At 39.2% G+C, this 252,588-nt stretch overlaps 3 protein-coding genes and 1 long non-coding RNA gene across 9 annotated transcripts; 2 read left to right on the forward strand and 2 right to left on the reverse strand.

The window, feature by feature from the left end:
• Positions 1-20,388: 20,388 nt before the first annotated feature.
• Positions 20,389-36,696, reverse strand: lrrc38b (leucine rich repeat containing 38b). Its single transcript, XM_044347674.1, has 2 exons — positions 35,116-36,696; positions 20,389-23,184 (listed from the first exon to the last, which is right to left on the reverse strand). The coding sequence occupies exons 1-2, from the start codon at positions 35,747-35,749 to the stop codon at positions 22,937-22,939; spliced, it is 882 nt and encodes a 293-aa protein (XP_044203609.1). The 5' UTR covers positions 35,750-36,696; the 3' UTR covers positions 20,389-22,936.
• A 29,516-nt stretch (positions 36,697-66,212) lies between these two features.
• On the reverse strand, positions 66,213-192,760 carry ephb2b (eph receptor B2b). Of its 4 annotated transcripts, none has more exons than XM_044349073.1 (16): positions 192,517-192,760; positions 144,441-144,520; positions 133,921-134,605; positions 102,644-102,799; positions 100,549-100,884; positions 86,730-86,854; positions 85,215-85,377; positions 83,600-83,708; positions 81,969-82,033; positions 80,286-80,399; positions 79,868-80,115; positions 75,491-75,706; positions 74,799-74,948; positions 73,404-73,597; positions 72,348-72,503; positions 66,213-70,217 (listed from the first exon to the last, which is right to left on the reverse strand). In XM_044349073.1, exons 1-16 carry the CDS (start codon positions 192,566-192,568, stop codon positions 70,109-70,111), a joined length of 2,958 nt encoding a protein of 985 aa, XP_044205008.1. In that variant the 5' UTR covers positions 192,569-192,760; the 3' UTR covers positions 66,213-70,108. The 4 variants fall into 4 exon arrangements, with proteins under 4 accessions (XP_044205008.1, XP_044205006.1, XP_044205007.1 ...); XM_044349071.1 differs by having other exon boundaries at positions 80,286-80,408; XM_044349072.1 differs by having other exon boundaries at positions 81,969-82,036.
• Positions 192,761-192,889: 129 nt separating this feature from the next.
• On the forward strand, positions 192,890-202,199 carry LOC122980757. Its single transcript, XR_006403080.1, has 2 exons — positions 192,890-193,191; positions 200,339-202,199. It is a non-coding gene; the product is annotated as an uncharacterized LOC122980757 (long non-coding RNA).
• A 29,291-nt stretch (positions 202,200-231,490) lies between these two features.
• On the forward strand, positions 231,491-248,905 carry lactbl1b (lactamase, beta-like 1b). Of its 3 annotated transcripts, none has more exons than XM_044350304.1 (7): positions 231,491-231,550; positions 234,712-234,883; positions 236,589-236,695; positions 239,980-240,137; positions 244,238-244,485; positions 245,714-245,819; positions 247,185-248,905. In XM_044350304.1, the coding sequence occupies exons 1-7, from the start codon at positions 231,491-231,493 to the stop codon at positions 248,161-248,163; spliced, it is 1,830 nt and encodes a 609-aa protein (XP_044206239.1). In that variant the 3' UTR covers positions 248,164-248,905. The 3 variants fall into 3 exon arrangements, with proteins under 3 accessions (XP_044206239.1, XP_044206240.1, XP_044206238.1); XM_044350305.1 differs by lacking the exon at positions 231,491-231,550 and adding an exon at positions 234,188-234,481; XM_044350303.1 differs by lacking the exons at positions 231,491-231,550; positions 234,712-234,883 and having other exon boundaries at positions 235,979-236,695.
• The last annotated feature ends 3,683 nt before the right edge of the window (positions 248,906-252,588 follow it).

Genomic DNA, 252,588 nt, shown 5'->3' on the forward strand with positions numbered 1-252,588 from the left:
TTTATGCTATTTTACACTTGTACTTCTTTACATTTAAGGTGAAATCTTATACTTATCACTCCACTCCATTTATTTGGCAGCTCTAGTGGCTAGTTAGTTTGCAGTTGTTAGATTTTACATACGAAACACATGATCTTGAACATATCTTTATATATGATGCACTGTTAAACTACCAAAGATTATATAATATATTTAAAATTTGTTCTACCTCCATCTGCTACAACATTAAAAGCCTGATTATTAATATAAAACATAAAATTAATTAGTAACAATTATGAAGAAGGCCATTGTCCCTTTTACTTTTGATACTTGAGCATATTTAGCGCTAATACCTTTTACTTTCATGTTAGGCTGCAATAATTAAATGTTTTTTTGTCACTTGGGGGTAGTTAGAAAAACATAAAAACACAAACAATAGCTATTTACACATCCAGGGGGCATGGAGCATTCATTTGGAGTGACATTTCTTCCTCTTGAAGTATGTAACTACAAACTTCACTCTTCTTTTAGCCTTGTCTTTGTCTCAACCAGCTCCTGGGGGAACTAGCTCTTAAGCCTGCTAAATACTCCACTAAATACCACCAGTTATACAGTGGTTTCAAAACAATAGTCTGCTGCCACTGGAAACAACATTCATGAAAGAGGAGTTTGCAGGCCAGAAAACCAAAACAATTAGCTAAAAGATGCTAAAATGCTCTACAGAGCTGAGTAAAACTCCAGGGCTGCTAGTATTTCTTTGTGGGTTTGTCACTACAAGTGACCCCTTTAACATTCAATACAATTAGTTCAAAATTCTGCTGCACAGTTATTCAGCATCCACAATGTTCGCAAATTACACGGGTGCTGGCTTTAGTCGTGTTTCCGCCGCAGGAACTTTCCTTGTGGACTAAAAACCTTTTGGGGAACTCAGTTCCTCTACCTGTGTTTCCACCAGAGGAACCAAGGTCTAAGTTCCAGGGAGATTGTTTTACCCCCAAAAAAGACCCTGCTGGGTAGGTAGTGCTTTCCAAAAGTACAGGAATTTTTGGGGAGGAGTTTGCAGGGATGACTGTCACTGATTGGTCAAACACAGATATTGCGGCTGCTTTAACTTATGTACCGCTTTATTCATAAAACAAGGATGTACTATAGTATTGATTTAGGATGGGGGGAGGACTTTTCTCTTCTTTTTTTAATGTTAACAGTAAAGTTAGACTATGAGTAATGAGCTAGATAGTGAATGAAGAGAGGGAGCAGCGGTAGAGAGAACAAAGCGAGTGAAAGAGAGAAATAAAATATAATTTTCTGATTGTTTCATGTCGCAGATGATTTACTGTGGAGACAGATGCTCTCTGTATTTCTCCTTTTCATTCATTCATTACATCCAACTCTACAACAGTAAATACAAAGAACAACAGGACAAATCTGTGATGTTTTTTCCTCACGAATGAATACTGTTTTTCAAATGCCACCATCATTTTTTAATTCCTCATGGGTCTAATTTGCACAATCTACCTGGTTCCTCAGATGTGGTGGAAACACAAACAGGATTGCACAACAGGGACTTTTAGTTCCAAGTTATTATTAATGTGTTTATTTATCGGGACAGTGTGCAGTTTTTAACATAAATGATGCACTGTACCAGATTTAGCTTCAAGCTAATTTTCATTTGCAATCCCTTAAAATTAAAACATAAAACAGCACAATAACAAACAGTGCAAAGCAAAAAACACACAGAACATATTATACAAAATACAAAATACAAAGCTACACACAATAGCACATCACATACACCCACAATGTCAACTAGTTTTGAGTTCCTAAAGTTAGTTCCTCTGTGGTTCCAAAGTACCTGAAACTTTTGGTCGAAACAGGGCTTTTGTTACACTTCAGATTCATACTTCTAAGGCTGCTCTTGACAAGTTCCCTAAAGGCCTCTAAAGTCACCAGAAGAAGTTTCCTGGTTGTGCCCCGCTCAAAGTCCAAGACTCATGGTGACTGAGTTTTTGCTGTCATGGTTACTAGATTATTGAACAGTCCTCCTCAGGTTGTCAGATCAGCAACTCTGTTGAGTGTTTTAAATCTTAAATCTCAAATATAATTTGCTTGTCTTTGATTTAAATATTTATTCAAATGCTTGTTATAATCTTTTTTGTAACTGTGAAGTACTTCACAATGAAAAGTGCTATATAAATGAAGAGTTACTCTACATTAGTCTTACTTACATAACATAGTAATTTGTCCCATTGTTAATATAAAGGCATTGATTAGTGCCACGTTAAAAACAGTTCTGAATGCACAACTTAATTGTATTTTTACTTTGTGGTATTTTGCTGACATAATGGATTTTAATACTTCTTCCACCACCAGTGCCTATATACAGACGGGTGACAAATTAAAGGAAAAACTGGTACAGGCCTGAATGCTTGACCCCTACAGTGAGGCAATCTGGTGGCTCTGTTATGCTTTGGGGGACATTGTGCTGGCATGGTTTGGGTCCACTTGTCCCCTTATAGGGAAGGGTCACTGCAAATCAATACAAAGTTCTTCTAATGAGTTAAAGATGAAACATAAAGGATTTGAAGAATGGTGTTCATCCCTCCAGAGGAGTTCCAGAGACTTGTAGAATCAATGCTAAGGCTGAGGAGCACCATTCTTCAAAAAGATATTCCCTCATTTGGCGTTTTGATGACGTCAGTCCAAAAACTTCCAATAGGTGTTCCCCTGGGTTGAGATCTGGTAACTGTGAAGGCCATAGCATATGATTCACAACATTTTCATACTCATCAAACCATTCAGTGACCCACTGTGCCCTGTGAATTGGGACATTGTCATCTTGGAAGAGACCACTTCTATCAGGATAGAAATGTTTCATCATAGGATAAAGGTGATGACTCAGAACAACTTTGTGTTGATTTGCAGCGACCCTTCCCTCTAAGGGGACAAGTGGACTCAAACCATGCCAGCAAAATGCCCCCCACAGCATAACAGAGACATCAGATCTCCTCACTGTAGGGGTTCAGCATTCAGACGTGTAGCAGTTTTTCCCTTAATTTGTCACCCGTCTGTATGTGTACATATGCGAGACACAGATTACTAATGTTACATCATCAGCAGATTGGTCCTGACGCTGTTCTAATGATTACGGTGTACAAAATAGATAAGACCAATATGACTTTATCTTTTCTGCCAGACAAGATTTTAGCCATCAAAGGTACCTAATCACTGCCTTTACTTTACTGCCTTTACTTAACTACTGATAAGAACCTACAGCACCTTCTTCCAGCCACAGAATCTACATTTAAATTTGTTTATAAGACACTGTAGGAAAAATTACATGTGAAATGATTCTTCTCTAATTCTGTATTTTTACCATTCGTAGGAGTTCCACAGAACACAAAAAGTCAATGAGTCACCAAGTGTGAGTCAATGTCACCAAGATGAATTTTTGTGCAGTTATACAGTAAGAAGTTGCAGTTGTAAGAAGTGAAGTCATTCACTTCTGACTCTGAACTCTTCACTGCTGCTCAGGCACTAAAAGCAGTGGACTTTTCCACTCAGCCTGAGCCTCTGTGAGCTCAGAGCAGAGCGGCTGGCAGAGAACCAGACATCAGCACTGGTACTATAAAGGCTTAAAGACAGACAGGGCTCCAGAGGCATTGGCAAGCCTCCCCCCATGAATTTTGCATAATAAAGTCCATAACACTCAATATCCTCACCTTAGTTGTACACCATTTATGAACCACTGAGGGGGCCCGGGGGATTTATAGGTATTAAAATGTCCCCCTGAAAATTGGATTTCTATTAAATGCTATGGTAAGGAATTTTAACAAGGAAAGCTAATTTGTTGGCAGAGTCTTCTCTTTTTTCCACTCTAAAAAGTGAGAAAGTGTAGGTGTGAACCAGAAAGTATGTTTGTATATTGGATTCTGTTTGATATTTTGTAAAATTAATTTTAATGCAAATAAGTCGGGATCAGATCATCATTCAAACGAAGAAAACAAAAGCATGTGAATGAGAAGGGCACCACGTTGCACATGGAGCACACCATGTTAATTGCACACTCCCTGATATTTCATTGAAAAAAAATGATGCCTTTGCACCCCCATGTGGTGAAGTTGTATTGTTACATGTTCATAGGAGACTTCATTGGTGAAGAAAGGATCTAATGCGGTTTTAATGAGAGCTGTTCTCTTTGATGATCTACTTTTGGTGATTTTACTCGATTTTTTTTTTTTTTTTTTTTTTTAAGTAACTCCGCTGGAAACTTCACTTCACTTGACTCACCACAGCTGTTGATGGATTTATAAAAGAGGAACATCACTCAGTTCAAAGATCCATCTTGCATCATTCCTTGCTGTCAAACAAAGTCCATTTGTGAAGAACAGTGACTCTTATCAAAAGACAGAAACCACAGAACTAAAAGACATGGGCCTGTGATTGAGCTGTCACTGAGATTTAAAATATAGCACTGCTCCATTAACAATGGACAGGAGTTTTTATGGATTCACAGCATATTTGAGCTTTTATATCGAAATGAGTTTTATTCTACAATTGTTCGCACCAGTGAACAGGAAAATGTATCTTTATAGACTGTCTTAAAAACCTTTTCTGTAGTTGCGTGCTCTCACAGATACTTTTATCTCCTTTCCAATTTATTCATTACAGAAGAGCTTGTACTTATCCCTCTGGGTTTTTATTTTAAGGACAGGTTTGTTCATAATAATGAATATTTACAGAACTACTCACATGAAGATATGATTTAGAAGTATTTTTATGTATGAATTATCCTCAACAACAAAATGTTCTCAATAACTATACATAAATGAATTAAAATTAACATGACTGAGTCTGAGTGTTCTTGTGAATTATGTAACTAAAAAGGTAAAGAGTAAAAAAGCAATATGTTACCAAAAAACTTTATGAGTACCCTTTGTAAACCCGCTTACCTGAAGGTTGTCCTGACATGAAGAAGGGTACAATGCAGATCTAAAGTGAGTTGATGGAAAGGGATAATACTTTAATCTCAGCTGGATCTCAGTAAAGTTAAAGGGCAGAAGAAGAAAGAAAAGGATTACGGTCTTCCCTGACAGCTGGCTCCATGACTTTGCTGATTGACTTTGCTGATTTCCTGATAGGAAAAAAATCTGTTCAGACCAGAGTAGATATGCAAGTGTGTATTTGTGATGGTTTCGGTTAATGAAATTTAGTCTATAACATCACTGGTTTCTGGTATTTGTCTGTCCATTCAGCCCAAACCAGTCTGTGAAGTGAATCCAGCATTATTGGTTTCATTAAAAGCCCTATGAATTTAAATAAACAAATATAATCTTCTTTGTTTGCCACAAACATTCCATATAAGTGAGAAATAAGGATATCACATCCCAAATACAACATTTGATCTTAGAATTTTGCTTTATGAAATGCTGCTTTGAAATAAGCCAAGTTTATATAGCACAAGACCCTGAATTAACACAGTTTCCAGAGAATAACATTGTTGATGCCTTGACCCTTTAGGGGCTTTAAGTAATCCATGACAACAACTTTTAAAGACCTACACTATCTTCTCTTACACACATCTCCAGTCTCTGGTACAGCACTCCCCTTTCCCTTCATCTGCTTGAACTACAGTGACCTTTCACTTACATAAACACCAGCACAGCATTTCCTAAGCAGATTAGAGGTCCAACAAAAATGTCTTTTAAGGAGGTAATGTATCATAATGAAAAACAACTGCAACAATTTCATTACTGTTAGGCTTTACTTTGTCTGTTATCGTTCTCTTTCTTTGGTTAAAAGGGGGGCTTTTACTTTAATTTTCCCTTTGATAACCTCTCCAGAAAAGCCAAATAGAAAGAAGATTATGGGGGAAAAAACACAGGCCTTGGAATTGAAGACCTTTTTTAAATGTGGGATTTTCTCAAGACCAGGGGAAAAATTCTTCCTGTATCATCAAGGAACACATTTCCATTCCCCCTCCCTTTTTTAAATGACAACTGGATCCCCTGACCTTATTTTTAAAGATTTAACAGCTTAAAGGGAACCTTTACATTTGCTCTGATCGTGTTTAATACAACGACACAAGATTAGGTGCTTGTTACAGGCCAGATGCAGTGACACTGGGGTATCACTAGATGGCAGTCCTTGACTGACTCACTACATTAATCATGGCTGAACAATGCTAATTAAAGACACTTATCCTTGCTCATTATTAAACAAACTCTTACCTTAAACGTTAGGTGATGTTATAGGGTAGTAAATGGCAATGACAGCTAATGTCATGAGATGTTGTTTCAATGCAGGTGTAAGGTAACAATTGTGCATTTTGTAATTTCCTCATAACTGTTTTTTTTTTAGTGTTTATTTGTGTACTATATATATATATATATATATAGTGTGAACCAGTGCCACATACCACAGGATTTATGGATACCATAGGATTTGTGTATTATAATAACTTATTTGAGTGACATTTTGCAACAAACACAAAGTATAAAGTATAACTCCTCCACTCAAACTAAAACGATCCATTGATCAGCTGTTTCCATTGTCTTCTGTGGTCAAAGTGATAATCCTGAATGACGAATATACAACTTTCATAAGACAGTAATGTTATATCAGTGACAGTGTGCTTCATTGCACACTGCATTCATTACTGCAGACTGTGTTATGCATAACTGGCTGTTTACCTATTAATGTAAAACATTTACCATGAAAAATGTATTAACCTATGACATATTCAGAACACAAGGGAGATAAAGGAGCCGTCATTACTATTTAAACATTGGTCATGCAGACCTTCTCTTATGAGACACGCCATATAATTATGGCACATAAATGTGTAGTGATGCTGTTACAGGTAATAATTAATTCAGGAATCATTTCGCTGTTATGGAAATGCTTTGGCAAGCAGTATCACAACAGATCACTGCACTTCTGTAGTTGATGGATGTAACATGTCCAGTTTTTGCTTTGCAGTGATGAGAGAGCTTAACCTTTCAAGATTGTTATTGGACATGTAATAAACAACCCAACCCGTAACCTTTCAGCAAGACAATTTTCCGATCAGAAGCTGAATTACTCCACTGTCTGTGTAGAGGGTGTTCCATTTTCAACACATCATTGTGTCCTGTTTGGGCTTTGGGGATTTGTGCTAACATTGAAGTGTTTGGTTTATAAGTTGAAAGTTGCTGAAAGCGGCGAATTTGGAAATATATGAAAACAAGCCTCAATTGTACAAACAGCCTTAGCTGTGCTGGTTGTGAATGTAGTTTTATAGTTTGTCAGATCATAATAATGATGCGTTTTGACAACCACTTCAGTTGAGTCAGTGGTTGGCCTGAGCGCTGCGCACACTGCAGCACACAGGCTTTAGATTTAACAACTTTTGACAGAGTCCTCCCTCTTGATCGAGCACCACAGAAGTCATTACTCCCGCAAATGTCTCGCTCAAGCACTCAGACAACATTTATTGCAACACTGAGATCCATTGTTTGATTTGTTTTGTTTGTTTAGGTCAAGCATATGCATTTTATTGGTTAAGTGAATCTGAGTTAACTCGGCAATTATGTAGTATCACACTGGAGGGATTCTCTGTCACAGCATGCATATCAGTTTCTCTGCAAGATGAAATTATTTGCGTATCCTCTCAGCTGACTATTGTTTTTTGAACCTTGCTCCATTATTTAAGTCATTAACATTGTAATGTCCTGACTGCAGTTAAAGGATCTCAACATGTCGTCCCACTGCATCCAGTATACTACCATTTCTCTTTGCTTCTCTCTGCACAGCACAGTATCGAGTATGAATAAAGCTCAGTCTCTGACTGTGATTGTATTCTAATAAAGCCCATGTGCTCACAAGGGATATGGCATTCAGATTTATTCTCTAATTAGCAGAGATGAGTTGGAATTAAAGGCATGCAGGGCCGAGGGCCAGGGCTATGCTGCACACTAATGCATGCATATCACACAACACATGAATAAATGACAGAATAAGCATGTACTACATCATCAACAGAACAGTGGATAATGACATGTTAGAGGAACAAGTCAAGAAGGATGGGTAGAGAGGCTTCGGGGCAGTCTGACAGTGCTTAGAGAGTTGGAAATAACTGGTTCATACTGTATGAAGATGCACTTAATTTGGGATTTCCATATGCTTCATACAAAGTAGGCAATGTTGAAATTTATAATATAACCCTTTACACTTATACTATTGAAAAAGAATGGTATTCATCCTGTGGCTATAAATGTCTTTGACAGTGAAGTACATGAAATATTTTATGATTACAACAGCAGCACGTCAATTCCACTCTCATTACCAGTCATAAACAGAAGCCTTGTGCGTAGTGACAACCTGTCTGCTCCTAGAGGACATCATGTCCTCTCTGCTTTAGGATAACTGAGCAAGCATTCACTGTCTCATATTAACTGATCACAATTAGATGAAGATGAACAATAGCCCCAAGCTGAAATCAGCCCTTAAAATAAAAGTGTTGAAGGGAAAAGGGTATGAACCTTAAAGTTAACATTTGACACAGCATCTTTCCTTTATTTTGGGCAAATGAGTCAGCATGAGTCATAAAGGTTTGCTATCTTTGGCTTTGTCTCCAGCCTTTATCCCAGATCCCCTATATTTTTTTAACAACTCTTTATCTGAGGGGTTTGAATTCAACAAATAGGATGACTGAGGTGCTAGATTACAACACCATGCCATCTCGCAAGCTAAATTCTCTTTAATCTTTTGTCCAGTTTTAGCTGCAGCTCATTAATTTTAGTGTGTGAAATGAGCCGATGTTTTGATACTCTTGTTGTCCTCTCCTATGAGAGATGCGTGTTCTCCCCTGCGGTCCTCCCAGCTTCCTCCCTGCTTGGATAATCCAAACAGATGTGGACTTCCCTCAATGCCCCCCACCCCCACCCCCCATTAGTCCTGTGCCCCCTCTCACGTCAACTAATCTCAACCATGCCTGTGATAGCACAGAGTACCATCTGCTCTGCTCCAGCCCTCTTTCAGATAGACGACCTCCACATCTGGACCCCTGCCTGCCCCTCCTCCTAGTCCTCCTTTTTATTCCCTCTGTATACTTTCTCTATCACTGACACAGAGTGCAGCAAGGATTTAACAGTCCATCAAGCTTTATAGTCTTAATATATAATTTTCGCAATCAGGGATGTGGTGGAGGTTAAACTAATCTAAGATCAAGTGTTTGGCTACTTTTTATATGTGTAACGCTTACTGATTTTATGTTTATGGTACAATTTATAAAATTAAGGGTCAGACTGATGAAATATTTGACTCCCCCCGTTAGTTAGTTAATTGTAATCAATTAATTAAAAAGTAAAAACATTTTTATAAAGTGAATTATAAAATGTATGTTTGAATTATGCTACTGAAAAAAAGCTTAAATGGTTGAAAAAAAAGAAAAAAAGCTTTAAATTGATCATTAAATGTCCATATTAATGATTATATTTAATTATTCTGTCTCTATATGGTGAGTAACAAACAAAAACATGCTTCTCCCCAAGTCCATCCTCTCACTTGTTGTGGAGCTTTTCATCGTATCCCACGGTTGTCATCGACAGATTGAGTTTTAATTGAACTGCAGTGTTGAACTTCTGAGCACCTCGAGGACTTCTCATCCATACTGTTGAGCTTAACAGTTCATTCTTGAGCTTAAAGGCAGTTGACAGAGGATTATTTAGTCAACAACAATTCTCCAGCTGTAATGTTGACAGTTTCTGTTCCTATGAGAAATAACGAGATTCTGCATGAACACAACATTTTTTGGCAAAGTTAGAACAGGTTTGGTTATTTCACATGAAAGATTTCTGAATTTAGGTGCGTGTCTGTCTCTTCTTTCTTGTTTTAAGTGAACAGAGCTCTGTGGAAAAATCTGTTGTTATATAGTATATATCCAATAAAAGTTTTGCAATGTTTGAATCAAAATCTGAAACAATGTAGGACTTGTTTGCATGTTTCTAGGCAACTGTCAATCAAATCTGATCAAACCAAACTCATACAGTCTTGATGAAGCAGATTAGCTAAGTTTTTAGTGTTAAAGTCTTAATAAATAGTATCTTTATATCTTAGTATCTTTTTTTTTTTGACTTAAATCAAATCATGAATGTTCAATGTTATAGAGAAAAATTAAGAGTTGAAACCACTTTTTTAAGAACTTAAATTTAAAGACACATCTCTCTGATTGCTCGGGCATTATTTCAGTGTTGTTAGTAAAATAGAAAGAGCCTCTCTTGTCAATTCATGAATTGACAAGAGAGGCCTTTTGTGAGTTGATTATAATTAACTGTTGAAAATTGCGTAATTATCAATACATCTCAACTCAACACCCTTTTAATTGGATGATTGTGCAGCCAGACAACCCAGCTGAGACATGTTAGGATTATTACTAGCTATTATTTGTGATTTATTTTGTCTGATGTATAAACTGACAATTGATTGTAGACTGTTTTGACACTGTAAGGAATTTACTGCCAGATGCTGTTCAGTCAGTTATTGATTAAGCCATTCATCTGCATCATCACCTCCAGTTTATCACCATGGCTTAGACACACTCTACAGAAACATTTGGACGTCCTAATGGAAGTCCTTGGGTTTATCGTCTTGTCTGTCAGCCACCCACATGTCCCCTTCCTTTGCCAAGGTACCCTGTATTAATTGTTCCAGACATGAGGACGCAGTGAAGGAGAACAAACAAGGTTGACCTTTTTCAGGTGACTACATCTAACTCGTTTTCTCCATCCTTTAGCTGCATCCTGCATGAGCTCTGAGGCCCACGCCAGCCAGCCAGCAGACAGCTTTGAGGGATGAGTGCAAGCTTTATCGTTTTATCCATCAGCAACAATTCATCTCATGGTAAGTGATTTAACATGGTGAACTGGCCTGTCATCAAAGTATGGAAAATGCTAAAGAGTGTATGTTTGAGCACTGTCACAGCTGAGGCTTTACCTTGACATCAACGATTCTGTGAAAGGAAAGAGTAAACAGGGAGGATGTTCCACTGAGTAAAGCACGGAGCATAACAAATGTGGCCTGTCTCCGATCTTTTTTTGTTCCATTTACTTTGTATCACTTTGTTGCCGCCTCAAACCCATTCCAACTTCAAACTCTAAGTAGGCCATATGAAGCCTATATTTATTTATAGAGTATCACTAAAATAAGGTGTTCTCTCTTTGATTTATGCATAGTTTCTCACCATTTTGATTATGTTTCTCTTTACGGCTGCCATACACACACTTTTATGTATTCCGTCATTGCATGTTTCATCAGTTGTTGACCAGTGTTTAGCAGCATTACAGAAATACAACAAGTAGTGTATGGGATTACAATTTGAAAGTAATTCAATCATTTTATTACAGCTATTAATCCAATTGATGCACTATTACTTTTACACGCGGGGGATGGTGTGCTCGCTGTCTTTCCCGGATAAATGGAGGGTTCATATCAGCGTGACAGACCGCTCGGGAGGAGGAGAAATGCAACTTGCCACAATTCCAAAGTTGTCTTATTCACATGTTTTATGCTCTTAGTTGGCTTTCTAACGTTAGCCACGGGTACGCCCGTTCAGGAGTCATCTCAAACTAGTCTAGTTCAGAATTGGAGGGTGCGTGAATCATGCAGCTGAGGTCGGGACTTTCTAGAGTGCTGTGTGCAGTCACTGAGGCTACACTAACGCTAGCTGTTGGATGGTCAGTAAATCCTTCAAAAGTCTATCCTGCCTGCTTGTTAAACCACAAATGTCTTATTTTCTTTTTCCACGTTTATTAAATACAAAAGATGCAATGTGTGGGTGTGGAGGATTTGTTGTTTAAAGGCAACTTTGATGGAGCTGACAGCTGAGTAAATAAAGTAACAAGTAATGTAGGGCATTACTTTTTCTGCTGAGTAATATGTAAAGTAATTACTTTTACAATGAATAATGTGTAATCAGTAATTGATTATAATATTCAAGTAACCTGCCCAACACAGGACACAGCAATTGAAAGAGCATATAAATTATGATTTGTCTAAAAGTTCATGAGCCGAGGCAAGTAACATATTACTGCCATTTTACCTATGATGACACAGTTTCAAGCTACACGTTAACTTCACACATAACAGTATGTGGTTCTTAACAGTGAGACAGTACAGAAATTGTGTGCTCAGTACTCTTTTGTTTCAAAATGTATTTGCGCATGAGCTGGAGCACTTTTCTCTGCTGCGTCTCCCTTTTTATTATTTAAGTTGATAAGATGGGAAGATTTCTACACAAATGATATTAGAAAAGTAGAAAAAGGCATTTTTATAGGAGATAAGAGAATTATTGCAACACAAACATGACAAATGAACAGTGATTGAATTTCACCATTTCCTCTACTGTTTCTCGATCCCACTCATAATTCTATCTGATATTTCAGTATTATTGGTGGTGCTTTCCACAAATATAGTATTTTGCTGAGAATTTGATAAATGTGGGATATATTGACCTCATTAGACCTCAAGTGATTCAGTAAGCTCAAATCCATCTCCTCCTGCCACATGGTGCGACCAGCTTGCTCTTCTCCTCATTCAACTTTAATTTGTTTGCTGTGCTGAATTAATTTCTCCAGTTCAACACGCATCAATCACAGGGTGATACGACTCCCCACTGACTGATTACAGTAAACACATTTTTTCTTTCATTTAGGCACTTTAGTAGAAAACCCAATACTTTTTAGAAGCCTACTATAAGTCATTGTTCATTGCTGGATTTCCTTCTCAACATTGATAAATATCAGTCACAGTGATATGAGTCTTCATAGGTGATTACACAAAACATATATATTATCTTGATATCACATGGGTAAATAAAATAAACAGACAGCAATACTTTTATTTTATACTTTATTAAATGTTATATGTGTGCAAGGTATGGGCTGCAATATAAACTGCAGCATCCAACCATGTTTGGCACTGTCCTGTAGACATTAGCTTCCATATTGATTGTTATGTCTGACATCAATCTCTGCTGACTATATGAACAGTAAATTGATACTAATGCTTATTATCTCACAGTAATACAATATAAATCATTGTAAATAACAATTCAGATACCGACCCTGTGGACTTCTGACACACGTTAACTCAAGCGTGACCTGAACAACAGCACATGAACGAACTGTGCTGTTGATGAACAAGGGGGGTTTTGTTACTATCATCTTTTCATTTTATTATTGAATCTTTCAACATCCTACTTCAGATAAATGTACAGAATATATATTTTCTGTATATAAAAGAATAGAATTTGAGGGTAATTGACTCCGCCAGCCTGCCAGCCTGTGTTTTGGTGCAGTGGATGAGCAGTTTGCCATAAGCATGCATTGATGCTCACGGCTGCCCACAGCTACACTGTCCCCGATTCACCTCTCACCCTCTCTGCTTTGAATGATATTTCAGTGCTGCTGCTAAAAATTATGACCAAGCAGTGTGGGTTTTCTAGCATTTTGTCAGGCACAAAAGTGGCAAATACTGATGTTGCATTCATACAGTGTGTGTATTTGTACACAGAGCATAATATTTATTTAGTCATTTATTTATTTCATGTCATTTATTTTGTTCACTGGGGCTGGTTTGAAAACAAGCAGCAACTACCACAGCTCGAGGCTGAAGCCAATGCGGAAGTAACTGAAAGTGCAATGTCACCGACAGCTGCTACATGCTCCAATTGACTCCCATTCAAATAGCATCAACTTCTCTCTAGAAATACTAAGTCAATCATGTTTTTCAACAATTATGGTCTTAATCACTAAATTCAGGCCCTCTAATGAGTATAAAATAGGATTTGATGTTGACTGTGTGGGAATTGATTGACAGCTGTAATTGATAGTTCAGTCACCTATTGATCTCCTTGAAATATTTCAGTAAGGTTCATGTTAATTGATCATGATTCCTGGCCTGGCCTGCGTAATTTAGCTAAAGTAGCTAATGTTATCCCAAGTTACACTGCTCTGTGTTCCAGTCAAACCGACTCCAGTGCTAACCAATGGGTGACATCACACATCAAATGGTTACATATGAAGTCGGGTGATAAAGAATAATTGTATCAAAATGGCTAAAAATCTTAACAACATGCATGCTGTCTTCCACAATGTCTTTTTTTCATATTACCAAAGTTTTTTAATTTTATTGTTCTATATATAATGACAGTGGCATTAATGAACTTGTTATTAATGCTAAACAGCCAGCTATTGCTTAGAGCCAAGAATGAATCATGATCAATAGTTCACGAGAATTGTGTGTCTTTGAAGCCATGTTTGACATGGTGCTTTCAATACATATATATATATATTTTGAAATATGTACTTCGTAAATTTACTAGAGAGGGAAAAGGGCCTGACAAAAAGAGGTTTTGTTACAAGCTTGGAGTAGGAGAACATATTGTGAGAATAGGTGTGAAGGGGTGAAAAACACTGTCAAGTGAAGACACTCCAATCCAGACTCTAACCCCAACCATCTCCATTTTTCAAACTCACACCAACATCTCAACAAAATCCCTACTTCTCCAAACTCAGACAAAGATTCTGCTTGTCAGTTACACAGACAGAGAGAAGCATGAGGCGTGGCTCCTTTTGAACTTTGCAACCCGACCCCACCACTGTCCGTTCCTACCTAAACCCTAATCCCACTGTAAACCATCAGGCCATTATTCATTCAAAGTTTCCTCTCTGAGGGTTGGCTTACTTTCAGCTCTGTCCTGCAAGCTTCCTGTGTTTGTAGGTCAGGAACAGACAGTAATCGGAGACAGTAGGCAAATAAATCATTTATTCTTTCACACAATACACCTATTTTATCCATTTCATTATTTATTACCTGGTGATCATTGATCAGTGTCTGACATATAATAGAAGACACTATAATTTAGCATTCACTCTTATTTTTTTTATCAGTTACTTAGGTAGTGGTATTTTATCTTGTGTTGTAAGTCATTTTATGTGAGAAGTAACACTTTTTTGGACTTCTGACACAAAAATCTTGCTTGTTATAGTAAGTCAAATATATACTTTCTCCCTAACATAATGGGACATTTTTTGGCTACATTTAAGATATAGCTGTAATCAATCAATTAAACATTAATGTATATAATATAATTTTTCAGTCACAGAAGCTTAGCCATGCCTGATGACCCTAACACTGTTTAATGGCATCACACTACACATACTCCAATGATGACATGGATGTCATGATTGATATAATTATTTAACCTATCACAATGGACGACGGATGTGAAAGTCACAGACTGGTTCACAAGGCCACAGTGCTATGGACGTTTTTTTTCTTTTTAACTGCCAGGTCCAGTTAGTTGATACATGGAAACAGAGGCAAGGCAGCCACACTGAGGGCCATGCTTCCCAGCATCCCTCCCTCTCCCTGTTCCCGCCTCGGCGTCCAAGAGCTCGGGCCTCCGGCTGTGTAGCCATGACAACCAAATGAGGTAAATGGTTGCAGGAGAATCCTCATCACGACCACCACCCTCACATGCCTCTTTTAAGTGGTGCACTAACGTTGTATGTGTAAATCTTTCTTGCTTGCTATTCCCCCGTCCAATGTGACGATCCCTGTTTGGAATTGCAAATATCTACACAAATGTTTTTTTGTTTTTTTTTTAGCTCATTTTTCTCTGCTGTGTGCCATGATTCTGCTTTCTTTCTAGCCAACATTACATGCCCTGTGGGTGAGGGATGTTTTCATCCTGTGATTCTTTGACTACAAATTTCTTTAAAAAAAAAAAAAGAAATTGTTAGACTGCCTCATATACTCACAATAAGACATGACAAGGAGAAATGAATCATCAGCATGAGGGATAAAGAAGCACAAACCTCTGTCAACCAAAATAGTAACTCCTCCATGCAATGCCTATTAGCTAAAGAATTTGGTGGAACTGGATTGTATGTCAATTCCTTTTTGTCTGACTTATCTTTCCATCATAGATTGTCCAAATGCACACAGCTCAGAATGAACACAATTGTCTGTGAGCACACTGGATACCTTGAAGTCTCAAATTTTTCTAACACCCTTTCCAAAAATAGTCCAGCCATTTGCATACCTGCAGTGTGATAACAGTGCTGCTGTGTGAAACAACACACTGTGCTGTGTTTACAGATGAGCCTCTCTCATTTGCTGCTTTGACAAGACAAAATCTGTCAACTCAGAAAATAAAAAGGGAAGAGGTTCACAGTTATTATTGAGTCATTATCACTTTGCAGTAGGTACTGGTTTGCTACACAGTAATAAATTGCTGTAAAAATACAGCCAAATTCTAACAGTAAGGTACCTGTCTTTCTAAATATGGTAAATACTGTAAATTTTTATGCTTTTTGGAACCAAAATCCAGAACCAACATTAGGCTACTGTAAGATTTGATACTAAAATACAGTATTTTAATTTTCGCCACTGCAGTAATGGAGGGACGGCAGCTAAATGCAGCCATCAACATCATGTAATCATTGTTCATCCCCGTTTGTAGAATCAAATCATAAGGTCAGTAACAACATATTGAGAAAACAGAATTACATTTGTGCATCTGGTTACCCAATTAGTGATTATGTTTAATTTTTGGTAACATAAAATTGGTAATCCTAGCAAGCACCTGGCAGGCACAAGAGAGCATTTTCAGGTTGAATGTTTGAATTACCGGTATATAAACATTATTTTCACTGCTGCTTGCAAGTCTAGTTTAAAGATTACATTTGGATGACTGTTTTCTCTTGAGCTACATATCAGTGAATGCTATTGTTAGACCCCGCCTGATCTATACCTACATCTTGTTTATCCCACTCGCATTTCATAATTAATAATAGCCTACTGTGTTACTTTAGTGTTACTTTATATAGGTTCATCTTAGCTCAACCCAAGTGTGTTTCTAAGCTGTGGCTAGGTTGCTGCAAAGATAATGTAGTTTGTTGCCAAGCTGTACTAAAACCTTGGACATAATAGGTGATTTCCAGGCAACATTGTTCACTCATACAAGTGTTACATGTTGTTTTCAGGTACTTCATTGTGATTAATGCTGAGAGGGGAAGACAGGAAAGCTCACAGTGAATCCTCGTGACCACTCCTCTGAGGAACTTGACGTCAATTCATAAAGGTATGTTAGGTATCCTTGTTAAAAATGTTTCTCTCTGCCATTCAACTGGCCATTCAATTGAATAAGAATCACATTTCCACTGTTGTTACATTCTCTACATGTAGGCCAGCACTTATTAAAAGAAAGCATTACTGGTCTTCCATCTTAAATATTATTAGCTGCCCTTTGGAGGTTGGTCTAAACAGGTGTACAATTCGTATGATGGATGTTGACATACAGAGGCCTATATTGCATTAATAGTAAATGATCATCCTGCTACTTCATCTGATTCCTCACACTTAAATAGAGACCCTTAACAAATACAGACTAGAGGACAGAAAAAAAGATTTTATTTTTATTTATTTTTTTTACCAAACATCAATATACAGCTACACATATGGTCTGTTTGACATTTTGAAATGCATTCATCTGCAGCAACAATGTCACACTCTCCTCCGTCACTTAATTTAAATTTGAGCCATTCTGACATTTATCTGACAAAACATAACATTGATTTTGGTATTTTAAGCTATGTCAAGACAAATTGTATGAAAAGCAGCCACCAGTGTCTCTGCTTTCCAGGATGAGCGATGCCAGAAATGACTTTGGGGACTGGCTGAGTAAATAAATGCTTTATTCTCAAAGGTTTAATAGAAAAATAGACATGAATCTGAACTGTATACTGTAGGTAACTCAACAGTGCATGCGCTAATGTGCTGATATTTGTTACTTAATAAAATGGGTAAGAGAAAGGAAATTGTCATGCGAACATATGCTTCAAGCTAACAGCTAAGCTAACATAAGAATTTGTTAATATACAGTAACTACACAGTAGTTGGACATGATAATGATATGTATAAAAACTCCCCCTCTCTGATTCCTTGACTAAGGTCTGCACCTACAGATATCAGTTAAGAAAGCAGTTTAACATCTGTTAAAGGAGAAAACAACTCAATCTAATGAATCCACTTATGCTATTCTTGTGAGCCGTCAAATGTTTAAGTTTGATTTCTGAATATGTGAACCTGCTCCTCTCATGGCAACAAATGGAAACCCACTATTTAGACTTACAGTGGTTTTGTACTTTTTGTTGACTTCCTAAATTTTCTTCAAATCCTAAATATCCCAAAAATATTCAAATTTTCTCTATGTGTGAACTTAAAACTGTAGGAACTCTAACTCTGGATATGAGCAATATTAGGTCTTGTTTGCTATTATTGACCGAGCTGTCATAAGAAATAGGAATGGCAGACTTAAAGTATGAAATTCAGTGGCACTCCTCCTTAGGGCCGTACTTTATCCCATGTTACAACTGACCGTTCACTGAGCCCCACCCTCTTAGTTAGTGTTGCTACACCTGTCATGGATTTCATACACATACGTATGCAGTTTACAGTGATAGCAGTGGCAGATTTACCACTCAAAATCACAACAAAACAATTGTTTTTGGATTCCACACAGTAGTAATCAAAGGCTTGTTATTAATGGACAATCACTGTTAAGGGGAGGGGTTTAGTCAGCCCATCCTCACAAGAAAAATGACAGTAATTGGTCTAAAATTCAGGGCAGCAAAACGATCTATAGATATGTTTACACCATCTAGTAATAATGACCCGGGGAAGTGACATAGTTCAGGTAACGTCAATATAAGGTGACTTAATAAGATGATTTTTGCCTTGTGGACTTTGCTGCAGGAGACCACTGTTCCAACTCGTGGCTTGAAACTTCCCTTTTCCAACAGCAAGTGTCATGTTTCCAATTGCGAGTCGAGACATTTTTTTAACATAACGTCATGGTCTTTACTGTTACCATGATGATGAAGGTTGTATAACTTTAAGGAAGTATAAACCATGTTTCAAGTGATCATTTTACCCCAAATCATGATCTTTCCATTACCCTAGTCAAGTGGTTTTGTGCCTTAACCTAACCAGACTTTAACCACATAATTATTTTTTAACAGACTGTAACAGTTTTGGAAAACAGCATAAACATCAGACCAGCATATCTGGGAACTTTGGCTTGCAACACATCTCCACCCCCTTTGGAGGTAAAACAAGTGACAAATGACTCACCCTAGACTTTAATGTAAAATTATTAATTAATTTGTATGTATATATATTTGTATGTATATGTATATTTAATAATTAATTTGATCCATCTTCAGTCATGTCCCATTGGGTCATGTCCTTTCAGGCCGCTAATGTCAGCCTTACAACAAATGACTTTTCAGTCGATTTCACTGTTGTCATCTCGATCATTTGATGTGAGGTCGTCATAAAACTCAGTCCAAGCTGTCTTAAGTCAGTCTTTTTCTCGTCTTGACGTACCGATATAATCGAACATGGTTAATATTATTGGAAGGTAAATGCGCTCTCTCCAGCACCAAACAGTTAACAGCAAACCAGGTAGTCACTGGTAACGGCCAAAAAAACTCTTCAGATACCGTCACACACATAATAGACAGTGAATTGACAGTGTTATGAGTCTGTGTTTAATTCAGTGTGTATCTGATCCACCAACCAACACTTAATTTAGTGAGAAATCTTAATTTTTGAAACAGTTCGCCACTCCATTCCCATGGTGGTCTCCCACTAAAATAGCACAGCTAACCAATGGAGGCTGGTGACGAGTTGAGGCAACAAAATGTAAAGTCTGCATGGAAATACTGTCAAACAATAAAAAAACCCTCCAGTTTACGATTTCCTTAATTTCCTCAAAGAGCAAAAGACAGTAAAAGAAGAGATCTGTGACTTCAGACCATCCACAGAGATTATGAAAATGGTCAGCTGTGGGTCACTTCATCATGGGTTATAGTGACGTTAAAGTCAGCAGTTATAATATTAAAAGTCAAAGTCGTGAATGTTGATCCTGCATTGAAAGGAAATCTCAATTTAATGTTAGCTTGTAACTGCCAGCTTGCTAGCACTGGCTGCAGCAAGCTGGCTTGTTTGTTGAAACATAGGTACCAAAGACCTCGGAATTTGCATTTACCTCCAGTCAAATTAGAGGGACTGTTTTCACCCAAAAAGGGGTGGGGCCATGACGCAAGGGCAAAGTACCCGGATGTGCTGCTTTCATCTAAAGGCCGCTCTGGAGGTTCTCTGTCAATCAAATCAATTTTCAATCAAATCACAACAAAAGTCATCTCAGGGCACTTTTCACATAGAGCAGGTCGAGACCATACTCTTTAATTTACAGAGACCCAACAATTCCCCCATGAGCAAGCACTTGGCGACAGCAGCAAGGAAAAACTCCCCTTTAACGGGTAGAAACCTCAAGCAGAACCAGGCTCTTGGTGGGCGGCCATTTGCCTTGACCGGTTGGGTTGAGAAAGAGAAAGAAAGAGGGAAAAGGGGGGACAGAATAACAACAATCATATCAGTAACAATAACAGTCTTTCTTACTACAGCTGATAGATGGCGTAAACATAACTATGGGTCATTTTTTGCCAGTTGAATTTTAGACCTATTCTGTCTTTAATTATGAGGATGTGTTGGGTTCAGTCAATTAGCCGTTACAAATGAACATTAATTTCCTGTGGGCATGTGACTTCAAGGTGTCCCACATTACTTGAATTCTGGCAAATACAAGACATCCATACAGTAGATATCTTACACTGTTTAGATGGATGTAACATTTTCAACACAACATGTGACATCACATAATTAATGAAAATATACTGTGACAATACAGGCTGGTACCAATGATATGACACATCCTTTAAAAGAGTGTACAAGGATTGCATTAGTTTCCTGGGAAAGTTGTCATGCTTTTATTGATGCTGCTACTAACGGAAAAATAACAAAATAAGGCCACATTATTTTCTTGTCATTTCTGCAACACGTGCTTGTTCTAAAGGGACACAGGCATTCGGAATTCCTTTTTATCTTTTGTTAACCACACAGAAAGGATGACTCTATTTGCTCATGGCTCTTTTTCTATCCTTCACTTGTTTGCATTTAGAGGCTTGACATTCTTTCTGCTTCATATCTCAATTTTGCTGAATTATTCATGCTTTACAAGAATGTGAGAAGCAATGTAACATACCTTAGCTTTCAGGGGGAAAAATACAAATAGTCCTGCTTTGATCATTTAAAATCGTAATGATGGAGGATTTAAACATACAGAATGCAAATAACAATCAGAAACCCATAGAATTTATTATTTATGATATTTATTATTATTATTTATTTATTTAAATTAGACTGTACTGTACTGTGCTGTCGCTCTTGTGAATGCAAATGCTGTTGATACAGTAAGAGTTGTGTTAGGAGACTTTTCCTGGATATTAAATCAGTAGCTTTACTAAAAGACATCAGAGGAGCTTTAGTAAGAGGACAACAAGATGACTGTGACTTCATGATGTATTTATTTGTTTAGTGAGTTATCCATTTCTGAGATCCAGATGTCTATTTATTCCTCAAGAAACTTGCCCACCACCCTCATACAGTAGATTGTTATGAAGTGGCCCCACCTGTTATAATATAGGTTAAAGACTGCTTTATGTATGAAGCGAAGTAAGAATGCTGACAAGAAGAAAATGTAAGTCTTTGGAGACCATAACTTTATGACCAAGTACAATATGTGTATACAGAGTGTGATTTGGCTATAGTGCTGTCCTCTGTTAAGGAGCTATCCCTTCCTTACTAAATAATACATCATCCACAATAAAGTCTGTGTATGCAATCTATTCCTCACCTAAACCTAATCTTTGGCAGATGAAGACAAAACCAGTCTACATGTTGTAATTAGGGGTTTGCCAAAATTAGGTCCACCATTTAAAGTGCATTATTTGACACATAGTTCTATGTAGACTCTATTTTAATACCATATTTGCCCTAATTTTCCAAGATTATACTGTAGATAATTTATGGATATCTTTCTACACAGTTCACAGTTATCAATCTAAGGAGAATACAGTATAGTATATTCTCTTGATTTATATGCTTGTTTGACTGTACATTTTTTTATTTTGTACATAAATTTGCGATTATATAATAAATATACTGCTGAAAGAATGTGTAGACTCACTGGAAACTCATCCTGCTTCAGCTACCTAACATTTCGCCATTATACAAATCCTTCTTTTTTGACTGACACGTCTGCTACTGTCTAATTTTATATGCAGAAGGAACAACAGTATTTGCCTTCACTGGTGCTTGTGAACCACTTTTGAATGTTAGTGAGTGAGGCTGTCCAAAAAAGACATTGTAAATGGCAGGATATGCCAGCATATCATGTTATGGGCAGTACTGAGGTCACTGGTCAATGACATCCTTTTTTTATGGGATCAAGTATTCTGCCCTACACAGTTAATTCCTCATTTAAAGTCATCTGAAAAGGTCACGCTAACTTTGATGTTACTTTACAATATTTCAGACTCCAGGGTTGGATGTGTTGAGAATTTATTGGCTTGTATAAGACTAATGTGACAGCACTGCAGCAACACTTCCTTTTTAAAAATCTTTTTCTCTTTCATTATAAAGGTTAGCCTTACTTTATTTATGTAAGCCTATAACATTGAGTCAAGTGCCAATGGCCATAAAAGATGCCCTCTCAGCCAAAAATACTCTCTACAATATCATTTTGCGAGTGGAGCAGGACACTCACTAATTCTTTATTGGGACTTTGGCTCATTCCTTGGGAATGTCCTTTATTACCGTATTTTAGATGTCCATGTGCAAAGAAAGCAACTGCAACCGTACCAGGGCAAGATCCTACCGTAAAACAGTCCTGGATATTCACCAAGGAGGAAGCAGCATAAAACTTGTCACATCTAGCACACACTGTCTGCGGTGTCCTCTTATTGTTTGAAGTACCGGGACCAGATGGACCCTGAAAAGTAAATCCTTCTCATTCCTCACTCTCTTCCTCATCCCCCTTGGTGCCTTTACTCCAACGCTGGAAGCAATGAACAGTTGAAGCCAGGAAGAAGCTTGTCATGATGGCCACAACAGACACTGAGATGCCAGAGAAAATGATGATGAGCAGGTCTGTTAGAGTCAGGGTGGCCTGGCACTCACGGAAGCTGTCCTTCGAGAGCTGGGTCAGGGACACACGTCTGCCATCCATGGGGAGGGAGCACTCCATGCCTTCCACTCCTGCATCAAAACAGGAAATAAGATTAGACAGATTTACTAGGGAGGCTGAAGCGGAGGTTCAGTGAATGATGCCATGTTTATGGTCTTCTGGACAAAGATATTCATATTGTAGTCATTCAGAAATTACATAATTTAGCAGAGTAAGCAGACATTATGGTGTATTATTGTGCAGTATGCACAAATGTCAGCAATTATTCTTTCAATTAATAGGTGTATCGTTAACAAATGGATCTCTAGAATCCAAAAGGATATAGACAGATTAAAGGTGTTCGTGATTTTCCCATTAGACTCATGGCTCATACAGCCCACACATCTTACACCTATGAGGGTGGTCTGAAACTATTGTAGAGACAGAGTGCACTTCTTAGTTACCTTGTTTGTAAGCATTCAGCTATTTGATTCAGATAATACTGTGTTGTTGAACATCTAAATTCAACAGGGCAATGTAATGAAAGAGTGGGAGCTGATTTAATAACTGTAAGGTCGATCAGAAGTCTTCGTTTATGAGTTGACGTTGCACTGTGTATACAGTACACCCACCCACAGCATGACTGTAGGTTCACTGTGGGAATAAAGTCGAAATACTAAGATAATGTGAAGCACTGTACAGTATACTGTTAACTATATATCTACCTACTGTACAGAACACATCAAATTTGTTTTTATTAATTAATGAGGCTCTATTTTTGTTCTTCAGTGTGGTGTAAACTGTTGTGGATGGTGGCTTTTCTTTATAAGCCCTTGCATCTTTGATAAAATTAAATAAATATCCATTCAAATAACCTAAATTATTTAATGCCACTTGCAAAAGGCAAATCTCTGAGAATATATTTCTTTATTAAATGTGGCACCTGGTTACATCTCAGAAATCTTCTGATAATATCAGTGAAGGGCATCGTCTGAGACAGGGGCACCTTGACCAAACTCATCTCAAGATATGGCATGATAAATCAGTGAGTGCTGCTCTCCGCGTCTCTGTCATTTTCACATAGTTTATTGTTCAGACATCAGTTAAATGGAAAAGGACACTGACGATGGCTTAATGGATTTCAACGGTACAAGTCTTCCTCTCCAACTTATGATGACTGATGAGAACAGCCCTGGATCATTAAGTTCAGTTTTATCATGTATATGTTAAATACTGGTGACTGATACTGAAACTGCAGTAGAAGGTGTTCAGTTTCACATGCTTAGAGACTCAAGTTGTTGTACTTACAACTTTGTTAACTGTTAAGGTTAATTTTACACTTGTTAATCAGACAAGACAGTTCCAAGTCTATGGATGATACATATCTCATTACTGTCATATCCATAACACTACAAACACTTCAGGCAATAAGATATGCCTATGCAGTCAGTAAGTTACCTTCATATTGGTGGTGCAGTAGAAAAAAACAAGACATATTGATGTGGATGTTAGCTTCTAGGTGGGTAGTATAAAGCCTTGCAATGTGGGTGGCTACTTTCCACTGATATTGCACATGCAAATGCACACACTTGGCAGTACATCAGTTCTGGGTTTTTGCTCAACAGTCAGCACAATTTGCACTATGCTTTGTTATCATATAAATGCAACAGCTCGTCTTGGCTACAGTTATGTTCATTTATTAAGCCACTTTAAATCTAAGTGAAATCTGCTATTCTTTGTTGATATTCAATAGTTAAAATTTAAATGTGGCATTACCTATTATAGAAATATGAATAATTCAGATTGAACAGAAAACACGATTAACAATGAAATAATAAAAATTCTGAAATGATGTACTTGTGTTTGATATGTAAAACCTTGCCTTATATTAATAAATAGTTGTAAAGAAAATAGCTTGAACCAGCTCAGTGTTATGTAACAATGGAAACAGAAATAATAGAAAAATTTGTGATGGAATGGAGTCCATGCTCCTCCGATTGACTCTCTACAATATTAATTAGGTTTGTAGCTGAACTCTAAAGGAGCTTGATAAAATTTACTGACACTAATCCCTTAATACAAGATACAGATGCTCACATTTCCTCTAACATTCAATTAGTAGAGGATACAAGACGTCACACACACACACACACACACACACACACACACACATTAAAATGCCAAAATTACAGGGCAACCAAAAGGCAGCAAATATGTTGTTGTTTTTAATTGCTTTGAATGTATACAATGCATTTGACACACGTCATCATTAATCTGATGAGGGTCTGTGTGACCGAAAGCATTCGTTAATATTACAGTAATTGTAATGGAGATGAGTGTGTGGATGTTTTGATCTCTTTTGATGTATTATTTTTTTTATCCAGCACCTTTTGGACTTAATGTATGTGTGGTAGTTCTGAAACTTCATGCAAGACTTACAGTGTCTATAACCTGTGTATCATAATTCAGGCTCTTTTATCTATTTTTGTGTCTTGCCCCTATCAGAGCATACACAAGCCCTAACCAGGATTACCACAGCCAGAGCATCCAACAAATGTTTTCCGGATAAGCTTTGCAGAAAACTCGAGTAGCCTGGATGATCAGATAAACTGAGTCACAGGCAAACCCAGTAACAAGAATGAGGCTTCAACCTGACAAGGAGCCAATACAAACAATCTAGCCAAGGAGGAGCAGACTGTTTCCTTGCATGTTTAATTCCAAGACATGTCTGAGTGTGTGTGAGAATCACATATCACAACAAATGGATAGCCCGTTGCATGTGAGAAACCTGCTCATTCACATTGTCTGAGCAAAATAAAAGTCTACTGGCCTTACAAACAAGTGCACAACATGTTTAGAGGTGGTTAATATTATTGGTGACAATTATGAGCTGGAAATGTTTTATTTTGTCAAAAAAAAAATCCAATATTCTCAGAATTGTGTTGCATAACTAACCATATGGCTCACACTTTAATAGCAGCAGTTCAGTTATAAAAGTACAGTTTGACTCAGCAGGGCTTTTAGAGGAGGAATTATTTTACTGTAACATTTCCAACTGTTCTCACTGCATTTTGTGAATGGCAATAATGCGAGCTTGAACTATAAAAACATGCAAGATGTGACTTGTGAAATCTTGTGAAGTAAAATTACTATTGCTTTCTTTTAATGGTACATGGCAGCAGATGAGATCCACACACAGTTTACAAGTCCAGGAAGGCAAAAAAAAAAAAAAATCCTCTTCAAAACATTTATTGCAGCTCACCACATTTTGCAAAAAAAGTCCCTGTAATGTGCTTTTGAGATGGATTTTGTACAAAATCTCTTCCAATGCCTGACTGTTAAATGATACAACATAAACACTAGAGAAATAAATGTGCAAATAAAGCATTTAGAGACAGGCAGACACAGACAGAATGCACTGACCTTTTACGTTATTGTGACACACTTTACTAAAAACCAAGAAAACTCTGAATAAATCTGAAAATCCAATATATTGGAGAAGCTGTCCTGTGTGTTTGTGCTTGAGATAAATGAATCATATTTATATTCACAGTGTACTTATTGCATGGCAAAGTAACCCATCACCCCAGAGACTTAGCCTTTGTCTTTGAGACAGTTCTGTCTGGTCTTGCCTGTCCTAGATGCTTGATTAATAACATCTGAGACTGAAATTATCCTGGTGAACACATGGCCCCTGCAGGAGTTACATGATTATCACATTTATCATCATCATAGCAGAGTTAGTGAACAGGTTAATGGTGGACAGAGACAACAACGTTAGGTTATTTTTTATTAGTATTTCCAACAATACTTTTGTTAGTTGTTCTTCATATTAGTCTGAGCATCAAAAGCTACTCTGAAGTGTATATGCTTATATATTCTGTCTGCTATTTTAATACAAATATGAATTGCGTGTACCGTATAATAAAGTACAGGATTTGCAAGGAGAGATAGCTTTTGGGTGGACATAGTTGCAGTTAAGATCTAATGTTACACAACATGAAGCACAGACTTATTACACAGCCTGACAAAAAGGAGAATTACTGAACAGCTGCGGCATTTGGCCAAAAGTGGAATCTTCTGGAACAAACATAATGATTTCTCAGTATCGCATGTTTGTTTGTGACAACATGTGCACTTCTTTCACTGAAAGATGGTGTCCAGATTTAAAGTGATTGTGGCCTCAGTTTAGAGATGTAGGAAATCAAAACATTGTTGACTGGGAACAGCTCTCTACATTACAATTCTGTTAACAAATATCAACTACTACACCTTACAAACTTCAAAAGCTTTGAAAATGAAACACTTATGTCAAGTTCACATCATATTGTACACACTGATTATGAGCAGCCAAGTGGGAAAGCCTATTCATAATATATAGATGAATTGTTGACAGTTACAATATCTCCCACTTGGCAGACACCACCATCAAACAGTTAACAAATTGGTGCCAAAATGGCTCCAATAAAATCCATCATTAATACTTATTCAACTATAAAGAACAGAGCTATACACTGTTTGTTGGCTTCATATTTCACTTGTTAACAAATAGCTATAAATATGTGTGTGTGCACTCCCAAATCACAATAAAATGAGATTTTCTCATCTTCTCATTCTACTGACATGGCGTGAAAGCAGCATCACCATAGTGAGCAGCTAAAAGTCACTAATTACCAACTGACTAATACTGAAATACTTCAGTAGGCTATGTCATTTTTTGCTGAGATGCTAGCTAGCTAGCCATTGATTAGCTCTAAACAGGATACTTCAGTACCTTTTAGTCATATTTCTATTACAAATATGGGCCTCCGAATTGCAGTGACAGAATACAAAAAAGAGATAAATGTAAACTGAAAGACAAACGGTAGTGAACGTTCCCTTGTAAAATTGCATACATTTCTTTCCTTTAAACAAGCTCCAGGTTTTGCTACCAACAATCAATAACAATAAAATTTTGGCAGCCACTTTTAATTTAGATACTTGTCAGTTGTTTGCACTCAGTGGGCTGTGTGTAATGGGTGTTGTATTGGCGCTTCATCACCACATGTTCACATCACTCGTTTGAACATGTTGCTTATGTGTTAGAGTTTAAACACTGACATTAAAATGTTGCTTAAAATTTCAATACATGACATTCAGCCTATAGATGTGATTTGTGTCGTTTACTCGATAAAGTTGGGGAAAAAAAAGAAAGCTGACAGCTCACAAAACTCAGATCAAACTGTCAAACTAGGCAGTGTTAATTGAATATGGATCAAGATTCTGTTACTGCATTACCTATTTCTCACCTCAAATGCATATATTTAACATATTTTAGCGTACTTGTTTAGCTGTAATTTGAGAAAGTTTGTGACCTGGCCACCATCTTGGAAACAGACATGGAGGACACGGAGGGACTCACATGCACTAACATGCACGAGCAGTTGGTGCGGCTACCAAAACAAAGAAGAGAGAGGCTCGGATAACAACACACACAGAGGGAGTGTGACTTCATTCACTGCTCAGGTCGCCATTACTCCACTATATCTTTACATAGCACATAGTTGTTTGCTGACATCCAGCGAGGCTCAATGTCATTTATTGCACCTTTAATTATTATACTGGTAAGATCTAGAGAACAGATTATTAGGGATGGGGATTTTATTTGATGTTGTTGAACTCATTACACAAAGAGATATAAAAGGCAGCGAGATAATAAGAGACAGAACAAAGATAGTTCACTGCATGGGTGTGTGGGAGAGAAACTAACTTTGTTTTGTACTTATTCAGGATTATTCTGTTCAGCAATAATAGACTACAGGTCCAGAATAGAGTTTCTAAATGTCCAGGAATTCTATGAATGAGTCAAATGCAGTTGGCGGCATGCTTTTATGTGTTTAGTAGAGTGTGTTTGTATGAAAAGGGTATATATTAGATGTTCCACTTAAACTTATATTAACAAAAGCTGTACTTACTCAGTGGCAGAGAAAACTGATATTTAACAATCGATTTTCAAAACCTATAACTGAGCAAATGAATAAAGGAAAAAGAAAAATACTGACAGGTTAAAATATGAATATAATAAGAATAGAATAGAATTAAGAGTTTAGTAAGATTTTTTATATGCTCAGCATGAATCATAGTGGATGATATGACTAATTTCATTTTTGATGAAAACTACAGTGGGCCAGCTTTGGAAATGGATAGACTGATAATCATTTTTTAGTCCATAAATGACTTCAAACACTATTATGACCTCACATTAAAGGTGGCTGGTGCAGGCTACTGCACAATAATGCAGCACAAATCATGCCCTTACACTATCAGGTATGTCAGCCCACACAGCTATGTTGCATTCCTGGCACAGACAGTTGATGGATTACATTTAGGATTACAGCCAGCCATGAGGATAGGCTATCTGCTGTCTCAGCCGTGATTGATCCACCTAGCTGTGACAGTCTGATATCGGCAGCTTGTTTCGCCTCCCTCCTTCAACACCACGCTGTCTGTCCAGATTGATCTCTGCACCATGCAAAGGAAAAATCACCGCAATCTTGCATCCTCAGACTCCTATACAAGTTAGTAAGTCTGCATTTGTCCCTAAAACAATGATGTCTAGACACTCTACATAGGAAATCCAGTAGAGATAATGACTCACATAACTGTCCCCTCCCTACTTTATTAAATGAGATGAATGTGCTACTCAAGTCCAATAACTGGTAAATGTAAAAAACAACCAGGCAGATATAATTACAGAGAGATGGAAGAAGCATTCAGTTGCAATCACAGAAAAAGGAAATCTGAAGGAAAGATTATGAGAGGTTCATACAAGGAGAGGGCAAGAGTAGGAGCCGGAGAGAGAAACAGTGTGGAGAATGTGTGAAATGAATGCACAAAATGACAAGCATTCATGTGACAGTGGGGTGAGGGTGAATCATTCAGGAGGGGATTCCTCCTGCGTGGAGACTCACTGACATCACTGTACCATGGGTATATTCAAAGTGTTTCATCACAAAAGCACACATGCACAACCAGGATTTTTTTTTTTTTATATTCACACATACAAGAGATGATAGTTACACATGAACACTATTAGATGCCCTTTTAATGCTTTTCTTCATAATTAAAAGCAGTTTGTGTTCACAGTTTATTATGATGAAACAGCTAAATACATAGGTCAAGTTTGTGTTTCACAGTCGACCACACACAGGCCCGCAGAAAAGTATTAATGCATGATGCTGCACACCGCCGGTGATATAAAGCTTTTGGCTTCTCACCTTTTATTTCTGACACTTGGCAAAATGTCTCTTTCTGCTTCTGTACATGCGGCAGCTGATGCTATCACACTGTGTAATTCTGTCCATCTTTTTCACACTCGGCTCTCCCTTGCCAGCACTATCTCTCTCACATCCCAACTTTAAATAAACATGAAATTAGGCCAAGATAAAAGAAGCTGTCAGCCTGTGGTAATGGAATAGATATTTTTTCATCACATACCCATTAGCAGCAAAGATAGCGAGTAATGTCTAGTTGGGCGCTATATCATCATGCGTGTGCTATGTAGTGCCGGTCAGTGGCATCATAGTTTCAGAGCTGATAATGCCCTATGGTAACAGGTCTCTGCAGAGCAACTGGATAGGCTACGAAGGAAAATTCAGACTTTGACCCTGTCACATGAACTGCTAGTTTGTAGTGAAACTGTTCAGGTCATGGCTAGTGTTGATAGCAATACCACGATGGACCTCAATCTCCCATGGGAGTTGGCCTGCCCTGCCCTGTAGGCAGCTCTGGCTCCAATTACCCTGGCCAATGTGCCGTAGAACTGTGTCACTCTGAATTATACATGGCCTTTGTTCATCTTTAACCCAAGAGCACTGGAGACAGCAGTGGATCATGTTTACACTCATCCTTCCATTAAAACATTTATTAACCTGATTGGTGGCTAATAGAAACATACAAATTGTCCCCAAAAACTAATGCCAAAGGGAGCAGATAATTATTACAGCATGTGTGTCTGTCTGGTTGCTTCGCAGTACAAAAACAGTATTGCACTATATTTCTGTGGAAGATATTGAATCAGTCAGATTCACAACCATGTGGAAAGAAATCTATTTTTTCTATCCAAAGAAAGAAAAATCTTAATTTTGAGCATTTTCCACCCACTCATCATGATGACCTGCAGTAATCAAAGTTATGCAAACAGAAAAGTGTGCTGCTTTGAGAGATCAAAATCACCGGGGAAATCAAGATGTAAAAAATGGAATGGGAATTGGGTTTACAGCATGGGCTCTGCAGCTGCTACATTATGCAGGCCATCACAGAGCGAACCATAGATATGTCAGGATGACTGAAAATAGCAGCACATTTTTTTTGTCACGATTTATTGACAAAATTTTAAATTAGTTTAAGATTATTTATTCTGTCGATGCTTTATTTTACAGTTTTGCTGAGAGTGGTAGTTTAGGGTGGTGATATCATCAGCCTTATTGATGATACTGAGCAATCAGCTTGCATATATTAGCTGATTACCAACACCTTTACCTCCTCTTGGTCATGGGGTTTTAACCCCAATGTTCTGTTTCTCTTTAACAGCTAAAAAAACATACTCAGCATTGTTTTATCACCTTGATACTTCTATTACTTCTATTTGGGGTATGAGAGACCAGTGCTGTAATCATGCAATTAAATTTAATTTGTTCTACATCTGTGAGTTGGATTTCTAGTAAACATGCTTACGTCTACTTTGTTCACGTGCTTTTTGAATATCAGTGGGATTGGTTTTAAGAGAGACCACGCTCACAACTTTTCAGCTCTTTAGCTGATTTGTTTCATGATGAAAGAGACATAAGGATGCAATGAGCAACTTCTGTCTTTATAATTGAGTTTCTCTATGATGAATGAAATATTAAGTTGAAACACCCACACTGATGATGGCTGTTAGAGTTGATACATATTGAAAAGCTTATCAAGTCAACCTCATTCACTAATGACTGTCCATCTGTTATTGTGCAACCACTTCTAATACAGCGATCCGGAGAATAGGTCAACACATTTTTTCTGTGATCGAGAGAGCTCAGTCATTATGTTAATTAGGTCTGGCTCTGTGATGCCTGTATGTTTGCACCAGCGTTTTGTGAATCTAACTCGTTATAATCCTCCCTGCTACTTTGTGTTTGTTCAACAGTAGATTTTTATATCCATAAAGTTTCAGTGTGACACAGTACTGGAAACAGAAACATCCACAGGAAATATCAGTCAGCTGTCAAAACCGGCTGCTCTGGGGATGGGTGGTAAACACTTTTTAGATTTTGAAAAAAAATCTAAAACTTGGTCGGTTGGTATAACCTTCTGTCATTGACAGGCAGAATTGTCCTTTAAAAATGTGATTAATACAAATACAAGCAATGACACATCCAAACACAGGAATGCAACCATGATGAATCCAATTTTTTAAACTGTACGTTCCTCTATCAGTCATCTTAAATAGCTGTATGTGTCACACTTCGTTCTGACCGTCTTGCAGTAAGAACATTAAAGCATTTTTCTATAAATTATACACAAAGGAAAACAAAGACTTGGAGGATATTTTAAGTTCAGTGAAACAACCTTTTGTCCTCTGACCAGTTACAGAACTAATTTGCATTTCCTTAGAGGAGAGGGAGCTAAGATGACAAACAATTGTTATTCCTTTTGCCAAAACGTTATTTGTCATCCAAACTTCCGGCAGGCTATAATTAGCATTACAAAGTACATTCCAGACAGCTTTTATTGGCCAATAATAAACAAAATTATACTCTAATATCAAAATGTAGAACACTTCATATACCTAATACAAATAAGCATGTATGCATGTGTGTGTTTTTCTCTGGGTCATAAAGCAAATACTCAATGATGGGGATGTAAGAGCTGCATATGAGGTAAGATAGATATTACTAACTCAATTTGAGTGCATATGCACTGGGGCCAGTTGGTAGCCATGCCAGCAGCTTGGCCAGGCCTTTGGCTTCTTCTTTGTTGTTGATGTCTGTCTGGCCAGCACTGCTAATGCAATTCATTATGCCTTGCAGTTGACAACACTTAGAACCCGTGATTAATGCATTTGCAGCCTCCTACTAGGGGGAATCAGGTATTCTTGCCAGTTTGTCAACTTTGCTTCCTCACAGGCCCAAACTTATCTGTTTTTGGGGCAAATGCAGAAAGAACGGAGAGGAAAGCGAGAGCAGTATCGATAGTACAGAACACCGTGGCCTAAATGTATATAAGGAGTTTGCTTTTGTGAGTTGTCAGCAGTTTGCGACATCCAGTCTGTGTTTTGGGGGAGTTGAATTAAAGCTTTTGCCAGCTATAAACAATTAGTGTTTGAGTCAGACTTTTACTTTTTTAATTTGAAAATATAAAAATAACAGTTTTTGCTTAAAAAAAAAAAAAAGAAGCACATTTACAATATCACATGTTATGATATCCATAACGTCTAAGACGTTGCATTTGGTTAGATTAACTGTTTTAGTTACCAGCTTTGCCTGAATCTTAGATTTGATTTATGATGCCTGTAATCCTTTTCACACATTACAGAAGATTTGGGCAACTGCAGTTCAGTCTTTGGACAAATGTTGTAAACAGGTCAACATTTCACACTCCAGCAACCTTGGAACACTGACAGAAATAAATGTGCCCGCTCCTTAACCGCACACATTTATACACAAACACCCTGTATCCGAACATTATGTACTGTAGAATATGCCCTACACACATATGTATATACTATATGTCACATACTGTGTGTCACATCTTAAATTCTCACATAAAGCCAAAATCATGTAATGTGTCAAACCCACACTTTGATGTGAATACAATAACAGCACAAGCTACTAGTCATGTGTGGCTGAAATGTCAGATCTGTTTATTTTTGCCTCCTCGGCTCCCACGTGCTGGCTTGCACAAGATAACTGCTGTCTGTGTCCTCTGTATTGTTAAGGACACCAATAGTACTATACATACAGTTGACCTTCAGCCAAAACATTTATTGTTCCCGCTGAATAAAACATGATTATGATTTGTCTCAGAATAAATGGATTCTGACAGGTGTAGTAGATATTCTTTATGGTCTACTGAATTACATGAACACAGATTTAAACAATTGTGTTTTGTGTGTGTTAACAAGGACATATACTGCTACCACTATCAGAGGCCAGCGACTTTGGCTGTTGAGACCAATCAACTCCATCTAAGTAGATCTTACCCACGATACATCTGAAGGGACATGGTGATATCATTGTCTTGTGTTGTTCCTCAGATGCGCATGCACACATTGAGACTGCCTCACACACACACACACACACACACACACACACACACACAACCCAAAACTTCAGCCCTGTTACCTAACTCAAAGCTCCAGGCTGAATCACAGTGATTGACAGCGTCTACAGTATGGGCCCTCAAAAGATAGAGCAATAAATATTGCTTACTTCCATTGGTGTAGGACACTTTTTTGATACTATTGCTGAATTACAGTGTCCACCAAAATGGCAAGTCTTATATAAATAAGTATTATATAAATATAAGCCTTAAATTGATCTATCTCACTACCACGCAGGATAGAGGACGGTGCTTTGTTTATGTGGTGATATTACATGTGTAACAAGGAAAACTGCAAGCTAAAATGATTGATATGAGTTGTTGTAATTTCTTGTTCCACATTGGAGGATGCTGCGTTTTGAGTAGGAGTCTCATTCTGAATTTTGACATTAATCAAATTTCAAAACAAATCATCCTTGTAGTCCTCACTTTCACGAGTGCTATTGTCTCATATTACACAATCAGTCTCACACATTATATGCTATGGGGGTGGAGGAAGAAAGGGATAAAATTAGAACGAGGGAGAGGGAGGGGGGGTTCCCTCTTCTACAGGGAAAACATAAATAGACCAGAGTGGTGTTATGGCAATGGATTTGCCATAATACTGTTGTGTATGTTGTGCTCGGATACGCTTTATTTGGGTCAAGCACATGAAAAGAAAATGCTTCCTAGATTTTCTTACTCACCGTTTGGAAGCTTGTGACTGTTCTCCATCAGCCATGAGAACAGGTTGGCAAAGTTGCAGTTGCACACCCAGGGGTTGCCCTCTAGCCTCACCACCCGCAAGGAGGGCAACTGACTCAGTGCCCCCACCTTTAGGGTGGACAGGGCGTTACGCTCCAGTTCCAGTTCTCTTAGAGAGGTGAGGCCCAGGAAAGCATCCTCATTCACCATGCTCAGATATGGGTTGTTGCCAAGGCGTAGTTTGATCAGGCTCCGGGACTCCCCAAATGTCCCCTTAGGGATTTCAGTCAAATTGTTGCTGCCCAGGTCCAGGAAGACCAGCCTGGAGGAGGTGCTGAGAGTCCCCGGTTCTATGTGGGATAGGGAGTTGTTTCGGAGGTCCAGGTAGACCAAGTCACTGTACAGAACCAGGAAGTCCGAGGGGATGCGGGGTATCCAGTTGTCAGCCAGCAAAAGCCTGCGCACATCCAAGGGGATCTCATCGGGTAGACGGGTCAGCCCGCGGCCACTGCAGTCCACAGTGTGAGGATCTGGGCACAGGCAGGTTACTGGGCAGTTTTCCCCCCGGGTCCATAAGACAGAGGATAGCAAGATGAGGATAAGTTGGAGCAAGCAGACACATGGCAACATGGTCATGGGGGTGAAATGAGTTAGGGGGGAAAGAGTCTCAGGGTATGGACAAATAGGAGAGGATGGGTGGGGGCAGAGAACAGGGTGAGGGTCAGAGGGCAGGAGATCAGGACAAGGGAGGGGAAGGGGAGAGTGAAAGGGGGCGGACGGGGATCAATCCTCGTGAAGGAACATCCTGCTGTTGTGGAGATGGAAATCTGGAAGGGCTCAGGAATTGGGAGGCGGCAGAGCAGCGGCAAAAACACTTTTCCAGGAGATCATGTAGCAAGCTGCTTGGATTGAATAGCAGACCGCCTGCTTTGAAGAGGCAAAGAGAGGGAGATAGTAAGGAGTAGGGAGCGGGAGAGCAAGAAAGACAGAGCTTAACAGAGAGGGGAGGGTAGCTTAAGAGAGGTAAATAGACACGAGCAAGCTGGGACTGATGAGAAGCCGGGGGCACAGACAAGGGAGAAGGGGGTTGAGGAGGGGGCTCTGTCCGCCACGCTACCCCACAGTTGATCTGGCGGCAGTGACAGACAAAGGCAATAAGGTCTCTGACACAAAAGGATATATGGAGCTGTGATTCAAGCATGACAAGCAAGGAGTAACATCGTTGCATCCCTCCATTAGTCCCAGGTCTCTGTGTAGAAAAGCCTGACGGTCTGAAACGAGAGAGAGAGAAGCCCACAGAACATCGCTCAAGTGTGTGGTAAGGTTATCCCCCCTTATTATTCCCTCTCTGAGCTCCCAATGTCCAGCAACATGCTGTGAAAAGACAGCACAGCTCAATGTTACACTGTCCAGCACGATATCAAGGCTGTGTTGCTGTGCAGAGAGAATCCAAATGTCCAGGCAGGAGCTTCATGCACGTAGATCGCAGTGCTGAGCTGCACACAGCCATGCCAATCCAATGTCTGCCTCTGAATCTACCACGGTTTATCTCATGCCCTCTCCCCTCTCCTTATTTCCAGGGAGGCGTGCCTGAGCCATGCTGTCAACATGTGATGTCACTTCCTATAGTGTAAAGAAATGACTATGAGCTATATCTGGAGGAAAAAAAAACCCAGAAACATAGAAGTCATATAGTTATAATACAGCTTTATTTATGAGTGTGTCCTGAAAAATGTGTTTTGGAGGAAATTACCTTTACAAATGTTACATTCTTCTTGCTATCTCTGCACCTTTTCACTTGATCTGTAATCTGTTAACAATAACAAGCCCTTAGTTTGACATTAAGCCTCACTGGTTTGACAGTTTTAGAGAACATCTTGTGAAACAAAGGCAGGATTACACAGCCTCTCTGTCACTGAATCTTCATTAGCTGTCTACAAATAGAAAACTGTGACCTTTTAGAATATGCAGCATTAACCTTCATCCATAAATATTTACTAACTATTGCTGGCATTGTGGGAACTATTTTCTTCCCACAATGCCAGCATTAGCACACTGAGTTCTGGTGTAGGTTAATAATGTTAATGACATTTGATATGCCATCTCTATATGAATCAATTTGCCTTCTCTCATTTATACATTTAGATGACTGCTCTATTTTGGATAATAAAATGGAGGTTCCATGAGTCTCAAACCATAATGGAGAGAAGCCGATTATTTCAGTATGTGTATTGAATTGCCTAAATGGGATTTGCTCCAACAGGTAAATGTAATTAGACCAAGGGTGTTGCAGGGGGACGGTGAATTAGACCTGTAGATGCAGCAGCGGCGTGAAATTTTGAAGAAAGTAATGCTGTCATGGATGTTAATTGCGTATTTCCAATTCATTTTCACAATGGACATTTAATACATTAAGACATGTTTGCATACATATTGCACGCACACCTGCACGTCATAATAACCAAGCAGCAGGCTATAACATCTATCTCACTTCATCACAAGTAATCTAATAATACAATTCCTTGCTCGAGGCATCCACTGAAGTCAGATGAGTCTGCAGCATCAACAGTGATGATGACTTTGTGCCACAGGGAAAGGAACAGATTTTTCATCAAAAAAGGGAGATTTTGTCAGCATAGATGAGCTGAAAATCACTAAAAGCTGAGGCAACTTTAATGGTTCCCTGTAAACACATTTCAAATTTACATCTTACTATGATCATTCATTTTGTGGTGCTGCTGTTTTATATGCAGTGTTTAAATATTTGCTGGAAGGTTTGATGCTTTTTTTTTCCAAAAATCCTTTTCATGCAGTTTCTTACAGAGAAAAGCAGTGATGCAATGGGTTTTCTTTCTGATGTGCCACTGTGAAAAAAAAGCCTCTTATAAAACAGAAAAAATATATAATTATAAATAGCAACTTGAATTTCTGCCTGTCCTCATCATCACTGGTGCTGCTATAGAGACTCAGCTCTGATCAATGTGTTCGCTTTGTTGATTAGCAAAGATTTATATCTGCAGTAAATCTAATATGAGATATATCTTCTGAATTTGAATCAACATGCTTTGGTTGCTTTTTGTTGTTTGTTTTTCAAAATATATCTTTAAGTGATGATACACTAAAGTATGGGTCGATGCAGATTACATACTAGTAAAGTTTTTGCGAAAAACATACCATATATATTAGATAGTCTTGGATATATGGATTTTGATGTTATGGCTTCCTAATCTTTACATATCAAAGTGGGAAATTAGTTGCGATTAATAAGATTAATGATGGCTGAATCCATTTGTTTTTTTTGCGAATACATAACCCTGCATGATGGGTCACCAATATGGCTTCCTTGGACATTTGAATGGAACTGAGCCATCGTTAATGATATCAGTTACACCTGTGCTTTTCCTGCTATCACAAGTCAAAATGTCTCCTTCCTCTTTGTCGTGGTTAGGTTTAGTGTTGTACATACTAACTTCTCTTTTCATTTCAGACCTGTTGTTCCACACCTGTCCACCAGTTGTCACAGTATCCCGCCTCAGCTAATCACCTGACCCAGTCACCTACCTGCCCAGCTGTTCATTAACAATCAGCCACAACATAGTGGCTAAATATCAGTCACTGTCTGTCAGATTGTCTAATGTTTCTTATCACCCCTTTCAGAAAGCAGATTCTCACTATTCTCACTGAGACTCCAGCCTGCCGTGTGGTTCAATACATTCACTGATAAACCTGGGACTTATTGAATTACATTGAATAATTACCATATAAAAGTTAGTTTTCAGTTTCACCTCTCCCGCCGTCTCGATCGCACATACATGTCCTTTCTCTCACCTCTCACTCTCTCTCTCTCTCTAAATTCTTTGAAGGGTCAGTTAGATTATATTCAAACATTGATATCATTGAGTTAATTTCATTTCCTGGTAGCAACACAAGTTCACCAAAGCAGCGTGAGCACCTGAGCCACATCCAACCCTGGATGAGAGGAGGGTCGTAAAAGAGGGTTGACTGACGTGGGTTGGCTCACACAGATTATGGAGTTTGACACTGTGTCGGTGTGAATGGGGTATTAATGTGCTGGTCTTTAATGTGTCCTTCTGATTCATTAGCCTGGCCTGACTGCCCTCTCATTTCTGATTTAAAGCTGCCTTATGACCTAGTAAAGACTCTTTTTACCACACTTGTTCTGTCTCCTGAGTCTGCTTTTTGGCACCAGATCTGTTATCCAGTGTTACAACACTCTGGGATATAATGTCCATCCTACATCCTATTGCAATAGACTTCTTCACAGCAGACATTTTGGCATATCAAAGCAGAAAAAGAACAGTCTATTAAGGTAGCAATGAGTTTTAACTGATCACTTAAATATGCTAAGGGTGCAGGCAACAGCTGCAGATCGTTGTTTTGCATATTAATTGAATCCTGAACGAAATTAAGAAAATGAAGCTGGACATGCATTATGTTCTACTGTGAGTTTAATCATGTGGTAATGTCCTGTCGTCATCATAGATCTTGTTAAGTGACTAATACTTGAGCTGATATTAGTCATTCAATTGTAGTTGCTGGCTGTTTTTTTTTTCATTGCTGTATTTTTACTTATGAGGACAGTCATAGCTGCAAGGAAATGCTTTCCTCCGAAAAAGGTGCATATTAAGGAAGATAACACATTTCCCCTGCCCTGTTTCCGTCAGCTGATTAATTGTTAAGCAGATGAAATGGACTTAGAGATACTTAAAATGGAGATGGCTCACATTGAAATGCAACTAGAGCACTGCCACTGGCGGATATAATGGCCACTGTGTTGCTGAGGGAAGTGGTGCAGATGTCCAATCCCCAAATATGATCCTGTAAGTCTCTTGACAGCAGTTCTTCAGTGTTTAAAGGCCTGAAAATATGTTTGTATGGTGGTGGTGGACCTTTTGGCTAGTTTCTAGCAAGTTCCACTTCGAAAACTTTATCATAAGGTAGACTAAATGTTACACTGCTACGCTAAGCCAGGCTTGTGATAATTCCTAAATATCTAAGGCTAGCAAGCCCATGACCTAGTGCCTGGGGTGTTGCATTAGACATGAAAAATGTGACCTAGATTTACCTGGGTGAATGTGAACTTTCCTACTTAGGGTGTGTGTGTGTGTGTGTGTGTGGTTGACTCACCACCAGGCCACTGTTTGCTTGCTTCCCGCAACCAGCTCACTCGGACCAGGCGAGCTCTCTGGAGTCGTTCTGTTGATCCAGTTTTGATGTGGATGCACTCAACTCAAACCCAAAAACCTCTAGCAACAGATGCCGCCACCCCCCCCCCCCCCCCCCCCCCCCCTCCCCACCCACCCCCAGTCTTCCTAAACCACGCCCACTTCAAAAAGACATTCACCAAAATAAACTGCTAAAGCTTAACCATCACACTAATCATTTTGTCAACATTGCTTGTATCTATTTTATGACAGATTGCAATCATTCATTTTTACAACACTGATGGCTGATCATGAATTAAAATGTCCAATGGAAAATATACCCTTCATATGCTCTCTTTATTTTTTAATCATCATAAATACAAAAAAATTTATTTGATTTTTAGGCATTTTGAGTTTATATGGTAGTGAAAGTAAATATACACACAAGACATGCAGGAAGGGGAGATTAGGATGATATGCAACATAAGCCCCCTCCTGAAATCATACCAGACATATCGATTTATTTGAACATTATTTTCACACTGCTGTCATGTTACCAGACCATCATGTCTGAAATCTGAGAGCAAATATTTGCTTTTCATTAGCTAGTGTGCAAACAACTTTAACATTGTATAGTAAGAATTAGCTAACCAGACTCTCTACACACTAACTTCAACTGCAGAACAACTTGTCTTAATCCTAAAACAAAGTTGTTTAACTTGCATTACAGTTAGCTAACCTCCTCAGGTGACACTAGTGAAAAGTAGTGTCCAATTTGTTGTCACATTAACAAATTCATTGTGGAGTGACATGACTGTATACTCTATGATGACACTTGTCCATATGAATAAAAATTACCTCCAGGGCGAATGAGGTGCACAAATGCAGCATAAGTACCACACAGTCAAGGCAGCTTTAGTTTTAGTTCAATTAGTTTACTTGTTTAAATTACAAATAAGTGTTTTGTTTTGTTTTTTTCCAAAAAAAAATAGTCAAACCAGATTTTATAGTTTTAGTGGTTTGAATATTTATTTGTAAGCCCTTTTTGGTTTTGGTCAGTCCCTAAAGTCAAAGTACCACTTTGACTTTGCTTGGCTTCCTGTGACTTTCTGAAATCCATCATGCTTGCACACATGGTTGACCATGGTGGGTGCTGAAGTTATGGGTGTCTCATTAATGTGGCTTTCACCTGGGACACAGCTGACAATAAAGCAGCAGCAATGTGATTCTGCTGCAGTAAACGTTATAAATCTTTTTACCTACAGCAGTTTTATAGCTATGGCCCATTCTGTTGTGGTATCACTGTATGCATGGCGTTATTATTCTGGGTATAAGCCTTGTCCTTGTAATGTCTTTTTTGTTGTTGTTTGTTTATTTGTTTGTTTGTTTTTTCACCAACCTGCTCAGGGACTGTAGATGAAAATGATCACTTGGATAATCTGGCACTTTCAAGTCATAATAATGTCAATTAATTTGTATCCCTGGTGGATAAATGGAAAGATAAAGTAAATAATATTGGGATATCCCAAATATATTCAGTATTAGTCAGTATGTAAACAAACTACAAGCCTTTTAAATGTTTTAGGATTTTCTAAAATATTTATGAAGACAATTAAAGTGAGATTTATTGTTGCATTCACTGGAGCAAAAAGGCACTGAAGAGCATTATGGATTTACAGCTCCTATGCTCCTATGACGGAGAAATAAACACGTACCTTTTTAAATAAGGATCTTGTCATCTAAATCCTGCTTGAATTTGTTTACCTCTACTATATAGGTTCAGGATGAAGAAATATTACTTTGAGAGCAATGTCACCCCACTAATTTAGACAGAGAAGATTTTTTATGTAGATTTAAAATTACTTCGTGGCTCCAAAGCTTCCAGAGGTGGGAAGACTGAAATTTCCCTGTTGGTTTTCCATCACTTTGCTCTCTACTAACCTTGAAAGCCTGTAAAAAAAAACAAATATATTGAGAGTCCACTAGAGGAATGGTCAGAGCTTTACTTTCTCAACAGCTGCTTGCACAAATTGATTTTCAAATCTTTCTAGCAATGACAAGCAACTGAAGCGTTAAATGAAGTGTTCTGTAAATGTAACATGAGGGGGGAGACGAGCCGGTGTTTGAGGGTTTAGTGACCTTGTCAGTGGAGACAAAACATTAGTCATGGTTAACTGTACTGATGTCTTGCCAGGTTACTTGACGGATTAAAGCACAATCAGAGAAGCATCAAGAATTATCTGCATGACTTATGAATCAAACTTGCAAACCATGGTTTCTGTAATTGTAACCAGATGAAAAATATCATTAAATAAAAAAAATATCTGAAATTTCAGAAGTTTGCCTCCAATAATACACTGAGAGCAAGTTTTAAACAAACTGATGATTCATATAGATGAAATTAAAAAGATTTTATGTAAAATAAATAAATAAAAGATTTTATGGGGCAGAGGCTTCTTGATGGTTTTTTATGATGAGGTTTGCTACTGCTGTTGGAGGGTTAGAGTTAGGGCATCTAGGCATCTGTCAAAACTGAGATTAGGCTGAAAGGTTCTTTTGGCATCATGGTAGCCTAGTGCATAGCATATACCAACATCCCCTTTTTGATTCTGAACAAGGATCTTTGTTGTGTGTCATCCTGCTCTCCTTCTCCCATGTCTGTATCTTCTATGTGAACTGTGCAATGAAGACAAAAAACCCAAAAACTTGTTTGTTTCAAACTCTACTCTTCATGTAACTATTGCTTCAATGGCATTTCCATGACTATACTCAACATGCAGCTACAGTAGTTCTACTGAATCATACTTACACATAGTAAAGCGTTATTGTGTAGGTTTACAAGAGATACCACCTCACTAATGGGGACTTGTTTACTTCTTCCTACTTCCCTGGATTAGTGTATAAGATCCCACACTGCAAGAGTTTAGATTTTCATTATGACTGTATGCAGTTACACATACAGATATGCCTTTGTATATGTAACATGTCATGTATCTCAGTAAATCTGAAAATGCTGCTCATTACCATCTCAAAATGTTTTTTACAGAAGGTGATAGTTGCCATCACAGCTTACTCCCTCTCTTACTGCTAAAATTAACCAAGTGTCCAACTGCAGCTGCATATGGAGGCAAATTAAACCCATGCCAGATAGAGATTAGATGAGAAATTGGATAGGCCTGTCTGATTTGCAGTAAATGAAAGAGAGGTTGCAAGAGGAAACACATGGAAGGATTAGTTTAGGTTTATAAGGCAGGGTTCACGAAACTAATCTTCACAGGACTTTTGGCGAGTGAAAAGTTCACTTTATTGCATAACACCTATGGATAAATAGATTGTTGTTATCATAATGGATTTGGTAGTTTCATCAGTGCAGGGATTTCCCTTCCCATTAAATGGGTGACAGATATATTGCATCTCAATATTCATACAGATTAAGCTTGAGATGGCCTTGATGACCAATCATACTTCTCCATTCACATTAATTTGTTAATTATTTCATTTCTGTTCCTTACCCACCTATGGTCTTGGGTCATTGTGAAAGAGGAAGAAGTGTAAGCAACGAGTGAAATGCTAACAAAATGGAAAGAAGAAAAAAAAACAACAACCCTGCAGGTTATTTTTTATGTGTCACAACCATTATAAGTCAACAGTTGTGCTCCCAGCGCGCTGAGTAAATGTGGGCCCTCAGTAGGTGGGCCTTCCCCATGGATAAGCCAGTGTGAGAGCAGAGGAGCTAAGCACTCTCCTGCTGCAATTAAACAACAGCCCATCAATAAATGATGAATGTCAAACACAGCATGATGTTTGGCCTGGTAAGCAGACTCGTATCCTATGTAGATTCATGGTCACAGCAGGGCAGGAAACAAGGGATGGTATGGTGGAAACACAGTGAGAGGAGACAAGAGGATGTTAAGGGGACCCTGCTGCAAATGTCACTTTGTCCCTTTCAACACTTCTCAGAGTGTGACGGTGGACACTGAAGATGCAGCAGCAGCTGTCATTTCTTAAGCCATCCGCTGACATTTGGGATTCTGGGCAGCTTGCCCTATGCCGGCACAGGAAGCGGGATGGAGGACAGGGGTGTAAGCCAAGGGCATAGTGGAAGGGATGGCTCAAGACGATCGCTGTGGCAAGCATCATCACAGTAGCACCAGAGAGTATAACTGTAATTATACACCGTATTTTCCACTTTAAGGTAGAACTTGAACTCTACAACTTTGCCTGAACTGACCTTACAAAGGGTATTCAAAAGGCCAGAACACCTGAGAACAATTTAACAAAGTATCAACTAATATTTCATGCCCTCCAACGAAATGTGTCACCAAGTCACTTACGTAACTGATTCTGTAGCAGCAGAAATCAATGATATTGATATCACAGGACTAACTGCCCTTTCACAACTTTGGGTTCCTTATCGTGTAAACTTTTCCAGCTGGAGATGAGTGAGCTGAGTCAGAGTTACATTGTTTTAGAACCTCTCTGAGTGTGGTCAAAGCCACACTAAATGGGTAGAGTTGCTGCTCACTCCAGCAATAAAAAACATTCTGCCCACTTAGATTACACTCTCACTGTGCAAAACACTGTTGACAGGCAGTCTTTAAAATCTGCTTTTCAAAGTAACGTGAACCTCCAGCCACATGGAGAGGATGTGGGGTATCTAACAAAGCTCATCGTGGGTGAATTTTCCGATACTGACAAATAACGTACATGTACTGTACATGCTGCTCGTATGGGTTCAGTTAAAAGTCCTTCCAAGAAAAAACAACAGAATCAGTCATCTCAGCAAATGCCCCAAAACAACATATGTTTGCATTCAAGTGATAGAGCCCTCTAGCAGCCGTAACAGTAAAGCAGACACAACACAAGAGACAACTGTTTCCCACCAGCAATGGTTTCTTTTAACCATGACCATGACCTAACCTAGTTGTTTTATGTGCCTAAGCCTATCCCAACCTTCATTATAGTGTTGTATGATATGAAGTGATATGTAAGTGATGTACGTCATCCTGTAGATATGGGCGCCGGATCAGAAAACATCTTTATATGTCATTCAGAAGGACTATGTATTAGTCGTTTTAATTTGGAGACACATACTTAATATGGTATTTTAACATGAAGATGCACATTTCATTGCAAACAGTTCAATGGGCCACATCTCAAAGAATGCAGAGTCAAACAGGTTTGAAGAAGCAGTGCGCATCTTCATTAGAAACTGAACTATTTGTAACAATTTGTCCTTTTCTGTGAGCGCCGACCTCCGTCTGTGGAGTGGCTGAAGCGCAAGAGATTCCTTCAACTATGCATATTTCATTATTTATTTTATGTATGTTAGAACTTTTACTGACAAATGTGCTTGTAACAATAATGTATTGTTTCTCCCTAAAGAGAAAATATCTCGGAGCACATTTGTCAAGACAAACTCACTTGTTTGCAGAATTGTATAAAAATTAAATGACATTATGTTTAGAAGTACATGAAAATGAAATGAACACGAGTTAAATCATATAATTTTGTGTGCAGATTTAAGAGCTTTTAAGACTGTCTGAGTGAGGTTCTGGATGAAGAACTGGATAATGCTTTAGTGCTGTCATTAGAGGGATAGAAAGGTTTTGTGTAACTCTTAATAGGAATTAAGTCCTGTGTACTCTAAATATATTTAATGAGAATATGCACAGAAACTCTCACCATCTGCTCATCTTGTCACTCTCTGCTTTGAAGTGAAAGCACCCATGGGTGTTTACTGTAAATGACTGTCTGATAAACTTTGACATTATTGCTTTCTGATGTGTCTGCAATATGTTGGACTTAAGAGTGACATGATCTCATTTCCCTTTTAGGAGAGCCATTAGGCACCAGTTCATACTGTGCCACTGTATATGAGTGAAATCCATCAGAGCCACATGACAAGAGATTCCCAGATCCAGATATATAACGATTATCAGTAGAAACACAGTGACACAGCAGATATCCTCCTGTTCCACCGAATTAAGTTATTTTTAGTAAAGCCCTGCCTCTGGTGTTTGTCAAGTCCATGTGAAAGCACGTAGTTATTAGCCAAAGTAAGTTTAGAGCCTGAATGATAACATGTCCTTTGAGCAGTCACATACAGTTGTAGCTGAGGCACCACAGCTACAAAAACAATCTTCCCTTCGCTTGACATCATGTCTGATGTCATTCTGTGTTTGTCCCACAGTTCAGGACACAAAACATCAACGATGAATTGCGTGACAAGAGGATTTTCAGAGACTGCCAGCTGTATGCCTCTGTGTCATTAAAAAACTAAATATCTGGAGTGGATGTGTATAAAACACCACAGATATTTGCTGAGACTTCATATTTGTATGTGGCTGTTTAAACTTTTGAGATTTTGATATATGATATAAACAAACCCCTCCCTTCCCTGCCCTCCTCCATCCAACCCTGAGGTGGGTAAATGTAAAATGTTTACCCATCATAACAGTCTCGGTTTAGGCTATGAAATATTTATTTTGCAGTGTTTTATAACCACAAGAATAAAACAAACCTGTATTTATATAGTATATGCTACATACCAAAAAAGCTTCTTTCCCATCTAAGAGTCAGTTTTTTCCAAAAATGCAAAACCATGTCAACTTTTACATTTCACAGAATGACAGATAGACCCTTAACGTGGTTGTGTACTTTTTCAGACATACCTGTCAGATGATAATATATTCCCATTAAACCCCCTTCCCCTGCACCTTCCTGACATCAGATAAGGGTGGGCTGTGCACGGCCATTTCTGTAACTTTCCGAAACGGACAAGCTGACATTCACACCCTCTTCACACAGTTATTGGCCAGCTGTGCGGAGGTGAGAAAGGGTTTAACACAATTATTTATGTCACCTTTCATGTGAACAGATGAGTGCAACTCTATGAGTGCCTAAAATATGCACCGTTATATTTAAACAATATCGCATCTCCCTCCTCTCTTTGTGACGGTTGGCTTTTCATTCACCTTGGAGTGAAGCCATTTGGAACAACTATTAACACATTTGATTCCTGACATGGTCGGACAACACGTCATAAGAACCAGCTCTGAGCAACCATAAATAGAGCTTTAATCACATTCTCATCCCGGTCAGATTACAAGATTTCATTTCCAGTATAAAACTCTAAAATCTTCTCTGTATATTAGAAAACAATGCTGGTAAAAGTGCATCCTATTAATTAAAGGTACCCGGTAGAGTTGATGACCACTAGAAGCACTATAGAGCAATGTTTTTATCATCTGGTCTGTATTTTGTCAAAAACTAAAAAGATAACAAAACAAAGTGGATGTGTTAAAATAAATGCAATTAATAAAACAGAACAACATCAAACACCATTATAGTGGGTGCACCAACCAAAAACCTAGTTTGTTGAAAACCTCAACTTGTCCTAATTCTGCCACACACTCCTTAAATTCTACAACAAATGTAAGAAAGGACAACAGAGAAATGTCTCAGGCAGAAGGACAGATTGTCTGGCTTGAGTTCTCCTCTTTTGTAGGGGGTTCTGCTCGGTGATTGGCTTCACAAATTCAAAGCGCCCAATGAAGCGCTGAACCAGGAGCTCACAGTGGAAACTAATCAGCTGATGGGGACCAGACAAAAGAAAAACACAACACAATGAACTAAAACATTCTTCATTTTACTGGCTACCATATGGAGTTTCCACACCTTGAGAACCAATGTTTTGGAGTGTGTCTGCGGTCCTTTTATACAGTGATGTTATGAAATGTCACTGTGAGATTAAAGCTGTCACTGGTCATTGTTGCTTCAGCCACTGTTCCCCTGTCAGCTGTCAGTGGTTTCTGTGCGTCAGGAGGGAACGGGACCATGACTGAAGCCTCACAAACTCATCCAAAGCTCTGTGCACTGGATTGACAGACAGTTGTAAACACCCTCGAGCAACAGCAATGGAGGATGATGTGCAAACATGTGCAGACTTACACAAAAAAAATCACAATCCACTGTCAGCTATCAGTGAAGAGTGCTGATTTGGGACACAAGACGAGTTTTTAAGAATTTACATTTATGAAATCATGGCCGGATTAAAATCACTTTTAATTATTTCACTTGTGCAATTCAAGCATCAATCTTTGGTGTGAAATGCCATATCGTGAGGAATGATTCATTAGAAATTGCAAGCTGTTTTTATTAGGGAATCTGTCAAAAGTTAATTGAACCTAACCTTGGCTGCACACAGGATGCCTTATTACTCGCTATCAATCCATCAAAAGGTCTCAATCCATCATACTTGGCCAGCTGGCTGTTTGAGAGTGAGTGCAAGAAATCAGAATACAGTGGTGTGAAGAGAAACAGCCATATAAACATACAGTAGTAGATCCATCCTTCTGCTCAGAGGATGAGCTCTGATTAACCGTGGCTTCCTAACTGTGTCATCTCCCAGCATGAGAAAAAGCAGGTGAGAAAAAGAGGAAACAAGGAAGAAAGTGACAGGGACACAAAGAGAGAGAAGTGCTGAGATAAATGTAAACATCTGAGAACGAGAGAGAATAAACCCTAAATATACAGCCCCCATAAAACTGAGAGTAATTCAAACCATGGATGCACAAATTTGTTACAAATGTTCCCTCGCTTTTTTTCCTGCTCACGTTGTTTGCCACTTGACGAGGAATGTGCCCTGTCAACCCAGGACTCTCCTCTGACTTGTCAACAACCAAAGCACACCTCCCAAGCCTTGCCAACTGCCAGGGCAAATGAGATGGTCGGTTGATCTTGTGAAGGGTTTGTATTACCCCGCATGCAACAGAGAAGCTCTACTGCCTCTTTCAGCTGCGCTATTGAGGGAAGTGTTTATGTGCCGATCAGGGTTTAACTGTGCCCTCAGATGCCTGAATTTGTGTAACTTTCTCACCACCAGATTTAGCTGCCATCTGTACGGTGTCAGCAGCTCAGCATCAACATGTTCTGTCATGTCATCGTTAACAGTAGCAAGCATACAGCAAGTTCTTTGGGGTTTAATTGGAAAATGTGTTGCAGTCACCATTTATTTGCTATTTCTAGACGTAAATATGTCCACCTATGATGGTGAAGATTTGCATTTTTAATTTAACACACTTTTAATAATATTCTTCTTACTAATATTCTTTTTATTCTTAATATTCTATACATTTCAAAATACATTTATTACTGATTTAATGGTGTGTTCAGACAGAGCACAAAGCCAATTTTTTCACCTCACATCACTTGCGCATATTTGAGCGCTGGACTGTATATTTGCCCCAGACAGCAACTGTACATTAGCTGTAAGCTAGCTAGCAAAAGACGGAGCGGTGTGTCTGTGTGTTTGTGTTCAGCTCATCTTCAGTCCGAACTCAGAACTCACCAGAGACTCCAGTTCTTGCTGTTATTTCTCTCCAGGCTCTCTCATCATAAAGCCTAGGATACAGCAGTTTTTTAGTCAAGATGAAGCAAATTCTTTCCGTTGACTTTGTATGTAATCACGCCACGTCTAAATATTCACTTTGCATTCTGTCTACGCACAATAAGAAGAAAAAGTTGAGAAAGTTGGGGGAATTTCATGCAGTTTCACTTAGAGAGTTTTTCTGGCAATAAACGATATAAACGATTGAAAGCAATCAGTCTATGTGGTGCTTTCAGCCTAATTGCTTCCGTGTCTCTAGATTGGATCCAGGACTGGCATCCTACACCCAAAACCCACAAGTAGCAAACTGGCATTGCTTTCTGCCAGTGTCCCTTTTATTATTATTACACCATTCAAATTGATGATTGCAATTTGAGCTTAGTTGCAGAGATATTAACAAAGGGACTCAGCATTAATCTTTATCACAATGAAAATTACATTCAGTACAATGTGATCAAAATCCTTGTTTGGTAACCTCCACCCACACACGCTTTCCTCAGAGACTCATCTAATCTTATTTATCTCTGGTGCAATCCCTTTAATTTTGGGACACAAAGATGAGTGTCCAAGCTACAGTGTCACATCAGTCATTCATTGTCTCTCTCTTTCCTCCCTCTAACTCACATTCACTCTAATATACACACACACACACACACACACACACACACACACACACACACACACACATGCATACACACACACACACACAATAGATTTGCAGAGGAACAGAAACCAAGGACAGCCTCTTACACCCAGCAGCCCTCAGGCTTTGTGGAGCAGTGCTAGTGGAAAGGGCAATGTGACTGGCATTCCAAGTGAAGTCTCTGCCTTTGCCCTCGGTCTGGCTACTGTGAGCATGTTAGATACAAAAAAAAAAAAAAAAAAAAAAAAAGATATATAAGTGCTGCTCATGATGGCAAACAATACTACAGGAGGCACAGATGGACCCATGAGGCTAAGATTAAAAGAACATCTGTTTCTCATGTAACTCTCTGGCTAGAAAACAAGACTACTGAACTGCTGTTCTAAGCAAGACTCAGGCCTTCAAACATTATGTAGACAAAAGTTATACATGTTTTACAGGAATATAGACGATGAACACAGTCTTAATATATAATTTGTTTTATGTATATTTTGTCCATACATTGTTGTACATCCAGCTACCATGACAGCAGCCAAATTAAATCAAGCTAATAATAGATAGTGTCACTCTGTACAGTAAAAATATTGTTTTGAGAAGCTAATCATTAAATTACTGTATAACAATGTTATATATTACATGGGCATTCATGTGATACATCTCTAATGAATAAACTGAGTAAAAATTTTGAGATTTACTTTAAGGAACATTTAAAATATGCCAATTGTGGATATTTGCTGTTGTCTCATTGATAAAACCACAGTCTTATTGTTTTGATTATAGGAAGGTCTATTAGCATTTACATGCAAGAAAAGAAGTAAACAAAAGCTGTTAACCTTGAGACTGTCCTCACACTAAAAACACTGGTTGTTTCTTCAAGAATCTTAAAGGATAAAACTGCTGTTATTCTTATTGTCAATTAATCCCATGAAAAGACCAAAACCCAACAATGTATTAGTCTTTCTGTTAATAACTTCTCTACCCAGTCAGTTTTAAGCCCATCGATTCCTTCTGAAGATGGCTCACAAATATAAACCTTCATTTTTTTTAAATAGCAGTACATTTCTTTTAACAGCTAGGCACTTTGATTTTTTAGCTAACACTACCCAAAGATGCCTAAATAGAGCATTTATTGGGGACTTATTTCAGCTGTGGATTTATACACATATGGTGCTTTAGTGAGTATTTCCAGCAGCAGGATGGTGAAGGACTGACTCAAAATAGTGCCCATGTTCATTGGAGTGAAAGAACATGTCACCCATTACAACGATGAGGCTTTTAAATGTGTTTCTAAGTTTTTGAACAGTGGAGCTCTATAGCCCAGAGGAATAAACTACATCATGCTTTGGCTACACACACAAAACTTTTCAGTGTGTGAAGAGACTTGCAAAATGTCAGCCCCAGAGACCTGAGTTTGCATCATATCCCATCTCCTCTGACAACAGTTGACATTGTTTTCTTTTAACCGTGAAAACAACCTTTACCTAACCTTAACCTTAACATTTATTCGGCTAAACCTGGTGTGTCGTTGTGTTACCAATGGTAACCTAGGGAGGGATCATTTTGGGATGCTCTGACCTATTTTGTTATTTAGGTATGAGGATTTATTGGAGACTTCCATAATGTTTCTTGTGCTATTCCAGCAGAGTGTTTTCTTCTCTCCGTATAAAGAGTGTGTGTGAATTTAATGTAACTGTAAATACTGCCTTTTTGTGTGTGTGTTACAGTATGGAAATAGCTGAGAGAGCTAAATCTGTACAGGTCTGACATGCTTTTTGAAAATGGTCCATTGGTTAAATGATTTGAGGGCGCAGTATACAGTATATACCTCATGAATAATGCAGTAACCTTTTACATTGGCGCGTAGAGAACGGTTTAGCACAAGGTTCATCTGTTTTACTCTGACTGAGGATCTGCTGGGAAAGTGGGTCTAAAATCCTCCATGGGTTGAACACAAAACACTGCAGAGAGCCCATTGTGAAGATGTCACACATTTGGCCCACTCAGTGACGGCAGAAGTCCCCGGGGTTCAGACACATGCAAAAATAGATCTGCTTTGATTGACAGGCTGAAATACAACCAGGGATTTTCATTGAGAGCTGTGATTCACATATTCGCTGAAGAATGTGTGTGAATGTTCTGTGAATATAGGCATTTTTAAAGACAAACACAGTCAGAGAGGCTAGCTGTATGACACGTATAGCTTTCATGTGAGGGCACATAAACATGGTAAATGAATTGTAATCTGCTGATGCAGGGACATGGAACGTCACATAAAGCCTAATGACCTTGTCATCTGCCAGAGGGATGGTTTGATTGACGGGCCTTTTCTTTCTGACAGCTGCCTCCCAGAACCCAGCAGCTGAAGTAAAATAATGGCTCCCCTGGATTGGAACAAGAAACGTCCAGGCGTATTTCATCATCACGCAGCAAGTTTTGGGGATGTGAGGACAGTAGTTCACACGTTGCCGGTTTGGACCAGTCACCACTCGCATCACAAGAAACCAGAATTGTGTTTTGACAGGCTAAAGGGAAATCACAGCTATTACATCAGTCAGAGGTCAGCTCCTCCTAGTCATATCTAGCTACATCTAAGGCCAGTGTTAGCTTTGTTTTAACCAAGCCATACATCATCAGCTATGTTTTGATTTCTCACTTAAGCTGCAGATATGAAGCCATTTCCCATGAGCTTGAAGCAGGCCAATCCTATAGTGTTTCAGTTTTTGTCACAGGCCTGTCAGCAAAAATGAAATGCCGAGATAACGGTGGTATTTTCAAGCAATTCAAATGTCAATCATCAAGATTTCTCTAAATGGTGTTTTGCAGCACTTAGGCATTCTCAAACATCTTTGGCATGAGACTGTTTTGTCATGTCCACAGCTGCACACCACACATCATCACTAATGTGTCCCCGGCACAAGCTCAGGGGTCAAGAGGTCCAGCTGAGAGATGGCTTGAAATGATGACATCATTAGTTCTGTGCCACTGGGCAGCATGATGGCAGGCAGGGTGGCACTGCAGGGTGGAAGGACAAAAATAACACTAGTGTAAATTTCTGCCTTCTCCTCTCGGCCAACGGAAACATGCTAGCATTCTCCATCTAGCACTTCGCTCTCATGTTGTGTCTGGCAGTGGACACTCAGCCTGATCTCACCAAATATATTTGGTTGTGTCCAAGGGGGATGTTGAAATCCAAGGTTAACAGTGTTTGTGTTGGCAGCTTTATGAGATATTTGCTTCTGTTTCATGTCTGTCCAAAGAAGATGACAGGGCGATCTACGTGGGGGCACTCAGACAGAATACGTAATTTCATTCAAAGGCACATTAACTTTGAGACAGCTAATGAAAGAGATGGAAACAGAGAGACAGACAATTTCAATTGGTGCCAGTTGAAACGGGCGGAGATAGTTGCCAAGGAGATAAGTCCTGTGAGCATGAAGTGTGACTCTGCGTCACTGATTTTTTTATTTTTTGTTTTTTTAATTCCTCCCTCCTGTCCTCAATGTACTTCAGTCATTCCTTCCATGTTGCTACGTCAGACATCATGTTTCAGCGTCACCTCTCACCATCACCAAGGAGACGTAGGTGGGGGCTTTGCCTGTTTGCCTGTTTTCCAAGATCACCATCAAAGTCATAGCTTCATGTGTGATGAGTGGAGGAGAATATTTCTGACTGTCACCAAAGACGTCCCCCTCCTGTTCACAGCTAGTCAGCAAGTGTAAGGATGTTCTGTCAGCACATGCCGCTCTGAGCGTGCACACACACACACGCACACACACACGCACACACGCACGCACACACACGCACGCACACACACACTTTAGGAGGGTGATGACATTTGAGCTTTGCTCGGCATGTCACCATTTACCCAAATCTGCCATGAAAGCCATATTTTGAAGTGGTGGATGGATACGGGGTGACATTTAGAGATTCTGACAGAATTAGTTGATGGGTCTTGCATGAAAACACTTTGTTGAGTTGTGCTCACATATACAGAAACACTTCACAATTGCATGCATAAATAAATATATGCATGTCCTCCCCCCCGCTGTCCTGTGCCGCACAGTTACGCAAGCAAGGACACAAACTTCTTTGACCCTAGGTTTCTATGAATACTGTCACTGAAAAAATCCATATTATATTAAATGGATAAATTCTATTTGAGGAAAGCAAAAAAGCATCAAAACTTAACAACTGAGAGTGAAATTCATATCCATGCAGGTCCACCACATTATAATATCCCCTGTTACATGACCTTGTACTGTAGGTTACAATGCACACGTCTTTTAGTACGTCCTAGTCACATAAAAAAAAGAATGATCAGAATTGAAACACCACAGGCTGAGATTAACTGTCAAGCTTTAAAATCCTGGATCTGACATTTGCCTTAATGCAATTTGATAATGTCTTTCAATAGATCCTCTCTGCCTGTTGACATCTTTTAAACTCCATGAATCTAATTTTCAACGACTCTGAGGCCAAAATTTACGGAAAAAAATGAGTGTTTATGTCACTGGCTTAATGTGGACATAAGCTACTCGACAAACACTATTTGGGACATTAAGATAAAAGAGGATGTGAGGTAATACAATAATTAAATTAAATAATTAAAATATAGCCACCAAGCATCTGTCACCATATGTATTTATGCTCGTTCAACATGAAAAATGTTAATGAAAGAACTCTAAACTATACAGAAATGTGTCCGCAGAAGATGCGGACGATGCAGAGAAGATTCTGAAACTTTTCCTGTGGACATTTTCCTTGTGCGACAAAGCCGAAGCCGAAGAAGTGCCGCTCGAACATGTCGCGGCTGCATCCTGCAGACATTACACTTAACTTTCTGTAACAAAGTTTTGTAGTATCCAACATTCCTCAGGTGATGTCACTTGAGTAAGTTTCTCAGACATTGCAAAGTTCCTCCAAAGCTTTATAAAAGTGTTTTGTTTTTTTACAGGGTGTGTAGTACACAGTGTGACTGGTGAATTGAGTTTAAATTCAAAGTGCAGGTGAGGCACATTTTCAAAGCTGCATTTTTGCACCTAAATGTGTAAAACAGTGATGACCCTCCGCGAGACATTTGCTGATTCCAAATGTACAAACATGTGGTGTGACAGAAAATGTCAAGACACGCGCTGCAGGGACAGGACTGAAAACAAAGGACTGGGAGGGCTGCAGCAGAGAGCCTCATTAGGAGAAAGTCAGTGAACTACAGGATGAGACACTGCACACGACAGGACATGAAACGTCTAACCCCTGCTGCTCCCTCCTCGAAAAGCCCCCGTTATTTGAACTCCAATGAAGAAAAAACTCAGTTCAGAGAGACAAATGTCCCCATCAGTTCTCCTCCGATCTAATGGATGTCTCCAAGGGAGCAGCAGCAAGGAGTATCTCAGTCATTCATTCCTCCTTCCCTTATCATTCACAACACCTTCCTGCCTGGCAAATGTCAGTGTGTCATAGCTTAAGACTCTGCAGTGCATGTGTGTGTTGCGTATGTGCTTGAGTGCGTGTGAGTGAGTAGGGGGGCATTGAGAAATCTGAGTGCGAGATGGATTGAAGCGGTGATGTGGAGGCAGCAGGATAGCGAGGGTAGAGAGGACAGCTACCGTGAAACGTCTCCCTCTGCCCCTATTAGTCAAAGCAATTCAATCTATCATCCTCCCCTCTGCTCCTCGCCCCCTCGACTCAGTTGTCACTCTGCCCTCAAGAGTGTGATGGATAGACTCCACTTGCTGTTTATTCCAGCGCCATGAAAGAAGCAGTCACTCCTTCAACAAATATTGTAATTGTTTGTTTTAACTTACTTGGAGTAACAGGCGAGTGGGTTCAGCGCAGCAGCACACATTTAAAAAAGTCAATATTCCTGTTTTTTATAGATTAAAGTACATAGATTGTTTTTCAGAGTATTAATGAGCTATACAAAACTTTAAAACAAAATTAATTTGCACAGATTTGAATTTATGTGTTCATTTATGAGTCAGTCATTAACTAAAAAATGTTTTTAAAAATTACAAGTTAAAACATTTATCCTTTTAAAGGGTGATCTAACATAGTGGTAGCATTAGTTAAATAAATAAACACAACCCAATAAGTACTGATTTGGTAATTTGGTAAATTAAAAAAAAAAGAAATTTATTAATTTATGTTAAAACTGGGCTAAATCTAGTTGAAAAGTGAACTTTTTTAGACTTTCAGGCTAAATATAACAACTGCTCCAACAGCATTTCAATGAATACTGAAACAGGTCTAACTTGAGGTGTACTGTATTATTCTTATATGCACAAATGATCAATAATCTGGCTCATCAGATAGATTACGTGTCAGAAATTTTGGTCCCATGCTGCAGTTTAAGCAGTTCTGTGATATAGCTTCTGTCAAAAGATCCATTTCAAACTGAGTTGGTTTTAATATTATTGTAGCACGAACCATATTGTCTGTATCTTCTGATCTGTGGGTTCATATTCTTCCTTTTTCTTCTTGTTTTCAACAGTCCAAAGTGACTTTTTTTTCCTTTGTCAACATTTTTAAGGGAGGAAGTAGTCTGTCTAGTTTGAATAAAACTTTATTTAAATGGTCAGAACAACAAAACTGAGGAATCCATGTTTACATTCAGACCTTTTGATTAACCTGTACAGTGTAAGCACTTGCTGAAAGCACAATTAAAACATGTTGAATGATTTAACACAATGTACAAGATTAATAAAACTGTACAGTGCCTATGCAGCTTAAAAAAACATAAGTTATGATCCAAATGTGATGATATATTTTGACGAGCAAATCACCAAATCAGTGCAACACGGGAAGTCTTAATTTTAGTAAAATACCAGCAATTATCAGTGTCCTCATAACGATATATATGGTATCAAATGTACAGTATGTTGCTATCTTTTGCTCTTTGTTAAGCATCATACATTATTTGAGCGCAACAAAGTTGCAACTGAGAGGCTAAAAGTAAAAGATCATGTGTACAACTTATTCAGCTCACATGTTAGCCACCACATACCCATACAGACGAGATCAAAGGCCTTCTGGGCAGTCAGTAAATAATATCCTGCACATCATCACATAATGTCACTCATCTGTAGTCAATCATGAGCAGACGGACCAGTGTGACTGCCATGTTAATAATGTCTTCCAATCAATCATTTGTGGATATGTAGTGATAACTGCTCGCGTAATGTCACATGGGAGGAGATTAAAGGTGAGCTATGACCTTTCCTGGATTACAGACAGACTCGGTGATCTGTTGGGACTCAAGGACACACCTCGCTGCATCTTTAAATATTCCTTCAGTGTCTCTACCTAAGCAGAGAGTGCAGAGGGAGAAGATATTACCTCGCTGCTGCTGCTGCCGCTGCTGCCGCTGGCATTTATCAGCCTGCTTTGACTGATGTTCCATATGCCCATTGTTTCTCCTCGAAGCCCAATTTCAGTTTCATTTCATTTGTTGACAAATTTCATCAGCTCAGACAAGACAAGCTAGCTGTGAAGTTGTCTGTTTAAACCATTCAGGTAGAAATGTTCGGACTCCCTTTGCTCACTCTCACAAAATAGAGGAAAATTGCAAGTTGTCTAGACAGGATAAGACCTTGGAGGGGTGTTTGTCCTCCGGAGCGTGACATGAACTGACCAGTTGTCAAACACTGCCCCCCTGTGGTGAAATGTGTCCACCGTGCTGCAGAATATCCACTTAAGGCTCTTATCATTCTGTTTTCCTCCTCTGCAGTCAGCATATCTATTGTGCATTATCCCATCTATTCATTTAAACTTTATGTTTACTTAAAATATTCAAACCCAAGTCTGCATGCTGCACCCTGATATCAAAAGGAAAAATTCAAGATGTTTTTGTCATATTTTTGTACATATTTCCCCAACATTCAGCCTGACATATTAGGTATCTTTGAAAACTGTGGGAGCTTCACTAGAATTTAAAATACAGCTCTGTGGGTTTGGACAATGTTTGGCTGCACAGTATGACTTTGTAATGACTGACCCAGCTGCAGGCCACAGCTTGTTTACCAAAAAACAGTTTGTTTGTCTGGAAGTCGGATATTCAGAAAGCTCTCGTCTGAAATTTCTGCCATAAGATAAAAACATGTTTTGTACCTCAAAGCATGAAATTAATGACAAAACACGTCAACCCACAGTAGATTTTTTTTTTATCGTGAATATGGCCTGAAGTGCAACATGCTTGAAAGACAGCACAGCAACAGCCATTTCTAGCCTCCACAGGAATTATGTTTGGGTGTAAGAAGTTATACAGTTTATTGTTGTGTGCTTTACAGATCTGAAATCGATCCACAGGGCGACAAGAATGACCTGCTGCTCCTCATGGTTTCAGCCAAGAATGTGAACAACATTGACAGGTTGTTCAAAGAAGGCTGAAGTGTATCTTTGTTTTTCATGAACCTTTCCAGAGAAGTAAAAATAACCAATTTGATTTCCAACTTTAAAAAATGTTTCTAAGGTAAGCCAGGAAAGCAGCAGAGAGAACGAATAATGAGAAAAGCCTCAAGGCGCTATGTAAATGATCCACCTTGCTGGATTTTCTTCAACAAGCCACAGGCTGGATTTACGGGGTAATCCCCAGAACGCCTGCATGGAGGACAAATGAAGTGAAATTTGGTTCCAGTCAGAATGAAGTGCAGAAGAATCCACCTCGAAATGCATCACAGCATGTGGTTACTTGATAGATGTGTTATTTGGTAAAGGATTTGCTGACTGCTAACGGTAATGTCCTTCACAGAGATGCGCTATTACAAAAACATCTGCCTATATGTAAATTTAGAGCTGCTCTATTCAATAGTTTCATATAAACAATAGATCACCTCTGCGGTTCTTCTCTGTTCTATGGAGCGTTTCATCATCTGTAAGCTCATTGTATTTATGATCTGTATTTTGTTTTACAGTCTGCAATTCTCATCACTTTCATCAGCGTCATTTCCAGCCGCAGCAGACAGCTGTTTTCAGCTAAAAGGCTCTGATAAACCCATTATACACTCCTTGCCCAGAACCAGGCAAGGTTAGGTGCTAAATGGTGAACAGAGTGGAGCATTTAGCAGCTAAAGAGCCAGACGATCCCTCAGGTGTGTGAGGACAAAACAAGAATAAAAGAGGAGTGAATGTTGGAATTGCATTCATCAGGTGGACACAAACATGACTGCTAATGCTAATGTTGACCTGTGTCTGCTGGATGTGTTTATAAGAACATGTTTGCAATGTCAACTTTATATGGTGATAATCTGTCAGTGTTGTTTTTATTATTTTTAATTTGTGATGGTAACACTTACTACTGATTGTGAAGGCCATTTGATATAAACTCTGTGTTTGTTCCCAAGGGCAAAGTGACATTCAGGACTGCTGAGTTCTTGTATGTAACTATTTCCATCAGTAGGGGGCTCACTGCACACAAAAAAATGCACCCAATGAATTTCTTCCAGCTCCACCCTTACTCACTGTTGACTGAGACCTCTGAGCTCCCTCTGCTGGAGACAAGGGAGAATGTCTCTGAGGATTTATCAATAACCATTTATACTGGGCGGTGGAGGGCCCATAATCAATAGTCTGGTTTAAATTCCACAAACTTGTTCATTAATATATCAGGTAGATCAGCTCGAAGGACTGAGCTTCACTAATTTCTGCTAATTTCAGTTTGGTGTACCACTTTCTGCCACAATTTCTGTTTATGGAAATATCGTGGTTTATGAGCATTTTAATTTAATTGACAGGTTGTGTGTGTGTGTGTGTATGTAGATGTCATTTTTTAAATTGTTTCAGCATTTGCATTTTAGCACTTTTTGTTAACATTAACCTCTCAGTCACGTTCCTCATTAATCCCTAAAATTACTGAATGTTTTTCTACCTGAGAATGAAGATTTGCTAAAACAGCATTTTTCATGTTCTCCACCATGAAAAAAAGCTTCCGATTATAAAAATGATTTGAGATCCTGCTCCTTCTTCTTCTAACCCTTTAACCTTAAATGCTCTACCAGTGAGGAATTGTTTATTAGCAACAAGGACAAGGACTCAGCCCAACCTTCATCTTTACCTGTCAGTCACATGTTCACACACTGACATGTGACCTCCACTTTATTGATTGCCTCTTCCTTTATTATCTGTAGCACTTTCTTATGCTTCAATGTCTCCAAAACGAGAGATCTTAAAGGCATTGACTGCTAAAATGTTATTCAAAAACTACAACAAAACACTTAAATAAAACCTATGCCAGAGTTTTTTTTATTTTATTGATATTCATTCTTTCCATACCCACTACTCCCATCAAGCATTGAGGTCCTGGAGTCTGCAGTTTTTCATTCCAGCATGTGATTTCACTCACACACATTCATCCACAGAGGGGACGTGTAATCACTGAAATCAGCTGCTGTGGTGATTGGATGGAATGAAAACCTGTCGACTGTTCGGCTCGCAGCAGCACATGGTGATGAACAACTGCACCACACTACCCTATGCTCCTATTTCTTGCATCTGTCTTTTCATATATTGCATCTCCTTGTATGAAATACTGTAGTTTGAAAATGGAAAAAGTTGTATTATTATTATTTTTTATTATTATTACCACGATGTACAGAGGAAAGAAAAATACCTCTGCCTTTCTATGTGATAATGTTTGAATGAGTTGAGCCTGAAAAAGTGTAAATCTGGCAATTATACTGAAATATGTCAATTGTGAGAACAAGAGGAAGAAGCATAATATAATGTTATATTTCCACCACTAGATGTCGTGCAAGATCCATTCTTTTTTAAAGCTTTCGAGACTCACCCAAGATTTTTTAATCACACAAACTCAAAATTTTTTGCAAAATATAAACATATAGATCCTAATTTTTGACAGAGTCTGTAAATTGTTTTTTAAATCATATTTTTTTCAGATGGTTTAAAAGATTTTTTTCAATATAATACAGTAATATATATAAATAAAAATGTGAAAATGAGCTATACAGAAGCAGTTTGGTTTAAAGTGCCCTATAGATCAGACACATGCCTCTCTTTCCCCTCTAAGCCACGGTCTCTCTGAGAGTCTTGCCTCCGTGCTTTACACCCTCCCACTGCTGGAGGCAAAGATGGAGCTCAGCCTAAAACCCAGTGAGCGTTTCACTGCGAGAGGGTAAGATATCCCCTTTGGTTCTGCCCGACACGATGTGGCATCTGTGGGTTGTGTAACTCAAGTGGAAGGGAATTAAGAAGAAAAGTGGTTCAGGGACTCTAAAAGCAGTCACCAAGAGTTCACATGTCGCTCTGTATCGCAATGAAAATGTTCAATCTGCACTTTGATGTTTGTGCTCTGCAGCCAGATTAGTTTCTGATGACCATAGTTATTATGAACGTAGACATTTGTAACACAAATGTCATTGTGTCGGTGCGTGTTTTACAGACAGGTTATTTGTGCACTTTATTATCACAGAGAGCTGTCATTTCAAACATGAACAATCGTAGTAATCAGTGATTAAGATAATTGTCTTTACAATTAGCTCTACAGGCATATAAAATTAAGGAATTAGGACACATTTTCCAGTTTTTGAGTGAGAAACTTCTCATTTTCTTATCATTAACACCAGTCACAAAGCTGTCTCCTGTCCTTGAATAAAGGGCTCTGTTTTAAAGTTACTGCGAGCTCCCTGCCAAGCTAGAACAGTGTACAGTTTGGATCAAACATGGTTTTTATTTACAACCAAGGTCCCTGCAAGGTCCACATTAACCTTTCATTCTTATTTACTGTAACTGCTGGGCTGTATTAGGCAGAGCCTGAATCCAGTTAGAGTTGGATGTAATTCTCCGTTCGCCCAAGCCCAGATGTCCAGATTTCTTGGATGCATTAATTCATCAATCCAAGCAAAGGGTCTTTTAGCAGTCTGTGCTGCATTAGCCACTGTCTCGTAACTCTCTTAAAATCTGGCTCCTGGGGTTGAACTTTTAAGCTTCTTGCCAATTAAGGGCAATTGTATGGTAAGCAGATCCATTCCTTCTGTGCCCGGAGGAGTTGCTATGTCTTATTTCATTCTAATTCCACTCTCCATCATGTTTCAGAGCTGGACATGATGGAAATGACTTGTGACAGTTCTGACCCATTTGGAGGACTTTTCTACACAACATGAGCCGGTGAACTCTTCCTCACTGGCTCACATTGGCCCTATAATGTCCTCGGTGGCCACGTTCAGTTTTTCATCTCACAGCCACCGTGATGGAAAATTTGCTGTGACCTCCTGCCTCCAAAACTGTCTGGTGAACGTGGACATTTGCTGCAACACAGACGAGCAACCACAGCACCAACCTTATGGATGGTTGTCAAACCTGAAAAACATATGCTTTAGGTCTAATATATGCCTTTAAGTATATTGGTACAGGCATACTTTATAGATTTTTCTTTCACTTATTTCTTCATTAAAGGTTAATACATGTATATTTATACATAAATAAGTTTGTTTTTTTAATGGTTTATAAATTGTTACTACTTGTTTATTGACGTTAATAAGCATTTATTAATTACACCAGTAATAAGGCATTTGTGAGAGCAGTGTTTAAATTAGACAGGCTATAAAAAACAAATCATGTTGGTTGGTGTTTATCTTCCTCCAGCAACTTTCCTTTTAGTTTTACCTGCTTTTAAATTCATCAGGACCCCTGCGACACACCAATCCACCATCTAACTTCTGGAAAAGGGCTGCATAACATCTGGACCAAATTCCATCAATTAAAAACTTATTAACATTTCTAACTGCTGACTTTATGTTTTATTAGAAAGTGAAAAACCCGTTATTATCCAGTTACTCATTTTGGTTTGTTTGGTCCAGATGTTTTCCAGAAGTGGTAAAACTGGCGGTAAACCATCATAAATAAGTAATTGGTTTACCACCAATTACTGCTATTTCCCTTCAAACAGTGGGTTTGAGGGTGTTGCTGGAGCATTAATAAACAGCTTAGTGTTTTGGAGATTTTTTCGTGTTTAATTTCCTCCGAGAGATTACGTAGTGGTGTATAAATGGATCGATGGATGGAAATTCTTTGAACGTGTGAAACATTTTCACACATTCTAGAGGATGAATTTAAAAAATACACATCATCTTCATTTCCTGGAATTACATTTCGTAAACAAAAGAAAATGCAGGTCATATTAAATTATTTTATTAAAACAGTAAGTAAAATCAGTAAATCATCTTTGAGACACATGTAATAGCATGACTATAGCTTGTTTGTCATTGATTTTATTCTGTATTTGTTTATAACACACTTCAGGCTCAAAGAAGAGTAAAAATGATATGAGCACAGGGCCGTAGCTATGAATTATGAGTCCTATGCATATTAGAGGACTGCAGGCACCTTTACACATCATTCCAAAAATAATAAAACATCTTTGTCTTCTGACCTACAACTGAAATACACCTTTCGTTGGACAGATTCCTAAATGAAAGTTTTTGGCTGCTCCTGGTAGCCGCATGAACCTGAAAATTCTGCTACTGTTTGACATGTAATCAGTCACATAACGCTCCCGTAATCCCCCCTCACACCCTCTTTTCCTCCCTCCATTGTACATTATGATCGTCAGGGCTCAGATGACAACCCTCTCCCAGTTTGTTCCCATGCTTGCCCGTGCTGGGCCCAGAGTCATCAAGGTGTAAGGGGAGGTGAAAGGGTCGGTGGGGGACTTACGGGTGGTCGAGACTAGCAGTAGAAAGCCGTGCCAGCGGGGTCCCCCTCCACTGAACTCCTGAACCCCTCCTCTCCTGCTCATAGGATAAACCTTTTAACACACGCGCCTTTTTCCACCGGGTCACGCTGAGGTCTCCAGCCTTTCACGCGTCGGCCGCTAATGAGGTCTCAAAATCTCAGAGCAAGGTGAAGGGAGCCTGACTTCCACTCAAGAAACTGAGCTGTGGAGAGACGGCAGCACTGTTGGTCAAATCACTTCTGACATAAAACCACAGAACAATGTGCAGAAGTCTGGCTCTGGGGATACACTGAGAGAAGTGATGCTAGCTCAAATGTTCAAATTTGACCTCAAAAATGATCTATGCAAGAAATTGCGTCTGCTTTTTTTTTTTTTTTTTTTGGTAAGTCCAATATTATGTGTACTTTATGCAATGTTGAATTTGTGGAATGTGATGAAATGGATATATACCACTCATTATTTACACTAGGAATTTGTATTTGAAAATTGTGCTGTAAGCAATAATGTTCCACAGTGGGAAAATTTTTTTTTTAACCCGACCAGCTTTGATGATAAATCCACTGAGCTGTGCACCATGTTTCAGTATTTTTAAAATGTTTTTTTTTTAAAATTGTATATACTTACAGAACTTAAAAGAGTTTTGATTATTTCTTAGGTAAATTTTCTAAGCATAATTTGCATATGAGCTGGAAAACATCCTGTTTGAAACTGATTGATTTATTTAACATTTTTAATTAAAAATATATATATAATTCATAGTTTGCATATACTATTGTTCTTAATACTAATAGTAATGATAAAAAAAATGGTAGAGTACTATCATATATATATATATATATATACACACACACATATATATATACATATAATGTTCAATAATCAGCATCATTATCATTATCACTTAATTTAAAAGAAAAACTATTTACATGCATAAGTGTTGTAGTAAAACTAGAGTATATATCTATTAATTCATTAATAAATTCAGCAAATTACAGTATATTTTTATTTATAGTTGCCTTTCAAGTAATATTTAAATGTCAGTTATTCATGTTTGATATAGTTTATTAGTTGGCCATGTTTTAATTCTATGCAAACAATGAAAAACTTTACTAAATAAACTTTAGTCACCATTACTTTGCTTTATGTCAGAAATAGTGGTTGCCCCATTTCTTTTATGGTTGCAATACTACATAATGAACTCTCGGTAATTTACAGTTAGAATATTAAAAAAATCAAATTAAGAGAGCAGTAATCAAAAACTCATTACTGTTTTATAACAGATCTTATTTTTTTATTGAGGAGAGTCAAGTTGGGCTTTCCATTTTTAGAAAATAAACCAATGACAATATTACAAATAATGAAATTGTTACATCATTCACAGGGTTACAGTCAATATACATTTATACAGAAATACAGGGTCTCCCACATCAGTCACAGTGGTCTGAACCGGCACTGGTCTACAATGTGGGCTTTGACGGACCGGGGGGAACACATGGAGATCCCCCGCCTGAACTAACCAACAGCCAGAATGGTAGTAGGGGGGTCCTGGGGCAGGGAGGGAGGGGGGAAACAAAGGGAACATTGGGTCATAAAGGGGAACACAGGTGGCAGGGTTGCTGTAGTGGTAGAAAAGTTTGTCCAACAGAGGGAAAGACAGGCGAGATCTGAGCAGCAGCCAGTATTTGTCCATCAGCAGCCTGCTGAAGTGTCCTGGACACTGGAGCTCTGCCCGCTGCAGCATTCACAGACTATTTGGACCTGAAAACGTCGATCCCACGGGCTACATTTGACCACCAAAGCAGTAGAGGGCGCTCTGGTGCTTTGTGCTGTAGCCATTAAACAGGAGCCATTTTCTGTCAGCCACAACAGGAGGCAGACCTCTGCTCTGACCATGCTGTAGTTGAGGGGCTACAAACCTGGCACAGCTCATGTTTATGCACACTATCATGTAACTGTAACACTGAGACTTAACGGTTTTCCTCTGTCCTTCAAAAAATTGGCACACGATGAGGGCAGGGCTGACTGGTTTTACTTTGCTTCACAGATGTCGGAGGAGAAAGTACAGTATGTTTTGCTCAAAGTTGCAGTAGGCAAACGTGTGAAATCGTCATGAGCGTTACAACCACGTGGAATCTACTTCGATTTTCAGAGGAAAACTGTAAAAAGGTCTCTAACTACAGAAGCTGGAATCTGATGGCATATTTTTGGTGCTGTAAAATTTACAATAAAACTACATATGTAAAGTTAAACAATGCATACTGTTTCTGAAAAGTGTAACAGTAGAGAACAACTGCTTTCAGAGGGAAATAAGCAACTGAATTAACAGCACAAATGCCTCTCTGTATTCACAAATCTTGAATTGACAAACAGTGGATTTAAATTTCCCCGTGATCCAATATTAAAATATATCTGACTGCACTCCTGTACTGTGAAAACCATTGACAGTAATGGACGATAATTTCACTTAAATGCAATATTCAGTCTGATTTAAAGGAGGTGCTAAAAGAATAATCACCATGCTGGGTAAAAATATATATTACAGTAGAAGTATTCCCACCATAAAAAATGTACCAGATGAATTAGTAACTTGGTTTCTATACATTTTTTAATAGTCTAACATTGGACACAAGAGCTTTTTTTTACAGCTTGGGCCTCGGTTTAAAGTAGCCGGCCTGCTGTCTAAAAGGATGTCAAAATCACTTCAAACACTTGACATAAGTGCAGCAATTTCTTCTCCAATGATCTTTGCTCTTCTTGAACTGCGACAATACTTCTTTTTTTTTTTGTGCCATCAAAATCATAAGATACATAAATACTTCATGCAGTGCTTTCAAACACTCCACATTCAACCAAAAGGTCTTCTTAAACTCCTTGAGATGAAATGGAAAACAAAACCTTTAAGGGCAGACGTACTTACTTCTAGACGTAGAATAGTGCTGAAGCTGATTTTACGCTGCATACGGTCTTGCCACGAAGAGAATGCTTTTTGTCTAACTCCTTCTGAAGGGTTAGTAGTTCCTTGAACCATAGTTCAGGGATAATTGCTTGATTAATAACTCAAAGTCTTGGCAGCGTCGATGGTGAAGCATCTGAATGAGCTTTAATGGGGCTGGAGCAAAAAACTCCCCAGCCTTGTGTATACTTTAGATTCATTGCTTGAACAACATTAAGTATTTTTCCTGATGACGGAATATTTGCCGTACCATGCAAAGGCATACAGCCTCACTAAATAAAACTGATGAGCTGGTAAGTATTGAGAAATGGAAAAGGAAGACAGTCTAAAGCTCGGTTGAAAAAGCAAACTGCATGTTGGCATCAGTGGCATTTAGGTCACAGCATCCCTTCTCACTCGCTTTTTGCAGTTATGACTAACAGCTCATGATTCTCCTCCTCCAGTTTCATATGTTATAAAAGCTTCCAAGGAGATATTCGTTCTGATGTGTTGCACTGCAGATGAAAATAACCAAGGAGAGGATTATAGAGCAGAAAGAGAATAAAAATCCTTCCACTCCTGGCCCTAAATTCTCTGGGCAGCCAGGGATAATGACAGGTAGGATCACAGGGGTTCGGAAACTTGAAGTTTCCAACATTTTCTAACCGGGGCTTTGGTGCTAAAGCTGTGTAGTGACGCCACAAAAACTCACGTAATGATGTGAGGATTTGGTACAAGCGAACATGGAAGCATTGTCCAATCTGGAGGAATTTTTTTTTTTTTCACATACTCAGTGGCATGCAGCATCAGGACAAGACATAAAACAACTGCCCCACTGATGAGTGTCAGTTTGCCCGCCGCTGTTGATGTCTTTAAACTCTCCAAGACAAGACCAGACAACTGCTGAAAGCCGACTGTGTGGAGATCAGTGGGAGCGGCAGACAGGTGGCTGACAGGCATGTATGTGATCAAGGGAAAGAGAGAGGGAATCAGTGCCTGGACAGAGTGGCTGTGATCGGGGTGCGGCCGCCCCGCTGTGACCGGACACATCTGACCGATGGCTCACAGCTGGACACTCATGTCTGGCTGTCAGGTCTCGGAGCGGAGCCCAGTAGGAGCTCTGCACTGCTGATATCATTTTCTGGCTGTATACATGAACTCCTGCCTGATTCTCCAGGGAATCACAACATTGCTACAAACTCCATCCCCCACCCCTCCCCCATCACCTTTACACCAGGTTACCGACGACAACACAAACAATGATTGACAGCTCTGTACTCATGAGACAGTGTTTTTCACAGGAAACCATACAATAAATGTATATACCGTCTATAAGATGAAATCAAAACCTGTTACAGAAAAATGCTGTTTATCTACATGGTTTTGTGCACCAACATGATTCATGTTTCAAAAAGAAAAAAAAAAAAAAAAATCAAAGCATTGATGGAAGATCCAGAGTGTTTGTTGGAGTCAAACAGTAGACTCAGTGCAGAAAAAAATCTAAAAGTAATAATAATAACAATTCAATAATATCCATACAGAAATTGCAATAATATAACACATTGCATTTTTGTTTTCAATTCAACAAACGCCTGATTGTAAAGCCTATTCATGACTGCGTGTGTAAAGTAAGTGTGGTATCAAAACTTTAATACTTTAAACATAAAAATGTTTTTTCAAAAGGAAAACTGGAAGAAGAAGAAACACAGAATATAATGCAGCCACATTATACTCCGTAACGTGTGTCAAATCCAAGCTCTTACCAAACAGACTTCTAGTAATTGCAGCAAATCAAAGCACTGTGAAATTAACCACTCACTCAGCATGCTATCAAACACGAGACCCGACGCTTCAGGAGCGACTGCTTTGTGCACGTGGTATGCGTGTGCAACATGCGCACGTATGCACAGACGGCATTGGAGATGAATAATATGAGGGACGATGCTATCGCAGGAGATTCTGTCTGTATGTGCACGATGATGTAAACAGTAGAACCTGTTTCTTCTTGTCTGAATCTGAGTGGGAAGTTGGTTTACGTTTTTTATTTTTCCCCAAGCTTTTTTTTTTTTTCTCCACAAAATAAGGAAATCCTCCCTGTAGTCAATTCTTCTGCTTTTGAACTGAGTAATTGTTTCTGAGTCATCACGTTACGGCAGGTCGAGTGCATCTGATATGTACAGTACAGGATCATGACTGCGGTGCAAGAAGGGAAGAGTTCTATTTGGCAGGCTGTGAATATTTCACTGTGGAAACAAAATAATCATTTGTCTATAGTGAGAGGAAGCATGGTGAGAGGGAATCTTCATCACAAAAATTTCACACAATATAGAAAATTACTTGCAATGAGAAAAAAAAAAAAAAGTTTGTTTTTTTTCTTGAGTGTTGATTTCTTGGTGTGAATTGTCAGTCTGAATGTTTTTGACATCAGTCTATGCCAAAACCATTTCATGGTTTTTTATTTTATTTTTCTCTCCTGGTGAAACAGTTGGGAGTGCAAGTCGGGTTCTTCAGTCTCCTCTGCAGTTTGCCTTTCAAAAAAGGCCACAGAGTACACTGTGTTTCCTCATAATGTTCAAAATTAAAAACGACAAAGACAATATCCACACCTTGTTGAGGATGGGCTCGTCTCCTCAACTCTTCCTTGTTTTCTTTTTTTTTTTTTTTGCCCTTTTAAAGGGTAGCTTTCCTACTCAGTTCGTCTAGTGTACAACCTTATATCATCTATAAATTTAGATAAACTCCTTGCCTTTTCTCAGTTTTTCTTTTTTTTTTCTTTAAAAAAATTCTTTACAAAATTATCAGAACAAACAAACCAAAAAAATAAATGTTCAGCATCAAATGAAAATTGGTGGAAGATTGAAAAATGTGTTGCTAGTCACTTCTAACCTCCCATGTTTCTGGCTCCAAAAGTGGGTCGGCTGTGGGCCGTCTGATGCCTCATTACATGGACTTTGTTTCCAGAACTCTCCATAGCTGATCCCAAGGATGGAGGGAGAGTTAGGGTGAGGGGACAAGAGGAAGAGAGAGGGAAGTGGAGAGGGGAACGGGGGATGAATGGTAGTCTGGTGGGAAGACCAGACACACTGTCACGCGAAAAAACATCCACTCCATCCTCCGCACCCAGAGCCCTGCATCCTGACCGTCTTTTTTTTTTTTTTCCCTCTGCTCTGCTCGGGAGGGTCAAACCTCCACTGACTGGATCTGGTTCATCTGTGCCCGCATCATCTGGACGCTGTTGAGGATCTTCTTTTGATGGCCTGCTAACGTCACACCAACCCTCAGGATGTCACTGCGATGAGAGGCAGAAGCAGATGTTAGACTGACGTTACCACAGACGAACACTCTCTCAGAATCCATCTGCCTATCTATCTAAAATGCATTAAAAATGATGGCATGGCATTGGTTAAAAGTAAGAAATTGGAAATAAAAGCATAAAAACCCTTTGTCGCATTATAACATATAGAAGCAGAAAACAGTAGGGAGGATATATAAAACAGATGACAGTAAGCAACACATGCATGGATCATTTTGCTGAGAAACAGCTGCGTCTTCATCAATCTTGAAGACCAGAAAGCTTATATAATCACAGAAAAATGCTTGAATGCCAGTTTAGTGTGTTTTTCTGTGACGAACTTCCTGATTTCTGTGGTAAACCCCACCCATCTCATACAAAACAAATGCTGTGAATTTCAAATTCACAATATTCACAGAACCCAAGTCTTTTACAGACAATATTAATCGCAGAAGTCAAATTGTTACAAACAAAGCGTGAAAATAAACAGCATGTTGCTCTTTATAAGAAGGCAGTGGCATCAGCTCATGGAAACTACACTTATTCAATCTTGTTGCACAGAATCTTATCCATGAAACGATTAATTTCCTCTCTCCTAATGCTGAATCTCAACAGTGTTAGAGCCAATTCAGTATGTTTATTCAGTTTGTTATATGCATCGGTGCTTCTCCTATGTTGCTCTGGGGTGGAGGTGGCAGTCTTTGGGACTCAGCAGCCACACATTTCTCTGTTTTCTGTTTTTGTGTTTAGCGTTGTCAGGTTAGGCTAACCCATTGTTGCTAACTTCGGGGCTAACCCCCTTCACTTTTCCAGCTGTTGGGGAAACAACAGATGTGACTTTTCTTTGTCTAGAGAAGCTGCAGCATTTATTAACTGACACACTGTAGCCTATAGTGTAAATTTACTGCCAGACTGACAACTTACTGCTAACCTTTTCCTGCTGCTAGCACTCGCTCAAACACTCACTCGCTACGCACACACATGACGCACTGCCCTAATCCTTAAAAGGAGCTATGCTACTCAGAGTTTCCCAGGCAATGACACAGAGGTTGACTCACATTTCTGGACAGTGCTGCACAGAGATGCCCCCAAATGAATGGATATTTGGCTTTTTTGGCATTAAAAGAAAGATTTTTTTGGCCTGGTGGGGGTTCTTGCCAGGCCTGTACAATTATAGGGGAAACACTGTGTATTGTCGGCTGGTTAGGCTACTCAGTAAGGCCCACAGGATAGTGAACCCTTATTAAAAGGAAGTAAGGCCTACATGAGGGAGGGATTTAGAATAGGAAGCCTGAATGAGGATGGCAGCAAACAGTTTCTTGACCACCATTGATTCCTGAGCCAAGTAAAGTTTTGTTAGACCAAGAACCTGTTGGTCACATAGGAATAAAAAAAAAAGAATAAAGAAAGAAATGAAGAAGAATATTATTATAAAGCTTTTATAGGATTACACTGCTACTTTGAACTCACATCTAGGCTGATTCTCACACACCGGCATCTACTGTGAAGCTTATTGCTGCTTTTCAGTTATATTTACAAGGACAGTAGTTCCTATTTCTTTTGTTGTGGATTATAAAACGCCGTGAGGAATTTGTTTGTTTGTATGAACTAGAACGTGCGTCTGAACTCCCTCACCGTCTCCGCGCTGGCTGGAGAAAAAAGGTAGGACTAGGCGCTATTATAAACAGTAATCATACTTATTAGATTACACACAACCACCTGTTTTGTTCAAACAAATTAAAGATCTCTGTGGTTTAATCTCTAACTTGTGATAGACAGGAAATGATTTTTATCTTTTGCGCTACAGGTGGCATTCTTAACATGATTATATCTTGCATGGTAGGATGATTTTTTTCTAATTTCTTTGGCTAATCAACACCATATTCCAATGTTTCTTCTCAGTAGGTAAATGGAGGTCAAAGAGAGGTCTGCTAAACACATGGCAGAGAATAAAGGGCACTGTTATGGCTTCAAGCTATTGTGCTCACTGCTCAGCAACTGAAATATTATGATCTGCTAATTGCATACAGTGCAGCTAGCGTCTTTTATAACGAGCCAGAGGCAGAGTCTGGTGCTTGTTCAGGTTTGCTTATCAGACCCAGAATGACAAGAATAATCAGCACTTACTCCATGGTCATCTGGGACACCACATCAAAAGTGGAAAAGTCGGCGTTGGCAAAGTTGTCTTTGTACTGGCCCATCTTGATGGCATCCAGCCACTCGTCCACAGTGCTGAAGCTGGAGAAGTCTGGGATGCTGCGGTCCAGGAGAGGGAGATGAACACTGAGGGGGACACAAGCAGGATTCATTAAGAATAATGATAATACAAAGAGACAGTTGTAACATCATAGCCAGTACAGACCACCTGTGTGTGATTCAAACATGAATTATTACATTACATTTTCAAAAGGCTAGACAGAACTTCAGAGAAGCCTACTGCCCTTATCCATGAACCAATATTTTCCAAACTGATCTCTCATAAAGTGTATTTTCCAAATGAAGTGATAGGCTTCAGGGAGCCAATATATCCACTCAGTGTCTGTGGAAAATCTGGCCCTCGGTTCTGCACTCCACCACAAATGAAAGTACAGACGGGGATAATGGAAATCAGTAAACCCTGGCTCTCAAAGGAAACTAACACCCAGAGCAGAAACGCTTCAAAATGTTTTGTTTTGAAAATTGCACAACTGCTTCAATCCAGGACTCGCCTAAAGCATTCGTGGGAAGGATTTGATCTATCAAACCAAAAGGCTTTAATTTACATAACCGCTCGGCGCCAGGAGAAACAAGAGACACTGTGTTCGGCAAAAGTGAACTGTGCCACGGATGGCACTGAAGAAGGAGCATGAATTTCCTGTTAGAAAGCGGAAAGCCTTGACGTAGAGAGAAAATCAGATGCATTATATTGTCCTAGATGTTATCCACATCAATGTGAAATGACGCTAAAACCAAAGGTCTGTCTTGTGGGATGCCTACAGAGATGATACGCTGATACCGCATAGATGCATTGATAAAACACACATGCAGATACCGCACAGACAGTGAAAGACAGAACACAGAGATGGAAAAGACAGATTTAACACCAGACTATCATATATTATGACTACGAGTTTAACTGACTGAAAGACACTGCAAACAAGCAAATCACATACAACAAATCTGATCATCCCTCCAACCACTCACCCTGAAGATAACGGGGTCATGGCCTTTAGCGTGTTGGGATTACGGATCATCTTGTCGAGGTTGTTGACGATCTGGCTAAACTTGGGCCGGTTGTTGCGGTCCTTCTGCCAGCAGTCCAACATTAGCTGGTGCAGCGCGCTGGGACAGTCCATGGGTGGGGGCAGTCGGTAATCCTGCTCTATGGCATTGATGACCTGCAGGGGGAGACACAGATCTTTAAGGGTTGCTATGAAGTTCTAAAAAAAGAGGAAGTGGATTGATGGAAAAAGGATAGCGTATGATCCGATGTATAGATGCCGTGAGTACATGTTGGTTACTGAGTTTTTGGATGATATCCTCAACTGCAATGACTTTCACATCATCTCAGTGATATGAAGTAAATATTGGCATTACTGCTGTCTCCTCTGATGAACACATAACAAGAGCATCTGTGCCTCTCACCATGTGGTGACAACAACTGTTGTAGCCATTACTGTGTGTTATCGCCTACCAGTCAAATCTGTTCAATTATAGTTATTGCTTAAAAATAAATGTATAAAGATATATTTGTGTACAAATCACCACATTAGTTCTGCATGTGAAGAGTTGTTAAACACCACTTAGGTCATTGAGAACATAAACCTTATGCCAACAACTTCACATTTCCACCTGAACTCTGCCAGCGGTGACCTCATTTCTGGCTTTTACAAAGTATTTAACACTCTCTCTCCATAAAGCCACTTTAAAGATATCCCTGACTTAGGCCAGTGATGATGCTGGTCGGGGGGCACACAGAGGTGGTGCACGGTTAACAGAGTGGAACAACCTGGAGGACACTTGTGACGAGGACGCACAATCCCCTGCTCATTATCAGGGCCATTAAAGGAGCTCCATTCAGACCCAGATTAATCTCATTCATGAGACCCCCAAACGAGGACCCCGATGGAGCAGAAACACTATCTGGAGCTGCTAATAAGATAACCGTTGAGGTCCTCAGTCCCTCTTAGCACATTAGTGTTCTCACTTTCAATTTGAAACTATTTTCATTATCTCTCTCCCCATAATTTGCTCTCTCCTCCGCTACCCAGAGGGAGATAGGAAATGGAGGCTCCAGTCAAGAGCAGAATTTGTCCACTGAGCACTGCCGTGCATTTCAAATGATCTGATTATGTCTCTGTGGTGAGTGTGGGGGAATTTTCATATAAAACCCATGTGTGAAAGCCGCTGTTTAGCTAAGGGAAAGCAGATACAATGACAAAATGTATCTCTGAGGGGTTTGAGGCTGTAATGAAACTCTTGAAGTAAAAGTGACCGTGTGTAGTGACGCACTGTTTCAAAAGCAAGATGCTTGAGAACGAAAATTACAAAAAACAAAAAGCAATTACAATAATGACTATAGACCAGTTAAATACATACATCTTGATTAGTCATGTCCCAGTAAGGCCTCTCTCCGTAGGACATGACTTCCCACATGACGATCCCGTAGCTCCACACATCACTAGCAGAGGTGAACTTCCTGTACTGGATAGCTTCAGGGGCAGTCCATCGGATAGGGATCTTCCCTCCCTGTGAAAACAAAGGGCACAACCTCAGTGAGGGAAGCGAGACCGAAACCTAACCGTCACAGTGTCCTGGCTCCGGAGAGAAACAACGTTCACTGCAACAATGCAGACGGTAATCCAAACTGGGAGGTGGATATCACAAAACCCCTGGGAGTGAAGTGTGGTATATGAAATACTGGATGAGGAGGAAGGGAAGAACAGGTGAAGGGGTGATGTTTGTCTTGATAGGGAGAAGAGTGTGGGAGTGCAGTGAAGTGTGTACGTCAGACCTGGGTTAAATAAAACCTTCGAAGAATTGGATTATCGACCTGGCAGCTCAGATAGTGTTGGGCAAGTTCTCACTCACAAAATAACATATTAAACTCACTTAAGCTAAACTATATAAAACTTTCTAGCATTTATTTTTCCATGTATGGTAAAAACTTTTCCCAATTATACCCAATATTGCTCTCTACAAATGTAAAAATCGTTTATCTGTGAAGACTGACCCACATTTACTGAGTGAGTCTCACTGTGTGTTGTGAGGAGGATTTGAAGGTTTCTCACCAGGGCACTAGTGTAGGTGGGATCTGATGTATCATCCTCCAGGAAGCGCGAGAGGCCGAAGTCCGACACCTTGCACACGAGGTTGCTGTTGACCAGGATGTTGCGGGCAGCAAGGTCACGGTGCACGTAGTTCATGTCGGCGAGGTACTTCATCCCTGAAGCGATGCCTCGTAGCATACCAACAAGTTGGATCACAGTAAACTGCCCATCATTTTGCTGTAAAACAGACATATTGTGTTATGATATAAGTGCATGGAGTGGTTCAGAAATAGGAGGCGTTCCTAGAAACTCTGGGTCACCTGACAATAATCGACCCTCAGTACTTTCTCAGGCCATCAGGATGGATTTTAATATTCTAATTTCAGCCAAAGATCCAAAAAGATAATGGACTCCATCATTTGATTTGACTATCAAATGTGGGTTTTTGGGGCTTGTTGATTATTCTTCTGCTTTGCATCAACCTTGCCCTGTCTTATCTAGACCTTCCGATATTTCTTTGTTAGTGTGCTGCATTAGTGTTAGGATGTAAAAAAAAGACCGGGCTGAAGGGCTGAAAGCAACAGTTTTGTTGGGGATTGTCTCATTTTTCTAAACAAAACCTTCTGCAATCAGAATTTGTAAGATGCTATAATCACATTACAATTCTACAAATAGGGACTTAAAAGGTTTTTGTTTCACTCAGTAATATTCTATGATTTTCTCTCTTGCAATTGTTGGTTGGTGGAACTCATCATCCATGCGCCCCATATTAACAATGTTACAAAACTGATTCACACTTCACACTTGACTCATTTTAGTCAAATCCCAATTATCATCATTATTATCATGATTATTTAATTTCAGATCTACTTGAAACCCAACCCATATGAATTTCATGTAGAAAAGTTACTTTGAAGTATCAGTTTCTCTGAAAAAGCCCTGCAGGACACTAACAGAGAGGTTTGGGTTGTGCTCAAATGGTCTGTGCAGGGCTGGGCCAGGCTAAGCTGGGTCTAGCTGGCTGTCTACAGCTGTTCCCCTCCACGGTTTGGTAAAGGGCTTTACCCCATGCATGGGGAGCGTCTGGAGCAGTGGTGCAGCTGTGCCTCCAACTGCGCACACCTGCACTCTCTCCACCACCCACCACGACGCCCGGAGAACAGAAGATTCCAGAGAATGGCGCATGGGAGTGCAGGGCTGGGTGTGGACAGACGGAAAGACCAAGAGAGGGAATTGGAAGGGCAGGCAAGCAGGGCCCTGAGCACAGCCATATTAACTGTCTGCATGACTGCTCCACTACCCTATTTCTCTTTCAAAACACTTTGCTGCTCATTAGCCAAGCGGATGCTTCTCCTCACGTCAAGCTGCTCCTCCTCGTGTACCACAGCAATTAAGCAGAATGCATTATTCATGAAACCTTTCTCACAAATACACATTGCCACCTAATCTGTGTGCTGTGTTTGCATATACTTTAATTGGAAAGATTCCTCCAAAGTCTTTGGGGTCGGGTTAGCTGGAAAAAGTATCCAGGAATTTGTAGAAATGTTTAACTCAAGGTCCAGTGTGATTTATGTGAAAATAATATTTTAAATCAAAGACTTTCATTCTCTTTACTTTCTCTGGTTATGGTTGAATCCAGATACCAGTCGGCTCTGTTTAATCTGTCCCCTCTACTCCCTCGCTCTCTCCACCTTGCAGGTTTTTCTGCAGGAGCAGCAGAGCAGACAATCCTTCACCAGCAGCTGAGTACAAACTGCAGTGACCATTTTAAACAACCACTCAGCAATCACCTCAGAGAAGACACAAACCATGTTCAGAGGCTTTGACACTGTCAGCAATTGTTGTCATAAACTGTCACCGTGAGGTGCCGCAGAGGTTCCCTGTTGTTTTGAATACAATGTGCTGTCAAATATGTTTAGCAAACATCTACATACACACAAACACCCTTCACCGCAAGATCAAATTCCAAAAACAGCTGATGCTTTGTGTCTTAGAGGTCAGAGGCAGAATGCAAATAAAGACTCCAAACTCAGTCTGAATAGTGCGCTGACCGAAGCTTGCGTGTGTCTTTTTCTTGAGGATAATTTTGATATAGTTTTGCAATAGCAAGCTTAAATTGTCTCAGTGTTGTTACAGTATTAAACTGGTGGAGATGATATTGTTTAAAAAGTGGAGAATATTTTCAAGCAATTTAATAATGGATCTTCAATTAATTTACTGTATGCATAATTTACTACACATTTGTATCCCAAAACAACAACTTTGTGATGCTTTTGTATTGTCTAACAAAGCACAACAAACTTTTTTACTTTGGGAAAGGTAATGGCTAAATTATAATCTGGTATTCTTACTTTACTTACACTGACATTCTTTCTGTGTCACCTCAAATAGAGACTTCCCATCACTTAAAAGTTTTACTAAAAATAAGCCTTTTCTTAGCAGACATAATATATCCCCAATTTCCACAAATCAGAGAATTTCTGCTCATTCCAAAAATGCAAAGTAATTAGGGTGGATGAAAGCATACAAAAAGAGCGATATTAGCCAAAAACATGTTTTTATTTCACTAACATCCCTAGACAGATGCTGAAGGGCTGCGTGACATTTCATCACGTAGTCAACTTCATTTTTAAACATCGGACATCTCATTTTAAGTCTTGCAAAGTATTTGAATTATTTATGCAGGTCATAAATGAGGGGCCATGGACGGTTCTCTGTAATATCCTTCTTTGGTTTGATTATGAAAATTAAAAATTCCATGAACTTGTAAGCACTGCATATTTCTTGTCAGGGAGCCGGAGGGAGGGGGGGGGGTTGTGTAATTCCTATATGCATTCAAAGACAGCACTGCATAATCAGCAGTGGAGTAAATGTGGAGTGAATACAAAACAAAAGCAAGGCAAACATCAAAGAGCAATACATCTCCTGGACTCAGTAACAAGCAAGATCCTAATATTCTGTAGGTAATCATAAAAAAGACTGAATTGTAGAGCGACTGCATAGAGATGAGAACACTATAACACTGTGAGACTATTTGAACTTAACAAAAGTGAGTAAAAGTGAACAAAACAACTAATGTTCACTTGTATTGAGATTACTGTGCATGCAGGAGAGTTCTGTTCTGTTGCTTAATATTTAATTTCATAACATCAATCCTGTTGTGATATTAACATTACGTCCTGTATGGTAGGGACTCTGCTTGTGTGTGTGTGTGTATTTTTACATGTGAAGTCTCATGTTTTTAACTTTTCCAGTGATGTGCACTTTAATCAAACCTAAGTTGAAGTTGAAGTGAGTATGTGTGTGTCTATGTGCAACAGATGCTTCTTTGCCAGAGATAGTGTCTAAATAACCAAAGTTATGTACTACAAGAGCTGAATGATTAATTGTTTTTATTTTTAAAAGAGTGAAATTTTCAAAAAGAATAAAGAGCTGTGATTAGGAGAAAGTTTAAACTGACAGCTGCTGATTTCACAGCCTTAATGACAGGCAACAGACTGTATTTAATTAGTGTTAGTTCTGAGTTTGCCAAACAACAAAAAACAAATTTTGGCTATTCTCTGGTTAACAATATGCTCTCTGCATGGTGGGGTCTGTACATTTACCAAAGATGATTGAAAAGGTGATTTTGATGTTGGTGAAAAGATAAGAAATGTGTTGTACTGTATCTTTTACTGTTCATTAAAGACAAACACAGTGGCAAGTCTTGTATAGTTTCACACAGGTATCTAGCAGGTAAACACTGGCAGACAGAGTTGTCAGAAACTCCCATTAAACTTAAATGATTAAATGATTATATCATTTTTTAAGCTTATCACAGTAAAAACGCTCTATTGAGACCTCCATTTGGGACTGTGAAGCAGCTGTGAAGCTGACGTTAACGTCCAGCAGCTACAGTGTTAGCACCATTAGGTGTCATCAGTTTGATATCAATAAGACATTGTTGGTGAGGCTTACCATAACTGGCCAACTGTGCAACTGAAATCAGTAACTATAATGCTACTGTTGATTGTCATGATCATACTTTAATATGATTAAGTAATGTCAAATATACCACTAATGTAATTTCTTAATAAATATGAGCTAAATTGGTCAGTTTCTATAGAACACTGGGCAAATTTACTTTACTCTGACTGACTGGTTTAAAGAAACCTGTGTGGACTTCAACATCAAACAACTGCATTAACGTACAGTATCAGATTCTATTAATGCAGAAACAATACAAGTGTGTGACTATGCTTTGTATAATCACATCTTCAGACCTGCAGTTACATTTATAGAAAATAACTGCAAATTAAATTAGATATTTTCCTCAAATCATTTGACCCTACGCACTACCTAACTATTCTAGGTGAGACATAGAAACAACAAAAATGATATAAAAATGTAGTTGCTCACTCTGAGGAAGGAGTCCAGAGATCCGTTCTCCATGAACTCAGTGATGATCATGACAGGACTGCTCTTAGTGACCACGCCCTCCAGGTGAATGACGTTAGGATGGTCGAACTGGCCCATGATGCTGGCCTCGCTGAGGAAGTCCCTCCTTTGCTTTTCTGTGTAGCCAGACTTCAGAGTTTTTATCGCCACAAACATCTCCCTTTTACCTGGGAGCTTCAGGTTGCCGCTGCATACTTCTCCAAACTCTCCTGTGAAGAGGTTACATGGGAAACGCAGTGGTTCTATTAAACTCACAACGATATGGGCAACTAAACTCTAGCAGCATTTCTGCATCCATTTGTATTTAGAAATCAACTAACAACCAAGCTATTTTACAGTGTTGTATTCAATCCACGTTTCAGTCGGATTTTTCCATTACCTGCACCAATGACCTGTTCAATCTTCACACAGGATATATCAATCTCCTTGGCAAACTCCCTCACAGCCTCGTTGGGGTCCTCATATGTGAACGGATCAATATAAATCTTCATTCCTGGAGTCACTTGGAAAAAAGGAAAGAAGGACTATAATATTCTGCTTGTCATGCTTACACTCCTGTGGGCTAGACATTCAAATGCATACAGGCACATTAACAGTCAATTCACCCTGCATTCACACATTCCTGTGCAATTATGCTATTTCTCCTATGACATTCAAGCAGCCGACAAATGTGGAAAGCTGGAGGAGCTAATGTAGTTACTAATAGTGGTTATGACTAGTGCCTTGTGGCTACGGTGTATAGCGATTCAGCCAGCAAGGACATGGTACCTCCAGTCCTCTTAGCGGTGATAAGGCAGGTTAATATATATATCATTTCCTGTGAGTCATAGTGCCATTAACACTCAGGAGAGAAACCCAGGCCCTATATCAGCATCGCTCAGCTCCACTCCAAGAAATAAATTGGCTCTCCTAAGCCCTGATGCCAGGTAAATTGGCTTAAGGTGGCCTTTAAGTGTTCAGGGACTTAAGTGTCCCAAGTTTTAAATCCGATTATTCGGCTCTCACCTCCACATCAGGCCTTCAGGCTATTTGAATGGATACTGAACTCATGCCTGGCCTGATACAGAGCTAGAAGAGCATGCACGCTGCCTAAAAACCTGGCACACCCCGCTGAAGAAATGTGCTGCAGAGATGAACAGATGGAGAGGATCTTACCAGGCAAAACCCCCCATTACTAAAACCCTTCAAACTCTTCCTAAGCTGAAGCGCTGTTCAACAGACCACCCTCATATGATGGCAAAGACCACCAAAAAACAGGGCAGAAGCCTGAACTGTAACTGGTGTGAGGACAGGATGCACACAGGACACATTGGCTTCTGCTGTTAATAGCTGTGAAATACGCGAGTCTCTCACTGGCACACTTTACTGAATTACATACCGGACATCTTTGCACAGCATGATCATATTATATTGAGAAAGCTATTACCATAAACTTAAAATGGAAATAGATTGGAGTTTTTCTAATCAGGCAGGAGGAGAACGGATTAGCCACAATATCTAAGACAGAGGCCTGGTGAAATTACTTCTCAGCTCTTTCTCACAGATTTATTTTTCTGTTATTGTCATTTAAGCTGTATGCTACTGTACTGTATGAAGAAAGAAAATCATTGAGAAATTCCATTCATTCACCAAGCCTTTTGAATTTTTTAACAATGGCAAATGACTCATGTGGCATTAGCATGCTAATGGAGTTAACGTGAGTGAAGACTGACCTATTTCCACAACAATGGATTTAGTTAACTATGAAATGTGATGATGCACAGAACACACACTTGAACACTGGTTTTGATGTGGTTAAATCCAGACTCCGAGTGAGCAGAGTTAAACAACAGGCAGGATTACTCGTAAGTGGGGGACGGGCAAGTGAAGCGGTGCTGTGCTGGGCCGTAGCCAAGGACACCAGCATGCAAGGTGGTAACCATGGAGACAGGTGTGTGTGAAGCAGCAGAGGGCTGAATGATAGTCATGGAGATGACTGTGTGAGATGGTAGTCATGGAGACAGGTGTGCGTGGCACCGAAGGAGGAACACACGCAGGCAGAGAGGGGTGGTGGTTTACTCACTGTGGCCGCTGGTGTAGTGCTGCAGTTTGTCTGTGTATTCTGAGTCAGCCCTGTCAAAGCCACGCCTCCTGGGGAAAAGACAAAGAACTCTAGCTCTGGTTCAAAGAGAGGGAGCGGGGAGGGGCAGAGACACAGATCAAACACCCCCAGGTCTACCTACGCTGAAGATACACCACCTCAGCACACATGGGGAGACAGGACTTTATAGATAGAGAAGCAGCCAGTTTTTTTATTTTATTAAAAATGTAGCCTTCCATGCGGTCACACCACACAAAGTTGTCTTTGTTTCTAGTGCACTCCAGGTGGGCAGCTGCAGTGATACGAAACTGCTGTATGCATCGTTTTGAAAAGTAAGGGGACATGTAACAAATTTTCTTTGTTTAAAATCTATACAAAAAGGGGGGTATATAATTTTAAATTCCTTGTACGTAGTTGTGGCGAGCACTTATACAATATAAACATTTTTTAATTCTGAAGGGTTAATGACGCGGACTGTGTGATGCATTGTGGGATAGTTTGGACACATCACAAAAGAATACAAATGAGAATTTTGACCTGGACATTTGGATAATTAAAATAAATCTACCAGACAGCAAAGTAAACAAAAAAAAAAATAAAAATATAGTATATGCAAAACATTTAAAACAAATCTAATCAAAATGATAATTTCAAATCTGAATCTTCATATACATATACAGTATTTCTGCAATGTCACATTGAAAAATATTAAACAGAAACCAATTATTGAAGTGCAGTACTTTTCACTGAGAGGTCAAAACAAATTTGCATGACTTTGACTTTATGATTTAACCAGGTAAATGTGAGATCTTTTGCATAGAACAATAACATTTAACATTTTAAAAACTGCCATATATGTATGTTTTTTTAAAGTTATTTTACCCTTTTGAAGATAGGGATAGTTTTAATTCAACACTGGCTTCACCATGTTTTTTCTATTTTATCAATTTAATGTGCTAGAGCTGTTCTCAGTTGAGGTTATAACTTCTGAGCAGCTTCACAATATTAAACATATTTAAACATCTTCTGAAGTTTAGTGATGGGTTCAATACTTTTTTTATTTCTTTGACTGTCCAACAGTTGTCAAAACTCTCAGTCACGCACTCTTTCATTTTGTCTTGGCCATGATCCCAAACTATCATTTTCCCAAAGCATGACCTACATCAGTAGCCTGTCATGATCCAAGATAGTGATATATTGTGTGTGAAGTGGTGTATCTAAAATTCAAAAAAAATTGAGGGAAGTCTGCTGGCTGAATACATAGACATAAATTAATCTTGTACTTCTGTGAACCAAAATACCTTATAGGAACTGAGTTATAGTTTTAATATGTGGCCCCAGTGGGAACTGAAGTCCTTGGCAGAGTTACAAACATTTGATACCCACTGAGCAGGAGCACCTACAAAACTTCATGATGTTAGCAATGTTGACTTTTATATATTATTTCCGCTGCTGAAAGACTGGAATTTATTAAGAATTAATATCTTTGAACCCAGGTGGTTTTATCTCTACAACCCACATTAATCAAATCGACAGACCTCATGAATAAAAACACAACAAGGAGACATGTCCACTTTGCCAGCTTTATGAAAACTGGGACAGGACTGACTCACCGGTTACAGACAATGATGATGACGACCACAGCAATGAGGAAGACCAGGCCAGCGGCTGCAGAGCCGATGATGAGAGGTAGCTTCTCCTGAATGCTGGTGTTGTATTCCTCTGTAGAAAGAAGAAACACGTCCATAAACATATGGCCAAGGACACAGACACACATATACCACACACACACACACACACAGAGTCACAAGCTGAGACACATGGGTTAACATCTGAGCCACTGCATATGGAGGGAGCAATGGGTGACAGACAGACATACGGCTGGGTGAACCAATGAGCATCCTGGCATCTTGACTGGCTGCATGGACCGTTTTCCAAAGCACACTGAATGTGCTCAGAGGCCTGATATGGACAAATCATCTGGCAGAAAGTGTGTGAAGTGTGGAGAGAGAGCATGTTTGGGTGAGACCCAGACTGATTAGGCAGCCAAGATTGGGAATCCACCTACTGAATGAGCACACAGAGGCCAGAGCCAGATCCTTCTCTTGAGCACTACAAATGACACATGACTTCACGATTCCAGCCAGATACACGGGTTAGTGAATTCCTCAGAGCTGTACCCACTTCTGGATAGTATATTGTACTCTCTGATACAAAACTTCTTTAACCACAGAGAGGGAAATCATTCATTATATTATATTATATATTGGATATTGAATAAATGTCAAAATCTTTAACAAAAAACACAATTTATTGTGCCAATTGTAGTTTAACTGTTCTTTGAAGACATTTTTTGCATCTTCTGCTTAGTTTTCCCTTCACATTCTATTACTGTGGACATTTTCAGAGCTGTACATAAAAGGACATTGTTTACTTTTTACTATGGTAATCAGTGTATTCTTGCAGCAGGAAACAACTTTATGGGTGCATAGGGACACACAATCTGGGGCAAAATCAGAACGAACTGATCTACCTTTCTTTAAGAAAATATTTTTCAGTGAAAAACTGTAAACAATGAGCCTCATGTATTCTCAGTTTACTCAGTATTTACAGTTATGAGTCAGTTCAGTATCTTTAGTGCTGTGATCTGTGCCTGTGGCAGCATCAGGGATGTTTGTATGAAAGTTCAGGCTAATGATGGCCCTGGGCATAGCAGGCTGAAGGAAATGAGATGTTCAGAGGGGAAAACCCAGGCCTTGGCTCTAACGTTAACCTACATGACTGATGTTTACTGAATGTTCCCTCTTCTCCCAGTCATGTCATAGTACAAAGATAAGACTTCGACCTCATCCTTGATTTAAAGCCGTATGGTGGCAATTGGCAAAAAGCTTTTCTTCGGAAAAAAGATATGTTTGTTTGAATGGAGGAAATCTGTGTAGCACATAGAGGAAGTAAAACTGAAATGTAAAAATGGGAATAATTCAATCATTATGTATATAATCTGAGATATTTCCTAATACTGAGAAATACATGACGAAATTTAAGAACACGATTTCAAGTCCCACTAATCTGATTTCACAGTACTTGTGTTGTTTACTCCACAACATTATTCCTTCTCATTCCCAAAGCTGTCTGTACCCATTCTATGGTGCATGGCGTGTCGGTGTGCCACGCATGATAGGTGGTAACAGCTCTGCGTGCTTTGGTGAACATTGGCTGAATTCTCACCCTCAGTCATGGTCTGGAAGTACAGTTTGCCACTGTAGCGTCCAAACCCAGCGACGGTGCGGGCCCGGACCTGGAACACGTAGATGCTTCCTGGCTTGAGGCCACGGATGACCACTGTGTTGGTCTGGCTCCTGACAGTGGTGGAGTTATATTCTGATTGGTCCTGGGAGAAGAAAAACAACATGTTAAATTTGTGCACATTAGTAATTACAGTCCAATTGTGAAGGCTAACAATTATGAAATGCCACGTGAATAAATTATATACTATGTTAAGATTTAAGAGGACGTTGGAGGACAAATGATATTATGGTATTAGTGAGCACAACACTGAGTTTTAGTATAGTGATTTTAAGACCTCAAAAGATATCAAAATCTTTTTGATTTCGACTTGATTAGCAGCTACTTTTAGGCAAATAATAGTGTAAATGTCTTGTTACTGTACTAAGCAAAAATACACCACATAATGTTTCTCTCCAACATGTACAGTTTAAATCTTAAACCGAACCTGAAAAATCGGGAGCAGAAACGGCACAGAAAGAAAACAGTGATACTCATCTCTACATGTATTTTACAAACATCCACCACAATAGAACTCATTTGAATATTTTGCTACCACAAAAAAGCAGCAGGCATGTTTGATAAAGCAGCAGGACTGAAAAAGGCAGTCACCCAGCAGCTGCAGTTAAGAAGGTAGATTTGGTGGCAGTTTCAGGTCAGGCGGCTTTTCTGAGCCATGCCTTCTGATGATCAGAGCTGTATTTCACTGCCATACTCCTCTCCAGAATGCTGACAGGTCTGAGAGTGGAGACTGAGACTCTTTTAGCTGCTCCCTTCAACCCACTGCTCAGCACACACTTCTGAGCCACAGCAGGGGCCGGGACAATTGTTTTGACAGCTCTCTCCAGCAGTGTCAGAAAAGGGAATTATACTCAAAAGTGGAACAGCTCAGCATGTAGACGAAAGCTTGATAAATGTTGTGTGTATGTGCGTATACGCATATGTAGATCTACGCGATTGTTTCTGTGTGTCTGCGAATGGCTTAAAGCATTAAAGTGATCACTGTGCTTGAATCAACGCATATTTGTGACTGCAAGTGCTCTTGTGAGAAAGTATGCTGATCCGGAGGAGCTTGCCCCATAAATACTATTTTTACAGCAGTCAGCGCACCATTGTTTCAACCACAAGTCTCTGCGTATCAATCCCCAGTGGCTCTACTGCAGGGCTGAGCGCGGTTTCCTTTCCCAGTGACTGACCGTGATTATAATTGAAAGAGAATGAGCAGAAGTTCTAAGCAATGTTCAGAAGCTTTGTCTGCTTGCCTCCTAGGATGTGCTGTTATGCAAATGAACGGGTGGAGATATGGGTGGAGTGTTTAAATGTACAACTAAATAAAGAGTCAGTTTTTACCATTAGTGCATAATTTATTAGCTGGATATGGAGAAAGCGAAGCAGAACATATATTTATATGGATCAGTGAGGGCTTGGGGGAAGAATATGTTGCTACATCAATCCTACCTTCTCATAATACTGTAGTTCATAGTCCAGGATGACTCCATTCGGCTGGTCAGGCTGGGACCAGGAAAGAGTGATGCTGTCCACTGTACGACTGACCTGGTGCATTATAGATACAGTGGATGGAGCTGTGAAGAGACAAAAGAGTGTGTTAAGGATGAGGCAAATCAATCACTTCTAACTTGACATGCACAGAGCATTTTACAGCATTTTTAATCTGGCAGCCAAACACTGGGTTTTGCAAAGGTGTAGTACGTACTGCCATTAAGACTATGTAATATACTGCAGTCTCCTTTTAGAGAGCCTCATGGCTAGACGTGCACTGTAGGTTGGCAAGTTACAACACTGGCTAAACCACACAGGCCTGCCTTATGGGACTTCCCACTATGAAATGTGATTTTCCTGTGATTAATTTGCGCTTGTCATACTGCTGATAACAGACCACCTTCTGCAAATAAATCTTTTTAAAAATCGCCAGACCAGAGAGCGCTGTGGGTGCAGAACGTATGACATGAAGTAAGCCCATTTTGTCGGCCACATGAACTAAATAAACAAATAGCGTGAATCATAAGAGCCACAAAAATGCTACACAACATCCTTTTTGTGAAGCTTTTTTGTCCTCCACGTTCTAATTTTATTTTGTTTAGTTTAGTTTATGCATATTTCCTTGTAGATGACAGTTTAAAGGACCATAGCAGTGATTTTCCATGCTACAAATTGCATGTGTTTTAAATTACTGTCAACAATTTTTCCAAATCCAATTTTTAGATTATTGCCTTACCTTCCAGGCACACATTGGTTTTCCGTGAATCTCAAAAATGTATGAAAATCACCATTCAGAGATTTTAAAACTTACATTTGATAGGGATGACACTTATTTATTTTTCAAGGTGACAGTATAATTGACGTGGGTTTTTTTCAGAGACAACTGATGAACAGCAAACTTTTCAATGCAACAAGCAGTGACATTGGCACTGCACTTTTTTGCCACCTCATTGTTTTTTTGCCTTCTAAATTAGATTTTCTAACGTGATGTTGTTCAGAAGCCGACTTCCAACAATTTAAACTTAGAACTGGTTCTTTCCCACAACTGCAGGACCACACACTGATATTGCAACTCAACCAAAAAAAACATTAAGATGACTAACTGTTGACTGCGACAAATTAACTTTCTCAAGCAAGTTTCTCTGCAAATAGATTTTTGTAGCATTCTAAAATGAACAGAAACAAATGTTCATTTCAGTAAAATCTGAATAAAAAGGTATGGTACACTTTAACGAATGGTTTGTAGTAAATGTACATGAAGCTAAAACTAATTAAAAAAAAACACATGGCATGGTTCTTCAAGAAAAGCCAGAAAAGTTTTCGACTTTTGCTATAGTATAATCATACAGTATGTGCAGTGTGCCCCCTGCAAATATCATATTCATCTTAAAAAGCCCAACATTAATCTTCTATTCAGTCTTTATTTTGTGAAAAATCAGGTGGTATAATATTGTAATATTATTGCATTTTCTTGAAAGTGATAATATCTCAAAGGTTTCTCATGGTGTCACATAACAGAAAAATATAAAAAGTGTAATAATTTCACTCCATTTTTTTTCATTAATTTTCAAGAAAACACCATTTTAAGACTTCTTAGTAAATCACTTGTTACAGCATGGGTGGTCTACTATAGTCTTGCATAACCCGACGACCTAAAACATTGTACATTCTTTTTAGTACAACCATGAGGTCAGGGGGGTGTGATCAACTCAAGTCCTCCAACAACCATTAAGATTAGTTCAGGGTGCCGTAGGTCAGTGTAAAGCTAAGAGAAGCTGAAGATAAAAAGCTCTGTCTGGGGAGCCTGGCAAGGCCTGCAGGTCTCTATGAGCCTCTGTGTGTATGCGTGAAAGGGTAGGCTGGGTGTGGGTCAGAACAGGCGGGGTGCTGGGAAAGATTTATGGACAACAAGCCCCACGCTCATCCCCTTCAGGCCCGTGCAGCACACACACACACAGCCCTCAGCCAGCAGCACAGTGGCTCCCCTGAGTCCCAGCAATAAACACAGAAGTCTCTCCATCGGCACGCGTTCTCTATGGAAAATCCACTGACTGGAAAACTACAACAACCACGCCTCTGTAATCTAAGATTGCTGCATGTGTGTGGTTTTTACATCTTCTGTACAATGCATCTGTTTTGTTACTGTTTGTTCAAAGAAATTCTACAACTGAGTAACAGACAGTAGACATGTCTTTCTGAACATTGTCCTGAAGCAGGGAAGAGAATATGGTTCATAAGTGACCACAGTGACCCAGAGCCAATGATAAAAAGTCCCTTTTATAACCTTACTCACTCTCATCAGCTAATCAGCCAAGCCTTGCATGCCCTCTGACCCAAACAAAAGCATCTATCTGAGGCAGCAAATTATGATCTCTCATATAAACAGTGATGGTCAATGGACTGAGTATGTCCTCATGTGCTGCTGCCAGCAGATAATAAATAGATGGTCTGTATTTCATCTCAGTGAAGCACTTACACCATGACGGCTTGTGACTCTGCAGCGTACATACATCATGTCCCTTTCCTGGAGCCGGAGGTACAGTAATGTATACAGTATCCAGTCAGGACACCGGTCCCGGGAATCTCTCCCATCTCACTGTACTCACCCATTTGTTTGCAGTCACAAGACGACAGCCTAATAAGGCAAACAGTTACTCTAAGGGGAACTCACGAGTATCCCATTACGGATGTACATATATTCAAGACTGCCACATGGCCTTTTCCTGCATAGCATTTCCATTAAACACACACACAGCCATGCCTAGTAACCTGATACAGGGCCACAGAAACAAAGGCAGCTCATGTATTCATGTACAGAGGATGGACACATGCCAACATGAAAAGCTGTTGAAGGAGAACACTGTGGTTTTCTTCTACTAAAGGACAACTTCCAGACAGCGGGGTGGCAGTCGCCATGTCTGGGCTGAAGAAACCGATAAAGGGCGGTGTAACAGAAAACAAACTGAGATTAAATTAAAGGAAGACATGACTGTTAGTGCGAGGGTAAATACAGAGAGAAAAAAACATAAAGTGTTGAAACATTTGGCTTGTAGAGAAAATAGCAATCCAGCTGTGTTCCTGTATTTCAAGTAAATTCAGTACATGCATTTCAAGCTAAACTGACGTTCCACCAATTGACTGTGGAATGTAGTAGTATGCCAAGTCAACGTTTCATTGCAGTACGGCCTACAGCACCGATCCACATATGAAAGCCATTTTCGTACATCTAATTTATGTACTCCAAATCTACAAGTCTCCATTGTATTCCAAATCTTCAAGTGCACCTAGAATTTTTTCCCCAAGTTAATCTATCATTTAAAGAGTTCGGTAAATACTTTCATTACTTTTCTTTCATTTCTTACTTATATTTTTCATTGTGTCAACATCTCTCACTGAGTTATGCCACTAAATACATGTTTTAGTTGTTTTAAGCCATTTTCTTTGTTATTATAATAATTATTTTTAAATCATGTGGATTCCACCCCATTAAAGACAATTAGAAATGGAAAACAAAGATGTAAGAAAGTTTCCCAGTCATTTATATACTCCTATACTGAGCCAACTCATCAAAAACTGTCAAGTCAGATCAGTTTCTTCAAAGTGGATGAGCTCAACTTTCACTGTATGCTTTATTTATAGGTTTTCTCAATGAATGCTCTATTCATGTTCTTAAAACTAATGAAGCGTTTATAATGACAAAGACAGGGATTGTGAGTTATATAATTAAATTAGATGGCTGATTTGGAAAGATAAATGGCCTTGATGAATATGTCTCTAACAGAAGTATTTTGTGAGTTTCCAATTTCCCACAGAGGAGTAAGAGAGAGATAGAGGAGTCTCAGCCATGAGCGACGCTAGTGATAAAACATCTTATTCGCAAAACCTGAAATACATTAATGATGATGACCACTAATGTTAAATACAAGGTGTTAAATTTCCCTTAATGCGATTCACAGTGTTGGAATATATTTTAAAACACTTCCATTATGAACAGATTGTGTTTAAATGTTTTGATCTCAAATATATCCAAGCCTGCAAATAGCTCAGAGATAATCAGAGTGAGAAATTAAATTAAATAGTGAATATACCAGGGCCTAAGAGGTCCACTTGAAACTTTCAAGGTTGTATATCACATTGCTTAATTGTGAAAGGATGGGAAGCCCCAGCTGAATTGGGTTTCAGACCCCACATTATTACTCAGCCTGATATGAAAGACAGCGCTTTGGAGTCTATTCTAGCATGACGCTCTGGCCTTGGCCCAGCTACAGAGAATACAAAGGCGCTGTTTTGCTCAACATCTCTAATAGATGTTTTACTGTTATGTTTGAACACCTAGTAACTACGCTAATCAATTAAAGATGGAGTTTACAGGGATCTTCCACTCACTTAAACCTAAGCCGATTTAATGGGGCATGCTTCTGCGAACGCGTGCACAGAAATGAGGCTTTCACCAGTCCCATTCGCATAAAATTTATATCTGTTATCTTTTATTCTGCCACACTCTTTTGGTGGGCTTTTCCACTCTACAACCATATTCCTTGCTCAGGAATGCTGGGTGATTGGCATCTTCATTAAACAAGGTGAGACCATTGTGGATGGTTGGCAGGAGGGGGCTCAGTCATGGGTCTCCATGGCTAAAACACCCTCATCGGACAAACCTCCAGGAGTGGAGGGTCCTGCAGATGCTCTAGGACTTAAAGACACCCACAGTAACTCCTAGATAGAGCCATGTTTGGAGGGACAGGGGGTGGAATGATCACAGCAATCAAAATAATGGCTTTTATTTCCTGCAGCTGACTTATTTTATGGACAGCAGGAAACAACTCCACCTCGTGCTTGATACCTTTTGCTTCGGCTCTGTATCAGTCCAACAAACAACGAAGCGCAGAAAAAAAAAAAAAAAAAAAAAATCTTCAACATTTGCTGGCACATGAATCATACGCTTCTTAGAAAGTATATGTTTAAGGCTCTGTGACCATGTGGCTCTGATTTGATTAGACGTTCTAGTGCAGGGAGCAATGCTATGATTTGGGGAAGATGGGGGAGGTAGCGAGAACAGGTCAGGGCTCGTAAATCCCTTTTCCTTTTCATTGTAAAAATCGGTTTCCCCACATCGCAATCTCTCCCAAAGGGCCCAAACCAGCTGGTCCTCTACCAGACAGCCTCTCAAACAGGCTGCCACTGCTCCACTCTCTCCGACTGCCGTCCATTTATGAGCATCGCATCGAGCCGTCTTAAAGGGAGAGGCCCATATTTGCATGTACTTTTAGCATGCTGGCAGCCTGCCCTGTTTCCCCAGCTGCAAAGGATTGTGGGTTTTACATCTATAAAGATTTTCCAGTGCAGTAAAGCTACAAAAGTGAGATTTCAGTTCATCAAGCTTTAAACCATCTGCACTGGAAAAGATTGGGGACTATAATACACTCATATACACACCATAAGCTAATTCTAAAATAGGCACTTCAGGGGCTTGAAGAGTTTTCAGATGCTTGCAGAGGTTAGGGTTTAAATCTAAGCCAACCCGGCAAATCTGCAGACAGAGATACAACCCAGATAAGTATGTGTGGGGACAATGCTGTGGAGGAAATTGGGAGATGATTCTTTCACCACTGCTGAGCTAACCATCATACAATCAAAAAAAAGTCAAATCATTTCTTAGAGATTCTCTGTTGGTGGGTTGTGCTGAAAAAAAGTCAGTGCTACTTGACCATTTGAGACACTTTGAGCTTTAAAGACATTGTTTGTGTTAACAAATCCACTGTTGTTGTTAGAAAAGTTAACAATATAAGGGTTTCCATAAAAATCAAAATGGTTCTTCAGTAGTTAAAGTGAATCCTGGAATTTGGTGGATGGTCTTGAAGCAGCTAAAGCATCCTACAAGAACATCCACAGTATTGAATGACTATCTCCATTTTGTCCTAAATGTTGGTGGACTGTGAAAACACCAGTAAATAATGGAAATAATTCTTATTCTTAGGACTTTATCATTCTATCACTGACAAAGCATAATATGTTGTATTATTATTAATATACTAGAATGATGTGAATACCAATAAAACTGAACCAAACGAAAAAAAAGTCAAACATGGTTCTGGGTTCTAGTTCTTGAAAAGGTTCCTTTAGCACAGAAAACATTTTACACTTTCTCAAAAAGCCATTTAGAAATAATCAGAAAATTGTTTCCTTATTTCTGCACTCTTCTCCCAAAGGACCCTAAGCTGGACAAAAATGCCATATCCGGTGCTATATGAAACATTTAAGGTATATTGTAACAATTCGATTCAATTTAAAACCTCTGTATTTTACAAACATTTACAGATATGCTGTGGTCCTTAAGTCACTTGGGGCTGATTTGGGCTGAACAGACACAATATTTGAGCTGTCCACCACAGGGATGTGGAATGAGGGTTTTGACTCACAGAGCTCTGGGGGAAACTGGACTCTGTTTAATCAGCAAGCTGCTTTTCTGCATTTAAACAACTTCTAAACTGGCATCTGCGTGGAGAAAAACTCCACAAACCGCAGAATGCATGTCAATATTCTACAATGTTGGAAAGACTGGTGTGGGCTGCAGCCTTCTTTTTCTCTGATTTGGTCAGTGGCATGCAAAAATATTTTGTTTTATCAAGTTAATAGCTACGTCGGTAGTGCAAAAACAGAAGAATGCTTACGTGAGCAGAACAGAGTTGAATAGCTGTTTCAGGAAGGTGTTTTATGAATGGACATGATTCAGTTCATGTTAACATCACAACAGCCATTGCAACAAAATGAGAAAAATTAAAAAATGAGAATATGTGCTAATGCATAAGAGTGTGTGAAAAACAGTTCATGAATAATGTCCTGGGTTCAAATACTGAGAGGTACATCTACAATATAAAAGTAAATCTAAAATCCATATGAACAGTGAGTTTGGCTTTCTCCAAAATGGAGCTCTCTTGGGAAATGTGGAACTATATGCCCATTATTTGACTATTATTTTAAGCAATGCCCTGATTCATGCTCATTCACATTAAAAAAAATCATATACAGGAAGCCGCTTGTCTGACCAGTTCCTATCCATGGACTGGCTTCAAAGTATCATTCTTACAACACACAAGATGTGGAAATTGCATCCAGCACATCTGCTGTAGTTCTATTTCAATGCAAAGCTTTGACTTTTGGCTTAACATTGAAATCATGCTTATCTACACAGTATGAGGTTTCTGCAATGAGTGGCACACAAAAGCAAGGATTATAAAAGATCATCTCCGCTTATAAAGTTCCTGACCCCAATTTACACATAAAACCTTCAAGAGCATGATGGTGGATGCAGATCGCATGATCTGTGTGAGTGAATTGAGGCTACATTAAAAAATGAGAGGTATTAGTGACATCTGAGTAGAAGCAGGGGGGAAACAGCTCGTCGTGCTCAGACCAGAGACTCCAGACAGCGGCAAGACGGTCGCTCAGACAATGACAACTCTGTTTTGCTGCTGCCTTAAAAGGAATACTTATATGTCACCACAGGAATTTGAACTTCAGAGTGTGTTTGGCAAAGAGAAAGGGAGAGAAAGAAGAAGAGAGAAGAGAAAGGCTAAAGAGGAATGGAAAGGGGAGAGCCACTGAGTTTATCATACAGAATATCCATTTTCTTAATTGGTGAAGTTAACTCCTAGAGTTTATATATAGATTAATACAAAAACATAGTGCTGATTGGATCATGACCCCTTTTTGCTGCATCACCTTTATTTATTTATTTATCTTTAATTATCACTATCGTCCTTCTCTGCGATGTAAAAAGTAAATAAATGTCTGCATTAAAGCCTGGTCAATTATTCAGGCATTTTAGTGTATAGCTAATGCACTCAACAAGAATTAATTGTACATTCACATTATGTTGTCTTTTACAGCCCACTGGGCCAAAAGATTGTGGCCTTTTAACCTAGATTTATATGCAGGCGATGTGCATTCCCTATTCCTCTCTTCTTTGCACAGGCTAAAACCTACAGATCACATCTTGGAGGAAAAGATCCATATAATGTACCCATAAAAAACACATGGCTACTGAATGATTTATGAACAAGATCGATTAACTAATTTTGACAATCCATGTGCTAATTCTCTTCTGGGAAGTTATAATTAAATTCATATCGCATGCATAGGTTATTTAAAGTCATCTGATGAACTTAACTGTCAACCCTGAAGGCTGCTTACCACACATTTTTATCACAAAGCTAATCTCACTCTCTCTGCTGCAGTGCCTGCCTGAATCTATCTTTGTAAACAGGTTGCTCGGTATCAACAGTAGCATGAATGTGGTGTATGTGTGGCTGGCTGGCTGACTACCAGAGCAGCCCTCTCTCAAGGCTCTGTCAGTACTGAGCTCCAGGTGCACACTGAGGCCTCCTGTCTGTCTGCCTGGCTGACCTACACTGGCACCCACCATATGTGCCCTTCTTAACACCTTCTGTCACTGTCACACTGCACGCCATGTATACTGGTGGTCCCTGTCTGACTCTCTGTCTCTCAGCCTGTTTATTTTTCGTTCTCATGTATTGAAAGCTGAGCTATTGCTTCGAGCAATTGCTGTTTTGTTGTGAAAATGCAATATACTATTATATATATTATATATTCTTACCTTACTTCCTATATAACATGTCAATGACTTCATGTAATGAGTGAACGACCATTCCTTAAGCTGGATTTTAGGTTTATTATTTATTAGGACATCGCCTACTAAAACAGACAAATTTTTAAGAAATTTTCATAAAAGAAATTTCTACCAGTTCATAATAACGTGCACTGTTGTGTAAAGATTAATTTTATGCACTGACTAGCTCATAACAATTTCTGTGATCTATGAAATCACTTAAAATGACAACAGAGAAGATAAGTATAGATAATCAACCAAAAAAGCCATGTCACATGAATTGGACTAAATAGATTCCGTACTTTTTTTAACTGGGGACCCTGCCCTATGGCCAGATTTGGCTGGCTGGTGCACCGGCACATTCTGGCAGTCCCACCTGGCTCTGCACCAGTGCTTTTCACACCATGGCCCAGTGGAGCAGCAAAGTCCCTGGTAGCCTAGTTACAATAGACCTGGGCAATTTGGACAATATTAAGTCATAAATCTTCCCTAGACCATATGAAAATTATGCACCCCCATCCTCTGAGTAATGTGGTTCACTTCCACAATCAGCCAGTTCACCTGATAAGAAACCAATTGAGTCCCTCTGCTTCTCCACAGCATTAGCAGCAGACGCCGCAGCTCACCTTGAGTTAATGAAATGCCTAAACAAATATGTCCTCTGGAATCTAATATACCCAGCTACTACAGACTGCAGTATGACATACACACAGGGTACATAGAGATCTAATTTATCTGTTGTGCAATGCTGAATTCTCAGAATATAATGATAGTTTGCATTCAGGCAGGTGATAATCTCTCTTCTGTGCATTGAAATCGATGATGCAGCAGCTCTACAGTATAAAGCTAGCAAATAACTCCCAGTTATATTTTAGTTAGCTATTATTTATTTGTGTCTTCATAATTTAAAGCAACAGTCTAGCCTGTATACAGTGTCATTATGTGTATATCAATTATTTTGTAAGCCATAAAAGAAGCTTAATACACAAATGAATTACATATAGCAATGACCGCAACTTCCACCTAAGCCTTCCTTAATCAGAACCATTCTATTTGAATATTATTGGCAGCTTAATCACAGGCTTGGGAGTGCTGACCTGAAATCAAACACTGGCTGACATATGTGTGCAGTATGTGGATACATAAAAATATGTACTGTGTGTGTTTTTGTGTGTTTGCAGCCTGTCTATCCAGCCATGTGTCTCAGGCTGTGTAAAGACAGAATGGCAGGATGTAATACTGTGAAGTCTATTAGTACAAAATCACATACAGCCTCTCGGCTGTCAGAAACATTTGATTAAACTTCATGGTGGCAATGTGGTTTCAGTAACAATTTTCTCTTCATACAACAATGAATTTAGGCCAACTAAGGTAAAGGGATAGAGAGAACGAAGGGAAGGAGGAGGGAAAACGTATGAGAACAGAGTGGAAATCGGTCTGATATGGTAAATATGTGGTCTGAGATGATGTACATACTCGGGTACTTCTTGAAGCACCTCTCAGAAAGAGAGGCACTCTAGCTGTTTTACTTAACTGATTTAAATCTTATTGTTATACCTACTCTTCTTCTACAATAGAGCAGTGACTCCAGCCTTTTACCTTCTCAGCCTCACCTGACCGGAACCAACCATCTGCTTAGGTTACGTAAGGGCACATATGTACACCCATAATCTTACTGGTAGAGCAGATTATCTCCACCAACATCATAAATACAACAACATCGACAACAAAAAACCCATTTCATACATCACCACAGAGAGGGTGACCTATTTAACAAACTATGATCATAAAAATACATAAATTAAATAACTTTAGATTCTCTTATTTGTTTAACCATATAACTTATTAACTGACACAAAAAAACCTTTTAATGTTAGGATGAGCGACAGAAGTTAACTTTTCAAATGCAAATACGTCAAAAATACAGTAATTTGCTCTCTTATGGTCTCAAACAAGTAAGTGAGCTTCAAAAAAGTAAAGGCTATGAAATGAGCTCATTTCAGTCATTTCCAGTGAAAGCTGAGCAAATTTTTGGACAGTGGCTAGAGCTCAGGAAGTAGAGCGGGTCGTCCACTAATCACAGGGTTGGGCGATCAATCCCGAGCTCTTTCCTCCTGTTTTTGTTCGGTAATCAGCCACCTCCGTAGTATTAAGTGCCAAGTTGGACATATCAGAGCTTTCGGAAATATCTTCCCATTTGTAATTACAATTGGGATGTTGATGTTAACGCTATTTACAAGACGGAAACTCATGACACAAATATGGCATTAGGCCACACTTTGGATTAAAGTGCTGTAAATGAAATCCATTTAAAATCCATCCATCCTCTTCTTTAAAGTAGGATCACTTGTCAAGGATCACCGCAATGCCAGAACATTTAGTCGAGTATTTCAAAACTCAACGACTGCATTACGATAGATGCTTGTAATGTGCCAATGCAATAACACATTTATATTTGACCCCTCCGCCCGTGCTGTTACCATACGTCTACTGTATGTGAGACTGGTCTTATCACTGCTCTCACCTATCAGACCCAGTTAAATCACTGTGACACCCAGACACCCAGACACTCTATGGTGTTCACCCTCAGTCCCTGACAGAAAGCATCAGATTTGCAACTCTGTGTCTCACTCCCTCCACTAATTTAACGTCATGCAAAGAGTAGCATTTTATAGACAGAGGAAAGCCAAAGTAGATGGCTTACTTGTGACTCATTATAATAAAAGCACTTGGAGGTGCATTTCAAGGTCTCTGCGGATTCTACACAATGCGAGTTTTAGAGAATTAGTCATATGCTTATAAAACGGACTCAAACGCCATTCAGCACGGCATCTCCTTTTGTGTGGCATTACAGTGTGTAATCAAGCGCTGCACTTTCCAAGGCAATAACGTCCTTTATCACAGAGGAACTGTCGCCAACCACCTACAGGGTGGGAGGATAAGCTCTGTGGGTAATAGAGTGTGGTGGGTGCTTGATTGGGTATGGAGAGTGAGAAGTTTTGCTCACATCTCACACCGCTCTCCCCCTCCTTGCCCTCACCCTTCACACCAACAAGTCATAGATGAGGACGCAAGACAGCCACGCAAGAAATGAGGCACACTTTCACGCCACTCACTTTCAATTTACTTATTTGTTGCTTTCATGGAACACTCCAGCCTCCTGGCCTAATACAAGCTTACTAAATGACTGATTAACACACATGTATGTACATAAAATTTACTTTGTTTTTTTTTTTTGTTTTTCTTCATCTCAAGCTCTCATTCTCAGTGTAACAGGGAGGCACAGAACTGGCTGAGGTAATTAGGGGTGACATGATGTTTATGTAACCTCCAAGCCTCACAAACCAGATGCAATTATGTGCTCCTGGTCCCTGTGACCCCAGCCCTGTAGCATAGCACCACAAAACTGCAATCCCGTGTCCCGGGAGTGAGCCTGGTTTTGCAGGGTGATGGGGGAAGGTGCGAGGGTGGAGCGGTGGCAAGCAAGAGTTTAGTTCTTTTCACAGCTCCCTGTGACGGGAGCTCTTGCTGCCTAATCCAAAGTGACGGGCACTTCAGTGGAGAGGGCGCAGAGCCCCCCAATTTCCGCCAGGACCCCTCGGCAGGGGAAGCAGAGAAGCCAAGGGTTGGGATGGCAGACTTATTGTGGTCCAGTGAGAAAGAGTGGGGCAGGGGCCTCATTACAACGCTTAACTGCACTCACAGGCCCTCATTAACCCACCACACCAGTGACTCAAATCAAAACAGACAATAAAAAGAGGTCGCCGTTTGAATGAAGGCCTCCATTTTAGTGTGACTTAGAGTTTCAGCATTGTAACTGAGTACTTTATGGAGCTTTTACACAAACAGATTTCTGTAAACATTGAAGCTTGCTACAAAAGGTCAATTTAAGAGAAGAAATCTTTTAAATGTGTTCTTCTAACTTGTATATCCTCCCTATTTGACTGCTTCCATGTGGGCATCTAGACAGTTAGGAATTCCGGAGGAAAGTAATGAGAGAGTGAGAGTGTGTAGTTAAACAAAACCTGATATGTCCGCTGTAGCAAAAGCACAGTAACACAGTGCTTTAGGTAGCTCAGTCATAGAAGACTGGCCTCAGTGCAGGGGGATGGATGATGAGAGATGACAGGCACTTACGCATGTTGCCAATAGGATGCAAAGCCAGTGCAAAGATAAAGCCCAGCCTGTATCCCCCCACGCTCATCAGTGCTGGGGGGAGCAAAGCTTGGCACGGCAAATGATGCGTTTCATAGAGACAATTAAACAGCAAATCAATGCTGCCTCGTTGAAATAATTAGGGATGCGGCCGACTTCAACCACAATCACATAGTGAAACACATGCAAAGCTCCGGTGGTAGCAAAGGAGACACTGAAGGAGATTTTGAGGTATATTTATAGAAGATCCTAAAGATTAAAAAGTTACCCCACCCACCAAGGGAACCTGTTTTTTATTAGGGCTCAGAACATACTGAAATACTGGCCTCTCGCTAATCATTGAAGTAGAGTTTTAGCTTACTGGTAACTCATACATATAGATAAACAATATAGGACTATATACTACACTTACTATGTACTACTGTTTTTAAATGTTTCTAATGTAACACTACAACCAAGTGGGTGGATGAGTACAGAGCTCTAAGCACTGAACAGTAGATGAAGAGGAGAGACAGCAGCTAACCTGCTCTCAACTCCACTGTCTAAAAAACATGGTGATGAGGTCACACTGTAAAGACCAGTAGGCCATCACATTCTGTCTGTCACATCATCGACAGCACTCTCCTTCCCGTTTTAGAGCCCTTAATCTGCATACATCACCATACAGGAGAGGAAAGAAACTGACTTAGTGGAGGTCTATGCTCTGTGCATTATGTGCTTGTAGAGGAATGAGTGTGATGAAGAGGTACTGTACAGGGCATAAGCAACAAAGTAGCAGCACAGAAATAGACATGGAAGAGAGAAAAGAGAGGAAAGGGCAATATAGAAGAGAAGAGAAGAGAAGAGAAGAGAAGAGAAGAGAAGAGAAGAGAAGAGAAGAGAAGAGAAGAGAAGAGAAGAGAAGAGAAGAGAAGAGAAGAGAAGAGAAGAGAAGAGAAGAGAAAACCACACTGGGAATATAAAGTGTAGAAAAAGACAGATGGGCCCACTTACCAGCCTGGTTAGTGGTAATGTTGACTGAGGCGTACTGAGGGGAGTAGGGGCTCTGATCTGACACCCCGTTGACAGCCTGCACCTCAAACGTGTACTGTGTGTGGGCCAACAGGTCACTAATGTAGACCCGGGATTCTGTCAGGCCCAGCTGACGGGGCAAAAACTGAACGTTGTCCCCACAGCGGGTGCAGCCTCCCCGGCCTCCGCCGCAGCTCTTGCAGATGATGTTGAAGACTACATCCTCCCGGCCCCCCGAATCCCGAGGGGGCATCCACTCCAGCATCACAGAGGTTTCATTCACGCTGGAGATGACAGTCTGCGGAGCTGAAGGGACAGCTGAAAAACACAAGAGAGATTATGGAGTTGAGGGATCAAATAAATGCATGGATATTTTGGGAAGCAAGTTCTTTGATCAGATAGTAGTGTGTCAGGAAAATATGGATGCATACAAGCCACAGCTTCAAGGTGCTTAGTGCATCTATGATTCTATAGAAATGCTCTAATTTTTTATAATGGAAGCTGTATTGTGTCCTTTATGGTGTTGAGGGCATAATTACCAACTCTATTTAAATAACCCTAAACAGGAGGAGAGAAAATCGACAAGCCGACTAAGGTATTATAGCCTCTTTGAGTTCTGAGCTGTCAGTGTTCCAAGCTGGCACTGCCTCTTCCCTCGGGATGCCCATTTACGCTATCTCATTTTCCATGCTGGTGTCCACTTTGTCAAGTATTTTCTTAACATCTATTCTTGACAGTTTTCTCATGGAGCCTCGTATAGAGTTACTCCAGTGGAGAGAAACCTACTGTTTCTCCTATTGAGACATTCTTAGAAACTAGGCATTACGGGGTGGAAACTTTCCACATGGTGCTACATGTTGAGTGACAGGCCAAACAAATAAACAATGAGAACTGTTTATCTTTTACAGCCATGTGCACCTAATTATGGAAGACGTAACCTCCAAGACTAATGGGATAAACAATTCCACTCCTCCCACAACATCCGAAATCTGAATCGATCACTTCGTATATTTAATTGGCAGCAATTAACAGATCTCCGGCTCTGGAAAGAAGCCCATTGGAGTGCCCTTCTTGGTGTCTCTCATACAAGGAAACATAACTCCTCCTTGGCATCTCCTTCCCGGGGAGGAGGACTAATATCCCCCCCATTAGCTGGCGGGCTGCTCTGATGGGCCCATTCCCCTGCTTTAATCAGGCCGGGCCCTGCTGCGCTTAATACGGGTGACGTGACACTGCTGCTTTCTCATTCACAACAGCTGCTCGACTCCCAGAGCCAGGCTTATGCAAATCTCCTTTGTTGGAGACCATCAAATCTTTTCCCTCCTCTCTCCCTTTCAACAGGCAGAGAGGGAGTGAGGAAAAAACACTACCAAAATGTTGAAAGGGGTTTTTTTCTCACTCACCCGTGTTTTGTTTTAGTTAGACCACACTCTATGCACTGATTCTCTGTCTTTCTCACATACACACTAGCCCTCTCCCTCCCTCTCGAATTCTCTCTTCTTGTTCATTTCTTTCTACGTGTCTTTCCCCTCACACTTTACCCCTCCCTTGCTCACTTTTGCTTTGGTCTATCCTTCCGTCTCTCTCTCTCTCTCTCTCTGTCTCTCTCTCTCTCTCTCTCAACCTTGGTGTCAGCCTCAAATTCAAATTCAAATTCAAACAGCTTCATTGGCATGACAAGAGAGAGTCTCGCCTGGGCTCATTCTCCGTGCCTGCCCCTTCACAAAGCTACGCGCCCTGGCCCAGTAACCTCTGGTCTGGCTTGGAGTACGGGCTCTGTGATGTTGAGGAGGGGCAGCCGAGCCTTGTGTGTTGGGTCAGATCTGTGGACAGCCACACTATGGGCATGTCAGCGTCGCATTCGTGTGAGGGACAGCTCTGACAGGGTTTCTCTGTTTGGAGTTACACAGACTACCACTGTCCTTTGATCCCGGGGCTCTTCTGCTTGCGGGTGTGAAATGTGTATGTGTCAAAGAGCTCATATTTGACACCAAAGACTTTGGCAGTACATATTCCTTTCTATGTCCTATGTGTGTTTGTGTGCATTTACACATAACAACCTCAGCTCTATACATACTTGTGCACGGCATTTGGAGGGGATCTGAGTCGGTGCGATAGTATCCGTTGCGGCAAACGCAGTTAATGGCGCCTTCACTGGTGGTGCGGCTGTTGATGGGACACTGCATGCAAGGCTCGTCTCCCTGAGTCGGCTTGAAAAAGCCTGAGGGGCAAGCTGAAAGACAAAAGAGAATAAGTATGAGAATCACAAGGAAAAAAAATAAACAACTTTTTTTTAGCACAAACTTCTTTCTATCAGAAAAATGTTCATATTGAGCACTGGATACAATGTGAACGGACTTTCACTTTATCATTTTGTCCATAAATGATCAGATATAGTGAAAGAATCACAATTTCCCAGAGCCCAAGGTAAGTAAAAGTCTTTTTTTTCATTTTCCGTCAATCGACTAATAAATGACTTACTTATGACGAATCATTTCAGCAATAAAAGGGCCAGCGTTAACCATACAATAAACAGCAAGTTAAATATAGCAGTCATATACAATTGAATCTGTTTGAATAAGAGAAAAACATGGAAAGTTTGAGCTATCACTTCAGTATTTCACTTGATTTACTTTGAACTACACGTAACGGCCGTTTGGTTACATTTTCCGATACAGCAGAAGCCATCGAGTGACCTGAATTCAAAGCAACCCAATAAACACACAACCCGACATATAAAAATACAACAGTGAGACCTCGCATGTGAGGCAACTCTCAGCAGATATGTCAACAAGGCAACGTGTTGTAAGTTTGCTTTGAATTATTCACCATGCTCTAGTTGCCTAAGAAATCTCTGAAGTGCCCTGCTAAGAGCCCTTTTAAGGGCCTCTCTATGGAAACCTGGGAGAAAAGTTACATTCATGATAGAGACAATGATGAACACACATCGCAGTTGATATTAAAATCTGTATTTGCACATCTGCCTGTGAGTGGGTGAATCACATGCTTTATATTGGGTAAATCTGTTTGTGCTTTGCCATAAGCATCAGCCGTGATGATTAACAAACAACCTTTACTATCTGTGAAATCCCCTTATCCTCTCCTCAGTTACATCCCGCCTAAACCTTCACTGCTTAAAAAAATAACATTTTTTTTCCAGCAGTTGCACCTGCACCATGTCAAGAGCCTTTTTTTCTATTTTGGGCAAAACCAGTGACGGTTTTGCTTCAGGTAATCCAGCTCCCACCTGCCCCTCCGATAAAGAAGAAAATACAGAGGTGTTGAGAGTACAGTAACGTGAAAAATTCAGACCCGGGACACGCTGCATATCTGAAGTTAAAACCCCTCAGGTCTGTCAGTGTTGTTGTTTTTCCTATTATATATTTATATTTATTTATTATTTATTGACTGATGAAATGAAATAAGCTGCTTTTCCTTGAATTTATGGTTCTCTTCCTTACATCATTGTTGAGTTAGTTGTGGTAGGTTCATAGGACTATTTTTTAAACTCCACTATCAAAGCTGATTTTGACATGTGCACTTATTTCTTGCGCTTATAGTATTTAAAACAATTTGACTCACTTATCATGGGAACTGTTTTTTCCCTTATTTTCTATATATGTTCCGGAAAACATACTATTACATGACTTTCTCCATTGTAAAGTAATAAAAATACAGACATCATTTCATTATGAGGCTGTGCTGGCAATTACAGCTCAGCTGTAGCATCTGGAATATGGAAAAATCTGCAGCTGCAACTCCCATTTAAGAGGAGGTCAAATCACAAGGCAGAATTAGTCCGGATCCGATCCCAATGTTTATATTACACAGACACATCACTGTACTCACAGACCCTACAGGCCAGGGATTAATGCTCTCCCCCCCCCCCCCTCCCTTTTACCTCAAAGTACATTACATAGAGCCATCACCCTCTAAATCTGACTACACTACATAAAACAGAAAACAATGGACAGATATTGGATGCAATAGCAAATTAATACCATTCTACAAATAAATAAGATATGAAAAATAATTTCTTGTTGATTTTATTGATGCACTAAAGTTTGATACATTCTATTAGTCCTCCTGTTTATTAGATTCAAAAGATTCAAGAGAATCTCCTGAATCTGTAGATTGATAAATTCTATTAGTCTAGCTGTTTTTTATGCCATGTTTTCAAGGATAGGAGTATAAGTGGTTCAATATGATCGACCGAAGTATATTATTTGAGAGTGGGTGCATTAAAAACAGCATCACTAATGCAGTTTAAAGGAGAAGATGTTTTCATTAAATCGATATTGTGTAAAGCATATTTGAGTTCAGTACAAGAAAAAGGAGAGATGGATGACATTTAAACAAAGATGTGCTTTAAATTGTACACCCGCTTGTGCAAAACATAAAAGAGTTACAAAGCAATATGCTCGTTTGTAATGGTTTATTTTGGTTATCACAAATGTCAGCGGCAGAAAGAGTTATTTCAAAATAAAACTGAAGTAACCTTAAAGATCTCATCATGACGTATTAGCTTTGACATGTTTTTCTTCTTCCATGATTGATGGGGGAAAAGGTTTTGGGTACAGAGTGAAACGTGAGGCCTGGACATTCACACTGCCAGTCAACAAAGTCTCTGAATGAGGCCCAGGCAACAGCTATGTGGGGAATTGGGATCGAACCTCTGCGGCACAGTAAGGTCTATGGGAGTGCGGCGCTCCGAGGAGCAACACCAAAGGAAACAGCATAAAGAAGTGGTGGCGGGGGCGAAGAAGAGAGGAGAAGTGTAGGGATGGAAACAAAGAGGAGAGGGGAGAGGTGGGGAAGGTTTGTGTTTGGGACTTCTTGAGCCAAGGAATTCAGCGTGTTACTGTGCCCACAGTGAATGTATGTGCTGCAACAGTATGCAGACTGTGCATAACAATCAGAACAATGACTTTAAAACCTGCATGGGGAGTAAAATGAAAGAATATAATTGATTAGCACTTATAAAGCTTCAGGTAATGCAGATTTTCCCATCAAGGACCAAACATCCACAGACAAAGGCCCTTTCATCTGGTGTGCTAAATTATTTTGCAAAAAACAAATAGGACAGAAACAAAAAAACAAAAATGTTTTTATATGGATTCTAGATTTGACTTAGGCATTATTTATCTTAATAGCTTGTGAAAAAAAATCCCATTATGTTTTCATACATGCTTAAAAGTGTGTTTAATACCATAAATGGTCAAATCTCACAAATAGCTTTCAATTGCTGTATTATTACTTGTGTTTTATCTACTGTTATTCAGCAGATATATTTATTTTTTGTCTCTGATGTCTTTGTTTTACTTTAAGGGGTTTTGCACTTTTGCTATATATCATTTTACAAGTAGGCCTACATGTTAAAATTTGAAAAGTAAAAATAAAGTATATATTTAAAAAAAATCCTTAAGTATCTTTGAACAAACAGAAAAGGACGTTAACTTTCACTGTCAACTAAAACAGACACATATCAGGCAACTGTTCATGAAATATAAGTTGTCTGCTTCTTAACATCTTTTCTCAAATATTTAGCTTGGTGGTTTGTGTTGTCTCACTTGGAGTACCAGACAGGGGATAGATAGAGCCAAACAAAATTTTATATTACATAAAAATAAACAGAATTGACATCTGAGTATTTAACAGTGAATTTTCTGTCATTTGTAGCATTGCCTCCAAGACAAGGTGCAACCATCTGGTACCTAAAAAGGTTAAAAGAATCCATGAAAAAAAGTATTTGTGAAAACCATCATATCCAGTTCAAGAGGACACTGTATTATATGTCTTGGCATGCCTCTCTGCCCTGCCACGGTCATTATTTTGGGGAAATATTTGGGGAATTTCCACTTTATACCTAGATGATAGATTTTAAGAGTTGCAAAGTTGTCTGGTGTCAGATGTAGGGAAGCAGAGACTCGGAGAGCGGTGATTAAAAAACAGATCAGAGCTTTAATTCCCTACCTCCCTGCCTGCCCAGATTGCTGCTGTTGAGCTGTTTGATCACCGTCCTGGCAGTCTTGCTCAACATGCGAGAGCTAAAGGCTGTTTTTTTGGATGTTTCCTCTAACTTCAGATATCCTTCTGGCAAGAAGAGTTAATTACTGCAAGAATATTCATTGACAGCAGCTCCTCTGTTGTTCCTGTTTCCTATACTTAAAAAACAAAAAAAAAAAACCCACCGCTATTAATATCATTAATATCATCAAGCAAACATGCCGTGTTTTTCTGTTAAGATCTCTGGGGGCTGCAAACGTGGATGCTAGAACTGGGACAAACAATGAAATGTGGCAATAAGTCAAGAACAAAAGCCACATAGAAAAGCTTTAAGGGAATTTATAAACACTTCAGACTCAATTTAGTGTTAACCATGTCAAAAGGTCCAGATCACCTCAAATTGGTTCCAGGCACCGTGCAGGCATATTCACTTTTCTCATATTTGAAAAACAAGTGAAAACTCCAGCTATTGGGGTGGGAGTTTTTCTTCCAATGCTGTTTGATCATTCTAAGTATTACATTACTTTAATCCAGTATTGAGTCTTAATACTCAATCTAGATACCCACCCCCCGCCCCCCCAACTACCCCACCACACACACACACACACACACACACACACACGCACACCAAACCTCCAGCTGCTTGTGTCTGTCCATGTTTATGACTTCTAATAACATATAGTGACATAAAGGCTTTAATTAGGGGTTTTTGCTAGACTCACTGAATAAAAACAGTGCTGCGAGAGCTGCGAGAGGTAAGTTGCCGGGCCAGGGTGCTAGTCAGTTTTTACAGCAGGTAATTTGCTGGTTGTTTCAAAGGTTTCCTGAATATTATAGCCGGGGAGATTTATAGCACATTGAAGACAAGACCTGCAGCTAAAACCATCTGAATCCTACAAAGTATGTGCGTCTGTGTGTGACTGTTTGTGTGTGTGTGTGTGTGTGTGTGTGTGTGTGTGTGTGTGTGTGTGTGTGTAAGAGAGAAGAGAAACGCGCAGAAGAAAGACGGAGAAAAGCAGGGAGTGTTGTTTTCAGCTGCAATTCCGATGCGACCAACCATACTGGAAACACTTCTGAGTTCCCGGTGAATATGAATGCTGATTTGGTCAGCAGTCACACACACACACACACACACACACACACACACACACATAGAGAGAGACCAAACAAAGACTGGACATTTGACATTGCCATGATGGCCGCCTGGGCAGTGCTGTACACTCACAACCAGACAATCAGATGGCTGATACCAGGTAATCCAGCCTAAGGCCACACCTATTGAGGAAAAGAAGAAAAAAAACAACCCCAACGTCCACCCAGTCTTTCACCCACCATCTCTCATCTACACCACCCAACAGAAAGACTCTTTGTCCAGCAGTCTGGGGCATTGCTGCAACAACAGCACACCCCTTCAGCCCCCGCTTCCCTGTTCTTGCCGTTCCCCCCTTTTCAGGACTGAATTCACCCTCCCCCCAAAACTGCTTTATTTAATGAACACACCATTAAAGAAGAGACAAGGGAGACAAAGACGGGCAAGGTGTGTGTATGTGTGGTGTTCGGGGTGTGAAAGAGAAAAGGCTGGAGGGGCAAAAAAAAAAAAAAAAAAAAAAAAAAAAAAAAAATCAGAGGTGCTAGGTTTTGTGAACACAGCAGGAAAAAGTGCTGAAAGCGGTGAAAATGGCCAGCGTCAGAGGGATTGTGTGTGTGCGTGGATGCTGGGTATTTCCCTGTATTCCATTGTGACCAAAGAGGCCGCTACAGTCTACACACAAGTTTGGGCCTCTATTTGCTTTGGTGCTGTCTGTAAAAACAGTTTATATGAATCATTGCGGGGACAGATCAGAGGCTATCGTAAATAGATGTGTTTCTTTCACAAGACAGACCACTGATGCTCAGAGGAGAAAATTTGTTTTAGACAACCTGTTAGCTTTTGCAGAAGCTCTCTCATTACCTCTACCATCCTGCAACCACAACTACAGACCATCAGCCTTTGAATTGGTCACATGTATGTAGAGCGTCACCTTGTGAAGCTGCAGTCATGACCGCAGAGTAACCAGCGGAGAGCAGCCACGAGTTGTGTCTCTGTTCTGGGAGTGAGGACAAGCCAGCTTGTCCCCCCTCCGCCCAGCACTTCCATGGGGAACACTAGCTAGCACTGTTTGCAACACAGGGTCTCTGCAATTCAATTAGGAACACAGTCCTCCTTGCTGTCTAATTCAATCAGGCTTGTGTGAAAGCTATTAGACAACTGGCATTCGCTTCACCCCACACACACTGGCACACAAATGAGATATTCATTTCTCCCTCTAGGTTTCCATGTCTGGTGCAATTAACAGGTCTGGGACTCTGCGTGGCTCCTCACACTATAAGCCAGGACAGTGCCAGTGTGTGAGATTGACCACTGATGACCTACAAGGTGTAAATCAGGCTACTCTCAAACTCAAGGATAGCACAGGGTCGTTTAGATGGGCTGTTTTCTAACAAACTGATGTCAACATTTGTAACGAAGAAATGTTCAACTTTAAGCAACCAGGGCAGCAATTACCAAACCACTTAAAATAACTGAAAAAAGGACACAGGCACTTTCGTGGGCTTACCCAATGAAAGGAAAAAACATTACAAGTAGTTATTTTAATTATTAGGTGCTACTTTTAACTCCATTAACTTTAGAGGTGAATTCCATACTTCAGACTTTGAAAAAAATGCTTCACATCAGCTCTGACAATTCAAAGACTCAACCAGTGGTGAGCTTTTTCAGAGTTACGTGATTTGTTTGTGCTTTCAAACCCCTCAAATGCGTGTTTGCTGATCCAGACATCTTAAATATAGGCATTCATGCAAACTGCTGTGTGATTGTGTGTTTGTGTATGTTGAGGGTCTTGTGTGTCATGGGGTATAGGAGGATAGGGGGGTGATTGGGAAGTGACTTTTCTCTTTGTGTAACTCAGCATTTCGCTCTAAGCTGCATCTCCTGTGCAGTTGTCACAGAGCTCACATCCCCAATCCTCCTCCAGCAGGCACCTCTGAGACAGATTAGGAGCCAAAGTGAGTAGCAGATTAGCTGGAAATTTGGGACACCTGGGAAATAAGCTCTGTGGGTGCAGGCCCCTTGGGAGGGCTCAAGCTCAAAGCACACACAGAAACAAGATGTGTACTGTGCACACTCCCAGGATACTGAAAACACACAGGACACTGCCCCGCACACATCACACATACACATAGAGCTCATTTAATTCCATCTTCTTCCGATACATATACATCGACACATAAATAAGCAGAGACCATAAAGAAGGAAGCTGCTAATAAATTCCATCTGGCCACTGCCCAGAGGACAATTTCAGCTCATACTGCAGGGGCTTAACCCCATATAGAGTTGAGTCTCGATTCGAAACCGATTCTCGATTGAATGAATAGAAAAGGGGGCCCTATTTTTAGTCTCTTGCTCCAGTATACTGTGTGCTAAACCATTCACTGGTGTCCTTAGTCCACTGAGATACAATATGAAACATAACTGGCAATTAAGATAAATGGCCCGCAGCCTTTTTTATTTTAAAAAGTTAACTGCAGTTATTAATTAATTAATTAATTTGAAAGCATCTTACAGTCTCCTGCTTGCATGAGAATAACAAAATGAGGGGGAGTGCTCCACTGTGTTATTATTAGCGTTATATCTCCAGCAGTAGAGAACAGCCTCTCCCCTGCACCGTTAGCTCTGGGGAAAGACATTGTTGTATCTTGCGCTGAGTGGGCGCAGGGTTTTTGAGGTGAAACAGACTTATTTTCTTCTCCTCAGAGTTGGTTTAAGTTGTTTAAGTTCTGCAGTGTTTGTTGGTCAGCTGGTCTTGTTTGTTACTGCTTGAGTTCGCTGCTCCACTCCACTAATATTATAGCGTTTTTGCATTGGCACTTTTGTCCAATCTGAGTCAGACTATGCCACGTTGATTTGTGTTTTCATTACCAGTTTAAACGCATCATGTTGCACCCAAGATGGACCATCCCTGAAGTTGGGTCAAAGTGCTCCCGACCTGCCTCCAAGAGGGTTGCGGTGATGTCAGATGGGCTTCCTCATCATTTAGGGAGCAGTCTGCTAACTTCCAATTTAGCCCTCCGTTAATTTGAATGGGATAAAATGATTCAATGGTGCAGCTCTTCTAGACTTTCCAAATGTTATCGGACCTAATGTATCAAATTCTGATAGTGAAACAAGTCATTTCGCAGGTGTTTTGATGCTCAAAAAAATGTATCTGCCGTTTTATAGCTATTCCTTTGACCACTAGTCACAGCCCAGCGCACTTCCTGGGGGCTTGAGTAAACAGTGCTATAGGGGGCGCTGCTTTTAAACGTCATCGACTCAAGACAAGCATGTTATCATTTAAAGACACACTTTCAAGCGGGTAGCTCTGTTGTAATGTTTTGTGTTTTTTTGTGTGAAATTTCAACACCTCTAATATATAGTATGTGGCACATAAAGCTCACCACAAGGTTTGGTATTCACAAGGACAAAAAGTAGTTTGCAGCACTGTTAAGAAAGTCAGTGGCAGCTAAAAATACTCCTTAAGGGAAATATTAGTCATGTAACAACAGGTGTAAATTAATTTCCCACTAACTGACCTCATTTCTCATTATCTCCTTAACTTAAGCCATAAATAACTCCAGCAAGCAACATGGCATAGACATACTATACACATACACAGATGTTCTGCTTTAACAAACTTTACATACCTTTTCAAAGAATTGTACCATTGCTCAAACATACAGGTATGCTACTAGGGCCGCAGCTCACAACTGTTTTCATTCTCCATTAATCTTTAAATATATACTTCATTATTTATATTTATAATATAAATATGTCAAAAATAGTGCAAAATGCCCATCACAGTTTCAGAGAGCTCAATGTGACAACTTCAAACTGCTTGTTTTGTCCACCGAAAAGACCAAACTCCAAAGATACACAGTTAATAATAATAATATAAAACAAAGAAAAGCAGCAAATTGTCTGAACACTCAGACATTTTTGCTTGATAAATTACTTAAATGATTAATTTAGATAAATTTACTGTTGTTGGACTAATCAATTAATCAGCTCAATTATACATCAGTACATGGTTTGTAGTACCTTCAAACACACACAAAGCTCACCACTCCACCTCCAGAATATTCAACGTTTCTGGAGATAGTTCGTCATTCCCATGTGGCATACGTTAGTTTCTTGATTCAAACAACGCTGGCAGAGTGGCCCTCTGTTCAAGACCACAATGCTCTCATGATGATCATCAGGTCATAAATACCAAAGGGAGAAAAAAAATCAATGAAAACTATCTTAACCACAGTATTTCCATACTGTCTGATAACTACCATCTGTCGATAGAGGAGGAAACAGAGATGAAAGTGGAGTATCACTGGAGCCATGCATGCAGCACAGTAATAACTTCTGGAATTTTCACAGCACTCCCCCTTTTTTTTTTTTTTTTTCTTCTTTTCCCACTTTTTTTTCAGCATGGGGGAAAAGAAGCACAAATGTGGAATGGTTAAATTACAGGCATGTGAGCCAATACATATACGCACAGTGCAGGGATATGAACAAGGCTAGAGGGTGGGTGGTTGTGGGGAATAAAGCGGAAAGGGTCATTTCATGCAGGCAGATCACTTGACAGCTTGCTCTCCAGAGGATGTAGGGGTCCAATCAGGTTGCCAGTGGACCCCTTCGGTACACTGGGCTGCAGATGGCTGGGGTGTGGCAGGAGGCAGGCCCCTCTGTCGGCATTAATCTCCATTTAAGATGGCTTGTCAACCTTCAGAATCCACATCACAGCAACATTGTATTCCATTATTTGTAATGACGGATCATTACCGGAGCTGGAAAAAGTGTCACTTAATGCAGATAATGGTACATAATTTGAAATTATGGCATGGTCCTGTGTAATCTGACCACCAAATGAGCCTCAGAAAGGGTAATTAATTCAAATTCTGTGGCTGCTTGCATAAGGATGGGAATTAGCAGATGTATGAATGTGGTGTTCAGTGGTTATAAAAAAGCCTAATTCAAATTAATTCAGCTCAATCATTTTGGATAACAATTAAGAATTAATTGCATTGCAGCCCTAATTTAGGATGACTCGGTTAAACCAAATTACATCACAGTTTGTCTTTTAAAATGTTAAATCTCTTTACACAATAACAGCCTTAGCTTTGTTTTTATGTTTTAACCGCCCACCAGCAATCGCTAACTCAATGATGTCCCCTGTCTTACTGGGAGTTAATTCTGTTGAATAAAATTATTCTCCCCCAAACAAAGACAGTCTGGCCTTCCTGAACATTCCACACAAGCTGAAATCAGAGACACTGAACTTTCACTGTCATGTGACACCAAGCATCAGTTATTGTGCTTGTAATGCTACAGCAGTGCTGATGGTGGGAAGGGGGGGGAGAAGAAAAAAAAAACGACACCTGTCTTTTCATGTACAGCAGTGCCTGAGTGGGCGTACACTGTTTTGAATCTGAGACAGAGGTAAATGAGGCAACTTAGGAGTGATCAGATGTCAGAGTGTTAAGCTGTCATTGTTGATGCAAACAAAAGAATGTGAGCAGACTCCACCCAACCTCTCCTTCGTCCTCATGGGAACAGATCACAGAATAGCACAACATCTCTGGAAAGATGCACCCACTGCACAAGATTGTACAGCGGGTGCAATGACGAGCTGCATCCTTGAAAAACTATTTCCCTCCTGCAGACAATTTCTCACATTCCACACCACTCATACTTAATACTCTCTAAGCCTATTATTCATAAATTTATTTTTAAGGCATTTGCACAGAGGACTGTGGTTACAGTATGTCCTCTCCTAGACACACAGATCGATGTGTCTGAACTCTTTATGAGTTTTGACTGGGGCTGTCAGAGCTTCAGCCTCCCAAACCCCCAAATGCGCCCTTTTCTCAAGGACAGCTAGTTGCTAGGGCAACAGGAGCCATTGCCATGTAAGGCAGCTTCCTCGCTCCGTTCCGCAGGCTGCACCCGGACCTTACAGCCCTGATCACAGTCTCAGACTGCTGATGACAGTGGGATGGGGTGGAGGAAAGAGGTGGAGGATAAGATGTGGATAAGGTAGAGGAAGGAGAAAGGCAGAACGAATGGAGGATCAAATCAATGACCTCGGTGACCCATTGAAGACATACAGCGGATTTGTCCAGAATTCAAATGATTGGCAGAGATAAAATGCAATACAGGATGAATTATGCTGCCCAGTCCATGAGATTAACAATGTGTTAAAGTTAACTCAATGTTTTGTAGCTTGCTGAAATTCGTAAAATATCATCAGCTTCGTGTTGATTTCAATCTTCCCTATCTGGTTCAACAGCCAGCATTTTCTGCCTGACACAAAAGCCCCAGTTGTTGGCATCCTAGCCGGTACAGGTGAGAGGCATGCAAAGAGAGGGGTAGTGGGGGCGGTGCTGCGGCTAGTGGTGGGTCCTTTGTGCCTGGAGGCAGATGTAGGAAATAGCTGACAGTGGCAATCACTTGTCTGTATGTGTGTGTCTTTCTGTGTGTCTGTGTTTGTAAAGGACAGCACAGAGAGAAAAAGAGAGCAAGACAGAGTGAGAAAGAAAGAGAGGAGAGAGGGTGAAGGAGGGGGGGGACTTTACCAGAATCCAAACAAAGGCAGCAAGCGGCACCTCCAAGCTCTATGACAGAGGTTCCCTAGGGTGCAGTCTAGCTGATGGACAGGTGGCATAAAGGGGTTGCGTGTTGTCCAGTCAGTAGGGACAAGGGGGGTGTCACAGGGGAGGGGGAGCCGGAGGGGAGGAAGGAAGGGAGGCTAGGGGGGTGGCATTGCAAGGAGCAGCTGGTGTTGAATCCTGTCACTGTCCCTGTGTAACCCTCCAATGCACACATACAAACACACAAAAAAACACATACACACCTCAAAGAAAGCACAAAAGATAAACATTAGCTACCCTGAGCTGGACTGTGGGTATCATGTTCATAGGCTGGATTTTAATCCAGCCATCTCTCCCTGGGGTGTATTTATTAAAGATTACATCAGTTCTTCTGACCACAAGCATTTAATGAGGCAGTGGGGAGTCTGACTGAATTCTATTATCCATCTGATCTACAACTGGAAAAAAAAAAAACAACAGCTGTAATGCGCCAATTTTGCATGCATGCATGCATCCAAGAAGTACACACACATGCTTGGAAGCATGCACACACACACACACACACACACACACACACACACACACACACACTAGGGGTGGGTGAAAAAATCGATTGACCTAAGAATCTCGATTGTAATCCCCTACAATTCTGAATCGATTCACAGATGTCAAAAATTGATTTTCTAAAAGTTAGTTAATAACGTGATGTCGATGGAACGAAAAAAGCGAGACTCAACTGTGAGGGCATTGCAGCACCCGGACAGTCTACAGCACGCACACGCTAGAGTTATCTTGTAGTTCATCTTTTTAAAAAGGCAGTGGTTGCAAGCATTTTTTTGATTTAATGAGTAAATAATTACCCTTGCGAGACAAACATTAAGTATTAAGAACTCCAGCAGTAACAAACGAGACCGGCTGACCAACACATATTGCAGCATTACACAACTTAAATCAGCTCTGAGGTGAAGAAAATAACTCGGTGCTCAGTCTGTTTCACCTCAAAAACCCTGCGCCAGCTCAGCATCTTGTACAACAACGTCTTTCCCCGGAGCTAACGGCGCAGCAGAGAGGCTGCTCTCCACTGCTGGAGATATAATGCTAATAATAACGCAGCAGAGCACTCCGCCTCCTCCTCCCCCTCATTTTGTTATTCTCATACAGGGCAGGAGACTGTAAGATGCTTTCAAACTAATTCATTGATTAATGCAATTAACTTTTTAAAATGAAAAGGCTGCAGACCATTTATCTTAATTGCCAGTTATGTTTCATATTGTGTTTCAATGGACTAACGACACCAGTGAATGGTTTGGCACACAGTATACTGGAGCAAGAAACTGAAAATAGCGCCCCCTTTTCTATTCATTCAAACGCGAATCAGTTTTTAATTGAGAACTGATTCTGAATTGAATCAGAAACCCAAGAATTGGAAGTCATTTCGTGAGATTCCCAAATATCCACACCCCTAACACACACACTTCACTAAAGAATCATTTCACTTAAGAATTATACAAAAAGGTAACCTATCTCTTAATGGACCATTTTTTAAATCACATCATGTTCTCTCAATACCCAGAAAGTAAGAGGACAAATTTTAATGTTTTCCCCTGACAGAACACTAAAGCTTTTTGTGAAATTAATTGTTCCACAACTGTTACAAAATGTGTAAGCTGCTCTGAATAAAACTAGATCAAAGTGAACCATGCAGGCAGTGGTACATGTATATTCTCTCTCTGATTATGTGACCCGAATCAGGCTTGCTTGTCAAACACATAATAAGCTGGTGAAAATTCAAGCCTTGACATGCCACAACAGAGTTAAATCGCCAAAACAGGATTAAAAATGATATCAAGACTCTAAGATGCAACCTCAAGGATTGAAATCACACACATTACACACATTAATCACACACATCAACACACAGAGACACAGACACACACACAGACAAAGACACACATACACACACACTAAACACACCCAAAACCTCTTCCCTGTACCATTACACCTGCGCCTGAAAAGGCCGGTATTGTTGGGAGGAGATTCATTTGAAGGCTTTAATGGCTGCTATTTAGAGGTGGAATACATTAAATAGCCCAATCATGGCTGCAGAGTGAGGTGGTGGCCCCAGCAAATTTATACTGAGTGAATAGATCGACTAATTAGCCTTTAAATATGTTATTGATTCATCTAAAACAAGGGATCCCTGAGCTATTCATCTGCCTGCTCTGCGTTTTCTCCCCCTCTATGACTACATCCTTAACCCTGATAAGGGAGGGGCTTGGCTGGCTGGTCTCCCTTCCATTTGTCCTAATCAATGGAGGCTGTGCAGCCCAGACCCAGGGGGTCAGTGAAATTAAGTACCCAGCTCACACAGAGAGGGATCTGGCCAATGCTGGGGCAGGGGGGGGGGGGACACAGGCAAGCCCTCTGTTACCTTGGCAACTCTGCTGCTGCTGAGTTTCCCCCAATATATTCCTTCAACCCAACTCTTCCCCTTTTTTGGGATGGCGTGCACCAAAATGACTGCTTTCTAAGAATATTGATGGAATACTGTTGGCAAATCCATAAAAAAAATACTTTGAAATAAAAATAAGAATGTACCATAAAAGTACCATCAAATCTTTGTTTTTCTTCCACTAATGTTTTGCAACAGCTTTGTGTTTGGAAAAAACATATTTGTTTTCTCATGGTCAATAAATTGACAAAACTGAACAATAATAGATAAAAGATATGTATAACACCAGTGTAAACAATCTGCTTTGTGTGCAGTGCAGTCATTTCTCACTATGGGCACCCCTTGGAAACAAACCGATTAAATTCAAAGTATTGATTTAGACATACATAGCGCTGACATGAGTAATAAACTATTCTTTACTGCTGCAGAGACTTCATTGCCATGATAAAGTTTCAAATATTGCATAGGATGACAAACAATTGACTATATTTATTTACTACCTTGTGTTGTAAATAACAATAATAAAAGAGGCAGGTGGGTGTGTGTGTTTTAACAATTGCCACATAGTGCTATAATCAGCCTATAGGTCTAAAATCTAGGCTAGCAAAAATGACCTGTAGTTATGTTTACGCCATCTAGCAGCCATAGTAATTATGACCCGTGGAACTGACGCGGTTCAGATGACGTCAATATAAGGTGACTTGATAAGGTGATTTTGCTTTGTTAAGAGGAGGCAGGTTGGGTGGATGGCAGGGTTGATAGACTTAGCTGCAGGAGACCACTGTTTGCTCCCCGTTTCCAACCGCGAGTCAGGACATTCTTTTAAAAACCGTAACGTGGTGGTGTTTCCTGTTGCAATGACAGTGAAGGTTACGTAACTTTAAGTAAGTATGAACCATGTTTCAAGTGATCATTTTAACCCAAACCATGATCTTTCCCTAACCCTCACCAAGTGGTTTTTGTGCCTAAACCTAATCAGACCTTAACCACAGTGTTGTCACATCATAAAACATCATTATTTTTAACAGTGATTTGTAACGGTTTTGGAAAAATTCATATTGCGGTCCAATGGGTCGTTCTAGAGTGCATTACTACAGCCTCTAGATGGCGTAAACGTAACTATAGGTCGTTTTTTGCCGGCTGAATTTTAGATCTATACTGTCGTTTAATTATGAGGATATGTTGGCTATAGGCCTTCCTAAAGATCTGACAGGATTAAGAGTAGAGGTGATTAAGAAAATAAGTGGTGATTGGAGGGTAACTAAAGATGCTCCTCATCCCCCCACAAGTGTCAACTCACTGCAAAACGTCAGAAGTTACAGACACAACAGAACATTGCCAATCAGGTGAAAATACTTTGCAATCGTTAATACATCTTTTTTTTATGTAATATGTATTTATCTACTGGATCTTTACTTGGTTTTGTTTAAGTATCTTTTCTTGTTTCTTGTTTGCATTTTTTCTAACCACTTGTTGCTTCAAGGCCTACTTCCTACTCATGAACATGTATGAACATGCAATGCTCTACCACAAGCTGGCAAAGTAGACTTCACCAACTTGGACTTGAGAAAGAAAGGAAGCTACGGGTTCTTTTTCTGTGTATTTTAGTTTTCTTTTTCTCACCAGCCTTACAGAAACATTAACTTCAGCCTCACTGTGATGTTGTAAAGTGGCTGTTAAAGCCTAAATGAAAAACTTCATGTAGTAAACTGACCTGACAGTTTTAAATTTTTTTGTCACAATCCTGCTAGTAGCTTAGTGGTTTTGGCCATGGTATATTTAAAGCTGGTGTTTCATTCACTGTCAAGAGGAAACTGTTCATCGTCTAATTTCTGGTTCACATCTTGATACAATAAATGTTGCTTTTATATCAATACTTAACACTTGTGGAGAGTCTCTGGGGACTATACGTCAATCATTCACGGGATTAGGATTAGTCATATGACTAAAATTATGAATCATACATGTCTCACATGCATGCACATATAACCTTAATGCCCACCTAGCCCCGAGTCATAGCTCTCCCCTTGGCACAGCTCGACACATTCCAGTTCTGCATATCTGACATATCCATACAGGCCTGCACAGATCATCCTTGACGTTAATGCTGAGGTGCTGAAAAGGTCATTGTAAAAATATAATGCTTGAGTAGATGCCTCCTTCTGGAGAATAGTTACTGTATTTATTCATGAACTGACAGTCATATGAATCATCAAAACTACATCTGTTTGTGCCCTCTGTAAACCAGCAATTTACAACCAAGAAGGGCAGATAGGAACCGTTCAAAGCACATTTACCTACTGTAAACACACACATCAAAGTTAAAATAATGTTTTGGGCATGATTGTTGCCAAATGTAAGTGAGGGTGTTGCAGAAGTTCAAGCAGCTTGAAATGAGTGAGGAACTGCAAAAGGGAGACTGTGGCAGATTAGTCTTGTGTTCCTGGAGGCAGCAGGATTATCCCAGGGAGGCTAGAGGGGTCATGTCAGTTGCACTCAAACTGAAATCCCCATCCATAGCAGACCTGGATGAAATGCCATGTGCAAAAATTCTTTACACATGTTTTACCTGTCTGGAATACCAGATAGGTTTGGTTTTTAAGAAAATGCCAGGAAGGACTAAAGTAAATTTGTGTAACATGTGTGGCTTTAATGGTTTGGGTTTCTGAGACGGTGATCATGTGTTGCTGCAAACAGATTAAAGCAAATGGGGGGAAATAATGTGCAAAAACTATTTCACCAGGTCTGGCAAAGACAAGGAGAAAAGAGGAGAGGCACAGACAAGTCTTGCTCTGTTGCATGACGTTTGATGAGGAAATGGTAAAGGCATCCATCCAAGAGCTTCGATTTGTGGACCTCTGCCAAATCCTTTAACCAGAGACATAAGCAATTGATTAAAGAATAAGCAAACTTGCAGTCCTGAATGGGGATATTTTATGGGCTCTTTTCTGAGACTGCATCAACATCCTTTGATAAGTCTATCAGATTTTTAATGTCCAATCTAACTCGATGATAAGGGGCATCTGTTCCACCCCTCCCTCAAAGTCACAGTCAGTGAGGTTTCCTTGTGCGTGATCAACATTAACATATTATCCCATTTATTGTTCCAGTGTCAACATACCGAGTATTTTATCAGAGGCAATAACAAAACAAGCATAGATAGAGATGTTTTTTAGGATCTACACTTTGACTGCTATGCTTTTTCTGGACAGAAGACCCATTAAGAATGTGTTCTGCAGGGCACCACCAGGGGCCTCCTAAGAGGTCAAATACCTTCTTATCAGCACACACACAACAGGTTCTGTCTCGACAAGCTCAATTAGCCAGCGCTTAGTGCAGTGTATGAGGAGACCACGCTCTCAGCACGAGGCCCATATCAACAGAACCAGGGAGATGACAGACAAGCCGGACCCACAAAGGCCTGATTGTGGCGGTCCCTGGAAGGTCGGTGAATGGGTAAAGAGGGAGGAAGGACTTATGTTCTCTGGGTTTTTTTGTGATGTGACTGATAAAAATCTCCAAGCCGGATGACAATGCCACTGTAGAAAGTCTTCTGGATAAATTACTTCCATTGAGGTCAAAATCCTGAAATGAGCATAACAGAACAAAGTGCCAATAATGAGTTTTAAATGAAAGACTGTTCTATTGAAATTGGAGGATATACTGTATCAAATGCATTGTTTCCTTGTGCATGCTCTTGCATAACTGACAAGGCCAGACAGCTTGCAGCACGCCTTGATGGGGCAGCTGTGTTATTTAAAAGGGCAAAAAAAAAAAAAGGAGAAGGGCAAAAGATAAATAGTGAGGTGCTTAGGCATGTCACCCGACTGTTATGATAAAACAGTGACAGTATTCCAGGATCTCAGCTGCCTTGAATAGCATAACAGTGATCCTGTTGATGCCCATCCTTCTTGCAACACTATACTGACAGATAACGTAGCACATTAGAGCCATGATTTCAATCATAGCCAGTCATTCAGTAATGGGAAGCCTGCCTGCTGGCATAGTGTACACACAGATGGAATTTAAGCTATGTTTTGCCAGGTTTTCATTGGCCCTTTTCCCCATTGCCACACTTTAATAGCAGTGAGGTACAACACTGTCAATGATCCATATTTAATCACCCTGCTTGCAGGCCCAACTGATTCTGAATTTTGTACCGTGTTGACATAAAACATCTCCTGGTGGCCTTCAGAGCTGGCCTTCAGAGCATACATAAAAATCCAATGCCAAAAATTTAATAAAATCGATTACATATGCAGTTGCATAAGGTTCCTGTATATAAGATACATGTGTACTTACTGTATGTTGCCAACAGACCATCATAAATACATTATAGTCTCTTGGCCAACACAACATAACCAAGGTATATTGTGTCTTACCTCCGCTCAGAACAAATGGCTGTGTCTTCTTCCTCCTGCGGCTTCACGACAAAGACCGCACACACAGAAAAAAAAACTACTTAACTACAAGCAATCTGTTGAAATAGGTCATTATCGTGGAGGCATGCTGTGAATGCACTGCGTCCCCAAATCAATACGTGAATTGTTATATTTAGTAAGAAGGTCGCAAGGAGGAGTTATCAAGGCTGTACAAGGAATGAATGACATCAATGCATCAGCTCTGTGCTCGAGTCTGCTTATTTTAGATGCATATGGCTCCAAAATGTCTTCTCTAGTGAGGGTTACTCTGTGGAGACTAGAGGAAGATATCCCATATGGTGACGGTAAATGTCACATTCTACTCAGTGTCAATGTCATGACATTATCCTTCAAGGTGCCACATTATGATATTGTAATTCAATTTCTGCGTTTTGTGGGGAATTATTAGTCTAATTGATTCAATAGTCTGGTTAAATGTGTTAACAGCAGAGAGACACAGTGAAGAATACATTTAATTTTTGAATCTCATTAGTTGCTTTGGTGTCTTATATTTAGATAGACGGTAATTAGACGATTCATCACTTCATAAATGAGGTATACCACAGCAGTGTGCACAAAGAAAGTTACCTAAGTGAGTTTAAAAAATAATGACGTATTACTTCTTCTTTTTTCTTAATTCACAGATGTATTTTCCCCTTGCTTTAATAAGAAACTCCTGTCTTTTCTGCTGCAGGTTTTCATTACCTCATGAAAGTCACATCCCACCCTGTTTTCAAAAATCTATGAAAACAACTCTCGAAAAAACATACTGTACTTCTTCAAAACAACAAAATCCATCATATTAAGTAATTGCCACTGACAACCCTAAACAGAGCCAATTCATATCTTACTATAAGGGCAGAGGAATCCACTCCTTTGCCAAGTGCATAACATCATGTAGTGCGGTTAAGAGAGACATAGTATAGGTCTACACTGTATCATGATCCCTTCCTCTAAGATGCTTTCTCTCCTTTCTCTCGCCGATTCTGTCTTGTTTTAACTGTATGTGTCCCTCTGAGCTGACAAGGTCTTTCTTTTTGTTTTACCCAAAATCCTCTGCATCGTCGTGACTTTGCACAGTGGAAAAAAAGCAAGGGGGAGAGCAAAAAAGACAAGGGGAGAGCAGAATCAAAACAACCTCATTAATAACTGTGACTAATATATTCCAGGCGGTTCTTTAAGCCTGTTACTTCACAGAGAGGAGATGCCCGTACTGTGAGGGGAGGCAGCGGTGGCCCTGGTGTGTGTCGAGAGGGTGCCATACAGAGTCGCTTAGCTGTGTGGAATGAAAACACCCCGCACATGAAAATGCGCTGATCTCTCCCCCACCTAAACCGCCCAAAAAAAAAAAGTCTGTCGAGACCACACAGCCTTGAGATGACCACAATAAACCAGAACATTGGTCCCAGCACGAAGTGAGCATTTCCCAGGCATCAATGCACCACAAGGCCAATCCAGGCTTTGTAGTAAACACTGGAGGGTGGTTAATGTCCAGCCCGGAGGAGTTATGAACGTGATTTTTTTGTTTAGCTTGTTGACTGTGTCTCACAGTCTCATTTCATTTCTCCGTGTCTCAACATTTTATTGTCTTTCTTGACCTAGTCTTGATTTCATTCTTATAGAGTTTCTCATTTCGTCTAAAGCATTTTGCAGCACAGCGAGTTGATGGTTTTAGCAAATAGGAAATCAAATCCTGATCTGACCTATCTCATATCTCTCTTTTCTTTCATGTCAATACATAAAACTAAATACTAGCGGTAATGGATCTTCAGTAACTTATATAATCAGTTCTCACTTGTGGGGAACTATAGTTTTAGAACTTGAATAAAGAACTATGGAAAGTTCTGTGTTCAATGGGTAGATATACTATATTGAGATATTGATCTAATATCAGCTATGTCTTCTCTTGGAATTAATTCTGTTTTTGCTAGGGATCACTTCAAATACACAGAAATGACCTCATTTTACTATGCAGAGTAAATTTTATGGCATCGACAATTACCCGAAATTTACTGGGTCTAGAATTACATGTAATCGACAGGCTATACGTCGGTCTAATATGAAGAAATTAAACAGTAATTACTGTCTAATTGTAAAACATGATGGGGACATAAAAACATTATGGTATCCCAGCACTATACTTTAACTCATGCTGTGAGGAGCACAGGAAGCTAGTGTTATTTTTCCACACAAGTCAAAACAGAACCGCCTTCTTATTAGCTTGTTGTTTACAGTCTCACCTCCTCCTTCTTAATATAAACTCAGTATAAACAGAGAATCCCTAAAGGCTTTGCCGTATAAACTGTGGGAAAATAGCACTAATCACAACGCAAAGACCTAGAGGTGGAAAGGAAGAACAAGTAGGAGAGGGGGAACATGGGGGAGATTATTCTCATCCATAAACCAGTGGTATATACTACAATGGGTGGTGGTAGGAGTATTCTAACTGACTAGGTAAGGATTAGCCTGGCGGATCGTGCTACGCCTTTCATCTTCCAAAGCGTGGTTTGAAAAAAAAAAAAAACGTATCCTCTAGATGAACCCAGTTCTTTACAAGAGTTATAAGAATGAGAAGAGCGTGTCGAACTGTACCTTTCAGCCGAAAGCTTGGGAATTTCATACAAGAGTGGAGCAGCACATTATATTGAGTAATTTATTTGCTTAGCAGGTGCCCAAGGGGAAGTAAAAAGTTTTAACATCCAGAAAATTCTGTAAGTAGTCCATTTACAAAGCTGAGCTGTCCCCCACAGCAACGGAAAACCACCCCCCTCGACCAGGCTTCAACAATTAAACCAGGCCATTGGAGCCAAGATTGTTTTCCTGCACAGCGTCAAGTACGCTCATCCTGCACAATTATAGTCTTAATTGAATATTGTGATAAACAAGGAAAAGCAGGTAGCGAGGATAAATACTACAAACAATATAACAGTAAAGAATGTGACGGGAAACAAAAAAAATATATGTTGAATTTATTTTTTTTAGGGAAAATGAATGACTAGAAAAGAACATTTTTGTATTGGCAGTGATTTTGTAAGACAAGGTTTATTATTTTTAAATAATAAAGGTCTTTTTTGAGTTGAGGAGCATCAAAATGGGATCAAAAAGTTGAATAAATTTGTGGTTTAGTCAGTGTGCAGGTGTTACTCTTTCATAAAAATCCTTTAGGCCTTGATACTTAATATAGTGGATGATATAAACAATATGTCCATTAAACAAAATATTATTCACCTGTGTTCACTCAGAAGTCAGGAACACACAGGTGGTAACCTGGCAAAGCAAACACTCCTGCAGTGGTGGCTCTCAACAGGGGAGAGCTTAACTTTGCATCGACGGGGTTTCAGAGGCATGTGTTCAATTTCAAACTCAAACAGCAGTCAGAAACCTCCCGGGGAGGATGATGACAGAAACCTTTGCTATGCTCGTCCAGCTTTTGAGTTGACATTAGCCAGTGGATTTCTAAACATTTCGGAATTAAATCCGAAAGAAAAATAAATCTCAATATAAACTGCTTGATTTGGTTGTTGATTTTGCTCAAACACTGCCGAGGCCCCGGTGGGTTAGATAACGCTTGTGTGGACACGATCACCTCATAGGGATTCACTGAGGTTAAAAGAGATGTTGCCCTTGAATCCAAGGATACTTTCTGTTTGTTGTTTTTTCTTATTTGGTCTCAGGCACTGGAATTAGCTGTTAATTGAACTTCTCTTTTTGTTTTCCTTTGAGAACAGCAGGGTGTACTTTCCAAATCTAAATCACTTTGATTGCCAAGTAATTAAATGCACAAGAATTTAGTGACACTGCAAAAGAGATATATCGACAGCTCAGAGATTTACAGTGTGTGCTGACTCATGGCACAAAGCAAAGTGGACTCACAGTGTCCGGCAGATAATAAAGTGGGTGAACAGCAACGCAGATTTATAATTTATGTCTCTTCACTGTGAATCCATGCCATACTTTAAGTACTGTATGTCATTATTTGTGTAAAAAAGAGGAAAGGAGTGACTCCAGCACAGGGCATACCTTTTCTATGTGTAAAAACGTCTTCTTTTCGAGAACTAAGGAAAGCAACTTATTTTTAGGTTGAAAACTAGACTTTTAAAAAATTTAAATAACGTGTTTTGAAAGAAGCTGTATCAGGAAATCTTCTCATTTCAGACAACCAAGTAATCCCTCAGTTGAAGTCAAAACATCAGAATGTGTGTACCTGCCCAGGGACCGCAGATGGAAATGACCTAAGAGCTAAATCTGGCATGAATCATCTCTTCTCATTTTGTAATCTGAATCACAAAATACTGGAGTTAGGAAGTTTATAGCATTAATATTCTCCCCCTGTGATGTCTTCCTTAAAGGCTGCTCAAAGGAGATGATATCTCATGGTTATTAGCGCCGTATGTTGATAGGCGTTGAGGCGTATAAGACTGATAAGAGGAGAAGAAGAGAAAGAAACCTCAGCTCTTCATGCATCTTTGTTAATATTTCTCTCGCGCCCCCCCATTTGCCTTTCCATTTTGATCTATCTCTACCCTCCCATCTCTCAACCTCACCAATGCAGCTATTTAATTTTTAATCAGTTGGAGTTTAACAGGATAGAGATCTTTGTTGGTGGGTGATGTTACTTTTTTTAGATTCCATTATAGTTGCGGTGCGTCTTCTCCATACAGGATGAAATGACCTATCCTCTGCTTTACTGTACGATTACCAAGTCGTTGCAGACGGCAGTTACATAAGTTGCTTCTCATAGGAACCAACTGTCAAATAAGTTAAATGAACGGTAACACAATGAATAAAGGGTGTATTATATAGGCTAACTAACAGATGTTTTTGTCATTTCTACTCAGCATCGAGGGACAAATATTCAGGTTGAATACACTTTTATGTGTAGAGTAACATTAACTTATGCTACAATACTGTGGTGTTACATGAGCTTGGATAACAGTCTTGTGTGAAACAGAATATAGACTCTTCCCTTTCAGCCTTGTGACCAAGAGGTTAACTGTGTGTGAACAACTGTGCTCATCTCTTAGATACGACGGGTGCAGGATATACGTGGAACATCCCACCAATGTCAGGAATGGATAAGCTTTCTCTCTGTTCTCACTTTTAGAATAGCTCTAATGTAGGTCAACGGCATACAACACAAGACGCCACAATTTTCTCTCAATGTTGACCGAGTTCTAATAGATCATTGGAAAACAAGGTCACTGATACTCGAGAGGGTTTCCTGTCTTTAACTGTAAGCCCGATTGTTTCTCATCTTTTATCCAGACAGATGCTTGATCCATCAGTCTCCCTTAGCCGGGAGAGCAACTTGAATCCTCTAACAGGACACGAGTCGAGGACATCTGAGAGAGAGCACATGGGGATGTTTTGACAAAGCCCTGGCCTTGTCGCTGATGAGAAAAAAGAGGCACATATGGAAGGATCTCTGTATGCTGCACAGCTCTCATTTCCTCAGTGTGAGGACAACCTGTCCAAGGCGAATTTATCAAAAGCAAAACCATAAGATCTCAGGGTTGTCACCAAGCTAGGCTCTCATTCAGAAACACCAGAAAACTGTCTGTGGTCATCAGGCTGTCTGGTATCCTGGGGCTCAGGGTGAGACAGGGATAGGTGTCACAAGCAAGAACCAGGCCTTCAAGAAGCCTCTACAGTAGATGAGATGACCGATGATGTGAAAAAAAAAAAGAGGTGCTGGAATTATAAGAGGTCATACTGTCTGAATTTGAGATTCAAAAGATGGTGTGGGATAATGAGCAGTGTGACGGGGGGGCTGAACCTTGCTCTGGCATATGGAGCAGAACCCGACATGTGCAAAAACATGTGGAAAACGTTTACAGGCTTAACAGGCCATGATCTCTGAGTTCAGGGAGATTCGCAGGGATCGCAGGTCACGTTATCACATCGGCATATGATGGATGTGCTGTGAAAATGAGGATGATAAAGTGTATGGGTGTGGATATACAATGTTCCTGTGTGTGCACATGGCTGCATATGGTAGTATGTGTTTGTGCACCACAATGTGATATTGTGCACTCACGTTAAATTAATGTATTTCAGAGGTACAGAGTGTGTTTATTTCATTTCCTCTCATCAGACTACCCCCCCCCCCCTCCCCTCTCTAATTCTCGTTTTCTACCTCTTTCCTATGCTGTATGGATGTGTGCAGGGTGCAGAACAGACAGAGAAAAAGGAGACTGGCAGAGAGAAAAACAGCACCTGGCCATACTGAAATCCCATCACAGTGGGGAAGAGGGAATAAAGGCTCCTGAATGCTCCCTGGGGCCTCTGCGGACAGAATGACATGTCTTAGAGCTTGCTGGCTCGCCTCCTGCTGTTACAACATCCTATAATGTGTACAGACGAAAGAGGCTACCTCTATCAAATACAAATCGCAGACCTTTTATTGGGTCTAAATGAAAGGATCAGTAACAGAAATTAAGTGATATTGCCTATGATGCAGAAATTAAGTCGTGTTGTCTGTGATGCCATTTAACAGGCAAATGTTGCAGTAATGAACATCTGTTCAGGCGCTCATTTGTATTCCTTATGCTTAACTAAACCGCTCCTAACAGCAGCCAGAGCAGCCATCAATCTAAGAGAATAACTGTGGCTGTAACTTTCACATAATATTGTATGAATGCCTGTTTTGGAGGCAGACTGTTGACATTTCGGTCTCCCTTTCTCTTTTTCTTATTTTCTCTCTCTCTCTCTCCCTCCCTTTCTCTTCGTTACTGCAGCCCAATGCAAACCTTCCTTCATCTTTGTTTGCACAATGCACAATGCAGCAAAAGCCTTGAGGGGGTGTGTTTGTTTTGTTTTGCTTTGTGTCTTGTTCCAGCGCAGAGGACAGTCATCCAGTCATCAGCGTGGCAGTTCCCCACGTGCACTGTTAGTCAATTAGAGCTGCCATTAAAGACAGAGGCACCCAGGGAAATAAAAGGCAGCGCCGTGGATTTGTCTGTGCTATGCTGATTTCCACCCTTAAACCCTCTCCAGACGAAGAGGCTGCAATAATTGGGATTCTGACAGTGGGTTAGGGGGACTCATTTCCTGTCTTTGCCTCCTCCCCTCCTCTTTTCCATGCAATCATGTCTATCCAATCATGTCTGCCCAGCACCTACCTTTGCACTCGATCCCCCTAACTCTCTTTATCTACAACCACATTTGGCTGAAGAATTACTGAAGCCTTCCGTCCTTAATCTAATTGCTCTGGGTGCAACTGCAGGAACCTTGCTTCCAAGCAGCTACTACCCACCATGCAGACCTCACCAAGAGACTGACATTAAATGAGGCACTACTGTTGTTCTAAATTCTCCACACTGTGACCTAAAAATGCTTATCATTCATGTGACTTACTGACTTGTCAAGGGGCCTGTCGTGCATGTTCAGTAGAATTTGTTATGTCCATTATACAGTATAGTATATCTGAAACTTGGAATAGCCTATGAGTGCGCAAGTCTTTTTGCGAGTGCATCTATGTAAACCAAGTGTAGGCAGGGATTTGGTTATGTTTTCACAGATTTGCTATCTATTAATGATTTTAAAGTATGAACTGGAATTATCCCGAACCTGTACAAGTAGAACATTTAGTTATGGAACTTTACATTAAAAATGTGCTTATCAATGGTAAAATAATGCATGCAAAATTTCGAATTTATGTTTATCTGATAGGTTTAAACGTCTCTCACTTCTCTTTCCTCTAAGAATTTCTCAGGCAACCTAATTGGTTTCACCATCAAAATCATTTTCACACTATGATTTCCACTACACATGAATGGGAGAGTGTGTACAATATGAAACAGTTGGCTGAATCAATTATTGTAATAGACGCCAAAGTGGACTTTGGTCAGTCCATGTAACACAATGTGATTATTGATGGTATCCCTGAGACTGAGAACAAAAGGTGGTCAGAATCAGAGGAGAAAGTGGTAACATTTTTCAGGGACAAAAAAAAGCTTGAAGACTGCTCATTTGAATATTTGTAGTTTAAGGAACTTAATCAAAAGAAGAAGAAACAATATTATGCTCTACAGTTAAATAGGACAAAGAATAATGGGAAAAAGCTTTGGAGTGCACTAAAAAATATAATGGGAAGAAACACCTTTCCACAACCTACATTTAATGAGTCTGGGGGTACCTTTATCACAAAACCCAAAGAAATTGCAAATTACTTGAATGATTACTTCAGAGGCAGGGTATATAAATTAGGGAGAGAATTATCACATGGGACAGACAATAGCTTATCCATTTTTAACATAAAAAATATCGTGAGGGATAAACCCTGCCATTTTGAGAGAAAAGTTTAAAAAAAATTAACATGTAATGACAAACAACCAGGGATTGATAATATAGATGGTAAACTGATTCAAATGGCTATACACTATATTACACACCCAATCTGTGAATACCAGCCTGAAACAATCTATCTTTCCACAGGCTTGGAAAAAAGCTAAAGTTATTCCACTGCCCAAACACAGGTAAACATCATTTGGTGGCCCTAATAGTCATCCCATAAGCTTGTTACCAGCACTAAGATCTTTGAGAAAACAGTATTTGATCAAATACAAGAAAACCTCGCAGTAGATAATCTGATAAATTTCCAGCATGCTTACTGAAAGGGACACTACACGCACAGCTCTAGTGCAAAAAACAGATGACTGGTACAGAGATCTGGACAACAAAATGATCTGTGGATCAGTACTATTAGATTTTATGGCAGCATTTGATGTTATTGACCACAAGCTTGAAAAGCTTGAGTGTTATGGATTTAGACAATCTGCAGCTGCCTGGATGGAAAGCTATCTGGTAAATAGATCGCAGAGTGTCTTCTTTAATGGAAGTTACTCAGATAGCGTGTTTGAGGCATTTGGAGTTCCTCAAGGGGGCTGCCTAGGCCCACTTATATATTCCATTTTTACCAACGATTTACAGTACATGCATCAGCAGCAATAACACCTGCTGATCTGACCTGCCACCTTGAACAGGGAGCTAGATATTATCGGAAAGTGGATCCTTGAAAACAAACTGATACTTAACATATCTAACACAAACAGCATAGTATTTGATTCAAATCACTCTCCAAGGTGAGAGCCAGAGCTTAAACTCTTTATAAATAAAACACCTATCCATCAAGTAAAGGAAACCAAGCTATTGGGCATCACCCTTGACAACAAATTGTCCTGGTCAAAACGTATCGACACTATTGTCAATATAATGTACAAGGCATTAGCTGTAGTAAGGTGATGCAGAAAATACCATACGCCTAATTCAACTAAACTTGTATTCAGTAGTCTTATTCTTTAGCAGCTTGATTACTGCCAGATAATATGGGTGAATGCCACAAAAAAAAAGGATTTAAGCAAACTCGAGCTAGTACAGAACAAGGCGGCACACCTTGCTCTCCAGTGTCCGTACGGCACTAACATCAATAGCATGCACTTCCGTCTCAACTGGCTAAAGATTTAAGACAGGCTGATCACTGCACTTCTCCTCTCAACATGGAAAGTTTTACAGTACAGTCAATTAAAAAACACAATTTAGACTCATACATATAACACCTGACAGGCAACAGAAAGCTGGTTTCCACTTTTTTACCTCTGTTACTGACTAAATAAACACAGAAATCAATGTTTAAAAAGCAAATAAGGAACACCTAGGAACATCATATTTGTAGGATGCTATGCATATGCGGATTTGTAGCTTTTGCTGGTAACTCTGTTGAGAGAGTCATCAGTGCAAGTTTTACTCATACATATTAATGTTATTCTCCAATATATGTCTTCTTGTTGACTGTAATGTTTAATGTATGTTTTTAAATGTGGACCCCAGAAAGACTAGCTGTGCTAATAAACAAAGTTGCACTATTTTATCTGCTGTCACGCTGTGTGATGTTAACTTCTGACTCCTCTCCACAAATCTAGGCCACAGGGCCAAGCAAACTGCAATGCTTGTTTTACAGTTCTCCTCAAATACAGTCATTAACAAAAACTTAACCAAGAAGCGTTAGTATCACTGAGACAGATTGCCTCCCACTGAATCTTCACTGCCCCATAACACGAGCCACACTCCCACAGTCGAGACCCTTGAACTCACAATAGCATGGGGGTTAGATGATCAGATTACAGTGAAAAAACACACATGGGCATTGTTAAGTGAGTTTGCGATTCCACCCATGAACATGGGTCTCATTGTACCCCACTGAAGAGAATGCTTTTCATTCTGGAGTGAACAACAAGGGCAAACAGGACCTCATGTGTCTCTGTGGTGCACCATCTCCTCAAGGCTCTGAGGGGAAATAAGATCTCTCTTTTCAGGGCCGTCTCTCCTGAAAGGCCCTGGTGTGGTTCCTTCACTCTGAGCACTTCTTAGAGAGGAAACTTAATCTCACTTGTAAGACAATCACAGTGAAAAAAAGGCCTTCGCAATTTGATGTAAGCACCCCTCTACTATCAATATTTTGACAGATTTCATGACAGCATAATTATTTGCCAGGAATCCTGCCAAGGATTTAATTGTTACATGCGTAATTACACGTTTAGTTGTGGAGATGTTAGAACAAAGCATTGCCTGGGTTATTAATATTACAGTACAAATAATTTCTTTCATCTTTGCTGTTTCATGCTGTCTCTGTGGCTCCATAATCCAGTTATGAAAGAAGATATCTTACAAACCCTGTGAGGGCACCTCTCACAAATCAATTCATTACCCCATAATATCAGCAGGCAAAGGCGCATCTTTCATAGATCAATTCATTATCCAAGTTCTGGCAGTTGAAAGGCGGTAACCGACCACAGTTTGAAGCACTGATATCAGTTTTCAGTGTTTAGGAAGATGACTAGAGTGTAGCCCAAGTGGTGGCAGCCCTCCATGAAAAAGAGCTTCTGAACAATGGAGGAACCACAGAATAATAACCTTTGTAACTTTAATGGTTTTATTTTTTTTCTTGGTAAAATACACATTTCCCTGTTGTTTGTGCTGAGGCTCATAACTATTGTATGGAGCCATAAAAATCCATCACTGTGCATGGCATTTTGCTGCATTCCACAGCTGCACTCTCAGATAATGCATCCTTCTCATAAAGCTTTAATATTCAGTCACTGCGCCATGTGATCAGGGAAGACAGGGTGACAGACAGAATGATCAAAATTTGTCTGTTTACAGGAATCTGTGTTTTAGTTAGTGTCAGTACAGTATGTCTAAGGGCCCTGCAGCGCTTGAATTTATCAGTATGACTTTCACTAATGCAGAAGAGGAAGAAAGCATGCGGTCAGCGGACCATGGGTAACAAAGCCTGTGCACAGTCCCATGCCCAGCGCTGAGAGGATATGAAATGGATCAACATGCTTTCCCTGTTGAGTGGACAGCATTTAATTGTATAATCCCGTTTAGCACAAAAAACACCATGACTGAGGACACCCCTGAGATGTTTCAATCCACCACATGCAGTGAATTACATGTAGGTCAAAATACAAGCAGATTTATGTAATTATGCGGGGTGATGTGGATTCAGAGTAGCTTGCTACAGCAAGAGTAGCTATCTTCACGTGCCTCTTATTGGCCTGTATTCCTTAAGGAGCTGGTGCCTTTCCTCATTAGTAGTCATTGAAGAGGCCTGGCAGTGTTTGTGAGGCAGCACCCATCACATTTCCCCTCGCAGCACACAGACACTGGGGGATGTGTTGTAATTACAGGCGCGCATAAGAGAGGCAGCAACACACCGATCTAAAACGCAGGTGGGTGGTTTGTTGTGCTGGGCTGGGCTGGATCAGCATGGCTCCAGTCTGCAGGCTACACGCTGTCTTGCTGTTTCGAGTAATCAAGATCTCTGAGCACGTTGACCAAATACCACCTGCCACAGTGCGGATAGGGCATGGCGCAGGTAAATGTTGGGTACATCGATGTTTTGAAAAGCCAAATCCATTTGCCTGTGAGGGATTCCAATTGATAGGAAAATGCAGGCAATTTTGAAAAATATCCTCTTTGTCCTCATGGATGGAAGGAGGCATTCTACCAACAAAAGATTAGCGCTGAAATTTTACAGATTCCAAATTGATGTTCTTATTTTCTTTGCATTTCTATTAAGCATGAGTTTTGCTAAATATGCACAAAGAGGTGCTGCTCTGCAAAGAGAGGTTGAATGTTTATATATCCTTTTAAATCTGAAAAAAAATCCATTCAAATATGGAAGGAAGACCCTACACATGCCCTAGTAACAATATCACACCCTGCAAGTGCATTTGATACAATTCTTTACATCTGGATAAAGGGGTTATAATTAGGGTCCAAGGGAAGAAAAGCAATTAATAATTTTTTCACTAATAAGTTGTTGTGATTTGCAACCAAACACCTGTGATGAGCAGCACCCATCCTTTTATGGCAGCTCAGAAGAAATAAACCGAACATGTTGTGCAGTCACAACATCAAAAGGTGTATTTTCAGATCAAACCCCAGCCAGAATTAACATGTGAATTGCCAAATTCAGAAATGTATTCCTGTTGGAAAATAAACAGAAAGGGGTGATGATCATTTTTATGGAAATATGGTGATGTCCTCAGTTGATTAATCTATGCACAGAATGTATATACTGTGCTTTCCATCATGTTTTTCAATACATTCCACACATCACTATCTTATACCGTCCATTCAATGGAATTGAAAAGATACCTGGAGCAGCTTAAAATAGAGAGTGTGCTACCAGACAGCAGCACTGTTTCACTAGTATCCTTTAATATTTGGATCACTCTGTTACGATGGCAGAGCTGACTGATTCATTATGCTTGGCAGATATGATAAAAACATAATAAGAGCAAAACATACCTCGACATACGGTCCCATTTTCCACAGCCTCGTTCCCAGCCTTACACATGCAGCGTCCAATGGGTACCATCCATTCTCCATCCCCATTGCAATACAGCTTAATGGGCACATCGACCTCCTCTGCATTAGGGATGCAAACACCCCTCGCAGCCACCAGGGAGGTGCTCTCTGCCCCTGAGAGTGTCTCCTGGAACAACGCCCCGTTAGTGATGATACGAGGGCATTTTCGGTAGAAGACACGAACAGCGATGAGCGACATGCAGCCGCCGTAGTCTTGGAAGGCCAGGTAGAAGCCATTTCGTGACACAGGGCCAAAGCTCCGAATTTCAGTGTTGATCTTCATTACTCTGCCCCCTAGGTCCACCTGGGAGAAGCTCTCGTCAGCTGCTATGGTGTCGACCTTGATCCAAGGGTTCTCCATCCAAGCAGGTGAGTTTCTAGTGGCAGTGTCAGAATCTGATTCGTAGTAATAGAGGTTAAACGTCTCTTTACAGGAGCCTGGCACATTGGGGATGCTGCTGCAGTCCCTCACTGAGAACTTCATCTCAACATGGATCCGTTGCGCACCACGACGCCGGATGTACTTCGTCCGTACCCAGTTGTTCTGATTGTTGTCGAAAACATTGCAGACCTGGTAAGTCCGGATGGTATTCATGTTTTCATCATAACCGCTCACCTCCTCCCACTGTAAGGAGAAACATAAAAAAGGGTCAATGTTTTCCTCTGTGAATACTTTGACAAGGAGTTTGATTTAGGTACAGAATTTTGTGGAGAAAATTGTGGTAATTAAGGCATATGGTTAACTTGATTCATTCAATTAAGTGCAATTCAGCTGTAAAGCAGTAAATGCTCTAAATGTTTCTAATTACAAACTATCATAAAGCCCCTGCTGATACATACTTTGTAGTAATAACAACTATGTTTTCATGCACACTTTATAATACTTTGATTACTGGGAGTAATCAGCTTAAGGCAACATTTTGATTAAATTGATTAGATGATGCGAAGAAACCTAATATCTCCCTAATAACCCAGTTGACATGGATGCATTAGACTGATGGAACAAATGAGAACCAGCCTTTCCAGCATGTCCTCCCATTCCTTGTAGTACTGGTATACTAACAAAACTACTCACAAGTTAGTTAGTCTGAACCATACATATATATACATATAATAAAGTAAATAAAGTCATTTTCAAAACAGCCATAGTCAATAAACTGCAAAACTATCACAGTTATGGGTTTCACCGTTTGGGGCTTATGTGTTTAAATGACTTTCTGAAATCCAAGAGGTGGATTTTTTAAGTCCAGGAGAATAGCTGCTCTGTGATGGCTGAATGGGTTCCAGTGTTTGGACATTTTTAGGGCAGGGTATGAATTCATCTGTTACCTGGCACTTGGTACCATGGCTTTCTTTGACAGGTAAAGCCAACAGAAAGGCTGGCATTATAAAGTCGCCACTAAAGACCCCCCTTGGTTTATAGCATCAATAAATTTGCCTTTTTTTCTGTCTCAAAATGTAAGGTGAAGCTGCCATTATTTTTATATACAGTACTTATTTGACTATGAGTATTCATTTTTAAAATGAATGTTAAATGTTAAAGAAATAAAAACCCTGCTTTGTACAGGCAAGATGTGATATTCACCCTCCGCTTTCCTGTCCTCTCATTGAGGAAACAATTCACATACTATAACGATTCAAGACAAACTGGATACGTGACATTAAGTCACTTGAACAGATTAGGCAGACTCTGGTTTATGTGACAGTGTGTCCTACTTTTTTATTGTATCTTAATAGGACACATTCATAGCACATACTGTAATGGGTTATTGACATTGTAGTGAAAGCTCCTTTCACTACAGTTAAGTACCGTGGAAACATGACATGAATTTTCCACAAAAAAAAAAAAAAGTCACACTAAAATGACATAATCATATTACACAGGTATCATATAAAAAAAAATCAAGGGACAAATTTCGCTTCAGGTTTTCTGGGTATTCTGTTCTACTTCAAAGTCCACATATTGCATACCGAATTGAGTACTCTCTGACTGTACAGACTCCAGATGCAACCTCTGCGGTTTTCCTGCCCCTTGGCCATGGATCAAGGACCTCAGCTTTAAACACCATGCGCTCTAACCACCAAGCAGGTCATGACCTTGACCTCAGCTTCTCAGCCAAAGGAAAAAGGCTGTTCTCAATCCCAAAGCTTGCACCAGCTTCAACCCTCCGCGCTTCGACCACTCTAACTCCCCCCCTTCACTCTTCACTTCACAGCTGATATAATTTCTCAAATTAGTGCCCACTTGGTGAGGATTTTGACAGATTTTGACGGGTTGGGAGAAGAAAGTCACCCCTCTTGTTACAAACCGGCGTTCTATCAAACGCTCTCTGTCTAATTAGAACAGCTTTAGTTCTTAATTCCCATGTCCTAATTAATCACTGTGAGTGTGATGCTTGGCTTGACCCAAACCATCGAAAGAGCCAACCTAAACAGAAAAGACTGATGTGCAGCCAAAAATAATACTAATAATGAGCAAGAAAAGAATGCAGCTTAACAGAAAACTATAATGAAACTTCAGCTATTAAGTTTTATTCTTTAATTTAATTGCACATAAGCACACAAAACCATTCGTCATAAAAGATGATTTTTTTTAAGTGACAATTACTAGAACTTGAAAAGTTTTGTTTGAAGAGTTCAGAGTCAATGAACTGATGACCTTACTCCTCAAAACTCTCTAAACATGTTCACATAATTCTGTTTGAAGTGGACTTATGAAAACACTATATTTTTTTTATGTTAAATCAAGTGAAGTTTAGCTGTGTAGACCTCAAATTCGATCATACAGAATATCAGAGTACATGTCGATGCAAGTGGAATTCCACTATTGCATCACACCAGCATGAACTGATGTGTTCAGTTTTAATTTATCTATACAGTAGCTTCAAAATCATTCAAATAAAGCGACTGTGACTGTATGCTGCAGATTCTTGGTATGCTTCAAGGATAAATTTGTCTTTTGGCCTGTACTGGCAGACATCATCATCCCAGGTCATGAGCAGCCATTGACCTTCCCACTTGTTGAAGAGCAGTGGGGAGGCTGTGGGCCAATTAAACAAGAGCAGGCGGTCCGCTTCTACTGAGCACAGAGCATTGGACAATCGCAGTTTAATAAAATGAATGTGGAGACAGGTGGGGGTTGCTGCTAATGAGGGATGCAGACACGGGAAACTGCAGGGGAAAGTGTTGGCAGTGATGTGGGGGGAAGGGTTGAGCCAAGCTAAAAAAGACCCCAAACAAAATGTGTTTTGATGGAGGGCCCCTTTTTGTCCTGTCATGGCCTCTTTGCCCCGCTTTCATCACAGCCAGTGGAGGGAAGCAAATGGGGCATAATAAGAGCCTAACGATCAAGCGCAGAGTGTGAAATTAGAAGAAACGTCTTCATTTTCACAGCTTTTTTCTCCTGGTTCTTTACCGAGAGTGCTGTAAAAGGGTGGTCATGTGTTTTAAGTAGTGAAGGTGGAGGTAACGCTGGTGGTGGATGTCAAGATGGATTAGCTAGAGGGGATGAGGTGCCCTCAGATGATGATGGAAACAAACTCTCAAGCTTATTCTACTGCGATCCTGTTGCTTTTGGAAAAATATTGTTTTTTTCTGATTCAAACAGAGCTGTGTGCACTGAATAGTGCATTACTGTAACATAAAATAAACAGATGTTTAATATCGGAATGATCAAAGACATTTCTTACTAACTAAAGGCACAACAAATATTATCAGAAGCCCATTTGCATTTGTTAAAAGACATAAAACTACTTTAGGGTAAACAACAAGCAAGGGGTTTTTTCGTGGTACACTGGATGTGATTCCTTCCTCTGAGAAACACCGCACACAAAACCATACTTGTGCAATGAAAATCCAATGGTGTGAAACAGAACGGGTGACTGGCTCCAAACAAAAACACGTTTTATGTTTTAATTGCTCTTGTTGGGGTCCTGAGACTAATAATCCTGGGTCAATCCGGGTTGGCAAATAACTTTCAGCGCTTGGTTTAACCTGCTGAGTGTTGCCCATTTATTTCAAGCAGACAAAAATCCAACACTAGGAAATCACCAGCATGTGATATTTTATGTCTCAAGTATACACACCATTTCCAATAGTCCCTCAATACTTCTGTTATATTAGCAAAACATTAAGAAGTCTTGCATGAATAATACAGAAAGACCAGTAGTCACATTTGTGGCCTAAACAGTTACTCCCATAGTTAGATGTAGATTAAGCTGTTATGTGAACAGTCCTTGTAAATTCCTTCACCTTTATCTTTCTGCCAATTAAAGTGATTTTCTGTCTGATTCAAAGAGTCGTTAGACCACGTTCTACTTGGTTAATAAATGACTTTCTCACACCAACCTTGGATCAGCTAGAGATTATAATTCATGTCATGCTAGAGCAGCAGTACTGAGAGACAAACACCTTGTGCAGAAAATCTGTCTGAAGTGAATATAGATTATAGTGGTTAGACTATGGCCAGGATTGTATAGACTACTATATGTCAGCTGCTCCTCTCTTCCTCTGGAGTTATATGAGGTGCCACAGTTCAGTGACGCTCTGAGAATGAGGTTCAGAATCAATATCTCCTCTGCCATTCGAGGAGAGAGAGAGAAAAGTTCAGCTGACCTGCAATCCATATATCTCCATGACAGTAGGGCCTGCTTTATCTGTAAAGCAATGCAGAATGCACTGTCTAAGCTGAAATATAAACTAAAGTTTACCCATAGAGCTACGACAATTCACCAAAGACAGCTTTTTGCTTCATTCACAAGTCGAAAAGATAAAATAGCCTAAGTCTAAGGTCTCATACCTTTTTAAACCTTTATGAAGCAACTTTTTGTAGCAACTAATTACTGTACACTTTTGCCATTTTACATTTCCATCTTGTGTATTTAACTGACATTTAAACCCTAATTGTTTTACATTGAGTGAGCACAGGCACGTTCAGAAACATGCTCAAGGACATATCAGTCTGTTATTTGTATAGACGTTAAATACAGTTGTGACCTCAAAGGGATTAGCAACAGCTACATTGACTCAAAAGATAAAATCAACCACCACCAACTGTTAATCCTAAGTGAAAACAATACAAAATACAAACAAAATACTCATGTAAAACCTTAGAAGAAAAGGCTGCATTTCGGGGGATATCCACTTTCAAGGGCAGTCAGTCAAGCAACAGATGCCAAGAATCCGCAAACAGACAAATGGCTGTTGATTCGTCACCCGTTTTATTGCTCTGTTGGGACTATTATGCTGTTACAATGCATTCATACTGCAAGCGACACAATCAAGTTGTCAGAATTCTCAATTTCCTGCACATCTGCACAACCAAGAAAACGAAGCCAACGCGCAGACGGTCAACAAGTTTGTTGGCTGCAGAAAGTTGACCACAACTACACTCTTTATGGACAGTGGTCTTCAACAACCAGTTGGATTTTTGATGAAAAGATCTGTCGGGCAATTGGAAGAGAGATTGATGGTCATTACAGTCATTCAAAGCCATTTGAATGAATGCAAAACTGTTATTTGGAAGACTACCCGAATAGTCAATCCCAAAACAAAGGACTATATTCATTACTGCACCCATCATTATGGTCAACTGTGAGCTCAGAAGTATTATAGGTATAAGTAATATCATAGAAGTATCACAATTATTATATTATATTATTAACTTTTTATTGATCAAAAGTAGGTTTCTTTAAGACAGTGGCAAACCAGCATTATACAGAGTTTGTGAGAAACACATATTTCTCATAGCTAAAACTCTACAGCTGCACAAGACAACTAGGGAACAGCCTCTTCTACAACCCACAATTGGTTCGGATAAAGCAACAAATCAGTCAAGTAGCAGTGTGAACGCACTGTCAGAACACTCAAGGATTTAAAGGTTTCAATGTTTTGACACAACATGAACTGTGTACTTATCACGTCTTGTCTTTACGGTGTTTGAATTAACCTGGACTGCCTTCACGATGTGGAGCCACATTACATATCAGCGCTCTATCACTGACAGAAGTAAATAAATTATTCACACAAAAGCTGGGAGAGAAACTCAGTGGAAAACTCTTGGGGCACAGTCGCCCCATTTGCAGTTGTGGGAAATCTGTCAGAACAAGAGTGCCTTCCCTAGAGGGACAGAGGACAAATGACACCCACTCTCTGCATTCAATTACTACGAGAGAGGCCATGGGAGCCAAATCCTGCAGGAGACCTAGCTTCATAGAGAGGAGAGACTCACACACACACACACACAGAGACTTAAGTAGAACTGTCTGCTGCAGTCAAGTCCAATTACCACTGTCCACTACTAATGCACAACATGTGCAACCAGGAAAACAATTCCATCTTTTACCCCCAGTCCACAAAATTACATGTGGATTATGTTTGCATATTTCTTTGTATAATTCCTAAAATATAATTTCACAGACTTTAATTGTGAATCACAGTAAATTTGTGGTCACTTTAAACTCCAGTGAGTCCAATACACGAGTATGTTCAACAAATTACTTATAAAGAAATATAAAGGCTGTGTGAAAAAAGTATGTCATCTCGGTCTGCCACACATGCCCACAATTATACGTAAACAACCTCAATCTTATTCCAAAGGAATTCTAATACAATATGCAGTAGGAACTCATTTGTGTCACAAACATTTCGCAACATTCACTGCATATTGCAGTCCAGTAAACTCTGCTGTGTGTGTCCCTAAGTGACACTAGAATTTATACCGGTACAGCACATTATGACACATCCATAATGATAACCTAACCCACACACACCACCTCATTATGTTCTCCGCCTATGCAGGAGACCTCAGTTTTCCTTCCACAGTAGCTCTGTGTGCTCCCTGCGGCCATAAGTCTATTTCTAAATGGCTTCTGTTGTCAGTACTTCAGCGTAGCAATGAGTGGGTCAGGAGGTCTGACCTGGGGCCAGTTGGATAAAAATAGAGAAGTCTTTGACTAAATATAACTTGCTATGGACACTTAAATTTACCTGTAGCATAAAGCTTTCCTATAAGTGACTAAGATAGCCTGTCGCACAATGCATTATGCATGAAATAAGACACTTCACAGAAGAGAAGAAATGGCGGATGCAACAGCAACAATTAGCAAAGGAATATCGACACAATTTACACCTGCTGAAAACCTATGTCTGCTGGAGGAATACAATGCTGAAAAACTGTGTTATTTAGTAGTTTTATTGAACTTAACGGAAATCTGTAGCGATACCAAGTATGGGAGAAAATAACTGAAAAGGTAAACAGCATAAATCCAACGGTCATTAGAACCGTCAAAGATGTTCAGAATCGTTTTAAGTATATGGTACGAGAATCCAAAAAAGAATATGGAAACAAAAAAATCCAGCAACTGGAGGAGGACCCTCTTCCTGAAAGCTGAAAAAAAACAACAGGCTTAGCCAGGGGGAGAGGTTGGCTAACTTTTTTAACTTTAATTAAGTCAGTCTTAATATTTGTGCAACAGACAGACTTAAGACTAGTCTAACCTGACAATCTAAGACCAGTATAAGGCCAAGACTGGTCTACTAGACTAAACAACTGGTCCCTGATGTTCACACATTTCTCAGCTCCACTTGAGAAGAAAACATTGACCACTTAACCCTGCTCTGCTAGCCGGCTATACATTATCTCCATGTAACATAGCAGCTACTCAGTGTGACAAGATCTCTGAGTAACTGACATAGACTAATGTTAAAGGAGCTGTACAAGTTTCTTTGCCAAAATTAAGTTTGAGTAAGAAGTTATGTGCATCAAAGGAGTTTAGTAGTAGTAGTAGTAGTTTCTTCTTCTTAAATTATTCTTTTTTAATGTGTTCTTCTGTTCAAACGTAAAGTACTTGATTGTAATATGTATTGTTATATCAATCATTGTATACTCTGTGTATGCATTCTTCGGGTTAAGGTCTCCTAAAGTTGCCCCAAGACACACGTCCTCACTACATGTTAGTCCAACTATACTGACTGCACCAGTTTGCCTGCTTGGGTGGAGTGAGTCATGTGATACATGTGTTTTATTGCCAGAATACCACAATGTTAGTCAGAACGCAGCTAACTTCTGAAATTGCCCCGGGATATATTCTGATTTGGTAAATATTACATTGGTTCTCAGTGTTTTCGGCATCTCTGTCAAGAATAATGAAGATCTCTTACTTGTCTTGCTCCAGGACAACATAAGTTTGGCTGTCATTTTACATAATTAAAAGGAAGAACTGCCTGGCTATACGCAGAAAGGGTTATAAAACTTGATTTACACAAGCTGAACTGTAATATTGTTTTACGCAAATCACTTCCAAAAACCTACCGTAGAAAGTTGATTTTATAGCTGTAGTTGAAGGAATTTCTTATACTAATAATTTGATAGGCAATATTGAAATATCCTGTAAAATAAAAGTAGAATAACACCAACTGCCATAACATTTTTGACTTAATATTATACTGTTACTTGTTTGTGTTTCCATTGTGCCATGAAGTATCACATGTCAAGTTAGGATATATTTCATGAAGCTCTACAGAGTAGTGAAAGCCAACTGCTGATGCGGCGCTGTGCTGGATGTTACTGATCCACCAGCTAAGCCCATGAAGCCATGCATATATGTGTGTAAGACAATAGCTTCTGTAAAGCACCTCTTGCTGTTATACCGAGAGGGAGAGCGAGCTCTGTTTCCACACCTGTTGCCCCGGGCCACGAGGGACAAGCTATCTCCATCTCTCTCACTCTTCACTTTCCAATGGACTGTGCTTTTGACAAGCTCAGCCGTATCATCGTAAAACTTCAGTGCCCACGCTGATAAGGCCAACCTATACCTGACTAAATCCAGGGGCTTAGGAACTTGTTCGCATTTCATTGCACTCCAAGAGAGGGATATATCATAACTGCATTTTGAGGTTTTAGGAAAGGGGCATGGCATTATCTTAAGTCAAAAGCAGAAAATAAGAGCACACATTGGAAAGTTCTCATGAGCTTGTTAGTCAAACCTGATGTGAAGAGAAAACTAACCCAGAATCAGGCTGTAGATGATTCTTGAAGCACTTAGGGGTTTTTGTGTTTGATGTTTATTTCCTAATTTCACCTCACTCACGCCACAGTGAGCAGTTTTACTGAACAAAATTGCTTGCATGAATGATCTTTCCTGATTAATAAATATTCAAATTTTGAGTCTGACTTAACTCGTTATAAGATATGGATTGAGTGAATGTTTTGCTGTACTGAACATTTTGCAAAGATGAAAGGAAGATGTGATGTAAACTGTCTTTGGAGTTGGTGTGTGTGTGCGTAAGCTCTCTTTGTGCAGATTGAATCCAGAGCTGGCGAGAGAAAAGGAAACCAGGCGTCTTTGTGCTTCAGTATTGATAGTAGGAATTAGCAGGGAGGAGACAACATGCCCTCAGGTTGGGAGAGATGAAGTTGTCCTAAATTACTGTTGAACAACTTTGAAGTTGTATCATGGAACTGTTGAAGGCCAGCTCTCTGTGCTGCCATTTTTTGTGCAAAAAGACACAGCATGATAGACTATAATTCAAACCATCTTTAATACAAACCACAGAAGCATAAATAATTGAATAAAATCGGCAGTGGTTTTTTGAAATGCACCAGCAAATAAGTCTACAACATTTTTTCTCTCTTCTGGACTCATTCTAAGAAGTCTAAATCTTGTGGTGGGGAAAAAAGTGAAGGAGACTGAGACTTTGGTTTTGGCTGCTTTAAGTGGGCCTGGCTTGCATGTGGCTAGGAGGAACCAATGCCCTGGCAAACCATGTGGAAATACTGTGCATCAAACACCATCGGGGTCTATATAACACGTAGTTTCTAGCCTGGCACATAAACACAAGTATTTAGCTTTAAGTTTATGATTGTTCATTCATACTGGGTTTGTCATGAACCAGAAAGTTCATATCGGGTTAAATGTTCAAAACCAGGACCAGGATTAATGGAAGAATAAACCAAATAAATATGGAGCTGGTGAATAATCAAATGTAGTCTTTGTGGAACTATGCTGTTATTCAAAAAGAAAAATTGGCCGTATCTGCTCTTCAAAAACTATACCAAACAAAAAGTTTTCTTCATTAAACATCTATTAATGTGGACTCGCATTGTTCTATTCAGTTATTTCTTTAGCCGCACGTTGACCCTGTTTTATTTTCCACTTCTTGTTTTTTTGGTGAAATAATTTATCTCACTCTGGGGAGCAGGCTGGTTCATTAGATGATCTTTGACCTTAGAGTGAGAAACCAAAACACTGGCATCCACAAGAAATACATTTATCATAGGAGATTGACACACTAGTTGCACTTTTACATCTAACAAAAAAGAGGGCAACCCCACATTTAATCTTTGCCTCGATGAAAAAAAAAATTGCAATTATATGATTACTTAAATAATAGTTCAATAATTGAATTAAACCTTAATTATCAGAGGCAGAGCAATATTGAAAGTAGAGCATGTCACTTACGCTGTTGTCACTAGACCCTGACACGGGGTAGACTGTCCAGCCCAGTTCCGCTGTGGCTGTGGTGGAATCCATGAGTGTCTCTGTGGAAAGACGGAAGGAGAGACGGTGGTCAGATAATCTCCTGACAACATGAAAATGGTAATGCTGTTAAATGGAAACCACTTGAGTATTAGAAACATTTTGAGGAGAGGAATATAAGTAGGAGGGCAACATATTTCTGAATATTATGCAAGGGGTTCTTAAAAGGGTTTTCAATTACTGTTTTCTTAGCTTCTTTCTTGTTTTTCCCAGCATATTTTGTTCATACATGCTATGTGAGCACGGTGTTGTAATTACTGCAGTGCATGTAAGGTACAGATAATTAACTACACAGGCATCATAGTGAGCAACATTTTTGATGATCAATTAACTGTTTAAGTAATTTTTAAATCAACAATCCTGGTTAAAGTTTGGGAGGATTTTCTGCTTTTTTGTTGTTTCATATCATTTTAAATTACATATGTTTGAGTTTTATACTGTTGGTCGGACAAATTTAGCAATGTTAAGTGGTAAACTTAAGCTTTGAGACCTTTCAGGGGACATTTTTTACTATTCCTGACTGTACGATTAATCATAAAAATAACCAACAAAGTAATCAACGATGAAAACGATCATTAGCTGCAGGCCTAATATAGATAACCACACTGAGACAATCCGTGTGTTGCTTTAAGGAACGGACAGATTTCTAGTTTGACTGCTAGTAGTTTCACAACAGGTCAGACACATCCAAACAATGCCATCATCCATATGACTTTGTAGGAAAAACAACAGACTGGAAAAGCAAATCTCCACGGTACAGAGGAGGGGCCGTGGATTAACTAGTGGAAAGAAACACCTCTGGTAATTGGGGTCAAAGACAATGTGCCTCCTGTCTGTCATGAGGTCCTCAGTGGCAAACATTCCACCAGCCTGACCCAACTGTCCGTCATACGCTTCATATTGTCACCTTCTGTCCCTGTGTACCTATGCCCTCATGCCCTCTTTTCCCAACCCCGACGTCCTCACGGCTCTGCTATTCTCTTGGAGGGCAGATCTAATGAATTTCTCCTGCTGATTAGGCCTGTTTCAGTCTTCTAGTGCTGAACTGCAGCACATGAAGACAGCTTTCATCAGGTTCGAGGTGTCAGCTGCAACTCCAAAATGCCACAGAGGGATTTAGAAACCCCCCTTTGACAAACACTGCTACTAAGCTTAGCATAAGCCACAGACGGCGACTGTGATACAGATCTGGTGAGCAATTGAATGTGGCTGTGGCTCTTCATTAATTTTGTGATATGAAAGGACTGCATTGATCTTCATAGTGCGGGTTAATTAAAAGTTAATCCTAATGAAAAAATAAAACAGAGCACATAAAATCATATAGCAAGTAAAAAAAAAAAAATTGTGAAATGTATTACACAGTGAAAGAAACCAAAAATGGAAGATCTGAGGTTACATCTCATGGGATTTTCTTTAATGCTAACTGCATACTCAGCTCTGTACCAGCATGCAGGATATTTTAGAGACTTCCAGTTGTTTCATAACCCTGGATTTCCTCTGATTTATATTCCAGCGAAAGCCACAGCTTTTAATTAACAGGCTCCACATGCATTGGTTTATTTCAGGGCCTTCTGCTGACTTTCCGTGTCTCACCACTACTCACAAGGCATAATGCTAGATTTCACATCCTATTCAGTTATCACAAAGCCCAAATCGTATAATTAGGCAGATGAGACTGCAATTGAGCAGCTATTGATAACCTTGTGTGTGACTCTGAGCCGAGCAGCCTACATGGGTGTTAGGCAGTGAAATGGTAATTATCCCCCATAATGATAACGATAATTAGTGGAGGAGTAAAGTGAGAATAATGAACCCCCTCTGTGGTGGTTTAGGGAGTGTTGTGGGGGAACAGGGAGCACATTTCCCCAGGAATGTTAACACAGACTGGGTGACACCCAACCCTCTCCCCATCCTCCCTTTTTTCTCTTTTTCAGCCGCATATTTCTCCGATTTCTACCTGCTTTCTCTGTCTTTAAATCTCCTCACCACCCGCTCCTTTACTTTGCTCCTTTCTCAATAGCTTCCCCTCCATTGTTTCTCCTTTCTTTCTCTTCCCTCTCTGACACAGAACCCCATCCTTTTTTTTATTTCTCTCCCTCCCTTCCCCTCTTTTTCACGCTTTGTCTCTCTGCTATCAGCGGTCCCGGATGCTGGACAAGAACTACCTCACCCTGAAAGACTGATCACTTTTCTTCCTCTTGCTGTCTACGCTTCAGTCCTGGCAGCCAAACCGATTCATTACCTCCCGTGGAGCAGAGCGGCACATACCTCACCATTGTCAGCCACCACCTCGTTCACAGTCTGAACCCCCAGCCGTGGCAGAGCATGGCTGCTCAGCGAGACGTTGTTGGCTATTAATCAGGAGGAGGACAAGGTGTAAAGGTGCTCACTTGAATCCAACCTCAGGAATCACTTTTGTTTTTGCTTTTGGGCACTTGTTGTGTTTCTTGTCACGTCACCTTTAACTATTTCAATACTTATCAAATATCATTCCCTAACCTTAACCAAGTACAATGAGTACCTAAGCAGAACCATTAGAAAAGGTTGTATCATGCTTTAGTTGCTAACACCAGAATGTGTTGCTCAGGAGGCCACGTCCACTGCTCTACGATCTGATGATAAATTGTGGTCTCTCAGTTTCCTTCTCGCAGTGCTGAGTGTCTTTGCATTTTTGTGTGGCAGTGGAGTGATGCAGAAAAGTGTTTTAACTGTTTGAGCTCATGGGAAAATGGCCTCTATGCTGGCGGTCAAAGGCAGCAGCAATACTTCACTGTCTACACAAAGAATGGATTGTTTTTTAATATTAAACATTCATGTTCAGATCTTCATATATTTTCTGAAAATTACAGAGCATATCCACAACATTACTGTAAATAATTCAAGAGTGGATGTCTTTTATTCCTTGTTTCTTTTTATAAACTTGATACCATTGACTGTTGAGGGGGCTATGAATATGCAATGAGAACTAGAGGAGTCTAAGAAAAGCCTACTAGGCGAAGAGTGCTTCCTCCAACACTTCCTGAGACTAAGGAGAGAGTTTAGTGCTGATCTGAGAGAGAGCTCTCCAGTGAGAGGCTGTCTGAAGTGACAGGCGGGTGGAGAGGAGGGGGGGAGGGGGGGGGGGGCCGTGGTCCTACAACAACACTCTTCTTCTCTAAGAGGGGTCAATGCTGCATCTCAGCTTTCTAAAGAAGGCAGCAGCATTTTGAATGAGGGATACAGAGGAGAGCTGTTCACAGAATAGACATTTCAGCTCCAACAACTACAACAAGTAAGAAAATAAACATTTTACACATGCAAATACATACAAAGCCTTCAGACACAAAGTTATCTACACGCTTTTGTATTCCAGCATTATTAAATGAGAGGAATATAGGATTCATTCACTTTCCCTGCACAAGGCACTGTTTACCTGCGGTTATATTATTTATTTTTTCTGCCAGCCTGTTTCTCAACAATTGCGGTTACGGCGGCGACTGACCATTCATACCTTGTCCAAAGGGCACGGAAATCAGGATTTGACAGATGGATGGCCAATTAGTTAGCAGATATAGACAGAATTCTGTCTGTTTGATGGATGGAAACTTTCTATACTGTCATGAATAATCCCACAACTAAACTCAACCTTCCATCTCATTCACCTTTTCCCCAGGCAGGGAAGACAACAAGTGCAGCTTTCCAAAGGAGTACATTCATGCTGGTACATGCTCACGTGTAATTATAATGTTTAAAGGCTGACTCCAGATATTTCTCCTTGACTCTTTTTCTCAGCATGAAAAATCCGTTTTGACAATTGCTTTGCAACTTATTGCATCACTATTGAGGAAATACCCTGCATATAAATTACTTTGACATGGTAGTTCAAACCAGAATCAAAGAGAATATGCCAATTTTCAAACAAACTTGCCTATATTTAGAGCCTACAGTTTAATGAGGGTATTTTGAAGAAGCAATTGACCTCCAAAACAGCGTGAAGCAGCTTGGAGGCATGACTCCTTTTTATCTTTCTCACCAGCGGAACTGCAGCCTCTGCTCTCTATGGAACAAATCCCTTAACATTCAATTCAACATTGACACAAACCACATATAGTGCTTTCCACTGCTGTGATAATGTCAGCTATAAGGGCTAAAAAGCAGCTAAACATTCTCCCCATAAACGCCATGCTATGTAAAGTTCAGTTTAACCGCTGCTGAAGGGCGCATGTGCATTTACTTGCATTTCACTGTACACCTGAAACCCTAGCATTTGATGGCAAATGTGGGAAGATTGTGGTATGCAGTGAAGTTGCAGAGTAACATGAGCAAGCTGTTCATTGTGCTAAAAACAGAACCCTATATAGCGGACCCAGCACGGAAATCTGCCCAGATTAAGGGGCAAAGCAATGATATACCCCTGAGGGAGCTAGTGCAAGTGCAGAGACATGATTCATAGCTTTAATGATGGACAGGGCTACTGTATGGCCCGTTGGAAAGAATAACAGTCTGTTTCATTTGAAGGGAAGAAGTGGATGGAGCCCCTGCTTCAGAGCGACTCAGCTCAACTTATCTGTCAGCACAAGCTGGGCCCATTAAGGTACAGTAGAGCTCCCACCACTGTCACATAACAGCATAGTCCTGTGTGTTAAATGAATTCTTAATCCCACATTTACAATGAAACAGGGGCATTGTGGACCATGTGGCACTGGCCCAAAACCTCAGCAGCACAGCTTTTTTCTCTGTTTTCAAGAGTCAAAGACAGACTGGCATGCAGCCCTGGGTATCCAGGCCACTACATGGTGTGTCACTGGTGAGACATCACCCCGTCAAGGAGATTTATGTGGAGTCAAGGTTATTGTTGGGTCCCGATTCGAGGCAAGTTTGGAGTTGGGGTGTTACGAGGAGCGATGAGGTAGGGCTCAAAGTTCAACCCCACCTCATCAAGGCTGCGGAGTGGTGTGTGTTCAAGGCAAGGAAAGATGAGGGAGGAAGCTGGGCAGTTGTTTTTGGCAAAGGACGGTGCAGTCTGAAATATGGTACCACACACACAAACACAAATGCACAGAAAGTAGAGCACTCTCAGAGCACTAACTGTTGACAGAATGATACAGCATGGCGTTCCCAGGGGCCTAAAGCAGGATGTACGACAGTAATCCCTACACAACCGAGCTGTGTTATCAGTCAGTGTAACTTTACTTGTCAGCAAGGCCAAGGGGCAATAGCCAAAAAAAATGTAAGAGAAGTAAAAACTACTACCTGACATATGACTGAAAAACTGTCAAGTTCAATAGGACTGTAACTACCTTTATCTCACAGATTTCTTTTATGTTTCTGATGATGGAATATGGTGTTATTATTGTCCCAAACATACAATAACCAGATACTGTACTGGTGGCAGTCTTCTCCCACCATACACTGCCTTTGTTTATATAGAGCTGCCCACTGGCAGAGCCAGTATTATATGTTCTAAATACAAATTTAGAGATACCAAATACTACAGATTATTTTTTTTCTCTCACCACATCGTTCTACTAAAATAATACCTACTAGCTCTGCAAAATATAACAATATAATTTGCAAAGCTTTTTCAACAATCCACTATTCCATGGAAGGCTGCATATTATTTTTCAGTAACTGCCACTGTCTTATCTCACCTTGGATTACAACATCCCATTGTCTTGCCAATCATCTGAAAGTATAGCTTTTCTTTCCATGCATCGAGATGTGTTTTTTCTATTAAAGGCACCTGTAGGTGTATCATTAGTATAGCCTCTCCATTAAAATGTAGTTAGTTCTGAGTGACACCATATTTCATGGCGGAGAGACATCAATCTAAGCAATAAATTGAGAGTGGGAACAGTCACCTGGCCAATCATAAGCTATGTGAAAGAAACCTGGCTAATAACACAGGCTAGAGGATTTATAAGTACGCTTTCCATATTTCCTCAAATCCCTGACAACCCAGCGAGACCTGTTTAACAGATCAGTACATTTTAAATTCTGCAGTGGAAAATTCTGTAAAAGTGGGTCCCACAATTTTATAAGCAGCAGCTGAAGAGAACACGCGTACGATTAAAAAAAAGAGGCCGTACAAGCAACATTCATCTATCCATCCAATCATTTTAAGTGCTGCACGGGCGCTGTGACGATCTTCTGCTGCGGTGGAAATACCTGCAGCAAACTTAGATAGTCATGTACAAATCACTCTTCATCAAACTGACAGCTTTTCAAATACCACTACTAATTGACTTGATGGAAATAATCATTGCAAGCCTCCCACGCCTTGCCTACAAGCCATTAGTTAAAAGTGGATGATTAAAAATGTACACAGCTCATGCAAGAACATGAAGAAATCCTTTATTTCACGGTTGTGTGGTGCCTGGCTTCACAAGAGGGATTTCATTCTCTCTCACTCTCTCTCTCCTATCTTTTTTCATTTTCTTAGCCTCTGTCTCTACCTCTCGGTGGTCCTTGATTAGGCTGTGCAGGTAATAACAGCGACAGGCCCTGCAGGAGCTGTGCGACCATGATACGCTTGTATTAGTCCAAAAGACATGATGTTCCCCCCAGCTTAAAATATACTCAACTGGAAGTATAGGAGCAAAGGGACCCATTCCCCTCCTAATTTGTCCTACATGAAATGATGTCTGTGGTAGTCAAGGGAGCAACTATTTCCATGCCAACAGTTTTGATTGGCAGCTCTGACATATACTGGGTTAGTTGAGAAGGTGGGTGACACCGACTGAAAGATGTGGAGGAGATATGATGCAAGAAAAGATGCGTAGAAGAAAAAGTGGAGTCTGGCAGCACACTAAGAGTTTGAGGTGTGTGTTTGCATGCTTTCGTACGCATGTAAGTGGACGTGAAAGATTGGTACCTCTTTTTATTGTGTTGGCCTGTCCTTGTATTTGGCTGATAAAAGGATTCCCCTCCCTCCACCCTATTTGATATCCTACACTATACTACACCTATAACTTCGTCCTGCTACATAATGTGTGCCAAGTGAAGTCATTAAAGTCTGACAAACAAATCCAGTTTATGACCTATTCTACATCATTTTAAAGAGCCTTTCATCCTCTGAAAGATCCTTTAAAACCTGCTGTAAATTCCTGTGCGGAGGCCCTTTGTCCTTATCATTTGAAGTTTAGTGATATGGTAGAACCGTTGACCTGAGAGAGCTGCAGCTTTGTGGCAGAGCTGCGGTCTTGTCAGAAAATCTGTCCTACAATAAGCAGGGCAGAGACTGTAAAATATCAACGCACTATATGTCCATCAATGACTGTCTTCAAAGTCAGACGGTGACTCCCTATCTGTTCACTCATAGCAACAAAGCCATAAAATGTGAATAAGTAGGACAAAGCCTACTGTCTTAGACAATATCTTCATGCATTTTGAGTCAGTGACTCCCAACTAGGAGAGCAATGTAACCCGATCAAGTATATTTGTCAATGTGGTTTCACTGTTTTCCAAGAAAAAGTTTTAAATATTATAGCTGGGGATATTCTCAACCACAATACCCCTAATACACAGGGATTGTTTTCTTATTAATGGTCTGTTAAACAGTGATTTGTGGATGTAGAAAGATTATACTGAAACATGCAACCCAGATGGTAACAGCCAGCCTTCACAGAAAAATTTATGAAGCCCAATATGTCCCGACAATATTGGTGAACCAATATACCACACAGGTTGGACATTCAGATGGAAAGTAGAAACTAAACAATGTTCTACAGAACCCTGCTGCAATGTCCCACAGCTGTCTGCTTGACTGAGAATATTCACAAAATGGGAATGTGCAAGATAGCTGTTTCCACTTTCCTTATTATGTTAATTACAGGGGAACATTCTCTATCATTATTACTAATTCATCGTCTCAGAATAAAAGATAACCGGGAACCCCTGAAAATGAACAATACTGAAAATGAAACAGAAAACATTTTATGTCCTCTTTTATTAAAACAGACTTGTGACCAAATAAGGTTGAGACAGTGAAGCAGTCTTACGAAATCAGCTGTATTAAAAGCTCAACATTTTGTACTTTATTTGAACGCAAATTATACATTTTTGTTGCATTTAATCCCTTTAAAGCTTGAATTTCAGCTGCTCTGTTTGAGACATATCAAGTCTGTTCAAAGATTTACCAACGCCCCGCTGCTGAAAATGACAGCTGAAGACAGCGGCATGTGTTTGACAAATGGGTTTTTGCGTGTCATCATATATCAAACAAATCTGTCTTCAAAACAGCATGTTTTCTTTTTTTCTGTCAGGTTTGTTTTCTGGGTCAAGTACTGGGGGAGAGGGTAAAAAGATCTTTAGACTTCTTTGTGTTTAATGATAAATGTGACTCATCTAGAGCTGTAAATGTTTCACAAAATCTAAATAAATGAGTAGTCGCTCCTCGTCTGCAAAACTGTGTGTCTTTGTCTGAGGCTAAGTTATGATTACAAGCAATCACAGATACACAGGGATCCCTTGTCGTACTTGTCAAGAAAAGCTGTTCTGAAATGATCAGCTTTCAGGAAATAAAGATGTAATAGAATTTAAAGCAACTAGACTAATGCAGTCCGGAAACACAGTAAAACTTTAAATTAGCTTCAGTTATTCTCACTGAAGTTTGTTGTGTCTGTCTTTTGATAACTGTAATGTATGCTGCTGAATGAACAAAGATGCTGGATGCTAGTTGCTCCATGTATACAGACACTCATTCACATAACCACTCTCATGCTGTCACATGCTGCCTTTTCATACTGTATAAATGTCTAAGCACTGGTGTACCATTATAAAGTGCAAGTGTCTGTGTACACATCCGGCATTACCTACAATCAAACTTATTTCACTTAGTTCTTTAAGATGTATTAATAAACTAGAGTAACTGCCATGGTCACAAAGATGTTTTCTCAGGAACAGATATAGAAAATAAAGTGTAGTATATCATTTTATATAGGTTCTGGGAATGACATATGGCTGAATATTATCATAAAGTCTATAATTTGCAGCAAGTGAAGCAATTGCTGCTTCTCGTGAATCACTTCTGTCAGCACTATAGCCTGAAATGAGGACTGTCTTTACTGATAAAATACCAATTTTATCTATCAGTGTGTGTTGTGGCTTCTGACTGCAAAAAAACAGAGGTAGTGCAGTGTTTTGTCTGGTCAAAATACAGCACACTGGCACTATCTAGGCTCTAAAGCAACATTTCATTGAAGGTTTTTTTCCAAATTCTGATGTAAATGTGATGCATGCAAATGTGAAAATATATCCTAAAATACTTTTTTATTTTACTTTCACTTCTAACTACACTGAGATGTCGGTAGATTTGCAATCATAACTCGTCTCGGTAACTGAGATAAAATCAATAGTTGGCATGTCACTATCAAGAATTCCATATGTGCTCAAGCACATCTGCAGCATGTGCTGGCAGCACTACTGCAGAATTTGGCCACTTCTGTTATAACAAGAGCAAAGAAAAACACCCATTCTGATAAATTAAACTTGCAATTCAACAAATAAATCAAATAGACAACGGGTTACGTAACTGTCATCCCTAAATAATTCAAATTGGCCACTCGACTAAATCGGTCTATAAGCCATTTTTTCCTCTTCATGACTAGTCCTCTGTTCTGTCAGGTACAAACTGCCTATGTGTCATGCAGAGGAATTTGAACACTGTTATTGATGTGCAAGAGCATCACAGGGTCAAACTAGGGGAGTTGATCTCTTGCCAGTCGATGCAGACTGTCTGCCAAGAAAGTCATCAGATCAGAGTTGTTCCTCTGTTTGGGCAGATATCGCAGTTCCACAGCACATACACACACACACACACACACATACACACGCTCATCCATCTCCCAGACCTCCTGCTAGTTAATCAATGGCGTGGTGTACTTAGCCAACATATTTTCTCACTTCTGTTGCTTGATGTTGAATAATACTCAGGACAAGAGGCCTTAAATTATGTATGTGCATTAAAAAGCGATGAGGTAGGTGCGGAAAAGGGACGATGCTGTATGCGGTTGAGCAACTTGCAATAAAATAGTGCTGTTATGGATGATATGGTATTATCATCTGAGGAGAGGGAGGCTAGATGTAAAGGGGTAATAATTTGTATTAATGGGTATCTTTACGTGTGTTTTACAATGCCTGCAGTCATGTAGGAATGGTAAAAGGAGTAATGATTTATTCTCACTTAGTATTACACCATAGACACCGTGTCTGGCATCCCCTTCTCCTAATTTATCTCTTCTTCTCTCATCTCTCCACATCTGCCTCCTCTGTTATGTATCTCCTCTTTCCTCCTTCCCTCCTGCCTTCCTCTTTGCGTCTTCACCCCACAACTCATCCCATATCTGATCCAGCTCGTACGTACTGTTTCCTCCTTGCCGCAACTTAGCATCGCTTTATTAAATCAGCGAGATGCCCCGTGTTCAGCTCTCGTCCCCTATACCCCCTGACCCGAGGAGGGAAGGGGGCGAGTGTACCACCTAACAGCCGTGACTGTTTAACTATCACCACCACCGTCTGTCTCCACCCCACTTTTCCTGATGGGACCACACATTTCACGGAAGAGCGCAGCGGAAGGAACACACAGGAGGTAAAGCACATTGGTGGATTCCAGGCCCGTGAGCTCGCTCCTCTCCCACCCTGGCTTTGGAAGAGTTATAGGGGGGTCACGACCCCCTGGAGATCTATAAAGCCAAGAACGGGAGGCAGTGGAAGGCAGTGCTTCGGCCATATGCCTGCCTGCCTGCCTGCCTGCACTGCTGGGACCATTACTGCATCCAATCACACAGACACACAGCAACAACAGGCCTCAGCATAACCCAAATATCACTTACAGTACAGGCACCCCTAAAGCCCCTGCAATCAACATCCTCTTAATCACCGACTGCACGGCACAATGGAAATTGTGTTGGCCAACCATTAAGGCACCTTTAGGACCCTCTGTTAGTCAAACTAACATACACTGGGAGATATTGGATACCAGTGGAGCACAAACAGAGAGCTAATGGTTTCATGGTGGTCAGCTGTGAATGAGTGGGTGAGACAGAAACTGAGAGAGAACAGGGAAAGAAAAAGGGAAGGAGTGAGAAAAGATTGAGGAGATTTAAGCTAAGCAGGACAGCACTGCCTTACATTCTTTGTTTATGTGAGGTAAAAAAAAAAAAAAAACCCCACCAGACTCATTTCCATGACCTGTGTCTGTCCTCATAGCGTTACAATTTGTATCTTTCATCTCAAATCAGAGCCAGCAAGAGCAAATTAAACTGTTTAGTGTACTTTTAAAGAAATTTAAAGTCATCAGGTACAAAATTAGGTCATCTACCGTTTCATAAAAGTGATGAATTACTGAACTCAAAACAAGAACACAATGATACATTTTATGAATCGTTTTGAGTTATAATAATTAACTTGAGTCCTTGTTTAACGAAATCGTAACACCTTTACAAGCAGACTCATCAATATTTTATAGATAGGGTGCTCTGAGGAAATACTGCTCACTGAGTCTTTGAGAATTTGTCTCCTTATGTATGCTAGCACTCACACACATGAATCGATATTTCCGATGGGGGATTGTTTGGGGTCAAGAGCTTCACAGATGGTAATGGGGGGGTTCAATGTGTTGCTCAAGGGTACTTTGGCAAAGATTAAAGCTGGATTTATGTTTCCATGTTAAGGAATTACATTGTACATACAGCAGCTACATGCATAGGCTCCAAAACGACACCCTGTAGCTGACATTTGCCAAATTAAACAATGGAACTACACATCAGGGCTATGGTGGTGACGAAGATACCACAAGAAATGTGATTGGTCAGAATGGGTTGCTTGTGTTTTTTCTGATGCCATTAGAGATTGTTCAAAGAAAATTCAACATAAAGTAAATTCAAAACCTTCTCCTTTTCAGTAACATACATTTAGCAAAGCCATATCCACTGCAAAGCTTCTTCTCACTGCTACCCTCGCTCTCTATCTTACTATTAATGAAACAAGGCAGATCTTTCTCAGTGGCACTCGTATATCACAAAGTAAATGTAAAAACAGTTACTGTGGGTATAATGCACCATACAGCCTCACCACGAATGATACTAGTGGTGGTGATATCTCCAGGAGAAATATGACACTGAGCTACAACATCAAAACCTACACCTTAGGTGTCTACAACTCCCGTTAACAAGCATAAATCTGGCTCAAGTGGGAAAAATGTATTTTCACATTTTAACATTCACATTCTGTCTATTCTGTCAATTTGTAATAGGCACTGGGAAGACAGTGAAAGAGGAGTACAATGAGAACAGAGCCTGTCTAGCCTTGTAATCATCAAAATCTAACAGTACACACCGAATGTGGCTCTGCAACATCAAATGTTAGAAGAAAACATCCTCCAAGGCTTTTAAAACATGCATTCCCCCTATTAGGATGCTGTCCTGTGTTGTAGAGGTGCAACAAGGTGCCTTAGTCTATCTGTCATGTGGCATTATGTCTGGAACAGGAAGGTGTAGACCAGACTTAGCCTTTCACCCATAAACTCAGATAAATGTTTGCCTTACAACCTTCAAGGTAAACAAACAGTGTCTGGCTCAAGTTAAGTCCAGAGATGTTTTGTGGTTCTTTTGTGGAATGCAAAGTCCTTCTTTGCTCTACAACATCGAGCTCTCCATCTGTTTGTTTTGTAGCCATTACAGCCACTTAGCCAGACAGAGCACTTTGTTTCCCTTATCTCCTCAACAGCCAAAACGCATAAGTGTTTTCAGCGTCTGTTCAACCTTGGGTTTAACTCCTATCACTGTGTTTACTCATGACACAGATCAAAGACAGATTGCTTTTGAGAGAGCAGTCGTAAAGAGGGACAGCATAGTTCTCAAAGGAAAAAAAAGGCATATTTCAGCACCAGAGGCCACCTCTGACAGGTGAACACATGAGAAAGACATCCAAACAGAGCTAGTGGAGAGTAATAGCAGCAGATAGTGGTGCCCAGGAGAGGGAAGAGGGGAGAGAATATTTGTCCATTTGAGTGATTTGCCTGGTGTGGCTCAAAGTCAGGACTCAGAAAGCCAAAGCCTTGTCAACATACCAGAGCAACGGCTTGTTGCTATGGTAACTGGTCAGCAGGGTGCTGAGGTGTGATAGGCAGCATGGCATTAACAGTAAGGAATGACTCCATTCCCCCTAGTCAAGATAACGCTGTCCTGACTGAGCATGAGGGGAGTCATAACGGAAGATGGTTATCAGAGGAGATAAACCTGTTGAGGGACATGGTTACAGACAGCGTTGTCTCACCCGCCAGGTATTCAAGGCTCCCTAACACCACAGAAAACTTTGATTACCTTTCTAAATAATGCCATCTGGGCTGCGTTGCAGTGAGCAGCAATAGCTAAATCCAAGGTTGTTCCACCTGGTTTAGTTTAGTTTAGTTAAACCTAAAACCAAATCTCATTGTGCAGGTCAAAACAAACAAACAAAAAAGAAATCCTGACACTGGCTCTTCTCTATTCCACAGGCATAGTTTCCTAAACCTCATCTGAAGTTTTGCCAGCAATAAATTGCATCTGAAAGCACCTTACTTCATCTGTTTAGCCAATAGTTATTCCATAGCAGCTTTATTCCAAAACAATCTTGTTCTTAGGATATAACCACACATTAGGCCTCATATGAGAGGGGATTTCTGCAAAGCCTATCTTTTTCCATGACACTGACAGTTAAAAGGGAATGTGCAGAAAATCACACAGTGTCACGCAAGAAAAACAGTTATGTTTTACAGCGAAATACTATATGTGGAAGCATGTTTAAAAGGCTTTTACAGGGTGTCAATATCTACTGTACATGCAGTAGAACATGTGTTCATGTGTGTACTGTATGTGCTCACGTGTACAGTAAAGGGGTTTAATGGTAGCAATATTTTTTTCCTATTGATGGCGAAGTCATGACCCGCCCTGCCCTGATATTCTTACCCTAACCCTAACCAGTCTCACTCTTCATGCCTAAACCTAACCAACCAAACCAACAAAGGCAACGAGTGGTAGCCGATCAGATGCAGAGTAGGGCATGTCATGACTTCACCATCCTAAGAAAAAAAAAGGTGTAAAGGTAGGTGTATTCAACCCGAATTATCACAGCACAGACTTTACGGTTTGGTGCATGCAATCATACAAAGAATACGCTCCATGACCCAAACCATTACTGTCCAAATAGTTTAATAATCCACTTAGTCCGACGTGCAGAACAATTAGTCTAGAGCGCAAGTTCCACCGGGAACATTTTGGTAGACCACCACTTGGCTGTAGCATGCTCATGGGTGTATGCAGGAAGTCCCTTGAGATTGAGATCTATTTTCCAAGGGAGACCTGGCCAAGACAGCGCACCAGTTACAGTTTAAGTAGAAATAAAATACAACATAGGGAATAAAAACATCAAAAAAGCAAGGAAGAGAGTAAATCCAGCTTAAATAAGGCAGTTGCAATTCTGACTTTTGACATGGCTTTAAACTTTTCCATATGTTATATATATATTATTATATATGACACCATTAGATGATTAATACTGAAGCATCAGTGTGTACGCAGCATTTTACTGTTGTAGCTGCTGGAGGTGGAGCTAGTTTCAACTACTTTATATACAGTTAGACCATAAATCAGCATAAAACAGTTGTCAGCAGGTGTACTGACTCCTTGCAAGAAAGGGAGAGGTTGTTTTCTTTTTCCACTGCAGCACAACTAGACTGTTTCAGTAATAGTTTCCACTGCAGTACAACTAAACTATTTCAGTAATAGTTTTGGCTAATGAGCCATTGTTGGATGTTTACATTTTTCAAAATCAAAGAACAAAATGTTATTTCTACCTTTCTTTTTTTCCCCTGCTGTACCGCGCCGTGACCCCAAAACCGGGGTACATACTGAACCATGAATTTTGTTTACTGTTACAGCCCTAGTACGGTATGTTTTTGATGGTTTGTTACACAGCTTCCAGGGTAGGGAACATCAGGATTAGTTCACGAGAACCTCGATAATGAAAAGAGCAACCACTCATTGAAAATGTTGCATAACTTCATTAAGAGTCTATGAAGACATGATTTGGGGACCAAGAAGGGATCTTGAATCGAGTCTTCAATGCCGTATGTGTTTTTGTGTATGAAAGGAGGGAGTATGCACCCAAGTCTCCTCACTTTTAACGTTTTTAATGGGATCCAGAAAAGCCTCGTTATAGAAACAGTTCAACAGGTGGAAAACACAAGGACAGACACAAAAGTCCTGAAATCCAATAGAACGAGTGAAGATGTGGGAACCGAGAGGAGCAGATAGATAGATAAATAAATAGATAGATACAGTGAGGGATTAAGACAGCTGAAGCACAGAGGAGCTGATTCACAGGCGTGGTGAATGGTTGGCATGCTAATCAAGCCTGTATGTGGTTGCAGGCAGAGTGAGAAGCGGGTGTATGAGGGGGCTTCACAGGCAGTCATTTGCCAGCATTCAGCTCCCATCAATATCAGGACCGATTAATGAGGGGCTAGTGGGGAGCAGAGAGAGGGCAGAGAGGACTGGGGGGGCAACGGCCAGGTGTCGGAGGAGGCACAGAATGGGAATAAAGAGGGCGTGAGCAGTGATCCGCGAGGAATTCCAGCCGAGCGGCAACAAGAGGGGGGTGGTGGGGGGGGGTGGGCTAGTCATGCACTGCAAAAAATGCCCATTAAAAAGCTGCACTTGGTTCTATTTTTCTTTTCCTTTTTTGAACACTAAAAAGTATCAAACAGTCCGAATCAAAAGACAAAAGTTGGGATACAAAAGTGTATCCCAAACCTCTAATTAAGACAACAAAGATTTGACTCACTCGGATAAAAATTTTTTGTTATGTAAACAAAAATAGTCACTTTTTAACAGTGGTGAGTGAGCAGTAGCTTGGTAAAAATGATCACAGACTAGCTGAGTTGGTAAAAGTATCACACTATGACATCATGTTACATGATACCTGGGAATTTAAGTTCTAATTTTGGAGGACCGTGAAACTGTGAAGTTGCCTGGTGCAGCTTTAAAAAGTCAATCAACCACGCATACTTTCACATTTTTGTGGATCATTGTTACCTACTATTTTAACTCACTGCTGAGTGTAAAAAATAAAGATTTTTTTTAATTATTTCTTATGTTCCTTTGTATTTTTTCTTTTAGCAATTTTATCAAGAAAATTTCATTTCTGAATAAGTTTTGATGTGCATAGAAAACTTGTGAAAACTCTGGCACAGTCTGTATTGGAATACGTGACTTTTTATGTTTTGGGAGTTATGCAGCATGGAGGAAAGAAAGGCATGAGGAAAATAAAAGAAAGGGAAGTGAGGCTTGTTGTGCATGTGTGTGTCTGTGTGAGGCCTTTTAATGTTTTTGGACGGAGGTTTAAAGGCTAAAATCATGTTTTGACCTTGAATAGTGCTCCTCCTCCAAAGGAAAAGGTCCCAGTGTGGATGACAAAGGGTCGTGTTCTTTTAGGCATCTGTGCTCCCCAAGTTGTGTTTTATTGACTGTCGTGCCTGTTGTGCATGTGGGTGGCCATGCGTGTATGTGCTCACAAAGAGTTATGGCCGGAGTGTGTATGTGTATACATATAGGTGTATGCATGAGTGAGTGTGCATGCATCTATGTGTTAACTACAAGCTGTGTGAGTGTGTGTGTTCCTGTGTGTATATATGTTGGCACAACAGTAAGGCATTAAGCGCAGAGTGGTTTAGCATGTGTGTGTGAGAGAGAGCGAGAGAGAACTGTGGGCCCAGGGGAGCAGGGATTTCGGGGGGACCACAAGGGGGGGTCGTGGGGGGGGGGGCTGCCTCCACACCCCCCTTCATTCATGACTCGCCAGGTCATGTGACAACTGGTTCTCACAGGGGCACTGGGCAGTCGGAAACAAGAGGGCAGCGTGTTAGGGCCGCATGCCTGTTTCATTGTTTGTGCAGGGTGCCTCATTGCTGAATGCAGACGAATCAATCCTGAAACATCAGCATCAACCCACAAGCACAAACTGGACTGGATGAGGCAGGACAGAGGCAGCACTGTGCCGGCTCGTCTCTGGGAACTGACTCAACAGCAGTGGAGAGTATTTCCTCCTCATTTATCTGTCTGTATGCCTCCTCTGTCTCTGGCTCTTCATTTGTCTGTTTCTGTTTTCTGCTTCTCATGACTTAGAAAGAAAGGAAGGTATGTCTGCCTCTTTCATTCTTTGTCTTGCTAAATAGTTCTCCATTTGCTCTGTGTAAGTTGTAAATCCAACGACGACCAAAGGTATTACATGTAAAAATGCCGAATGGGGGTGTAGGAATACTAAGTGCTAATTTGATATCCTCCGGTTACATCTCTGGTCTGACGCCCAGCAGTTGCATACCTTCCATGACCAAGTGCCAGAAAGCAAGAGAGAAGTATATCAGAGTATACAACACTACCAAGGGTAGCATAAAAACCGTGTGATATGTGTTATTAAGGGTAAATGTTAACCAAGCAAAGTGACTGAGAAAACTTTCTGATTTAAAAGCCACCAGCCAGGATAGCAGGGGGGGGGACTAGCAAGCCTCAGAGCTTGCTAGTCGACTGGAATCGGTGGATCAATGCCTGGCTCTACAGGGTAATGAGGTGACAGTTGTTAAGGAATAATGTCACTCATTTTGTCTCAAAGCCACACAGTCATCATGGATCCAAGCTAGACATGTATCGATAGCAAGGCCACATCTCTGACTAAATTGGCTTACTGAATGAAGCATGTACTCTGTGGCTTTTACTAGATTTCACAAGCCACAGAATAATTTGAAACCTTTGCTCTGAGACACATTCATCTAGCCAAACCAATGATAGAAAAGTTTCATATTTTCACAAGCTAAAGATATCACAGATCGGTCCAGATAGCCTAACACTGGGTCCCAATTTCCCCCTATAGTTAAGGGGTTGCATTGGTGGTTATCACAAGGTCAGCTTCAACCATCAGCTAAATTAAACTAAATAAATAGGGGGATTCTGGCACAACTCCTTTGGAAATAAATGCCACCGCAGCTGTGAGAAAACCGCAAGACACAAAGGTCGCCTTGATTTCCAGACAGCTCAGTGATTCCCAAGGGTGGGGACTGGGCCTGGCGAGGACAGTGTTGGGATGGGGTGGGGGGTGGAGGGAGGGACTGTGTGCGTCTCTGACAAGTCTTCTGTGGCACCGGGTGCCTCTCTCTCCCTGGTGACCTGAGAGAGTGTTAGGGCCTTCGCTGAATAACCAGCCCCATCCGCCGCATTCAGACGAAGGCTAAAAGGTTAATTGAACCTCTGTGCTGCGCCTTCCTCTGTGTAATTTACTGTGATTAATGCATGGAGGTTACTGTCAGACTCATTTACTAATTGTCCAAAGCAGTACATAATTAACCACATCTGCAAAAATGTGTCTGGAACTGTACGGGCTCGGCAGAACACTAGGGCTGTGTCCGCACAACTATGTGCCTCTTAGTCAGAATACAACGATTTCAAAACATCAGCTCTCTTGTTATACTATCAGTCTAACTGAAAAGAGACTGCATGCCTTGCAATTACTGATGGACTCTTCTGGAAAATCAGCCTCAGTTAAATCTGATTTTGCTTGTTTAATTCGTTCATACCGCTTTATTTTGAATTTTTGAAGACGGAGGACAAAGGTTCTTTTCTACCAATAAGAATCAGGGTTGCTCATTGTGAAGAAAACTTCAGAGAATTAACGCCTCATCACTCCAAGACCCCCTCGCAAAAAGTTTCTACCTGAAACTACTGACTGGTCCGACATGCGAAACTTTACATGAAGAGAAGAACTGAAGTCAAAGAGATCACAGTGTACTCCCTTGTAATGTGTTCCTGACTAACAATGTGGTATCCAGGGTAAACTTTTCAAGCTTTCTTTTTTTTTTTTTCCCTGTCAGCCTCAGCCTGTCTGGCACTGTTCCCTGTGTCAATTATTTCTGGGGATCCTTTTTGCCAGACTGACAGACAGCTCTTGTATGCAAAGCATTCAGCTCTCTAAAGTGAGAGCGCCATGTAGGTAGCTAAAGCTCTGCTTGTGTTATCTTTGTTTTGCAATAGTGTCAGTTATTTAAATGTTTGAAAAGTTACAGGCACATTTTTTGATTTGCTTTCCTTCAGATAGCTGCAAATAAATACCAGAAATTACAAATATAATGTCATAGTCTATAAGCCTCAGCTCTTGAGGGGCTTAAAATTTAATGGAGCCTTCTTTTTTGATGATATGGATGGGCAAATTCCCCTGACGACGTGCTGCCACAGCTTATCTCTGGGAGTGAGTGTGTGCGTGCATTAATTTCCCTGTGTATTCTCTCTGTTGGGGTGTGTGCCTGCATACGTTGAGCACATTCTGCCAGCCCAGTGCTGTGACCTTATGTCCCTGTGTGTGTGACTGTGTGTGTACTCAGCACGCAGGGTGCCTGGCCTATTCTCTCGCTCTCTCTTGATAATGGGTATATATACATTTTAATCTTGGATTACTTGGCCAACTCAGAGGAGGGCTTTCTGTCAGCCTGGCGCATGTAGACAGCCATTACAATACCCCGGAGCTGAGTAAGAAAATCACTACTGTATGCTTTCTCCCATTTTGTTGCTGCTAACTTAAAGCGAGCTCAAGTACAAGGCCATCAAGACAGAACCGAGACCAATCTGGCGAATGTAGCAGATTTATTTTATCCTTTCCTGTGCACAAAAGGATACGGAAAATAACAATTTCAGCCTAAATCAAAGTTGCGTATTTGCATTGTGAAGGACAATGACGGTTCTCGTCCCCTCAAACACCGTCCAAATTTCTGGTGAGTACAAAAAAGTGACAATGATTACATTTACATCAATTAAAGGACCACTTTCGCCCTTGGGCTTTCATAAGATTTCCAATGTCATGTTTAAACAACAGTCTCCATATTTTCTAAGGGCATCGTTTAGAACTAATTACAGCAAAGTCAAACTTGCCTGCCATTAATTGTTATTTATGAGGGGGGAATTAATTTTCAGAAACTTGTAGGGTTACTTTGAAATGTACGCTGACCTTGGCAACAGGACACAACACAGTAATGCATTCACACCTTTGGCACATTTTATGCAAACAAACGGCAAACTGAATATTTGATCAGGTTTTTCCTCACCAAGGTTATCCGGTTGGAGGTTTTCCCTGTAGCTCTGATTGTGTATTCTCTGTTCCTATCACAAGACCACTACTGAATCTACACTATTGTATAGCAAAAGGTATCATATAAGACTTTAAATGGTCAATAACCTGTCTTAACACATAAGCTGCTAATATACAGCCTGGTGAGTGGAAGTGCAACTGTGGTCAGCTCCTAAGGGAGCGCAGAGGGGAGATGAGGGATTGTGGGTTGTAATTAATTTACTGCTAGATTACACTGGATAATGTCCGTATCATTACAAAATTAGGTTGATAGTGGTCTTGGTGTAGACAGAGTGGGGCATGTGTCAATCAATACACACAAGAATGCGCGTTTGCGTGTTTGTATGTTTGTAGGGGTTTTTTTTCTGGCCCTTGAGACATGCCTAAGTGGGAAATGGTGTTTAATTATACACAAACAGATGTACACATGGGCAAACAGCCTGCATAACTCACTGAAACAAAACAGCTTCAACATGACGCTGTAGACCAACTGTTTGTCTTGAGCGCATGCAAGCCTTTGGTCTAAAATGAGATATCTAGAATCAGGAGACGCCACTTAAAACAACCACTTGCATCAAAATAGAGCTCATTAAGGTGTCGTTTTCTAAGTCGTGACAAAAAATTATAGTATCTCGCCCAAATATTATCATTTTTGTATCAATTATTCACCATTTGTAACCTGAAATGCCAGACAATTACATTAGTGTTTGCATTATACACAGAGAATAGAGTTTCTGAACATGGTAGCCATCTTGGATAAAATAAAGATGGTTAAAGATCCCCCTAAAAACAAGCAAAATGTCTATAACTTCTCCAACGACTGGAGCAGTGTAATTTGAGTCACACTTAGCCTCTATTTGGCTCAATGTATCCCAAACACGTGTAGTTTTGCTAAAATATTGCTAAGTAAACCACTTCAAGATATCCTCTCATGCATGGGAGGATTTCACAAAGAAGACCTTCTCCTCTTCTTCTTTACATTTATGACGGTTTGATGATTTGAAGTTGGCCGCTGCACTACATTGAACCAAGCATCTTGGGAATTATTTTCTCTATTCAAAATGTTTTTGTTTTGATTTCTAAAAGTTTATGATGGAGCAGGAAAGAGTAACCAAACTCTCTATTATTATGGCAGTTTTAAGAATTTCTTCTTTATTAAGGTTCAGTGAAGCAGAAATGTGCTAAAAAGGATTCTTCCTCCATGAAAATTTGCACACTGCTTGGTCCGCAACATCATAGCCGGTCCCTGCTCTTCTTACAGGCACAAAAAGTTTTCAAGAGGAGCCTCCGGAAAACTTGAAAGCATCCCTGCATTCTGTTCTTTCTCTCACTCTTTCCCTGTCTTTTGATTTGCACTCGCACAAAGGCAGTCAAAATGCAAAAATGCTTGACCATTCCACAGGCGTTCTCCCTCTGCATAAACTTCTCGGTTGCCCCTTTGTCCGATTAATACCTTCATGTCTTTCAGAATCGCCTCCCCCAGCCCCAACCCCACATCACCGTCCCAGACAAGCCTTAGTCCTCATTATACACGGCTTCCACTCTAGTTCCCAAGATTAGGCAAATGAGCTCCCAAGCGCAGTCTATAGACAGCAACTCGGACCCTACTCCCTTTTCAAAATCAATCCTGACATTCACCAAAAACTAAGACGCGCTTAATAAGTACTATTTTACTTTTTTTATATAACCTAAAATTGTAGTCTGACTTGATTTGAGCCACAATCATGACAAGTGGCCATTAAAATATCATTCTTTTTTCTTTTTCGTTTTTTTTTTTTTTCAGTTTTAACATGATTCATTCAGAATGAGCATTCCCATTAATAACAATGGCACATTCTTGAGCAGTAGGGCAAATCCCTTCACAGAGGACAAAATGAAGGCTCTTGAACAAAACACATCTCATGCAACGCAAACATAATTCAGCGTCAATTGAATCACTTCCTGTCATTTCAAAAGCTGCTTGCAGTAATTCGTTATTGCTCACTTATTCTTTGATGGATTCTAGCACTTACTGTATGTGAAAAAAAACAGTAGTTTTCGAAAAGATTGCAGAGAGACAGGAAATGCTTTTCACTGTTGATGTATTAGGAATTCCATGCTAAGAAGTAGACTGTACTTAAAGTCCAGCTACGCTCAAAAATGTGTTTTTGTTTTGTTGAGTTTGACACTAGAAGGCTGTTTTTACTTGGATCTGCTGAAGGGAGGAAGTTTCTTTGTGCTCGCCTTAAATCTCAGTTTAGGACGTGTACCTACAAGTATGTTTTCTGACATCATGACTAATTCGGAGTCAATGATGGTACAGTATCAACTTCAACAAGTATGAGGTGGAAACTTGAAGCCTCCAGTGCTCATACTTTTCAGTGAAGTACAGGGCTGCAACTAACGATTATTTTCACTTATCTGGCTTATCTGGCAATTATTTTCTCAATAAACTCAGTTTCATTTGGTCTATAAAATGTCAGAAAACGGTTAAATGTCAGTCCACAACCCAAATATATTTAGGTTATTATAATATCATAATATTATAAGACTAAAGAAGCCAGAAAATATTCACATTTGGGAATTTGGAAGCAAAGAATTTGGACATTTATCTTAAAAAAAATGACTCAAAATGAACAACTGATTACCAAAAGAGTTGGTGATGAATTTTCTTTCAATCAACTAATTGACTGATAGTTGCAACTCTATTGAAGTAGAAGATATCTTGTGTCCAGCAGTTAAATTTTAAATTAAAAATATTTGCATATTCATAAAGTCTGGATTTTTCAAAGAGGGAGAAGTAGAAGATGTTGAGAAGATTTTTTTTTCTTTTTTTTTTGAGAAGATTATTATTCAAGTAAGTATTTTTTAACATATCTTAAAACATGCCTGGAGGGAATATTTAAAGTAAGTATAGTTCATGCATAAAAATGTCTGAAACATCAGACAAACAAAAATCCCACTGGGTCATATCATAAAGGGCAACTTGGATCCAATTTTAGCAGCACTTTTTCAAGGGCTTTTTTTCCCTGTCACTATTTCTATGTGTACCTGCATGGATCCATGCAAATGTGGGGGGGTATTTTTATAGGCAACTGTTATATTTTTTTAAGACATATAAATAGAAATAAATTCAAACGAGATGATGCCAGCAGCAGTCAAAAGGAAAAAGATATGATATGATTGGCCACAATGCAAATTGCAAGTTCATTTACCTCGGTGTAGGTTGTAAGCATTCCATTTCCAACTTACTTCCTGAGCACAATAAATATGTTTGCTGGGAAAGTCCAATCTTTTCCTTATCAGATAATGAAATCTCATATTCAAGGGTCTCGTATCCCAGCTTGGACCATATCCCAGCTACGCGTATTTTCCATCTAACAAATACACAACACAGTTACGGGAACACACAATATAATATTGAGCATCAGAGTGATGTGAAGCTGATTATAGCTTTCCAACTGCTAGAGCTCTCTGGGTCATCCAGCAGTCTTAACCTCCTTCCACCTTTCATTCCCTCCGGCCATGAAAAGAAGGACTAGTCAGCTGATATAGGGTTAAAGGTCAGGACCCACAGCATTGTTAGTCACTGGGGGAGGGAATTTGGGGGTATTTCCTTATGATTTGATTTTAGAGCTAAAAAAAATTAGCTGATTAAACTATTAACTGATGAACAGAAAATTAATCAGAAACTGTTTTGATGATCAAAGTAATCATTTAAGTAATTCCCAAACAAAAAATTGTCTTTCCTGCTTTTCAAATGTTACAATTTGCTGTGTTTCCTTTCCTTAAAAAATAGTCAAATTAATTTTGTGGTGTTTTGGACTATCATTTAGACAAAAAAAGCAATTTGAAGGCATTTTTCACTGTTTTTAGATGTTTTATACACCAAGCAATTTATCTTTTAATCAAGAAAATAATCAGCAAATTGATATAAAATGAAAATAATTGTTAGTTGCAGCACTATTTAATTAAGACATGTCTCAATCAAAATCAACTTAATAAGCTGCTACCACTTTTTTATGCAAGTTTTGTTGAACAAAAAGTTACTATTTGTCAACTGTATTATATATTATTATATTTCAAGTAAAGGAACTGCATACTCCCATGCTAAATCATTGTATGTTAGCCTGCATAACACTGCAATAACAGCCTAAAAATAATGTGCCGAAAAAGAAGCATATTTTCTTAGTCATTTCAAGCTTCTTCTCTGGGAGATTAAATCTGAAATCTCAAATGCATCCAAAACACTTGCCTTCATTAAAGATTGAGTTGTATGAATCCAGTTTTCCTCCTCCATAGCAAAACAGTTAACACGTACGCTTGAATTAAACATGTGTTTGGAGCCCATGTCCGTCTTTTTTGTTCTGTTGTTGTAGTTCAGAGAGGAGAAATCATGTTATTAATGTACAAGAATTTACTTTTTGAATTTGTGAATCTATTCAGAATCGAAGATTGATGTCAATGCTATACTGTACATCATGTATAGAGGGCCTCTGAGTAGTCCTGAATTTGATAAAACTCTCTCCATCTTCTTGGCATTAACCTCGACGTGCATTCCTTCTGCTTCTCCAACACATGAGAAGGACCACAGAGAAAATTGTTGTTAACCCAGACAGTACTCACTCCTTGACACTTGCTCCCAATTTATTCTGCTTGTGTGAGCTAATCTGCAAAAAAAAAAAGCAGGAGGGGGACTCACTGTCTAATAACTTCATGAACACCACGACTTTCCTTGAATTCACAAGGCGTGCATGAAGGAGAGATGGAACAGAGGCTTGAGGAAGTAAGGAAGGGATGTATGTAAGCTGTCTAATAAATCCCTAGCTCTAGCTGCATTTGTTTGGTTTATATTTGTCTGGTTCCATCCTTGCAGACTAAGACATGACATATAGTTGGCAGGTAAAACTTTACTTAAATCCGCTTCACTACTGCTTAATGCAGGAAGATGTTGCAGCCTTTCCAAGCTTGGAGAGAAGTGTGAATCCTAAGCAGGCAGCCAAGATAATAACAATTCATCATACATAACAATTGGTCCGATCTAAGCTGGAAGACCGCCAAAACAGCACTTTCAAGAGAGAAAAGACACCTTTGCCTTTTAAAGAAGCCGTAAATCCCATTGATCGGAGTTAAATGCTTTCATTCTGTGGATACTGGCTATTACACCAAGCATCGTGTAAAAGGGGGGAGAGATCATTCAGAGATAGCAATGTACTCAACTAATGTTCGTTTTAGATGTAGTCAATATTAGACTAAATGTGTAGAACAGTACTGCAGGTCAGAGGTTTTAGAAACCTCTGGAAACATGACTATGCATATTTTCAATAAGCAACAACAATCTGGTAGTAAAAACTAAGTCCAATCCATCATCACCTTTGTTCTCTCTGGTCACACACACTTAACATAGGACAAACACAAATCCTAACATGCATTGTCCACTTTGTATCATCTTTACAGTAAGAGAAAGCCCAATTTATAGTGGCTGGCTAATGCCAACATGTGGCAACATCAGCACAAGCCTTCTCCTAACAACTGCTACCCTCCGTATTTTCAAATGGGTAAAGACCGGAAGAAAAGAACAAAGAGAGAGACAGAGTAAGGTTCTTTGACTAGAGGGAAACCGTATTTCTTGGCTTTAGCACTTAGGCTATTTTTAGCATCTGCTCATTGCTGGGTTCCACCACAGTTTAACCCGGAAAATTGCTTTTGGGAAACTTTGACACCAAAGCACAGATAAGTGATGATTTCAATGACACTACTGACAGAAACATGCCTCGACAGTCGGTGACAGGGATCTGTGGTACCATACGAAAGCTCCAAGCACACCAACCGTGTCTGAGAGAAGACCTAACTAGCCACTAGCATCAAATGTTTAACTAGAATTACGTTAATAGTTAAAGAGCTGTAAATGTGCAGGAAGTGTTATTGTAATGCAGGTGCCAAGACATACAATCAACTCCACTGTTGGTCTAAGGACGGAGTAAACTGACAAGATGGTATAGACAGACCCAAGCGATAGATGTCAGTACTATAGCTACAAGGCCATGATTCCTCACCAGCCTAACTTTAGAAACACTACCGATAGTTCCTATATTACCTACAGGAGAAAGAAATATTAACAAATACATAACAATACATGAATAAAGTGTGCAAAATTATCCTGATGTACTTCTCTTCCTCAATTTTTGAACATGCTACTTCTCCAATGTGCTTGTAGCCTTAGCCTTTTCTCAGAAATCTGACCTGTGTATCAAGTGTGCCATTAAGCCAAATCAGCTGCATAATGCTCTGAATGATACCTACTTATTTATTGGTTTGCCTGTACATTTGTTTAACAATCAGACTTGAGTGGGGTCAGGGCTCCGCTTTCCACCGGTCTCTTTTAGTGTCTGTGTTTATCTCAGTATAAAGACACAAAATGAAATCAAGGACTTTGGATTTACTATCCTCTGAAACCAGCTGGAATGAGTAATTATTCCATAAAAGCACGATTGGCCTCAGTTGCCAAATGGATAACACATTAATCCACATTCATTTTGCAATCAGTTATTTTATTGCTCAAGAGAAGGAGTGATTTAGAAGAACTGCGATGAGATACATTCAACAGTGCGACAGTGTTTGCAGTAGCAGCGTCACAGATATTCAACGGACTCCTCTTTCTAACCACACCCTGAAGTAGATGCAGTGTGGGTTGAAACTAGTCGGCGTTCTCCCTTTGGTGATATTTTTTAACTTTGATAAGGCATAAAGGCATTTTAACTAGGCCTACATCCTTGGCTCAGTGCAAGTGTGCCTGAAGTAAACCCAGAGGAAACCCCTTTATCTACAGTCATCCTTTATAACCATGAACACCCAGTATTTCTTATTGTTACAGATATTCACTTATATATCATAATTAATTAATTATATTTTCAATGCCAATGTAAAATGGTTACAGTATATTTGTTACACAGTGAGATCCTTGCATGTATGGTCATGTAATACTGATTTTGTAGAAGTACTGTACAGAGTGACAATCAACGGGTTGGAAACGGGTTAGATCACCATGGTAAACAGTTGGCTGATCAGACAAATAACTAGTGAGGTGTTTGGTTGCCTATTTTTCTGAGATAAATAGCTGAATTACTGTTTATCTGGCTGAGTGACGCCTGAGGGAATTTCCCATCCCTAAACAGCGGGGAATCAGCACAACAAAACTACCATCGCATTGGGCCCCTCGATGGACACTGCGGCTCACGGATCAAATCTCTGCAGTAATCTGTAGATTTCTTTCAGAGGATCATAAACATGTCAGTCTAAGTGTGCATATCTGTTCCAAGAAGCGCACGATGTGAGGCAACGATTAACCAGAGCTGGCCAAATCCCCCACCGATCTGCTTGTAGTTGACATGAAAGCAGCTCTGCACTGAAAAACAAGGGCAGAGTTCCTTCTGTTAACCCAAGCAGACTTGTCACTTATTGTATTAAAAAAAAAGGAACAAAGGGAAAAGCTAGAACGCGCAGAGGAGAAATTATAGGGCTATATATTCCCTTGTGGTTTTTTGCTATTGCCGAGGGATATTACAAGCCTTTGAATGTTCATCCACCCCTTTGTCTCTCTCCACATCTATCTATCTATCTATCTATATATCTATCTATCTATCTATATTTCTATCTAAATGTGGAGCAGGGAAAAGTGGAGCACTGTTTCACTAAAGCAAATAAAAATACCTCAACTTTACAGTAATCTTCGCCGTATGAGACATCTTATGCTTGTGTCTTATATACACCCACGTTGGGGGTCTATCTATATGGGTCAACCCAACGTCAGCCAACCCTACTTCACGACCCTCCGACTGCCAGGCTTTGGTGAGCTGGCGTTCCTACCAGAAACGGAAATTAATTAAATGATAACAACTTTTAAATATCATTTAACCAACTCAGTCAATCAAAAAGGATAAAAGGGGAGAGAGAGAGAGAGAGAGATTGTCAGAGAGAGAGCCTGCATGTGGACAGACAGAAAGGTGGAACTGAAACTAAAAATCACCTAGCCCAACCCAACTGAGTCCATCTCCTGATGTTGGCTGCTGTGGACAATAAAGGAAGCAGACACATAAAGACAGAAAATCACATGCTGACTTCTGCATCCGTAATGAGGAGATTAGGTATGATTTTCCTCCCTGCAGTTCTTGTACCAAACATCATCATGTGTCTGTACTATATAATGTATTGCTCGGATTCAGTCCTGCCAAGCCTGGCCTGAATAATCAGGGCACATTAAATACTTCTGCTGACAAGTAAAAGGCAGTTGGTTGCAGTCAATGTGGGATCATGCTGTCCAACAAAAATATGTGATTATTGTTTGCAGTAAGTCCCTCAGCATTTCCAGACCTGATTCAAGTCTATGCAATCTGTTTGAGTCCACTGGCCAGGGAGCTAAAAGGAACTAATGACTCATGCTCCACCAATGGATCTGCACTGTGTGTATGTGGGGGTGTGCGTTTTTAAGAGGACAGGGTGGCTTTAAGATTTAACCCCTCACTGTCACAAAGTCCCTTCCAAGATGGAGGACAACAGGGAGCGTGTCAAGGTAGGTTAATACACTCAGGGAACAAGCGTGTTTACCAGCCCTGCTATCTACATACTGAAGCATATGTTGCTTGCACGAGCGAAAGATCCTCTGTGCAGATGGTCTTCGTCGGAAATAACATCCTACTCCTACTCAGCCGTGTAAACTCCTCTTGGCAGTGGCTGAGGAAGTAAAGCCGTCTACAAACAGGGGACAAAAATGAACAACAGCATCACTGCTACTTTCAATGACCAAATAAAAAAATTCTGACAATCACAAAAGGATGGCTCACATGAAAGTCTATGCTTTCAACAGTTTTCTGGCTATGCTATCCTATGCTCCCCTGAGGCAAAGTAGTAGAAGCAAAAGAGTAGTTCTATAGACATAATAAAATCCTGCCATAAAATACATATTATGTGCACCAACAATCATAAAGGTAAACTGCTGTTCATTCCACTTTACAATGAAATAGTTATGAGTATAAGTGGCACTTTTTTCCTCACTTGGGCTTGGCAACATAGAAATGAAACATGTACATTTTTTTAAGTTTAAATAATAAAACATCACATTGAACTACCTGGTAATATGAAGTACAATTAAATAAAATCATGTTCCAACCCTGGTACTATTTTCCAAATTTATTTTTAGGTCTGTTGAAATATTTCCAAATTTCTAATCTGCTGTTCAGTCAGAATCAGTCAGAATGTTAAACCCCACTGCAAGATGAATAATAAATCTTGATGCTGATTGTTCAGTCAGTTGCTGAACTGATTTAAAATACAGTGCATGTATAGGAGGAATAAAGATGTGGGACTGATGACAACACAAACCTCAGCAGAACCAGTCAATCAATAAAAAAGGAGATGGAAAGTGAGGGGAGTGGAAGATAGAAAACAACTACATGGTGGGGGAGCTATTTTATATTTGAATGGTGATCACAACATGCCGGCCTTGCTGTATGCTGAATGCCATGAGTGGCAAAAAAAAAAAAAATCACTTCATTTATTGCAGCTCCTCCTGCATGATAGCAGCCTGGGTGACAATGGAAAACTATGTCAAAGAAAACACAAAATAATCACAGCTATAATAAAAATCCCTGTTTACAGTGAGCTTCTTTTCATTTTTTCAGATAAATTTCTTCCAACAGATAAATATAAAGCCATACAAAGCCAGTTTTGCATGCACATAAACAAATCCTCTATTCAGAATTCAAGATAATTATTGAAATTGAAACACGCACAAAAAGAAAAGCTGATAATTCAAAAATGGATCATTTACTGTGAAGTAACTCTTGCTGTTGAGATTATATGAATGAACCCTCACTGACTATTCATCCACTTTGCAAGAGGCTTTTTTTGGCTAAATCAAACCACCACCGTTAGAAGTCTGCCAAAAGCCCTGCTCTCATTTGAAACTGATTATAGAGTAAAAAAATTAAAGGAAAAAAGCCTGTTATCTTTAAGTGTTCTCTACAAACGAGAGCTCAAATCCTCTGCAGCACCGTCTGAGAGCTGGACACTAAGGTTAAAACACTGTCTAGCCAGAGTGGTAAGCGTTTTTAATTGCAACCCAGTGATTAGGGTTCAATGCAAAATTTGATTAATGCCATCTACACTCTTTTAGTGTTTAGTCATCAATTGCTTTTTTCCCACCTACTGTGCATCGTGTCTGCAAAAGAAAATTCTTGACAATTTAGTCAAGTGCTTTAAGGGCAATCAAAATGCCGCTGCAGCTGACTGGTTTCTATGAATTTCTCAGGATAATATTTTAGATAAAGTGTTTCTCCTTAAAGAGGTCTACATTTTGCAAAAAGGCACCTGTTTGCGTTTCTAAGATATAGCTTATCTCTCTCAACAGAAATGAGTGTTTGGTCATGTAACAAAATATTCTGTTGTAGATGGATCAATTATTTTGGATTGTATTATAATGCGCAGATGTTGTGGCTACATGGTTTAAACTTACTTTATTATTTCAACTTCACGCAAACTGAGCCGACTGAAATCCATCACACAGAAATCTGTTTCAGGTATCTCTCTTTTTCATTTCCAGTTGTTATATATTTAGCCATGATTTGCACACAGCCAATTCTCCAGTGGACTTCCATTATGGTCCAACCAGGAATGGTTGCTGGGAAATATGTGATGCAGCTGCAAAGCCTCGATATAATGGATGTCTGTTCTATAAACCAAACCACACTTTGCTTCTGACACAACCTTGCACCTTCTCCGGAGTACATCCCACGTGAGCAATTCACTATGTCAATGATGTTGAATACCCCACCCACCTGTTCTACAGCTCCCCAACCTCTCCTACACTCACACTCCTACATTCAAACACATCAGAGGTAGCCACTATGCTAGAAAAACTGGTTGAGTTAAATGAACAATGAATGCTTTTTCTTATTCCCGTTGAGATGCCCTTGAGCAAGACATAGATCCCTAACTGCTCCAGTAGGAGCTGCTCAACAGCCATCAGTGCAAGTCTCTAGTAAAGCAGCTTGTACTAAAATATTTCAGTGTGTGCAGTCAGTGCATAAAGCTTTCCTCCCATCAAGCATGTTTTTGGTTGGAACTGAGAGCTGAGCAAGGATCTGGGCTGTGGCTGCAATGTGAGGAACAGAGATAGAGCCGAGGAGGAAGGTTGGGACTGAACCGGGACTACAGCCAGGCAGAGAGGAATGGGGCTTGGACTTTGTAGGGAGGGATGTGGTTAAGACATGGCTAAGGCGAGCTAAGGCTGGGAAAACAGCAAAAGAATATTCTTAAGTTATTTATCCCTGTATTTAGCACTTTTTAGTGAAAACATGTCCCTACGTGACAGAAATAATTACTTTTTTTTGAATGGAGTTTCCAATCCAGTTTCACTCACAGTGGGAATTCCACTGAAAAACGGAATCAGGAAAAAAGATCAGTCCGTTTCTTTTGCCAGGATAATACCACTAGATTACAGAAACTATAAACAAGGCTCAAGTGCAAGCACATAAAATTATATCAGGGTTAATTTTTTAAGACGACCGTTTCTGTTTTAAGATAAAATGGGTAGTTAAAATTGACGTTTTGCATGAGTAGAAAGTTGCCTCAATAGAGATGAAAAGCAACAAAGAGGTTTTGTGCAGCTGAGGCTCTTGAGGAGGAAGACCAAACAAAGACAGTCTGCTGCAGCCAAATCTGTGAGCTACATCAATGTTCCACATATGCTGGAAAAAAGAGTCAAGTATGGTATTATTCATCAAGCAGTGTTTACATCTTTAAAAATCCCCTGTCTTGGCCAGTACTTGCCTTTGAGTAAGAGCTGTTTTATCAGCTTCAATTCAATGAAAAGCTTCTCCACGTGGTATGTCAGGTAGAATGATGGTTTCAGACAGCCCATTAACCACTTCAATTAGACCTTCTGGTTCTCACCTCCTCCTCACTCCCTGTGAAACGGACTTAACTCTTCCTCTGCACAGCTGTACACAGCGCCTGACACACGCTCGAGTGAGAAAAAAAAAACCAACACCATTCACCGCACACATCTGGTGCTGCCTGCCTAACGCCTTCAAAAAAAAAAAAACCCCAGCACATATGTTTCTTTATGGCCACAGGCACAATCATGTCTCTCCTGACAAGCTAGCAAAAAGGCCCTTAAATCATGTGGCACCGGTGAAGTCCTAATCCAGAGACAGAGTGACAGGTAATGTATTTCTACGAAGTGGTGCATTTCTATTCAGGCTCTTAGGCTGTTAATGTTTCACATTAGCATGGGGATGACAGGTGGTGGATGGTCAGAGAAAGAATAGCAGTTGAAGCTGTTTTCATGGAGCAGGCCTTGAGGAGGACAAAGGAGGTAAAGATGGCAGCAAATGTGATGTTTTGAAATGGGGTATGTGAGGCTATAAGAGTAAGCAGTTGAGAAGTGCCCTCCAGCTACCCAACATGAGTGAGTTTAGCACACTTCCTTTGTCAGCTGAAGGATTAGGTACTGTGAATTGGTAGTCCTGCCGCCTTGCCACAATTGAAATGCAAAAACCTTGTGAACTAGTGGTGAGTTTTAGTGCTTTCACTTTCTGAGATGCATGATCTGATTCCAACATACTAAAAATGCCAATTTATTAATAGATAATAACTGGACTACTTCTAATGAGGTCCTAGTGGTTAAAGAGGCTATTCCATGGTCAAAATGCTGGATCTCTTTAGGTAATTTGTGATCATTAGTAACCAAGTGTCCTGGCCGCTTAGTCATTATCACATCATTATTATTTTAGACTAAAATCCAACTGTATGGTGGCTGCAGTGCAGTCAAACCCTAAAAACAGCACATTTACTGTGGTTCCAGATGCTCTTATACGATGGGTTTTTCAGGCCACACCTGTCTGTTTACCGATTCCAATTCTATCTAATTTCATCACACCAGTAAGACAATATTTTTGCATTCATGTCGCATGGTCTAGTCATTAACATTTTCAGCCTCATGAATATGGCATGAGATGCTTTGTCATCTTAGCTGTGATTTAAGTGTGGAAAGTTTTCAGCTTCAAATGCCTAAAGCATATCCAACCTGTGCTATTGTAAACTACTGCAGCCTAGTTTTGGTGGAGTTCTGAGTATACAGCTCACTACCTGCAGCAATTTCAACCTCATTTCAAACAAGACAGTTAAGGATCTTTAAAACCCTGCCTCAGGCTGCAACATGTACAAGAATCAGATGTGTGTACATGTGACTTTTCCAAAGAATCAAAACAGGAGAGAGAAAAGCAAACACAGCCAAAAATCAGTAAACAGCAAAAAGAAAGTCCATTTTTCCTTTAGTAACAGCATGTTTGTCTGATAGTAACGTGCCATTACTGTGATAAGGGTGAAAGTATGACGGCAAAATATTAGCTGAAAGGCCATCCTTACCCTGACCTTGTGTTCACACCTCCTAGCGACTAATCCAGCTTCAGGCCTCTGGTTTCCATGTTAATGCTATAATTCCAAAAAAAACCCTGACGGCCCAACCCTGCAGGTGTTGTGTTTGAAATGGTGCAGACAGAAGTGTTCTTGCGTTCATGTGTGTGTGTGAGAGAAACACAGGAAGAAAAGCAGAGGAAGAAAGTGAGCATGCCAGTATCTGTGAAATAGAGATTAATACATGCTCATGCCAAAAATCTGTCTGTAAAGAGGAAAATCGCTAAACACTATTATGGGTCTCAATTTCTATTTCTCAAAAATAGGACATATTACTGTAGGCACTGAGATCAAAGGGAAACCATTTTTTTGCATAATGTGCTGTTTTACTGGTTCTCATAGTGGGGAGAAAAGTTAAGTCACATAGTAAAATGACTCAAAGCCTTCCCATTTTGCTCAGTGAGGCAAAATGAAGCTAAGTCAAAACAACAATTGCCTTTCTCTTAAAGAAAGTGTTGAAACTGTTGAATTCAGTGTGCCCAAGGGACTTCTGGAACAAAGATTCAAATGATCTCTCCCATTGTATTCCTTAACTGGCAGTATAAATTGGTTGAGCAGGACCATGTGGAGAAATGCGTGTGTGAGTGTGACTGCTTTTGGTTGTGTGAAAGGCTGTGTGTCAGCGGAGTGAAAGAAAGAAACGAGGTCCAAATCTACCTTTTCCATCACTCAGCACCACGGCAAGCCCAGAGAGCAGTGCAACCTCCGGACACACACACACACACACACACACACACACCCCTGCCAGAGCGTCACACAGATGAGGATAGACGGCTAATCCAGAACATGTTTTTTCAATCACTCTAACAGACAGGCTTCCTGACAGCAGTCCCCAACTCGTACAGGCGCTACATGCATGTAGTGTGCCTGCCTGACCACTACAAAGTGTCAAACCATTTCTAAAGGAAAGCAGATTGAAAAGTGCTCAGAAGAGGTGTAATCAGGCTGGGGCGGTACCACAGTGAGCACAGCATGCAAGTAATTGTACCCGGTTTTGGGGTTCCTTCCCTGCTGAGGCCACCCATGCCACAAATGTATTTGTTCCCTTATGGTACTGAAAGCATCCACAAAACGGCATATGTTTGGTTTATACTCTAAATTATGAAAGTTGTGTTTTTGTACATGGGATGTAAACTGCTTAAAGGGTTTCCCCCAGTCAAATACAGTAGCTACTGTGTTACATAAACTGACAAGAGAGAGTGATGAAACAGAAATTGATTTCCATACAGATAACTTAAAAAACAGATGTAGCTCTAAACAGTAGTTCTAAGCTACGCAATGTTTCTGAAGTATGCAGAATTTCAAACCCTGTATGTACATTTCTGACTAATAAAAGATTTTAACACAAATTCTGAGCCCAACAGAAAAGCAATTTAAACTAAAACTGGGTTTTGTTTTGTTTTTGAAAGAGCACCAATACCAAACCTATGGCTGTTAGCCAGGATTTATCTCCTGATACTTCTTATTTGGTAAGAAACTACAATGAAACACAGACCAGTTTATTTAACTTTCTCAGTTGCCCGTTCTGCCTTTCTCTATCTCTCTTAAGGCCAACAAAAGGTCAGAAACATGATGGATTGCTTGTATGTATGGTAGGTGTGTGAAACACAAGACAATCTGTGGTGTCTTTATTGATGTCCATGCCTGCTTGTATTATCTGCAGATGAAAAACCTATTTGGACTGTATGAATAATAATATTCTACATGTTTAACCCTATCATATGACATTCATCTCATTTAATAGTCTCAGCTGGATTTCTGTATTGATTTCACAGGCACAGCAGGTCTCCTGAGATTCTCTATGGATTTTCCAGCTGCCCTCCCAAATGATCCATTGTGATTTCTAGCCGAAAGGCCCTGCCAGGGAAAGGAATGGAAAACAGTCATCATTTCACCATCTCCTATACCTATCCATACCTGGCTCCTGTTCTGTAAGCCACGTTACCTCATGGCTGTATTGTGATTCCAGACATTGTTTTATTGACCCCAAAAGATGTGTATCTCTCTTTCTTTGGCAGCTCTACAATCGCGAGCATGTGTTTTAGAGATACTATTTCTTGTTGGAATTCTTTAGCAGGTTTGAAATTAGAATAAAATAACAATGAACTGTTAGTTTGAACAAGAGGGGGACGAGATGTTATTGCATTAAAAGTAGCTCTTGCAAGTGTGAGCGTGGCAGATGCTGCTGATTGCTCCCCACACAAGATCCACTTTCAAACAAGTGATTATGTAAATTCAGGTAAGCTTTCTCTGCCCAAACGGGGCATTTATCATCGGCTTTGCTGAATATGAAACAACTTCGAGGAAGTGTCAATTGATGGGGCTCCATAAACACAATCATAGAGGTTTAATCTTTGCTGAGTCCAGGTTATTGATTTTGGAGCTGTAAGCTGAGGCAGAGTGAGGACAGTGGTATGAGGTCAGAGAAAAAAATAAAAATGCTAACTCCTGCCTTTTCTCAATCTAAAGTATGCTTCTGTTTGAAATAGTATAAATAATCACAGTAAAACCACAGTAAGCTTAACTGTTTGTTACACCTGCCGCCACCCCCCGGAAATCTGAAATGTATTGCTCTAATTCTGTTAATCATATGTGTAACTTAAAGTAGAGACATATCACCTCCAATTATTTCATATGAATGATTTGTCACCCTCAATTAATTCTATCAAGCAAGTGTGACAATCTAAGGGCCTGGGTACGCTAGGGAAGACGAGATATTGTTTAAATACGAGGATAAGGGCGCAGATTTTCAGACTGTCTCTCCTGGAAGGCGTTCATGGTGTAGCACTTGGTTGTACACATGAACAGTGACAGCTATAGTTGTGTAAAAGAATGAGAGAAAGAGAGCTTGGGAGAGCGGTTCCAACCGTGGCTCTTTTTGCACCTCTGCACAGCTGGCCAATCATGGCACGAAGTGGGTGTGAATGTCGGATTGACGGTTTTCCAAAAGTTATAGAAAACTGTCGGAAAGATGAGGGTGAGGGGGACAGGGGGCAGTTTTCAGTGACTTACCAATACAGCGATCAGACATCTTTTTCACTGTAGTGGCTTGATTAATTGAATTAGTCCTTAATGTCTTAAACTAAAATTTAAATCAACATGTTTTTAGTTATTAATCTGTCTTAATTTTAATTAATCAAACTCTAATTTCATTATAGTGTGAGCATCATCATAAGCGTGTTAGGTGCTGTGTATGTATGCTTTGATGTTTTAATGAACTGCCAAATGGACCGTTCCATTCTTTCCTATCTATTTCATCTATTTTTAAAACAGGAAACAGAGTCTGCCCGCTAGTTCATCCCCATAACTTAAACAAACATCAGAATTACAGATAACATGCCCCTTTCTCAGTACACTGCTCAGGTCAAGATGCAATGTTAAGTGTCAAAGGGTATATAATATAGTATGCAGTGTATGATACACATGAATAAAATCCCATTAAGAACACACGCCTCCCGTTGGTGAAGAATATAATTGTAGTGTCAGAAGATCTCTACCCCAAAGTTGAAATGAAAATTACACCCTTGCTGTCGACAATTAGCCAACATGGCCTAGCAGTCCTTGGTAATTGGACTGATTATGCACTAACAAGTGTGTTTACCCTTCTGTTGTTATGACCCTTGCCTTTGAGATTCCTAACCTCTAAACTCTTAACCTCTTAACATTCTTGCACTTTCTGGCTTTTAGAAAGAGAGCATTTTATTAGACTTACGGCTTCATTACAATTGACTATAGTCGAAACTTTAAGTTTTCTGTTACAGTATGCACCCATCTGTGTTAGATTTATTCACTTATTTTACTGAGGTATATCAAGTTGCTGGGTCTCCTGTTGTATGGTTTACAAGGTTCTGCAACTGATTGAAAGTGATTTCCAAATTAATCTATGAAAACACAGGATGAGCTCCAGCTTTCTAAAACCAGACAAGTCACAGCCAAAGGCCAAATCAGTTAATTGCCTTGTGTTAATTCCCTATTCTCTAAGCTAATGCAATTACTTGTGAATAGAAACCAACTATCGCAGTTTAGGACACTTAAAGTCATTCTCTCTCTCTCTATGTTCCCTCCCTCTGCCTTTGAAATGTCACACCCTGTTTAATCTATTGAATTTATTCATAAAGCATATTAAATGGGAGAATAAAGTGTACCTTTCAGTTTCAGTTATCATGCCTGAGATAGTTCTAACATCTTTGTTTCACCCCCGAAAAATGAAATTTTTATTTCATAGTAGTGCAAGTTGAGGTCATAAAATATGAAAGTAAGACAGGGACTTTAAAAAGTAATTTCTTTGATGATGATGTTGATGATGAAGTACCGCCAAGCATATAAAAGCCAAAGGGCTTATGGTAAACTGGTATGTACATAAGCATAAGAGGATAATCCGAGGAGGGAAGCCTGATCTACCTCTGTTATGGCTGCTGGACCTGGCTGGGTCACCAACACAAGACAACACTCATCAGTTATAGAAGAGCAGAGCCTGCTTGCGCAGTACACTAATCAGATAAAGCACGTCTGCTTACTGGCAGCACCTCAGCTGGGGTGTTCTCTCTGTCCGAGTGAGACCGATAGACCTGTTAGTGTCTGACAGCGGGAGACTAGGCTTTTTGTCTGATGTGTCTGCATGTTGGCTGGACTCGAGATACAGCGAGCCAGCCAGAGCCAGAGGGGAAAAGGGGAAAGACAACGAATGTTTGTGTGTGTTAGTGGGTCTTTGTAGCGAGAGATGATGCATATTGAGCTGAACATATAACTAACGGCAAAAACAGAAAATGATCAGTGCTGGTGCAGACTAAGAAGCTAGTTTCCACTGAGAAAGGAAGGGGGAGTGGGGAGGAGGGGAGGGGGGTTTCTGCTGTTGATATGAGCCATGGTGGACAGACGGCGTGGGCCAGAGAGAAAGAATGGAAGAGGGGGAGACAGAGACGGACAAAAAACAAAAGGCAGATGTCACGTGGGTCCAGAGTCGCTGATAGATGTGATGTGCTGCACGGCGCACAGGCAGTGGTTCAGGTAGAAAAGGCTACCCTTTGTGATGCAGATGACAACGCAATCAGCCCCGCTTTGTCTCGGCCGATGGGCTCTGCTCCCGGGGACATTGAGAGCCAGACACTAATCCGGTGGGTTTGTGTTCTCCGGGCGCGCTCATAAAGGCAGTGTCACAGTACCTGGGGTGTGTGTGGATGGGGGGTCTCTGAAACGAGGTCTGACCTCTCTCAGGGTACACTCTCCCTCCGCCTCCTCCTTCTGTCTCTCTTTCTCCTCGCGTCCCAGCTCAGTAGCTGTGTTTGCTGGGTTGAATATTATAACCGCCATATTGTTAATGCATATGACTCAATGTTCACATGAAGGATTCGACAGGAACGGCAGGTCACGTTGAGCAGTTCGTCTCAACTCTTTGAGAAAACTCAGATATTGTTTTCAGACTTACGAACACCAGTGCCACTGCCTGAATAAAAAGAGGACATATACACTGAGACTAGGGACTGGCAATATATATAACGATGTATCACGGCTGCTTCTACATGGTATATGGTAAATGACTATATATAAAAGCACCGGTAAATCTGCTTTGATTCATTTCATTATAACAGTACTTTATTTAATGTTATTGAGACAGTACTTTACAGTGGTAGTTTACAGTAATTTAGAGGATATTATCGAGACATATATCGTCTATCATAATATAGCCTAAAAGTATGGCAATATTATTTATAGGCCATATCGCTCAGCCCTAAGTGACACAGACATAAAATACACTGATTTCACATAATGATTGAGACTTGTGTCAAATTAAGTAAACTGCACAAAGAATTCAGACTGCAAATTAGACCTAGATGTTGCAGGGCCATTTTGATTGCTTACACATTTCCTGTTATGAATAATGTCTGGAAATACATTTTACTGTCCCTGAATGATTTCCATTCCCAATGGATTAGGATGAATCAGGCTCTCCCTAATAAATATGACTTACCAAGAGACTGCACATTGCCAATTAACATGTGCTAATTAAGACAGCAGGATATAAGAACATCCTTGATCTAGATTCCTGTGTGAAATATCAGTGAGGTTACATGGAGGTAAAGCAAGTTTCCTCTGTAACTATTTATTTATTTGAGTTAGTCTACTAATCAGCGAGAAACATATGCAAACTTTATTCCACAGGGGGTGAAGCAAGCTCACTGGTCATGAACTCTGATTTAATTGCAATGTTAAACACCCGGAATTAATAGCATCTGTCTGCAAACTCGGGTAAATGTGCATTGTTGTAGCCATTAAAAGAAATGGTTTAATTTTGTCTTTGAGCATATGTTGTGGTATTCAAATTAAATTTAATATGAATTTGTATATATTTTGTATTTTATATTTCTTGAGACTTGGTGTAGATCATGGAGAGAAGCTCCATGACCTGCGCACAGAAGCTACAGAAGCTTTCTGTAATAAAATTGTTTGGATTAAGAGCACTATATTATGCACTATAACAGTATTATAAAAAACCTAAATCATACTCCTTCAATTTTTGAGCGCTTGGTTTCCAAACAACATACTGAAACAATTACAGCCCTCTGATCGAAAACCACACCTATCCTTAAAGCACTGCAAGAAAAACAAATCCCAAGACCCATTCACCTGATCACACCATGCATCTTTTCACCATTCATAGCACACAGTACGTCTTGTGTTAGAAAAACCTAATTACAAATAGAAATTCTATACCTAGCATATTTTGAGATTGATAATACTACTTTCTCAACAGAGATTGGTTGTGTAGGACAGGGCTTCATTCAAAACTTCTTCAATGTGCAAACGCTACATTTGGATCACTGATCCTGCAAAAAGAAAAAAAAAGATAGCAGAAACACTTCCTTCGCCAAGTGAAACATGTATGCACTTGTGACAGATTTCCTCAGTGTTGTAAACCCATAACAATATCTTTTGCAAGTATTAATTACATCCATTGCTTTGTGCTTTGTGCTAAATGTTCACTATGACAATGCGAACATGCTGATGTGTAGCAGGTACACTGTTTACCATGTTAACCATCTTAGTATTGGAGAAATTTCAATTCATGCTGCCCAGAGGATGATGTTGGACCACATTTCATGGCAATCCATTCCAATATCCGTCCAATAGTTGTCAAAAAAATTTACTAAAAGCCAAAAATGTCAACGTGCAAGGGGGGTATAGGAAAACTCAGGGGATCAGCAAAGTCAACAGGATTCATCCTCTGGGGACCATGAATATATGTACAAAATTTCATGGCAATCCATCCATTATAGTTGTTGAGATATTTCATTCAGGACCAAAGTGATGGACACGTACACTGTATAGACGAGCAAAATATTTCATATCAAATTAATTAGTGTTAATTTAAGAGGAAGTGTGCTTTCAATCAAAACTATGCAACCGTATAACTAATTAGGGTTAGGTGATAAGAATCAGCAATCAAGACATCAGGAATTGCAATGGCTGAACCCATTGCTGACACCACCTTTTTTTCACCTTTGCTGAGGAAGCCACATTTTAAAAGTCTTTAAAATGCACCCATAGGGAATGTATCACATTTTCTTTTAAATGAACCCACAGTTTTCAGTTGCTGGCACAGTAATGTAACATATTGAAAGATTCGAAACACCTGTTGACTGAAAATATTTTCACTTTCTGATAGCATCAAGACGCAGCCATATCTCACCAGCTGGTCTCTGCAAACTAAACAGGCACTGATTACAGAACAAAGAGACTGAAAATTTAACACCTGTTCTTTTTTAAGGAAATAAAAATACCATAAGCAGGCAAAGGTCACTGTAAACACAGCAGGACGACAATAAAGTAAACGATTTTTGTGATACAGGACGTAAAAACACAAGGTTTATTGCTGAGTACTTCAAGCACACTGTACAATATATTCTTTTGCAGAAATAGTAAGTATAAAGCCACTAAGCACAGTCTGTGATGTTGTGCAGCGAGATACAGTTTAAATTTGGCTTAGCTTCCGTAGTCATTCAGTACATTATATTGTGTTTTTAAGTGTATAATGTAGTACTACCCAGTGTGGTAGTTAAATTCAGAACTCTGGTAAGCTGATCCCTACTCACTCCCCCTTTACTTTACTCTGTAGTGCACTCATGGAAAAGAACAGAAGTAAACTTGACACAAATATGATATGCAGTCTGAGCATAATAGATCTGTGGCAGTTGTACAGCAGAAAGAAACAGAACTAAAGTCATGTGGTGTCTATTATAATGATGTGTAGGTTTTTCAGTGTGCGCCGGGATACTGTAAAAACATCCCACATCAGCATGTTGTATGAGCCTACGTGTATTGCATGAAATAGCCGTGTTCTTCCAAACTCACTTACAGTACCACTCATAGATTTGCATAAAATTGGTGCATTTAAAAAATTTAACATGTCGCTTTAATTTTGGTGCGCACGCCGTTGTTTGCACCTTGCACTGTTTTAGTACTCTGCAATTGTGTCCAGAATAAAGAACATCAAGCTCTAAAATTCCCAATAGCCTGCTTATTGATTTCCTACTTTTGCATGTCGAAAGCTTTTCCACGTCCAAATAAAACAAGTGCCATCCTGAACACACACCAGCACTGCTTTAATACTGTTTTGAATCTAATATTGAATTTCTTAAACTTCAATACTTTCCACAAGCTAAAATGCCATTTTAACATCACCTCTAGAGGGCAAATATGTGTGGATTGGAACAGTTAACAGTAGGTTAGAGTGAAGGGTTGGCTCTTGACAGCAAACCGCAGTCGGAGTCAAACAGCTGAAAGCATGGAAACAGCATCAAACAGTCCATCATGTCTTGAACTGAATCCTTAGTTAAATTGGTTGAACAAGCTGGAGCCAGGAGCAAAATACGCAACTATTCTGCTGGTACAGAAACCTACAGCATCCAAATCCTCTGTGTGAAGCTTTTGACAAAGCAGTCTAAAGGGAAACATCTGCTTGGATTGGGCGATATGTCAAAGTTTTCCTGCCGGCCACCATCAGCCCAACAACCGGCGATTTCCGAAATATTCCAGTGGGTGTGCAGCACACGTGGGTGGGGTGCTGAGCAAAACTCGGGAGATCCAGCAGCCAGATATTTCTCCATTCTCTGTTTAGGAGTGGCTGAGATTGCCATAAAAATGAGAGTAGCCGGTCCAACTTTACGGTCAGTCAACCTTAAGAAAGCTTGGCCAAGGTTAGGCTAACCTATTGCTGCTAACTTCGGAGCTAACCACCTTCACTTTAATCAGCAGGTGGCAAGCAGACACAGGAACTTGGTTTGGGTCTTGAGGAGTTGTAGCATTTTATTCACTGACAAATAGCCTAAACTGTACACACATTGCACTGCTACGTCCACAGCTACTTCATATGTTCTGCTCTGGTCACCAGCCTCACCGTCACACACGCGCACTCTCTCTCTCTCTCTCTCTCTCTCGACTGCACACTCACTCCACACACAACCTATGCTGTGAGCTATGCCTTAATGCAGCCATACTACTTGTATAACACTGTAGTAAATGAATTAAAATTGCGCAAAATATCACTCAAAAAAAAACAACTGGCAACGGACTCAGCCAATCGCAAATTGCCCATATATTCGTCCAATCACCCAAACCCAACATCTGCCTTTATTTTTTCCTGCTTAACTGTAAGATAATAAACTTTGATTGTGTATTACAGTATATTCAGACTTCTAGTAATGTGACCAAGGTCTAGGTCTAGTACATACAGTGGCCATTATAAAGCAAAGCAGCTCAGTCAGTAACCTTATGCAATGCAGAGAGCACAACATTTTCTTAAGCAAAGCTGTGATACTCCTGCCTTAATCTCACCCTAAAGGTAGCCATAGATGTCTCTGAAATGTGACACCCCCCCTCAAGTGAAACAACTGGTACCAGCACTAATTGAAATTTTGCATGCAAAGTGACAATGCCTGGGCCCTCAGCAGCATGGATTAGGGCTTGAATAGAGACAGATTCTTTGTGAAAGCCTACTGTGGCGGTTGGCGTGCAAGCCAGCTCCCTGCATCTGCTCATTGGGTGGACTGAGAAAACACTGGATTGTATACGGTCGCTCATTTTACCTTTATCTAATCCCATTTCAGAGTCCGCCTCCGTCTTTCTTTTGTTACTCTTCCACAAAACATAATGCTTCCATGTTACACTCACACGTCTATTCCTTACAAAACAATTCCGGTCAAAAACAACTACTGGATTTACATATGAAAGAAATCTTTACCAAGCTTGGCAGGATTTTCAAAACATTAACAATCATACTGTGCCTTGAACTGCCGGCGTGCCTTACATTGTGTGAGAAAACAGCGCTGAGAGGGTTACGCGAAATACAAATATATGTAATTTAGAAAATTAAATCAAAACAGAAAAAAAAAAATTTAATAGTCAGCTTGGCAAGTGTTTGCAAACTTCGCTTTCAACTGAGTGGGCACCGACGCGCAACAGAGCGCTGAAGTAATGCAGTACATATTGAAATGCAATCAAATCTACAAGACAGTTTTTTAAAAACTTCATGCTGTGATCTCATTCTACCCCACTTCACCATCGTCTATACTGTGGTTTCGGTCCCATTATGTTTCCTTCGAAGAAAAGGAGAAAGAAAAATGGCATATCAAAGTGATCTATCATCCTGCTGACCCCAACAACAACTTGCATACAAGTGTGGAGGAGGCTGTTATTGCATCGTAGCAGCACCAATCCTACCAGAAAACGTTTGCAGTGTTTGCAAACTACAAACTGTAATACCACAACAGAGAGGGAGGGGCGGAGGGGGAGGCGGGGGGGGGATCGGAAAGCCAAAGCCAAATGATCTGCCTAGTAAATTTTATCCCCCTGAACAATACAGGCTACTACAATTTTATGGCCAGCGGGGCTGAATCTGAGAATTTCCACTCAACAGAATTAGAGGAGCACTGTTGTTAGCATGGCTGTCAGCTCAGCTCTGATGACAATGAATGGGTAAACTAATGAAGGGATAAATCCACAGTGTGTTTTCATAGACATGTTTGACATAGCTAGGCTAATTTCCTTGACAGTTCTACCTCTATTAATTTTCGAAAGGAGCCCGTCTGTTCCTCTTAACTAAACCAATGAGAAATGTCATCAACGGCAGCTTACGTTAACAATAAACAACAATTTAGAGCTGTTTCACATTCCACAGAATAAATTAATTGCATCTGAAAAATGGCTGAATGTCACTGATGAAGGAACGCCATTTATGGTTGTTCCACATGGCAATACTGAGTAGAGAGAAGGGACATAATGTACTATAGTAGTCTGAAAAGAGATAAGATGTTGAGGAAAAAGGTCACAGGTTAAATTCAAACATTGTCGTTTAAACGCAAATTTACAGTATTTTATACTTGATGTGCAGTGTTGACGCTATTCGAAAAATGGATACGTGGGACACAGCTGGGATTCTCTTAAGTTTGGCCTCTGTTCTAATCCTCTAATCCTCTTCAGTACGGCCCACGCCTGATTCATTGATTATTTGTAGTACAAATAGCCCTTTCATATGTTTGCGCTCCAGGAATCAGGTATGGTAGGAAGGAGGAAGTAGGTAGGAATGTGGGAGTTGTGACTATATATATAAGAAATGCTTTTAATTAGCAAACCTTTCCCCCAATATACAGTCGCATCAGCGATCAACCAGCTAATTAATAGTCAACCAATCTTTCTGTACAATAATGCAATCGGATTGTATAATATTATTTAGTACACGTTTAGTGAGTAACGTTCAACAGTAAAAATAATAAAAGTATGTGACAATGTCAGTCTCTACTAATAAAAAAATAACAAAGGAAGAAATGTAGCGTCCCAGCACTAAACATGTCAAAACGATCCACTGGAGGGTTCTTTTCTGTTGCATGCTGGGATATTGGAGAGTTGTTTTTTTTTTTTTTTTTTGGATTAGAGCTGCAGTGACCTCTTTTTCAACCCTTTATTTCATACGTAAGCCATCCTTGGAACTTCATTGGACAATCAGCTAGGGTGATTCACAGGGTAAAATGGAGGGGGGCTGTACTGGCTTGGCGACGGGACTAGCTGGTTTCCGAATCATGAAGCATCCTACAGTGAAGCACCACAGGCCAAAAGATACTGCAACACGCATACCCACTTTATAGTGTAACCCTAAGTATCTACAGCACTTTTCTTCATCGAGCAGTGCGTCTACTTCAACACACCGAAATAACTATTTGAGGAACTGTACCGACTGCTGTTTCAGGCACTGTATCCTCTCATCTTACAGTTACGCTTCGAAGTAGGTTCTGACAAATAGTACACAATAACTATCACCATGTTTCCTTTTTAGAGAGAAAGAGGAAACAAGGAGAATTGTGAATCTATTGTTATTTTTGGCAGTTTTCACATCCTGTATTTCCCTTGCTCTTGGGCAGAACAGCAAGGACAAAATCATAATACAAATAACCATTAGGCTATAACCCATAACCATCTATCAGCCAGTCATAATTTCAGTATTTAAAAGACAGCACTACATCTTAAATATTATATATACGGGATCACAATAAATAGATAGCGATTATGAGATTCTAGTGCATGTTTTTTACCGAATATATTTTACGTAAATCCAGTAAATTTGCAGTATTAATATTCAATTTAATATCCGCAAACATAAGATGTTGGACATTAAAGTATAATGTATGGAGTTTTAAACACGATTGGTTTTATTGCGAAATGTCCAAGAATATGATTAAAAAATATAATAAATCAGACAATATATTCTAATATTTTCAAATAAAAATGATTGAATTAAATCTATCGTTTACATTGTTTCCTGTATTTTTATGTTGTGGGTTTAGCGCTAATCCTAGGTTTTAAATATAATTTCAAATATAAATATAAATATAATTTTTACAAGGTGGTGCTTAAGCGATGTCTAGTGATCAAATCCTAAATAAAATTTTAAAAGTATGACTCAAATTTTTATAGCTAAGACATGAATGTTAAAGCTGCCGATGTGTAATTTGAAGTAGGCCTTCCAGATTGCTCTTTGGGGTCTTGGATATGTAACTACATAGGAAACCATAAACAAGAACAGTAAGTACTGGTCTGCATAAATACGCATGAGATTTGTCAAAGTCTGTGCCAGTCCTACATGGGACCTAACAGCTCCATCAACTTTTGCTGGACAAACATGGGATGTTATTACACATGTTTAGATGTTTACTTCAGATACAGTAAACAAGCATCTAAATATTTTTCTCTTGTTTTTCCTTTTTGTTGTCGTTTTATCCCATGGCTACGTTTGGTTAAGCTTCTAACATATTTTCTGTGCTACATCTGTAATTATGAGGTTTAGTTTAACTGACCAGAGGAAGAAGACATGTTGTTGTTTTCTGACAGCATTCTCAAAATAGCCTGTATGAATGAATGGGTTGACACTTTCCATTCCTCATTGTGGCAAGTGTCCCCTGCTCTGTCACAGGGCAAATTGAGTTCAGCCTCATAAAAAAAATAATAAAAAGAATCCCAGGCAAATTACAAAAAGTACAGACTATGAAAAACTATCAAAATTTTAGATGGCAATGAAAAAAACAGGTTTCATAATCCCCAAATATTTTTGGAAGATTAAAGGTCAAATGTCACAACAATGTAGACACTATGAGAGAGATCCTATAGATTAGAATAGTGTAATAAGTGTAATCAGACTAGCATACAGTCACTTCTGAGCATCACAGACACACTACTATAAAAACACATATTATACAGAGATATTATATACAGAGTATTTTCACCATTCAACCTGTTTCATTGTCCGTTGAGCCACGTTGCCTGCTGCCCATCACCGCAAGCTTTGCGTCCTGATGGCCGCATAACGGCCACACAACTACAATGTATGTGTATGTATGTTCAATGTATAGCTATATTTGCATATTTAGTCACAATAAAAGGTTAAAGGGGACAGTCCCCGTTTGTCTTTCACGGTTTTTATTACCAACTGTTTGACAACTGAGACTAAACCGGTGACACACCTCCACGGACACACAGGATGCGACCAAATACCTGACTGAGATTTAACGTTTTCTAAAAAAGGCGTAGCTCGCTGTTTCAACGTGGAAGAAAACCTCCCGCTATTTTATACCGTTATTAACGTTATTTTTAACGCTCAACAGCATCCGTGTACCTGCGGGGATGCTGCGGGAGCATGTTACCGTGGTCCCACCATCATCCCCCTGTCTGTTGTTTTTAACTGACTCTATATTTAAGCAGCGTAAACGCCACGGTAAAACACATGAACACGTATTAATAGAGCTGAAAAGTGATTTATGTCCGTAAGCCATTTAATTTGACAGAGCAAACGTGACGGTTATATTCACGCGCTTTGTCTGAAACTCAAAGCCGGCAAGAGGATGCGGGTTTAACCGTTGGGATGAAAACATTAGCTTACCTTCAACAGCTATTACGGCCGGTATGGTCCATAATATCCATAGAATATCCATTATTGGTCACTTAAAAGGCCCAGACATTCAAATAAAATGCGCCCCGAAAGCCATTGACAGCGAAGGCAGCGAGGGGACAGACGGTCCTTCTCCTCCAATAGAGCGATCTCACATAGCAGAGAAAACGAACTCAAATCTGAACCAAGTTTGGGCGAGACCAAAAAGCCACAGACAGAGGGGAGCGCCGTGCAACAGAGAAACACAGGTAAGCATTACAGCGGTACGGTAATCAAGTCAGTCTCTCATAGAAGAGAAACAGACACTTTATGTGTGTTAATAGATATGAAAGGTTTAAAATATTTGCATAATCGATGAAGCGGCTCGTCGTGGGGATCTGTCATCCCCTTCAAAACAACTTCAATTTATCCCGCTGTCAATCATCGGGAGAAGGACAGTCCGCACTGCCTTACCTAGCGATAATTAAGTGTTTTGGGACCATGTGGGGCATTTATAAAAGATGGAGCAACTTATTCTCACTGCCATACCGCCCGAAATGGAAATACTGGTTATGCTTTTATCAGACGAGGCATAAACGTTTTCTGTGGGGTAAACTGTGAGGCTCCTTTGGGCCATTAGAGGACTTCTGGCGCAGTAACAGGTGACGAACACGGGGAACAACTTAAGTAAGTTCAACATTTTCTTTTACTTTTTTTTCTTCCAATAGCTATTCATAGTTTACTTGGTTTCCTCCTCACAATTTTCCGTTAACATTGCCACCAGGCTGTGGGTTTTCTCCTGAGAAAACTGACGCATAAATGTAAAAAAAAAAAAAAAAAGACAGTGTGTAAATATTCATATTTTTATTACAACTATATACTCTTATAAAATACTGGTACTGTTAGTTTTATGTATCTTTTTCATTTTTTAACCAATTACATTTATAAAGTTAGAAGTTATTGATTGATTAATATATCTATCCAATGAATTAATATTATTATGATCTACAATTTTATCCTTTAGCATGCTACATATGAATTAGGCCTTAATTTATCAATTTTGTAACATGCCAAAAAAAGTTAATTGCGTCACTCATACAAGAAGGTGTCATTGAAAATATTTAGGTTACTGTTACAGAATGGAAACTGCTTCAAAACTGGCTATGATATATGTAAAATGTAAATTATAATAAAACCTTTTTCCTTTCCTCTCAGTTGTTTGTATTCAAACAGATGCAAATACGCAAAAGCAATAAAAGCATAAAACAGCGTGTGTAAAAATACGATTAGATAAGTATTTGATTGCTTTTACAGCTTTTTTTACAACTATTGGGACTTTTTCCAAAAGTTTTCAAAAGTTTCACAACAATAGCTTGAACTAAGTGTCTTCTCCTCACAAACTAAAGAATATCAGACTGTAGTCTGCTTTCCTCTCAGCTAGACTGCAGGCTATTAAGATAAGCTATGGGAAATGGTCATAGTCAGGGCACTCTGTTCCTGCTGTAAAAGAATGCAGTCTGATACTAGAGTGAAGTCTGAGAAATATGAATAAGAATGAAATAATAGTCTGCAGTGTAGTTGAGATTGTATATACACACTTTAAAACAGCCAGTGAGTGAGGAATTGTTTGTTCAACTCAATGACTTGGTAAGATTTAAAATGTACATATATATGTCTACATGTTTTTTCTTATGTGGTCCACTAAAGGTTTATATCTAAATGGGGTTGTCATTTCATAACATGAAAATGAATTAAAATCCAACAGTAAAGGGGTAATCAATAATTACTGGCTGCACTGATTCTTCCTTGCATAGTAAACAATGCTGACATTTACATATGTACGACTGTTACATGGCGAATTTATTATTTATTTAATCAGTCAAGCAGGAGGTGTTTTAGAAAGGTATATATTTTTGTAGCTCAACTCAGACCAGCTAATGATCCTTCATGCATCACATGGAAGGCATCATGTGACTGAACAGGCCTAGTTGTCAATTAGGTAGCCCTCAACAGCAGTTATTTTCCAATCACGGAGCCAAAGAACGTCAAAGTGAAATGTAACTTCCTCCCGAATGCAAAACTTTCCTTCCTTTGCATAAATCATCATAAAACCGTAATCAGTTGATGTGATGTTGGCTCAAAGTACGTTAGAACTTCAAAACATGTCACAATTAATCTTCTGGGATTATTAAAATGTATAGCAGTGTTTGCATTAATTTGATTTAAGTTGGCATGATGGACTCTGGCATAAGCATTACTGGCAATCATTTTTCAACCATCAATAAAAATGCCCTACGTAGAATAAATATGCATATTAATAATCATAACACATTTAACTTTTATTAGTTTTCCGCTGTTTTAATGGGATTACTCTTTTTGCCAGCAGATCCAAGTTGTCAGTGATGGTTGGCATAAAATGACATCGCAATTTATTGTTCATCCTGCAAGCCATATATTAGAAATATCCTAAGAGTAGTATAAAACTGTTTTCCTGCTCCAGAAGCTGGTCGTAAAATTCCAGTATCTTTACATACAGAGCCATGATGGGCAGAAAATAAAACACAGTCTGGATTTTATATGACATGATGACAGACATGGAGACAGATGCCATAGGGACACATGGAAGCAGCAGCAGAAAATTACAGGTATTCCAAAAAAAAAAAATTACAGATTTGTTTAAAGACAAAGTGATGACATACAGGGAAGGATACCCAGAGAGAAAGCATGAAAAAAATTCCAACATACACAAACTTGTCAAATTGGTTTTTATATTAGGAAAAAAGATGGACATCGAGGGACAGATTAAAAAAAAAAAAAAAAAAAAAATCTGGCTTGCAGCTGTGCTCATCTGGATTTATAGTATACAAGAAACGAGTAAACATGCCAGGGAGACATGCCTCATGGATATGAAGTATGAAGTCACTAAAACTGGCCGAGAAACAAGAATTTAGAATCAATTATTTGTCATCAAACATGCCTTTCCTATTATGTGCCGTGCCGCTGTAACTATGCAGCAGGACTCAATGGGTTAAATGAGACAGGCTGATTTATGTGCCTCCACTGAGTTTGACTGTATTGATTCCGGGTCACTTGACCGGCTGACTTCAGATCATGTTCAGGTGACTACAACACAGATGGAACAAAATGGCAAGGCACTGAGAAAGCAGCTTTCCCTTTGCCTATAATGACTTCCATACAAGCTCAATATTGACTCGAGCCAGAAGAGGAGTGAAAGATGTTGAAGAAATTATATAAATACTCCTCTAATATTGCCCGCAGAGATATTTCTGCCACGCTACGTTAAAAAGGCAGCATAGTAATAAAATATGTGTAATGCAAAGCAGAAGAAGTCTGAATTTGGCATAAATCCTCTCATATTCCTCTGTGACTCTGTGATCCAACAAAAGCAAAACATACAGTACTGTACTGTATAACACAGCAGAATCGAACTGTTCAAACTTACAGTAACGTTGACCACGGCAGACAAAACATACCCGTATAATACGTGCAACAAATTACTTGTTAAATTACCTCCTCATACTGCATAAGGTGCACCAAGGAGAAACTGGAGAAATTTAGCTCAGAAATGCTTGAAAAATGGCAGCATGCAGATCACTTGTATAATCACTGAATATCTGATGTTAGGGCATTATTTGCATGCTGTGAAGAAAAGGTACAATGCAGCAGTAATATCGTTGTTTACTACTTGTACTACTTGTTTGTTTGAAATGTTTAAGCTTCTTTAAAACTGCCATAACATAATTTTTACTTTTTTTTGTTTTACAAATGAATAAAGAATAATGATGACATGGCAGGATATATTGGTATTGTAGTAAAATAGATACATTCATTAGCCAAACATGTTTTCTATAAGAATTACAGTATCAATTCAAAACACAATTACCGTAATTAATTTTTTTTAATGATTTATGTTATTCACATTTTAACGTCATTGTATATTCATTACATTTTATTTAGATACAATTAGACACACAATAATTAGATATAATTAGACTAGGATTTTTGCAATAACTGAGTGCAAGAAGTGACATTTGAATTATTTTTGTATAAAATTAAAAATAAAATCGTCGTCCAATATATGATTTCAAAACATTTCACATAGACCAACGAGATTGCAATTTTAAATTCCAAGTGATATTCCCAACACCCTCTGCCTGACAAGGAGGTTAATATTGTTATGAAATTAATAAATAAAAATAAAATAAATTAAGTTGTAAATATATAATTGACACAGCTTCTAGTTTTGTTTATATTTTATATTACAACTGTAGAAGTTGAAGGACAATTCCTTTATTATTTTAATAATGTTTAAATTATCGCGATCAAAGAAGTTTAATTTATCAAAAATAATTAAGTCAATATTAAATCCATATGAATAAGTATGTATGTTAGCATTTGATATATCAATATGAATATCGATACGGACAGAAATGAATGTATGCTGAACAGAACTGTACACAATATACGGTAATTTATAATTTGATGCTTTCCTTTTATTTTGTCGTGCACATAGCTGAAGGAAGTGTTCACTCGTAAAGTTTAGGAGGTGTACCACTTGCAGAACCATTGAAGAAATACTCTATTTGAAGGTTTTGGTTAGTATGAGAGGAGGATAAATGTGGCACATTTCCTTTCCAAAGCTGTGTAATGTCTCATTGCATCAACACTGCCACCCAGAGTTCAAAAGCTGAACATTCCTAGTTTTCTTTATCAGCTTTATTGTTGAAGATGCTGGAAATTTACCAGAAAGCTGTGATTATTCAGATCAATACTGTGCTTGAGTTGAGCTCAAGGTTAACTGAAAGTGCATCATTTGATAGTAATTGCAGAGCAGTATTAGTTTTCATATCTTGCAAATTGAAAACCTATTTTCTATTCACAGAAATTATATTTTAAAATTAAATAGAATAGCTGAGTGCTCTTAAACGAAGGACACGATTTTTTTCTTTTTTTTCACATAAACTCAAAAAATACTCTTTAAATGAATAATTTAACTTGATTTTGAATAACCTCGGGAATAAAAGATAGAAGATATATTAGTCATTCTTATTGGGAGTTAAGTGTTTATTAAAGAGCTGATTTGGCCTTGTGGCAGCCTTAATTTTAATTTTACATGAAGAAAACAAAAAATAACTGATGGGTGCAGAGTTTTTTAATCACATAACTTTTACTGGTGTAGTGTTGTTTTTTTAACTCACATTTAAATGAACATAAATGATCTATCTGTGTTATCATATCAAGTCTACTGATAATTATTCAGCGTAATGAATTTCAAATTTGATTTTTTTTTTTTAAATTCGACCCCAGCCCATCACTGAACCCTATTATTTTAAGTTAAACACGTGCTATTGTGTGCCAAGGCAGATGAGGTGAAGTTTCTGAGGGTGAGAATGAGTTCCTGCAGTTCGTAAATTATTCTTATCCTTTGGAATATTTAGCTTGAACTTAAGCCCATTCAGAATGGCCGCTCTAGGCTGGAATCGATTTCACCTTGAGCCTTAGAAGGCTTACGGTGAAGTATTGCACCCAGTCGACATCAGCAGCTGGATAAAGAGCGAGGAAATAAAGTGGCCTGCTCTCCATAAAAGTTGGTGTGTGATCCCTGACCTTGTGCTGAGAAAGTGCTACGGACTCCTCTAATCTAGAGAGACCTTTTGCATGTGGATTAACCTCAGCTGAGGCCACGTTTTTACAGGCAGGCAGAGTAGAGTCGGCTGGATTGAACTCCAGAAAGCAACCAAACCTAACTTGGATAAGCCTGTTTTTTAAATGTTTTGTTTATTTATTTGCCTCATTGGAGAACTTGGTCATTATCTACATTCTACTTTGCTAAATTAAATGGGAAGTTCCACAGAGGACACAAACACATTCTCAGTTGTTTTGAAAAAGAAATATTTATTCAATGGAGCTGAAAAAAGATGGGTTCACTGCTTATCTTTCATGAATACACTACCTCCCACACTCCACTCACCCACCCACCACCTTCCCAGCGTATTGGTTTACCCCTGCCAAAAATTTAATTCAATCCTGCTAAGTTGCTCCGGCTTTAATTAAATAGACCAAAAGCCTTGGCAGGATTTAATTTACTTTCTTGTTAAGTGAACTTTACAGACACAGTAGAACTTTCACCAGTATACTGCTGGGACCTGAAAAGGGATGCAAGCACTGAAGTTGTGTTTTCCCTGACAAATGAGTTGAGGTGAAGATTGAACTCAGTGTCTTCTATGCTTTACGGCGGGCCACCGGCTTTCATGATAGTTAAAAAGAAATGTGCTTGAATGGTATATGCCTGTCGGAGGGCAGACAACACTTTTTTATCATCATAATAAATCTCAGCACCATTGCCATAAAACGGTGGCCAAGTAAAGAGTGATTCAGCCGACAGTCATGACGAAATGAATGCCTTGATAAAATGGCAGTCATCAATCATGGCTTTGGTTTTGGATGCTAACATCCCCTCTAAGCTCTCTACTAATTGATATGAACCGTTCACATAAATCAGATGCTGTGTGTTGATGCTGTGTGCTGTTGTCACTGTGGTCTGCCTTTCCGAACCAAAGATAAATGTTTCCCATAACACTACTGAGCCACAGGCTACAAGTCATTCTTCTATAGAGTGAATAGTTTGTCGATATAATTTTGAAATTGACTAGAATATGTGTTTTAAAATATTGTATTGTATGTACTGTATTTGTGTATTGGGTTCATTTATATCTTCACTGCTTAAAACCTATATGCGTTGCATTTGGAACTGTTCAGAAATAGCTGGTTCAAGCGTTCAAACACTATTTGAAATGATCAGCAGCAGCCTAAACTAAAACTCTAGAGGGAGTTTTTAGATTCGTGCAGATCTAAGCTGCTGGATAAACTGCCTTCTCTTATGGGACAAAATGCAAAGTATTTAATTGGACCCAAGAAAAATACTAGTGTAATGAGAGCATTTTCATGAATGTATGCATATAAATCTTCTCGCTCTTATGCAATATATATTATGAGTGGACTTCCTTGTACACAATAGCATTCATCCTGTGGTATAATGTTTGTTATATTTGTTATATTTATTTTTATTCTTATGTAACCCTTTATTTTTTATGACTTTTTTTCATTTCAGCTGTGTTGTGTTGAGCATTGTGATGAAAATTGGTTCCCTGCTGAAATACATTATAAATAAAAGCTGTGAGTCAATTCAACAATAAGTAAATCAACAAAAAATTAATATAGAAAAACAATTTTGATAATTGAATAATCATTTGAGCTTTTTTTTGTTTTTGTTTTTGTTTTTTTAGCAAAAATTGCAAAACTTTGGTGCTTCCAGCCTCTTGAATGTGAATCATTTCTGGTTTTCTTTGTCTTCTATAATAGTAAACATAATACTTTTGTTGTTTTGTCTTTTGGTCACGCAACACCAGACATCTGAAGATGTCAGCATGTCCTCTTGGAACTTGTAATTTTGCTATTTGCTGACATTTTTTCGACCAGACGATTAACAGAGAAAAAAATCGGCAAATCAATCAATAACAGCCATCAGTCACAGCCCTACATATTGTCTTATGAGATATTCCATGTGAATGGCATAGTTAAGAAGTAAAGAAATATGTTCTGTGCATCATCTAATACATAAAAATCTAAATTTGTCCCCATAAATAAAATTCACGCTAAATATACGGAATTACGCATTTAATTTTGAATGTTGTAAATAAATCACTTAACACCAAAGCTGAACTCCAGCATGTTTTAACTCTTTCTCTACTCAAAGACAACAAGAATACCGTATATTGCTCCTGCTTATCTTTTTTCTTCTCTTTCCATCTAGACGATCGGCCATCATCAAGCAACAGATGGAGGTGCACAACAGGATATTACCACTAAGAGGATTCCTCCTTCCTTGCCTGTCACTCTGGACTTTTTTTGAGGGGACAGACTCTTTCATCGTGACCCAGCTCGACTGGCTTACTGGAACTGGTGTAGAGTTGTTGGTTAAGCCCTCTGAAACCCGCCACTACTCATGTTGACCTGCTTGGCAAACAGAAATCCCCGATCAAGTCTGCTGTGAATAACATTAAAATAAGTAACCAGGTGGGATTAGAAAGTCCTCATAGAGTCTTGAGTCTCTGAACTCTGACCTTCCACTCAGAACTGAGAAGTATGTGCCAGCTCTCAGTGAGTGAATGGCCTGGTGTCAAGTTTACTCAGCAGTACTATAGTAATACCCTTAGAGGAGGCGGCATGCTGTTAGGATTTCATTTGTAGGGATTAGATTATGGTAAAGTGATTTTTTTTTAACACAAACAACATATTACAGTCAGAGTTAACGATAATTTTGTTATTTACAAAGATTTGAGTGAATTAAGTAAAAATCTATTTATTTATATATTTTCTATCGTATCTGGAGGTGAGCGGTGTCTCCCAGTAATGGATATGGACACCATCTTCGATATTTTCCAGCCACCACAGCCTTGATAACATCATGACAACTGAGTGATGAAACAGCTGTGTAGACATGAAATCTAATGATTATGAAAATGGATTTATTGAAAGCATTTTGGTGGTATGTAGTGCTTCGGTAGTTGCGGGGTTCTTAAAAAATAATGTAAGATTTGATGAGGTTGTAAGAAGTACAAGTAAGTAATAGTCTGTGATTGTGTTGAGTTGCACTTTGTTGCATTTAGGTCACTTTATTTGAACTTTTTCTGTATGCTGGAGGTTAATTGTGGTATTTTTGATGTGTCAAACATCTTGATAATGTACTTTAAATAGATGCAGGTGCTTCAGTCACACAGGATTTGCTTTTTTATCAGACTACAGAAGGAGTGCCCAGTCTTTGGGAATACAAGACTGCATGGAAAGCAAAAAAGATTCAGGGCGGCAACTTGATTCCTTCTATAAACTTTACTGTGCCAATGCATTTCAAAGAACTGCCTCTTTCCTCGGGGTGCATAAAGCATATTGACCCTAGTAGTATGACTATCACTATGCACTACCCTCGCAGGTGAAAGTGATTGAGGTTGCCTGGCCACAGTTTACATTAGGGTTGTGAGTTTGGTTCATTCATGTTTTGTATGAGGAAGGAGACTCTGAAAGGCTTTGGCACAACATAATACACTTTTATTGAAGGGCTCAAATTGCAATCCTTGATGTTTTTTTACTTTCCAGGCGGTCTTTAAAGTGGTGTTGCATAATGCACCTGTTTTATAAATCGATTGCAGTCGTGATGGTAGTCTTTTGAGCTTTCTCGTGATTGTTTTTTTTTTTTACATCGGCATGGTTGTGGGGAATATATTTTTATGTTTTTTTCTAAATTGTATCGCTATTAAATGGCACCTTGTTTTACAGTCATGTATATTTTATGAGAGGATATCCAATATACCGTATGGTTTTGCTTGCATTACTGGTTTTGAGTTCTTGTGCTCACATTACAAATTAAAAGAAATATTCAGAGTAGTGTGGTAATTCAGACTATCACAGGAGTTTTTACAGTCATTTCCTATTTAATTTTATATTTGAATTTTATAAGTGAAAGTTTTGCCTCTCTGAATCCATTAGTATATTACTTGTGTGTATTAACATCAATATTTTTCAAGCCATGTTGTGTAAGTGATTTTATATGACGACTGGACTGTAAAGGTAACACATGCACCATTCAAGAAAGATCTAATAAAAATCCTGCAGTCATTTAATGACTTCATGGGATCTAGATGTAGATGCTTTCACTGTTGGAAAGCATAAAAATGGTTAATTTAACTTGGTTGCTGCTCTGAGGGATATTACCTCTTTATTGTATTTCCTTTGTATTTAACCTCAACCCTGAGAGGAAAGAGGGAGAGAAATTGGGGATCTCCAGGGGGATCCAATTATATTTTCTTCCGTGTTCATTGCAATATAATGACTTTGTAACAGGATCTCTTTCTTACTGCAATTCATTGTTTTCTTTTTCTTTTTTTTTTTTTTATCTCTGTAGACTTAGGGAAAGAAGTGAGTTTATTTTTCTCTGGGATCCTTTATCTGATACTTTATTTGACAATCTCACCATTTTAATTTAATGAAAAATATAACAGGCCAAGAGGTATTTAAAAACATATTGTCTATTAAGATAAGGCATTATGCGACTTTAAACAGACATGGAAATTCAGAGGTGAACATTTCTCCTACAAATCACAGATCATATTGAGTTCAGCCATGAAGTGTCATGCAATCAGCCATGAAGTTTCGGCATGAACAGACGTGGTAGCTTTCCAAGTTCCAATAGCTTGTGGCTAGAATTTTTCTTTGCAGACTAGCACAAATTTGTCATCACCGACTAGAATTTTTCTGTAGGCTGAAGGATCCCAGATGACATTCAGCTGAGATGATTTAACAACCGAGGAGTGAATGTTGTTAATGCGGTTATAAATGATTTCAAATAGGGTGAAAAGATAAACTTAAGATAAGAGTTAAACATTTGTTGGTCTCAAAAAATGTTAATGCAAGAATTTGACCATTTGTTTGATTTAATAAGCAATTATACAGATGTGCTGTGGCTGAACATCCTGTTAGTTTGATCAAGAGTAACAGAGTGTTTGTGTGTGCGTATATGTATGCTGGGGTCGGGATATTGTCCTGTGTGTCTTTGTCCATGCATACACATGTATGTGTCAGCATGCAAGCAAGAGTCCAAGTGCCTCTTCATGTAAACGTCTGTGTGTGGAGGGGAAACAGAGGGAGCTAAAACTGTAGAGGAGAGTGAGGAAATAGAGCAGAAGAATAAGGGTCTGACATAAAGAAATCCTGGATAATTCTGCCTTAAGATGTGTGAGGGTTGCAAAGAGCAGAGCGGAGCATCCAGAGGTCGTTCCCATGGCAACCTTTGCCCAGGGAAATCGCTGACCCTCCCGCCCCGTAGTACAAGCGGAGCACAGATTGTAGGTCACATATGGCACCAGCGATCCAATCAGGCCTAATCTGGCTTGACTTGTGGGTCATAACTTATACTGAAAAGCTGGTTTACACTCTAGCTTATCTCATCAGTAGGCTCAACTGTATGATAATGGTCATGTTTATGGAAACTTAACGAACTGACCCATTAAATGTATATGTCAACAAATGTATGTTTCCTATATCAATGAGGGGCAAATAAAGCTAAGGAGTGTATGACACCCTGCTAAGCATAAAGCGGCCTTCATAAAGATGTATAGGTTGAAATGAAATCCTTCCTTCCCTCCTTCCTTCCTTCCTTCCTTCCTTCCTTCAAGCTGCTACACTAAGGATTGCCGCCAAACTGTATTTTGTTGTGTATTAATACAATGACAATAAAGACAGTAAAATCTATCTGTTTATCTTCCTTCCTTCCTTCCTTCCTTCCTTCCTTCCTTCCTTCCTTCCTTCCTTCCTTCCTTCAAGCTGCTACACTAAGGATTGCCGCCAAACCGTATTTTGTTGTGTATTAATACAATGACAATAAAGTATCTATCTATCTGTTTATCTTCCTTCCTTCCTTCCTCAAATTACAAACATTATTCACCCCTTTTATTCTAATTCTGTAATTTAGATGGTTTATCTTTTTCAACATAATTGGTAAATCTCTTTGAAAAAGTATATTACTATATTAAATATATATCATTTCACTGTTTGTGTGAATTGCAGCTTCTTGTGGCCCAAACTGCAGTAAAAAAAAATTAACAAAAATAATCATAATCGTTTCATGAACCATTTTTTTTAGATTCCACATATTTAATGTGTGAAAATGTTAAACTATAAAAATGTTATTTCGTTCCATGTTTTCTCAGCAATTTTGAACAACAGCTTTAAAATTAAAATATATTATCTTTATCAATATTTAATATATTATATTATTAACCCTTGTATTTTTTTAATATTGTCTTTGAATTCCCAAATCAACCATCATTTCCCTTCAAATATTTATGTGCTTGTCTTTTTATCTCATTGAAACCCAATATTTAGAAGAGTGAGGATGAATTTAGGATTTGGGATTATCAACACCAATCACAGATATAAAACATTATGAAAATCCACTGTATTTACAGCTGGGACCTAAATAGAAGTAACGCGTCATTTTCTGTGGCAGACTTCTAGATGTTATAAGTTCAAAATCTTGTTTGTGAGCAAATCTCATGAAATTGGGAAAAGTCATGAAGTATCAAACTGATTAAACAATGTTAAGTATGTTTTTGAGCTGTTAAAGAGTCCCCAGGACCCCAAACAGAACATCGGGGTTGACTGATGCCAAAATGTACCATATATTATTATAATATTAAGTTTCTGTCTGTTTTATCTGGCAATATAGTGAAAAATAAATTTTATCTGCAAAATGTACCTTCAATCTGATGAAAAAGGGAAATTTAATCACTGAAGTTCTTATAACATTTCTACGTACAGATGTAACTTAGAAGAATTCCAACTTCACGCAGAGTCATCTGTGCAAGAAACTCTGGGGGAAGCACTTTATCCAGGATGTGAGACTGTGAAGCCGGCGGCCATGCAGCAGAAACACAGATATGATTTGAATGATTTATACACCATGTTTCTGGAGTACTGGGATAGTGAGGATAGGCAACCTCAGAGGGACCTTATAGTTTTATATGTCTTTTGTAAAGGGTTTCCAGATACACACATACATCAAAGTGGGAGCTTAATACTGTACAAGCTTTTTTTTTTTTTCTGAGGTTCAGAGAGCTGTTAAATCCTATTTTAGTTCAAGTCAGCGTCAAGGTCTGGATCACTTAAATTCTTAACACTCAGTTATGCATTAATAAAACCTTGATTTGTATATGGAAAAAAATTATATTAATTTTCTGCATGCATGGCACCAAGAGAAGTTTTTTCATTGGATATGTAATTCTCACAAACACTCGTGCTTCAGCTTGGTGCTCACTATAGACTGCTGCACACTGATAAAAACACTGAGTCCAATCTGGATGTACAGTAATAAAGCTGTTGGAGATGGAAGCCTCTGGAAAAGCTTCTCAGTGGAATATAAATATTTCATGTGTGTGAATTCAAACGAACGTTAGTTGTGGAAGACAGGAATGACTTTAGTGTCCAACATTTGCATGTGATTTCTCTTTTCTTTTTTTACATTTTTTTCTTTTTTTTTTTTTTTTTTTCCTATGGTGTCAGGTGGTGAGGCTAAACAAGGCAACACCCTGTGTACCAGGGCAGTCTCAATCTGATAGGAAACAGCTCCTGATCTCCGACTGTCTCTCTTCGCTCCATCACTGCCCCGTGGTTGGCGATTTCATGAGTGAGCTGGTAATAATCACGGGTGACTGGATTCTCACCTCTTTGCTGAGATCTATAAGTGAAGGTGCAGCTATGCTTGTGAGGCCATATGGGAATGCTTGCAGGCTGAAGCCAGGAATCTTTACATCTGCTTTTCATTGCTTTATCTGCTTCTTGTGCTTCCAGGTTAAAGAAAAGACAGATTACATTACAGAACAGCAGTAATTATTTAAGGTGAGCTGTAAGAATTTAGGTTGCAAGTACTTTTGATGGAAGTTGGCAAATCTGTGTTGGATCTCTTTAAACATATTGAAGAGACTAAATATTAAAATGGTGCGACTACAGGTGCAAATATAATTTTACACGTTATAAGTACTTGCAGGTGTTAATAAAATTATTCAGTGTCTGCAGTCTGGAATGAAGCATTACTTCACTTCCATATTCTGTCTTTTTTCTGGAGGCAAAGTATCTCAGGAGTAATTGAAAATGCATTAAATTGTATTTCAATGATTTAATGACTGCAGTTTTAGCTGCGGAAGGTATTTTTTAAAGTAATTCAACATATTTGAGTGGATGCTTTTATCCATTTCCCTACGGTGCCATAGATTTGTAGTATGTAGCTCCAGTGGGAATTAAACGTGTCATTTTTTTTGCAGTGTTAGTGTCTGTACCACAGAGCTCCACAGTACCACATGACCAAAACTATACAAACGCCACGTCTCCTCCTCCTCCTCCTTCTCCTCCTCCTCCTCCTCCTCCTTAGACTCAGCTCCAGTTTTTCTTTCAGTTGAAGCTACTACACTCACCAGTCTTGACGTCTGCCTACACAAGAATAACTCATACCGTACACCACCCAGTATGAGTGGAAAAAAAAGAGAAAACTACAGAACTGTCTCATTTCATTTCCCTCAAAGTCTTCCGACCATACACCTTATTTATGCTTCAGTCATTTTCTTTTAGCTGATACACCTTAACTAATTTGAACACATTTGAATAAGAGAGAATATCACTCTGTCAGGATACAATGATGATGCACATTCTCACAAAAAATATTGTTAACTTGGTTAAAAAAAACGTTTTAATAGTTGACAGTCTTCATAAATGATTAACAGGACAAAAAAAAACAGTGTAGTGTTGTTATGTTTTGTTTTGTTTTTTTAAATTATAGTCATTTTTGTTATAATCTTGTGTTTCAGAAAGACCGAACTAAGATTTGAATACTTTATCATCTGTACTTGACACGAAACTTCAAAAACTTTATGAATAAAATAAGATACTAAAAAAATGAGTTAAAATATTCAACTCCAGTGAAATAATTGCATGCTTGTTATCAACTTGAATGTCATTTTATATAATTATTTATCTGCCCATTAAAAAAAATTGTTTTGGTTACTAAGTTGATTGCCAGATAGTTTGGTAATTTATTTTAAATTGTATTGTTTTTTAATAATAAAATTTAAAATTTGAAATTAAAATTTGATTTTGGCTCATGTAAAGGTAATTTTTCTGGAGCCTGCTTGCACAATACAGCTGTAAATTAATGGTTTAGTTTCAGAATTCTACCTTATATTAAAGTTGAATAAATCAAATAATGTAGCAGTGCTTTCGGTAGCCATCAGGTTTGGTCATAACACGTCAGTCTAGACAGTTTCTAATCTCATGTTGTCCTTCTGAACTCCGCCTCCGCGGCTGTATCTTTAAAATGTCTTCAAGGTTCACCGAGCTTGATGGAACTTTCTGGTACAGTCAAGTGCACACAGCGTGAGTGATCAGGCCTCTTCTTGTTACTGAATCATGCAATGTTCAACCTCTCAGACTGCTTGTTTTAGCAAAGCAGCCCGCCCCTCCTGGACGCAAGGAAGAGAAGTACGTCTGGAAGGAGAAGGGAAAGGTGACAAGAGCAGAACTCTGATGCTAATGCAATCTGAAATGGCCTGTAATGCCCCGTTTCTAAATTGGAAAAATTGACCTTCCTTGGAGAGGTGACACAAGCCCACACTACGAGACGTTTCAGGGGCTAAGTAGAGGTTTCGGAGCAAGCTGCAGCAGAGCCTGGAGGCCAAGCAAATATTTCATGAGTAATTTAATATCTGGAACATGAGAGCGCACTCCACTCAGGATGCTGGCCCGGATATAGACAATGATCTGGGAAGAAGGAGGGGGAGAAAGGCAAAAGGGCAGACCAATGAGTAGTTAATGTTGTACATCAACTTTCCTCCAAGGCTGCTCAAGGGATAAAGCACAACCAACACCTTCAAAGGTTCAGCCCTTCACCTGGGCCCAACTTGTCTTAGCCCCTAAAAGTGCCAACATCTACATTCTGTTTACATGTGAAACAAGTTGCTGTTAAAAAAGATGAGTTCACATACTGTACTTCATCTTATTCGGTGTTTGCGGCAGCTGAGTGCATTATGTATAAACCACCAGAGATTTAAAATTTATTTGAATATTTTCTTCAACCACCAAAAATTAATTTACTATAACAGTAATAAGGAAAAGCACCAAAAACCCTGAATACATGCCAATAAAGTTTTATAATGTGACTGCTCACTCGCAAGGAAGAAAAAAAAAACACAAGATTTTCTTCTTGGGTGCATGAAACAACCTCACTTTCCCTTCCACGCATGAATGCATTACTGTATGTTCTGAGTGAGCAGCTTTTATTGCAATGAATGGGCGCCAGATTGGAGTCCTGTATCCTGTATCCGTTCATAAAATACCATACATCCATGCTTCCACCTGACAGCACTGCTAGCTAGTTAACTGTACACTGCAGCAGCGTTAAAGAGCATTTGTTTGCTTTTTTTAAAGGTTTTTGGGGATATTTTTGGTTTATTAAAAAACAGAAAATAAACGCTTGTTCTTGGGCAGATTTTTGAGATTTTTTTCAAAACCAAACAGAGAGTTACAGAGACTGAGATGCTGTCAGCATTGAGTCTACAGACCGTTCTCATAGCAGACATTTTGATTTGTCATTGCAGGAAAATCACAGGTGTGGTTAATAACATTAATAAAACAGTAGCTCTGTACTATTCCTGGAACTGGCCTATCGAAATGAAATACAGTCATTATCAATGCTACTAATTAATTAAACCTTTGCTTTTCCTGCTTGGACAAATGAAAATGTCTGCGTTGAAGTAAATCAGTAGGGGATGATACATTCGTCCAGGCCAGGGCAAGACTCCATGGTATTTGGTACTCATGTTTCTGATCAATTTTGACTCTTTTAGGATCCAATTTTGTACGTTATTTGTTGAAAGGAAGCATGAAGTGCTGTATCAGCTACTATTTTTGTCACGTAATTATTGTGTGTCTAGTACATTCTAGTGTTAAATGTAGCTGTGGCACCATCTATTGTTAGCATAACTTGGATAGCTAGTAGTGTGCACCTGTATTAGATACTTCATAGACATTCATAGAATTTATTACAGGAATAATGTTGAAAATACAAACTTACTGGATGGCAGATAATCTTCTTAACAAATTTTAATGCAGGGAAGAAGTATTTCAGGTGGGTGTCAAGTCACAAAAAACATGATTTACTTTGTCACGAGGGAGGGACTTCAACTAGAATGCTAACAGTAAACTCAGTGCTGCCAGTGGCGGCCAGAAATTATAAGAATGAGCCTATCATAGTAAAAAAATGTAAAATAAATGTTATTTTTCCCTTAAAGGAAAAATATATATGTATGTTTGTGTCCTAAGTGAGGACACAGACATACACCTTACTACTTTTTTATCATTTAACAACACTTAAATCCCCACAAGGGTTTGATCCATTTTTTTTTATTTCGAATGAGTTTAAAGATAAAACAAAATAAAATACATAAGCAAGAAACGACAAAACAAAAATATATAAGCAATAAGATAAAACAAACAAAATCATCAGCAAACATGTATATCAAAATCTCAGTAAACAATTCAAATAAGGTGTCCCATGTTTGAGAAGGAGCAGGAAGAAGTTAAAAACTTTTCTAGTTCTAACCCCTCTATTTTTTTTTTTTTTTTTTTTGCTTTAACAATAAACTTGATGAAATGATTAATATGAAAACTCAACTATCCGCCACCGTTGTCCATGATACACATCTCAATCAAATCAAACAAAAGAAAATATTCAAACAAAACAAGAACAAAACAGTCAGAATAAATACTAACAACACAAATCAATCAGGTTGGTTGAACGAAACATCACAAATCCATCCCATATCTGTTCAATATATTTTTACTTTATTCTTCACTGCAGTTGTTCCAAACATTAACTCCTTTGAATGTGATGATATTTAGCATTTGTCCTTACTAAATACTCTCTGAACATTCAAATTCCTCTCAAGTCATGTTTACTTTGTCTCATTTGAAACAAGCCTTGGATATTGTTTGGTAATTGTTGATTTTTTTACTCTGTACATGATTTGGATAGTTTTGAAGTCAACCAGATCTTTAAATTTTAGTCCTTTTAATTTAATAAAAAGTGGTTTTGTTGGTTCTCTGTAATTAGTTTTGTTTACAATTCTTGTGGCTCTTTTTGAAGGATGAAGGTTGGATTAGTGTTTGATTTATATGTATTTCCCCTCAGTTCCACACTGTAAGTTATATATGGGAGTATAAAGGAACCATATAAGGTGTATAACGAAGCTTGATTTCGAAGACCTTTGGCTTTATGTAGTATTGTAATAGATGATATTTGATAGTAATTTGATATTTCAACTTTAATATAATTTATATGTGGCTTCCAGCATAATTCATTATCTATTATCACCCCAAGAAATTTAATTTCAGTCACTCTTTTGATTTCTACATCATTTATCATGAGTTTCTTTAATGAGTTATTGAGTTGAGTTATTTGAACAATTACCAAAGATTATAAATTTCGTTTTACTTAAATTCAGTGTTAGTTTATTTGCATCAAACCAACTCTTTAGCTTTTTCGATTCCTTTTCCACTGTATCCAAAAGTTATTCTAAGTTATCCCCACAACAAAGTAAATTTGTATCATCTGCAAATAGAATAGTTTTCAGTGATTTGGACACATCACATATACTATTTATGTTCAAAATGAACAACAATGGTCCCAACTCTGAGCCCTGGGGAACCCCACATGTAACATTCAGTAATTGTGATTTTAAATTTTGTATCTGAACGTATTGATATCTATTGTCTAGGTAGCTGGTTAGCCAGGAGAGTACTATCCCTCTAATTTCATATCTTTGTAATATTTTCAATAATAAGTCATGATCTACAGTGTCAAATGCTTTTTTGAGACCCAGAAATACCCCTACTGCATATTCTTTATTTGCTATTGCCATTGTTATTTCTTCTACAACTTCTATAAATGCAAACAAAGTTGTCCTATTAGCTCTAAAACCATAAAGTTGTTCATACAGTTCATTATGTTTTGTGATGAAGTCATCCAGTCTCGTATAGAATATTTTTCCCAGTATTTTTGACAATGGTGTTTTCATTTTTCTTGGAAATACGCCAGTTTGTAGAGACTGGTTACAGATAGGAGTCAGAGGTTTTGCTATACATTGAGTAATATTATTAACCGTGTACATGTCAATTTCATCCCAGTCTGTTGACTTCTTACTCTTGAGATTTTGACCGTGTCAATATTATTTTTTCATTTATTCACCTTAAAAACATAGAGTCTTTAATATATTTATCTTTACTTTCCACATCATCTCTGCTACCAGTCTTGCAATCTCCAGAACCAGAACCAATACTGACAAAAAAATATTAAATTCATCTTCAACCAAGGCCATGTCACTAATAGTTGTGTTATTCTTTGTCAGGAAATGATTTGGGTATCCCGCCTTCCCAGTTTAATTTGTAATGATGGCATTTAATACCAGTGCAGCCCTGTATAACTGCAAAGACCGGCAGATGATCATTTGTGTCATTTATTAGCAGTCCACTTACTACTTTCTTATCAATAACATTGGTAAATACTGTATATTGTCAATTAGTGTAGCACTGGGTATAATTTAAAAAGTATAATTACCCCAGAAAATGCCAGACTTAACTGTATTGGATACTTTACCCCTCTTGTAGTTTAGGTATTATTTGCAATAACATGCTGTTTAAAGTTTAGTGTGCGGATTTCCGTGTTCTGGGTTGTAAAATTCAAATAGTTTTCAAACCTCCAGCCAAAAACATGCAGGTTTCACAGCATTAAATTTGCAAAGGCCTTCGCCTCTTCTAAAACTATTTTTTCTGATTCTTTAAACATTTAAAGGGTACAACTAAGGCCATATTAAAATGATCTCAGTGTATTAAAATGATCTCAGGTATTACTTGTTCAGTAGATTAGCTGTTTTGACTTCGATTTACTACTTAAATCACAAACAATATTCAGGACATGAGAGCAACAGCATAGGGTCAGAGCCAGCGCTGCAATCTGGTGTGGTCGGGTGTCTTTTTGAAAAGGAACACGGTGAGGGGGAGGGTTAAGTATTTGCAGTTCTGACAGACGGATTGAGCCAAAAAGTTTAAGGCATTCACATTTGCCGATTACAGTCAAGTGGAATAAAAACCTAGGGCATCATCTGTTACTGCTGGCACACACACACAGAGTCAAACTTATGCATTATTGAGAGTAAGGGAGCTCCCAGGACACAGCGAGGGAACATGTCCATGCCTTGTAGAGAACAGAGATGTGTGTAACCGAGCAGGCTGGTTATTCAGCTATGTGTAACACAGTATGACGCTGTGATATAAATTATAAAATCTGGAGGGGTAGATTTTGGAATATTCCTGTTTTCAGCCAGAAAAATCAAGCTCTTTATTCAATTGTCGTGAGATTGCATTTTTTAACACTTTGACCATTTTTCTGAAATACAACACACATAGAGTACAGTACCAGTGCTTTTGAGTTTTTGGATGGAAATGCAGCTTTAGCCTCAAGTCTTTTAGTATTTAGCATCATCATTTCACGTATGTATCATTCATGTGCATATTTAAGACCTTTTGACAGGCTTCTCTTTTTAAATTGAATCAATTGAGAACAATAACAGGTCGTCTGCAACTGAGTTTTAAACCACCTCAGAGTTTTAGTGTTAGCATTAGCTCGCTATAGATCATAGGTGGAAAACAAATGGGTTAACATTATATTTGGTATTACATTAATAGGTTGTTTTTTTAACGCAATTAAAAGACCACTTTCATGTAGATTAATTTAAGATTATAATTAATAGAAAAGTTGTGAATGAATGACTTAACTGTGTTTTAATTTTGGCTATAAACACATTATCACTTCTATTGGCTAGCACTTGTTAAAAACTGAAAATATGAGCCTTGTTCTTCAGGTAATAAAATCAAATGATCGTGTTTCAAGTGGAATGGGTAGGGGATCAGAAATGTATGACATTATCATTTGTTTTACAATATTAGCCACAAAATATTGTTGCAATTATGGTTACTATAAAAATGAGGTCACGTCGACTGTCGTTTTAACATTGACCTGCTTATTCACTGATAACTAATCCTAACAAAGAGTTTAACTGTTGGCTCTCTTGAACAAGCCCTGTGCCATGATGTGATTTCGAAGATTTGAGCCCTTCTCTCTTCACTAAGTGGCTCCTCAATCAGTGACTCTCCACAAATGATGTCTTTTTGTTCCTCAGGAGGATGCTGCAAAGCTGCTGACATTAAAATCGATCGCTGTCAACATGCTGCCACTCCTGATACCACGAGGGATATTGACAACTGTGGCTGGTGTGAAGACCTACAGACGAGGACACACGTCTCTTGTATGCTAGCGGAGACGGGAGGTAAGGAGAGTATAAGATAACTCACAGGTCTTCATGCACTTACCTGTAACTTGTCAGTCTCAGGTACTTCCTGATGTGACTTGATGAGCACAGTGACTGTGGTGAGAGAGGTAATTACAGAACATCTATATTTCTGTGTAGCTTAAATAAAATAATACTCCTTTACCTATTTAAAGCTGCTGTTGAAATGATTTTAAATTACAGTTTAATAAAATTATGTTAGAATTGCATGGGATAATTATCCAATTATATCAAAATCTAGGAGATGAGGAAAGAAAACCTTGATCAGGATAAACTTTAGGCTTGTTTGTTTGAAATCTTGCACATATATATGTTATTTGAATAGATATAGAAGTACACATAATGTTATAATTGAACATTTTCCCTTTATTTGTGTTCTCCTCTTGTTTTCTCTCTTGTTTTGATGTATCTTGTAATGTCATGTGAAATGGGCCAAATGTTTGCCATGACACAGACATAACAACCAACTCTAATTCATTATAGTGTGATGGGAGAAAAGGTTGAGACTTACATCACAATGTGTCGGAGAGTTTCAGTTGCTTATTTTCAGCAAGACTTGGTCAAAACCTAGTATATGGCTGGACTGTGTATGAAATGCTGTATGGCTTTTAAAGACCCAGTGAAATGAAAAATACATTTTCCCACTTCTAATCTTCTGTGTCCCTGTGTTATTTGTTCAGTTCTCCCTTGTTATATCCTAATTATATGTCAAAAAAAATTTGAGTATTTTTGCTTCAAAGTTCTTGTTTTTCCTCTTTCTGTAAAACTATTCCAAATGTTTGATGATTCATCTTGAACTCAGGGGTATTTACAAAAATGAATTCCAATCAAATGTGACTTTGGGCGACTAGCTAACAGTACCCATTATATAAAACCACACTTGACCGCTTGTGAGTCATAGTAGCTAACAGAGCAATATGGAGATAGATGGGAAGAGATGTTTGTTTGGATATCAGTGGGCATAAACTTTCTAAAACAATGTGGTTGAGGTTTAATTCATTAATCTCTCCCTTATCCTCCTGCTGATCTAACAACAGGTTTGGGTGTGTGTGGAGCCAACAGTCCTCTTTCTCTCTGCAGCTGCGTATTGTGCTAAACTTGCTAAGCCCTGGCCACTTTTAGCAGTCCAATTAAATACAAAGGATTTGATTTAAATCCCTCTTGTAACTGTACACCGCCAAGTGGGAAGCTCTGGGTCTGAAAAATGAGGCCAATGAAGAAGTGACTTGCATGACCTGCATTCTGTCTAATGGCCAGCAGGGGGCAACTCCTCAGTACAGCATGGTGCTCATTTTGTAAATTATAGTCACATTCAGAGTAAAATAGACAATAAAGCAGGGTAAGCTTTAGGGCGTAGCTACCTTGTGATTGACAAGTTGCTACCACAGCGACAATGTTGGTTATGTACGTTACATAACGTAACCCCAGAATAGAATTAGAGTATAGGTGTAGCTGTTGCTATTTCAGTGTGTTTTCAGTTCATGAAAGTTAATTATAACATTTTGTCCAGCTAAAAAGTCTTGTTCGGGGATTGGTTGTTCTAAAAGACCCTCTAAGGAGTCGGCTGTTCAGTTTTTCCAGCAAATTCATTTTGTTTTAAGCCTGTTTTTCGCTAGCCAAAATTAGCATTAGCATTAGCAATATCATAGTTAGGGTTAGCCAAGCTAGCAGCCACTTCTAGCGTTAGGGTCAGCTCCACCCTGTCATCCAAATATGGTCGTTTCTGGCTCTGAAAAACCAAGATGGCAATGGTCAAAATGCCAAACTCGATACTTCAAAACAATAGTTCACAAACCAATGAGTTACATCACGGTGGCTACATCCATTATTTTTTTTACACACCATTAAATATTCTGTTTCACTGAGAAATACATCATAGTACAGAAGCTAACGATGCTCTAACTTCCGTTTTGCTGGCACTGCGTCCGAAATCGCATACTATGCACTACATACCCAATATTTGTACTATTGTTCAACATACTTTTGTGTGAATTAACAGTAGTATGTATCTTTTTGGACACACTGAGCTGTAATTATCATGTCACTTCCTGAGAGCCTCCTTGCCAGTTGGAGACATGTAACCATGGTAAACCGTGCCAACCATAAAGTCTGAACTAATTTAAAAAATATATTATGCCTAGCAAAGTGAAACCTTATACTTACACTTAAACTGAAGTGTTATTAACATTACATCAGAGCTACCCTGGTCGCTGTCCGCCATTGTCTGTTATGTTGTTGTTGTCATTGTTGTGCATTGTGGGATATTTATGCCGCCGTAGTGTCCAGTGCTTGCATACTATAATATTTCCTGTAAATAGTATATAATTCACATACTATTGGTTTCATACTATGGTTTCGGACATACTGTTTTAGCGTATTAAATAGCATGTTGGTGTGGAATTTCGGATGCAGCCAGAGACTTTAATTTTAAACGAAGCCCTGCTGTTGCATTCCAGCCAAAAAGAGAAATGAGAAAAATGTAAATAAAACATTTAAATATCGGGCCACATCCACAAATATATCAAGGTCACTTTTGCATTTATTATTAATTCAAATGCTCTACACTTGTGTTTATGTCACCTTAAGCTTCCAAAATTCAGCTTTGGTTTATCTGCCATACAAAACAGTCAAATACACAAAGACAAGTATGTATTCAACTATGTGTGTGTTTGTGACGTGCGTGTGTGTTTGTTGACAGCCAACACTGGATGGTAGAGTGCTCGTGCTTCCCTAGCTTCGAGCCTTACCATAAGCCTTGGCTGGCTGGATCTGGAGTGTCACACAGGGGTCATGAAGAGTTTGCTCCTCTGAACTCTCCGATGTTAGCTGATGCATGGAAGCATCAATGCTCCAGCCCCTCGAGGCACTGCTGCCCGCTAAATCTGTGTCAAACTGCATGAACCCGATGCATCTCCTCTGCAGTGCAAAATCATGAGAGACATCAGTTGTTCGCCTGTGTTGGTAGAGGATGATCAATGGGTCATTCACATTTATTAAACTGTAAATGACAATTGACGTATTCCAGTAGGTGTGAAACCACAGGAACTGGGATGGAACAGACGCAAAGATATACATTGAATGACCTCTTTATAATGCCTGATCTGACCTTTAAGCTCCAAAGAGTCCCAAATATGTACAACATTACAATGACGAGAAAGCCGCTTCTATTTTGATATTAAACAATGTGAAAACGTTGGTAGTACTGCCAGTCCCGCTGAGAATCAAAACCACTGTCTGCAGCTATTCTTACTTTAGAAACACATTGGTTTCCATGGCTCCCTTAGTTTCCTACTCATTTCCAGGAAATGTGCCTTATAATTTTCTGGAAAGGAGTTGGTATGTAACTTTTAAACTACTAGTTATCATTTTAAAGAATCAGCTGATAAAGATGATACTTACCCACTCATTATGTGTGAGTTAGTTTCTCTTGATGTTTTCATGTTTTTTCCTTCTTTCTTTTCTTCTTTTCCTCTCCTGGATTTCTTATCATAAACTTTCCGATTTCTACTCTTTTGTCACATTTAAATAAACGGGGTGGGAAAAAAAGAAATGCTGAAAGAAGAGGGAAAAAAATCATGCTAAAAACGAGAACATCTTTATTTGCAGACTCTTTAATTAACACAGATCACTGTGGTAATCCAAGAAAATATTGATTTGTGATTGAGGTTTATGCTTCACATTTGTTGAAACATATGCTCGGACATAAATTACAACAATACTGGAACATTTTTAGTTTTGTTTACTTGTTGACCATCAAGGAAACCAACAGCCAACATCCCACAGCATTTTTATCAGCAAAAAATGTTAGGTCAAACTACCAAATAGTTTTATAATTTCCTGGAAATGTCCTTGAATATAAGAGTTACATACCAACTCCTTTCTATGAAATAATATATGAATATATAAAATAATATAAATGTATAATATCATTTTACATTAAAATAAAATATATTTCCTGGAAATTTGTAGAATAAAATTATCTGGGAAACATGAAGTGTTTCCATCACTAGCTGTTTTAGTAGTTTTAGTTTTTTAAAACCATGTGCAGTTGCTCCCAGCACACGAGCCCAAACAAGCTGGTTGTACACAACCTGAATGACTTGAAAAGTCAGGTGAAGAAAAAAAAATACCAGTCAAGCCAAGGAGGCTGAGCATTTTTTCTGAAAAGTTGATGGATAAAACCAGAGCCAAATAAGAATATTAGACTAAAATGCAGGTGGTGAGAAAGAGGAATTCAACAGAATGCCAAAAATACACTGTTTCTGCTTGATGCTATCACATTAGCCATGGAGACTTTACAATAAACGTGGATGGTAGCCAATGTCAATGTGTTTGGGTTTTCTGCCCTTAGTGCTCAAAATTAACTTAATGCAGCTTTAATATATTAATGTCATGTTCAAAAATCTTTGTCTTAATGTATGTCATGTAATAATTAGAAACACAAGTCCAAAAAAAATTACTTTCCATATTCAGGCACTTTTGAAGTAGAAACAGAAGGCCTTTAAGGATCATCCAGTAATATAAAAGCCTTTATTATTGGCATGAACATCATGTAATGCATGTCAAAAACAAATAATTATACAAACCATCTGAATGGCTAAACAAGCATGAAGCATGAAGAAGCATTGGCAACAGATGGAATTTTCCCCAAGTGCTGTGACATCCTGTGAAATGCACATCAACCCTACAATTAGTTAGTTGTACTCTTATACACCCCCCTCACAAACACACACACGCACACACTCAGTCTCATGCATTCTCGATCTGTTTATGCTTTGCAAGTGACACTGAGGGCCATTTGCTGACCTACATAAACGGCAATGTTTGAGCAGCTCTTAGTGGGAACGCTGTGTCCAGATGCCCCTAACTCTGCTCTGGAGTGAAAATAGGTCAAAGGTCAGGGGCAAACCAATGAAAGAGGAGGATTCACACAATCAGAGACAATCTCTGTGGAGAAGAACAAAAAGCCTAGGCTTCGTGTTTATGCCATGTTTGCAGACAACTCGGCTTGTCTGTTGCAGCACGTAGACACCACAGGCGTGAACCCTCAGATCCATACACAGGACGTATTTGGTGGGTGAGATAGCAGTGAAGCTGACAGAGTATCTCCGTCACAGGGGCTTAGCCTCAGAAATGTTCATTAGTAAGTAATTTGAAGGGCTGACATTGAGCGGACTCTAAAGGTCTTATGATAGACTCAGTGTTGCACATTATGCTGGTGGTGAGATAAAGGGTTATTACATGACAGCACAGCTGTGGTCAGAGACACTTTAGTCAAGTAGAGGTCAATTCCTAGAGCAAGTACAGTTGAGCTGAGGACAGTTTCACCCTACATACTAATTCCAAGCAAGTTTTGCATTGCAAACTAGAAAAGTGATAAAATTAAGTACACTCAAACATGTCAGTATGCATACTAAATTCACTTGATTTTGAATGTGATGTTGATGGACACCGTTGAGTGCAGTTCAAAAAGGAAATTCGCAGCTGTAAAAAGTTTAAAGAAATCGCAGATGGGGGTGAAACATCTCCAGAAAAATCTTATTTAAAAAAAAAAAAAAGGCATCAAATCTTAAGCAAATAATTTTGTTGTTTCTTTGTGAAGTCTTATTGGCAGTATTATTTCAAAGTCACTGTGTCATTGTAATCTATTGGTGCCAGTATTGTATCATTTCCTATTAGCACAGAACAGGAAATAATACATTCTTTTGTGATTTTTTTAAAAATGAAAATCTGTAATGTATACTATACATATGTGGTACGGTTGGAACACAGTTTAAGACCAAGACCATGCAGAACAAATTAAAACAAAACAGGCAACAAGCACTTTATTGTTCTTTCCAAATGTAAAACTAACTGTAGAGCTTAGAGTGTTTCTCACAGATGACGGGTGGTGGCGATCAATCTGCAGGAGCCCTGTTCCTAAACATCCAACTGTTGGGTACAGATTAGATGAATAATTCATTAACATTTGTTGGAGCACAATATATACTGTACATACTATACTCTACATACAAACATGTCCACAGGTGAGAGTCTTTAATGTTTCTAGTGGTGAGGGAATGAAAATACAATTGTTTGCATTAAAAATATACAAAAAAGTCAAATCAGCATCAGATGTTGGCTCAGACTTTGTAAAGTGGTCTTAGTAAGACCCACAGCCCTGCACGATGCTTTAACAGAGATATTCTCAAACAGATACTGTTACACCGTTACATAAAAACCATTTACAATATTGAATTAGTTAGATATGATAAGCACAGATAAACACTTATTCTCTTGTAATACTGTAGGATTTCCCTCCCCCAATTAACCTTATCATACAGCAGTAGGTTTCAGATGTCACGACCGGGTCAAGTCATCAGGAAGATTCAGCTCAACTGATCTGACTGCTTCCTACACAACTAAGCCAGTGAGCCACGTGGCTTTTACCCTTTTGGTTTAGTTTTAGTGGTTTTAGTTTATTCTTTTAGGTTAAAAATGATAATAATATTATTAATTTACTCTCATATATGGTCTCTCCTCTGTGCTTTCTTGAGCAAAACTCTGACAGTATATCAAGACAGCAATAGCAAAAGTGATAGTATAGCAAGAGCAAGATAGCAGGGTTTTTCTAGCTGACTGAGAGAGGGAGATGCACAAAGTCTTAGGCTGCATTGCATTTTTGTCTAATGAGGTTACTGCTGTTAGGAAAATTGGTTATCTCTGGCTCCTCTATAGTCGATTTCTCTCTCTTTGATTGCCGATCATTTGTCCAAAATTGCTGTTTAGAAAGAAAGTCCTTGATCTTTAAAATTGAGTTTTTTAAGTTTTCGAGTGCTTTAGGATCGATTTTTTTCCACCCTTAATAACAGTCCTGAAACTCACTGTAATTGTTTTATTATCCTATCTGACCTTCGGTGTGCTGAGTGGATGGTTTGTGGGGTTCCACAAAAAAGTAAAGGAGAAAACATTGAGGATCTGTGCGATACTGTAACTGAGTGTCACATGTCAGTTCATTCGCTGGAATGTTCCTCATGCAAAACCGTCCTCGCCATTGCTCCCATGTGTTGCAGTCACGTGAGTGTTCTGGCAATTGGCACCGGTTAATTTTCCACTTTCCCTCTCTAATGCTCCTGGCTTGACACGCTGCCAGGGAGCACAACAGTTTGTTGCCATCCGCAGAACATCACAAACCGAGACGCAGCACCCCGACTTTCCCTCGGGGACCTGACTTGATTGCAATTTTGTATCAGGGATGGAAAGACTTGTGGGTTTTGTGTTGGTGGCAACTGTTGGCAAGAATGCAAAGACTTGGCACACAAATATCAAAAAAAAAAAAAAAAAAAAAAAACGAGGGAGGGAGGCCAAGATGCAACACAAACCACCAGTGCTATTTACTTTAATAGTGTTCTCCTCTGTGCTGGAAAACAGATGACAGTTAACAGTATACAGCAGGAGATTACCACTATATTCTCATGATAATTCATCATGCAAGTTTTCTGTCACTCAGTACATTCTCATTGTCTCTTGTATTAACCAAAAGCATGGCGATGTAAGCCAGTCCAAGGTATTTAGTCACTCAAAACTCTTCACATATGAGCTGTGTTTGATATGAGGGCTGCTCACTGCTGCTGGATTGAAGATGGACTGACTCAGAGAAGTTTAGAAACCTGAGTGGATCACTATTGCCACCTGGTGGAATATATATGTCACTACATATCAGGATTTCATTGACGAAATGGTTCTCAGAAGAGAACGAGGTACTTTTTTTTAATGATTCATCAACATCTGCTTTGCACGTACAGGATCCATCTTTCATGTTCAGTCCAAGGTTGCATACTGGCAGCAGTCCAAAGCTATAAAGGCGTTTTTCACAGCAGACATTTTGACCTGACATCATGGGAAAAGCACAGGTGTTACTAATAACATAAACGTGCTATTCAAGTGTTCCTGTAAGCAACTACTGACTGTGAGCCAGCATGCACAACACCAGCAACCTGAAACTGAAGCAGCTAAATGGAATTCACCAACAGTAATTTGATTATTTACACCTGTCTTTTTCCTACTGTAATGTTAAAATGTCTTCTGTTAAAAAGGCTATTGATAGTACATCATTTATTGTTCTGTTTTCCAACAATATTCAGTGAGAAGCACAACAGAGAGAGAGAGAGAGTCCCTGGATCTCAAGCCTGCCACTGACCCATCATGCACGTCTTAAAAATAGGACACTGAACGGCTTTTTCATGTCAGCTCTCATTACACTTTACAACATGCATATCTGTCAAAACATGTCAATCAATCATCTATCAGAGGCTTGTCTTGTCTTTCAGCGTTTATGTGATGATCACCATAACTGACTCGGCTGCCTTCCTGATGTTTCTAAAAGTAAGGGTATTAAATTAGCTCTGAAAATGTTGCTCTAAAGGCATAATTTATATCTAAAGTTTTAATTATTAAAATATAAATCATTAAAATACAAAACCCAGAAGTATCAATCCAGGAATCAGTCATTTATTTGTATTTCAGTCAGAAAATCTTTCCATTGGTTTCCTTTCATTATTGAAGTAAATGTTTATTGTTCAATTAAAGACACAAACAGCCTCTCAAAGAAAATACAACAGTAGTTAAAGATTAGAATATACAGAATACAAAAGAATTTATAACAAATAAGTGAAAAAGTGTGACTTTTGCTGATAAATCTTCCTGCATGGAGAACTGAATGTAATGACGTACATTTTAAATGTTGTTAAATGTGTTTCATTTACTGAATGTCACTTTTAACTAATATTTTACTAATTAAATCAGATTTTCCTTAATTTTCAAAAATATTTTTTTATACTTCAGATCGAGGTCTCTGACACAGACACAGTGGTTAAAAATACAAATAAAAGCCACTGTGGCCAAGTCATTCAGTACAGTATTTACTGATTGGATTTCTAGTTGTTCCCAAGTGAGAATTGAAAATACAGAAACAAGAAAAGGACATCAAGCTGTTGAACAATAAGGTAGATCAAATGAATATTCTTCCCTAACAGCTACATTCAATATTTAAATTAGATTCTGTTTCAAGGCATAGTATTCATTTTTTAAAATTGTGCATTAGAAATAACATTTTTGATATCACCAGTTCAAGGTGAGGATGAAAAATTAAATTTATTCACGTAAAATAAAAACTCTGACAGCATTCATCTGTGGCTGTAGAGCACACAGGCATCAGAGCTCCAAGAGAACCCAAATCAATCAGTCTGTGTAAGGCATGAGCAATTTCAAAAAGATTAATCTTCTCTAGTTCTGACATTTGCTTTGAAGTTCATCAAAGTTACCTCAAGGACGATATCATTACAGTAAAGCTTCCTCACCTCACTCATGTTTTCAAACCTTTTTGGACAGAATATTAAAATAAAGCTAGAGATATTAAACTACACTGTCATTTGTGATTAACATTTAAATACTTTGTATTATTGAAGCTGGTCCATCCAGCAGGCTTAGCAGTTTATTACAATCAAACATTCAGATTTGTAGAGTTCCCACATGTAATCTTGTAGTATTCATATTGTCCACTAGAGACCAGTATAACCTGTTCAGAGCAGACTGCTTGGTCTGTCAGTCCTGGCAATTTGTACTCCCTCCCACATGCTTCACACTAACAATCTTGTGCTTTCATTCTGTGTGTAGGTGCACAGTTATGCAGTGAGCTCATAAACTTACAATAAAGGTTGAAGGAGTTGGTCTTCTGCTGTTTTACTGGAGGCAGTAGTGAAACTGTGAAAACACAACAATGATGAATCCAAAAATGATGAATCCAAAAATGATGCGATACCATTAACAATACTTACAGGAAAGGTATTGTAAGAATGAATTAATACAGTTACAAGAAAACTGGATTCACAAAATTAGATTAGCTGTGAAATTACTTACGCAGTCCATCATACCAGGAAGAAACAAATTATCACCAGTTAAAGAACAACATTAAGTACACATAGAAAGTACAAGTATCTCAACAGTACAGTGTTTTGTCCTAGAATGTTATTAGCAAGGCATAGCCTGAGGCAGCTAATATAATGGCTAGCTTGGTTAGCAATAAACTGATCACAGAAAAACTTATTAAAACCTGCATAAATATTTTTGGTGGTTCCTTGGGGCCAGGGGTGCATATGGTCTGTATGTGAGGCATTGAGGTAACATCGGTAAATCGTAGCATCTACTGATAGTCTGCATGTGAGACGTTTAGGGGACATCTGTAAATTGTACCATCTACCAATAGTGTCCATGTGAGGCTTTTAGGGGGACAACTGTAGCTGTAGGTACAGAAAATAAGCTGGGTTACACTCTCCCCCTCTAAACTGCATGAGTCTCCGGATGCACATTGGTCAGACGATGCACCACCCACTACCACAAGTTCATTCTTATCCTGTGGGAAACACTGAATAAGGGTACTCTGTTACTCCCGTTCCACCAACTGGAACCTAGAGCTGGTGCCCCTTCACAGTTGGTTCAACTAACGAACCTTCTAAGAACCAGCTTGTTTTTCCATGGGCTAGACAGCCAAGTCAAAAGTAACTGTACACTTCTCTGGTTTCCTAGCAATGCTAATGCCAACTTCAAGCACTTCACACTCCAACATAGTAGGTGGTGGTAATACACCGTAAAGCTGGTTGTCAACCACTATAAAACAGAAAAAAAAAGAAGAATTTCAAGCACAACAACTACATACGACCATAAATGACAGCAAAATGCAATAGAGACTGTGTTTATTTATGTTATTTACCTATTTTAAATGCACTCATTTCATTTCAGCTCAGTGTGAGAGTGTCTACTGCTTTTTGCTGTCATTTATGGTCGTGATAGGCTGCTTTGCTTGGGGCCTCCCACAATCTAGGATCACCACTGCCTTGGGCACAGCTCAACAATCTGCAAACACAACATCAACATGTCACGTAGAAAGTTGACGGCGAGTGTGTTAGTGACTCTGTATCCTATCCTCCACTATGTTCACCAGCTAGTTGCTAACTTTGTCTGTGTGCAGTTTGGTGCTGGGCAGGTAGCGTACAATGAGTTTATCACGAGCTGCAACTACCACGGCTTGAGGCTGGAGCCATGTGGGAGTACCTCAATGTGCAATTCCACCAACGGCCACTAGATGCCCCATTTGACTCCCATTTAAAAAGCATGAACTTCTCTCTAGAAAAATGTCAATCATTTTTCTCAACGAGTCATTATTGTCTTGAACTCTAAATTTGGGTCTTATAATAAGTGTGCTGGTGGTCAATTTGAAAATGATTGTTCTGTTAGTAAGATTTGAAGACTTATAGTAGATTTTGATGTGGGTGTTGGTTGACAGCTGTGATTGACAGTTGGCTCACCTGCTGCTCTTCCCGGCTCCAGGACAGGAGTTGGACTATAATTGCCTCTCCTGTTAGCACAACTTAGCTAAAGTAGCTAATGTTAGTTGAAGTGTGCACCACTCTGTGTGCCCAGTAAGCTAGTGTTAGCTTCGGTCTGAGGTAGCAGTCATGTTTCCAGAGCATGAAAGGCAACACCCCGCACTCCTTATTTGGAAGATCCTGGCTTCAAACCGGCTCTAATGCAAACCAATGGTTGACATCACACGTTGCTATGTCCATCTTTATATACAGTCTGTGGTTTATTAGAGGCATTGTTTCCAGTTGCCCACTGCAGCTTGAAGCAATCACTGGTAAGACAATGAGACTGAACCAAAACAGTTGAGTTGTGGGCCGTAAAACCAAAACAATGAGAGGCTGCACATGTAGTGTGTACTGACTTTCACTACCTTTCACATTACACGTTATTTAATCCACTGTTAATATTAAATCTGGAGTGCAGGACTTTTAAATGGACTTATAAATGAACATCCGTTACATTCAAGCCCTTGCCAAACAAGGTCACACAAGGCTGATTAAGCCTAACACAGCAAGATAAATCTCTCTCTGTATTTTGCAGTATACCAGTTATTAAATCTGGTGTTTGTGGCAACTTTCCTGCGCTGGGGGTCTGTGGCAATGACGTCAACAGTGTTTTTTTAATTACTATCACTGCCAGAAGGGGAAGACAAAAGTTTCACATTGCAGGTTTAAGATAGATCATCTTTCACCTCCAAAATTACAGAGGTCAAAAACTAGCTATAACCAACTGAGTAGTGTACCTACAGTTAAACTAAGAGCAATGGAGCTGTGACAGAAGGGGTTGCCACTAGCAACAGCATATTTAACTTAAACTAAATGCCAGGGGTATTTCACAGAGGTAGCTTTCACCTTGTTCACAAATTTTCATACCAAAATATACACCTATCTAAAAATAAGTGCCAGAATGCTGTAACAAAACTACCCTACACACCAATACAACCATCTCACATTTTTTAACACTCATGTCCCTCCTCAATAATATTTCCTCACTCTCCCCTTACTGATGTCCCTGTGGTTTTTGAGAATGATATTATTGTTTAATCAGAAAATACATATTTGAGGAAGCAACATTTTTCATTATTTAAGCTGATACTTTGAGCTGAAAATCAATCTTTGTCAAAAGATGTTGTATGAATATAATAGGAAAGCTGATATTCATATTTTAAATGTACTATTTTGGTACGCCATTACAAAGGTCAAATAAAGTATGAAGCATTTCATTAATGCACATGTCCCTGTTTGTTGATGGAAAACAAAGGATTGGATTTTCCATTTCCAGTAGCTTTAGTCTGTTAATGCCTCAGTCTGAGGATTACTGATGTCAGTTACTGTAATGATGGGAAGAGTGTAATCATACATTATATGTAACATTTAATGAATATAGCATTAATTAAATGGAGTAAAGATTAGAGGTGGGCGTGATATGTTTTTCCAAATACACTGGCAGAGAAGGTCACAAAAGGAAAGACATTGAATATAATGGACTTTAGGGACAGTATTTGACTTTCAAAGCTAGAATTTATGTTTGTTGAACCTTTAATAAAAGATGTTGGAATGTGTGCACTTTTGTGGTGGCAATGAATGAATATTAATATTATTGATATAATCCTAAGGATGTTACTCAGAAGGGAGAGAACATTCAGTGCACACAGTTTTTTTAGTATCATATTTAACCTGTTTGTAAGCACTTCTAATAATACATGAAGTAGTAAAGTCTTTTTTATTATTGTTATTATCATTATTTTATACTCCACCAAATAGTCTTAAGTCAAAACCTCTGATGTGATCAATCCCTGTGTATCACTGACAACCTCATCCAGATATGGTATTAGTGTGACAAGAGGATTGTGTAACACTCATGTTTGGACATTTAATATGGCAGACTTTCTCATATCACTGGAGATCTTGTGCATAATCAAAGAGCCAGTGAGCGCAGCAGCTTGAAATAAGCCTGCAACTGTATGCAATAAGCCATGTGCACTAAAGAGCGCTGCATGCATATTCATTCCCTCACCATCTCTGCCGTAAGTGCACGAGAAGTGTCATGCTCCACCATGCTTGTACTGTAGGCATTACTGCACTGCATTACTGTTGTCACGGACAACAGGCCGGTCTGAGCCCTTATCTCAGTTCATCAGTTTATATTAAAATGCAGCTGACCCACAAGTAGATGTTTTCCATGCTCCTATTCATCATGAAATGAGAGCATTGCAGATAATTAGGTCAGATGTCCTCTATAAATCCAAAACAGAGCCGGAGTCAAGGGGAAAGAGGTCTCGTTTGGGTGTCTTTAGATTCAGCTCCTGCCAGTTAGTTTTGTGTGTGTTCCAAGAAACGGCTCCAAAATCAAGAAGCAAAGGATTTGCATTAGGTTTCTTCAATGTATGTGCCAGAAGTTTAAAGAAACCAGAACAATATGTTACTCTCAGAAAAAGCTCAATGAACTAGTTTGGGGATCTGTGTGCAAAAAGCTATCAAAATGATTGACCCACAAAAGCTGCCTTTGGCATCTGACGCTTCTATCACATCCTGTTCCATTAGAAGATTTGCTTCATATAAAACTTTCTTCATATAATCTTTCCCTGTCAGTAAAAAACTGTTTTCAGCTCAGCAAATAGCACCAGTTGGCTTTCTGTTTTGTTGAGTGAACTTGTCCTCCAAAAAAACACACACACGCCACACAAATGCAAAAGAGGACAAACACACACAAAACCCACGCCGCACACACTGAATGGACACCCGATTTTGTGCCATGGCAGATGTGGCCATTGGCTGTGATGGTTAATCCAGAATGCTGGGTTTGATACAAGCAGGATTTAGCCATAACCATGATACTAACATCTGTCAGGATCCTGTTTCGAGCTCCCAAACCCAGACGGAACAAAAGCGGAATAATTTTGTTTTGCTGTTTTGATAAAAAGAAAAGGCAACAGAATTAATAGATTCAGAATCTGAGGTAAGTGTGAGAGGAATTAATCACATGTTGTGTGTTTCATGGCCTAGAAAAGAGGTGCTTGATTCATTACAGTTTATGTAACATGTTTTTCTACAGCCTGGATTCTCGACGCTTTGTGCATGTGGCGTATGACTTCATTTACAAATGTTCTGCATTTGTTATAAGTTTAGAAAGATGATCATTTATATTCTGAATAGGTCAACATCATAGGAGCCATGATTGCATTCTCAAAACTTGAATAAATGAGGTAGAATCAGTAATAATCATCACTGCAATTTATTGTAGCTTATAGTCATGAATACTCCTATTGAGGTGATTGAATAGTAGAATAATGTAAAATTACAGTGATGAGTGTTTATATTTAGAGATGGTCTAAAATATACAATAAATATATAAACATAAAGAACAATAAATAATCATATATAAGATATGAGATGAATTTACTTTTTATTTATATAAGTTTTCACTTGGGGTGATGGGCTAATTAGATCACTCGTTTTAAAGCTTATATCTTTATCAGTTGAAACACACTTTATTGTTGTCTCACACACACTGTACTATCTGCTTCTGCCTGTATAACTACATCCAGATAAATCGAAGTATGAATGTATATCTTACTCTGATAATCTGCCTTTTTTAATCTTACATTTTATTGTGCACACTCAGCACTTTTACATATAAAGATCCACATTATGTGATATTGATCGGTGCTATATTTTTAAAATGACATAAAATGTATGTAATTCCCAGCATCACACAAAATTGTCAATCGATATTTGACTTTGTCAGTAATGAGTTTTTATCACAGAATTATGAATGTATTGTTTCAATGTGACAAGTTGTGAATGAAATGCACATGAAAAGAGTGAGAGTTTAGATTGATTGATGAAATTAAATTTTAATGATCCTTGACAAAAAATTAGGTCATTGCAGCAGCAGACGGCACATAAAACAGATCCAAACAAAAACAGAGCAAATTTAGAACCTTATATACAAGGAACATTAACTTTCTCCTCCTCATTACAAAGTTAAGCAAACAACTGGAACTCAAGATGTCCTGTAACAATCAATATGATTAACAAGGCAGACCAATGAGTCCATTAAGTTAAGTTAATGGTGTATTAAGTAGTACACTTATATGTTAGCATATACAAGTAACAATACCACAATGGTAATATACTTATTATAGGTAAAAGTACCGCATTAAAAATGTAACTAAAAGTAAAAGTACAGTAGTATTACCAGCAATATATACTTCAAGTATCAAAAGTAAAAGTACTCTTAATGCACTCATTAGGGACACTGGCTTTAAGAGTGTCATATTATATACATTATTGGCGTAGTTAGTATTGATGAAGTGACGCACACTTATATTATTAATTATACATTATACAGTAGCATTTTAATGTTGCAGCTGGTCAAAGTGGAGCTCATTTTAAACAACATTTTATATTGTTGGGTGGTTTAATCTCTCACATATTCTGTAAGATGTAAAATATTAAAGTAATTAGTAACTATTGCTGTCAGATAAATGTAACAGAGTAAAAAGTACACTGTACTGTATGCGGTGGAATATAATGTATCATTAAATCTAAAAACTTGTACATATTGCCTCGAAATTGTACTTAAATACAAAATGAACAAATTACTTTCCACCACAGCACACTGGTGGTATTAACATGAAATCTGTATCTTTAGGCATTAATTTATTCAACCTCATACTCCTTAGTCAATCCATCATTTCAAACATGTGGCCAAGCATTATAAGTTCTAATAAAATTAAATTTAGTTAACATGATTTTCAAGTTTAAACCAGCTCTACTAACCAACAGCTATTTAGGTAATACATCATTTTTCAACCAGCAGTCCCTCTTTCACAGCCAAATTTCCCTTTTAGCCAACTTGTCCTGTGCAGGAAGTGATAAACTGGCCTATTTGAGTTGACTTCATGTTAACTTGTCATGTCTGAGAGTGATATTCTTAAAAAACTGCAAGTGAAGATCAATTTTTCAGCAACAGGACCATTGCTTCTAACAACAAGCTAATGACACCGCTGAAATGATGCAGCTTGGTCAGCAGTTCAGAAGCTCTGCTCTGTAAGCAGCGACTAATTCGGCTCATTACCCATGGCACCCTGAATATGTACCGAAATGCAAGGTCAGGTTTTAGCTTGGTGCTGAATATCTGATGGAATTTTAATTGGTTTAGAGGCCAAGAAATGCAGGATTCACTAAAACCTTTTTTTTTCCTTTTGCTTCTTTGCAAGATTAAATGCAAACATGCATAATGCAGTGTGATGTGCACTGAACATTAGAAATATACACATACTGTGCATACACATTGTGTGAGGTTTGTGATGCAGCAGGTGCAGCCTCTTACAATGGTTCATTCATCAACAGATGCCAGAATTTCATCTTAAAGAATTGTTGCCCCTGAGATAAAGGAAATAACATAATTTTATTTTTAGTCTTTTAATAAATAGGCCTACATGGCTTGATGCTTGTCTTTTGCTTTTGAACAAAAGCAGAAAAGGACTATCTGAAAAAAAACAAATGTCCATCAAATAAATGTGCTTTAGTGTCAGACCACTGTGTAAAATATATAATAATGATCTTTTTGTTTTCTCTCTTTTAATATTGCTGCACTTTGAAACATCATAGTGGAAATAAGTGAAATCAATTTATCATCAACTTAAATCAAGACTTACTTCCGAATTTAAAAACATGACTATACTGAGTTATGACTCATTTTATTCATGTTAAGCTGAGTCGTTGTTGTTTTCTCTGGTGTCAATGAAAACAATTTTGAAGGTAGGATGCACTTTAGTTCCTGCTCTGCCACTGAGCAGCTTCATATGAAATCTCTTTGTTCTGGCTTGGATCAAGAAATTCCACCAAGACAAAATGACCCTGAAACTCCTTAACACTGTGAGGATGTAACTGCAAAGTGCAGACAGTATGGCTGTGACTCTAGTACATTTCAAGTATAACCTCGCCTTTAAGTCCCCCTCCACTCAAAAATGTATGTTTGTCATTGTCACTTCACTGGGATGTTTGAGCTTCACTGTGCAGAGTTCGATACTAGAGGAGTGTTTTCACATTTCATCTGATGAAGGTGGAAAGTCTCTCTTTGCTCACCTTAAATCTGAGTTTAAGATGTGTACCTACAAGCATGATTTGTGACATCACAACTTCTTTGGGGGACAATTGTGATCCAGAATGCAACTTGAAACCTCCAGAGCAATACTGTACACTAAGAGTGAACTTTTTTGGTGAAGTAGGAGTCATCATCCACTTTTGAAACTAAGCTAAACTAAAAATGTTTGCATATTCATAGATCCTATTTTTTTCAATGAAGGGGAAGGAGGAGATGTCGTTTTAAGAATTTTTAACCATTTAACTAAACTTTGTTGTGGAAAAACCACATCAGACACAAATAATTATTGCAAGCAGAGTATTTTTATGTGTCTTGAAACATGTCTGGACAGATCTTTAAAGGTGTCTACCATCTTGCAGTAATTAAAAAAGGCAAAGAAGACAGATTTTGTGCAAAAGCTACAATTGCTTGTTTTTGTTTTTCATGTAACAGCTGGTGCAGTAATAACCATGGGCAGGGCGGGGAGTAAAGTCCTCAGAGAGGCCTCGGTGGATGGAGTTCAAGCACAGGTAAAAACAGCCACCTCACACACATAAAAGGTGTGCGAACTCCTGCCTACCCACGCACAAACACAAATACAGTAAACACATGCAGGGACTGAACCTACAGATACACATAAATATGAGTGCACACCACACAGAAATGTGATTCAACTAAAAACACATTAAACTGCTGTGATGGTTGGAGCTCTACTGGTTAGAGGTGCATGTGTGTGTGTGTGTGTGTGTGTGTGTGTGTGTGTCTCCTGGCTGTGGTGAAATAGGCGAGCTGCTGTGCTCTGCAGCTATCACAGGTTATGCAACCAGGATCAGCTGCAGCTTGCTTTCACACTTAATTTTCCCACATCGCATCATCATACCTATAATCATTAAAATACATTAGCGAGCCCTGGACAAGCCATTAATATCTTGTGATTAAGTTGGCTGAAGGAATGACAGTCACTGGATGTACCCAGTGATGGATATAAATTCTATTTTTTGCCAAGATTTTCAGAGTATTATTTATTTATAGAAGCTGCCCACTGGGCAAAACAGATGAGATGTGATTTTCTATCATAATAGCCATACATGTTGTGAAATATAAATTTTCTGCAAGAATTGAGAAACCATTTACTGATAAAATAACTGTATTCCCATCAAGTAATCCAGTGAATTTAATATGGGGATATATACCTCATTAGAAGCATTATCACAAAATATCTACTGTCGACCAATCTCTTTCATCTCATGGTATATACTGTATCGTCATATCAACCCCTCCCCCCCTCCCCCATGATGAGATAAATAGATGAGATAAAGATAAAGGAGGCTTAGCAACCGGAGACATTATTCTTGAATACACAAGTCAGATAGGATGAAAGCATCATTTGCACATAGTACTGGTGTGTTTTTTTTAATGTTAGGTATTCATTTTTAAATACTCAGAGTGAAAGTGTTTTATGTAATTATTACAGGTTTATATAGTTTATGGTGAATATGGTGAATTCAACAAACTCACAAAAGAACTCCAAAACACTCCTTTTTGCAAGAGTAGCGGACTCTTGTCTCTCATTGGTCTGTGCTAAGTGATAAAGCAGCTTGTGGATCATGTTTGCTGAGTGATTATGTTTATAAAGCAGGAAATTTAAAAAGAAAAAAAACAAACTTAAAAATAGACCAACAAATACAGTATATACAGTATAAAGGTAAATACAGTATATCAGCTAATCACAGATATATCAGTATCGCTGTATTTGTCGTTGATAAGTAAGAAATACATTACGGAAATGCCAAAGATGTGTTTGAGTTAATTAAAAAATAATGTTTAAAAATTACATCGACGAGAGATTGATGACAAGTTTATTTTGCGACTTTAAAATAGAGACAGAGCGCAACATGTCATACTCCGAAAACCACGCCCAACGGAGGAGAAAACAATCGGCGCCATAATATGCAACCAAGAGCTCAAATGCTGACAAAATGCCTGCAGCTAGCTAAAAACTTTAGATTTCCCGTTGTATTGTATATGCTGAGATGCATGAATGTAAGGGCTACACGTCTAGATAGCACAACTGTATAGTAAACTCCACCACATAACAGGCTGGCATGACACTTTTCACAGCTGATATGGTGACTACAGTTTGTAAAATTACACACACAGACATGCAATCATTTCCCATTCAGGCTCTTTTTACAGTTAGCATTTCAGCTGGATGCAGGTTAGCTATTCTGTGATTTAAATATCTATTACAAACACTGCATACATTTCCATTAAACAGCTGTTATGTTTTTACTTTCATGTGTGTTCTCTGTGACTAGCAGTGTGTCCAGGTATATGTGTGATTTTTACAGAGGTTTTTTAGCTGCAGGATGTCCATGTAGCTTGGGGCGGATCTGTCTCTTCCACCGCACGGCACACAGACCTGTAAAACTATCCACTTTTGTCTTCTTAAAGGCTCAGTTTTTCAGTTCAGCAATTTATAAAAACTTAGCTCTGGATTCTTTACCCTGTCGGTGGTGCGTCCCACCACACAGCAGCTTTCACTCAATACAAAGTCAATGGAGAGTGATGGATTGTTTTCCCCTCCGGGTGGGCGGGATTTAAATGCACCCTGTTTCTGTGACCTACTGAGCACATAATATAATGTCCACAATTCTTTCAAAAACAAATTTAAGAAATCCTGAAAGGTTTGTATACATTAAGCCTTTATGTCAAACAAAAAGATTTTTTAAAATCTCAAATATCAATTCCAGTGTCAGTCAGGCTATAAAAACCTCCACATACACACTGTTGGATGGTGTGTTTTTGTGCAGTTTGAACATCAGCTGTGAGTGATGAGAGTGAAGAAGTTGGAGACAGCAGTGCGTCTTATCCTTCCTCATTATCTAAATTCCCCTCAACATCCCAAACTGTCTGTCGTTCCCTCAACCAGCTGATACAAATTCTCTACAACCATGTGAGTGTACATATCAGTTCATGCTCTGGCTAAAAGGCTCACCCTGTCACCCCATCTCAATTTGTGTTGGCTGAGTGGGTGCCATCTTTGTCAACTCGTGCGTCTCGGTGGTGGGCTCTACAAGGCGAAGCTGGACTGAAGTGAATTGATTCACGGGGATTAGGGATTAAGATTTCCCCGGCCGCTTTGGTTGAGTAAATCTGGGGATTATGATGTCAACAGCCTGTGGCTGCAAGGGAGGAAATTGAATTGTGAGGGACGGAGCGCCGATGGCCCAGGATTACAGCACAGTCAGGGAGAAATCAGAGATGGTAGTCTATGTCTGTGCCTTTCTCCTGACCAGGAAAACCTCCATGGGACACAGTTTACTGCCTTTAGGTGTAGAATTTGCTTACATGATAAAACTGACATGGAATAACGTTTAGATGGTTGATTAAGTGATAAGAAGATTGCTGTGTCACTTGTAATCCAGTCCATCCTGCTCTGGCCTGTAAAGCATCAGGTGGTGAGTACCGTTAAGTGCAAAAGGGATCACTTGTATAGTGAGTAAAGTGACAGGGATTTCTGATGTCTTTTACAATCAAAATCAACAGCTGTCATCGAGAATATCGGCTCAGATGTTGCAAATAGGGAAAAGTTTTAAAGTTTAACAACCTAAAATTGAATGAACAATTTTACAAACTTAATTCTAACCTACTGTGTGTTGTGTTGTGTGCTTGTCTGTTCATATTTAAGCCAACTCCTGCTGTGGCTGCTCCTGCTGCTTCTGTTAAATTCGAAGGACTCACTAAAACTGAGAAGATGAAGGTGAAATGGACTCAGGTGGGTTTGGTGTTCTTCCTCGTCTTGTCACTGGTGATGACAGGATGTTTCTTCTGGCAATATCAGCTGCCTAAAGTTCTGCCAGGTAAGAACAAAATACTCTTGGTACACTGTCTGAAATATTGGTGTCTGATTGCTGTCAGCTGTCAGGAGAAATGTTGGAAGCTAAGAAGTCTTTATCAAGTTAATCTCCATATATGCAAGTCTGAGTTTTTCCAATGGACCTTTGAGGAATCTGAATTTTTTCAAACCTTTTCAGACCACTTATTTATTCATTTAGTAAAAAAAAAGTCAGTGCTCAAGACTTGGACGTGGTAAAACAAAATTACTCACTGTCTCTGAGAGCTATGCAAATTATAATTGTGAGTCTACTGTCAGCTATTTGAGACTCAAGACTTGAGGTTACTTGAGATTTGAAAGCAAAATCACGCTGAATTTTCTAAAAAAAATGGATGCATGACACCATTTTGCCAACTACCATACTGTGCAAAATGATGGCATGTGCCCTTAAAGACTTGAGTCAGACTTGAGACCTGCTTATGGACACTTAAAACAACAGGTTTTGCCTCACAACACTGTTGCTGTTACTGGATGAATTACTGACTCATTTAACATCGTGCAAAGGAAAGATTTCCATTACGTTATTAGGACAAAACTCATCAATTGTTCATTTGATTAAAGGAAATCCAAAAGTACCAAACAAACTTCTTTGTCATAGCCACATCAATCATTTGAATAAGCAATGTGTCTTGCAGTCTGTGGGACTGTGAGTCAACAACACAGAACCTCATTTCCCATTGCAACATTGATGATCAATAGATTCTTTTCTCATAATTATGAGATACAGATCTCTCAATTAAGAGATAAAATGATCTCCTAATTGTGTGATCTTTATCTTGTAATTATGAGATAGAGCGGTTGTTGTGTTTGCTGTATAACTGGAAGCATCTAAACAAGTTCAAGAATCTTAGGAGGAAATGACAAAAAGTTGAAAATTCTCATTTTCTCAGACAATTCAGGCTGTATTTTAACATGACAAACATACAGCCAACATTCAAGATTAACACAGCATCCTTTTTAATTACAGTGCCTTCAATCCAGGAAAATCTGTGTCAGACAACATCAGACACAGTGTCAGAATATGTTATCCTTCCATCCTATCTTTTCTTATCCTTCCAAGTGGTTCTTTAGATCACGAGTTTGGTTTAAAAATGTTGATATTTAATTATAGCACCTCATCAGATTCATTTAAGTCATTTCTTCAGACAGTACACACTACCAAAATGCTTTATTCTGTAAAAAAGATACTAACCAGCTGTGCAATCTCTATATAATTCTATATAAGTGAAGGAAAATCTGGTGATATTAATGGGAAAAGCGCAGCTCCGCAGGCACTGACTCAGATTTTCTGATATGCAACTGATGAGTCTATTCATATTCCAAAAAACAAATTTTTCAGCAGCGGCCAGAAGCCACAATGAAACATATTGAAATATCCTTGTTCATCCAGAGTTCACAGTGGGACCAGGATGCATCTCTTTTGATTAGCGAGTTGTATATCATACATCTTGTCACAGTGTATCACATAAGATCAACAGGGTTCATCAGGAAGCAGGAAGAATTAATGAAGCCCCTAGCTAGCCAATTATACCACATTATTCTGGCCTTTGTGCGGTTGATACATTATTCTATCAAACATGAAGTGGGAATTACAATAGCGTGTCCCCATGTGCTTCCACATCTCTTTCTCTCGCTCTTCTCTATGTTCCTGTTTTGCATTTGCTACCCAGATGACGGCATGGGTCGCAATGCCAACTCAGAGATGATGTGTCCCCGTTTCCCCGAGCCTCTTCCGCTGGAGCATCCCATCCCCAGTCTGAAAGAGGCCCTGGAAAAGGTGAGGGGAGTCATTCCTCCTGGACACATTTAAATCTGAGGTCGTATTTCCATCATGCCCACTCAAGACCGGGTAAATTTACAGGCTGACCGTGGTAATCCTTCACACCAAATGCCATTGCAGTTGACAGAAGGAGATTAAATATATACAGTAGTGGATGAAAAAGTGAGTATCTGTCTGAGCAAAAGGTTGTTTCTGTATAGGCAGGGAGCAGAAGTGTTCCCAGCTGATCAACTGTTTGTAATGAAATATCAACACCTTGGGAATGAAGAATAGTAATGCACAATAATAATGAGAACATAACTGAGTTTAGTGAGGGGATTAATGAATAAAATTTCACTCATTAATTTAAAGTCGAGCAAACGTCTGTCAGAGAAATATCAGTTTGTACTTGCTTGTACTCAACAAAGCTTCTTTCAGCTCTGCAGTGACCACACACTTAAAGGGAAAATTCACCGCTGTGAAAACGATGATTTCTTAATACTAGGTCACCTCCTGCTAATTTCTGCCTTGTCATAAGCACTTTCTGTAATTCATTTCAAAGAAAAATATTTTACCTGCAGATTTTACCTCCCAAGAAAAGGATTTATCCCAATGAAGATAGGAACATAATTCATAAACTGCGTAGCGAATATTACTAAATTTGGATTTAAATTATGAACTTGTAAAGTTAATAGGGGCACCACTCTTCAATTTAAAGAGAAATAATGAAACCAAATTAATCACGTTTATATCTAAATGTCGTGAATACAAGGACCCCATCTTCTGATATAAAGGAATACACAGACACAATGACTTGGCTATAAATCAAAATACTTATTTAACTACCAGGGAATAGAGATGAATGGGAAAACTAAACAAAAACATATTTACAACTAAAATTGATGAATGAATCAATGCATGGAACACTGGGTAAATTAAAATTGTAAGTTATTGCCAATAGAATGAATTAATGAATGAATGTCAAAAACGAGTTAAAAAAAATGCAAGACTCTAAGACTTTAACTACAGCCAATAAAAATTGGCAGCAGCATGGTAGATGGTGTTCCTACTGTTTCTGTGGTGATGAAGGCTTGATGATGAGGGGAAATTCCCGGAATGTGCCAAGCGAGGCAAAGCAGACTCAGTGTGATCCTCGGGTTGCCAAGGGTGACAACCAGATGAGAAGCACTGCAGTTTCAGTGAAGTGCTCTGGTTCAGCACTTCTTCAGGAGCATGAATCCAGTGCTGGGGGAGGGTGGGGGCTCAGACTTACAGAGGTCACATAGTCGGCTAAACACACCGTAGGGTTGTGTGTTTTATACATGATGCATTCAGAGGCAGACTGGAGAGTTGAAGCTGAGCTGTAACTACCAAAAGGGTCTTTAGAAAAGTCTTAAATAAGTTTAAATACGCAATAAAAATAGGAGATTGCAACAATAATAGATACTCAGATGTCAGGCTTGGCTTGTGGCTTAGACATCTTTGCAGTCTTTTGCTTCTTAATTGAGTTTCTTTCTGGAGATTGTATCTCTCAGGGAAAAATGAATGAGACAATGCTCGAAATGCAACACGGGCAATCACAGCTGATAAGGCCAAGAGAAAACAGAAGAAGGAACAGCTGCCTGACAAAGACTTGTAAAAGGTTTTATAGTCTAGGAGGCGTTTTTGAAAGGAAAAAGGATCTTTTTGAGGGACCCCATTGATTATCAATAAATTCCTTTGTGTGACACTCACACATTTCTATCATCAATGTTAATGTCATCAACACGTCATGAACCAGTGGGAAACACTTACAATATTACGATATAAAATATAGAATAAAATCCAATAAACCTTCATTTTCTAATCTGTAATTAAATCTATTAAGAAAGCATTAACCTAATGATCGAACATAGCTAATAATACACTTGCAATATCAATTAATTAAAATGTGATAATAAGTGTGACTTATAATTAACAAATTTTGAAGCAGAGTTTGAATTTCCATAATATCAAACTAATTAATAGTTCTAAAACACAGTAAAAGTTAACATGGGTTAGACAAGTCAAGGGTTCACACATTTAGTAACATTTTCTGACCAATTCAGATATTTGTGACTTAAAGGAATGTGGCTTCTGCTAAAATGTACGACTTAAGAGATAGTTAGCAAGCAGAAGAAGGGAGGACAGTTCATTCAGGTTGGTGCAGCCTGTTTGTATCTGAAAAGAAAAACAAAGTCGTTAATTCCAACTGTCCGTTTTCCTCTCGTGACTGGTGGGAAGAGGCACAGGTTTTTTAATCCTGTTCATGTCTCCTTGAAATCCTTATTGAGGCCAGAGGTCACTGGATCTGTGTGTGTGTGTCTGTGTGTGTGTGTGTGTGTGTGTGCACCTACACAGACAGACTGTTAGGCCAAAAGGAATCATAATGTTTTTGGAACATTTCTTTTGTTCCTGGGTTCATTTCCCTACAATTGTGCTCACTAAACTAATGTCTTTGGCAAACTACATCAGTAATTGTGCTGGGATTTCATGCGACAGTTCATAAGGAACCTACTGTCTGCCAAAGTAAAGTCACACAAAATGGTGTCTGCATTTTCTCTTATGTTGTCACTCTATAGCTTTTACTACTTTTGTCTTTCCTGTAATTTCAAGAAATGTCAATACACAGTTCACAAGAATAACCTTTTGAAAAAATCATCAACAACCCTTTGAGTATCTTTTTAGTGCAGAAAGTTGGATTTTATGAACAGTGCTGCTTGTATTACATTTAGTTGTTTAATACAGTGCATTTCACTTGCAATATACAGCATAGATGGTAAGTTACATGCATTTGAAGGTGGCTTGTCCATCATCCAGCTGTTGTGTAATTTCTATGATGCACCTTTTGCCTAAATGAATTCAAATGCCTGCATGGGTACAAAGCATTCAACAAGAGGAAATAACATCCCACAGAGCTTGTGTGGAAAGAGAAATGTACATTTGTGAGACATTATTCATCAAACAGTTACAGTAGATGATTGTCATTCATTGCTTTTCGCAGCAGCCTCTCTGAAATGCAGTAACTTTGCATTTAAAATGTCGCTCACAGCTACAGTTTTCAGACATTTCTTTAGTAGAGAGAATAATAAGTAATCTAAATGAACATAATGACTCAGCTTCTGGTGAACATTTGGCAAAATTAATATTATAATATGAATATTTTATATATTACAGCTTTTTAGATATGTAATAATCGTTTTTTAGATCATGAGTGAAAAGAATCATGCTAGAATTATGCCACCTTTGAGTCAAATAAACTCCTCGCTTTGTGTTTCTTCCAGGTGGATGTTTTGCTTCGGCAGACCGTCAACCCCATCAGCCTTCCCGCTCTGTCGGCCATCGTGATCTTAAATGACACAGTTTTGTGGACCGGAAACTTCGGAAAAAGGAACGGCAGTGACCCATTATCAGGAACCCCCAATGAATACACGATCTACAGGTGACTGCTGCACTGAAACAGTTTCAGCTTGGTTGAATTGGTGAACTGCAAGACTCTTGTTAGTTTTGTTATATGTTTTGGTGACATCTTTAGCTATAAGTAATGTTCTTCTCTATTGTCACTCATCAAACACTGTGATGCCTTCTTTGTTGGATTTTTTGTTTTCAGTAAAGTCTCTTTAGTCATATTTTCATGGTCTGCCACACTAGTAGTCAACGCTGCTTATTCTCAACAGTTTTTTTATTGATGCTGTTGCTGCAGTCAGAAACATAAAACACATTGTTTCCTCTACAGCAGAGGAAGCAATTTTCATTATGGGAGGAATGTTGTTACTTCACCTTGATTCATGGTAATGGTTGCATACACTTGAGATATAAATATCATTCACCCAGTACACATCTGCACAGCAGCTCCTGGCGATGATGTGTAATTGATGTTGATCCTGTTACTCCCGGATCACAGAAAAGGCAAAAGTAACTGATCACTGTGCACTACAGGCCAGATCTCAAGAGCAAAAGGAAGCTACATAAACCCAGTTTGAATTGGCAATTAATTATTTTGCTAAAATTAGATTTAAGTACATAAAATAATGAATAATATCATAAACAAATAGAAATGGAAAAGAAAACCTCAGCTGACAAATGAAAAAAATGAGTGAAAAATAGTGATGGCACTAGATGAAAAGTTAAGGGATCACCAAATTTATTACAATTAATCCCAAAGGGGACATGAATGTGTGTACCAAATTTCATGACAATTCATTTAACAGTTGTCGAGACATTTCACCCAGAATGACAAACATGAACCTCATAGTGGCGCTCGAGGAATAGTCAGGGGATCACCAAAGTCAGTAGGATTCATCATCTGAGTACCATGAATGTTTGGACCAAATGTCATGTCAAATCATTCCATAGTCGTTGAGATATTTCAGTCGTATCGTATCGTATCGTATCGTATCGTACCGTATTGTACCGTATCGTATCGTATCGTATCGTATCATATCGTATCGTACCGTATCGTATCGCATCGTACCGTATTCTAAAAAACAGACTCACAGAGGTATTACACCAGAAAAGGCCGTACCTGTCACTGTGCAAAAGTCCAACTAAGAAACATGCTTTTTTTTATATTTTTCTTCTTATCCAGGTCACTTAAAGAGCAGTTATTTGGTGTTCCATGAAATTGATGGTTTTGCGTAAGAGAGATTAGTCAATATTGATGCAGCAGAAGTTGAATTATCCTTATTTTTAGTCCCCAAGCAGAGTGAAGCCTTAAAAACACAGGATCCATTACATGAATTTGCATAAGTAATGGAAACTTGATAGTATCTTTATAGCCACAGAAGACGTTATATAACTGTGTTCACAGGCTGAGTGGTACTCTCCTGCCTATGTCCTTTGGGTGTAAATTGGTGGAATGCACCTTTAAAAGAGAGCATATGATTATTAGTAATTAGACCTGTGGTTATCAACCAGTCCCACATAAGTAAATGTAAAATCATCTAATTAAATGTCCTAATTAAATTGTCCTGTATGTCAAACTTGTCACAAAAATGGAGTTAGTTATATAACAATATTTGACCAGAACACATACATGTACAGTGACATATATGTAGAGTAATATACACACCTCAGTCAGTCTGCAGCCTATTACTCATAACAAGCATCTCAACAACAAGTGTCTCCAGCACTTAGAGGATATGACATTTAAAAATAGGTACATGAAGATTTATTGAGTTCTTTCAGATGTGCCATAAGTGCTCTGACACATTTACAGCTGCTCCTGAAAGGACTGACTCTCCATTTAAGTAATTTTTCCACAATTAGATAATTTGTACTCAGCTGGCAATTTTGCTTAGTACAGGTTGACACAGTCTATGTCACATCTATAGGCTTTCAACATGAGTACCCACCTTTGAAATCAAGATGCACGCTGTTAATAAAGCTTTTTGCCTTCCAACCACACAGGAGAAATGGGAATTTGTATTTTCTGTATTTGTAATTAATATCAAGTCTGTACCCATCCATGCGCTTTGTGTGTGAAAAGTTGCCTTTTCAATATCATCCACTTAAAAAGAGATAGAATAGCTTTTACTCAAGGCCTTGTAATGGGGATCTTGTTTTGGATGTATAAGTTTTGGATATATAAGTAGTAAGTTTTGTTGCACTTTTTACAGATAGTCTAGGTTCAGAGGAGCAGTATTTTACTGGAAACAGAGACTACACACCAAGGAGCATGTTTGAACCAGGCACATCCAAGTTTGATCAAAATACATTTTGTAAAAGGAAATAAATATTAACTTGATTTATTGTTGACTCTGGTTCCTGAGCTGCCTTCAGCCAACTAGCTAGTGGGCTTTTAGGGAATGTAACATTAATACTACAACAATGGCTAAACAAAGTTTTTTAATGAGGAAGAGGAAAAGCCATTGCCTCCATCGACTGAGTCCACCAGACTCATTAACCCACAGCGTCGTTAACCCGGCTGCTCCCTGGCAGTATAGTGCTTTCTGCCAGTCAGCCTGACACAGGTTTACCTGATTTATATGCAATTCATGAACCACCTTCACAGTCAAATTTGTTGGTATTTCCCTCCATAGTCAAGAATGGAAAATGAAGGTGCTTCTCACCAAAGTGGTATAGACAGTTTCCTTGGTTGGAATAGATTGGTTTTCTGTAAAATGTGCGGACTTGGTCATTCGTGAGCTGACTGGTACTGAGGCAATAATGGCTGGTAGGCTATAATGACTGCACAAGGGATATGTTACATGTGCAATTTCTATCTAAGTTAACACCTTCTCTGCTGTCTGGCTTTATGTTTGGTCGGCACTTTGACAGATTAACAGAGCCATGTGTTGTAGAGTCGATGCACAGCCGGTGCAAATATACTGTATTTTAAGCTGGATGGGCTATAAAAGAGGTTTTTTGTCTATACTGTTTTGTACCACCTTTATATACTGATGCTCTGTTGATTGAGCATGTTGTTGATGCAGAACATTGCAAAGTAAACTGGTTGCTGGTTTTGCAATTTATCTGTTTGTTTGCTTTTTCTTTCTCTAACTTTTCATAAGAAAAGATGGCCCACCCACTTTTGTATTGGCCCACTCAAAATATAATTTCTGCCGACGCCACTGGTTTGAACTGCCGACTTATTTATACAGAATAATTAGTAGTAGACATGTACATAAATTAGTATAAAACTTCACACATAAAACATTTGAGTATTTAAACCCTTTCTGCCTTTCTGTCTTTGTTTGGTTTGTTATAAACTGATGTGAGTTATATTTTTTGATGAAATTCTCATTTTATCCTTGATAGACTTATTTAAGAATAAGTTCAATCTTTTCATTAGTTCACCATTGACAGTAACATACATAAAATATTGTTTTGTAGAACTGCACCCTGTTTGTATGACCAGTTTACCTCAGGAAAATATAAAATAACATGTCATACAATACAAAAAAAGTACAAAAACTCAAAAATCACAAACCAATGTATAATCAGTCCTTTTTTAAAGTACCTTTAACAGTATGAGTTCCACTGTGTATAGAGGCAAAATACTGAAGAACAACGCTTAAGGTTCTAACAGGATTCAGATATAAATCATGCTAGCATGTTACAATTGTGTATACTGTTACTGGATAAAATCTATAATGACCATAATAACACATTTATTTTAATTTGTCTTTACATATTTAGTTGGTTTTCATTTATATTCAACCAGGCAAGTTCATTACAATCAATCACTTTGAAATGATGGCCTGGCAAAAGATAGATGAAATGTTTATGAAGTGATGGACAGGGAAGCAAAAAAAGAGAAACAAAGCAGGAAGGCAAGATGAGAAGAGTAAGAGTTTGCAGTAAACATGAACCCTGTGCCAACATAAAGACACTCATGAAGTATTTTCTGTTTTTTAGTTTTAGTTTATTTGCACAGTCATGAGAATACAAATACACTCAAAAGAAAAGACTAACTACAGTGCAGGAAAGGAGTGAAGCCTAAAAGGCTGATTCAGAGCCCTCTCCTTATTAAACAAATTGTTACTAAATATGTGTCAGACATAAAAAGACAATTGCATTGCTTTGTTATCTGTCTTCCAGAATTGCCAGCCTATCCAAAATTTTCCCGACACTGATGCTGTACAAACTGTGGGAGGAAGGGAAGATCGGCTCTTTAGATGACCCTCTGGAGAAATATGTGGAGAACTTCACAATCAAAAACCCTTTGGGGAAGACACGAGACTCTGAGCTGAAATATGTGACAGATGGTCTAATATTTCTGGACAGCGGGGAAGTTCAGATCCGCTCTTCCTCAGTCACGCTGCGCAGGATGGCCAGCCAGCTATCAGGTAGATTCAATCGGTTATAAAGAGCAATTTCACTGAATTCCAGAGAGCCCAGCAACTTACTTCTAACTGCAGTTAATACTGTATGATACGAAGGTTTGAAAACTTATTAGGAGACTTATCTGTCTCCTAGACCACTGTTTCCCAATCTTTTCAACCCATTGCATATTTATCTATTGGTTTGTAGTTTTATTTGTTTTATTCGATTGATTTTTTTAGAAGCTTGACAAGGTAAAGCTATCCAATAATTCAAGAGAGAAAAAGTTACAATATAGGAAAGTCTGAAAAAATAAAAACAATTCTGTGTTTTGCGGAGATATGTTTTTTGCTGATCATGCTTAATCAGTCTGTGAAAATGAGTTTAAAGTCTTCTGCGGCTCTGAAGGAGTTTTGTCAAGGCTGAGAAAATAACCCTGATGATGTCACAGTGATGTCATCAGGGTTACCTCAGCGTACCTAAATTTATAGGCGTGACCTATAAATTTTTGATAGAAAACCTGCGTTACACACTGGAGGTGAGGGGTTAGAAAGATTAAGGTATTTAACAGGAAGCAAGGGTCTAAAGAAGGATGAAAGCTATCCAGTTGCATTATGGGAAATGTAGGATCCAGTGTTTTTGGAGTACTTTAGGGGCTAAAAGTGAGAATATATCTTGATATCTGTCTCTCACAAATCCAACAACTTTACTGAAGTAACAGACAAATGATGTTTGTCATCAGAACTGACTGCTATGGACAGCCACTGCAAGAATGATAACAAAAAGAAATGTTTATTAGAAAATAATACATCCTCTAGTTTGCATTTCAGTACCAGCAAGTCAAGTGAAAAATGAGAGCTGTTCAGAAACATCCTGGATTCTTTCCAGCAGTTACATCCACACAGCAGATGAGTTGCTGTGGTCATACATAAACAGGCATCTGTTTATCTGAAGAAGCTTTTCAATTTGTAATACTTCACTCTGTGTAATAATTTAAAATAAAAAATGAGAAAAACACCTGAGGCAAAAAGAGTCATGAATCTTTGAATAGCATACGCTGTCTCAGTTTATCATCAAACTACATAGTAATCATGTAAGTGAACCAACAGGCTGAAATAAAAAGTAAGGGGCAATTTTTTGAGCAGGACATTGAGATGGAGAAATGCCTAATGCATACAAATACAAATTACATGTTATGTTTGCTATTTGTAATTGCTAATTTTAGTTTGTTTATTCAACTGTGGGCCAATTCAGGTCTTCCCAGGAGACTCCGGGCCACAAATCTGCTCTGGAAAGGAAAAACACAATCTGCAATCGATCTGCTACAAGATGATGTCCTTGTCGCAGACCCAGGCACCAAGTAAGCTTTGTTATGCTGTGTTGATTTCAGGATTTCACTCTGTGCCAGCTATTGTGCAAATAGACGTGATTGTGAGAATCAGCTGTGACCACAGAGCCTAGTTTACATTATTTGGGGTTTTTTTGTTTGTTTGCTTGGTTTTTTTGTTGTTGCTTTATTTTTGCTTTGTACTGTTTGTTGTTGTGCTGTTGTATGTTTTGATTGTAATGGACTACAGATGCAAATTAGTTTCAAGCTAACTCTGGTGCAGTGCATCATTTATGCTTAATACTGCACACTGTCCTGTTCAATAAATCAAATCAAATCAAACTGGAATAGTGCAAAAAAATGTGGTTTGAAGGTGTCTTGGTCAGTTTTAGGTGAAATCATAGCTTGGATGAAAAACACAGTGTTGCACATAAACAATCCACTATTTAGAATATTACAGTAACTTTAACCGAGAGTCATATGAGGTGTGTTACTGCCTACACCGAGTCTGATTGACATTAACACACTATACGTTCCGCTATGTTTAAATATGACTTTCATTCCCCTGAGGAGTGTCGTATAATTAAATGCCAAGTCTAACTGTTACAAATCTTACAATATATATTGTAACTGTCTGTTCATATTGCACTAATTGGCATAATATTTGACCTTTAAGTAAATAAAAGATTTCAAATAAAATTTTGATATCTTAGACACCACAGCTGTTTATGAAAACATGAGGAGAAACTGGCTTCTGGCACTGTGTTCTGGTGTTTAAGGATTTATGCATTTTAGACTCAGTTATATGCAGTGATGAAAGATCAAAGTTAAAAACCTCATAAGATCATAGCTGTCACACCACAAGGACAACACTGATAAAACTTCTTGATGCTGATTTGATCGGGGAGTTCCTTCATCATTTTTGGTAAACTCTGACTGTTTAAGGCAACAGTTCAACATTTTGGAAAATGCACTTACTCATTTTCAGAGTTTCAGAGTTTGCAGAGTTAGATGAGGTCACGTAGCATAAAGACTGAAATAGTCCTGCACACAACCCCAATAATACCAGATCCTTTTGTTTTTACACTTTGTACAGATTCAGTGAACAAGATGAGCTTTGGAGGAGGTGCTGGTAGACTTTTTTTCCACCTTTGGACAAAGCCAGGCCCCTCCTGTTTCCAGTCTTAATGCTAAGCTAACCAGCTATTTAACCAACAGACATGAAAGTGGTATCAACCTTCATATCTAACTCTAAGCGAATAGTGAATAAGTGTACTTCCCAATGTGTCAAACTATTGCTTTAAAATCAGTGACGATTTTGAAAAATTCTGTTATTTTCTACATGAACAAACTTATTTTTTAAGATACTCCTCAACTCTTTAACGTCCTTCCTTCCAGATGTCACTACAGCAACCTCGCCTTCTCGCTGCTGGCTCATGTGATGGCCGAGCGAGTGGCCAGCGTCGACTACCAGCGGTGGATCACAGATAACATCCTGGACCGACTGGGGATGGAGGACACCGGTTTCGACATCACCCCAGGGCTCCAGAGCCAGATGGCTGTGGGAGTTTACTCCAATGGAAAACCAGCCCCGCTCTATGACCTGGGCTGGTACCGGCCTTCAGGTCAGATGTTCTCCACGGCGGCAGACTTGGCCAAGCTCGCCATGATGCTGTTGGGTGCTTATCACCGCAAGCTGCTGGAGCCAGACTCCTTGAAGATCATGCTGACCCCACTCTTCAGGTGTGACAAAGACTACTTTGCCAACCGTACCGGGACGCCGTGGGAGGTTAACGAGCTGATGGGCTACGAGGTGGTGCGAAAAGATGGCGATCTGGACGGCTACTCGGCTACCTTCTCCTTAGTGCCAAGACTGAAGCTTGGCATGGTGGTGCTCATGGCTGGAAGTAGGTCTCAGAACCAGGATGTGGTAACCAAGGCCTACAACCACATCATCCCAGCCGTAGAAAAAGCCTTCAGGGAAGCCAAGAAAATCCTCTTCCCGCCCCCAAACCCAGATCCTTACATCGGCTTTTTCACCTACAGCAACATCACCTTCTATGAGATCAAAGCCGGGGCGGACGGAGTTCTGATCATGCAGCAATTTGGGCCCCAGATTGAAGAGCTGATCCCAGAGAAATACAGGACAATAAAGCTCAACTACCTGGTTGAACGCGTATTCAGAGTGGTGTTTGAAAAAGAGTACCCTTGTGTTTTGCAAGTTGGCACAGCCTCAGTGTCCCTGGAAGCCCAAGACGGCCAATTATTTAACTTCTACATGTTTGATAAGCGGGGTTTGTCCCCTGGATTTGATGCACCAGGACTGAACACATATAATGTGGTCAGAATAGCTCGCAGGCCAACCTTCTCGAGCTGAACTGCAGCAATGCTTAAGCCTAAAGACAAATGGTGTGTCCTTGGGATATGTGATGGAGTGTAAACAAAAAGGAGGCTGTAAGAGACCAAATGGAAAAGTTGGGGTCATTTTGGCTGTCACAAATGAAATTGTGCTCCTGATTTACACAGACCACAGAGAAGGCTGGCGTACCGTTCACCCAGCTGTATAAAGAATTAATGAATTACTCTCTGTTGAATGATATATATGGCTGTCCTTCTTACTCTGGTCCTTCCTGAACATTCACAATGTGGTGATACAGTGCTTGTGTTTTCCCTGCCTGCATCCACACCACTCTTAGATTGTTTCTTCTGTCCTTGAGTTTTTATGAGAGGAAACAGCAGAGGGCCAGCTCACAGCAATTAAAATGAACATTTACACACACAATGTTTCATTTTCAGTTCTTGAACCATGATCGCAATTCCACAAACTTATCGGCTCATACATATTTATCCCCCATTGGTGAAGGCAAAAAAATATTTCTTTGTGTTATGAACTACTGTATTCTTTGCAGCAGGTACAATGAGGACATGTCCATGGCAAACATGAATATATATGCACCACTTTTATTTAAATCTTGATGTTGCCGTGGGTATTGAATTGCTGATTTTATGTCAAAAATCATGCACTTAGACGTGACTAAGAAGCAAAGAGGCGATTAAGGACAGAAAGGTTTTTGGTTGCTAGTGTGACTCTTTGCTGTGTAATCCCTAAAAATGGACTCAATTCAGATTCAAGTGGACGGAAATAACTCTCATAAGGCAACGGCTGATATTTTACCTTTTTATATTAGATTGCCTGTCTGAAGATGGGATGGAAATGGAATAGATATTGAAAATGTTGCTTAGTCTTGAAGCATCGGGCGCAACAAGTGGAGTAGAAATATTGAAATATTGAAACTGGCATTCAGTTATGCAACGCAGCGTTGTCACAGCCCACAGACTGAAGCTCATTCTGATGGATGGTGGGAAGAAAATGAATCACTGGTGTCATGCATTTACAAGCCATTACACTGAGCAATTGTATCAACATGCAAATTATACCATGTGTTGACTCTCTGCTATTGTTGAGGCTTGTTATTTTGTGTAAGATGTCAGATGAGGCCTAGACAGCCTTCAGACAAGCAGCAATTACACGAAAGTAATCATTTTTGTTTGGTTGGTTTTTTTTGTTTATTTTGAACATGTAACAAATAAAAAAAATAAGAATAACAAATAAAATGAACAGTAAACATATACAGCAAACTCTCAATATACAAATTCTCATAAACATAAATAAACATAAATAGATATTACATGTCCAAAAAGGAGTATACACTTATATGGTCCTACCCCTTCTCTATAACTCAATTAACTCAATATTTATCATATATACAACTCACAAACAACTACCCCAATGTTATTATGTACAACCCAAATATCCACCCTGCGTCAATCAGGTAAAACGATTACCCCGACGTTCATCCTAGCAACCCTTCCTCATCTCTATACCTCTTAAAAATGATTTTTTTGTACATCTATTTTTTGAATTGATTTATATTTGGACTTTTCTTGCGTTCTATATCCAATCCATCCCACAGATTTACCCCACAAATTGAAATACACATACTCTTCAGAGTGGTACGAACACACTGTTTTTTTTGTATGTTATGTGGAAGTAAATTGTTTCTTGCTTCATACATTATTTCTGCCGTCTTATATTTTACCAGATCCATGAATTTCAAAGCATGTGACTTTAAAAATAGCACATCAGTGTGTTCACGATATCTTACATTGTTAACTATTCTTATGACTCTTTTTTTATAGTATGCATAATGAGTGTAAGGTGCTTTTATACATGTTACATCATACCACCACACAGTAATTCAGATTTGGTATACAGGTGAACAATACAGAGTGTACGATGCTTTATGATCCAGAATGTGCCTTGTTTTTCCCAGAACTACAACACTCCTTGCTAACTTTGCTCACACATTATCTTATTTGAGGTTTCCAGCAGATTTTGTGGACTAATTTCACACCCAGAAATGTATTTTCATAAACTCCTTCTATGTTAACATTGTCTATCATCACTTGTACGTGAGTGTTTGTTTTACAATTTCCAAACAGCATAATCTTTGTTTTGTTCAAATTTAATGAGAGTTTGTTTATGTCAAACCACCATTTTCATTTACTCATTTCCGTTGTGATCACCTCAAAAAGCTGCTGTAAATTCTCCCCAGAACAAAAAATATTAGCGTCATCTGCAAATAAAACAAATTTCAGTATTTCTGATACTCTGCATATATCATTTATGTACAAAGTGAACAATATCTGGCTTAATACTGACCCTTGAGGGACTCCACAAGTAATATCCATGCATGTTGATTTATGCTCACTGATCCTTACAAATTGTTGCCTGTTTCTTAAATAGCTTCTCCACCAATTCAGCACAATCCCTCTGACACAGATTCCTAACTGGACGCGATGCAAACAGGTGAACATCAGATGGTTTTAGTGTTTTGCAATTAAGATGTCTTAACCTGCTCCGTGCATCAGCGAACAGGCTGAGCAACATGTTGCTTGTTTGAAAAACCGTTTGCCCTGGCTCTATTTTTGCGAAGTTTCGTGCACCTAACTCTATTTTCATTGGTCAAAATTGATGCTGACATCCTTGCCGTTTCCATTTCCCCTCCAGTCAGCAGTCAACATGGAAGAAGAGAGAGTGGGAGTGAAGATAAATCCACTTTTTAATCCCAGAAGTTTAAAAAATAAACTCTGAGCTCTCCTCCTGCTGGTAAACGAGTTCGGCTCTGCCTCTGGCTCTCTCCTCCAGAGCTCCTCGGCACTCTGTCGGCGAGCAGCAGCTCTGTTCCACATCGCTCGTAGTATATCCGGACAATTTTTCGCATTCTATTCGCTAGAGTTCACTCACTCGCAGTATGTTAGGAAGAGGTGTGATACTATACCTTTCCAATTTATTATCTTCATCAATGGTATAAAAAGCCTTTTTAGATCTATAAATACTCCCAATGCATACTTATTACAAGTAGTAATTTCTTCTATTAATTCAATAAGTACCAAAGATGTTGAGCTGTTTGTTCTGAATCCATACTGACTGTCAGCCAGCAAATTGTGCTCCTCAATAAAATTGTCTAACCTTTCAATAGAGAGTTTTTCCATTATCTTAGAGAATTGGGAAATAAAGAAACAGGTCTGTTATTAGTAAAGTGGTGTCTATCCCCAGCTTTATATAATGGGATAACTTTGCAATTTTCATTTTACTTGGAAATTTACCAGTTTGGAAGGACAAGTTACAAATGTGAGTTAGTGGTTTTGCAATACTATCAATGACATTGTTGACTATTGTCATATCAATTTCATTCCAGTCAGTAGACGTTTTATTCTTACACTTGCTAACAATATTGATGATTTCATTTTCTTCCAAAGGTCTCAGAAAAATTGAACTTGGATTTCTATCCCCATAATCATTAACAGACCCCCCTTCTGTTGTTTCTGGGTCGCAAAAACTTTATTGAAACCATTAACCACATTGTCCATATTATTTATGGTCTTATCATTATCAATAAAATACTGATAGTAACTTAACTTTCTAGATCAGTTCTACATTTACATTTAATACACTCCATAGGCCTTTAATGCGTTTTTTGTTATCCTCTAATATTCTATTATAGTATTCCTTCTTACATATCCTCATAACATTAGTTAGCTTATTTTTATATTTTTTATATTTATTTTCTGCCTCTATAGTTCTATACCTTATGAATTGTCTATAGTATTTTCCACTAACTATCTCTATATTTTTGTTTTCTGCTGTATCATTTTATTGGACAGTTTTTGTCAATGTCAATACAATGATTTGAATATTTTTAACAATGTTACATATGCTTTGTCTATATCTTCTTCTTCATATATTATTATCCAGTTTTGTGTTAGTAAGTCACTTCTAAATGCAGTCATGGATTCATTCTCACTCATTCGTATTTAAAGTTATTGGCATCCTTTTCCTTCTTATCGTTACTGTCATAGACTACAAAAACTGGTAAATGGTCACTGATTTAATTTATTAATAGCACTCTCATTGTACTGCCTCCATAACATTAGTGAATATGTCATCTATTAGAGTGGCACAGTGTGATGTTATTCTACTGGGTCTAGTGATCACCGTATAGCAGGTCTACATGGAAGTCACCGCACATTAACATAACCCTCTGATTTGTTTTAGCAAACATTCCCTCTATACTATCCTTAAATATTTCAATGTTAGATCCAGGTGCTCTATATACACAACTACCAATTACATTTTTCTACATTTTATATGGTAATATATTCAAGCACATCAATATTTGTTGTCATACTTTCCACTATAATTGAAGATTTTGTCCACATAAAGAGCTACACCTCCTCC

The sequence above is a fragment of the Thunnus albacares genome, chromosome 4, assembly GCF_914725855.1.
Source record: "Thunnus albacares chromosome 4, fThuAlb1.1, whole genome shotgun sequence".
NCBI classification, from domain to species: domain Eukaryota; kingdom Metazoa; phylum Chordata; class Actinopteri; order Scombriformes; family Scombridae; genus Thunnus; species Thunnus albacares.

Coding starts and splice junctions, on each gene's coding strand:
- lactbl1b (XM_044350303.1), top strand. CDS start 236,276: ATGAAACATATTGAAATATCCTTGTTCATCCAGAGTTCACAGTGGGAC. Junction 240,138..244,237: donor AATGAATACACGATCTACAG/GTGACTGCTGCA, acceptor TCTGTCTTCCAG/AATTGCCAGCCTATCCAAAA. Junction 244,486..245,713: donor GATGGCCAGCCAGCTATCAG/GTAGATTCAATC, acceptor GGGCCAATTCAG/GTCTTCCCAGGAGACTCCGG.
- lrrc38b (XM_044347674.1), bottom strand. CDS start 35,749: ATGACCATGTTGCCATGTGTCTGCTTGCTCCAACTTATCCTCATCTTG. Junction 23,185..35,115: donor CAGTCACAAGCTTCCAAACG/GTGAGTAAGAAA, acceptor GTTTTGATGCAG/GAGTGGAAGGCATGGAGTGC.
- ephb2b (XM_044349070.1), bottom strand. CDS start 192,568: ATGGATATTCTATGGATATTATGGACCATACCGGCCGTAATAGCTGTT. Junction 75,707..79,867: donor CTCTGGACTCCTTCCTCAGA/GTGAGCAACTAC, acceptor TCTGTTTTACAG/CAAAATGATGGGCAGTTTAC. Junction 73,598..74,798: donor GGGACATGACTAATCAAGAT/GTATGTATTTAA, acceptor CTCCCCCTGCAG/GTCATCAATGCCATAGAGCA.